We start from the raw sequence: 288,358 nt of genomic DNA on the forward strand, positions 1-288,358 counted from the left end.
CCCTATATAGAGCTGCCTTCAGATATCTTCTAAAATAATAATTTTATTACTGATATTTATATTATCTAGAGGGCCACAGGTTCCCTATTCCTCATGCAAGTAAACCTGTGGGATCAGGTCCTGCAATAGACTGCACAACCAATCTGGCATGCTGCCACCAATTCCCCGGGGGGGGGGCGGGGGCACTATAGAATCATAGAATTGTAGAGTTGGAAGAGACCACAAGGGTAATCTAATCCAACCCCCCTGCAATGCAAGAATCATTTGCCCAGTCCTCAAGCAGTCATCACCCCAGCCATCTGCAAGGTCTACGCCATTCATATCAATTGAGGTAGAAGTCCTCTCTGTGTGTACTCATCTACATACTCTGCGTGTACTCATCTACATATGCTGATTTGTCCTCTCCATTGAAAGAACCATGCCTTGATAGTTGTTTGGATGCTGTGGATGTTAAACAACTGCCCAAATGAGTAAATCTACAAGGTACAAGCCTTGCACTGATAGGCCAGAGTGGCTCAAGTAACACTCCCGGACTTCTGTAAGAGGTTCCGGTTCCGGCTGCTCATTTTTCTGAAGAATAGAGATCAGGCACTGCGGCCCAAGATCTGGATATGAAGGCAGGGGGCTGGGCAGGAAGTATTTAAGCCGAAGCTGGGTGTGCTGGTCCTGTGGGTTACCCGAGAGGCGAGGTCCAAGTCCAGTCCGTGGTCAAAGGTGCAACATGGAGGCAGTCCGTAGTAGCTGAAGCTGGGTGCAGGGCAGGGAGTTGGGTGAAGTCAGGAACAGGCATGCAAGCAGGGAGCCAGGGCGGGTCAGGAGCTCAGGCAGGAACTAGCAACCAACAATGTCGCTCCCGCAACTTGGGACTGGGGCTGGCCGGCTTTTATCTGCCCCGAGCCATAGGGCGGCCCCGATCCTCTGGTGACTTGCCTCTCCTGGCCTGGAGGCGAGCACTCCTCCTGCAGGAACTTAGTTCCCTCCGCCTCTCTGCCCTGAGCCTCTGCAGCTCAGGAGAGGTTGGAGGGTTACCGGACCCAGAGGCAACCTCAGCTTCCTCTGACGGGGCTGAGAGTAGAGCACCTGCAGGCAATGGGTCCTCCATCACTTCAGGAGCCGAAGCAGACTCAGCTGGTGCCTGCACCTGAGGCACAGGTGAGGACCCTTCAGGCTCATGCCCCAGCCCCAGCTCAGCTGGTTCTGGAGGCGGGGAATCCTGTGCAGCTGGGATTCCTCAGGTTCAGCATCCAAGTCCGAATCCCAGGCCATCATACTGGGTAGCTTTCTATCTCCAAGGGATACTATAGTTGTAACTGCATCAGGGCCACTGGCAGAGGGGGGTACAAGGAATTCAAAAGTACCAGGCCCAATGCTAGCAGGGGCTCCAGGCACTTGGCATTTTTAAAAAGGAAGTGAATCAGAGACATCTAATGAAAGTTATAAAACAATATGTGAGATATCACTAAGGCTTTGGCACTCCGTGGGCAGCACCATTGCTAAGCAGGGACATACCTAGGAGTTGGTTGAGTCTGCCCAACCACCTCTCGACCCTGGTTTGGGGTGTCTAGAAGCCAGCCCACCCACCCACCCACTCTCCTTGCCAAGGGCTCAAGGGACACCAATACCAAGGGTGCAAGGGAGCCTAGGTAGGCCTCTGTTGCTAAGGTCACTTAATCACTGTTGCTAAGCAATCAGAGGAAGGAATGTTGACCACCCCACCTGAGACTCAGGAGAGGCCCTTTGCAAAGCAGCAGGAGAAGCTAAATGGAGGAGATCATGGCGGTAAGTTTGCTTGTGTCCCCATTATTTCATTTACACAATGTGCTGCCTTTAAAGAATAAAATGAAACTGGCTGGGTTTGGTAGGTTTTACTGAAAAGTAACTCACTTTGAAAATAAATGAGGGTTTTCCTCAGAAAAAAATGGAATATTACAGTCCCCCACCCAGCCACTACTGGTCTGTTTGTCTTAACTGGGATGCTATTTGTTAATATGCAGTAACCATAAAGCAAAAATATTAAATACAAAATGTCTCCACAAATGCAGCCACAAAATATCTGGGCATCTCAAAGCTGCTGCAAGTTAAAATGACTATTGACTGTGTTTGAACACAATAATTTCTCTTTGTTTATCAAGGTTGACAAAGTGTTTCAAATATATATTTCTGAGAGTTGTGAAACTGCACATATTCGTAGCTTATTGTATATTTGTTTCTTGATTTTCCTCCCAGAGCTCAAGGTTGTGTATATTGTTACTGTATCTCGATTCCCCCATTTTGTCTTCACAACAGCCCTGTGGGTTGGTAGTTCAGACACCAAAGCTGTGAAACTGAACATGCTTTTTTGCTTGTTGTTATTTATCAGCATTGGAAAACCTTTTGTTTCTTTCTTTGGGTATTTTGCTGTAAATATCAGGACTATGAAACATTGCAAGTAAAGCAAGGAGGCGGCTCTTCTGGCTTACCTTACATGATCTGTGAATGGCATTACAGTACTGTACATGAGAATATAAGAAAACTTTGGTGGACCAGGTCAATGGCCCATTTAGCCAAGCTTCCTGTTTTCACCTGAGAAGCCTGTTAGCAATAACACCCTCCCCTCCTGTACTTTCTAGCAACTGGTTTTCAGAAGTATACCTCCTCTGATCGTGGGAGCAGAGCACAGGCTTCGTGGCTTATAGCCTCTGATAAGCTTTTCCTCCACAAATTTGTCTAATCCTCCTTTAAAGACATCCAAGTTGGACTGAAACAGACCCCTCTATGAAACACTGGATATCTGCTGCCTGCCAGGCATTGAGTTAGATGAACCAACGATCTAGGTCAGTACTAGGCAGCTTCTTATGTTCCTGGTATTTGTTCAAAAGGAGCTCCCAAATAATTGTTTTAAGAACACAAGAAGAGCCTGCTGGATCAGGCCAGCGGCTCATTTAGTCCAGCATCCTTGTTCTCATAGAGGCCAGCCAAATGTCTGTGGGAAGCACAAGATTTAGTACAATGCTGCTAAAAGGCCACTCAGTTCCATAATACATGGTAGCAGCCTGTTGATGGTGGCTTCCCCCTAACACACACACACCTGAACCAAAAGGGATCATAAATGAACCCAAGTTGGAAAAAGTTAAATGCTTCCATACAAAATGACACAGTTCCCATCTTAAGATGAGAATGTAAGTGCACGGAAGCCTCTGAACCCACAAGAACTCTCTACATAAGAGTGATGTTCTTGATAGATGGCTACTTCCTTCCCATCAATGGAAATTGACAGCTGCAGCTATAACCTTTTCAGCACACTTCTTTCAATGGGAAACAGGGGACCTTCTCTCTCTCTCTCTCTCTCTCTCTCTCTCTCTCTCTCTCTCTTTCTCTCTCTTACGGAGCTATTCAAGATTAGGAGGCCTTGTGGGCAAAATGGGGCAGTGGCTTGAGGAGCATTCTTTTGGGGGGATCACACATGCGGAGAAAAGGGGGGAACCATCTACTTCTCTACTCTGATGTTGATCGGCACCTGCCGAAACCTTTTTCCATGCTTTTATTATTTTTAAGGAGAATGATCTTGTAATAAGGGGGTGGGGGGCTGAAGGGTTACATCTGGAGAGAGTTAAATGCTGTGGCTTTGAGACAGCTGGAATGCTGGCAACACGGAAGCTCCTTGTATACAGTGATGTTGTTTTCTTCAGGGAGATTGCAGAAAGGAGCTGCTTCGTTTCAGTGAAGCCAGATCTCGTGGAAATTCCATTGGCGAGTATGTGAGAGCGTGTCAGAATACAAATCTGCTTTCTTTGGTCCCCTGGTGCATCTTCTTTGAGTTCCAGTTCTGCCACGTGCCACTGCTACGTTGCCCATGAATAACAGATGTGAGGGTGGGGGTGGAGATATGGAATTAAAGAATCCAACTGATTTTAATTAGGCTGAAATAATAAACTATCATCCTCCGAATCAAGAATGATGGATACACTCATGCTGCGTGGAGAAAGTTGTCTTCAGCCTGCTTGAAGGAGCCATGTTAGAATGGTCTCCTTACCCTCCCCAAAAAACAATCACCTTTCCTACATACCTAAGGAATCCCAATAATCGTGTGTGTGTGTGTGTGTGTGTGTGTGTGTGATCATTTTCCTCCAAGGAGCTCAAGGGTATACAGGGTTCTCCTCTCTGTTGCGATCTCGGGTGGCGGTATCAGGCCTTGGGCGGAATCCTTTAGTCCATCTTCCTCTTTGCGGCGGCGATACCAGGGTTCCCCGTTAAAGGGGTTTTTGAAGGGAGGCTTTGGCCGTACGCTGAAAGGTCATCATTGCTCTCCCCTGCGGCGGCGTAACAGGGGCGGCTATCTCTGCTTGAACATATGTTCTCCAGAGCCGGCCCATCCCCCCCCCACACACACTGGATAACCCTGATGCTCCCTAGGTCCCCGGCTGGGGGCTGGGGAGGGAGAACGCCCAATGCCTGAGCCAAGGTCTACCCACATTTGAAATTTAATAAAGTTGTGGCCAATTTAATCCCATAGCACGTTGTCTAGAGTTGTTATTCCACATGACGGGGGGGACCACTCGGGATCTGGGGACTCCGCCTGTCCACGCAATGACCGCTCCCCACTTAAAACGGGGGGCGCCCTTTGCGTGGACGCGTGCAGCCCTGGATCTGGAGTGGCCCCATCAGCATAGGCTTTGCCTTCCCTCAGGTGGGATACCTGGAGGTCCCCGCCTACCCCAGTGAGTTGTCCAATCCCACCTGGGGGAAGCGTTGCCAGGGAAACCAGGCCAGGTAGGGGGAAGGATTACCTGCCCACACAATAGAGGGTGGATCTTACCTGGTAATCCTCACTTGGCTCCAGAGCTTCTCCCACCCTACCCACCCTCAGTTAATGTCTTCTTTTGCAGGTTAACTTTTCTTCATAGGTTTTGCAGGTTAACCTTTCTCCACAGGTATGCGGGCGCTGCTACGATAAGGTCGCTGTTAAAGGGCCGGAAAGGAATTTCCCTGCATTGGCAGGTTTCGCCTTTCCTGTAGCAAAACGTCACAACTTTGGCGGTATCAGGCCTTGGGCGGAATCCTTTAGTCCATCTTCCTCTTTGCGGTGGCGATACCAGGGTTCCCCGTTAAAGGGGTTTTTGAAGGGAGGCTTTGGCCGTACGCCGAAAGGTCGTCATTGCTCTCCCCTGCGGCGGCGTAACGGGGGCGGCTATCTCTGCTTGAACATATGTTCTCCAGAGCCGGCCCATCCCCCCCACACACACACTGGATAACCCTGATGCTCCCTAGGTCCCCGGCTGGGGACAGGGGAGGGAGAACGCCCAATGCCTGAGCCAAGGTCTACCCACATTTGAAATTTAATAAAGTTGTGGCCAATTTAATCCCATAGCACGTTGTCTAGAGTCGTTATTCCACATGACGGGGGGGACCACTCGGGATCTGGGGACTCCGCCTGTCCACGCAAAACAATCACCTTTCCTACATACCTAAGGAATCCCAATAATCGTGTGTGTGTGTGTGTGTGTGTGTGTGTGTGTGATCATTTTCCTCCAAGGAGCTCAAGGGTATACAGGGTTCTCCTCTCTGCATTTTATCCTCACAACAACCCTGTGAGGTAGATTGGGTTTTTGAAATACAATGACTGGCCCAAAGTCACCTCATGTGGGGTTTTGAACTCTGGTCTCCCAGCTCCTAGTCCAACACTCTAACCATTACACTGAACTGCGTAGTAACAGCAGCTGTCTATGGAGGGCATGCATGTGGCGGTGTCTTGCCAGTGGTGGTGCTGTGCTCATTGGGAAGGAAATGAAGCAACAGCATGGTGTGAGGGACTGTGGGGTGTTTGCAGCCCAGTAAGTGCAAATGCCTGTGGGCTGCTACCCTGAAGCTCCCCCAACTTCACTGTTGCTGCCTCCCCATATCCCAGCCCCATTCTGATTAGCACAGCACCACTGTCAGAGGCATGACACTGTCTCCTCCTCCCCCTCCACACAAAAAAACCTAAGAGAAAAAATCTTAACTGGGGAGGGGGAAATCCCAAAATGTTCCAGTGAGGACTGAGCATGCAAAGTGGGCAATGACTGCTGAGCATCTGTTCCAGAGGAGCAAAAAACTAAAGATGGGGCAAACTGAATGGAGTATCCTAGAAAAGGGCGTGCCTGGCAAGAACCTTGAATGGGAACAGTCCACACTGTAATGTTTTGTTCCCTGGGTGTGGGTCTTTACATGGCTCAAATGGCAAAAACATCCTGTACAAAAAAGGACTTCCATGTTTATCTCTGACTATAAGATGCTGAAAATGTGTGACGGGAGAAGGGGGTTGCTTTGATTAGGAATGAAAGAGGTAGTTCACATTTAAGCTAATTCACACTATACAAAGCAGTAGACAAATTGAAATACAAATACACACTTCTCAGCATTCTTCAAATGCAGTTCTCCTGCAAAGTACTGTGGACGTACAGAAATGCACATACTAGTGCCAAGTTTGTGCACATATGCATATATTAGTGAAAATGGCAAACAAAAGTGCCTTAGGATAGGGCAAGCTGCATACCAAAATGTGTGTATCAGGATAAATTTGCACTAAAATGCTAGTAGATTTTTATGAAACAGTTGTAGAAATGTAGAAAACTGGAAAAAAAGATTAGGCAAATGAGAAACTGAGAGAACTGAAAGTGACAGTATTCTCCATTCCTAACTGTGATGCCCTGCTTATATGCCCCCTTAGACATCTGGATGGCTGGTGTTGGAAACAAGACAATGGACTAGATAAACCCTTGATCTGTTACAGCAAGGAGCATCTCGATCAGGCTCACCATCCTCTCTCCACCACTCAGAAATCTGGAAACATTAATAACTAGCAAAACCAAAGGAGAAAAGCAACCCCAAAAGTGACCTAAATTGAAAATCACATTTTGGAGACGGAGTGGACGCACAGAGGCCGCCTGCGTGATAACCATCGTCTCAGGAACACACAAACTCGCAAAACATTAAAGCCCTGGCAAGTGTTTTAAGTGGTCTGCTCAATAAATGTGAACATTCTGGCCCACAATTATTTCCATAGGAAAATATTATTTGGCCAGAGGGAGGCGGTGGGGGAAACAGCCCTCGGGGATAAATATTGTTGGGTTGGAACAGGCCAGAAGGTAATCAGATATTTTATCAGGAGACAAGAAGATGGCAAAAGTTCACCCTCCCAGATGCTTGTAGGAAAGGGACTGTGCTTGCTAAATAATCCCAAATGGCTCCAGCAAGCCACATTCCATAGGGTGGGAGTGGGGAACCTCAGGCCTGGGGAGCAAATGCTGCCCCCCAGGCCTCTCTGTCTGGACTTCAGGACTCCCCTGGGCCATACCGCTCACCAGCTCTGCTCAGTCTCCTCTCCCGGGTCTTTGGCTGGCTGAGGTGTGTCCCTGAACTCTAATAAAGCCTCTTGCTTGCGTGGATGGGAGACAGATCTACAAGTATAAACAATTTTCAGAAGCTAGGCTTCCATTCCCCATCCACTGCTGGAATGCAGCCCCCAGAAGGTTGCTCACTAGGGAATGTGGCTATTGGGCTGTAGAAAAAGCTCTCCATCCCTGCCCTAGAGGAATATGGAAACCCTTGAACCTCAAATTTATTTATTTATTTAGGTTTTTTGAAATAGAAGCATACAGGTTCTGCGTGGAATTCTTTGCATGCAGGTCAACAAAGAGGCCTCATCCTCAATGCAGGGTGCAGCTGAGTTTATCTGAGATAAACAAAGCTTCCCATGGAGGCCACATCATCCAGAAGCAAAAGATTGCTTGCTCTAAGGCCATAGCCTGAAATGCATTTTCCTGCTGCTCTGCTGGCATTATCCCTGATGGTGCAGATAGGAAGATGGAAACCCTTGTGCATTTTTTTTCCCAGAGGCAGTGTTAGTAAATTTCAAAAATCCCACTTGTGGAGAAATCCGTGACTTGGAGCATGGGAGGCAGATTGAGAGTATATGGGTGAAAATTGTAGGAGGGGGGAACAACAGTAACCTTACTGTGGGTGTCTGCTATAGACCCCCAAGCCAGACTGAAGACTTGGATGATGCCTTCCTAGAGCACATTGTTGTTGTTTAGGTGTTTAGTCATGTCTGACTCTTTGTGACCCCATAGACCAGAGCACGCCAGGCACTCCTGTCTTCCACTGCCTCCCGCAGTTTGGTCAAACTCATGCTGGTAGCTTTGAGAACACTATCCAACCATCTCGTCCTCTGTCGTCCCCTTCTCCTTGTGCCCTCCATCTTTCCCAACATCAGGGTCTTTTCCAGGGAGTCTTCTCTTCTCATGAAGTGGCCAAAGTATTGGAGCCTCAGCTTCAGGATCTGTCCTTCCAGTGAGCACTCAGGGCTGATTTCCTTCACAATGGATAAGTTTGATCTTCTTGCAGTCCATGGGACTCTTAAGAGTCTCCTCCAGCACCATAATTCAAAAGCATCAATTCTTCGGCGATCAGCCTTCTTTATGGTCCAGCTCTCACTTCCATACATCACTACTGGGAAAACCATAGCTTTAACTATACGGACCTTTGTTGGCAAGGTGATGTCTTTGCTTTTATAATGCTGTTACCCTGATATCTGTTGAAACTCTGCCAAGAATGTAAGGTCCAACAAATTCCTCAGTTGCCTCGCTGACTATTTCATTTCCCAGAATTTGGAAGAAGCAACAAGGGGGTCATTTCTCTTGGACATGGTCCTCACTAATGAGAGGAACTGATTGACGAAGTGAAAGTACTGGGAACCTTGGGAGGAAGCAATTTCGCTCTCTTGGATTTCATTATACAGAGGCAAGGGGAAGCTGAGCGTAGTCAGACATGCACACTGGACTTTAAGAAGCCCAATTTCAAAAAAAGTTTAAGGAACTACTGGGTGAGATCCCATGGTCAGAAATACTCAAAGAGAAGGGATGGGGGCTTCTTAAAACTGAAATATTGAAGGCACAAAGACAGGCATTCCCAATAAGAAAGTAAAGTGGGAAGCACCTAAAAACACTGGTGTGGTTACACCTTACAGATGAGTGGAGATGTAAAAAAAGTCATGTATAAGAAACGGAAGTATATACACAAGCAGCCAACACTTGCAAGGAGAAGGGTTCCCTTGCAGCTCTACAGTTCTATGATTCTTTGTTAGTCTGCCGTATATCTGCACCATATATCTTGCTGTGTTGTATATCTCTCTGATCATAGCTGTACCCAGGAAGAAGGCTCTACTCAGAAGGAGGGAAAAGACCCAGCTTCTACCAATTACCCATCAGAGTAGCAGGTAGAAGAGGAGCTGCTTTAGCCTCACAGTCTCATGTGGACTTTTATTGGGGCTGGATCTATACAGGTTTTTAAAAAAATGCTACAGAAAAAAACACACTATAAAAGCTCTTAATGGAAAATCCAATTGGCTCTACAGTGCCATCTGGTATCACATATTATAACGCAGTTATAATGATATAATTGATGAGTGTAGATGAGTCTCAGGTTAACAGCATTCCTCCAACAGCCATTAAAAGGTGGGGTATGTATGTATGTATGTATGTATGTATGTGTAAATAAATAAATAACATTGTTATTTTTAAAAACAATACTTTGAGTTCCAGACCAGGGTGGCACAGACATGCCTTTCCAGGTTCAGCCTCAAGGCATGCATGCTGATATAGATTGCCAAAGTCCTCATCCACCTGTGTCAACGTACTGGGCTTCAACCATTGCCTGTTGAAGTCTGGCTATTGTTCTTCCCCAAATCTGCAAAGGCTGGCTCCGTCATCTGTTCATCAAAATCCACCTTTTCCAGAGTTGGGCAGAATCCCTATTCCGTAACTGAACCATCCATAGATCCTGGCTGATGTCCTGAAGTAGCTGGAAAGCTGCATTAGGATAGCCAAAGATTCATCCTGGCCTGGAAAGACAGGAAGCAGTCTGGAAAGGAGAACTTGTATGGGGTTTGGCTTTATCTTTGCATGGTGATCCAAATAATTAAACTCTGCTGCCTCTTCAGTGTTTCCGAGTTCAGCAGGACACAGCGCAGCAGGAGAAATCAATGATTTCAAGACAGTATGGTAGATAGCTGCTTTTTCTAACCATTTTATTTATATAATAATAATAATAATTTTTTATTTACACCCTGCCCTTCCCAGTTCAAAAACCGGGCTCAGGGCGGCTAACAACAAATTTAAAACACTTAATTATAAAAGCAGCATAAAAGACAGTATAAAAACATGAATAACAATAAAATTTAAAAATAAATTTAGGGGAAATAAGCATTAGACAATCCCCAGGGCTAGCTGGCTGAATTGGTCCTACTTGGGCCAGCGAGGAGGCCGGGGGAGAATTAGCTGTGGGGTTTCAGAGCGGGTGATCTTCATAAATGCGGAGGGGGAGGGAAGAGAAGGGAAATAAAAGATCAGGCTGAATTCAAATTAAAGGCCAGGCGGAATAGCTCTGCCTTACAGGCCCAACAGAAGGAGGTTAAATCCTGAAGGGCCCTAGTCTCATGGGACAGAGCATTCAACCAGGTCAGAGCCATCACTGAAAGGGTCGGAGCCATCACTGGTGGAGGATAGTCTGACTTCCTTAGGGCCCGGGACCTCTAAACTATGGTTATTCATGGACCTTAAGGTCCTCTGCGGGGCATACCACGAGAGGCGGTCCCGTAGATACGAGGGCCCTAAGCCACAAAGGGCTTTAAAGGTCAAGACCAGCACCTTGAACCTGACCCTATACTGCACCGGGAGCCAGTGCAACTGGTAAAGCACTGGGTGAATATGCTCCCATGGCAGGGACCCCATGAGGAGCCTCGCTGCAGCATTCTGCACCCGCTGGAATTTGTGGGACAGTTTCAAGGGCAGCCCCGCGTAGAGCAAATTACAGTAGTCAAGCCTGGAGGTGACCATCGCATGGATCACTGTGACCAGATCGGGGCGGGAAAGGTAAGGGACCAACTGCTTAATGCGGCAAAGATGGAAAAATGTCGCCTCAGCTGTTGCTGTAACCTGCTGTAACCTCAGCTGTTGCTGTAACCATTATATCATCTATGACGACAACATGGCAGTAGACCCTAATGGAATTCATACATAATCATCTTTGATGATGTAAAAAGAGAATAGCTTCAGAGAATATATTGTTGCATTTTGTGTGTGTGTGTGTGTGTGTGTGCGCGCACACACACACACGTGCAGATATTTTTCTTACCACCTGTGATTCCTACTACTAGTATGATAGTAACAAGATGGGGTATGAGTTAGGGATAGGGAGAAATTTGATCCAGTTCACATTTAAAGGAGAACTTAACCTATCTCACACTTTCTGAAAAAAGATGCACAATGAGGGCTGTCCTTCAAAACTCACCCATCTGAATCTTTCAATGCAGTTCTCCAGCCAATACGTGCAAAACTCTGTGTATACTGGGGTAAAGTATGCATAGAAGTGCATATGTTAGCGAAAATAAGATGCAAAATGCATTATATTAATGAAAATGTATTTGCAAAAAAGTGTATATTAGGGAAGCAGTGCGCTAAAATGTTTATGAATTTTCAGGAGATCTTCTTAAATAAAAAAAATCATGATATGATATGCAAATGGCTTGGGGGGTATTGGTTTGCTTTTGTTCTTTTTTATTATGTATTTTGTGTGCTCATTTTGCATTTTTATGTTATGAACCACCCTGTGATCTTCAGGTGAAGGGCAGTATAGAAATTAAATAAATAATAATAATAATAAATTTATTACATTAAGCAAAAGTGCTTTCAACGTCCATATATTAAATCAAAAAAATGTGTAGGAAAGTGGCATATATTAGGATAAATGTGCTTGAAAATGCATATTAATATTTGTACACTGGTGCTTTTTTAAAAAAAAAATCAAACTAATTCAGAAACGGAGTGATCTGAAGAAAAAGTTGGGAAAATGAGTAGACAAGAAAGCATTAATTGATTGATTTGACTATCCTTGTTTTGTGCCTATTCATTTCCTGTGAGGCCAGCAAATCTCTAGAAGGAGCACAGTAAGCATCCAATACAGATTAGTATCCGCAGCAATGCACAAGGGAAGACCCCGACTCCCCCATGGAGGAATCTATTTTCACAGCAGAATGGAGTGACTTTGTGGGATGGTTTCCTGTTGAGTTCATAGTCTGTGCAGGGTGTTGGGGCACTGAACGTGCCTGCAAGGAAGTTAGCTCTGCAGCTTTGCTTTTAGTTTTGACCATAAATGTCTCTCCAAACCTGGACAAAAGTAAAAGAAAAAAATGTGTCATGAAAAATGAGGGAAGATAAGATTTTTTTTTAAAAAAATTATTTATTTCCAAAAGATGGGAGAAATACTCCCTCCTGCAAAGTGTCAGCAGTGGGACATCTGCATTATGTTGGTTTCTTGCAACAATCTATTCTGTCTAACATCCGTGTGAGACAATTAAAGGTAATAAATCATAAAGCCTTTCTTGGTTTTAAAGATCCCAGATGCTCTGAAAGACATTAAAATCTAGATGTCTCATCCCACCTTAGATTTTGTGTCAGCACTTGGCAGATTTAAGTTTGAAAAGATAGCAGAGGTCCTTCAAATGCCAACAGAGCAGGTTTTCTCAGATTAGTCATAATAGCAGTGGAAATGTGTTTGGGGGGGGGGCAGTTGAAGGATAGGCATGTATATAACATTTATGGTACTCTTGACTGATGAACTCTTTTATGCATACATTTGCCTAATAAAGAAATCCTATTTTTTTTCCAAAAATCAAATCATAAATTGCAAGATAGCTGTGTAGAAAAGGCTTAAGGAAAGTCAGAATTGCTGGTTAATGTTTATTCATTCCTTCTCTAGGACATGTTTCATAAAAGACTTCATCTGTACTGGAAGCAGCTTGCAGTAAAATATCACACACAGTCTCACATACCCAAATAAAGTGCATTTTAATGTTATGAAAGGCAAATGAACGATTAAATGTTTCTGCACTTCCTGTATGCATTCTATAAATACCCTTGTAGAATCACAGAATTGCAGAGTTGGAAGGGATCCTGAGGGTCATTTAATCCAGTCCTCAGCAATGCAGGGATCTCAATTAAAGCATTCGTGACAAATCCAACCACCACTTTAAAGTCTCCAAGTAAGGAAAGTCCACGACCTCTCATGGGGGGGTGGGGTCTGTTGTGGTCAAACAGTTCTTATTGCCAAAAAGTTCTTCCTGGTGTTGAAATTTCTTTTTTTGTAACTTGAATCCATTGGTTTGGGTTCTAGCCTCCAGAGCAGGAGAAGACAAGCTTGCTCCATCCTCCGTGTGACAGCCTTTTAGATATTAGAAGATGGCTATCATATCTCCTCTCAGTCTCCTCCTTTCCAGGCTAAATATACCCAGCTCCTTCACCTATTCCTCATAAGGTTTGGTTTCCACACCCTTGGTTATCTTGGTCGCCCTCCACTGCACACATTCCAACTGGCCAATATCCTTCTTAAATTGGGCGCAGCTCACCAGGCCTAGAGATTTGAATTCATTTCAAGTAGTTTAGTGTTCCAGGAATGGATTCCAGTGCTGCCAGACCCCAATTCCACTGAGGGAAATGGATTTCTGTGGGGAGGAGAGGAAAGGGAAGTTCCATTACATGAGTGGAAGGCTGCTTGCTTAATGTTGGCTATTGTCTAATTGAATTTAATTAGGTTATACATAGGATTGTGTTGTAATTTATTGTATTTTTAAAATGTAGATTTGTGGAACTCGCCAGTGTAGCATAGTGGCTAGTATGGTGGACTAGGACCTGGGAGACCAGGGTTCAAATCTCCACTCCACCTTGGGCCAGCCACTCAATCTCACCCTAATCTACCTCACAGCGTTGTTGAGAGAAGGCTGCACTAGGCAGCATCCTTCGCGAGTTGGCAACTACTTTATCACTGTGGCCCTACTTAAACTTGCAGATGATCGCCTGCATTACAGCTAAGTTCCCACAAGCTTTCCTCCATACCTCTGCCCACCTATGTGCATGAGAGTGCACTGAGGAATTTGGCTGTGCAAAACAGCTCCTTTTGCCTCACAGGGCAGAGGGGGCCCCAAAGCCCTCCAGGAAACATCTCTTAGATGCATGTTTGAGAACATCAAGCGGGAACTGATTGTAAGCCCTGGAGCACAAAACCTATTGATTTAGCCACATGGGGTTTCTGAACCAAATTGTTCCCAAATGCTGATCTTTCTTCCACCCACTCATAAAGAGTTAAAGACATTTCCCACATGTTAGAGGGAACTCAAGGACACTGAGGGAGAGAGAGAGAGAGAGAGAGAGAGAGAGAGAGAGAGAGACCCTCTCAGAGCTTTTCAGAAATGTTTTCTCCCTTGGAAAATTCTAGTAAACAAAATAATTGCAATAATAAAATAAATGTTCTCTTCATTCTCCTTTTGATGGGAGATGGAGCTTCGTGATATAAATGCGAGTTGCATATAATATGCCATTAAAACTGTTTTACATTCTCTTGCAAGTTCCAGCAAATATGTCCACTTTACATACAAAGAGAGGAATTTCTGAGGCTTGCATTGTTGACTCTTTCCATATGGAATATGTATAAATGTGTAAAGAAACCCATATATGTTTCATTTTGACTTGGGACACAAGAAACAACTCACTATTGAGCTTACAGGAGATGGATGTTAATGTGTTCCGTGCAGATTATTAGTGGTCTTTGGCTCTGAAACAACCTCAGGTCATAGCCAAGGACAAAAATAGCCCATAAAATATGGCATGCCCTCACCAGGCCCATTTATCTTCAGAGCATCAGGTTGCTGCATTTACTGTAACACAAATGCCTGGTTTCAAAGATGAGTGAGGAAGAAACGCTCATAGTGAAATCAATACGTATTTGCAAATAAAAAGAAAAAGGGTCTTGATAAATTTGCCGGTGTGAATTAGAAACTCAATTTGCAGTGGATGTAAGCCTCTCCCCCCCCCCCCACACACACACTGTTGGATGAATTTGTGGAGGGAGGAATCAGGGTAGTTGCTGCTGCTGCTGCTCCCACTCCTGGCCTCCATGAGCTCAGCTGATGTTTTACAGAGCTTACACATGCACAACAGCATGCAAATGGAGAGCGCTGTAGGGACAAGTGAAGAGAAAAAAACTTGTTTCCAGTTTTATGGACAACTTGTACTCATGCATACAACTCATTCAAACCTTCAAGTGACTTCATGGAAGCCAGGGCCAGTGGCCCATCTAGGCCAGCATCCTCTTCCGACACTGACTGGGGGAAACCTGCAAACAGGACCCAAGTACAAGAGCATACCCCACACATGTCCCGGGCGGGAAATGGGACATCCTGTTTTCTCATGCGAGGGCACAGTGGCCATTTTGTAGGCTGCCCCTGCTTCCTACAGGAGTTCCACAGCTGAACTATGTGATGAGTGGATGTCCACAAGTTCCAATTTCATGAGGGAAGGAGAAAAACTTTTCTCTGGACACTTTCTCTGTGAAATGCATAATTTTTACAAACCTCTATTATGCCCCCAACCAGTCCTGACTTCAGCAATTCACCCAAAGTGAAGCTTTCATCTCCCACTGATTTAAACAGGAGAGACTGGTGGGAATTTGGCTGGACCTCTTGAAGCATAAACTCTTGTGATTCACCGCAGGACAAACAATGTGAGAGCCATGTGTATGCTGCTACCTGGTGGCCCGGCAAAAGCAGCTCAAATGTTGCTTTCTAGGTTGCCTTTTGTCCCTGTTCCTCCGCCTGATTACCTTCAGCACTATTCCCTTTGAGACAAAGATCACGGCTTCTTACGTTTCTGCGTGGTTCTTAGCACAATGGGACTTGGTCTTGATTACAGTCTGCAGCAGGGTCAAGAATATAAAGGCACAATGTGAAACAGGCACAATAGCTGGAGTCTAGGGCCCGCTGAGAAGATGGCTTGTAAAGTCCAGGATCTGAGCCTCTGAGAGTGATTTTTATGTCCTCAATTACAAGAAGAGAAGAGTTGTTATTCAAAGCTGCTGCCCCGGAGGACAGGAAAACAAAGAGGAAGGTATGTGTGGGACCTGCTGACCTCAATCAATTGCCTGCTTTCTTGGATAGCAGCAGCATCTCTGAAATCGAAACCCACCCTCCAAAATCCAACTGACTTCCTGTCACCAGAACCTGGGGCAGAAGGTCAAGATGAGAGGTGCGGAGTCATGAGAATGTTACCCAAAGACACCTCCTTAAATTAAAATAAGAAAAAAGAAATCCACAGGATGTGTTTTCTTTGCTAGGTTATTTACAGAGCAAAAAGATAACATGGCGGCGAATGGGTTTCGAGCTTTTCCAAAGCGTTTTTAATCTATTAAAGGAGCTGAAATACTCTTATCCGAAAGCAATCTGAGCAGCCTCTACTTTCTGTGTTTTGTACTGTGGCATAGCGAAGAGGGAACAGCAGGGAGCTCAGCTCCAGGGCTGTCTCTAGAACAGAGAAATGGTGATGTCATCTGCCAGAGCACCACGGCAATTGATAGAACCTCCTTGCTGTACTGGTAAATGGATCAGGAGATAACGAGGCTTTCAAGTTTGTGGCAGATGAGCATTGGGTGAATGTGGAGAGTACGGAAATTAAACAAGAAGACACTGGATAGCTCTTTCTGTTTCTTAGATGGGGTTCCTGCTTCACTGTTTCGCTCGTCACTGTTAGAAATGCTAACAATCTTGCATAGAAAGACCAACTGAAAGCCTAAAGAATGCATTTCAGTTGGCTTGAGATCTTTTGTTAAATCTCTTTTACATGGCGAATTTATTCTATAAACATCTATTCAGTGAAAGTCTTTGATCCTAATAAATTGGAAATTGTGTACTGCATTGCTGCTTGGGGCGGGGGCGGGGGCGGGGCGGGATGTATGTGACTATAGATCAACACAGCCACTTGCATTTCTTTTACTCTAAGAGGGGCTTCTCAGGATGAATTCCTGCACTTCCAAATTTACCACTACACCACTCACTCTGTAATGTCCGTACATAAGCTTGACATTACGGGAAGTAATTGTTTATTCTAATTCACATCCCCAAACACCCTGTTGAACATTGTAGCTGCCCTGCTAGGCACACTTAGCTGGGAATAAGTTCATTCTGAGTAGACATCTGAGTAGCTTCTGAGTAGATATGCATAGGGATACACTGTAAATTAACATGCCTTGAATTAGCTAGGGGAAGCTACATTTTCACCTCACCCATTCATAAGCTAAACCAGGCTGAAAGCCCATTTATACATTTTTTAATAGATAGATGCTTAAAATAAATAAAATTCTAGATGTTTGGCACAAGATTTTGCCTGATGAGGTGTCTGGTATAGCTCTATACCTTCTGAAGTGAAACAAGAGTTGGTGCTATCAAAACAATCTCTGCCTGCTACCCGTTTTTCTCCAGAATAAGAATATGCATTCTCCTTCACAAGGAAAAGAGACGCGGGTGGCGCTGTGGATTAAACCAAAGAGCCTAGGACTTGCCAATTGAAAGGTCGGCAGTTCAAATCCCCGTGACGGGGTGAACTCCCGTTGCTCAGTCACTGCTCCTGCCAATCTAGCAGTTCGAAAGCACATCAAAGTGCAAGAAGATAAATAGGTAGTGCTCCGGCAGGAAGGTAAACGGCGTTTCCGTGCGCTGCTCTGGTTCGCCAGAAGACGCTTAGTCATGCTGGCCACATGACCCAGAAGCTGTACGCCGGCTCCCTCGGCTAATAAAGCGAGATGAGTGCCGCAACCCCAGAGTCGGTCACGACTGGACCTAATGGTCAGGGGTCCCTTTACCTTTACCTTCACAAGGAAAAGGTCTTTTGCTTAATTCAAATACACTTAATTGGCATGACAAAATCAGCATGCATTACCAAACTCTGAGGTAAGGACAAATCCCAAATGTTTTTACTGGGCTGTAAAGAGTGGGAGATGTTATCCTACCCATTAAAGATTTGGATATTAACCTGAAAACTGCAATCCTGGCCATAGTCTACCAGGTTTAAGTCTGCCTCATACTAAGGATCTGCCTCATGCTAAGACAGACCATTGGTCAACCTAGTTTAGATTGGGGCATTTCCCAAACCTGCTTGAAGTCGCCAGGGATTGAACCCAAGACCTTCTGTTTTCAAAAACATGTTCGCCGAGCATCTGAGATCAATGTGACAGGCAATGCAGAGGTGGCATTACTTTCATTTTGTTTATTTTAATTTTTGGTAAATAGACGGAGCACTTTTTCATATTCCAGTTATTTGACAAAAACCTAAAAGACTGCACCAGTATATAAAATTAAATATATCCATGACCACTAGTTACTCTGTCATCTTATTGGCTGGCACAAAGTAAAGATAGAATGGAAAAGCCATTAACTTAATATATTAAGCAGTTTAGCAACCATTTTATCTGTGGAAAGTTTCGTTGCCTGTAAAGGAATCTGAAATGATTGTGAAACTAGACAATTCTTAGTAGTCCTCCAAGGATCAAGCTGCCAGAAAATCCCTATCTTCTGCTAAACTCTCTTAACTTCATTATTTGTGATGAGCTGGAAAGAAATATGACCAGTCATTTTCAGATATTGGGTGTGTGTGTACTTTTTGTAGGTATGAAAATTTAATACATCAAGATAGGATGGCGACGTATTCTGAGATTTAGAAAGAATTAAATGAAACAAATCCCTCTTAGTTTGAGTTGTTTAGGTACCAGTAAGCAGGTACTTAAACTTTAAGTGCTGATTAAGCAAGCTGACAGGTTAATAACAAAGACTAGGGACTGTCTATTATCAAATATTTGTAAAACGCTTTTACAATTTGATTCAGGACTGCAACAGATAAAGGACAACTATGCACAAGATATAGGCAGAATTATCCCTGTTAAGTTGTGGGTGAACATATCAGACGACACAGTGATTCTTCAAACAGCTCTTGTTTATTCACAGGCCAGAACAGAACTGAACTGAAGGGTTCAGCCAGCCTGCTTATATAGAGCTCCACTACAATGCAACAGTAACAATTTTCTGTAACTAGCCAATCACTGAATGTCACTTTCAATTCCTTATTTGCATATGTGGACCTCAGTGAAAACTATCTACAGTATCCCCCTGCTGGCCCAGTGTGAGAACTTCAGTACATAACAATTCCAATGGATATCCAGGAGACTATATGGGACATGATGCGTAGATTTTCTTTAAATTTCATGTTGAGAGGAGATTGCTACACAGTAGTGTTGAAATAGTAACTCTCACTTGTAATAATAAAGTAAATATTTTATTCCCATATGTTGGAAAGAAATGGAAATGCAAGATTATCACATTACTAATTACTCTCACATTACTAATTACTCTCAGCACCCTTAACAATCTACAGTTCCCATAATTCTTTGGAGCAGCATGGGGATGGGACCAGCAGGGACTACAATGGCAGGGGTGGGGCCAGAGTACATGACCCTACTCTCTCTTCACAAAAAGAAACACCCAAGTAGGTCTTAATTTAGGCTGCAATCTGTGAACGCAGACCTGGGGATAAGTCCCATTGTACACAGTGGAAATGGCTTCTGGCAAACATGCAGAGGATTGTACTGTTGTTATGGATCCAACCCACTGTGTTAACCCTGAGATCTTCAGTGGAAATGATCAGGATTTCCTCTACATATAGTCTTCTACACACACACACCAAACTTGAGTATGGATCCTGTTTTCATATTGGATACCTGTAAGTCAACAGAGAACGCATGCCCTTAAGGCTATGGGTTGCATCCCATGCTGGTCCTACTCAGAGCAGACCTGTTGAAATTATAGATATAGCTAATTGAGGTTCATTAATTTCAGTGGATCTCCCTCAAGTAGGACTAGCTTTGGATACAATCCAAAGTGCTCCTGGAGCTTCCAAAGGTTAGACTTTGTCATTCTGCTCGGACTTGACCCTGAAGGTTCTCTCTCTGGGACCATGACAATGTCAGGTTCCCATGCTTGGTACCACAGAACACAAAACAGACACTTAATATAATATGACACCTATGTTCCTACTTTAGCAGCTGAGATACAATTCCAAATGAATGGAGTGCAGCTGCTGATAAACACACAGTCTGCACACTGCAGACACCTCATCTTGAGAACCTCTGGAAATAATCAAGAAACTTGAAGTACTCCATGCCTTTATATCAAAACGGCAAAGGCTTAGCATTACTGACAGCCATCTACTAGAGGTGCCTACATAATTTCTGTGGCTCAAATAGCTGAGACAGGTCTGTCTGAGCAGATTTGGCTGGGGGTTACGACTGCGACTCGGAACTAATGTGTATGGATGAGGGAAGAGTCAAACATGAAATCATTCTGATCAAAGGAGATTTCTTCAAGGGAAGGTCAGTCCACCGCCCCCCCCCCAAAAAAAAAGAACAAAAAAAACCCCCAAAATGAGGATTGAAAACAGGCTCCTTTGCAGACATGGATTCTTTCATGCACCACATTTCTCAGGAACATCTAATCTACATAAAACCATAAAAAGAAACTCACTGGTTCAGTTTAATATCTCGTATTGTATTCTGTATGTAACTGGTAGCCAATCAGATGCTTCTGGGATGCCGACAAGCAGAGCGTCAAGAAAACAGCCCTCCTGGTGTTTGTCCCATCGTCTGGTACTCACAGCTGTGCTGCTTTTGAACAAGGACATTGGTGGCTTTGGTACACACTGGGGGAAAGCCATAGCTCAGTGGGAGAGCATATGCTTTGCATTCAAAAGATCCCAGGTTTAATCCCCAGCAGCTCCTGGGAGGGCTGGGAAAGGCTCTGGTGTGAAACTCCTGGGAACTGCCTCTAGTCTGCGTAGATCAGGTTTCCCTAAGCAAGTGCCCTCCATATGTTATTGGACTACAACTCCCATCATCCCTGACCACGGTCCAGGCTGACTGGGGCAGCTGGGAACTGGAGGGCATTAAGTGTGGGCAGCCTACTGTAAACACTACTGAGATAGATGGAGTAATGGCCTGGCTTGATATGAGGCGAGTTCCGATGGGCTGCATCAGAATTCAGATTCAGAAGCGGGAGGCAGTGGAAGACAGGAGTGCCTGGTGTGCTCTGGTCCATGGGGTCACGAAGAGTCGGACACGACTAAACGACTAAACAATGACAACATGCAATGTTGGATGCCACTCAACGTGGCACTTCACAGAAACACAAAAGCACTTCTCTCAATTCTGCAGTACACTTCTCCAACCAAGTAATCTGTACAAAAGTGCATATGCTAGTGTGCATTAAAGTGTGCATTAAAAGGCACATTTTGTTGGAAATACATTATATTGAGAGAAATTGCTTTTCAGTAATGTGCACATTGGGAGAAAATTGCACTAAAATGATGATGAATTCTCATGTGGACTGAAAAATAAATAAAATCACAATCCAATGTAGAAACCTGGAGAATGTAATTTAAGACCAGAAAAGTGAGAAGTGGAAAGAAACCGAAATGGATATACGCACCCATGCCAAAAACCTTTGCTCCACCCAGGGGCGTAGCAAGGGGGGTGCAATAGGCGTGGTCTGCCCCGGGTGTCCCCACTGAGGGGGGTGACAAAATGGTGGGTGGCACTCATTACGGGGCCTGCAGCGTGCCCAAGCCACACATCTCTCCTGGGAGTGATGCGGTGGCTTGAGCGCCCGCAGACTCCTCGCTTGCCCCAAATAGTCCGCCCGCTGCTTCCCCCTCAGCTGTAGGGCAGCTGAGTGGGAGGAGGCAGGCAGACTCCTCGGAGGCCCCGCGATGCCCCCATAGGCGGCTGGCCCTGCCCCCAGGTGCCCAATCTCAAGTTATATATATATATAACTTGAGAGCCAGTGTGGTGTAGTGGTTAAGAGCAGTAGACTGGTAATCTGGTGAACCAGGTTCGTGTCTCCGCTCCTCCACATGCAACTGCTGAGTGACCTTGGGCCAGTCACACTTCTTTGAAGTCTCTCAGCCCCACTCACACCACAGAGTGTTTGTTGTGGGGGAGGAAGGGAAAGGAGAATGTTAGCCGCTTTGAGACTCCTTCGGGTAGTGATAAGGCGGGATATCAGATCCAAACTCTTCTCTTCTTCCTCTTCAATCGGCTTGCTCTGCCACTGGTTCCACCCACTTTTGCCTCTGGCCCTGCACACCACTGAAATGTGGCCCCTGGGAGGTTGCTATGATGGAATGCAGCCCTTGGTCTGCAAAAAGGTTCCCCATCCCCACTATAGAGGAAAATTGATCATGAGGCTGCAGCCAGTGTAAAACTGGGCTGGTATCAAAGTCCAGCAGCCCAATGGATTTGCTTGGATTACAGGTGAAACTGTTCTAACCCTAAAGCACCGTTCCTTCTGCCTCGAGAGATAAATGGTGTTGTTCGTTCTTCATGGAGAGCACGGCGAGTTTCCTCGGGCATTGTGAGCGCTGAGTGATTAGTATAACAAATGTTGCGTTTCAGACATATACACAATGGGCAAAGGGTAATCTTTGGGTGCACTGCAGGAAGATAGCAGCGAGCGGATATAGCATGATAGGAAACTGCATGTCTGTGAAACAGTTCATTTGTCTCCGTCCATACAAAGGACTAGGGATATGTGGCCTGCATACGTCAGGGATCACTCGCCCACAGATGACAACCCAGATAAGAACTGCAGTGGCGATAAAAACATAAAATGAGTTTATGTAGACAAAGCCTGAGGCCCAGATAATGTGCATCCACAAAGCTGTGATGGCTTAGACAGTGAGGAACCTTTTAATGGCATTTTTAAAAGTGCACTAGATTTGAGGGAAGAGGTCCGAAAGATTACAGAGCAGCAAGATTGATTCGAATACATGTTAACGGGCCTCGAGGCAGGAAACTATAAACTAGCAAATGTAACATTGTTTGCAAAGAAACCTGGAAACTATTTAAAGTGGTTTGTCCGAAGGAAGAACACCTGGAGAGTAAGCAATTTAATATATATAACTTGTGGGTTTTTCTTTTTAAAAATAAAAAAGTTGCTCCTGTTGTAGGCAATTTCTTGTCTTGGACATTTAAAGCTTAACAGTATACCGATATGCTACAGTTAATTGTGGAAAGCAGAGGCTTTGCACAATGCAAATTTGTGCACTTTGCTGAACTGTTCAAAATGTGTTTTCATCGCCATGGTGACAGGGGAAGTGTTTATTTGTGAATGTACTTCCCATCTGTACACACAGGGGACTGCAGATCCAGTATGAAAAAAATGAGGCCTAAAGGTACTCTGTAGCTCACATGAATCCTGGGACACTCACTCACTGGTCAGTGAACAGAGCACTGAAGGAGCATGTATTCATTATGAATTCCTTCTTCTGGAACAGATTTTGCATCAATACATCCTGCACAAATACATATCCCAATGGAATGCGTATGCACACATGCAGACACCCAAATATTCATATGTGGAGAAAGGTGAATGTTGAGATTGGATTGAAAAATCCTTAGGCTATGGGATTATGAAATGGCAAGCAAAATTAGCAAGGGCAGACGCAATGATACAAATTCCTCACTCGTATTCAGACCTTCTGAATGGGACTCAAGAAAACATGCAAAAAGGGCAGAGTGTACCCAGCCTCACTACCTCCACCTCATTATCAGCAGTGTGGATTCAAGGGTGATGTTAGCAGCAGGGAAGCCTCTTGTAGTCACCCTGAGGAACCAGGGTTCAGAAATGGGTTGGAGTGTCCATGAATGCAGGAGGACCTTCCCACAGCAGGCAGCCTTGAACATGGAGGGGCAGTAGGGCACTGCCGGCACACCCACGGACAATCTTCCCTTCTGCTGTGTTTGTTTAAACCTGATTCAGACCCCTAGAGAAAGTCTCATTAAAAAGAGAGAGAGAGAATCATTGAGGAAGGACAGAGCAAGGACTTCTATCCACCACCAGGGGTGCCAACTCCAGGGGACCCTGTCTCCTGTGAGGCTTTCCAACAGAGGGTTGCTCTATGGCACAAAGTACCTGTTGGTTTCTATTTCCCTCACTGAGCAGCAACTGCAGTCACAAGGCATTGTTTTGCATTCCACAGTCAGAGTTACTGTTGGGTTCCCACAGGAATGGGAGACTGGATGTGACGTTCACTGGTTTCCTGTTTTTCACTGTTTCTCTCGGTGTTATTTGTTTCTGAGATGAGTTGCTTCTCTGCTCTCACAGAGGCAAGATGCATGTTTGTATTCTCTCAGCATAGAATGTAAATAAAATTAAGAATGTAGCACATACTGCTTATCCTTCTGCTGTGTGACGACGCTCTGCTTGGGCTCAAGATAAGACGAGCCTGTATCAGCTTCAGCTTCAGATGGGCCGAAGCTGGTCAAAATCTCACAGTACCTTGCTTAATTTATGTGAATTCCATCTAACACCATTTGCCAATGTGGTGTAGTGGTTAATAGCGGTACACTCGTAATCTGGTGAACCGGGTTCGCGTCTCCGCTCCTCCACATGCAGCTGCTGGGTGACCTTGGGCCAGTCACACTTCTCTGAAGTCTCTCAGCCCCACTCACCTCACAGAGTGTTTGTTGTGGGGGAAGAAGGGAAAGGAGAATGTTAGCCGCTTTGGGTAGTGATAAAGCGGGATATCAAAAACTCTTCTTCTCTCCTTCTTCTCCACATTTCCTGCCTGTCTAGGTAGAGATCCTGTTTCACTCAGATTTTCCCCTAAGTCTTGCAGGGCTTTCCTCTCCCTTGATCCTCGCAGGCTCCCTCCCCAGCCTGCTCAGATCCTTATTAAGGCTCCCGGCTCTCCCGACGCTGTTCTCTCCATCTTCTTTGCCAACACAGCCCAGGGCTGGCTGCCCTGTGGCTTCAGCATCAGCAGGTGGTGGCTGGATGCCATAGGGCAAAGGAGCAAGATCAAAGGGAGGTCAATCCCTGACCGTACATTGCAGATAACATCTGAAGTCAGCAGCTCCGTCTCTGAAGGATGTCATGTTGGAAGAGCAAAGAGCGCTATATGAGTTCTGGATCCTTCTCGCCTTTCACCAGTCTGGATGCCGGAGGCTGGACGCCAACAAAGAAACAAACACACCGTTTTCTTATGGAAATATATTACCCAGGAGGACGGAAACCAAACTGGTAAAACACTTACAGTAGTATTACTAAAACATTGCTGCATTGTCATTAGATCAGCAATGCATTTCCAGAAGGACTCTTTTAATGGAGTAAAAGGAATTGTCCAAATATTTAGGGGCAGCTATAGACTTGCAGGGGGAGGGCCTTTTTCAGCATGAAAGCTGCATTTCCTTCTGGATTACATTCTGGGGGGACACATGCAAATCATGGGGAGGGTGAGAGGCAAACAGACACAGCAGCAAATGAGATTTTTCCCTTTTTACAGTAGGATAGTTTCTTCTTCTTCTTCTTCTTCTTCTTCTTCTTCTTCTTCTTCTTCTTCTTCTTCTTCTTCTCCTCCTCCTCCTCCTCCTCCTCCTTCTTCTTTCTCTCTCTCTCTCTCCCTCTCTCCATCTCTCCCTCTCTCCCTCCCCCCTGACCTGGAAAGCCTCATTTGATCTCTGAGATTCCCCATTCCTGTCATAGACAGCGACATATGATGCAGAACGTTCACAGCTTTCAGGGTATTTTCACATACCCCACAAGTGTCCTGGAAAAACGAGGGTATCCCATTCCCTCCCCCACAAAAACACAGCAGCCCTTTTGCCCGATTTTGTGCCGAAATATCTCCCCCCCCCAAGTGCTTTTTCCGGGGTTGTGATCTTACGTGGCTCCCCAAAACGCACATTTTTAGATGACATGAGATAATTCCCCCCTCCAAATATCTATCTTTTGGTCTCTGTGATCTCACGCAGGTCACATTGACTTGTGCAGGACCACAGACGGGAAGATGCATGTCCCAGTTTTGGGACTCAACATGTTGGAGGGTATGTTTCCATAGCATTTATTTCAAAATTGATTTTGCAAATAGCTGCACTTATTCTTCCAAGTGTCTTTCAAGGACTTAACCTTTGAAGGTCTCAACAGCTTGGAACTGGGGTTGGAATTCAGCATCATACAATTACAGTTGGTCCATCAGCGCAAGCATTTCTGCCTCCCCAGTGGAATGATCCTCCCCCTCCCACCCCACCCCCCAGTGCACTGTTCTGGGGGGTTCTCCTCTCCGGATTTGGGTGAGGCATGAGGCACTTAGGGGGAGAAGAGTGGGGAAAGCCCTGTTGTGTTAGTGGGAGTCTTTGTGATGGCTTCCGCTAGCACACTGGGATAGATGCATTGGGTCCCTGGACACATGAAAGAACCAAGTTCCCCAGCATGAATGTCTCCAAAGCCTTACCAGGATTCTCCCAGCAAATGAAATCAGGTGATTGGCAGCCATCTCAGGAACTGAACCTCCATTTAAGGAATGTACTTTCCTGACAATTAATCAGGAGGCAAATTTAAGTGATTTTGTTCACTGAGGCTTTTACCAGTTCTTAGAATTTGTAATGGTACACTTTTACTGCTGCCACTATTTTGAATGTCGATGGCATTGTTTAAAATTATCCTATGCTTTTAAGGTTTGTTTGGGTTTCTTTAGATCGTCTTACTTATGGACTTGTACCCCTGCTGCCATTTGCTCCTGTGCTTTTATTGGTTTTTTTATTGACGTTTAATGTTTGATGTCAGCCACTCAGAAAACTCTGGTTTTTATGGGGCAGCACAGAAATGATGCAGTTGGGTTTGGGGTTTTTTTTGGGGGGGGGGTTAAGTGCTGCTATTTTTCTTCTTCTTGCTGGTCTCTGCTTTTGTACATTAATTTGTGCAACTGTCTATTTTTATAGACAGACAATCAATATTTTAAATAAAAAATACTAACCAAATTCTCTACTACAATTTCCCATCCCCACAGAATGGATAATATGACCAGCCTTGCTGTGGGAATATTGCCATTGTGGCCACTTACGACTGTACTTAAACATTTGCACACATCAGAGCTGGCAAATAGAACACACAACAGCCAGGTGATCACATCTCCTCTTACTAAGCCAAGATATGCACAAAACCCTTAGTCGCATGCGCAACCTCTTTGCTTCTCCCTTCACTGCAACCTGCGATTAAACCAGGAAGTCTCTAATTTACTATAGTTTCCTGTTGCAGCTTAACTAAGAAACTATGGCTATCATCATTGGAACAGGCCAGGATATTAAACCAACTTCAAGCAATTTGTAATATCTTGATTTGTTCTAAAACTGGCAACCATAGTTTCTTGCTTCAAATGAAACAGGAAACTATGGTTAATAAAAAAGGCTTCCTGTTTTAGTTGTTCACTCCAGCAAATAGGGGAGCAAAGGGGTTCTGTGTGTGAACAAAGGGCTACATCATAGCCTGATATGTTGATATAAGTCCAAACGTAACCAGTCAGTCTGGAACTTCGGGATCCCTCAAATGGTGGAACAATGCATGGCAAGGGCACAGCTTTGCAGCTTTAGTGTGTGATAAGTGTTCCAGTGCTGTGATAGGATATTAGGCAAGAGCTAGCTATTAAAGGTACTCCCCCCCCCCAAAGAAATTAAGCCTGCATCTATGGATTCCTTGAACACAATGGCTGGTTCACACGTGCATTTGCATTGCTTCTTTCTCAGCATTCGATGACAGTCAGCTGAAAGTGGCAGTGAGGTCGTAGCCTTGCATTAATGAAGGACACATTATGAAGTCTTTGTTGCCTGCGGATATTAGACTCGCCAAATCTCCCTTGGAGGTTCTTTGTTCTTAATGAAAGAAATCACACACAACTAAGTTCACTGATATGAATCTCTACCTTTCACTATTATTTCCTTTGTCTCTGTTCCCAAAGACTGTAAAATTAATCTCTCTGGGAAGCTGAGAAAGAAAAGGAACACAGAATTTGAAAGATAGCTTTCAAGTAGAGTAGCCAATTCTTAACTCCACGCCTGAACTTTATAGAGAACATTGCATTGTTCTTCCATCCACAATAGCCATGTGCAACGTTAGATGGGTAAATATCTTTCTCGTAGAATAAGCAGGTAAAGACACTCCATCTCTACATAGCTATTTTCCCCTCTTCCGTTGGACTTCAATTTCGTTACATATTCAAACTCCACATAGAAGCCACAACGGAAAGTACTGGTACTTGAGAACTGCGAGCTATAACATTTAACATTTTAGTGCCATCTATAGGAAAAGGACGGAACGACTGCAAGGACCATGATATCTTGTTGCCTATAATTGCTATGAAATGGTGGTGGTCATGTTTTTAAGCAAGTTGTATCTGTGTGATATTACCCATCTTTTGATATGCATGTATTTATGAGCGTTTCCCTGGTGATTATGAGCTAGATGATCCCAGAAATAAAATTTAAAAATAGATCCAAATACTCAGAATGGTGGCCAGTATTCAAAAATGTGAAGAAATTTTTTTGGAATAAATTTTGGGAAGGAAAAAAAAAGTTGTTTGGAGCATGCTTGGCACATGGCAGACTCATTCCATGCAGTCTCTGTGCAGCAACCAGTGTCACTCGTGGCTCCTCCAGACAACCACTTTATTGAGAATCCATCCTGATTTGTTTGCAAACTCAGAGGTTAGACCATGTCCGGGGTTCAGCAAGCATTCATTCTGAATTGTTTGTGGGGAGGTTATGCCACAATGAACATTCATCCTGATGTACTTGTGTGGTTTTTATACATTTTCCCACTAAACATTAATTCAGCCACACTTTTTCTATGCATTCCTCCATCACTTTCCCAACTGCAATTGTACAGACTTTATTTTCTGGTGTAGGTTTGAATCCCTCCCACAAAATATTGAGAGTGTGGTTGTGACCTCATTTAAGAGTTCTTAGGAATACAGCAGATATGAGAATCTTGCTCTCAAAGATTACTTCAGTGCTCTGTTGACACAGTGTCTGCTTTGTTTGCATCTACCAGATTCCACATAACCTTGAATTGTGCCTGGGTGGGCTGCTGTTAAAGACCTCAGCACAGGTCCACCATTCTATCGATGCCGTACTATGAAAAAGGGCCTTCCCCCCTCAGTGACAGTACAGCAGCAGCAGCAGGCATAAGATGCAATGCACAGAACTTGGCATTTATATATGCGTAACTTCATGCTTCTGGCTGCTAAAGTTAAATAGCACAAGTAGATGCCCATTGTCATCAAAAGCACTTGCATTTTTCATTGCTTTGGAGCTCACCCTGGAAATTATTTCTGGAGGAAAGCCACCTTAAAGACTTAACATATTTATAATGGCATAAACTACAAGACTCTTGGTTTTTCTTGAAATTTTTGCTACCCGTTCCCCTATCCTGGACACAAATCCTGCACTACTTAAGGCTCCAAATACCTTTATCTCTTCTTCTTCTTTGGCGATCACTTGTAGCTGAGTAAGATTGTCTTCCATAAACATGATTATTAACAATGAGTCCATGAGTGACTGTGGAGGCCAATTCTGGATCCACATGTCCTTCCCCAGTGGGGACATTGGTTTCCGGGTGGGAGTTGATCACGGTGTGGATTTGCCGAGCGTGCCTTCCTCTTAGCATGTTTCTCCCTTGCGTCCTGAGTTCGAGTGTCTTCAAAGTCCATGACACCTTTGGTAAAGGCTGTTTTCCAATTGGAGCGCTCGCAGGCAAGTGTTTCCCGATTGTTGGTGTTTATACTGTGTTTTTTTAGATTTGCCTTGAGACAGTCTTTAAACCTTTTTGTTGACCACCAGCAATACGCTTTCCACCTTTATCTAGGAACAATGGGGACATGGGAAGCTGCCTTATACAAGCTTCCATCTCAAGTTAAGGTTGTGAGAGACCCTTGGCTGAAACCCGGAGGAGCTACTGCAAGTCAGTGTAAGCAGTATTGAGTTAAATGGACTCACTATACGGCAGACTCCTATGCTCCCAACCTCCATACAGGACTCCAACATTTTAATATATGAATTGGTGGGCTAGAAATTCAAAGAAATAAAGAAATGTATTGGAACTGACTGGTCTGGATATTCCAAAGCCAGATATCTATAAAATTAACATTTCATTTTACAGCACACCTGTGACCTCTGAAGTGGAGACTGAGTGAGGCATGACATATTTCCAAAGCCTAGCAGTGAAGAAAAGAGAAGCCTCAGCCATAAACCAGACTTTATTATGGTGCATGAAGTCTTTTAAAAAGAATCTTGGGATCTTAAAACTAAGGCTTCGACACATATGCGAGTCCAAAAGCATTTCACGATGATGGCCTCATTCTATTACTTTCCCTTTAAAATGATGGTGGGATTTATGGTTTTCAAAAATGATGGTGGGCTGGGGCTGCTCTTGTTTTTGGAAGGCAAACAGGAACTGCTTGAGATCTTACTCCAGACCCATCATCCCTGACCACTGGTCCTGTTAGCTAGGGATCATGGGAGTTGTAGTCCCAAAACATCTGGAGGGCCGAGTTTGCCTATGCCAGATCTAAATATTTCTCATGGAAGGAGGCCTTCAAAGAGAACACTTAGCCCTCCTAGGTCAAGGGTTCAAGATTAACTGAGAGAAGACAACTTTGGAGAGTGATTGTAAGAACATAAGAATAGCCTTGTTGGATCAACCCAGAAGCCCAGCTAGCCTGGCCTCCTGTTTTCATGGTGGCTAACCAGATCCGTATGGGAAGCCTGCAAGCAGCACTTGAACACAACAACACTCTCCCGACTTGCAATTCCCAGCACCTGATATCCAGGGAGATACTGCCTCTGACCATGGAGGTAGAACAGAGGCGGATTTAGCGCAGCATAACCGGTTCCCCCACACATGGCCCCAAGCCAAAGGGCCACCACCCCACCACCTTCTCAAAGCCTAATAAGCGCTTGCTCAGCTTTGGGAATGAGATGAGGGTGCTCTAGGGCTGTGCCAGAGCCCTTGCACCCCCTTCCCGAAGTCTGGCCTCTTCCTCGGCTTTGGGAAGGCAGCGTGAGGTCAGGGGGAGGCATCAAATTCTGCTCTTGCACAGAGTGCCATATTACCAAGGTCCACCCTTGGGTAGAACGTAGCCATTGTGGCTAGTAGCCCTAGCATCCATGAATTTGTCTAATGTGCTTTTAAAGCCATCATTACCTCTTGTGGGAGTTTACAGTGGAACTATGCTCTGTGTGAAGAAGCACTTTATTTTGTCTGTTCTGACAAAACACTCAGCACCATTCCCTCCCCCCCCCCCCATATTCAGCTTCATTGGGTGACCCTAAGTTCCTAGACAGCATCTTAAAAAGCAGAGACATCACCTTGCCAACAAAGGTCCGTATAGTTAAAGCTATGGTTTTCCCAGTAGTGATGTACGGAAGTGAGAGCTGGACCATAAAGAAGGCTGATCACCAAAGAATTGATGCTTTTGAATTATGGTGCTGGAGGACACTCTTGAGAGTCCCGTGGACTGCAAGAAGATCAAACCTATATATTCTTAAGGAAATCAGCCCTGAGTGCTCACTGGAAGGACACATCCTGAAGATGAGGCTCCAATACTTTGGCCACCTCATGAGAAGAGAAAACTCCCTGGAAAAGACCCTGATGTTGGGAAAGATTGAGGGCACAAGGAAAAGGGGACGACAGAGGACGAGATGGTTGGACAGTGTTCTCGAAGCTACCAGCATGAGTTTGACCAAACTGCGTGAGGCAGTGGAAGACAGGAGTGCCTGGCGTGCTCTGGTCCATGGGGTCACGAAGAGTCGGACACGACTAAATGACTAAACAACAACAATGACAACAAGTTCAAGTATTATCAGGCAAGGAGAAAAGGTCTCCCTACTCACTTTCTCTAGACCCATCCATGATTATGATTATTTTACACCTCTATTGCTGCTCAGTGGTAGAGCATATGCATTGCATATCTGATACCAGCTGACTTTTGGAGGAAAGAAAAAGAAAACATAAAACCAGGGGAGGAGAGGTGCCATTGAAAGGAGTGTCCTGGAACTGGCCAGAGTTCCAGCCAGCTAGCCATTAACAAGAGTTCTCCATCCTGCAGCATTTTTGCTACAGGCGCCACTTGTTCCCTCTGCATCCAGTTCGAGTCTTCACCTGTGAAATCAGATGTAGTCAAACCTGCATCCTTCCACCACGCTCAAGAAGGTATCTGGATAACCCAGAGGTTTGCAGACATGCAGGAAGTCTTCAGAGAAAAACCCCGAGATGTAGGAAAGGAGTTTAAAACCCACAGAAAAGGCTGCTGCGTAGGTGAGATGGGGAAAATGAAAACTGGAGTGAGCAGAGGGTTCTAATTGAGTGATCTGTACATATTGTAGAGAATCATCTCATTGTCTGGCAGGTTAATGTCTTGATTCACATTATGAAGCCATTTTTATATGTCCCCAGAGATGGAAGTGAGTTCTGCCAATGGAGAAATCCCAAGATTTTGAATGTTGCTGAGAATGGGCACCATTTGAAACAGCTCAGTGAGGACTGAGCATGTTCAGTGGGTATGGAATGCTGGCTTACGATTGGTGCGAAATGGAAAATTTGGAGGGAGGGGGAATGGAGTGGAGTGGGTAGAATTCTGGACAGCCTCAGCCCACATTGCCCCATTTTATTCCATATTACAGGGGGCGGTTGTAGGGATATGAGTATTTGTGTGCATGAGAATTGGATCTTTCTATTGAAATGACCAAGGGACCAGCACTTGCACAGGAGCTCTGTATGTATATCGGGGGTGGGGGTGTAATTCTGCACAATGTGGGATATAGTCACATACTCGTGTGGCAAATTTGAGAATGTCACCCAGTTAAACTTACTTTGTCTCAACGTCCCTTAAAATAGTTCTCGGTTTGCTCCTTTGAAGATTTCTGCTGCGCATATACAAGACCCTTATTCTTTGCATCATGTGGTTTATTGCATTCTTTATATTAGTTACACCTAGTTTATTGGAGCATAAAGATCTCAGAAAAGGACTCTGGCTCCCAAAATAAACATGAAAACTTTAAATGCTTGGAGGACTAACCTAAAAGAGCGTTTCCTTCTTCGCATTCTCAAATGCAACCTATGGATGAAAGCTAAATCAGAGTTGTGATTATATTTTTGCATTTTTCCCCCCTATCCAGGTTCCTGAGATTTAAACCTCTTTACAATAGCCTCTGGCCAAAGCTGGCATGATTGTGTATTCATGAGGCCCTGGAATCCACAAAGAAAGCCAGGATTTATTCCATTCTGTATTAGATTTCAATCTCAAAACCATTATTTCCTTTTCTGGTGTCTTGTTTTCTACTTAGTTTTACTGCACGGTTTTTTGTTAACACTGACTTTTCATAAAAGATTGGCTTCGAAATGTGTAGATCTCTCTCTCTCCCTCTCTCCCTCTCTCCCTCTCTCCCTCTCTCTCTTCCTCTCCCTCTGCCTCTCTCTCTTTCCAGAACAGCACAAGATCACACAAAGAGGTATGTGTGCTGGTACTACCGAGAGGTAGCTACATTCCATTTCTTTTACTAACAAAGGCTGTAAGGAATGGTCTTTGAGTAGAGAGAGCTTAGTTTGGACACAATCCACTGGGAAGTTCTCCCTTGCAAACTCCATAGAAATGGAAGCTTGTGAACACGCTTAAATTCAGAAATGTAAAGAGAGAGAAACCACAACCCACCACATATTTATCTTACATTTTGCAAGGTACATCTGAAGGCCAGTTGCTGGGAATCACAGGTGAGGAGAGTGTTGGTCCTGCTTTCAAGCTTCCCATTGGTCCCTATGACAACAGGATGCTGTACTAGATGAGCCTTTGGCCAGATCCAGCAGAACTCTTCTTGTGCTTTTAAAGGCACACACAAGGAAGAGTCCTGTCCTCCTTGAGTCCTGCTCAGGTGTTCTTCCAATAGGTTATGGGACAATTAACCTTGACCCTGCACTTGACTTGTTTTCTTTAACAGTGGTGATGAAGGCCGTTTTTACCAGGGATTTATAGAGCAATTCTAACAAGGTTTTGCCCTAAGGGCCCACAATTTTCTCCATGACCAGATAAATGAACCCTTCTCAATGACCTGGCCTAGGAGCCATGATGTTCTTAACATGCCACACAGGAGGGCTGCAGCTCAGTGGTAGAACATCAGCTTTGCGTGTAGAAGGTCCCAAGTTCAATCCTTGACATCGCAAGGTAGGGCCTGAAACCATGGAGAGCTGCTGCAAGTCAGTGTAGATAGTATTGAACTAGATGGACCATTGGTCTGTCTCTGTATAAAGCAGCCTCCTATGTTCCAATGTCTTTGGTTAGATGATGATGCCAGCTCTGAAGGCACCACACCTTTTTTCAAGTGGTCTCCTGGAAATGGGAGGACAGTTTGAGAACCACTGTCTTAACTGTTCTCTCCGAGGTATTTAGTCTTGATCTTCCTGAGCCATTTATTTCCATCTTGAGTTATCTGTGATCTTTATTAGAATTAAAGTGTTTTCTCTGTGGATAAATAGCATCATAATGTTAATGATGGAACTCAACCGGCTTGATAATGGAGGTTCCTTTCAAATACATAATATTTTATTTCTGACAAGTGCCTCAATAGAAATAATATCTCCTCCCCAGCATGCTTCCTTCTCTCCAAACATCTGTGTGTTTAAAGGAAGGCCCATAGCTTAGTGGCAGAGCATCTATTTTGCCTGCAAAAAGTCCCAGGTGAAACCCTGAGAGCCACTGCCAGATGGACCGTACATTTGAACAACCCTAAGCTAAATGGACCAACAGTCAGATAAGGCAGATTTCTGTGATCCTATGTATCCTTCTGGCTTTTCTAGACCATATGCTCATAGGATTCTCATCCACTCTCTTCCTTCAGTTGTCTGCCAGCGGCTTAGGTTCATTCAATTTATACATTGCCGTTCGCAGTAAAAAGTTCTGAAGTGATTTATAACCAAAGCAAAGTATTCCCCTTTTCTGCATGGATGGCAGGTTGAAAGCTGAAACTGTGCAGAACTCAGCATAAAACCAACCATTTTTTACAAGTCTAGCATGTAGAACTCTTTAGTTTAGAGAAAAAGTGTGTAAGAAGTTTATATAAAATTATGTATGGCATGGAGAAAGTAGACAAAGAATAGTTTCTCTCCCTCCCTTATGACATTTTACCTGTAAGCTGCCTTGAGACTCTGTCAGGGAAAAAGACAGAGTATAAATATAATAAGGATGGTGATGGTGATGATGGCATCCATCAGTCTCAAGAGACAATGTGTGAAGTCAAATATCTGCATTAACAGCACCAAAGTGACCTCCCTGGGCTGCAAGCCTAAGCAGTATGTATAGAGGTCCTAGGCTGTCCGGACAACAAGACAGCCATCTCGGACTCACTAATGTCATCCAAAGGAAAGAAAAGCAATACGTTTGGCACCAGCTTGGCTGCAGGAGTTGCCAGAAGGAGGCATACAAAGCACCATCCAACCAGAGACTCTGCTGCAGATTTGAGTAGGGCTTGCACTGTAGCTTTTTCTTCTCCTGAAGATATACCACAAGGCAGTGGAGGTTTAGGATCTGCAGATATAGGGTGGTATACAAATTCAATTATTATTATTAATAATAATAGGACCAGAGTTTTCCTTCTCTTAGATGGGCTACCTTCCAATGTTGACAAACCCTATCTGCCCCTCACTTCACTCTACAGCATGTGCAGAAACTGCCTTCTTGACCATTGGACCCACTATTGGTCTCATCCGCTCAATCTGCCAGAGCCTGTCTTCGCATGTGGGGGAAGTCCTTAACTCACCGAGGATTTGAGATCCATCGGCTACCCTCACCTGGTTTAGCTGGCCAGTCGAAGCCACATCCCAGGAACAGGAATAACAGCAACAACACTAGCACTCATAGATACCCAATAAAGCTGAATGTGGAAAGATTCAGGGCAGGTGAAAGAAAGGACTTCTTCACACAGCTCCCAAAACCTACTCATGCAGGAGACAGCGATGACCACCAACTTGGGTAGCTTTGAAAGGAGGATTGGACAAATTCTTGGAGGCTATCCATGGCTTCTAATCATGATGGCTACTCTCTGCCTCCATGGTTGGAGGCAGTATCCTTCTTAATACAAGAACAAGGGGCTGGACTTGATGGGCCATGGGCCGGATCCAGCCAGACTCTTCTTACAAGGTTCAACTCCCTCCTCATCCACAAAGCTCTCTGATGACCTTGGGCCAGTCAGCCCATTTCTCAGCCCAATATATCCTAGCAGTTTGTTGCAAGTATAAAATAGGGGAATACTATGAATTTTCTTTGAGGAAAGGCAGGCTGGAAAAGCAATTAAATAAGCAACTGGATAAAATGTATGCCTAAAACTTTCATATGGATTCCAAACCCCTGTTCATCAAGCATGGTTCACAGGTGGATGAAGACTTCCAGATGCAAATTGCCTTGCTAGTTGCACACCCTGGTGTTCTGGAGTAAGGTTACCAGACGTCCCCGTTTCCCGGGGACAATCCCCAGATTTACAAATCAGTCCCCTGGCAAAATCCATCTATTTAATTAGGAAGTTGAAAAGTGTCTCCGAATTCATTGAAAAAAAATTGGTAACCTTATTCTGGAGGGGGAAATGTTTTCTGCATTTGGGACCTTGTTAAGCCTATAAATACACATCGTAAGCTTTTTTGGTGGTCTTGCAAAGTAGTTAAAGTAATAACTCTCACGTATTGAGGAAAGTAGGGCAACTGAACAGGCAACATTTTTGCAAATCCGTGCATGGAGTTCCTCACACACTCTGTGCGAAGCTCATCAATATACAAAACTATGTATGGATAGTTCGAAAAGTTAATTCTGACTCTTATTTCAAAAGCATTGCTGGTTTTTAAGGCTGTCTAGATACTTCTTTGGGTCAGTCTAGCCAAAAAAAGGCAAAACATCCCAGCTCTGTGAAGCACATTATTCCTCATCCCTAAAGGAGGACCACAAATCTGTTCCAATATGGAAGTGTTTGAGCCAACTAAGGCTTAAGTGGAGCAAGCAGAATGCCCTTCTGGAAACAACAATTTAGGATTGCTCATGATGGTAGGATTGGGAGATATAAAAAGCAGAACAATTGAGCAATATCCTGTTCTGTAAATAAAATACCGATGTTCACTCCAAAAGCACAAGCATAAGCGGTTGAAATAAATGTCAAATCTCCCAATTCAGAAGAGAGTTTTGTTTTGTGCATAAGATGAGTCAATAACCTAGGGTGCATAAGGCATCTCATTCCCTCTTAACTGTTGTGCTTTTTTACACACACATACCTGTCCCTTTCCTCACTTTGTTGAAAAATTCTTTGGATAACCAAGAAATCGAGCCATTATCCCAGTAGTGGCCAATGTGATGTCCTCTAGATGTTTTGGACTACAATTCCTATCAGCCACAGCCACCATGGGCAAAGGTTACAGATGATGGGAGTTTTAGTTGACAACATTGGCTACCCCTGTACTACCTGAAGTTTAATAGTAAGTCAAATGGTAGCACTCATAATCTCTCTTAATAACAGAAGCCATTAAGACAGGTCTTTACTTAAAGATGATTCAGAACAACAGAAGGTCTATTCCACCCCTCTGGAGGGAAAAGCAGCTGGGAGCACTTTTTAGAGGGAAAATGGACGGTAGGGAAAGGGTTGTGCACTCTGTCCCAAACATACTCCTCATAACAGCCACAAGCAGCTGCTTTTTGTTTGGGAGGGATGGGTAGACAGATAGTGAGACAGACAGATATCTCTGCACAATGTTCGACCCTGTAATCCCAGTGATCCACCATAGCTGTAAACTTTTATCATTCTTAATATGTAATTAGTGGATTTATTCCAATTTCAGCATGTATTTTTCAGCATGTGAAGTCCCATCTCTTAGGTGCTCAGGTGCTTTTCTGTTCCCTCTTACCTTGTCCAGGCTCACTGTTTTCCTCCTGTCTCCACTCCTCCAAACAAGACAGCATCCCAAGACACAAAGGCGAACTGTATTCTATTCAGTAAATGTGGACTGCTCTGCAGCTCTGGTTCTGGGCTCAAGGAGACCCTTGGGATGTCTTGCTCTGGCAAGTGAATGAGATGATAACAAGGTTTTCAACTTTGTGGCAAGTAAGCACTGAGGAAGTCAGAAAATGAGCAAAGTAATTGAGCAGAGGCTAGATACTTCCCCCCCTTTCTTTGATGGGGTTCCTACTTCTTTGCAATGCTGTTTGCTTTCCAACTTGCAGTTGCACTTCAGCTGCTTGGAGATCACTTGTTGAAGCTCAGTATGTTTGGCAAGTTGACCCTGTGCAGTAAAAAGTAATCCCAACTGAGCTGCATGGCGTTTACTCCTGGGGAACTATGCACAGGACGGTAAGTCATGTAAAACCCAATCAACTGGTTCTTCTGCTATGTGCTGCGACTGCTCAGCGTGGCTAGGTGTGTCACCACAGCCACCTGCATTTTTGGACTGTTCTTGGGGTGTGTGGCTATGGGGCTGTCATGTTGAACTTCGGCACTCTCAGAATCACAACTGTGCCCCCAGTAGGGGCTTTGAGAGCAGCTTTTCCTTACATACAGACCCATAACTCGATGCAGCTGCATATGCAAAAACAGGGGAACTAATGCAGAGAGATTAGGAGCTGGATACTGTCAGCCACAAATTATCATTTAACTTTGGATCTGATGCAAAAACATACCCCAATGACATCATACCATTGTAGTTCCATTGGACACAGTCTCTGGAATGAATACTTTATGTACTAGCCAGTATGATGGCACCTCAGATTGGCTCAGCTGTTTTTGCCATGCCCTGTTATGGTGTGCTGAGGGGTGTGTGTGTGTGTGTGTTTACAATTCATTGGAGAAATCTTTCATGGATTATCACTAATGCCTTTCCTTGATACAAAACAAACACACACATACACCAGATGAACTAAAAGCCTGCTGGAAAGGTCACATGAAAGGAAGTCTAGTAAAAATTTCTAAACTTAATTAAGGGTCTTTTTTTTTTTAATTACAGAGACTTTTCACCTTAAAATTAGAACTCTTTGTAAGCTGAGGTTTGCTGGCTTTGAATGGAGGGGGACACACAAACACAAGATTTTCCATTCATCTAAGTATTTCAGCAGATGAGATAGTTTACACGAGAAATAACTTGCCACTGAGATCATAAATCTTTTATGAAGGCTTGGATACTAAAGTAAGTTAATTGAAAGAAGTTCTTGGAAAGAAATCCCCCCCTTCCCTCTCCCCTGCAGCCATCCATGTCCCCCCCGCCCCAAGCATCTATGCAGTGTCATGTCGCCCTCCTGAACAATATGTGTTGGGGCACAGGGGACTCTGAAATCCCTCAGAGTTGGACTTGAATTGTAAGATATGTAAAGGAAGTTCATGGGGAGAAATTTTCCCAACCTTCTCCTCCTCCTATACATCCCTGCTCCATCATACATTGTTTTGGAGGGGCCCCTAATTTTCCAGGCTAGTTTTTTTTGGGGGGGGGATCAGAAGCAGAAACTTTTTAAATGCTGCACAGTAGTTTACAGTGTCTGAGTGCTTCAGCACTATTTCAGAGGAAATCCATTCAAGAAAATCCCCCACTCATCTCAAAGAGAGAGAAATGTTATTGATGCTATGGGTAGAAATGTCTACGCTGTCCTTCAGTCGAAATACTTCATAGGCTAGCTAGACATCTACCGTGTCTTCTCAACACAAAATGGCAGCCATCTTGGATTTGACAGAGTCCTTCGTAGTCATGATGCTTATATCTAGGATAGCCAAAATGGTACCCTCCAGACAGTGTTGTACTATGACTTTCATCAGCCTAAACCAGTATGGAAAAAAGTCAGGGATGACAGGAGTTGTTGTCCACATAAGCTAACCCTGGCTTTTGTGCTTCTGCCAATGGTGGAACACCCCCTCTTGCTGAGAGCATTCTTCCAGGAGGCAGGACATTGTAATTTCACCTCAGGTGACAAAATGGGATGGGCCACCCTTGGTCAGTGCCTGTGGCTTTTGGAAATCAGGGTGTGGAAGGTACGCAGGAGTTGCCTTTTTTTTTTATAACAACACTGATGCCATTCCTCACCAGATCCTCTATTCTGGGAGGAAAGTTGCTGGGTTTCATTTCCAGAAAAAGTGGACTGATTTTGTTCACCCACCTGGGGTTTCTCAGGCTCCCCTCGCACTGTTTAAACTTGGCTGTACATATTCACTGGGTCGCCAGCATGACAACAGGCAAGTACAAATATAGTATAGTAAGATAAGATAATCCTTCAAACACCCCTCATTAGCTCTGTAGTAGAACATCTGCTTTGCATACAGGAGATTTCTGGTTCGGTCCCTGGCATCTCCTCAGAAAGAAATCAGTGTAGGCATTACTGAACTAGATGGGTCAATGGGTTGACTCAGTGTAAGAGAGCTTCCTATGTTTCTAACCTTACCACAGCCTTGAAGCAGTGACCTTCATGAAAGGATTGCCTGTTAATTTAAGAGAAAACCACATTGCGGTGGCTGTATTACCCTGAAGATGCAACGAACCCAAGTACATTGTTTCATAGGAACTCTCTACCTAGAGTCTTAAACTCCCACCTTTAGGACTTGAATTTTATTCAGCCATGAAAATGCTTCCTTATTCATGACTTAATAGGACAAAATTGATTCCTTATGCCGACCCAGAGATAAAACGATCTGTTCTCTTGTTTCTGCTGAGTCTCTTTGTTAGTGCATGCGCTATCTGGACAAAAGAAAGAAAAGTTTGCTGGACATTTTGCATTTGTTAATCTCAGTAAATGCTTTTGAGATATGACACAGGACTCTGTACAGTAACAGATTGTTACAAATGGCTCTGATTCTCAAATACATCTGCCGGAGAAGTAGTATCCTTACAGCAGCATTTTGTGACATTTTATTTACTTACTCACTTACGTGGAAGGGGCTGTGGAAGTCTGCACTGACACAAATAACACCATGCTAAATATTCCTCCAAAAAAACTCTTTTGAGGTAGGGGAGAGATAAAAAAATGTGTGTCATGAGAATTCTTCCTCAAAAGACAGACTCTTATAAGATTTAAATTCAGAATCATTTCAGATTAAATCAAAGTGGCTTCCTGTATAATCTTTTTCACATCTGCCCAGAAGTGAATCCTATTGAGCTTGATGAGACTTACTCCCAAGTCATTGAATAAAGGATTGCAGCCATACTGTGTTTAAAATAAAATGCATGAAATAAAATGCTTAGTTTGAAAAGGAAAGATAAAGCCCTCAAATAATAATTAATAAAAACACACGTGAAACATAATCTTGCTTGCCTGTTTTACACCTAAGTATGTGTACATAGGATTGTATGCAGTCTTAACTAAGATTAAACCCCACTGAGCACAGTGGGGTTTACTTCGGAATAATCATGCATATGTTCTGCCAAAAAGAGCAGTGCAAAAAGACTGAGGGCAACCAATGAAATGCTCAATGTGGGGCTTTAAAAGTTTTTGCTTCTTAAAAAATAAATAGTTGTGGATTAATATGGAAACAGGACAAAACCAACTTATGAATGAACACATGTGAATTGAAATGAACTGGCGACAGGCTGATCCATCCTTTTCTATACATCTGTAATGCATTGGTTTCAAAGGCTACATTTACTTTTGGAAGAACTTAAATTTCCTGATCATTCAAAAAAAGCATTTACAAGGGAAGCAGAAAACAAATGTTTCCAAGGCAGCCAACGCAAATACATTTCTGATTTCTCCTGCTGTGATAATATAATCAGTATAATGTATACAGTATACAGTATAATGCCAGGTATTTCCCAACAATTATTGCTTCTCATGATAATAATGTCATACGCATTGACCGATAGTAGTCACATTTGAAAGAGTGGTATCATTACCATTGCTTCATTTAAAATCTGTTGAAAGTACACTATCACCATCTACTGCTCACTTGGCTGAACTACTGATAGCCAGTTTAGGTTGGGTTGGAGTTCAGCTGATGTACGCAACCTTTTAACTACCTAAATATCACAATCAGTTTTTTTAGGGAAGGAACTTCTCAACGTTGTGTTCTTGCCATTCATCAGATCTGTGCACTGAAGAGAAAGTGCCTTGTGTCAATTCATAGCAGTTACAGGTGTCACAGAATCCAGCAAACCTGAATAAGGACTGGCAAGAGAAGATAACGATAAGCAATAAATAGGAAGACCAACACAGGGTATCACGGCTGAGTCAAAAGTCTATTATCCGAGAGGCAAGTCCCTATGTAGTCTGGTGTCAGGAGACTCCATAATAATTTGTGACAAGGAGTGAATGAAGTTTTGCAGAGTCCTCAAGCTATGGGGTCATCTACAACCAATATCAAATAACCATATTATTTAAACCCATTAATTAAAAAATAGGATGTGGCCCGAGTTGGGTAATTAAGGTTCTTAATAACAATAAATAATATTGCATAGGTAGAAGTAAGGAGTGTGGAAATCAACAGTACAGTAAGCTGCCTTGTGCCAGATTGGACTAAGATTTTGCTCATCATCACATCAGAGAATCAAAATTAAGTAAATTAAGAGTATGCCAATTGAAACTAATGAGAGAGTAACTTATGCTTAAAGTATATATATGTATCCAACTTTCTGTATATAAAAGGGTTATCTTCAACCAACTTTTACTAAAATCAGACGCACTTAAATTAATGGACCCAAATTAGTCATGGCCATTCATTTCAAGGGGTCTACTCTGAGTTAAAGTTAGTTGAATACAGCCCAAAGTCTCTTTAAGCAAGAGAAAGACCCCCCCCCCAAAAAAAAAGTATTTCCTTTGGCTCACAATATAGACAACAAGGTTATTTAAGGAGATTAAATCCACAATATAAACAACGGGAGAAAGAACACTTTACAATATCCAAAAAAGCAGCAGCATATTTAGTGGATGGTTGCATGTCCTTAAAACCCTTTTTTGTACCACTTCACATAAAAGTGTTCAGAATTTGGATAAACGTATTTGAAATGTGACATTCTCCATTGTGACTTTGTTCTGAAATACAGGTGGGAAGTCTGTGGCTTTCCAGATATTGTCGCGCTGCAGCTCACATCAGTCCTGGTGGCTGTTCATACTGACTGGGGCTGATGGAAGATGGAGTCGAACAATATGGAGTCCATGGGTTCTCCATCACTAGTGAAAGCCAGCAGGTGTCAAGGTAAGCACTGGTAATATTTAGTGAACTCCGTTTTCCATTCCCTAATCCATACTGTGGACTACTTTTCAGGTGAAATTTCCTTCCCCTTGTCCTTCAGCATTTCCAGCCCATGACTTTAATTAATACATTTAATATAGAAAAATCAAAAACGTTGTAAACTATGCAGATGAAAACTAATTATTCAGAATCAGTGAGTGCATAATATTCTGAAGACTATGTCTCGGGATTAGTGCTAATATGTCACACTTGATGTGTCTGAAATCATCAAAGACAAGTATTGCACAAGACAGTGTCAACAGCTGTTCAGAAAAGGGATGGTTATGAAGAAACACATTGTTGAGTCTATATAATCTCTTGCTCGTCCAAGCCACCAGCTGCTTGCACTGATTTCAGTCCTTAGAAAAAGGGGTTTAGAATGGGAATTAAAGAAGAGAGAGCAAGGGCTCGTTTATTGGCCCACGTTCTTGATATTTTCAAAGTTGCTCTTTTGAAAAGATTAGGAATTACGGCTGCATACACTCTACATTTAAAACATATTCAAAGCATGTCTTTCCCAAGAGTCCTGGGAACTGTTGTTTGTTAAGGCTGCTGGGAATTGCAGCTCTCTGAAAGTTAAAAGCTGTGTTCAGGATTCATTTGCAGGAGCTGCTTTAAATGTATGGTGTATATGCTTTGAAGAATGGTAACAAAACAGCTTCCAAGGACTGGATCTGGGTTCCACAGTCTTGCATCAGTACCCAACCCTCTATGAGACTAAGTGATTACCTGAGTTGGTAGGCTTCATAGTAGGTTTGAAAGTCAAGAATTCAAAAGTCTCCATGTAAATTGTGGGCTGAGATAGCTGGCCAGAAGTGGGGTCTAGAGGCAGAGACAGGGGAAGGAGACCCAGGACAAGGGGAAATGAATTGTATGGTGGACAAGGCCAACAGGTAAGTGAACTGAAGCATCCACACCATACATTCAAAGCAGGAAGCTTCCAGGGAATCCAGGGAACTGTAGTTCGTTAAGGGTGCTAGGAATTATATCTCTGTGAGGATTAAGCTACAGAGCTCAGGACTCTTTGGAGGATGGTGTCATGTGATTTAAATGTATGTTGTAGATAGGACCAGAGATGTGGGAACTAAAGAGTGTTTGGAAAGAGAAAAGGCTGGGCTGGGGGAGAAGTTGGGCCTTGTGCCAGGGTGTGGCAGGACTGGCACTGAAGACAAGGCCAGACAGTGACATTTTGCTGCCTGAGGTGAAGGACAAGATGGTGCCCCCCTGCATTCCATGTGAGCAGGGCCAGCCCAAAACATTTTGGCACAAAATGGCACCCGCACCCAACCAGAAAAGAAGGGGTGAATGAAGAAGAGAAGAAGAAGAGTTTGGATTTGATATCCCGCTTTATCACTACCCTAAGGAAGTCTCAAAGTGGCTAACAGTCTCCTTTCCCCTCCTCCCTCACAACAGATACTCTGGGAGGTGAGTGAGGCTGAGAGACTTCAGAGAAGTGTGACAAGCCCAAGGTCACCCAGCAGCTGCATGTGGAGGAGCGGGGAAGCGAACCCGGTTCCCCAGTTTATGAGACTACCGCTCTTAACCACTACCCCACACTGGCTATGAAGACGAACATCACGAAGAAGGGTGGAATGAAGATCTACATCTGGGTGGGTAGGAATGAAATCAACCTTACCAGATGGTTGAAGTGGGAATCAAAGGCTGTTATGGGGAAAAACAGGCCGACTCTGAATCATGTTGGCCAGGAAACCGCAGAGGGCGGCCCCCACCATTTCCTCCCTAGGGAGTGGGAGACCAGCAATGTCTCCTACTTGCCAAGCGTCTACCAAGAGGCATTGGTGAGGAGCTGGCAGTTGTGGCCTCCAAGGAGTGCGCCGCAGCTATCACTGCTACCATGAAAGCAGCAGCAGCGTGGGCCAACCTTGCATATGAAGCTCCCACTTTTGTTTTAGCTTCATGGCTGTTTGCTGTGATGCTTTACTTTGATGCCAATGTCACAGCTGTTAACACCTAAAGCAGACGTTTGCACAAAGGTCCAAGTAACTTTACACAAAAATGACACAGGTGTGTGACCTAGTGTCATCCATCTTAATCCATCATGGCTGCTCTACTGTGTGCGTTAAACTTACTGTAACTGCTGAGTATGCAGGGCCCAGATTAATGGCATAAATCAGACTATAAGTGGAAATGGCAGAAATCACTGTTATCGCTCAGTGCATGTCCACTCAGAAACAAGCCCTGTTGAGTTCAATGGAACGCACTCCCAGTATGTCTAGCACAGGACTGCAGCCTTGGAAATCAAGTGAGATCAAAGACATCGTGTTTGCAGTAAGATGCAGGATGTCCCTCAATGTTCTATTTACAAAACTCAAGTCGATTGCTCAACTTTATAAATAAGAAGTTGAAATGAATAATGATGGCGGTCCTCCGCAACACATGTGCCATAAATGTAATGTCTTTGATCATACAGGATGTTTCTGTAATGACCATCCAAAACAGCTGAGGGGATTTGCTGGCACATCAAATAAGAAAAAGGCCGTCCTTACTGAGAACATGCAAAGGTCAGGCTAGTAGCTTATAATTACGTTAAAATTTAATCATGCTATACCAAGGTAGCTATTTTCTGTTTGCCAGCAGTGATAGAACTTGCCGGATGACAACATCCCACATTCTTACTTTAAGTTCAGTTGAGCAGATCCATCTATTCCCTGTTTATATCACTTCTGTGTGTGTTCATTTCATACGTCCATTCTTCCTTACTTCTGCACTAATCTGTGACTTTTTGAAATAAGCACGAAAAAGACGTAACAGGAAACTGCGGCTAATCATCATGGCATCTGTTGATTCAGGATGCACCAAGAAAGGAATGTCGTGAAGATGGCGTCTGTTAACTTGGCTTAATAATGGGGCTAGTCCAAGACACAGCAGAAGATACCCTCTTTTTAAAAAGTCAAGATGTGTAGGCTAGCCGATTATTTTGGCACCTGAGGCAAGAAAATCCCACAAGGGCTTCTTCCCATCCCTAACAGTGAAAATATAATAATGCGAAATATCACTTTTCATGACACCCAAAATCAGTTGTCTCACTTTGCCTAATGATAGGGTTGGTCCTGCTTCGTAAGCTGTGATATGGACACGGGAACCAGGCTATAGACTTTTCTCATGTAAGTGTCTTTAAGTTTTATGTATAAAATTTCTATGCCTTGCTCACAGAATCATGGAGCAAGCCTACTCTGGTTGGTTGCCTGTGCTCTTGATGAAAAAGTATGACTCTCCTGAACAGAATGCCCTTTCTTTATGATACATCCTCCCTTAGGAGTCCCTTTACCTCATTGTAACTGAAGGAAGCTGAGCATCAGAGATAACTAACAGAGTGCCCTCCAATATGTTCTTAGACTACAACTCCCATCAGCACTGGCCAGCAGGGCCAATGATAATGGATGCTGCCATATGTAATCTAACAACATCTGGAGGGCAACATGTTGGATACTCCTGCTCCAGGTGCTAGAGATCTAGGTGGGATCTTTTAATAAAGGGCAGTATAATAAAATGATGATGGTGGTGGCGGCCATCTCACTGCAATTGAAATACTGGGCAGTCTTCCCAGAGAAGCACCTGCTTTTCCACAAATATTTGCCAGAGAGAGAGAGAGAGAGAGAAGGTTTCACTGCAATTAGTGCTGAGCTTGTTTATGTGACCCAGGGCACAATAACAGTAGTTTTAAAGTAGGCTTTGAAAGAAGATATTTCACCCTGCCCTTCAACCATCCGATACGTTTTTCGTACACCGAGGACATTCTGCACCAATTCGACAAAAACAGCCAGACACATTTACAGTCAGATAATGTATTAATGGTGAGTGTTGTTTGTGTGTGTGTTTTAAAAATGTGTTAACTAGGGTCAGGAGCTTGAGCTGGCACACACATTTGTAATTTCGATTTCATGAGCACATTGAACAGCTTTGTTTTCTGTGATGCAACACTGTTGGCATTTGCTCTTAGGTCATCCATTTTCTCTTCGTGCAGACACAGAACTTTTCCTGTTCCTTACAGTTCTGATCCTGCAAAGAGGAAGAAGAAAGCAAATATCCAAATGGATCTTTAGATGGTGAAGAGGGCTGCACTGGAGGAGAGGTTTGTTTAATGGTGCTTCTGCTGCATGGTAACAACATGCAGTGTTAATTTATTGTGATTATTTAGTTGCTTTTTTCACAAAAGTGACCGAAAATTACTTACAAAAAACAAATATTAAAAACAAGAATAAAAACTAGAGTAAAAACAACCTAAAATGCTCAACAATCATATGTATAAAAAGCCAGATCCAACTCAACCCACTAAAAAGGTGATTAAAATAAGAGCCCCAAAGCCTGCCTGTCTTCTCTGCCCAGGGAAAATGAAGGGGAAATGATTATGCCATGGCAACCCAGTCAGATGAGTGGGGTACAGATAATAAAATTATTATTATTATTATTATTATTATTAATGGAAGGACCAGCAGGGCTGCATTGAGCTCTTGGGCGGGAGCTTTTCCACCTTTGCTCCAGATTTTTTTTATTCTTTACAAGAGGGAGGTTTTCGGATGGCATTCCCCCGTCAAAAGTTGAGTGTAGCATAAACTCTGGCTTATGATAGCTACTGCGAAAAGAGAACTTTTCTGCAAGATCTTCAGAATGTAAATGCATTCAGAGGCCTGAACATTTATTTATTTTCAACTGGCACCTAGCACAATTGATAATGTTGGTCCCTTGATCAATGATGCCGTTTCTGTAAGCGGGGTGTGTGTCAAAATGCCCCTCCCTCACCTGTTAAAGGTGTTGGGGTGAGGTGGGGGGGGGTTCATTCAGAGTAGGAATCCATTGAACGATCTCTATTCATGCGCAGGTTCATAGCGGGACTCATCTCTAAGACCTGCCGGAGGGTCAGGGAGGCCGGCGGGGGCCGGCGCCCACCTGCCGGCCTCCCCGGGGCAACAACGGCAGGCCCTTTCCCCATCCGAGGCGGGCTTTTGTGCGGGCGGAAGCAAGCCCCTCGCCAGCCGGCAGATGGAGCTCCGACCCCCGGACTCCGCTCTTGGAAACCGGGGAGAGAGCCTGGGGAAGGGAGGAAGGGGTTAAGGAGCTGATGGTGGCGGAGCCTCGACGCCTCTGGAGGGAGACCCACCCGCCGCGCGCTCCCCCTCGCAGCCCACCCAGCCGCAGTGGTGGGAGCAAGGCGCGCGGGATGCTGCCGGGGCGCAGCGCAGGGGCAACGATGCAGCAGCAGCAGCAACCGGAGAGGGCAAGCGGGGCAGCGGCAGGAGGCGCGGAGGGAGGCGCGGAGCGGGCCAGCCCCTGATGCGGCTCTTTCTCCTCCTCCTCCCCCTTCTGCTGGGCAGCGGCTCCGGCAATTCCCTCCCTCCCACCTCCTCCTTCTCCACCTCCTCCTTTCCCGGTGGCGGCGGCGGCGGCCGCTGTTGCCACGGCGGGGGAAAATGAGCAAGGCGGCGGCGGCGCTGCTGCTGTGCCTGCTGGGCTGCAACGTGTGGAAGGCGGTGACCAAAACCTTAGGAGCGCCCGGCGCCGCTCAAGGTCGGTGCGAGGGGGGCCCGCTTTTGTGCCGCGGCGACGGTGAACCGCAGCGCCCAGCGCGCACCCCGGCGAGGGTCTCGGGATGGCGGGATGCGTTATTGCTGGGGGGGACGGACGGCGGAGGGGGGGTGCGCCTGGAGGGATCCGGGGGTTGCTGCATAGAGAGAAGGAGCGCCGGAGGTAGTTGCTTCTCTCGGCGCGAGGGGGCGGCGCCCGCCGTGACGCCCATCGCCGCCGAAGTGAGCTGCAGGGCGCTCGGTGGTGGCGGCGGCGGGGCGCCTGGCTCGGAATCCGCCGCCCCGGAGGCTATTGTTACCGCAGCCTCCGCTTCGGCTTTGTGCTTCCCGCACGCTTCGCTTTGCTTTTCCGCCTTCTCTCTCCCCCCCCCCCCCCCAATCCTCCTTGCCTCCCCTTCGCAGGCTTTTTCTGCGCAAGTCTTGAGTCCCCTCCTCCCCCTTGACTCTTGTCGCGATGCTGCCGCGGTGATGGGCGCTTCAGTCTCCCCCCCCCCACCCCCCAGTTGCTTCCTCTTTGAGGATTCGGATTGGTGTTAGGGCGGCTGGCCTCTGCGTGCATGTTTCTGCTGGAGGCTGCTTCGATTTGGGGGTTACTGGGTTGAATCAAAATGAGGACGAATGGGAGCCTTTCTGTTCAACTGCAGGTCTCACCAGGTCCTGAAATAAAATTATCTACTGTATTATGCAAGAAGGGGGTGCCTGACCCCCCAAAAACGTGGGGGAGAAGGGCCATCTGGCAAACCTTTGATTCCCACCCCCACCCCGGGGAAAAAAGACCCCTTGACAAACTGTTCTGCACTGCTGGTTCCACAGGGCTTCGCTTCTTGCTAAAACCCCTTCCTGCTGCCGCTTTGCTCCACCAGGTGTTTGTTGTATTGTGGCTGGTTTTGCTCCTGTGGCCTTTCAGGTTGTGTGACACACACACACCCACTTTCTTTTGGTGGCATTGGCTGTCTTTTATGGACCCAGCTTGGCAGCGACAACCCCTGCCCTCGAAGGTTTAGATTCTCTTCTCTGCCGCCTGGCTCTATTAAGATTCTTACTCTGGGGAAAGCAGCTTTCAGAAGAGCTGCCCATCCTGTAGTCTTTGCACAGGGCCCTTTTGCAGGCTTTGCAAATACAAAAGCAGTGTGTGTGTCGCTTGCTAGTCACGCTTTGGGCTCATCTGTTCAGAGGTGACCATATGCGATTCTCATTTCTTGCTATGCTGATTTTATCCATCCCCGCCCCCTACCCCGGCACAAATAATCCTATATGGCAAAAGCCTTAAGTTTAGAGGGAGCATAGATGATGCTGGAGCCAAATCTGTAAAATTAGCACTTATTAGGCCTTATTATTATTGGAACCAATTTTTGCCCATTGAGCTCCAACCTATTTGCTGCGTATCCTTCCATCCACAAAATGCACCTGTGTGCTGTAAACCTGCCACTTCCACAACAGTGCTGGAGCTGGGAGAGCTGCTCAATCACCATTTAGTCAAGGTCCTGTGTGCATTTCTATCCTTCATTGTTGCCGGAATGTTTTCCCTTCTCCCCAGGCTTCTCTTTGCATCTTTTAGAAAAAGACCCTCTCAAAAGCCACTGATCTGCTGTGGCTTATATTTATGTTAACTTGCAGCAAACTAGAGGTTTTCTTGGGGGGGGGGGCGGTTCGTGTTTTGGTTTAATTACCTGCTGCAGGATTGACTGCAAAGTAGCTGGTAATGAAACCATCAAGGGCATTTGCAAGAGTGTGTGCTTATTCTTGTAAAAAGCTTCATCAAGGCAGGCTAATAACATCCCACCAGTAATAAGGATGAGAAAGCAAGTGGTGCCATGGTAACAGTCCCTGCCTCCACTTTTGGTGGGTATGCATGTAAAGGCCAGTGACCTTTAAGTGACGCTATTCTATACCCAATAAAAGATAGATTACAATAGTGCCTTTTACTACTGTTATGTCATTGTTTCTGAATAAATCATCCCCTCCCTTCTGCACTATGCACTCTTAACCTTCCCCCCCCCCAAAAAAAACCCCCGTAAGCTCTAGCCCTGTGGTCTGATTCTTATTTTGACAAGATCAGTTTTGCTTTGACTTCTTGAACTTTTGACTGCTGCTTTTGTTGTTTTGCTTTCTGGGGAATCCACAAAGTGGTCTGTCCATGTGTGTGTGTGTGAAGAATTCCTATTATGATTGAAAAACTGATCAATGAGTTGAAACAAATTGCTAATCTACCAGATTTTGTTTTTAAATGATACTCATTTGGACCTGCCCTGTGCAAGTAGGTATTAATATTCTCATTTCACACACACAATAATGTAACAATGCATCATGGGGAGAGAGGTAAACTTAAGCCCTGTTGGTTTTAGTGGGAATGAAGTTTGCATAGGTGCCCTGTGTTGTGGCAGTTGGGTTTTTAGCTGGTTTTCAAAACATTAATCAATGCCTGTTGTTTTGGTGAACGTAAAATTCATATTGCCATTAGGTTCCCATAAAATGTGACTTGGGATACTGTGGTACAGTGGTGAAGAAGTTGTGTTCTTGCAGATGCTATAGGACTCCAGCTCCCATCAGCCTCAGCCAGCCTGGCCGATGGTGAGGGATGATGGGAGCTGTGGTCCAACACTGTAAGGAGGAGATTTCCCATCTCAGCTGTGGCATTTGTATGGATAAAGGTGAGGAGCTGCTTAACTTGTTGAAGGGCCATGAAGTAAGGCTAAGAGGCCTAAGTGATGGTATGTTCATGATTTTGCAATTGAAATTTATACCATAATGTGGAATGAAAGTACAGCTGTGATCCTGTCATTCTTGAGTGGGAGTAAGTCCCATTGACATACTAGTTTCCTAAAGCATTCTCTCATAGGATCAGGTTGTTGGTTATCGAATGAATGATAACATGGAAAATATGTGCGCCACATAATTCTTTTATGTAGTAGCTAAATTCCTATAGAATTCGTGATACATTTGCCAGATTCCTTTTTAAAATTTTACAGTGTCTTGTGTCTCCTCAGGCTTCTGTTTTATTGCTAAAATGACTTAAAGATTGGCCTAACCCAATATCTAGATGAAGGAACTATAAAATGCAGCAGCTACAGAATAGCTTGATTTGTAAATCAAGGGAAAGGTTTAAAGATGGAGAGTCAGCTGTTATTATCTAGCTGCTATCGTGAGGACTTGCTCTCTCTCTTCCTCTTTGAAAAGTTGACCTCTTTTCTGCTTTGAGCTATGTCACCCTTGAGTGAGCAGAGAACATTGATTTATGGTGAATAGAGTGGTCAAGTTCTGTCATCAGTAGTTGAAAATCCAGGGCTTACTGCTGTATGGTTTGTCAAGATACCAAACCCCATGGATTATTTTCTTGGTTTTCCTTCCTAATATAGATGGGTTTATACACTGAGCAAGCTCTATAGAGTGATTTAGTATCAGGTGGTGGTAGATAAAGTGTTGGCAATACAAGCAGTAGCCTTGTTTTGATGTGCCATCTATTTGATATTATAATCCGGTTCTTACTTACTCTTGTTTGTATTAGAGAACCCATGTTTATCTGTTGTACATGTTGGTACTCCTGTTTACTCCAGCTTTGTTAGGTAAGGTCAACACAACAGTTTGGAGGACTGGGGCTCCCTTTCTAGAAGTGTTATACACTCAATAGTAGAGCCCATGCAGGAGAGTTTGGGTTCAAACCCCAGGAACAGTGAACAGCATCAGGTGGGTCGGGGAAAGACCCCAATCCAAAACCACTGCTGCCAGCCAGAGTAAACATTGCTGCGCTTGATGGACCAGTGGGGAAGGGCCTTAGATAGCTCAGTGGTAAAACATCTGCCATGCATGCAGAAGGCCCTGGGTTCAATCCCCAGCATCTCCAGGTAAGGCTGGGAATGTCCTCTGCCTGAAAAGCTGGAGAGCTGCTGACCGTCAGTGTAGACAGTGCTAAACTGGGTGGGCCATTGGTTTGACTTAATACAAGGCAGCTTTCTGTGTTACGTATGGGTTTGTTAAGGGCAGAGGTTTTTGTTATTTTCTGTTTACAGTGGTGCCCCGCAAGACGAATGCCTCGCAAGACGGAAAACTCGCTAGACGAAAGAGTTTTCCGTTTTGGAGGTGCTTCGCAAAACGAATTTCCTATGGGCTTGCTTTGCAAGACGAAAATGTCTTGCGAGTTCCTGCAGGGGTTTTTTCCTCCCCCCCCCCCTTTTTCTAAGCCGCTTATCTGATAAGCCGCTAAGCCGTCAATGGGCTTGCTTCGCAAGACGAAAAAACCGCTAGACGAAGAGAATCGCGGAACGGATTCTTTTCGTCTTGCGAGGCACCACTGTATTTGATTAGCTGACTCTTTGGACCTATCAAAACAACTTCTCAGACAAGCTGAGGAGCTTGCAGATTTCTGGCTACCTGTATAATGAAATCTAAGACCAATTTATTAGTGTCCAGCACTCCAAAAAAACAGTCTAGATGGGGTAGTGGTACCCTAGCTATGGAAGAGTTTTACCAGAAAGTTGCACCTGGTGCCTTCTCCATGATATTTGCTAGGAAGCTTTTCGCTATCTGCTGCTTATGGTTGATCTTCATTATTATTTATTGTATTTGTAATGTGAACATAAACATGGAAAGGAAAACTAAAACCCAGTAAATGTTGTGATAAGAGCTGCTTTGAAGTGTTTGTTGGTTTTTCAGAGGACTTGGTTTGCACAGCTTTACTTAACGGGGCTAATACAAACTTTGACAGAATTTGTTTAATTTGTATGGTGATGTTCCACCCCCACCCCCCGCACACATGCAGTCTAACTTAATGTCAGTTCTTATAGGATCATTTTGAAATTAGAGTTGATCTAAACTGAAATGCCTTGAACTCGCTTGATGATTACCCCAGAAAATTTCACATTGCTGTGATAAAGCCCAGCATGCTTCTTTGAGCAGACACAGTTATTCTATTTTTAGGACAATGTGTCTCTGTTTATTCAGATCGAGATATTTGGTGATTTGACTTCTGGGCGTCATGCAGCATCCTCATTACCAATGGGGTTTGGGTCACTGAGGTCCCTTAAAGCAATATTAGCTATGGTGTTTTGCACAGAGTTCAGTGGTGCTAGGAGAGAGGGAGAGGGAGAGGGAGAGGGAGAGAGAGAGAGAGAGAGAGAGAGAGAGAGAGAGAGAGAGAGAGCCCTGTATGGCTTTGGCCCAGCATAACTCAGAAAGCTCTTCCTCTGTGCTCTGTCATGATTTCTTAGATCAGTAGTGTAGTACCTGGAGTGACAAATTAGAGCAAACAACATGCAGAAAACTGTTTGCTGGCTGTTCCCATTCTGTAGATGTTTGCCAGAGCCTAAGCATCTTCCAGAAGCAGACTGCAAACTTTGCTGCTTGGGGTAATGTACAGCAGCTGGTGACAACCAATGATTTTTCCTTTTCTCCCCCTTGGTATAGTTTTTTAAAAGAGTGTGTTTACCTTTGCGGAAGCCATGCTGCTTCAGCATGATTTGTTCTTCTATGTGCTTGGTAATTTCATCCTTAACTATGCTTCCCACCCGTTTTCCAGCAACAGACACTGAGCTAAACAGCCTGTAATTTCCTGGATCCTTCCTGCATACCTTTAAAAAAAATTTACATTGCTCACTTTCCAGTCCTTGGGTATGGAAGCTGATCACAGGGACATTGATATTTTTATTTAAAAGGTAAACGGTTTTGCATTTGAGTTCTTTCGGGTGGATGCCAGTCTGGACATTGAGATTGTTTTTAATTTCTGAATAAGTCCTGGAATTTTGTCTCTTGTCACCACCACTTGCCTCAGTTCCTGAGACTCCCTTCCTGAAAATTTCAGTACAGGTGCAGGGATGTGCCCTGTATCTACCACTGCGAAGACAGATGCAGGGGGTGGGAGTGGGAAAATCATTTGGCTGCTGTGCAATCTCCTTTTCCTCCTTTAGCACACCTTTTACTCCCTTGATGCGTCTGCTGAACAAATGACAGCTGAGAGTATTTACAGACATTCTCCTGCAGTTGCTTAGGCATGGGTGCCACAGATGTGGTGCCAATGGGATTTACCTCTGCATTTCTAGAAGCTGAATGCATTCTGCTTGCTCCGAACATTCTGAAATAATAATTTTTTATGCCCATTAATTCTTACCTAGGTGGCAGAAAATGTCAAAGCTCAGAGATTTCAGAAGTGCCCTTTAATGCTTCTGAAAATCCTCTTTCCCCTCTCAGCAGCTACGGCTTTTTTATGTTTTCTAATAGCTTAATATTCTGAAGTCTGTTCCAATTAGCGCTTAACGAATGGCTTGTAGCTGTAAACAGGCTTGGAATTCAGTCTCCGAGAAACTCCTACATAAAGTCACACTCAGTCTGTTGTAAGGGTCTTTCAAGTTGCCTTTTTGTGCCTGAGCTGAGCCCTAATAATAGTCTTAATAGACACAGTGCCAAGTCAATTGCAGTGTGGCCAGTGAGAGATGGGAGAGTCCACTCCAGCTTAGAGGAGGAGGCCTGGGAGAGAGAGGGGGAATGTTGTGCTTTGGCTATACGTCTTCTCTCATCCCACCTCATTGTCCCACCTCTAAAGCCTCTTCAGATGTTTTGCCTGATGGGAAGGTGTCCTTAAACTGCTGCCTCTTGCTTGTCTGGAGGGAAGATAAGAGGTGTGCTTGCATGTGTTGAAACTTCTGTGTGACTCAAATGTAGTCTTTGGACATAGAGTAACTTTCCATTGATTTTACCGGTTTTGCCACTGGCATGTGGCCCCTGGTACTTCACTTTTGAAGAATTGTGGCCCTTGAGCTGAAGCAAGTTTCCTACCTCATGGCTTAGACTGACAGCTTGGACTGAGGAAGACCTGCACATCTCTTGGATCTCTGTGTTACCACTCTAAGCCAAGTGTAGCTCTGCATATATCCTGTGCCAGGGTAGAATGAAGAAACTGATGATTATCGAGTATATATGCATGTATCAAACAGTCTTGTCACTCCAGAGGCTTGCCCCCTTCTTGAAAATCTAGAATTATATCTGCGAAGAAGAAGAAAATGTTACTTTGAAGGGTCAAAAAATATCCCAGTGGTCTTGAGGACCTGGCATATGATGCGGTTACATGAAATATTTTCTTTTCATCCCAGTAAAAAGGCTGTTGTCTGACCTTTTGGTTGTGGTTGCTAAAATTTCAGGATGGTGCAAGGAATTCCAAAATATTTTTTTCCGCCACATTTTGGGCAACGCTATTAAACCAAAGGGTGGGATCCTTAAGCCACAACAGTACATACTACAGTGGTACCTCAGGTTAATTACTTAATTCCTTCCGGAGGTCCATTCTTAACCTGAAACTGTTCTTAACCTGAAGCACCACTTTAGCTAATGGGGCCTCCTGCTGCTGCCACGCCGTCGGAGCACGATTTCTGTTCTCATCCTGAAGCAAAGTTCCTAACCTGAAGCACTATTTCTGGGTTAGCGGAGTCTGTAACCTGAAGCGTATGTAACCTGAAGCGTATGTAACCTGAGGTACCACTGTATAAGTGATGCAATTATCTCTGTGACTTGAAACAGCCTGACTCCCTCCAAGTCAGTGAAAAGAAGTGAAATGGAAACAGCAACCAACCAAGTTCACAACTGTTTCATCAACAATGGCACAAGATTTTAAAAAGACCAAGACAGGCTTTTGGCCAGGTCAGCATGTCACCTGCTTTAAGCATTTCACAAAGCAGAAACAACAGCTGTCAAGCAAGTCCCGGGTCTTTGCCAGCCCATTCCCACGTGCAAAGTGTGTAAAAGAATAAATGCAGCTTTTCTTAATGCTCAGCTGCAACTTTATCCTTCATAATCTGCAGCAGCTCACAGTGAACTGCAGTGTGACCATCTAAATCAGTGCCTTAAAAGAAGCTTACTTTCGTTTTTCTCATGTGGTTATGGATGGATGGGGTGGCTGCTTGTAGATCCAACCATGCAATTCTCTAAGCATGGCTTCACCAGTTACGTTATAAACAGCCTCTATGGAAACTTGGCCAGCTCTCCATGGCATTCGCCTAGTGACCCACAGTGATTTAAAGCATAGCTGTCATCAATGTGGTTTCCAAATAGAGGCTTGTACCTTGTGCAAGTTACCTGAAATTCCGTCAAATAAAAAAGTGGTTTGAAGAGAGGAAATTGTGCATACAGAGTGCCCACTGTAAATGGAAATAATCTCATTCCACCCTGTAAAATTATAACAATGCACTTATTTAGGTGCGTATCAAGAAAATTAAAAGTAAAGAAATCCAGCATGTCAAAATCAGTGTTACAGTGAAATAATATAACTCTGTAATTAATACATATCAACTACAAATACAAGAACCAAAACTTGACAAAATTAAAGCCTGCTGTTCTTTAGCAGTGCCTCGAATCTGCTGCCTGAGGCAGGCTTGCTTCTCTCTGCCTAATGGTAGGGCCAGCTGTGCCCTAATCCATGATGTTGTGTTCCAAAGGTTATCCAGACTTCTTATCATATCAGCATGGCTTGGCAGGATGTTATCTCTTGCAGCCTTTCCTAAATCCTAACACAACCATGTTAGCTGCTTTCAGTCTCTCCTGGAGACATGTGAGGCATGAAGTCTGACCTTCAGTTTCCCAGTGGTGACCTCCTCTGTTGCTGGTCTTCTGCAGTCATTGTGCCTTGCTTGCAATTCTATCAATCATTTTGCTATATGAGCACCTCAAGGGTTTAGCTGGTGTCTCTACCACATCAGCCTACTTCATCCAGCTTTCCCTTAATTTTTCTAATCGGTGCTCTGAGTGTATTTATTATCTCCATCCATCTCCTCCCCCCCCCCCATTGCCTTCAGGCCCTGTCTTTGGCTTTCCTCACTGCATATTTTCTCCCTCTGGGAAATGTAATTGCTGTGTCCAGGCTTATGCCTCATTTCCTGAAGGTTTTTGGCTGACTTTACATATTCTCCTAAGTTCAGGTTCTCTACATTTGCCAGTTTGGTGTCTGTCTGGTCCATAGTTTTTTATTCCTCTTGTTTAAAAATAAAATAAAAATAGGTTGGCTTTTATCCTCTTCTTCTGCCGCCTCTTCTCATGGCGAGTGTTCATATGATGAGACCCTCTTCTTTGAACGTGTCTTATAAAGTGTGGGGGACAATGCAGAAGAGAACAAATCTGGGAGAGAACGAAAGAAAACGCTGGACCTGTGAGTTCTGTATTTGCCCTGGTAAGCCTTTTCTGTAGTGTCCTTGTCAACTTACTTTATCCTATGCGTGTTTACTAGGGTGTATAGTAACTCAGCCATATCTATATACCCTCATATATCCTCTGTAAATCAGTATATCAACACAGCACTTTCCAGTCCCTCTCGTGTGTGTGTGTGTGTGTGTGTGTGTGTACAGTAATTGAGGGGAGGAGAATAGAGAACACTGGTACATGAATTTGAATACACATTCATCTGTGAGTAACGACAACTGGAGGTGTACCTGGGCTCCCTTTGCAAGTTGCTAATAGTGCCACCAGTTGACTGAGGAGCAGGCTCTATAGTGCTTCTGCAATGGCCCCCACTCCAAGCCAGAGTGGAGACATGCAATTCTTGCAGCCCCTGGGCCTGCACCCTTGGTGGGGGTCAACCTGGTGAACCCCTAGGTACGCCCCTCAGAGCAACACGAATAGTAGCTGCTGCTTTAGAGGATGTTATTGGTGAAGTTGTATACAATGGCAAACCCTAAAGGCACAGTGTGAAAAAAAAATTCCTGTATGATTCAAAGGCTTTGTGTGAACACAGCCCCTTGGTGCCTCAGATTCTAACCTCAGTCTCACTGACAAACTGGAACGTGTCCAGAGGAGGGCAACCAAAATGGTCAAAGGCCTGGAAACGATGCCTTATGAGGAACGGCTAAGGGAGCTGGGGTGATATGATAGCCATGTTCAAATATATAAAAGGATGTCACATAGAGGAGGGAGAAAGGTTGTTTTCTGCTGCTCCAGAGAAGTGGACACGGAGCAATGGATCCAAACTACAAGAAAGAAGATTCCACCTAAACATTAGGAAGAACTTCCTGACAGTAAGAGCTGTTCGACAGTGGAATTTGCTGCCAAGGAGTGTGGTGGAGTCTCCTTCTTTGGAGGTCTTTAAGCAGAGGCTTGACAACCATATGTCAAGAGTGCTCTGATGGTGTTTCCTGCTTGGCAGGGGGTTGGACTCGATGGCCCTTGTGGTCTCTTCCAACTCTATGATTCTATGATTCTTAGTCACACACAGGCTGAGGTCTCTACATTCTTTATTGCATTTCTTGCCCATCCTTCATCACAGGATGTCAGAACCGCGCACTTGGTTCTATTCTAGCCTCGCCTTATTTTATCTCAGCAAAAGGTCTGTTGGGTAAGGTTGACCAGAAGAAAGCAGCTGGCCCTAGGTCACAGGGCAGTTTCATGACTGTGTAGGGATTTGCACCAGGGTCCCCCCCCCCCAATCCATGTCTGACCCTCTTAGGATAGGGAACCTTTTCTAGCCTTGAGGCACTATTCTCTTCTGGGCAAGCTTCTGAGGACCATGTTCCAGTGATGGTTCAGGGACAGAGGCAATAGCAGATGGAGAAAATGATGTTTCCTTCTTGGCAGGGGGTTGGAATCGATGGCCCTTGTGGTCTCTTCCAACTCTATGATTCTATGTAAATTTCACATTGTACACCCTTGTGCAAATTAATTGAAACAAAGCATGTTTTCTATGCCACATCAATCAGTCTGTCAAGCACCCACAAACAATATGCAAACAATGAATTCAGTACAGTAGTTTATTGTACAAAACTCACATATACGTACATTAATAACGGAAATGACCTCTGCTATTTTTAAGCAGCATTTGAACACGGTTAGGCATGGAGTGTACTAGTTTCGAACAGTCACTGTTGATTTTCGGGTCCCTGTACCACACTTGAATCAGCGCCTGAATGAGCTTCTCCATAGTCATACAGTCTACAACACAGAGGCGACTTTTGCATATAGCCCACAAATTCTCAATGGGATTTATGTCCGGGGGATTCCCTGGCCAATCAAGTACCTGTATTTGCTGGTCTGTCATGAATTTCTTCTCCTGCCAACCTAGCAGTTCGAAAGCACATCAAAGTGCAAGTAGATAAATAGGTACCGCTCCGGCGGGAAGGTAAACGGGGTTTCCGTGCGCTGCTCTGGTTCACCAGAAGCAGCTTAGTCATGCCGGCCACATGACCCAGAAGCTGTATGCCGGCTCCCTCGGCCAATAAAGCGAGATGAGCGGCGCAACTCCAGAGTCGGCCACGACTGGACCTAATGGTCAGGGGTCCCTTTACCTTTACCTTTACATGAATTTCTTCACTTTCGTTATGTGACGGGACTAGGTCCAGCTGCAGTATCACAGTACTGTCAGGATACTTCTTTTCCAGCTCTGGAATAACACTCTTTCGTAGAACCTAGATATATTGTGGTGAGCGCATCATTCCTTCTATTGGCTGCAGGCTTCCAACACCATAATAACTGAAGTATCCCCAAAAACATCATCTTTTGTGGGTGCTTGGCAGACTGATCAATGTTGCATAGAAAACATGCTTTGTGTCGATTAATTTGCACTAGGGTGTACAGTCAGGCTAGTTTCCATACACACCTTTCTTGTCTTCTATCCAGACAAGAAAGAGGCATTATCAGAGTTCAAGGACACAGGCAAGCCAGGCAAAAACACTCATGGTACAAAGCAGAGTCAGTGAGGGGTATGGCCTGGGAAGAGCTCCAGACCAAGAGGCTTGAAGGGCCACATTTGACCCCCACCCCCCAGGTCTGAGGCTTCCTCCCCTTGCTCTGGTCACTGCCCCATGCTGTCTGGTACCTACCATTGTGAGCCTGGAGAAGGACTAGAGAGCTCTCCAACACACATTGTGTTTGTTAGGGCTTTGCAGAACAGGAAGCTCTTTCTTTCTCTGAAGGCAAGAAATCCTTAAGGGTTTTGGTAGGGGATGGGAATGTGGGGACCTTTATGCGGAATATTATGAACTGTCCCGAAGTAGTCGCAGGAGAAGGCAGCCAGAACAAAGGATAGGAAATAAGTCAGCAAATTTTCGCAATGAGGGAGTTAAAATAGCAAGCGGCTCCTCATATTCACACACAGATGCATTCTGTTTAACGTTCATTTAAGATGCCTGCATAGGAAGTGGGCATTGCAAAAAATATTCAGTCATTCAGATAGACCCAAAGCAGAATACTGCTTGTTTGCTTATTTGTGGATATGTGTATCTTGTCTACGATAACATTCAAACTCCAAGCTGCTTATGATAATGATACAAATCATAAGAAAACTGAAAACCAACTAAACAGTAGAACAGGCAGCAGTAAAACAGTCTTGTGAGCCAACCCTAGGGGTGTCCACATTCAACGCAACATGCTTCATTGGCGAACATGTCCCAAATGTGACTCTCCATTGCCAACACAATAGACAAGAGTGCAGTAACTCCAGCTTTCTGGGGGCTTTGGCCCTTCACACAGGTTCCTGCTCTCTTCCTCAGTTTATAATTTAAGGGTGCTGGGATTTGTAGCTCTGTCAGGGGTAAACTATAGTTTCCAGTTTTCTTTTGGGGAAGCCATGTGCTTTAAATATACGTTGTGTATGTAACTTGGAGTTGCAGCCCTGGCTCCTGTAGAGATGGATTGGGGCCTTCTTAAGGCAATCCCCTGCAGATCTTTACCATCATTATACAAGCTAAATCTACACTAGCAAACTTGCACTTTATTCTTACTGTTTCGTCTTGCTTTTAATCTTCTTGCTCTTAAAATCATTGGGGCCTATCTTTAAAACGACAGCACATAAGCTCACACTTGTATTAATTTCGCTGCAAAAACTTCCAGCTGAGCAGCAGAAACTCAAATGGGCAACTCAAGTTCATTATCAAAGTTGCACATCCCTTCAGGCGGCATCTTCTCAGGTGACAGGTATAAAAATTAATTTGGTGACAGTCTGTTGATCACTGTGACGCATGTAGTCATACCTGCCTGATCCGTTTAATGTTTAAGCCCATGGGTCTTAGATGCAACTGAGCATCACTATGATGGCCAGAAATGCTGAATGGGCTTTTGTTTAATTTGAAGTAGATCAAATTAAAATGTTGATTTTATGTTAAATAATAAAAATTTTAAAAATTGGGCTAATCTTTATCAAAAGTATTCTATGGTTGCTGATTCAATAACAGAGGAAGAGGAATTTCACCCTTTCCTAGCAATGACATGAGAAAAATGCAAGCGATGGGTGTCAATATTCCCCTCCCGCATTTGTCAGGTGTTGACAAAACTAGGGATCTGGGTCTACTGTAGGCAGACAAGGGGTCCATGAACTAGAGCAGGGATAGGGAACCTGTGGCCCTCCAGTTGTTTGTTTCCCATCATCCCTGATCATCGGCCATGCTAGCTGACTTGATGGGAGTTGGAATCCAGCAACTCCTGGTGGGCTTCAGGACCCCCATTTTTGGACTGGAGGAGGAGGACGTGGTCTAAGATATTCTGGAGGTCAAGGTCAAGCCAGCAAAGGTGACCTGTGTGCTACTTGGGTGGAACAAATGGCTTAGACCAGCCTGTGCTGGCTAGAGTTGCTGAGAGTTGTAGTCTCAAACAGCTGGAGGTTACCAGGTTGGTGAAGCCCAGCTTAGACTAATTAGCCAGGCCCCATAGTGTTGCATATATGTCACAACAGTCTTGGAATGACTTTGAACTTGACATTTTAGAGCCCCGAGTATAGCTGATTTACTGCTTGGCTCTGGACATTTTTCAGACACTCACATAGCGGTTTAGACAGCTGAAATTGGTGTGTTGCACAGGCTTGCTCATGGTCCAATTTTTGTGTGTGCATGGAGAAATCACACATTTTTGTATACGGTTTTTTGTTGTTGTTGTTGTTGTTGTTGTTGTTTTGGTTTTTGGTTTTTTTTTTTTTGTCTCTGAGAAGCTGGCAAATAGGCATGTCCCAGTTGGCCCCAGGGGAAATTGTGGCTCTCCAAATCTTCCTGGCCTCCCAACTCCCATCACCTCTAGCCAGCAAGGTCAACAGCCAGGAATGAATGGAGTTTTAGGGCAACAGTGTCTGGAAGACCACAAGTTTCCCCCTCCTGTTCTAGAGCAACTGCTTCTTTCAGCAATTTTAGCCTTCAAAACTGTTTCCAATGAAACAAGTTGTAGTATTTATTTATTTTTAGCTGTTAAATAAAAAAATGGTTAATATTGGGTACTTTTCCTCATGGTTTGTTGATAGTTTCTGCTGTGCTTAAGTCATGCTTTTTAAAACAAAAAACAAAAAAAAGACTAAACAACAAACCAGATGTTAGACATAGTAATGTGCAGGCTTTCACTTTGTCAGGCTTATAATGTCATGCAAGTTGACTCGGTGTGCTTATACTAGCAGTTTCACAATTACAATTCCATATGGATTTTGCTCTATATTTGGAAGCGCAATCAAATTCTTCCGTGAGACAAGCCAGCCAGTTAGCCCATGGATGGAAACTCACAATACCAATGGGGTCCTGATTTTTGAATGGGTTTGAAAGCTAAAAAAAATAGCAAGCTAAAACAAAAAACAAAAAAACCTGCCCTTGCATGGATCACAGAAAGAATTAAACTACGTTATTATAACACACTCATTATGTGGCTTGTGGGGTGAATTTCAATGGAGTTGTTATATATAGAACAGTGGTGTGTTTTGTCTTACAGACACTAGAGATATAAATGTTAAGGATTTGGTTTGGACAAGCTGAGGTGTCGTATTGAATTTTGCTACTTATGCTAGTCATCTTTGGCTAACCAAGGCCTTTTTTGTAGTGGTCCCAGTACCATGGAATGAGATGCTTCAGGAGGTGCAATTATGCACCTCACTCCGTGTAAACAGGAAGCTAGTATGTCAAGAAAGAGACTGGACTTGAACCCTTCTGCCTGATACACTAATGTTCCATGTACGGGGGATCAGACTATACAGTCGTACCTTGGTTACAGACGCTTCAGATTACAGATGCTTCAGGTTATAGACTCCGCTAACCCAGAAATAGTACCTTGGGTTAAGAACTTTGCTTCAGGATAAGAACAGAAATCGCGCAGAGGTGGCGGGAGGCCCCATTAGCTAAAGTGGTACCTCAGGTTAAGAACAGTTTCAGGTTAAGAACAGATCTGCGGAACAATTCAAGTTCTTAACCCGAGGTACCACTGTATTTGGAGAAGGTCTGTAGCATATTTTATTTATGCATGTTTGGCTCCTAAGAGTATAACTAATCTGGCAACTTATGCTTCGGGTTTGTCATTTTGTGTGGCTCAATAGAACAGAAATGCAAATAGATGTCATAAGTGCAACCATGCTGCCCACAAATATTAAGATGGCAAGGGTGAGGCCACCCTGTTCTCATTCAGTGGCCAAAGAAGGATCAGCTGAGATGAGCTTGCTCCCCATTCCAACCTGTTGAGGGGAGAACCTCTCTGCCCCACTGCCAGTTAGCATACTCAGGACTCAACCATTGGCCTTGACTGACTGAGGTTGACAACACGAGTCCCTCCAGATGTTTCTGGAATCCAGCTCCCCTCACCGCTGCCCACTGGCCATGCTGGCTGGGGCTGATGGGCATTGGAGTTCAACAACATCTGGAGGGGAGCACATTGGGAACCTCTGGACTGGGGGACTAAAGCCTGCTAGATTGTGTGACTCTGGTGTTAGTGTGTCCCTATTATTCCATTATATTTTGTTTAAAATATAGCCCATTGTTTGTCTGCTGATCCCAGGGTGGGTTGCAAAACACACAAATATTAAAACAGTGCGGAGAAGATAAAAAAATGCTATATTTAACATGCTATCATAAACAACCCTAAAGCTACAGAGCATCTTTCTTCTATAGGCTGGAAAAACGCAACAGGGTGGCATAAATTTCTGGGCAAATAAATGTGTTTCCATCTATCGTAAGTCGCTTTCAGGATCAGTTGAATGGTGTCGAGAGATAAATCTTGTAAATAAATGTGTACAGTTCCACCAATAAAGCAAATGCATTTTTAAACTAATGTATGATAATGCCAATTTGCACAATACATGATCATTTAATCATGTAAAGAATCCTAATGTTCTAATGTGTTCAAGTAGGAATATACTAGGAAACTGTTGTGTGGGAAGATGTTTGATTATAGTAATGCAACAAATGGACTAAACCAGAATTGAACCTGAACTATAAAATGGTGAATATTGGGCACTTTTCCTAGTGGTTTATTGACACTATCTGCTCTTCAAAAACTGTACTAAAATGTTTTAAAAGCAAACAAACCAGATGTTAGAGATAATAACATGCGGCCTTTCACATCGATGTGCTTATTGTGCTATACCAGTTGATGTAGTGTGCTCATATTAGCTGCAGGGAGAGTACTAGATGCCATATTTAAATGGATCTGCGTCACGTCCTTACAGCAATTTCCTTCTTGGGATATTGCCAGTCAAGACACTGACTGAATTCTGTCACACCAGATCTGTCAGGGGGACTCTACCAAACCTCTGGCTCCCTCCGAGCCTAAACTTGTGTGATTAAAACCCATATCTAACACACAAGCAGAAATCAATAAATGAATCAGTTCTGTGCTACAACTGCAGCTTGCTAAGTGCAATATATTGTGCTGTGTAGAAATCCTATTGGATATACTCTTTACATAAACTTTCTGTAGAAACGAAAAGATTCATCCTGATGAATTTGATTTCATCTTACTATTTATTGTTCTTACCTAAAGAACAGAAAACAGCCCCCTGGCTTTATCTCAATTTAGAGTTAGAGTTCCAAGTTGAAATCAAAATATAAACTGGAAAATGTGTATAATGCAACTTAGTATCCCTAGACGCAGATCAAATGTTGCACCTTATTATAGAATACTTAAGTACTTTTTAATTGCAATGTATGGTAACAATAACATTCTTGATTGGCATTCCAAAGCAGATGTGGAGAATCTTTGACCCTCCAGATGTTGTTGGACTACAACTCCCATCAGCCCCAGTCAGCTTGGCCAGTGGTCAGGGATGATGGGAGTTGTAGCACCATCTGAAGGGCCACAGGACCCCTACCCCTGAATTACATCTACCATCTCTTTGCTACCTAATTGTAGTATATGGCAGAGATATTCTCTTCAGTGAAAGACTCTTGTTTTGTGTTGCGTTCATTTGACTTGACGACTTATTACTAGTTTTGCATCCTCTAATACTAATGTATTCTTGCTTGATATCATGGAATATGGGTGTTCAAGTGTGTAATCTATTTGTGTGTTGTTTCTGGATCTTAAGACATGCAGTCATCCATTTAGGCTATAAATGACAGGTATTCCTTGAGTCGTTTTATTAGTCAGCAGCGAAAAAATATGGGGACCACATTTTGCTAAGCTTTTTAAATAATAATAATAATAATGCCAGCTTCTTGTACCATGTTTAGGAAATGTTAAGTTTGTTTCCCTTATTTGGGAAGGTGATGCTGGAGAATTCAAATCTGTCAACAACGACAAAAACCCACAACACTATAAACAAATAGTAGCTGTGAAATATGCTCCAAGATCTTCAATATAATATGTGAGAATAAGTATGGTTCCAAATATGCTGTATAGCTATGGCTGCCAAGTGGTATGAGTTGAATGGTTGAATAATGAAGTTTTGTGATACTTCTGTATTGTGTTTTGTGCTGATTGGGGTTTATGTATTCTCTGTGCATGAGCAAACTGCCTGAAATTGACGTTGGACTTGATAATATCGGATCTCTTCTGTTCATTGTGTAGGCACCACCACAGTCTGCCAAGACATTTGGGTCCTTGTTAAAGATGACTAATGCTGGCTTTTCTTTTAAAAAAATGTGTTTTAATCATGTTATTCTTGCAAGGCCACATTGCAAAGAGATTAGATATTTTCGCCTAGAATTTGTAATTCTTAAGAATTAAAGTCTAGGTCTTTCATGTTGAGAAGAAGCAGTATTTTGACAAGAGTATGAAGACCTCTTCAGTTCTATTAAGTATTTATCGTTTATGCATTTATGTAAGAGCTAGCATTTTTTTTTATAATTGCTTGGTCAATTGCTTGGTATATTGCTCTTTATTAAATTTATATTCCACCCTCCCTCCCAAAGGAACCCAGGGTGGCAAACAACAAGCAATAAAGCATCTTAAAAGCATCTTTGAAACAATTCCAGTACAGATCCAGACTGGGAAAGTGCACAGGCTACATATTGCTATGGCTCCTGTAAATGTATTTCCTAAATACATTTGTCAATCAATGGCTCCTATACTGCCTTTCTTCCTGGTGGTGCACCTTATGAATCTTCTTACAGCAGTAAACTTGGATCCAAAACTCAGGTAGTGCAGAAGTGGCTAAACTTTTCCAGTCAGAGGGCTGTCTTCCCTTTTGGCAGCTCTGTTCCAGTGGGGGGTCCCAGCCTGATGCAATGGTGGGCAGGGGAGGAGGAAGGGGGTGCAGTGGGGGCGGTGCGTCCCAAGTGTCACCACTGAGGGGGGGTGACAAAATGCTGGGCGGCACCACTAGGGCCTGCAGCGCGCCCGAGCAGTGTGTCTCCCCTGGGAGAGACACGGTGGCTTGGGTGCGCGCAGGCTTCCCGCTGCCCAAAAGGTCCGCCGGCTCCCCCCCCCCCCCCCCCCGCTGTAGGGCAGCTGAGTGGAAGGAGGCAGGCAGACACCTCGGAAGCCTCACGGAGCATCCTGCCCCAGCTCACCCCGCCCTGCAGGCAGCTGGCCCTGCCTTTGGGCACATGGCACATACATCGCTCCAGGCGCCTGATCGACTTGCTCCGCCACTGATGGTGGGTGGAACAATGGACGTGAATCTTGGTACATAGGCTACATTTCAGCCTTCGAAAGTCCAAGGGTCCTGCATACACACTTCTCCATCCAGGCATGCAAGAGGTGTTGCCACAGTTCAAGGACTTCTTCCGACCAGGCAAAAATACTGGAGAAGCAGGCGGAGCAGAGCAGAGCCAGGGAAATGTGTGTTCTGGGGAGGGGGCTATGGAGAGTCCTGAAAGCCAAATACAATGGTACCTCGGATTACATACGCTTCAGGTTACATACGCTTCAGGTTACAGACTCCGCTAACCCAGAAATAGTACCTCGGGTTAAGAACTTTGCTTCAGGATGAGAACAGAAATCGTGCTCCGGCGGCGCAGCGGCAGCAGGAGGCCCCATTAGCTAAAGTGGTGCTTCAGGTTAAGAACAGTTTCAGGTTAAGAACGGACCTCCGGAACGAATTAAGTACTTAACCCGAGGTACCACTGTAGAGAATCCTGGAGGGCCTCATTCAGCCATCGGGCCTGAGATTCCTCTATTCTGTGCTAGCAGAAAGCCATTTCCACTTTTGGAAGGCCTGTTTGTAGCTTAACAGATGAGCGTGGGTGAGGAAAGTCACATCTAATCCAGGAAAGTAGGTCTTTGCAAGACTTTTTTTTTTTGAGGGGGGATAGGCCTCAAGAACAACCTTCCCCCAAATTGGGTCCCCAGATATTGTTGTATTATACTACCTTTGGTCATTGGACATGTTGGCTAGGGATGATGAGGTTTGTCAACATCTGGCTGGGCAAAGATGGCGAAGACAGCACTGGATCATATTTATTATCTGCCTGCGTCATTTTTATTCACTCCTGCTGTAATTCCAACTCTAGGAACACTGGTACATTGCACTCTGGCCAAGTCTTCTGCTTTGGCCTGCACAAGAGTTCACAGAACAGCATGAATATATTTTTATCTTTCTGCTCGTGGTTCTTTGGATCCAAGACAGGAACTGCTAGCTTGTCCACCTGCAAGCTCCTTCCTCTCTCACAGTTTGCCTGAGTTGCTGTGATGGAAACCTGGCGAAGAGGTGGGAAAGCATAAAGATGAATGTTGGGTAGAAAAAGTACCGTATTTTTCGCTCTATAAGACGCACCAGACCACAAGACGCACCTAGTTTTCGGAGGAGGAAAACAAGAAAAAAAATATTCTGAATCTCAGAAGCCAGAACAGCAAGAGGGATCACTGCACAGTGAAAGCAGCAATCCCTCTTGCTGTTCTGGCTTCTGGGATAGCTGCGCAGCCTGCATTCGCTCCATAAGACGCCCACACATTTCCCCTTACTTTTTAGGAGGGAAAAGGTGAGTCTTATAGAGCAAAAAATACAGTAGTTCTGAATGTGAAGACAATTTGGGGCCAGGGGGGAAAAGGGAGCAGGAGGAAAGAACGGAGCCTTTCAAGAAGGGGTGGAGGAGGTAGGGTGCAAGGGAAGTGGAGAAAATAAATTGGAGGGGCACAGAGTGTAGGCTGCCAAAATTGTTTGAGATACAGTGGTACCTCGGGTTAAGTACTTAATTCGTTCCGGAGGTCCGTTCTTAACCTGAAACTGTTCTTAACCTGAAGCACCACTTTAGCTAATGGGGCCTCCCGCTGCCAGAGCATGATTTCTGTTCTCATCCTGAAGCAAAGTTCTTAACCCGAGGTACTATTTCTGGGTTAGTGGAGTCTGTAACCTGAAGGGTATGTAACCTGAAGCGTATGTAACCCGAGGTACCACTGTATTGTGTAGTCACCAAATGCGGGTGTAAAATCAGGGATTTGGGTAGGATTTTGGTGAGAGGAGGTACAGAAGGATAAGGAGGGCTCAATTTAGAGTAAAGCCATTAGAATAAACCTTGGTTCTTATCTGTATACTGATAGGAACCCCCATGCATACTATGTGTGCTCTAAGCCCATTGTTGTGGCAATGTCGAGTTCATTTGACAGCTGTTAACAAAAGCTTTGCAGGGGGGAGAAAATCCCTTTAAGGTCGTGGTGCCTGTCATAATGTAATAATAAAAAAGGCATGCATATTTTTTTAAAAAAAAATGTAATCTCAAGGACTAGTAACACACGCACACATACAGCTGTCAAACTGTCAAAATCCTCTCTTTGAACTCTGAAGAGACTAGGAAGGCAAGGGCAGATTTAAGGTCTATCTATGTGTAACACGCAAATACCACTTCAAACATATGTTTAGAAACCCTCCAATAGGAAAGGGGGCAGGGGAGGGAGCGGGGACAATTTGAAGTGGATAAGTGGGCATATATGCATTTTAATAATAATGTAACATGCAAGATGCTGTACTCTAAAACTCCATGCCAAAGCTGCTATTCTTTTGTTGAATGCATGTACACTGAGCATGTGGCTCTGCCCTTGTCCTACATGAGCCCCAGCCTTAGGCCCTTAAACAGCCTTCGGTGTCTTCCTTTCAGTGTCCTTTCATCACCAGACCATCCCCCCAATACCCCAGGGTTGTGGTCATTTTTGTAGGGTTGTGATTCCGCTTCTAAAATACTCATATTCAAAGCTCCACAAAGTTGGGCTGGCCTTTGTGGCACACCCAACACCAGGGCCATGACTGTACTTCTAAAATATAGGTCAGGGACGATGCCCTCCACTCACCAAGCCCTTGCTAAGAGACCAGGCCGCTCACCTGTGCCACCAACGTTTAGGTCAGAGATGGGTGAGACACGTGAAGGACTTGCTGTGTACTCTGAGGGCCTCTGCTCACATCCTCCAGCTTGAGGCCAGAGAGGACAAGCAGAGGCTTGCTTTGACTCTGTGCTTGCTGTTCATTGAGACTCTGGCTGAGCACAGAGACAGCAAACCCCAGGCATCATCTGAAGGGGAGAGATGCAGAAAATGCATCAGGGGAGCAGGAAAACCATGAGCTCATGGTGCTTGTTGGAGACTGAGCACTCACCTTGGCAAGTGTGGCTACTGAAATTGTAGAGCCCTGCAAATTGTTGTTGTTGTTTTCCTAAATTCAGAAGTTCCCTCATTGTAGTTAGCCAAAAGTAAGATTTTTCACCTGAGTTTTTGGCTTTCTGATCAGAATTAACAGGAAAACTTACGATCACATTATTTAACAAAACATTAATTCGCTCAAGATTCAGGTAGATAGCCATGTTGGTCTGACGCAGTTGAAATATACCGTATAAAAAAATTAAAAAATTGTCCAGTAGCACCTTGCTTAGTTGGTCTCTAACTAAGTTTGTTCTTGGTACAGTATAAGCTTTTGTGTGCGTGCCCGCTTCTCAAGATACACTGAAACCCTTATATGAGGGTCTGGTGACTTCTGTTTCAGTGTATCTGAGAAGTGTGCACGCACATGAAAGCTTATAACAAGAACACAAGGGGGTTTCAGATGGAGGTTAAACGAATACTTGTTAGACAACGATGAGGTTATAGAAAAAGCTAAAGCTACATTAAAAGAGTATTTCGATCTGAACCTCAATACAGGAACAAACCTAGAAGTGGTATGGGATGCCAGTAAGGCGGTCCTAAGAGGTTTCTTCATCCAACAAAATAGCTACAAGAAGAAAATGAGACAGCAAAAGAAGGAAGAAATTCTTAGACAGATAAAGGAGTCTGAAAAAAAATTAATAGAGAATCCGAAAGATGAACAAAGTACACAAACAATAAAAATATTACAAACACAATATTCGATGTTAACGAACCAAGAAATTGAATGGAAAATCAAGCTAATGAGGCAAAGATATTTTGAATCAGCAAATAAAACTGGAAAATTATTAGCTTGGCAACTGAGGAAAAGGCAAAAGCAAAATGTGATAAACAAAATAAAAGTAGAAGAAGAACTGATAGAAGACCCAAAAAGGATACAAAAAAACTTTCTTAAATTTTATGAGGAATTATACAAAAAAGGAGAAGAAGACCCAACTCAAATAGATAGGTATCTGGAGAACTGTAAAGGAAAGGCCATAACGGGAGAAGAAAAACTTCAATTAAACAGACCTATAAGGATAGAGGAGATCCAGAATGCGATTAAAAAAATGAAATTAGGGAAAGCACCGGGACCGGATGGTTTATCGGCAAAATACTATAAAGTTTTGGGGGATGAATTGGCAACAACGCTTTGCGAGACCATGAATAATATACTAAGAGGAGGAAAGATACCTGAGTCCTGGAGGGAGGCTTTTATAACGTTAATTCCAAAACCGGACACAGACAAATTGAACATTAAGAACTATAGGCCAATATCTTTATTAAATAACGATTACAAAATATATGCAGATATTATGGCAAACAGATTGAAAAAATGTTTAATAAATTTAATCCATAAGGACCAGGCGGGTTTCCTCCCAAATAGATTCATGAAAGACAATGTGAGACACATCATAAACATAATTGAATATTTGGAGATTAATAACGATATTCCTGCGGCACTGATTTTCATAGATGCCGAAAAGGCGTTCGATAATGTCTCTTGGTTGTTTCTAATAAAATCTTTGGAGGTGGCAGGGATAGAAGGTGAATTCTTGAAAGGAATACAGGCAATATATTCAACCCAATTCGCCAAATTGGTAATAAATAACAATCTTACAAACACATTTAAAATCGAGAAGGGTACAAGGCAGGGGTGCCCCCTCTCCCCGCTATTATTATGGTATTAGAAGTATTGGCGAACATAATAAGATCGACACGAGAGATACAAGGAATTAAAATAGGATTGAAGGAATTTAAATTAAGAGCTTACGCGGACGACCTAATGTTATCTTTGGAAGAACCGCAAGGAAGTATGGGCAAGGCGCTGGAGACCTTAGAAGAATATGGTAAACTATCCGGTTTCAAACTGAACAAACTAAAAACAAAAATGTTGACAAAGAACCTGGGAACTGAGGAAAGAGAAGAACTGGAGAGAAAACATGGGATAAAGGTAGTTAAAAAAATAAAATACTTAGGAATATGGCTTACACCAAAAAACATAAATTTAATTGAAGACAATTATACGATAACATGGAAAGAAATCAAAAAAGATTTGGATGTCTGGAACAGAGTTAACCTCTCGTGGATGGGCAGGATGGAGACAATAAAAATGAATGTTCTTCCAAGAATGTTGTTCTTGTTTCAAAATATTCCTGTAATTAGAGGGTCAAAATTATTCAAAGACTGGCAGAAAACTCTTTCACAATTTATATGGCAGGGAAGGAGGCCAAGAATTAGATTTAAACTACTTACGGACCGAAAGGAGAGAGGGGGACTTGCAGTCCCTAACTTAAAATTATATTACAAGGCCGCCTGCCTATGTTGGGTTAAAGATTGGATAACCTTGGAAAATACTGACTTATTAGACCTTGAAGGGGCAGACAACAGGTTCGGATGGCACGCCTACCTGTGGTCAAATAAAGAGAAGGCTCACAAAGGGTTCTCAAGTCACATCATTAGGGGTCCACTATATGAAGTTTGGGAAAAAAATAAAAAATTGCTAGAATGGAGAACACCTTGGTGGCTGTCCCCAACAAATATCCTAACAATCAAAAAAATAAATATGGAGGAGCAGAAATTGACATATGAAGATTTATTGACAAGATCGGAAGACAGCTGGAAACTAAAGCCATATGAGGAGCTGAAGGGAAAGCTGACAAGTTGGTTACAGTACCATCAAATCAATGCAATTTGGTTAGAAGATAAAAAAAATTAGAATGAACGAAAAGAAATCGAAATTTCAGATTGGAATAATAGAAAGTAAATCTAAATTATTATCTAAAATGTACAATTTATTATTGGAATGGGACACAAAAGATGAAGAAATTAAGGAAGTCATGGTTAAATGGGCGATAGATCTGGGGCATAATATAGAATATGAAAAATGGTCAAAATTGTGGAATGAGGGAATAAAATTTACGGCGAGTGTTGCAATTAGAGAAAATTTAGAGAAGATGATATATAGATGGTATATCACGCCAGAAAAACTAAGTAGGATGTATAAGACTGGAAATAAGGTCTGCTGGAAATGCAAAACAAAAGAAGGCAATTTTATACACATGTGGTGGACATGTGAAGAAATAAAAAAATTTTGGGACACGATATATAATGAATTAAAAAAAATATTTAGATACACATTCCCTAAAAAGCCAGAGGCCTTCTTACTAGGTATCATTGGAGAAGAAATTAAGAAAGAAGATAGAGTCCTATTTCAATATTCAACAGCAGCGGCCAGAATGCTAATCGCCCAAAATTGGAAAAATATAAATATACCAACGGTGAGGGAATGGCAAACGAAACTATATAACTTCGTCGAATTAGCTAAAATGACGCAGAGAATTAGAAACCAAAAGAATACAAAGTTAAACAACGATTGGATTAAATTTATGACATATATTGAAGGCAACTATAGTAACCTACCAAATATAGCAGGTCTGTTATGAAACTTCCGATGTATAGATCAATTAACCAATATCAGCTGTAAAAATGAAACTCTTAAAATTAAGAACCCGAAATCAGGAGGGAGGGAAGTCAGCTAGTATATGTTATGTATTAGCTTATTTTTATTTCATTTCTTATCTTACACCCTTTCTCCCCCACTTCTTTGGTGCTTTTTTCGTCACTTTTTTCTGGTATTTGATTTAATAAGTACTGGATTTAATGAGTACTTGTAATTCTTTCTTTTTTCTTTCTTAGTTGTTGCTTTAAATGGTTCTGTTTTTCCTTTGTGCGTGTGTGATAAATGAAATTTAATAAAAAGAATATTAAAAAAAAAAAAGCTTATAACAAGAACAAACTTAGTTGGTCTCTAAGATGCTACTGGACAATTTTTAAATATATTTTGATTAATTCGCTCAGTTATTCTCTTGTCACACAGAAACATAGGTTTGTGCAGAGTGCCGTAATTGCTATTGAGGTCTCTAGCATTGCAAGTTCACAATGGATTGTAAATTCTGAAACAAAGGATAGTAGCTGGCCAACTTCCAAAATGTTACAGTTTCTACCATTGACAGACCTCCTGTCTCACCTGCTGCCGATTTTGGACTTACTACATGCATCATACAAATGCATCTTAAACAACAGTGAAATTCTAAAGTGTTTTTTTAAAAAAATAAAAAAATAAAATATTATACTGAAAGGCCAACATGCTCATGGCAATAATAGGCATAACAGCACAATCCTAAAACATGATTACTCAGATGTAAGTCCCATTTAGTTGATAAGCAGCTTTAAAATGCCATTGAAGAAACTGAAGACTTGTTTTCTCCTCACTTGGGAAACAGCTTAATAATGAACTGTGTGTGCATGTGTGTGATTGATCTTATCTATAAAAGAGAGAGGCACTCAGTTTTCTAACTCAGTGTTCAGGCTGCTTTAATGCTAGTTTAAAATCTCTTCCATTATATTCCATTACCGTGTTTTGTAAAGGTTTAAATAATATATGAAGAGGCACAGATGCTCAGTGAAGTTTTTTTTTTAGATCTTAACAAAGTAAAATGAAAGGAACTCTGTGTGCTTCCGATACAGAACTTTTTGCTTGTTGGAAAGTAACTTACTTGGAATCTGAAAATTCAGACAAGTAACCTGTTGACCGCAATGTAAATGTGTGCTTGAAATTCATTTTTATATAAACATGTGAAAAGCACACACTTGTGCTGCTTTTTTTGTATAACTTTACATTTTGTGGGATGCACAAATAAATTATTATGTATGATTGAAAATGCCAGCTAATTTCACCACTTTTGTTCTTTGATGGATAGTTGAGCCAAGATTGATCATAGGCCCCATACACACTATACATTTAAAGCACATTTTAAAGAGTCATGGCTTCCCCCAAATAATTCTGGGAGTTATAGTTTACTAAGGGTGCTGGAGGGTCATAGAGCTGCAATTCCCCCTGTGAAGGATTGATTGTTAAGCCACTCTGGGAATTGTGGCTCTTTGGAGGCTATTGGGGGTTTCCTAACAATTCTATACATCCTTACCAACTACAGCTCCCAAAAGATGACCCCTAGTCTCCTCTCCCTGAGTGCTCTCTCACATGCAGAAGTTACAGATGGGCAAAGGGTGTCGGTGATGACAAGTAATACTTGGCTTATGCACCAAGCCAGAATATGTGGATTGCTGCATAGTGATTGCTGTGCTTTTTTCTTCTTTTTATTACTGTTTTAGCATTGTTCACTCAACAACTGACTTTTTGATGTTAGATAAATAGCAATAATCATATAATCTCAAGAACTAACTTCAGTTGGTTCTTTTTGCCCTAGCTTAATGGCCCACCAAATGGAGGTACCTTTTTCACTATCAGTGAAGTAATTTGAGATGATTGAGCACTCGTTATTAACGAGCAAATGGATTTATGGATCGGACTGTAAATGCTGACATTCTCTTTTTAAGCATGTAGGTTGGGAATATGAGTGTAACTGGAGCATAGTTTCGGCAGTCATTCAGAATTTTATAACTCTGCGCATTTATAACTTTGTGGATCTGAAGCTGATTTAATTTAACTTGGGAGAGGTTTCCCCTTTTTGTTTTTACAAAAATGTAGCAAATAAGTTGCCTGTTCTGTGCTGTTCATCCATAAATATAATAGAGTAAAAGCTGTAGACTATTCATGCTGGAGGGACGCAGGTGGCGCTGTGGGTTAAAGCCTCAGCGCCTAGGGCTTGCCGATCGAAAGGTCGGCGGTTCGAATCCCTGCGGCGGGGTGCGCTCCCGCTGCTCGGTCCCAGCGCCTGCCAACCTAGCAGTTCGAAAGCACCTCCGGGTGCAAGTAGATAAATAGGGACCGCTTACCAACGGGAAGGTAAACGGCGTTTCCGTGTGTGGCTCTGGCTCGCCAGAGCAGCGATGTCACGCTGGCCACGTGACCCGGAAGTGTCTCCGGACAGCGCTGGCCCCTGGCCTCTTAAGTGAGATGGGCGCACAACCCCAGAGTCTGTCAAGACTGGCCCGTACGGGCAGGGGTACCTTTACCTTTACTTTATTCATGCTGGACTGGGTGGAACCCTTGGGTATGAATGAGAATATCCAACAAAGACCCATAAAGCAAAATTGTACTATTCGGTTTCCATTGGTGTCATAGTGTATTAGACTTGTTTTTCCTAATTGGGGTTAAAATGTATAGAACGGAAAGGGAAAAACTTGTGTATTGGAACTCTTGGAGAGACATCATGTGGACAATATCCAAGGGCTAAACATTCTAATATGGAGATACTCTCTGAAGGCTCCTAAAGAGAGTTGGCAGTGATTGGATAAGATAATAGGGAGCAAAGATTAGGGAAGTTAAAAACTCTGCTTCCCCTCCAATTTACTGCGGCTGCATAAACACCATACATTTAAAATACTGGTTTCCCTCCAAAATAATCCCTGGAACTATAGTTTAAGGGTGCTGGGACTGTAGTTCTGTGAGGGGTAGATTGCAGTTAGCACAGTTCTTTGGAGGAAGCCATATGCTTTAAATGTATGATGTGAACATTGCCTGTAACGTATTTGTTCACTCATAATTCACATTTGCCAACACATAATGCTCCTGTGATTTCTTACTCTTCCTTCCGTTTCTCGTCACTTCCTAAACCTGGAGTTTTTAACAATGGAGGGAAGTACATAGCCATGTTCTTACGAACCTCTGTTAGGAGGACTAGATAAATTTACAGAATTCATAAACGATCTGAAACAGTGAGGCAGCCAAATTGCTTAGGATCCCGAATTCAGGTACAAAATGGTGTGCCTCTGACTGACTGTAACCAACCAAGGAGAAAAACTTGTGGTTTCCATAGAAAGCTTTCTGAAAAGTTCCACTTAGAATTTACCGGAGGTGGTGGAAAACATTGTAAGGATGTTTGAAATCACAAAATTACATTCAGCAAGAAATTCTCTCTCAGAATGCTTGAACTTCCGGTCATCCCCTAAAACCTTGCTGAGTGGGTAGCAAACAAGTACGGCTCTGCTCCGCTTGCCAGATATTCTGTGGTACCCAGCTACCTAGTACTTTTGCATTTCTGACCCACACCCCCAGGCAAGAGTGGCACTGAGCTCAGCCAATAGGACGCTAGCTTTAAAGTTGGGGGACCATAAAGAGTATTGGAGTGGCAACGGGGTGGGCCAATCCCTGTCAGTCCACCCCCTCACTGCTCTCCCTGCCGCTCTCAGTGTGGGATGAGGAAATGGTAGACAGTTGGAGCCTCGGCTGCTGATACAACTGTTCATGTGTTACTGCTGCTTATTGCTATTGTGCCAGGGAATCTCTGGGGTCATAAAGACGAAGCTGGCCTGCAACAGGGCACCAGACCTGCACCCTGTAGTCTGACACCACAGAGTATAAGTATTGTTCTTAAAAGGGATGGTTATCTCTCCTCTGTCCCACTGGTGAATTTCCTCAACCTGTTGAGTTTGATGGGTAAAGGTTTATGGGTGTGGTGCTTCCTACTCCTCCTGTTAAAATAGGATCTGCCTACACAACAGTTTCATGTGTCCAGCTGAATGAGTATACAAGACCACAGTTGCTGCTCAGAACGTTTTCATATTTTGCATCAGTCTTTCAGCCTAAACTGCCTCAACAGGGTTGTTGTTGGGAATAAATAAGGAGGGGAGGGGGGAAATATATACTTCCTTGAGTTTCTTAGAGAGAGAAAAGTGTATATTTTGTTTGTTTGTTTGTTTGTTTTGTTTTTTTATTCCTTATGCGGAAACGTTTTCTTATGAGGCAACTAATATATATTTCAATGCCCGTTAATATTAGTGGTGTAAGAACTGCTAAATTTCATTGACCCCGCTGGCCATTACATTTAAAGTCCATTGATTTCTCCTGCCCACCCTGGTCCCTGCTCCAGCAAGGAAATTGTTACATTTTTTTCTTAACTATGATCTGTTCCAAGATGCAAGATCAAAATAATTTGTTAGTGTGCCCCTTTGATCTAAAAATTATCTCTTCAGTTACCCTAGCATTGTTGAGCATTGTGTAGTACGGAGCCTGGGTGGAAGTATTCATCTGAAGAATAATTCAGAATGATTTGGAGGCAAATGGGGGCCTGCCTGACATTGAAAACAGGATGGAGGAATAAATGATAGCTATTATAAACGACTGTAGGTTATGCTAGAGGAGTTTTATTATAGTAACGGCTAAATAGGTTTTCTGCACCCGTCCTGTAATTTAATGTCTCTATTAATTATCTGGAAAAGGGCTGTGCAGCAGTTTAATTAAGTATTTTCTATTGAACAAGGAGACATAAACATGGCAGAGTGCAAATATAAGCACTTATGTTAAGAAATGCTAGGAGCGTGTGTAGGTAGGAAAGCAAGGTAAGCGAGATCTGATACGAGAACAAAAATAAACTGGATAAATCCAATGAAAGGGGTGGGGAGTAAAAGCATATGCTCCAGACCAGGGGTAGGAAACCTAAGGCCAGGGGGCCGGATGCGGCCCAATCGCCTTCTAAATCCATCCCGGGAATCAGCATGTTTTTACATGAGTAGAATGTGTCCTTTTACAGTGGTGCCCCACAAGACGAATGCCTCGCAAGACGAAAAACCCGCTAGACGAAAGAGTTTTCCATTTTTCGAGGTGCTTCGCAAGACGAATTTCCCTATGGGCTTGCTTCGCAAGACGAAAACGTCTTGCGAGTCTTGCGAGTTTTTTCCCTTCCCCCCCCTTTTTCTAAGCCGCTAATAGCCGCTAAGCCGCTAATAGCGCTAATCCGCTAAGCCGCTAATAGGGATGCTTCACAAGACGAAAAAAACTGCAAGACGAAGAGACTCATGGAACGAATTATTTTCGTCTTGCGAGGCACCACTGTATTTAAAATGCATCTCTGGGTTATTTGTGGGGCCTGCCTGGTGTTTTTACATGAGCAGAATGTGTGCTTTTATTTAAAATGCATCTCTGGGTTATTTGTGGGGCATAGGAATTCATTCATTTCCCCCCAAAAAATATAGTCCAGCCCACCACATGGTCTGAGGGATGGTGGACCGGGCCACGGCTGAAAAAGGTTGCTGACCCTTGCTCCAGACTGCAAACTCTGTTGCATATAACTGAAAAGTATATTCCTGGCATCACTGGAAGGTGTGCTGAAATACCGTGCTGTACTTTACCTACTTTCTCTGGGTCCAACACAGAAAATTCTGCCAAGGAGAAACAGTGCTGGTAACGAAACAGCATCAGCTCAGAGTTGCGTGTTTTAAGAATTTGTGGAAAGGGAATCAGTTGGGTGAGTTAATTTTCCAAGATGCTGCTTCTGCTGAATGACTATGAGGTTTCTTTTCCTGTGTGCCTTTCCTTCATCTAAAAAGGCAGAAATTATCTTTGTGGTAGTACGCAGATGCTTTTGGGGCCGGCCATCACATTTGCAAAATGGAGAAACTGCAATGGATACCACAACTATGCACACACAACCACCACCAACCCACAATTGTTTCCTCACCCACCTGCCACTGCCAGCAATTAGGCTTGGGAAAATGTGATCTTTCTGGAGAGTTCAGCTGGGGAGGAAAGAGGTAACCTTACCTCCCTTAGTGCAGTCTCCAGGAAGATATCACATCAACCACAACAGGTTGGGAGCCAATAGAAGGGGTGGCATTTGCAATGGAGGGGGGGAGGGTTTCCAGCTAGGCAGGGAAGGGGTAACTTTTCCCTACCCAGCTATAAGCCCCCCACCCAAATATTCTCTACTATTGTAATCAGGCTTCAAAGAAACCTAATAGTGTAACTGATAGAAAGCATCTTTGAGATGTAATTGCATCATAGGGTTGGCTCGGTGTTTGTGGTTTTGGGTCGCAGCTTGGGAAGGGGGAGTTAATTCTTCCCTCCTGAGGTGTAAACCTCCCCCCCCCCGCCCCAAAATGCCTCTATTAGGCTTGAAAGGTCTAATCCCAGTGGGGTAGAGAACAAACCCTATAGGTACCACAGAAGGCCTCTGGCCGGTTAGCTCAGTCCATAGGGCACGAGACTCTTAATCTCAGGGTTGTGGGTTGGAGCCCAACCTTGGACAAAATATTCCTGCATTGTAGGGGGTTAAACTAGGTGACCGATGTCGTCCCTTCCAACTCTATGATTCTATAACCCATGGACACTGTGTTATGGCCCCATGACATAAGTTCTGCAACCTTATGGGTTGCTTCTGAGTCACGTTAAAGCAAGAACGGGTATGTGGTAAGGAAAGAGGCCATAGCTGAGTGGCAGAGCACATGCTCTGCATGCAGAAGGCTGCAAGTTCAATTCCTACTGTCTCTACCTTAAAAGGTCAGGTGGTTTGGTGCTGGGAAAGACCTCAGTCTGAGGCCCTGAGGAGCCGCTGCCTGTCAAAGTAGACAGGAGTGAGCTAAATCAACACATAGTTTGACCTGATACAAGGTAGCTTCCTAGGTTCCTAAAGTTTCCCAAATGTGGCTTTCTGTTTTTCACCCCTACAGGCATCAGATCTTTAACATTTTTAAATCATCAGTGCTCCCTTCTCTCCAACTTGTGACCCAGCTTTGCTTCTGCTAGGTATTTAACATACACATGACTTTACTGGTACTGGAAGTCATGTGCAGATTAATTATTAAATATTTTTTCTTAAGTAGGGAAAGGCTTAAAAAACATCCACTGCAGAGTGGGTTATTACAGAATACTGCTAGATTATCAATTTGAAAAACGTATTAGAGTTTATTATTTGGTAATATGCATAGAAATTAATGCCTCATTTCTGAAAATGTTGCAATCGATTTCTCATATCTTTTAATTGTTTTTCAAGAAACAGATTGTATTTTTTAAAGGGATCTCTTTCTAAAAATATGCTATGGGACAAGTTCAGGACATCCAGCCTGGTATTTTCTTATGGTATCATCATGCAATAACAGATATAAAATACATGTTTATTTATTCCAGAAAATTTATATACCACTTGATTGTAAAGCAAAACTTCAAAGCAGTTTGTTGAAAAAGATATTATGGTTCGGCATCTCAAAAGATCAAATATAAGACCATTAATGTGACTATAAATATTTGTTTCAAGTTATTTATGAGTGTGGTTTTAATCACACAACAGAAGGACATCCACAGACTATGCCACCTTCTGGTTTTAAAAATTAAAAGAGAATTCTGTTGGGCGCTTGCAGTAAATTAGATATTAGGAACCAGATAGTGTAGGATTTAGAAATTCCCCTCTTACAGATGGGCACCGTATTACAGTGTTTTTCCATCTTGGTGACAAAACAGTTTGGCAGCTAGTTGCCATTGGAGATAATGTAGGAGTTACTTAAGTCCCTTATAGAACAATCACTTATTTTGGGTAGCAGTGCTTGAATTATTTTTGAATATTTTCATGTTTTGCATAACCAATCCAGATTGCGCCCAACATGTTCCCAAAGCCCATACTGTGTTTACAGATAAAATGCCATGGAATATATGCCCATTCAGGTTGACATTTCCTTTTGCATTGCACTTTTCCTCATTGTAAAATTGGCCAGTTCAGATCAAGTGGCGTTCGCATTAAATTTATTTGCTGATATGTGTATAAACGTGTCTATTTGGGCAGATGCAAAGAAAGAACTTTGTGACAATGTTTGTGTTGACTTCTGTTTAAAAAATGGCAAATAGATGCAGCAGTGGGACAGATTGAACCTAAATTTGGAAAACTTGAGAAAAATTATGGTCATCTTATTCTTAGGTGAAGTGTATCCTTTCAGATCTATTGCTCAAGGGATTGTAGGGAGAAGGGTACAGTTGGACCAAGATGTAGTATCAGCCAACATTTAAGCCACAAATAGCCAATGTGGTACCCTATAGATGTTAAATTAGATATTTATACCCCCCCCCCTTTATATTAAAATAACACTCAAAATGACTTGTTGGACTGCAATGGAAATTTGGCCCAGTGAGCCATGGAAGTTCTAGTCTAATGGAAGGCTCCGTGTTGAGTATCTCTGATTTAATCCATGATTATGCCACTGTTTCTCTGCCTCAGTAAAGAAGTACATTTGGAAATCGGGATTGATCCCACCTGGAAAGTCTTAAAGCAAACATCATGTTGAACATTTGTTATCCAAACACTTTCTGTGCCGACAGTGAAAGCTAATGGCTCCATCCTCCCTAGATCAGCACTTGTCTGGCAGCCAGGAAACCTAGCTGCTTGCCAAGTGACTATTTCAAGTTGTTGCTTTGGGACATTTCATGGAAGAGCCTTTCTTTTTAGCAAACGTGTTTTAAACAGCGGAAAAATCTCCGTTTGCCAAAACAGATGGAGCAGCGAGGATTCGTGTCTAATCAAATGTAGGTTTTCCCTGAACTCTTTGAAACATCACATTGACAGTGCAGAAAGGATTGTAGGTTTTGGATTGTGGCCTGTTTTGGATTTACCTCTTCCCAAATGATAACCCACACCGTGGTTTCGTTGTTCTTTATATGAGAGAACAAATTTAGCAATAGGAAAGGGCAGCTATATTTGCGCGGCTGTATTTCACCCAAACCCAGTGATTTTGGTGTGCCGTCTAAGTTGTAAAAACAAGTAGGGTATAATTTCCCAAGGAGCTGAAGGAGAAGGAATGTAAATGGTAGGAAGTATGTGTAGTTTGTGAAGCCGCTAAATGCTACGTGACTTCTGGGGTTGTTCCCTTTACTGCCGACCTACAATATTGCTTGCTATTTGTAGCCCACATATTGTTGGTTTGATTTCGTTTCTTTAAAAGTGCTCTATGGCTTTAGAAGCACCTTGCAGGTGCACAGTCTTCTTCCACAGTGATGTAGCTTAGGTTGACACACTGGGCAGCTGACTGGTCAAATATTGTCACATGACTGCTTAATATCTAACTATGGCCAAATATCATTCTAAAAGTTCCAAGGATGCCCCTGTGAAGATGGCAGCTTGCATTTATCTTGATTTCATTATTATTACATTCCTATCCCGCCTTCCTTTCAAGAGAGTACAGGGTGGCTACTGTGTTTTTCGCTCCATAAGACACACTTTTTCCCTCCTAAAAAGTAAGGGGAAATGTTTGTGCATCTTATGGAGCGAATGCAGGTGGGAGGCTCTACTCAGAGCTCCTTTTAAAGAGCGTGTGGAGCGTATGTGCAGTTCTTGGGGGCTTTTCCCTGAGGAGGGAGAAGGGCAGCCCATCAGTCCCTTCTCCCTCCTCAGGAAAAGCCCCCAAGAGCTGCACGCACGCTCCACACGGCTCGTGAAAGGGAGCGCTAAGCCTCCCAGGCTCTGCTCAGCGCTACCTGTAAAGAATATTTTTTTTCTTGCATTCCCCCTCTAAAAACTAGGTGCATCTTATGGAGCGAAAAATATGGTAAATGGTTCTTCCCCCTTCTCCTGTGGATCCTCACAACACCCCTGTGAGGCAGGTTTGGCTGAAAACTTTTGACCGGCCCAAGGTCACCTAGTGAACTTCATGGCTGAGTAAGGATTTGGATCTTGGTACCCCAGATTCTAGTCCAGCACCTTAACCATTACGCCAGACTGGATCACATTACGGTTCCTATCTTCCTCCAAACAGGGAAGTTTTGTTTTCTTTGCCTGTTCGTTCTTTCAGTATAAAATGTGTAATTCTAGAATCGGTGCTTCTGAACAGTCTTTTGTAGCTGTAATGTTCACCTGCCCCTTTTATTACTTCACTATTGTTTCTTGCATGCCACATTATTCCTTGCTACACTGGTTCTTCTGAATTAATAGTCAAGTCGAAGGAAAATGAATGCTAACGGTGCATGCCCTAGCTATCTAGCTTTAGATCACAGAGCTTCAGTTTCTTACAAGGTGTTTCATATTCTGGAAAAGAGCTCATTTTGTTGCTTACTTTACAACTTGTAGAAGTACAAATCACAAATCAGTTTCTCCTTAATATACACAGCGTTTCACATTTGACAGGAATTTCTGAAGCATTTTGAGTGTGTGAGCTGGAAACTTCAACGTATTAATCTCGGAATTAAAGAATTGTAGGGCTGGAAGGGACCCAAAGGGAAATCTACTCCATCCCCTTGTAATATCCCAGACTAGGGCAGAGGGTAGCCAATACAGTTGGACTACCATTCCCATCAGCCCCAGCCACCATGGCCAGTGGTCAAGAATGATGGGAATTGTAGTCCAACAACATCTGAAGGGCACCATGATGGCTGCCTGGGTTTCAATGGCATGCCTCATTGGTTTACATATAAACAGTCAAGGCTCAGGATTTCCAGAGAAAGTTGTTGTCTTTTGTAATCAAGTGGTATATAAATTTGGTTAAATAAAACAAATATTTAAGCACACCAGAGCTGATAGAAATGTAGTGATAGGTCTGTAAAATGAATTGGTTATTTGGTGCATCTGTAGCACAAATATGAATATGATGGAAGACAAGTTGTGTGTTCATACCATAAATTGGTAGAGATTTACCCCCTTGCATATAGAACACAGTGATATGGATGGTTTTGGGGGGGGGTTAATCATATGCTGTTGCTATGGTGACATTATTGAAGAATGGCACATGTGTGGGAGGCCGAAAAAATCTAGACAGCAAGTACTTGTTCTCAGAGTGAATTTTGGATCGTGACTGTTGTAAATAATAACACAGTGTATTTTAGCAAGGATGGGGTTGTGTAATGCATTCTTAAAGATCAGGAATGTCAATTCCTAATTGACCTATTAGCACCTAATGGTATCCATGGAATGGCACTAGCTTCTAGAACAGGATCAGATTGGCTCTTCAGAAACTTCTTCAAAATGGCAGCTTTTTGTGTATTTATAAGTAAGATATGCAGAGCTGAGTTACTGTGGTTGTAAATCAGAAGTACATAGGCAAAACCTCTACAGCAGGGGTAGCAAACCTGTGGCCCTCCAGATGGTGTTAGATTCCAGCTCCCATGAGCCCAATGGTCAACTTCTGGGGAGGCCACAACTTAGAAAAACACCTGCTCCACAGGCACACTGGAGTTGGATCTGGGATTTTTTCCCTTCACGGCACGAGGTTAAAGTGCTGTTGAAACTCTTTCCTCCCATCAGTTCTGCTTTTATAAAGCAGATGGGGAGAAGGTGGCACAAAAACTTTACAAATAAAAAATTGGGTGTGAAATTTCTCTTTGGCCTCCAAGCTGTTCTCCACCCCTCCAGTGTGATGTAGTGGTTAAGAACAGTAGACTCGTAATCTGGTGAAGCGGGTTCGCATCACTGCGCCTCCACATGCAGCTGCTGGGTGACCTTGGGCTAGTCACACTTTGAAGTCTCTCAGCCCCACTCACCTCACAGAGTGTTTGTTGTGGGGGAGGAAGGGAAAGGAGAAATCCACTCCACTTCAAACTCTTCTTCTTCTCCTTCTCCTTCTCCTTCTCCTTCTCCTTCTCCTTTTTTTCTTCCTGGTTTTACTTCTACCACAGAGACAGACAGAGAAGGAGGGAGGGAGGGATTACTGTATTAAAATGCAGTTTTGGAATTGAATGGGAAAGCTTTCAGGAGGGGAAGCTGTCCCCCCCCCCGAAAACCCCCTAAGGTTCAATCATTCATCTCTCTGGATTCCAACCTACATTTTGTTAACATCTTTATAGCAGTGGTAGGTAGCCAAGGTGTGAAGGGCTGGAGCCAGCAGAAGGCTAAGAGCCAACATTAGACCACCCCCTTTTCTTTCTCTCTCTGCCAAGCCCCGCCAGCCACTTTCCCCTTTTGTCTTTCTCCCCTTCTCATTGCCATCCTTACAGAACCCTCTGCTCCCTATTGGAATTAGACTTGCAGGGGGAGTTCCTGTTGGCATCAATGGGAGCAAAGGTACCTTGAGAAGGTGCTCAGGTGAAGATTATATGGAGTTTAAAGGTTAATCCTAGCATTTGGAATGGGTACTCCCGTTCCTTCAATACCTCATATATACCTTTTTTTTGACACCTGTTTTGTGCAAATGTGGAATGCGAAGCTTTCCCCAAGGTTAACTGCTACGTTGTTGTTGTTGTTTGCAGATGTGACTCTGAAGGTCCACGTAAGTGATGCCAGCACACATCAGCCAGTCACCGAAGCCTTTATTGAGATTTTTACCAACCAGATCCCCATTGCCTCTGGAACCTCAGGAGCAGATGGCACTGCCTTCATCAAGTTTCAGTATAAGCTGGGCAGTCAGCTGATCGTTACTGCGACTAAACATGCTTACGTGCCAAACTCTGCACCATGGAAACCAATAAGATTGCCTGGTAAGAGATCTTTATTTTTGTTCTGAGGTAAGATTTTATTTCTAAAGGGGGGGTGCAAAACTGTGGTTGTTTTTTTAAGAACAAAAAAAACCAAAAAACCCTGAATGCTGAAAATCATATTTATCATTTATTTATTTATTTATTTATTTATTCATTCATTCATTCATTCATTCATTCATTCATCATTTATATCCCATCCTTTCTTTCAAAGGAGCCCATGGTGACAAACACATCAATAATACAATATATATATTTTTTCAAGCATTCTAAAAGCACTTAAAATCAGTTATCTCAGGGCTGTCAGGAAAAAGGGGGCCTTTCAGCCATCAAATAAATGCCTAGGCAATGCCTGTTTTTAAATTGAAAGTCAGTGAGACAGGTGCACCTCTCTCAAATTGCAAATTGCCACTGAAAAAGCCCTGTCTTGGGTCAATGCAAATCCAGCAGCCCCTGGTAGCAGCAGCACCAACGAGGCCTCATCTGCCAATTTTAGGGCCCAGGGTGGTTGATATGAATATGATAATAACCTGATGGTTTTCACATGAGAAGAATATGGATGCCCAGTAAGAACAGTGCCTCTCCCCATAATCCTTTAGTTTGACCGTGCTTTCCTTAGCTTGGCTTCAGCGCCAGTGTTTTGTCTTGGATCATAATGAAGCTGAACATGTGAAGCCAGAATGAGGAATCTCTGATTCTCCAGAGGTCGTTGGACTCCAACTCCCATCAGCCCCAGTCAGTATGGCCAATGATCAGGAGTGATGGGAGCTGTAGTCCAGCAACATCTGGAGGGCCCATAGCTGTCAACTTTTCCCTTTTCTTGCGAGGAATCCTATTCAGAGTAAGGGAATTTCCCGTTTAAAAAAAGGGAAACGTTGACAGCTATGGGAGGGTCCCGTCTTGCCTACCCCGGCCCTAGCAAATGGATGGGGGCAGACTATGGTAACTGGCAGTGGGGCAGAGAATTATTTCTGACCAGAGGGGAGAATCACTTCAGCTGATCTTTCTTTGGCTTCTGGATGAGGACGTTCTCGCCCGTTTTTTTATCGATATTTCCTCCATTTTGGAGTTAAAAGGGGCCTCTCTGATATTGGCTGACCTGGCATGCTTGAAAAGAGCAGTCATGCATTAAATAGAGCAGAGGTTCTCAAACTGATAGGTAGCTGTGAAATATAGAACAAAGGAAGCTGCTGTATAATGAGTCAGACCATTGGTCCAACTCACTCAGTGCGGCTACACTGACAGGCAGTACCTCTCCTGGGATTGGGGCAGGAGGCTTTTCCAGCCCTACCTAGAGATGCCAATGATTGTATCTGGGACTCTCTGCATGCAAGGCTTCTGAGCTATGCCTTTCCTACAGGTGAGACATAGGGGCATGTATGAGGCACAGTTGCACCCTTTTCTAGTCAGTGAGTGAACAAGTGCCCTTCTGCTTGCATCAGAAGATGCTGGGGACTCAGTGCAGCCACTGTTGCTGTATTTGAAAAACGATGAACTAAAGAATATTGTTTTTCTTTTCTCATGTCTAATCAAAATTTTGGCAGGGGGAGTGGGAGGGACTCGAGGGTGCCATTAGTGTGCAGGGTAGATTATTCCTTTTATTTCAGCCCATATTTCTTGTATATATGGGTCCTTACAGTGCATTTTTTTTTGCTTTTAGTATTGATTTTGTTTTAATTTTTTGAGGAAAGAACCAGTTTCGCAGAGCTTTTGACAAGTCATTGAAATCTGAACTAGGCTTTTTGTGCGTTTTCAAGAGAAGGCACTCGAAATGAGTGTGTGCTTCTGAAAGGAACGCTTGTTTGGGCATCCTCTGCTGAGTTCATTAGGCATTTTGCCACAAATTGCAGTGAGAAGGAGCTATTATTTTGTCCCCTTATTTGCACTTAGTTCCTCTGATAAATGACCAAATGAGATGAAAAGGGGAGGGCGGGAGAAAAATGTGTGGTGCAAAACCATTCTTCTTTATGATTAATAATAAATTAATGCAGCTTAATGCAAACCACAAGTTTTAAAGTGTGCAAACATTATTATTTTCAAACTGGCTTTTACTTCAGTTCGGATACTGCCAACTGGGACACGGCTTTGAATGGAGGTAAAACAAGACTTTCATAAGCTCAGCTGTGAGCCGTGGTGGGAGAAACCTTGGTGATTAAAGTTCCTCCACTGGGAACCCCAAAAACATTTAAGGGATGGTAGAAGAGCTTGAGGAAACCTAATGACAAAGAGGAAAACTAGGGAGACCTCCCTAACTTTGTGGCCTGGGTTTGGCCCTTAGTGAGAGGATTAACCAGTGATCCTAGAGCAGCACTCTGTCCCCTGACTACATCTGCCGTCAACCCTGACCTTTACCTGTGACAGACGGGGCTGATGGGAGTTGGAGTCCTACAACTTCTGAAGGGCACCAGGTTGAGGAAGGTTGTCCCAGACTGTCCAACAACTAATCCATATAATAATCAGGACAGTAAAGGTAAAGGTAAAGGTAAAGGTACCCCTGGCCATACAGGCCAGTCGTGTCCGACTCTAGGGTTGTGCGCTCATCTCACTTAAGAGGCCGGGAGCCAGCGCTATCCGAAGACACTCCAGGGTCACGTGGCCAGCGTGACGAAGCTGCTCTGGCGAGCCAGCACCAGCACAGCACACGGAAACACCGTTTACCTTCCCGCTATAAAGCGGTACCTATTTATCTACTTGCACTTGGGGGTGCTTTCGAACTGCTAGGTGGGCAGGAGTTGGGACCAAAGACCGCGGGGATTCGAACCGCCGACCATGCGATCGGCAAGTCCTAGGCACTGAGGTTTTACCCACAGCGCCACCCGCGTCCAATCAGGACAGCAGTAGTAGTATATTTATATCCCATTCTTCCTAGGTACTGGGAGGAGGTGGACAGGGAATGAGGTTGAGGAACTGGGAGGACAGAGCTGTGTGATGAACCATGTGGTCTGTTCTGCAACCACTAAACTTGCCTGCTGCCTTCAGGTGTGGTGGATGCTATTCTGTCACCGGTGTTAAAGTAACATTCGCCTGCCTGTCCAGTTGGCTTCTGGGTGCAGAATGAAGCAGACAGCATCTTGTCCTTTGTGCCAGGTGGAAAAATGTTTTGGGGCGGCCCTATTAATCACATTAAGGGAATGGAAATATAAAATATGGGGCTTTTCACTCATGATCGCATTAGTACCCTACACAAGAATAAATGAAAGAAGACAAAGTTGGAACAAATTTACTGCAAAATGGTTTCCATTTGTTTTTGCATAAATAATGCTCTAAATCCAAATACAGAAGCACTTTTCAGCGATTTAGAGTAATTTAAGATCTCTAATAATATACGCAATGTGCCTTAAATATTTTAAAGTATACTATAACCATGCAATGAATTGGTAATGGTGCAATTATGCAGCTGTGCTGTTTATATAAGCTTGTAGTTAATGTGTTGTGTTGTGTTTTTTTTCTTGTTTGTTAAGGTTATTGTGTTAAGATTATTTTGGAAGTAAAAATAAAAAAACAACAGACTTTTTACCAGATGTGTTCTATGGGACATGCTGTTATTTATGAAACTTAATAATATGAGGACAATAAAATGTGATTTTTAATTATTGTATATTAATGTTTACAAATGGCTAATAAACTGTCAAAAAGGAGTCAAAATCTCAGGAACATTCATAGGCTGTGCTTGTTTTGATTTGCTGATTAATTGGGAACTGCACTGGTACATATTCTTCATTTCTTCAAGCTATTTGAATTGCATTGGCTTTAATTCTTACCAATAAAAATTAGGTGCAAAAAAGAAATAAATTATTATATTTCTATCCTTCAGAGCTACCTATTCCATAATTCATTCTCCTTGTAGTACATTATGCCTGATATATGCTTTTAGTATGAGCAAAGAAGTTATTGTGATGGAACAGCTGAAATCTGAGAAGATTCTGATTTATAGTGTGAATTTATTAATGCTTAGCAGAGCATTCTCAAATGTAAATGTGGTTATAGCAGTACTAGAATAAAATCTTTATACATATAACGTTTACATGACTACTGGCGGGTATCTCCTGCTATTTTAAATACAACTAGTAGTTCCCCAACTTCATGAACAATGTTTGGAATTCAGGGAAACTGCTCCTGACTTTTGAAAGATACAGATCGTCTTACAGATTAATACTTAGTGGTATTGACACCAAGCTCCTTTGTTTGCTGGGAAGAAAATCTGTTAAACAACACCTCAGATTTGGAGGGTGTGCTCCCATCTTCTGGAAAAAATGTTTTTCTTTCTTTCTAGATTTGGGTTTACAGGAACTGAAACATTTAATTTGATGCAAAATTTAAATGAACTCTGTTAATTACAGTATTTCCTTAGATTTTGAATTCTGTTCTTATTTTTAGAAAAATTGTGCTGTAACCACTGAATCTGAATTCCAGTACAACTTGCATTTAAGACTGGGTAGGGTGACAGCTCTCCAAATGTTTTTGGACTACAACTTCCATCACCTCTGACCATTGACCATGCTGGCTGGGACTGAAGGGAGCAGAAGCCCAGTAATATCTGGAGCAGGGTTTCCCAAACTTGGGTCTGCAGCTGTTTTTGGATTACAGTTCCCATCATCCAAGACCACTGGTCCTGCCAGCTAGGGATGATGGGAGTTGTAGTTCATAAACAGCTGAAGACCCAAGTTTGGGAGACTCTAGTCTGGAGGACACCAGGAGTTGCTGAGCTAGATCCTTATATAGACCAAATCTGCCATATAGAGGAGACAATGAGACTGTATTTTCCATCGTGTGTTTCAAAAAGTGATCACATGTGGTGTACTGCTTGTGGAATGTCCGTCATTCCTCTCGCTATACATCAGGATTCTTTAATTATTGCTGTCTTAAGTTGATCTTCTACTTGTGGACACATAATGTACAAACTCCTGCATACAAAAGTTGTTGAAGCCAATGCATGTTGATATATTTGGTAGATGCAGTAGTTCAGAAAACAAATGCATTACCCAGATGCATTACCTAAAAAAGGCATTAGTTGGTAAACTTTGAAAGATTGGGGATCTGCAGGAAAGAGTTCTTTCAATATTACTTTATATTGCACTTAACCAATTTCCCTTCCACAGTGTTTTCTTCTCTAAGTCTTGGCCTTCTTCCTGAACGTTCAGCTACTCTAATGGTATATGAAGATGTTGTACAGATAGTCTCAGGATTTCAAGGTATGTGGTGTAAAGGGACCTTCTTTACTTTGTCATAATAGTTTTTACCTGTCTCACAGCTAGAGCTAGGACTTTAGCCTTTTCCCACCTTGACATCCTGATGGTGGCAGGAAGGTGTGTTAGCTGAGCTGAATTAGGTGATTCTAGAGAGCCAGTAGAAGCCTCTACTGCCCTTACCTAATAATTTCTTATGCCTGGCTCCTAGGATGCAAGTCACGTGAACAACTCATCCCTTTAAAAACAGATATTTGCTCTTTATAAAGCAAGTTTTAAGTTGTGCATCTCCCAAGATGGAATTGAACACCCTGAGGTTTTCATAGTAGGTGACAAATAATACAGATAAATTGCAGGAGATTGGGTTGCTTGATTAATGACATATGCATAATCTGCATATGAATAAAGCAAACTCTCTGAGAAAAAAAGCCGACTTTATTAGTGGTTTTGGATTACGCATGCACATTTCACAGCTGTAAATTCTTTAAAGTTGACAGTTGCTGTCTGTAGCAATTGTAGTTTTGTGATGGTGCTGACAATTCTGTCTTAAAAGAGATCCCACAATTCCTTGAGGGAAAGGAACCATGGCAGTGGAACCGGTTTACGTCTGTACTGCTGTTATGGCCTGAAGCCACAGCCCAACACCTTGTACATCCTGTATTGAAGGAGCCAAAACTGTGCTTCTGCTCCACAGCATGAATTGTCTAAGCTGCAGCTGAGGATTCTTGGAGAGGTTTCTTTTCTTTTGCAATGAGTCGTCTGAGATAATAAAATTATTCTGCGTTATTCTGCTGCTTTTGTTTTTGTTGTGGATATTCATCCATATGCAAAGCAGCACAGGCAGAGATTTATGACTGAGCAGAGCTATCCCTGAGGTAGAGCAAATATCACTACGTACTGTACAACATGGGGGAGCTATGCATGCTCCAGCGTTTCTCATAGTTAACTTCGCTAATATGCAAAAATAAAAAATGCTACCTTCAATTTGCCTTCGACTCCTTTAAAAGGGGACCTCTTGCTATTTGAGAAATTTTGGGTTACCAGCTACCTTTGCCACCTCCTGACAAAAGGGACGGTGAGTGCCAGGGAGGGGCTCAGGGGCTCAGGTGCCCTGATAGGGATCCCAGATTTAGCAGCTGTCTGTGGTTTGTGCTCGCATTGTGCTTCAGAAAGCTGCTATAATTGTTCCAATACATTGCTGTTGTTCTAAGTGAAAAGTGTTTATTATTTATTTTACTTTATTATTACATATATATTTCACCTTTCCTCCAAGGAGCTCAATACGGCATACAAAGTTCTCCCCCCTCTCCGTTTTACCCTCACAACATTTTGCCCTTACCTGGGAGTAAGCCCCATTGAACACAGTGAGGCTTTATTTTGACTAGGCGTAAGTTTGTACTGCAAGCTCTGGTTCTGAGTACATAACTGGATATGAATTTATTTTTATTGGGGGCAGAAAGCACTTAGTCATCTTAGTGGTCACTTGTGGCATTTGTAGCTCTCCCCATAGCATAAATTTCTCTGAGTGGCTTACAAATAAATAGGTAAGAAAAAAGAATAGGTAAGAGAGCAATTTGAATACAAATAAGACAAAGAATCAAAAACATCATAAATAGCAATGAAAACAAAATTCACCAGGCACCCTAAGTCAAGTCAACAGATTTTAAAACTGAAAGGCCCAGACTACATTGAATATTTGAAAGGCCTGAATGAACAGAAAGGTCTTCACTTGGAGCTGAAAAGACTGCTAAGTTTAGGGTTGCCATGTGTCCTCCTTTTCCAGGACACATCCTCTTTTTCAGGAGTAAAATTTGAGACAAATTGCATTTATTTGCTTTGAATGGCTGTCATAGTGCCCTCTTTTTTGCTCTTCAAAATATGGAAACACTAGATGACACCAGTTGTACCTCCCTGGGAAGGTTGTTCCATAATTAGGGTGCCACTACTAAAAAGGCTCTGTCCCTGGTGATTCCCAGTCCCTGGTGATTTTAATATTTTGTTGGAAGCCGCCCAGAGTGGCTGAGGAAACCCAGCCAGATGGGCGGGGTATAAATAATAATTATTATTATTATTATTTCATTCTGGGGAAGCATTCAGTTACAAAACTAGTGTAAATGACAGAAAGCTGTTGGAAGTAAAACTTATCTTTTGAGTAGGCATTAAAATTATGATTCCTTAACTCATTTTTACACAGATTTAAAGCTAGATGTATTGAATGAGGACCCCAAAGCAATATAGCTGGTCACCCTAGAACCACATACCATAGCTTGTAATAAGGAGTTAATCCTTGATTGGCGGGGGGTTTTTTTGTTTTTTTTAAGTACACTCCATGTATTGAAAAAGAAGCTCTTGGGAATACAGTAACAGCTGTTTTAAATCTTCATTTGCATGTTATGCAAAAGCTTGCAGATGGGGCCTGGCTGTGTTTGCTGCAAAGCTTTGTTAATGGTACAAATTTGTGGAGAAGTGCTTTTGGCTTCAGAAGCAGATACCTAATGGGACCTGAAATGATAAATACTACATGAAGCTGTCTCTAATCCTTCCAAGACTCCAAACCCTCCAATCCCATTAAGTGGCTTTGAACAAAAGTTCATTGTTGGTTGAGAGTTCAAGGAAAGCATAAATCATTAGAAGACGGCTTCCCCTATAGGGGATTTCCACAGGGGTGGAGGCTTGGTATATGACGGGCAGATTGTTTGAACTCTTCAACAGAATCAAGCCAAGTTGCTCTAGACCTGGAGGATGGAGGTTTGAGGTGATAAGTCTTTTCTTGACACCAGAGCCAGCAAAGACTCCTGCACTCCTGGCTTTCTGGAACTACTGCTTTGCTTCAGTGACTATAAAGTAGCAGGAATTTAATGAACGAGGGCCATTCAGAAACCTAGGGAGGACCATAATGGTTTCTCTGGGCATGATTCCACCCCAGAACTGCCTTCAAGTTGAGAGATGCTGCAGGCCAGTGGTGCAATGGCTTCCCTGTGTTCACATTCCCTCAAGAGGCATCCTCCTGGGGCCTCAATGCCAGTGGTGGGTGGGGTCATAGGCAACATTGGGTGGACCATAGGCTGTACTTAAGCCAGTGTGGTGTAGTGGTTAAGAGCGGTAGTCTCCTAATCTGGGGAACCGGGTTCGCATCTCCGCTCCTCCACATGCAGCTGCTGGGTGACCTTGGGCCAGTCACACTTCTGTGAAGTCTCTCAGCCCCACTCACCTCACAGAGTGTTTGTTGTGGGGGAGGAAGGGAAAGGAGAATGTTAGCCGCTTTGAGACTCCTGAAGGGGAGTGAAAGGCGGGATATCAAATCCAAACTCTTCTTCTTTCAAAAGTCAAAGATTTCTGCATACATACACACATGCATGCAGCCCTCACGTAACTCCCTCCTGCATTATTGCAGTTTAGTGACATGTTCTAGCTGAACATGGAGCAGGGTCTGCAAGTGGCCTTTGTAAGGAGTTTAACTTCTTACAGCAGGATGGTAAATGTAAGTGAAGGCACAGACACAGAGAGAAAGCAAGTGAACACCTGGAGAACAAATGAGCCCCCCTACACATGGCACTGTGGTCTAAACCACTGAGCCTCTTGGGCTTGCTGATCAGAAGGTCAGCAGTTCGAATCCCCGCAACAGGGTGAGCTCCCATTGTTCTGTCCCAGCTTTTGCCAACCTAGTAGTTCAAAAGCACGCCAGTGCTAGTAGATAAATAGGTACTGCTGCGGTGGGAAGGGAAATGGCATTTCTGTATGCTCTGATTTCTGTCACGGTGTTCCATTGCGCCAGAAGCAGTTTAGTCCTGCTGGCCACATGACCCGGAAAGCTGTCTGTGGACAAACGCCGGCTCCCTCAGCCTGAAAGCGAGATGAGTGCCACAACCCCATAGTTGCCTTTGACTCGACTTAACCGTCCAGGGGTCCTTTACCTTTTTTACCTTATACTACTTTAGTAGTCATGGCTTCCCCCCCACCAAAGAATTCTGGGACCTGAAGTTTGTCAAGGGTGCTGAGAGTTGTTAGGAGAGCTCTGTGTTCATCACATATCTACAATTCCCATAAAGGTTTAACAGTCCTCCTTTCCAGGAAACACTGGGAATGGCAGTTCTGTGTTTTAACTGTACTGTGCAAATGTACATTGAATTGCATTGCCCTGTCACATTACTTCTGTGTGCCTGATCGTTTGCTCACGTTCAGGATTTACATGTACTAAAACAATTAGCCGTTTCCTGCTGCAGATAACTTTAGACAGCAATCTTAGGCACATTTAACAGTGAATGCAATGGAACTTGCTTCTGAGAAGGTATACATAGGACTGCACCGTTAAAGGTACGTTTTGACTTTGAAGAGGGATGATGGCTTCCTTTTAGATGAAATAGCCAAACATCCTAGCTGAATTAACCATTGGGATCTTGTATCACTTATTGCTTGCTTAATTTTTGAATGCTAATTGCTGCTGGCGTTGTTTGCTTTCACTGGAATCCATTAAATTAAGCAAACCATGAATGCTGGCTATCTCCCATAGATATCATAAATGTAATCCTGTGGGGAATATGGGGAATATCATGGCTTTGCTACTAAAGTTATAATTGCATTTATAGAAAATTTGCTTCATGTAGATTCATTTGCTTAGTTGCTCTGTTCCTTTGCTTATTGCTAGGTGCACGGATCCAGCCCAAAGTTCATTTTCAAAGGAGAGCCTTGAAACTGCCAGAGAATACCAGCTTTAGCGACCTCACAGCATTTCTTACTTCAGCTAGTTCACCTTGGGAAGTGGATAGTTTTCCTTATTTACAAGGATATGATGGCAATGGAACTGGTAAACTTTTGTTCTTGTGATTATTAAAGCATGTTTTAAGTTCTATCGGACTAGTTTAGTTCGAGTATTACCAGAATAGTACCAATTCTGTGTAGCCACTAGTACTGTTATTTACTGCCTGTGTTAACTTTTTTCCTGATTTATTTATTTTTTTTAAAAAAGGATAACCCAACCCCCAAAATCATTTGTAGCTGTCCTATGAGACTTGTGACCCACCAAACTGAAGTCAATCCTCCAGGGACTCTGCTGTTCTGCTTCATGGGTCACAGACTGTGCAGGCCTGATTTATGGCCTTTTAAAGTGCAAAGGATAAAAATAAAACCCTACATTTAATTTATACTTGGTCAGAATGGCCTGTTCCCCTTCCCTTCCTCAAGGCTGTCTGCATCTAGTTCTCTGCATCAATATTGAAATGATAGGGCACCTAGCAGGCACTCCTGCCATTGCAGAAATAAGGGGTCTTGTCCTAAGAGAGCTTGAGGCTCATAGGGAAAGCTGGACAGTGTCCCACCAAGAAGCTAAGTCAGGAATGCAAGGCACCCAAAGTACCTACAGGACCTTGGAGAGCTCCCAGGGTCCTGCTGAGCTAGCATTGCAAGCTGATGTCTCAGCAAGCATCTAGCACAGCCTTTCTCAACCTGTGGGTCCCCAGATGTTGTTGAACTACAACTCCCATCACCCCTAGCTAGCAAGGCCCAAGTTCAGGGATGGTGGGAGTTGTAGTCCAACAACATATGGGGAGAACTGCTGATCTAGCAACAACAAATTTCTTATAAGTAGTCTGGACCTGTCATGCGGTACACCCCACCATCCCAAATGAACTGACTGGCTTTTACCATATTCTGCAGCCCTTGGATCCTGATAGGCTGGGGAGACGGGTGCCATGTCTCAGTCAGGGGGGTCTGGAAGACAGTCCTAACTGTTCTTTCCCCAAGGCCAGAGCTGAAGCTTCATCATCCTCTGAACCCCCCTGTGTTGCAGTGCATGGTCTCTGGGTTGTGGATCATGGCAGGGTGAAGGGATGCAGCTGAATGGGGAAACTGACAGGTCATTCATATGTGTGTGAAAGTACTTTCAATTCACACCTTGGATTTATTTGCTAAATGTCCACATGCAGAGAAAGCATCGCCACCGCAGGATGACAGGAACAACAATTGCTTGTCATGGTCATCCTTCACTTGCCACTTTCTTTGTCACCAGCAAGCTGTCGGTGTATGGGATGGACAGAGCAAGACAATGTAATCAGTGGTGCTTTCATCTGAGAGGCATGTGGCCAAACTCTTAAGCAATTTGAAACAAGGAAGTTAAAACCTCTGTAGGATTGTAATGTTGAATTGGAATGAGCTGAAGGCCAAACTGTACATTAGTTAATGATGTGATTAGCAATCACGTTGTAGCTTTCTAAAATAAAAGTAAAAATTGGGTATTGTGGGGATGGTAGTCATCAGCCATATGGATAGGGGTGTTTAAGCCTTCCATCTCCAGCTGCAATCATGAAGCCAGTTTGAGTTTTCCCCCCTCTAATGTCACATGGGAAGAGGGGGATTTTTACCAAGAACTAGCCCTTTTTATTTTTTAAAAAACCTCATTGTGATTGTTAATCACGCCATTAACGCCATGTTCATTTTGGCTCTGCCACTGCCTGTAACTGGCCTCATATGCTTTAGATTTTGCAAAGTGGTGTCCAGGTCATGCCACTCTTAGGTAGCAAGAAGCTGTTTCGTTAATAAAAAATAGTGGGTGTTCATATAATCATTCTATGTATTAATTGGCTTTGAAAGTTATATTTTATGCATTTTCATACTGTTGTTCGTTTGCTTACAGGAAATAACACTAGGTATGATCTTACTCCTGTCACTGCAGTTAGTGTTCACTTACTCAGAAGCGATGGGACTCCAGTTCCAGTGAATGGACCCATCTATGTAACAGTGCCTCTCCCTACAACCAACAACTTGAAGCATAGCACCCATGTGCCCGCTTGGAGGTTTGACCAAAAATTTGGTAAGGAGCCTTTTGTCACTAATCCTCAGTTTTCAAACACTTCATTAGATAATTCACAACCTCAGATTGGAACACAGCTGAAGTGTAATGAGAGGCAATTATTCATGATGGTTCAAGAATGATTTGTTGTTGCTTGATTATGAGAATTCTCCTTTGCGGTTCTTATTTTACAGTTTGGGGTAGAATTTTTATGGGAGCCTCCTATTTAAGTGAGACTTAGTATTTTGTGTTTCACAAAGCCAAGTGTGACACTGCCTTTATTGTTGTTTGCCAGTTGGATTTTGGCTGTCTTTTAGTTTAATTCCAGGATGTAGAATCCATTAATTCAAGGGCCCATTTACTTCAGTTTTCATTTACGATTCAAGATTGCCATTTTTACTTCTGTGAAGGGAGACAGAAAATTGACTCATGCTTGCCTGGTTTATTTCCTGCAAGTAGCAGTCCACCTTTTCCTGTATCCTGTTTAAAAGGTTGGCACATACATTTGCAAATGATTGCGAGGAAAGAGGCTTTCTGAATTAGATCATTAAGTCACAGTGGCCAGGCACTTAAATCTCTCGCTCTTCTGGTTATCTGCTTTATATATTGCTCCCTGCTGAGTATTTTTAAAAAATGGTACATGTGCAGCTGTAAATAGTATGCAGTTGGTAAGCTGAATGAAGGGAATTTCCTCATCTGGTATTTAAACATCTGTTTCAGCATATACGGATAGAACAGTCCTTGGCAAATTTAGCCATATTCACATTAATTTAGGGCAGTGGTGGCTAACCTCAGTACCAGTAATACTGGACTTCAGTACCCATCATCCCTGACCATTGACCATACTGGCAGACGCTCATGGGAGTAGAAGTCCAACACCTAGAGAGTCACCATCCCTGGTTTGGGGCCTTTGTTTCCAATGGCATGGGGACACTTTTTATTTTATCGTGATAAATTTATTAAATATGACAATAGTTATGAGTAATATTCTTAATAACAGCAGTAATAATAATGAGCAGCATCTTTGCTATGAATAAAATTATTTTATTTCAAGAATTAGGACATAAAATTCAATACTTGTAATTTTTAGAAAATTTTATGAAGCTGATTTTTCAGTTTGCAGACAAAACAGTACATATACACAGAAGTAAACAAAGTACCATATCAGATATACTGTTAAATTACCAATGTTGATAAACAGGGGGAGGGATTTCCTAATATAATATCCTGCTTAGCATTCCAAAATCATCTTCAAATTTCTTAACCCTTAAAATCTTCCTTGTCCAACACTCATGGACTGCATAACTGTATTTAACGTCACAAGATTGCAGAGTTTCATGTACAATTCTCTTAAATGTGCCAGCTCACATCTCCACCCCAATTTCTTGCCAAGCTGTTTTCTTCCCCTGTGCTTTATCGACTTATCAGCAATGACTGAAAACATCCATTCGGCCAAGCCTTGACTTTACCTGCCTGACATGTGACATCTTATATGTCATATGTGACATCACGATTAGGGCAGGTGGGTGTAACTTGGCAAAAACGGCCTCCCAGGCCAATTGGAGAGACTTGGTGGGTATAATTGAGCCCATGTGCCAGAGGTTCCTCACCTCTAAAGAGGAAGGACAACTTGTCGGACCACTTAAGTCCAGAGTCTGAAATCAGCTGACTTCATCATTGACATGCAGTGGCACATATCACTAGGGATGCTGTGCTCAGAAAGTGTCATGTGTTGTAACCCAGTGTAGGAAGATCCACTGAAATCAATAGCTCTTTCTTCCACACAAATGTCCTTAGAACTGTTATATTAAAGCAAGAAATAATAATAAATCACGCTGATCGTTTACTTTGCAATTATCCATTTATATGCCATATTACTCCAGGCAAGAATGAAGTATTGCAAACAAAACTTAACTGCCTTGGATGCAAAGCATACTAAATTAAAGGAGTGGCACCTTTTGAATAATTGATAAAATTAAACAGCCTAATTGTGCCCTAGAGACATTTCGAAGTTTATTCCGCGAGCTGGAGATACACTCCATGTCTTAATCTGCAGCAGTTGCCTCTACTGGAGATGACAGGCAGAGAGATGCATTAGTGGGATGTACTGTCACGCCTTTGAAGGAAGCCCTCAATTTTTTGGATCTAAAGTAAGCATACATCCATTAGCCTGTGATGTTAATGTACAGGTGGAGATAGAATGGTAGCCTGCCAGATTTCCCGCGACTCGATGACATTCACCGACTTGTAGCGCAATGCGAATTATTTCTGATGTTTGTTAGAAGTCCATCAGTGGCCTTTTGACTTGTTCCCTTTCCTCTTCCTGCTCAAGCAGCTTTGCCAATGTTTGCTGTGCCTTGTATGCAAACAGGCCAAGGACAATGGGTTGCTCCTGGATTGCTCCTTGTGCCTCACCCTGAATACATTTTATGCCAACATCATTAGGAGTCCCACCAGACTGCTGTCGCTTTTGGCAGGTGTGTTCTGCAACACAATAATAGAGCTTTAGTGGTTTGATTTATACTGGGCCGTCCACACATCATTCTGCCTCATTTAGATGTTCTGCGACACTTCACCAATGTTGTTGCATTGCCATTGTCTGGAGAGGTGCTCTCGCACAACAGCACAACTATAGTGGAGCAACCCACCCACTTCCCCAGAACATTTGCAATATTAAAAAGTTACAGGATTTCAGCAGGACATTTTGAGACATGCATCGCTTGTGTGTCCGCTCCAAAAATTTTGCAGGCAATTAACAGTATCAGAAGTAGCATTTATTGGCTTTGTCTCCGCAAAAAAGCTCGCAAATGCCTCACAGCTGTGAGTTTTGGGCTGGGTTGCCATCAGTATGCTGATGACACCCAACTCTATCTGTTGATGGGTGGCCATCCTGACTCGGCCCCAGACACACTGGCAAGATGTCTGGAAGCTGTGGCTGGATGGTTACGTGGGAGCCGGTTGAAGTTAAATCCTTCGAAGACAGAGGTCCTCTGGCTGGGGCGGGACGATATGGGATTGAGGGAGCAACTCCCATCTCTTGCGGGGGTGCAATTAGTGCCAGCACCGTCCGTTAAGAGTTTGGATGTAATCTTCGATACCTCCCTCTCTATGGAGGCGCAGATTACAGCTATAACAAAGGCGGCATTTTTTCATCTCTGCCAAGCTAAGCAGTTGGCCCCTTATCTCTCTCGCCCTGACCTAGTCACTGTGATCCATGCGACGGTCACCTCCAGACTGGATTATTGTAACTCGCTCTACGTGGGGCTGCCCTTGAGACTGACCCAGAAACTCCAGCGGGTGCAGAATGCCGCGCCGAGACTCCTTATGGGGTCTTCGCTGCGAGATCACATTCATCCAGTACTATACCAGTTGCACTGGCTCCCGGTGGAGTACAGGATCAGGTTTAAGGTGTTGGTTTTAACCTTTAAAGCCCTATACGGCTTAGGACCCTAATACCTACGGGACCGCCTCTCCTGGTATGCCCCACAGAGAAACCTACGGTCTGCAAACAATAACATCCTCAAGGTCCCAGGCCTCAGAGAGGTTAGGCTGGCCTCAGCTAGAGCCAGGGCCTTCTCGGCTGCGGCTCCAATCTGGTGGAACGCTCTGTCACAAGAGACAAGGGCCCTGCGGGACCTGACATCTTTCCGCAGGGCCTGCAAGACAGAGCTGTTCCACCAGGCCTTTAGTCAGGGCGCAGCCTGACTCCCTCCTCTGGCAACCTGCACAGAATTTTGCTTAATCGGTTGCCATTAATTTGATTTTAATTAATTTTTATAATGAAATATTTTTAGAATGTGTGATTATTTGATTGTTTGATTATTTGATTATTGTTAGCCGTCCTGAGCCCGGCTTCGGCTGGGGAGGGCAGGATATAAATAAAATTTATTATTTATTATTATTATTATTATTATTATTATTATTATTATTGTCTGCATGATAGGAAAGGGAATTTGCGTGCTTTGTTCTTGTGTGCTCTTTCCTTTTCAGTTTCCGTGAGATGCAGCTTCTTGTGTACCATTCTTGGCTCACATCCTCCTTTTCCTGAACACTTAGCCGACATCCTGGACCATAACCGTGTTTTTAGCTCTATTTCATGCAAAATAGACCACTGTGACCCCCTCCTGAGTAAATCTAAACCAAGCGCCAGTTAATCCAAAAGTAATTGTGATGGATCGTTTGCATGCCAAGGTGCTGCTCACCGGCTTAGTGTACTGAAGGTGCTTACCTGCACCGCTTTGGGATAAAGAGTTTGGAGGTGATCCTCAGAAAATGCCTGACATATTTTGAGTCAATGCGCACAGTTGGCCCTTCAGGACTGACTGTGCAATACCTACAAACGTCAGGCATTGCTTTCCCCAGAGATTTTCACCAGGAAAGATTGGAGATGAGCCTCATGTTTTCATACTTCCTCTTCCTGTGGTGAGGAGAGTGGAGCCCACTGGATTTAAAAGAGGAGTAAACTGAATGAACAAATATAAATTGAATGAATAAATGCCAAACAAATACATTTTATATTGTTGGATCTAAAATTTGGCAAAGGTAGCATGTGGTGTACATGTTGTTGTTGTTTAGTTGCTTTTCTCACAGAGTGACCCAAAGCAGCTTAAGTTAAAACCAATTAAGAACAATAATAAAAGCGCAGCTACAAGACAGGACTACAACTCCAGTCTCAGTAAAAGAGGCCACAGCAGTACCCTTCAAATGAAGGGCCAGGATCAGATAGTTTTCTTTTCTTTTTCAAAGTGTTACTGTTTGCGATGGGCACAACTCATCCTGCTTTTGCCTTTGGTAAACAGGCTTTGGAAGATTCTGTATTGGTTGGAAAAAATACCTGCAAAGCTTGTTTGATCAGCTTTGGGGACAAAAGGAATATTTGGGGAGGTAGTAGAAAAGCCCTGCCTCTCCCAAAATGCTTTTCATTTGTTTCCATTTGTCCCCAGCCTCAAAATCCTCAGATGTGTACACCTACTCAGTGGTGAATGTGTTCAGGTTTAAGGTACACAAATGTATACAGAAGTGTGCAAATGAACAGCAGAACTGTGGTAAAAGACCACAGCGGCATACAAAACACATCTTAAGAAATTATCTTTCATCCATACAAGTCGTACCTCGGAAGTCAAACAGAATTCATTTCGGAAGTCCATTCGACTTCCAAAACATTTGGAAACTAAAGCTCCTGCAGGCAATCGGAAGTTGCAGAAGCCCCATCAGACGTTCGGCTTCCAAAAATAGTTTGCAAACCAGAACAATCACTTCTGGGTGTGCGGCGTTCGGGAGCCAAAACATTCAAGAACTAAGCTGTTTGAAAACCAACGTATGACTGTAGTCACTGTAGCCAAGCCGTTTATTGTTGTGCCTACCGAAACAACATTGTTAACAACATCAGATTGCTTGTTATATAAGTATTGTTTTCAAGCTACAGAGGGGAAGTTGAGCCGCTGCAAAGTTCACAGCTCATGCTGTTTTTTATTTGGCAGTTGCTGATAACTTGCTTTGGACATCCTTTTCTGCCTTAAGAGAATATCATTGTTAAGTGCTTCTTTCTGAAATAAAAAAGAGACTATCCTGCCCAAGGATTATATGTTTTAACCATTTCCAAAGAGTGAGGTATTCCCTGGTTGCTATAGAAATGAACCCCCCCCCCAATAGTTTTAAATCAGTTGCAGCAACTACATAATGCAATGGAGGCAAATATAATTGCATGATAGCAGACATGCTATGGTGTAGAGAGGAAAAGATCTGCTGCTGTGTTGAATGCTTTGCATTCTGTTTAGGTTTTACTGGAAAGGAGCAATTAAAAGCTAAGGGTGCAGACATGTTGGTTTAATTTTCTGAAGTGCAGGTGTAAAAGCCAAAGTTGCATACAGCACTTGCAGCTAAACCTCCTCCTATAGACACAGCAGTCCAGTTTGCACATCACAGTAAACCATAGTTAATGGTTTGACATCAATGTACCTAAGAGGGTTCTTTTGCTCCTTTCCACATGCTGAGAAGAAACAAACTGCAGTCCCTGGCTTAGCGTTATGTCTTTTCGTCGTAGTTTGTTCTGCTTCAAGTAAACCATGATCTGTAGCTGATGTTTGTTCTTGATTTTTTTATTGTGGTTTCTTGTAGCACAGTCTCTGAGTCTGATATAACACTAAGTAGGGGATTGTGGCTTTTTTCCCCCTTGTAAGAGCAGAGAGAGACAAAACAGACAGGTGTGATCATAGTAAAGCATAGTTAGATGTATGGTTTAGCATTATGAGGATTCAGTGCTGATGTCATATCAAACCATGGTTAAAGAACCTTATATGTGGTTTAGTGTGTAGTTTGAGCTGATATACACTGGTTTATGATTGACTGGCAAACTATAATTGGAAGCCATGAGTTAGCGCAAACCATGGTTGAGCTGAGCCAGAGACTGCAGACAGCCACCAAAAAGAAAACAGCCTTGGAGAGACTGTTGCTGTAGGTAAAATAAGGCAAGTCTATGCTGCATTGGGATTGAAGCCTACAAGGAACAGATCCCCATTTTCAGTGAAACTTCAGTAGGTCTCTGGCAACAGCTCTCAAGGGTTTCAGGCAGAAATCTTTCCTTAAAAGTCTTAATTTTGCTTTATATGCATATACAAGGATCTCCCCGCTGTAAAAACAAAGCCTTCTCCTCCCTGGTGCCCTCCGGGTTTTGTGGACAACATCATCCTTGTCCATTGACCATGCTGTCTGAGGCTGATGTGAGTTGTAGTCTAAAACACCTGGAGGCACCAGGTTGGAGGAGGTTGGTGTTTTCATACAAATTAGTTCAGGTACACCTGAGTGATGGGTATAAGCTTTGGAAGCTGCCTTGCTACCAGGCCAAACTACTCACTTGTCAATTCTGCTACAGTGGTACCTCGGGTTAAGAACTTAATTTGTTCTGGAGGTCCGTTCTTAACCTGAAACTGTTCTTAACCTGAAGCACCACTTTAGCTAATGGGGCCTCTCACTGCCGCCACGCAATTTCTGTTCTCATCCTGAAGCAAAGTTCTTAACCCGAGGTACTATTTCTGGGTTAGTGGAGTCTGTAACCTGAAGTGTCTGTAACCCAAGGTACCACTATAATATTGCCTGCTCTGGCAGCCACGGACTGATCCCTTGCTACCTGATCTTTTTGACAGCCGGGTTTGAATTCGGGCCCTTCTGTATGCAAAGCATGTCCCTTTCCACTGAGCTATGGTCACGCCCTGCCCATGATTTGCATTTATGGCCTCTGCCAGGCAAATCAGATGATCTCCCAGGAGGCTGCCTTCCTTTATAGGTTTCGCTTCTAATCAAAACAGTGTGAATTGTGAACTGGGGTGGTGGCTGTGATGTGGTGTCTGAACGCTAACCGTGAAGAGTTGCACCTGAAAAAGAATCTTTTGCATTTATATTTTCTTTTCTTTTTTTCACCAGAGAAGGAAGCAGTATAGTCTATGCCAACCGTGAAGCAGTAATTTGCAGTATAATGTATAATGTCCCTGGAGTTCTTCCTTCGTAGTTTCCCCCCCACCCCCGGAAAAAAAAAAAGCATTTAGGGAGCAAAAACAATGGAAAGCTACCTGTGTGCATAATTCGCCCTCCCTCTTCCTTCAGATGTAATTAGAATTGCTAAGTGCAGGGAAGAGCTGTGTTCTTTTGTTCAGTATTAGACAGGTAATTTAAACATACAACGGAAATGCAGACTTAAAATGACAGCGGTAACAAAGGAGGGGGAAAATGAAAAGTTCAACTTGGATTTTAGTAATGAATCAAGCAGTAATCCTTTGCGGGGAGGGATTTCTTTTCCTGCACTTAGCAAAAATCATATAGATTGCATGTCAGAACAAGTGTACATGTGTGATTTTTAATTTGGTTATCCTAAAGCACGCAAAGTAGGGAAGCCCATCGATACGTTGTAGAGCATCTGAAGTATACCCATCATTCAGCCCGTACACTGAGGTCCAGCTCCGAGTGCCTTCTGGCAGTTCCCTCCCTGCAAGTAGTGAGGTTATAGGGAACCAAGCAGAGGGCCTTCTTGGTAGTGGTGCCCACCCTGTGGAACGTCCTCCCATCAGAAGTCAAGGAAATAAACAACTATCTGATTTTTAGAAGACATCTGAAGGCAGCCCTATTTAGGGAAGTTTTTAATGTTTGATGTTGTATCGTGTTTTTAATATTCTGTTGGGAGCCACCCAGAGTGGCTGGGAAACCCAGCCAGATGGGCGGGGTATAAATAATTTGTTGTTGTTGTTGTTGCAGATGTTCAGACCCCAGCATCTCCAGGTAGGGCTGGAGGTCTGCTGCTGGTCCATGTAGACAGTGCTGAGCTAGATGGATCTATTAAGAACATAAGGAGAGCTTGCTAGATCAGGCCAATCATAGATCATCCTATTCTCACAGGGGCTGAACGGATTCCTGTGGGATTTCAACAAGCAGAACATGAGCACAAGGGCAGGCTCCATTCCTGTGTCTTCCAGCAAATGGCATTCAGAAGCTCTGCTGCCTCCAAACTCTGGAGGCAGAACATCTTCTTCTTCTTTGGCGATCATTCGTAGCCGAGTAAGATTGTCTTCCATAAACACAGTTTTAACAGTGAGTCCGTAAGTGACTGTGGAGGCCAATTCTGGATCCACACGTCCTTCCACTGTGGGTACATAGGTTTCCGGATGGGAGTTGATCACGGTGCAGGTTTGCTAAGCGTGCCTTCCTCTTAGTACATTTCTCCCTTTCGTCCCGAGTTTGAGCATCAACAAAGTCCATGACACTTTGGGTAAAGGCTGTTCTCCCATTGGAGTGCGTGCAGGCCAGTGTTTCCCAGTTGTCGCTGTTTATACTACATTTTTAAAGATTTGCCTTGAGAGAGTCTTTAAACCACTTTTGTTGACCACCAGCATTACGCTTTCCATTTTTAAGTTCAGAGTAGAGTAGTAGCTTTCGAAGACGATAATCAGGCATCCGCACAACATGACCAGTCCAACAAAGTTGATGTTGAAGAATCATTGCTTTGACGCTGGTGATCTTTGCTACTTGCAATACACTGGCATGAGTTTGCCTGTCTTCCCAAGTGATGTGTAAAAGTGATGTGAGGCAGAGCATAGCCATCATGACTAGTAGCCACTGATAGCCCTTCCTCCATGACTTGGTACAAGGCAGCTTCCTATGTTTGTTGTTTGCCAAGCCATGATATTTGTGCTATGAAAAGGGTAGCAGGCTGAAGATAAAATGGTTCATCTGGCTGGAAGCCTTTAGGAAAAAATAGTCAGTGAAAGGCAGGAGTAATGAAAGTATGATCTCAGACTATATATGCTTATTTCTTCTGTTGCCTGGTAACTTCAGAACAATGGTCGGAGCCCCCTATGTAATACAGGAGCAGGGGGGTGCAGGGGGAGAACCTTTAGGGCTGAACTGTTGCCACTGTTGTAATTGCCTAGGAGGAACTTCTGAAGTGTTTTATGTTCTCCACTGATAGCTTTCTACTCTAAACAAACCCCCTATATTTTTTATATATTTTTTTATTTTTTTAGGACAGCTTTCTCGGGCTGATTGATGGCAAGGCATTGTTCTGCCTGGTTTGAGGATAAATGTTTTAACTCTTCATGGGGAAGGTAATTTGCCCGCATTGGAGGAATTCTCCATGCTAAACTTCTTCCTTTTAAAAAATGTAATTAAAAGATGAAAGAAAAGTTGACCATAATGTTAATCCCTATAAGGTGGGGATATAACTTTGAAGTGGAGAGTTAACGTTCGAAGTGCTGCGTGCTAGATCGTTCTGTTTTTGTTCCCTCCGTACCTGTGTGTGTTTCCTAGAAACGTTGTGCAGGCTACCACCAAGTGGAGCAGGAGGTGGACAAAAATGAATTCTAACAGCTGCCCACACATACATGTGGAGGAATATCTGGCCTAGGCCCCCTAAATCTATACCACGGTTGGAGAACCTATGGCTCTCCAAATGCTTTTGGGCTACATCTCCTATATTTCCTGAACATTGGCCATTGGCAGCATTGAAAAGACTACGGTTTCCTCACCCCTGGTCCTACTCTGACTTAGCTGTAGCTCCCAAAGATATTTCCCCAATCCTGCTAAATGTGTACCTTTGAAATGGAGATGTCAAAAATTAAACTTTGGAACTTCTTCATGCAAAGTGTGCTCTGCTGTTGAGCCTGTTCTGTAAATCACAGAAGAGTAGGATTTGAACTTGTGCATGCAGAGAACATTGGATTTCCAGGCTGTTAACTTCCCCCTCCCACAGCCATCACCTTGCATGCCTTAATAAAAGTGGACATCTTCTCTAGCTGCCAGTATGGGAGAAGGTGAGATAATCTGTGGTCCCAGGAGCAGAAACTGAAGACTGTGGGTTGTATTTAGCCAACTTTTGCTCAGAATAGACCCATTAAAATTAATGGGCCTAACTTAGTCATATTCATTCATTTTAATGTGTCTACTCTAAGACTTTAACTTGGATGCCATCCAATTATCTCAACTATACCACAGCAGCTAAATGCCCATGATAGTGGGGGTTCAGTATTTATCCTAAAATACGATCAGTTTTCACCTCTATCTTCAGTACATTTTATTTTGTTTAATTGCTATGGCTAGTGGCTGATGCAAATAAAGATTTTCTGATCAGCTCCTCTAACCCTGGAGAGAGACCAGTAGGACTTCGGATAGGGCAGATGAACTACCTTCTAGTTGTTTCCCAGGCCAGTCTTAGGATCACAAGGCAAACCAATTTTCCTGGTTATCATTGTGTGCAAATGTGACCACTCTCAAAACAAGAGGCTTGCATTTACTTTGGGCATGATCTACGCCACCAAGATAAATGGGACCAGGAGGTTGGCTAGATTGTGCCCTAGGCATTTTTACATGTGGTTGGTGGTACCTAAGTGAGTTAGGGCTCTTTGACAAGGCCAAAATCATAGCGATCATCTTTTAAGTGACATTCAATTGTGCATTTAACAATGGCTTTATCTTTTTCCTGCCTCTTCCCTTCTTCCTCTCCTCCCCCACCCCTTTGCTATTTTAATTCTTCGGTTTTGTTCAGACTTTCTGTAGCAGTTACAAACATCTCCTTTGGGAGGCCTGCCTCCCACTCTAAGAACTGAGAATCTCCATCTGAATTCCTGGGGAAAGGTAGCAATGAGCTACAGAGTCTCCTCTGCAATTCCTTTGGGGTTCTTATGCCGTAGATGTCCTTGGTAGTTTTTCCTATGTGCTTTCCTGAAGACTGCATGCTCATCTGTTTTCAGAAGGGAGGACATTGCCTTTTTTTTTTTTTTACTAACAGTTTTCATATGCCACCCAATAACTGATATTATTTGGGCAGTTCACAATAAAATGTTATGCCATAAAGATTAAAACGAAACAAAAATCCAAACCAAATAAAGCAAAACCAATGTAAAGTAAGGTTATTTAAAAACCAGCAGCAAGATTTTAGCACACCTTGGGAAACAAAAATATCTTTTCTGGTGCCCAAACATCCATAACGTGTGTGCCAGGTAAATCTGTCTGAGGAAGGTGTTCCATAACCGGGGTGCCACCACCAAAAAGGCCCTCTGTGTAGTATTCACCCATCACACATTGTTGGGTAGCATGCTGCTGAAGAAGGGCCTCTGAAGATGGTCTAAAGATCTGGGTACATAGTCCTGTTGGACAGCACAGTCAGAGATGCATGTGTGCATTGCGCCCCCCCCCCCCCCCCGGCCACCCAGACACAAACACACTTAATCTGAAAACAGCTCTGTATCAAAAAGCTTTTAATGTCTGGTGTATTGTGTATTACCGTATTTTTTGCTCTATAAGACTCACTTTTTCCCTCCTAAAAAGTAAGGGGAAATGTGTGTGCGTCTTATTGAGTGAATGCAGGCTGCGCAGCTATCCCAGAAGCCAGAACAGCAAGAGGGATTGCTGCTTTCACTGTGCAGCGATCCCTCTTGCTGTTCTGGCTTCTGAGATTCAGAATATTTTTTTTCTTGTTTTCCTCCTCCAAAAACAAGGTGCGTCTTGTGGTCTGGTGCATCTTATAGAGTGAAAAATATGTTATGTTCTGTTGGAAGCCACTCAGAGTGACTGGGGCAACCCAGCCAGATGGGCGGGGTACAAGTAATTTATTATTATTATTATTATTATTATTATTATTATTATTATTATTATTATTATTATTATTTTATGAGGCCATGGGGCATCACTTGCACATTGGTTAAATATTTGTTGAATGTGTCAGGGGGCTTTCTAGTCACTCAGTGTAGACGTACGGCCCCTCCAGACACACATTTTAAATACGTATTCATTATGCCTCGTGCTTGTGGTTTCATGGCGGTTCTACACAATCCCACTTTCAATACAGCTTGTGCCTTCAAATGTTTTGGGGTTGAACACATTAGCTTGTTTCCTATCACCGCGTGTCCCGTAACTTCCTGCTGAAATCCTGTAGCTTGTTATACCACAAATATTCCCAATTAACTTGTTTATTTTTCAGCCCTAGCTGCGCTGTATAATGCAAGGAGGCCCCTCCAAACAGCAACCGTGTGGTAACATTGGAAAAGCATTGCAGAACAACTAATAAAACAGAATAATATGTAATATAAATCCACCATTAATGCACCATTATTGGGTAAATGATGTGCGGCAGAATATACCAGCGAAAAATACTGGTATAGAAAAATTGCTATTCTTAAAAACATAAGAAGGGCCTGCTGGATCAGGCCAGTGGCTCAACTAGTCCAGCATCCTGTTCTCACAGTGGCCAACCACATGCCTGTGGGAAATCTGCAACCAGGATTCGGGTACTCTCTCCTCCTGTAGTCTCCAGCAGCCGGTGGAATATAGGTGGCACTGTGGTCTAAGCCACTGAGCCTCTTGGGCTTTTGCCAATCAGAAGGTCAGTGGTTTGAATCCACACAACAGGGTGAGCTCCTGTTGCTCTGTCCCAGCTCCTGCCCACCTAGCAGTTTGAAAGCATACCAGTGCAATTAGATAAATAGGTATCGCTGCAGCGGGAAGGTAAATGGTGTTTCTGTGCACTCTGGTTTCCATCACTGTGTTCCGTTGCACCAGAAGCAGTTTAGTCATGCTGGCCAGATGACCCGGAAAGCTGTCTGTGGACAAACGCTGGCTCCCTCAGCCTGAAAGCGAGATGAGTGCCACAACCCCATAGTCGCCTTTGACTGGACTTTACCATCCAGGAGTCTTTTACCTTTTACTTTTTTATCTTTATTCAGAAGCATTGCTGTCTCAAACTGTGGCAGCAGAGCATAACCGGCATAGCTAGTAGCCACTGATAGTCTTCTCCTCCGTGAGTTTGTCTCATCATCTTTTAAAGCCATTGAGTTTGGGGGCCCTCGCTGCTTCCTGTGGGAGCAGGTGCCATAGTTTAGCTAGGTGCTGCATAATCCTCCTTCCTCTCTGCAGCATTCCCTTATTCCTTTAACAATATTTATATGCCACGTACTCAACAGAGGGCCTGCAAGCAGATTACAAAGAAGAATATGAGATGTGATTTTTTTAAAAAAAAAATTGATTAAAAGCAAACGTTTAAAAAAGTTAACATTAGAAAGATTAAACATAAATAAAAGCAGCATTTAAAGAAAAGCATACCCATGAAAATTGCATGTTGATATTACATGCTTGGGTAGGCTTGCTGAGACAAATAATGTCTTCCTTAGCAGGAAATGGAAAGTACCTTGGTTGGATGTTACCTGCTAACTCTGTCCCCTCACAAACAATTACATCACTTTTCTTTTCTTTTCTTTTTTTAAAGTATTATAATATTGATAGCATATGTTTGGAGCGGAATCAGAAAGCATTATCTCATCTGGGTTTTGCTGGAGCCAAATGATCATTGATATTGGCCTATAAAAACCAGCTGCAGTATTTCCATGGAAAATTCCAGTTTTGTTTTTTTTAAGAAGTTCCGTTGTCTATGTGGATAAAAATGTATATATTGAGTGACTAGGCGGTGTGTTTTTTTAGGCCAGCATTATTATGATAAAACGACCAGAGCTGTGTCTTAGTTCATATGAAACTGTCAGGCAGAGATTTAGAGGGTTTTTTAAAAAAAACAAATAAATAATAAATAAATAAATATGCCTCCCCTCTCCTCACTGTATTCTATTTATACTTTGGACCCATTTTCTGGCATGTTCAAAGATAAACATGGCGACGATAAAAGATTCCATCTTAGGTTTTTTGGCAGGAGGTGGCTCCCTACAGGAACTTAGAGAGATTTAATTGGGGTGACTGATTATGGGGCTGTCTGGGAGCTGGGTGGAATCCACTCGCCAGCTCTTGCCGTCTCCTCCTCGATGCATCCAGCAGAGATACCTAGATAAGAGCAGAGGCAGCTTTTGTGACGAAGAAAGTAAGGGTGGAGGAGAAATTCAATTCAGCTCACATTTGCAGGCAAACTTACCTAGTTTTCACTTTCTTGAAAGTATTATCTGCACACCAAAACTCAGCCACCCGTCAAAATTCTCACTTCTCCAGATTTCGCAATGTGGTTCCCAAGCCAAGGAATGTGTACCAAAAATACATAAAAGCCTGTATTAAAATGCATGGATTAGTCAAAAATCACCTGCAGAAATGCATTCGTTAAGGGAAAATGGTTCTGCCAAAATGTTTATGTTGACCAAAACTACATAAAAAGATGTGTCCAGTGGTACCTCAGGTTACATACACTTCAAGTTAAAGACGCTTCAGGTTACAGACTCTGCTAACCCAGAAATATTACCTCAGGTTAAGAACTTTGCTTCAGGATAAGAACAGAAATCGTGCTCCGGCGGCGTGGCGGCAGCAGGAGGCCCCATTAGCTAAAGTGGTGCTTCAGGTTAAGAACGGACCTTTGGAACGAATTAAGTACTTAACCCGAGGTACCACTGTATATTGGATTTTGCTGGATGCTGGATTTTCACAAGGACTTGCTTCTTTAAAATCCTCAAACCAATGCAGAAACGTGGCAAAGTGAACTAAAGAGTGAGGGGGGAAATGAGAAACTGAGCGAAACCAAAATTCACCCATCTCTACAAGAAAACAATTCTCTGTTTTAGAGCAGTTGCTGGACTCCAGCTCCCATGAGCCTGAGCCCACACGGCCAATAGTCCGGGATGGTGGGAGTTTGAGTCTAGCAACATCTGAGGGGCTGCAGCCCCACCCACCCAAATCCCTCTCCCACAGAGAAAGCGCTGCCCTAACCAGGATTGCTTTGTGTTCTGAGGGGTGTTCCTGACAGGGGCCCAAATGTTAAGGAGCAACAGCAGGCGGGCGGAATAAATGAGTATTGTACATGCAGGAAGACAGCCTCTTTTGTTGGCTCTCTCCTTCCTCCACGGGTACAGTATTTCCTTTTGTTGGCAAATGCAAAGTGATCTGAGCCATTCCTTAATTCAGCTGGAATCATGGCTGAACTCTACCTTGAAAAGCTTGTTTTTGTGTGTGTGACCTCCGCCTGGCTCCTTTGATGGCTGCACTGCTCAGGGACAAAATTCACTCAGCGGCAGCAACAAAGAACTTTTAAAAGAGGGTTGGGAAGGATTTTGTTTGTATTAATGAAGTGTAATGTGAGTCAGGGAGGATGCAAGTCCTCCCTCACCCCCTCCACCCCACCCCTCTACCCCCGCTGGCGGAATATCAGTCCTGCCGTAAACTCATATTTTGCCCGAGCTGTTAAATTAATGATTCCCTTTGGTTGTCCACGAGATCTTATCAGGAGCTGGGCACATGCTGGCTTTGCATTCCCAAGTTACTCAAATATCCCTGGTTTTGTTGATGGTAACGTTAATCCATCTGAAATACAATTGCAGCGCAAGGATATACTTCTAATTTCAAGTGATTGTGGTGGTGGCACAGCCCCCGTTTATATGATTTTTGAGAAGTGTGCAGGAGTCGTCCCACCAAATAAAAAAAAAATACTAGGGCATGGGTAGGCAAACTAAGGCCCGGGGGCCGGATCTGGCCCAATTGCCTTCTCAATCCTGCCTGTGGACAGTCCGGGAATCAGTGTGTTTTTACATGAGTGGAATGTGTCCTTTTATTTAAAATGCATCTCTGGGTTATTTGTGGGGCATAGGAATTCGTTCATTCTTTCCCCAAAAATGTAGTTTGCCCCCCCCATAAGGTCTGAGGGACAGTGGACCGGCCCCCTGCTGAAAAAGTTTGCTGTCTCCTGGACTAGGGTAATGAATACAGCAGAACTTGAATTGAGCTCATCTCCAGGTACTTTGCCTGCTTCCCTCCTTATTTGTTAGTTTTGGCGCCCACTGCTGGCGGAAAGCAAAACTACTTGCACTCATTTAATAAAACTCTGCCTAAAAGTCACGATGGTTGATTTGTGCTACGATGGGCACGTAGACATTCTTTAAATTGAAAACAATGGGACGCGTGCACACACCTCCCTTTGCTAAAAGCTTGCTGCTGTTGCTCCTATGTGATAAACATGTAGCTCCAGAGGTTTGAGGGACACCAACAGAACACTCTTATACCCATAAGTCACATTGTGTCTAATTTGAGCTTACTTCCAGGTCAGTGCGCATAAGATTGCAGCCTTAATGACCTACGCTAACGTGGATTTTGATCACTGGGGCTGCTCTTTTTCCTCCATGAATTCCTTCCTAGAAGTGCACTCGCTGCATCCATGACAGCCCAGCATCTAAATGTTTGTACAGGAACTGCATCTACAACCCCTATCATAAACTCCAAACATTGAGATTATAATGCTAAATGCCTTTGTGGGCCATTGGGGACCGTCTCTTCCTGGCCAATACCATCTTTGTTGGAACCAAGGAAAGGGTCAAATCTTACCTCCCAGCTCAGTCCCCTTAATCTTTTGTTAACTCTCTTGTTCTTCAGCTAACGTGTTTCCATGTGACTCATTTAGCATCACGGCCAACTTTTGTCTTCATAGCACAGTCCTCTGCATGCTTACTCGGAAGCAAGTAGTCGCACTGTTTTCATTGGGGCTGAAGGGCCACGTAAAAGATAAATACAGCTGCAGCCTTGGTCTCTCTGTTATTTTAAAACAAAGCAAAACAAACAAAAACCACCTCAAATAAGGCCTTTCGCCACAAGGTGACTTGTGTCAATGCACAGATTTGTTAAGCCTTCCTTTTATGGTGTTCCTAAATACATTTTGAATCCCTGTGTTACAGGAACATGGTTGAAAAGCAGCTTGGGCATCGTAGAACAAGAAGGAAGCGAGATGACCTGGACTTATATTGCCCCACAGCTGGGATACTGGGTTGCAGCCATGTCCCCCACAAATCCAGGTGAAATGAGAGTTTTCTTTTCTTCGTTCCATACATATCTGCACACCTTGCTGTGAATGGGCCTGTGTGTTTCACTATAGTATCAGTGCACCCGCCATTTTAATTACCCACAAGGCCCTCCCAGCGTACTACTGCTCTGGGGCATTGTGGGAAGTATGAATGGTGGGCCTCTTGTCACTGTCTGGCGTGGGTGGCATCACTCCTGCTGCCTGCAGAAGCACCTACAGGGGACCCCCTCTGAGAACAGGTGGTTTTAGGATAGCATGATTGGTTCAGCTGCACTGGGTGCCAGCACTACAACAATAATGTAGAATGGGGTGCAAGAGTTGGGGGCACTGAATTGTAGCATCACAGAGAGCGCCACTGAAATTTGAGAGACCAAAGTCTGCCCCTGTTCCAAGGAAGGGAGGGGTGCACACTAGGACCCAGAACCAGCCTGTCCCTTAAATATGCACTCAAAGGGGAATTGGAAGGCTCTGTATTGGTTGGATTGCTTTTCTTCAGCCTTTTCAACTTTTTCTCTTCTAGGTCCCGTTGTAACCCAGGACATAAGCACTTACCACACAGTGTTTCTTTTGGCTATTCTAGGAGGGATGGCTTTGATACTTCTGGTTTTACTGTGCCTCCTCTTGTACTACTGCAGGTAAAAAAAAACCTCTCTTTTTTTTAACCAATTACGAGTTTTCCAGTAAATTTTCCATCCTACATTTCAAGCATCCATTAAAAAAAAAAAACGCAACCTAAAACTGCAATGTAATTACATTGTCCATCTCATACTTCCTAAAAGGGTCTTTGTATACTGAGCATATTTTGGTCCATAGCAGTAGGTCACAATATCGGGACCACAGATGTTTGAGCAAGAGGTCATGTCAAAATGATTTGGGGGCCTCTGGAAGTTTCACAGTTCAACTTAGTCTTGATGTAACCATGGTAAGAGAATATGAAGTCCCTATGAAAGTGTATTGATTTTGCTGTCCTTCTAACTCGACTCACTTCTTTAGTTTTTCTACTAAGGCTAACTCTCGTACCTTGGAACCACCATCCTTGCAGCATGAATGGGGGTTTCTGGCGCAAATGTTTTGCTGCCAATAGGGAGGAAATTAAGTATAATCTCCACTGTGTTTCCTCAGTTCGTGTACAGAGACCATCCCATTTTGCTTTAATACTAGGGGAGGAAGAAACATTCCATCCTGATGAGTGATCCTTTAAATTTTCTCTCTCTTGGCACAGAAGCTCTCAAAAAGAAAAAGAAAAAACCATTAGATCATTAGAGCACCTTGAGTGAGATAAAAACAAGAACTGAATGACTGGGTCTGAACCATCTGAAACTAATTCAGACCGATGTCCCCTAGTTGAGCCAGTAACTGATCGGTTTGAATAGATTATGCATTTTGTACAACCCTACAGTTGCCCATTTCTTAAATTGCTTAAATTTTCTTTCCTCTGTGGTATAAAAAGGGGCACAATGGGGGACTAGGGAGTCACGCCCATATTCCCCATGTTACAAAAAGCTGGCTTTACGCAGGGGGTTATCAATTTCATTTAAACCATATGCAGTTATCTTTAGAAAGGGAAGCACTTTGTAATAGTGATCTTGGTCCCAGTTCAGCAGTCCACATCCTGATCTTCCCTTACAGTCTGTTTCAATTGCTTAAGGTGACAGGCATCGTAATATAACTGGAGGAGAGGCATCCAAAGCCATTAACTTCATGTCTATTGTTTGCCATTTCATTTTGCAACGAAGGGAAATGGTGCTTTCTCACAAACACTTTCAGTTGGTGCACTGATATGTATACCAGCTGCCATAATGGTCAAGCAAAATTACACCTTTGGATTTCAGTTCCCTGTTATGAGCTCTGTTCAGGCATTCTGAATACTACTACTACTACTAATAATAATAATAATAATAATAATAATAATTTTATTATTTATATCCTGCCCATCTGATTGCATTTCCCCTGGCCACTCTGGGCGGCTTACAACACATAAAAAATTGTAACACATCAGACATTTAAAACTTCCCGATACAGGGCTGACTTCAGATGTCTTCTAAAAGTCAGGTGTTTATTTCCTTGACATCTGATGAGAGAGAGTTCCACAGGGCGGGCGCCACTACTGAGAAGGCCCTCTGCCTGGTTCCCTGTAACTTCACTTCTCGCAGTGAGGGAACCGCATGTGATATCCCCCTAGTCCAAATGAGGGCCTCCTTTTCAAAGGGAAGAACAGCAATGGGAGAAAAAGGATTTCGTTTGAAGGAAGATTTGATTGCCATTATGTATTATTTATTTCCCAGCTCTCCTGAGGACTTTTCAGTGTGGCTTACAAAAGTGCAACAATACCAAAAAACAACAACAACACACCATTAAACACAAAAAGCAGCAGCAATAAATTATATGTAAAAGCAGCATTTAAAAGCCATAGTTATAAAAACAACTTAGGCCAACACATGGAAATGGCAGAGCATGGACGGGCATGCTAACTCTGTCTCCGTCGTCTTTGCCGTCACCCTCAGCATGTAACCTGGTGACTCTTTGTGCTGTGACAAAACCTCCTTTACTTGCAAAGACTTCCCGCATTTTGAAACCTTCACCTCACACAGTATTCTAGCCAGGAGAAACTCCCAAGACAGACTGCTGTTCCTCTGAGAGCAGAGGATGGACAGAAGGACAGTTTTGGATGCAGCGCAGTGAACCTAAACAAGCTCACTGGAGGGTCACATATTAAAAATAATCATCTTTTTTTTTCTTTTAACATGTGAAATTAATGAAAATATAAGTAGTTGATGTATTCCAACGGAACTTTTAGAAGATAAAAAGCAGCACAGACATTTAGGAATTCTATTATCATCATCACCATCACCATCATTATGTCTCTTTTCACAAAAGTGACTCAGCAACTTAAATGGGGGGACAGGAATTAAAACCAAGTAAAAGAATGGAGAATAAAATAAAAATGTTCATATATATATATATATATATATATATATATATATATATATATATACAGTCGTACCTCAGAAGTTGAACGGAATCCATTCCGGAAGTCTGTTCAACTTCCAAAATGTTCAAAAAACCAAAGTGTGGCTTCTGATTGGCTGCAAGAAGCTCCTGCAGCCAATCAGAAGCCACGGAAGCCCCGTCAGGCATTTGGCTTCCAAAAATAGTTTGCAAACCAGAACAGTCACTTCTGGTTTTCCATCATTCAGGAGCCAAAACATTTGGGAACTAAGCTGTTTGACTTCCAAGACACGACTGTATATAGAAATAAAATGTACAGGCAAATCCAGCCTCACCTGCCCTACTAAAAAGATGAGCACAAAAATAGGCCACAAATATACAAATTAAGGGCCAAAAGCCTGGGTAAATAATAATGTTTCTGCCTGGCAACCAAAAACAGATAAAGATGGTGATGGGCATGCTTCTCTAGGGAGAGCATTCCATGAACGGGGAGCCAACCACTAAGAAAACCTGTTCTCTACAGAGCTGTCAGGTTGGAACCCTGAATAGGACCATTCACTTAGCACCTGCAACAAGATATTGTCTTTTGTTAACTATTTTTGTTCTCTTTTTACGATAGGCGAAAGTGTCTGAAGCCACGTCATAAGAAACTGCAGCTGTCCTCAACGCTTAGTGGCGCTAAGAAGGATCAGTCGACCTCTATGTCCCACCTCAACTTGATATTTTCGCGCCGCGAGTCAGAATTCCCTGGTGGGTTGTCCGTTGCCAGCAATGGACACACAGAATCCTCCGGCCACAAGGAGCTGATGGGAGCTGTGCGCATGGAGAAAGTGTGTTCGGGGGGAGAAGCAGATATGCGCACTCCCATGCTCAAGCACACATACAGCACCTCGCAAGAGTTCAGCTCCCGAGAAGAGTTGCTTTCCCATAAGGAGAAGGATCAGAGCCGTATGTCTCTGGAGAACATGGCCTCTAGCGACACTCTGCGAAAAGACTACCTTAAATCAGTGGATAGCTTTCCTATAAACCCCAGGAAATCTATGGAGGCATCAGAAGGATATGACTCCCCTGACAAGGAAGATCACAGGAGGAGTTACAGTGCAATGTTGACTCGGCCTTTATTTGAGAAACCAGAGCAGGCCTCCATGAACCATATTTCTACAGGAAGTAAATACAATCTCCAGGAGCAACTGTACCCCATCCCTTCAGCACCCGAAACAGAACTGTTAGACTGCAGGCCCAGTGAATGTATGATGTCTCGCTCTGTTGACCACCTCGAGAGACCCACTTCCTTCCCTCGGCCAGGTCAGCTGGTCTGCTGTAATTCTGTTGATCAGGTTAATGACAGTGTTTACAGAAAAGTATTGCCTACGCTGGTTATTCCAGGCCATTATATGAAACTTCCCGGAGAACATCCTTACATTAGCCAGCCTCTGGTCGTTCCCACCGATCAGCAGATCGACATAGAAAGGCTCCAGGCGGAACTATCGAGCCCTCATTCTCAGCTCTTCCCACACTCGCAGCAACAGATGCAGCCCCAGCAGCTGGCCGCTCAAGCAATATCTCAGCAGCATTTGCAAGAAGCTGGAGCAAGCGAATGGAGCACCCAGAATGTCTCAATGTCTGAATCTGTATCCATTCCGGCATCACTCAACGACGCCTCTTTGGCGCAGATGAATAGCGAAGTGCAGCTTCTTACGGAGAAAGCTCTCATGGAGTTAGGAGGAGGCAAGCCTTTACCTCATCCTCGGGCGTGGTTTGTTTCTCTCGACGGGCGTTCCAATGCTCATGTTAGACATTCGTACATCGATCTTCAAAGAGCTGGGAGGAACGGAAGCAACGACGCCAGCTTGGATTCTGGGGTGGACATGAACGAGCCCAAATCCGCCCGGAGGGGAAGGGGAGATCATTTGTCCCTGCACCAAACCCACCTGCAAGTTCAGGCACATCCGCAAAAGGAGCAGAAAGCTCCCGACAGCACAGCTTACACGCAGCTTGTGTATTTGGATGATATGGACCAAAGTGGCAGCGAATGCGGTACAGCCGTTTGCAGTCCAGAAGACAGTACTCTAAGGTGCCTCTTGGAGGCAGGGAGCAGAAGGACTGGCAGCCAGCTGCCCAGCCTGCAGGAAGAGACGCTAAAACGAACAGTGGAAAGTTCACCAGAGCCCTTAACGAGCCCAGAGCACGGAATGACTGTCCATAACGAAGCTGAAGATGATGAAGATGACGAGGATGACGATGACGATGACGATCAAGGAGAAGATAAGAAGAGTCCTTGGCAAAAGCGAGAGGAGAGGCCACTGATGGCGTTCAACCTAAAGTGAGCTGCGGTCCATTCATCTTTTCCCCCACCGACCCAGGGGAGTATTAAAGTTGCCAAATATTTCTTTCGGCGGATGTTCTCAGTTTGTCTGTGGAAAAAGGAGAGGGCGGGGAGAACCCTCAGGGTGGGGGCAATGGAGGAAGTGCAAAGAATTACTGTGCAGATTCAGATAGTTGCTCTGAAGAGGCCGCGCGAGGGACGCTTCCTACGAGAGAGCTTTTAAGAGTGTGACTCTTGATTCCATTTACTTGACATCAGCCATCAAGGACGTTTGGACATGTTTGGCATGTGGTATGGCGGATTATGACCTCAGATTTCCCCGGAAAGGGATCTATGTGAAACTTCATTGCGTTTTCTTAAATTCAATTGTATCATGACAGTGCTACTGAAAGGGTATCTTTCATTAGACTTTTTGACACTTGACGTCTACCGATATGCATTATCTCCAAGGAAGGCTATGCATTGCTGCTTTTTAGTAACCTTTTTTTGCGTAAACTATGCTTTTCTTACTTATGTACAAGGTAGTTGTTAAACATTTTATGTCCTTACGATAAGTCTGCTCAGCGACTGATTTTTACCTACACAAAAGCCTGAGTAGAATCTCTTGGTATTTTGAAGAGCCTTTTTTTAACGAAGCCAAACTGAATTTTAAAGTCAGCTGCGATTCCTCTGGTTCCAATCCCCCACTCCCAAGTGCCTTTTTTACAGGAACAATGAACAGCCCCTTCTTTTTGCTAGCGCCTTGAATATTCAGATTTCTTTCTCTTTCTAAAGCTTTACATTTTCTTTTAAGAACTGCATGCCATCAAATGTCTGTGCTGATGGGACTCCTTCTTTCACCGCAGTGTGTTCCCTAGTTATGGTGTGTACTGTGGATTCTGTTTAGCAAAGATAGGCTAGAGGACATCTTTGGAAAAGCAAAAACCCGAAAGTAGCCAAGAAGATAGTTGCAATGACTGTAAATATGGTGTATATAGGCTGAAGTAACATGGACTATGGACCAAGCAAGTGGACTGAATGTGTGTTTTAGAGAGTTCGGGCAAAAGTTGTTATGTACTATCCAAAAGTGCCAGATAAACACTTCTGTGCTTTCTCTATATAAAGCTGCTTGGTTATCCAAAAATTATAATTGAAAAATAAACTTTTTAAAAATTTAGGATATATTTTTTTTAATTCCTCCTTTTAGTTGCAGCATTATTATTATTTACTAGCAATTTGAACTCTACAAAGTGGCTGCTGAGGTTGGTGTGCTTGAATTCTATCACTTAAATCTCATGGAATCTCAATGTCCTCCTTGGTTCATCTATGGCAAGGGAGGGCCAATGCCAAACACCCGGCTTTCCATTTGCCACTGTTGCGGAAAACATTGTGGACATAGGAGATAATTGAACACAGAAAGTCCACTGACAGTGATTCAAAGGCCAAAGTACAGCTCTAATGCAGAACCCCAAATGCAGTGCAGCCATATAAATCCTGTACATTTCCCCGGGGGCAATTTTAATACCTGTTGTGTTGTTTTTGAAAGAAAACTCAAGGCAATTAAAATTAACATTGCCATCTGTTTTAAATGGCTCCCTAAACTGGGGGGGGGGGGGGCAAAGGTGAGTGTATCATTAAAGAACATAATAATTCTTGTGGTTTTCACAGATGTTACACAATTTGTTTTGTATATTTTGTTCTAATGTTGTCGACAACAAATATTAAGAAAGCTATTATGCAAACACTACTTGAGACCTTTGGGAATGCTTGTATTAAAGAATACATCTTTAACGTTCTTGCTATGTTTCAAGGGCAAGGGTGGTCTATACAGGATTGGAGATCCATAATAGATGTATTGCAGTACATTAAATAAGAACATAAGATGAGCCTGTTGGATCAGGCCAAAGGACAATTTAGCCTAGTGTCCTGTTCTCACAGTGGTCCAACATATGCTTATGGGAAGCCTGCAAGCATATTATAATATACATAATTCCTGTAAAAAGAAACTAAAGCTTCATTCATACATGGGGTTTATTACATTCATTTTACTGGTTATAATGAAAGAGCTTCTGTCCCAATTTGCAATGTTCCTTTTACACTGCAATTACCTATTGCATTACAGAACTTTGGCTTTCTGGTTAATTTACCAGAATCCCATGCTAAATTTTAAACATCAGGAAAGAACTGCATGTTGGCATACCACTTCAGATTTCATCGCATGAGCAGCTGAGTTGGAATCATGAAAAACCATGTGAAAATGGCAATGCAAAACTGCGATTTTCTGGAAACAGCATGGAAATGAGCAGTAGTGAACTTCCTCAAATTCCGCTACATTTCCAGAAGTGGCTTTTACATCATGTGATGAAAGAGCATATAAAATGTAAACATTTAGCAGGTAAGGAAACAAAGGTCTCTGATACGTAGTTACTCTTCTCATCCTGGGGATCGAACAAAGAAGATACTCCAGCTCTTCTCCAGAGTACCTGGTGTAACTTAGATGGCACTTCCCTCAGCCAACATATTCAAGAATCCCCCCCACACACCTTGGTAGGGCAAAGGACCCGTTTGTGGTATCAGGAAACCTTTGGCATTTGCTTGGGGCAAACTACTCTCTCAGAATCCTGCTTTTTTCCTCATCTCCCTTACTCCACACCTCAGCCGCTGCTCCTCGCTCTCCCTCACCATCATCTTGCAAAAAGGGGACACTTTATGGTTTTGTCCTCCCTAAGAGGTGTTGAAATGCATATTTACTCTGCACCCTGTCCTACAGGCTTCATAGTATAACATTTATACTAGTGGATGTATACCAGGGGTACCTAAGTCCTAGCCCAGGGACCTGATGTGGCACCCACAAAACAATTTCATATGACTCTGCAGACCGCTCACAATTTTGGTAGTAACCATGGCATACACAAAAAACAAACCAACACAACTATCCACCAGCAACTCTGGGCCACTGCTGTCACAGAGTGGCATTAGTTTCTGCCATGTTCACTGGCTGACCTTGGGCCAGGTCACTGTTCGAAGGACCTTGCAGGATTGTATTCAAAACAAAACGAAGTAACCTAACATTCCTCTTTGCTGTGTGAGCTTTGTGGAGAAAAAAGGTGGAGTCCAAATGTGAAGAATGTTCTAGGACAAATGTGTTCCTTTGTAATATATTTAATGCAGAGATCTGGTACTTTATAATAATGCGGGTATTTGAATGAATACGACATAATCCTGTCTTCCTAAACTCATCTCCCCACAAAAAAAGAGAGATTACCATATTGGCAAATACAGCTCCTGGAAATGTCAGCTGTACTGGCAGGAAGAGCTGAATGGAGTATGTGGCTAGGCCAATAATGAAAATGACTCCCAGAAGACAGCCAGGCCACACCCAGTAGAGAAAACCCTCAATGGCAAATTCAGCTCCCCTGTTAATCACACAGAAGTGATGCAATCGTTGGTTGGTTGGTTGATTGATTGATTGATGCAATGCCTACAACACCTAAACAAATCTGAACTTTGCCTCTCCTTCCTTGCAATGGCACTCTGCTTCTCCAGAGAGCCGTTTGAAAGTGCCACTGTTGTCTTTTTGACCTAGATGCTGGCACAAGGAGCAGTGCTTGAAATTAATTGGGCCAGCAGTCTTTTTGATAGTAACTCTCGGCAATAACCCTCAGTTACCCACCAAGGACCAGGTTATAGCTCAATAAACGGCGGCACCAGCTCCACTGTGCTTTTCGTGAGCTTATTTCTGGCAGTTTTTTAATTTCAAGCAAAGGAGCAAAGGCTGTTAACGAACAGGATGTAATTAGTGTGTACAAATGAGGCACTTCTCGGGGATAAAACAGCTACCCAAACAAAAGCAATGATCCTAATTTAAGAAATCAAATCTCTTTAACACAGAAACCTGATAACAATAAGAGAGTCACTAAGAGAAGCACATATTATTTCTTCAAAAGATTCATAGACCGCGTTTCAAACAAAATGCTTCCCAAAGTGATTTACAAACATGTTGTTTACAACAAACTAAAGCTCAGCCCAGATAAGATGAGGCACTGTTGGTGGGTGGTTCCCAAGATCAGATGGATGGGACGTTTGCTTGCTCTTGATGGGGTTACGCCTCCTCTGAAGGAGCAGGTATGTAGCTTGGGGGTACTTATGGATCCATTGCTGTCACTTGAGGCTCAGCTTTAGCCCAGCTGTGCCGCTATCTGGACAGGGATAGCCCAATTTCTGTTGTCTATGCTCTGATAACCTCTAGGTTAGAATACTGTAATGCATTATATGTGGAGCTGCCTCTGAAGACAGAAACCTCAGCTGGTGCAAAATTCAGTGAGGCAAGATGGTTTGAGCGTATTACACCAATCTTGGTCTGGCTGCCAATTAGTTTCCAGGCCCAATTAAATGACTCAGTACTGCAATACTTCAAGGACTGCCTCTCCTTATGAACCTACCTGGACCCTGCAACCATCACCTGAGACCCTTCTTCATGTGCTGTCTCCATGAGAGATCTGGAGGATGGCAATATGAGAAAGGGCCTTTTCTGCGGTGGCTCCCTGTTTGCACAATCCTCTCCCCAGGGAGGCTCACCTTGCTCCTTCATTATACCTATTTAGGCACCGGGTGAAAACATTCCTCTTCAACCAGGCCTTTGGCTGATTAGCATTCTATGGCCTTTTACATGTGTTGGGTTGGGTTTTTTGTTTTGTTTTGTTCTTGGTTTTGTTATGTATTTTGTATTTTTATGCTGTGAACCACACCATGAGATCGTCGGACGAAGGGCAGTATACAAATTTAATTGATAATAATAATAATGCATACAAGCAAACCATAATATAATTTTAAAATCAGATTAAAAACAGACATGTCATTGCATTTTAACTGTTACAGAATATGACTAAGGTCAGCATAAACTAGCACCAGACTAGCAATTAAAAGCAACAGTCAGAAGGTAGGTCTTCACACCCTTTTTAATTTGTTAAGGAATGGACCCTGCCTAACTTTGTGCAGAATTGAATGTCATCATTGTAGGGCCACTGCTGAGAAGGCCCTGTTCCGTGTGCCCACTAACCTAATAGTCTTTGTAGGTGCGCACTTAAGTAGGGTATGTGAAGCAAGGGCAGATTACTGGCAAGCTGCTAGAGGAGAAAAAAACGGTCAATCGTGTGGGCGGTTGGGGAGAGGTAGAATGGATCTGGCTAGCCACTGCACAGTTAAATGTTGTAATTTGCTACCACAATGTATGTTGATGGCCAACTTATGTGGCTTTAAAAGCAGATTGGGTAAATCCATTGGCTATCAATGGATGCTGGTCACAGTAGCTGTATTATGTTACCTCCAGGACCAGGTGCCTCTGAATAGCTGCTGAATAGCAGCAGTCGGAGAGAACCAGGGCACTCAGTTCCTGCTTGTGGCTTTCCACTGGGGGTGGGGACAATATGCTGGAATTTGATAGGCTTTTGCTTAGTTGCTCTTCTTAGTCCAGCCTCGTCCTTGTGAATTTCCTCTAAAACTTCTATTCATGTAAGCCAACAGTGGGGAGGTAGTGGCCTTCCAAATGTTGCTGGAACTACAAATTCCATCCCTATCGGCCATGCTGGCTGGGGCTGAGGAGAATTGAAGTTCACCAACATCTGGAGGACCAGATGTTACATAAACAGTGGGCACACTGCTTTTTAGTATAACAGGCTTATTTAAAGAACGTGTGCATCCTTTGGCTAGGTAAAGGTAAAGGTACCCCTGCCCGTACGGGCCAGTCTTGACAGACTCTGGGGTTGTGCGGGCATATCACTTAAGAGGCCAGGGGCCAGCGCTGTCCAGAGACACTTCCGGGTCACGTGGCCAGCGTGACATCGCTGCTCTGGCGAGCCAGAGCCGCACACGGAAATGCCGTTTACCTTCCCACCAGTAAGTGGTCCCTATTTATCTACTTGCACCCGGGGGTGCTTTCGAACTGCTAGGTTGGCAGGCGCTGGGACCGAGCAGCGGGAGCGCACCCTGCCGCGGGGATTCGAACCGCCAACCTTTCGATCGGCAAGCCCTAGGCGCTGAGGCTTTTACCCACAGCGCCACCCGCGTCCCCCATCCTTTGGCTACAGAGGGTTTAATTTAAATGTGGGTTTAATTTCACAGAATGGATGGAATGTTTTGGCCCCAATCCAGTGGATCCAGTACACATGCAGATGGCCACATGAAGCCCCGTCTGTTAACCATACAGAGCTCAGGGTTGGGGACACCACCACCCATGCAATGGGTGCCTGCACAGGACTTTCCCCAACATAAAAACCATGGGTAATATTAATATAAATTTGTTTCTCATACTCTGCCCATCTGACTGGGTTGCCAACAAAAACACAGGAAAAACAACAACAACAAACATTAAAACTTACCTATACAGGGCTGCCTTCATATGTCTTCTGGAAGTCAGATAGTTTTTTATTTCCTTGATATCTGAAAGGTGGGCGTTTCACAGGGAGGGTGCCACCACCAAGAAGGCCCTCTGCCTGGTTCCCTGTAACTTCACTTCTTGCAGCAAGGGAACCACCAGAAGGCCCTCAGAGGTGGAGCTCAGTGTCTGGGCTGCATGATGGAGGTGGAGACACTCCTTCAGGTATACAGGGAACTGAGGCCGTTTAGGGTTTTAAAAATCAGCACCAACACTTTGAGAAAACAGGGAAACACCTCTGCTAAGTTGAAGAGGTGCTGCCACACAGGCATGCATAGCTCCAAAGGAAACAGTGTACATTATTCATCCTCCCCACTTTTAGAATGTTTTTTAATTGTGCCTCTGACCTATTTACATAAAACAATAAGGAATATTCATTTAACCCCGGTAAACCCACACATTAAAAACAAGTCGCCATAAAATTTATTAAAATGCAACCAGCAGTTTTAAAACGCATCTACGTAATAAAATTCCACGTTAAAAATATACAAATTTGTGCAGACTTTTAGATATATCTATATATAGCCTGCGCAAATTTGTATATTGTATAGGCTCTGTCTTCTCATTCATCTCATATATATATATATATATATATATATATATATATGATGAATGAGAAGACAGAGCCGATTGCGAATATAACATTTATTAACGTATAAGCAAAGCCAGCAGTCTTAAAACGCACGTGCCCGTTAACACTACAAATTGGTGCAGGTTTAGCAAACTTCAGGAGCGGATGAGTCGCCTGCGCTCGAGCCAGCCTTGCAATCCTGAGCCCGGGGGATGGAGAGCAGGGAGCGCCTCCCCCGTGTTTCACCTGGTCAGCTAGGGCGGCCTCCCGGCGAGGGGGCGTCTCGCTCCCCGGGCTGCGTCTGGCGACGAGCGAAGGCGGAGCAGCGACGGGGGGAGGCCCGCAGCTAGGGGGAGCTCCTCCGGCCGCCGCCGCCGCCGCCGCCGCCGCCTTGCGCGCCCAAGCTGGTTGCCTTTCATAGGCTTGTGCCGGCGAGTCCCTCCTCCCTCCCTCCCCCCCCCCCCCACCTTCCCCCCGTGATGGCGGAGGACAGCGAGTCCGCCGCCAGCCAGCAGAGCCTCGAGCTGGACGACCAGGACACCTGCGGCATCGACGGCGACAATGAAGAGGAGACGGAGCACTCCAAAGGGTAGGGACGCCACCCTCCTCCGCCCAGCCCGGCGCAGCTGCGCTCGCCTCGCCTGCAGCCCGGCGCCGGAGCCCGGGTGGGCCCGGCCTGGCGGGCGGGCGGGCGGGCGGGTGGGCGGCCAGCTCCGCCGAGGGCTCCCTGCGGCATTGGCGGCGCGCGGCGTGGCCCGGGGAAGGCGGCGGCGGCGGCGGCGGCGGCCCAGGCGGGAGGCAGCGCGCAGGCCACGCGGGTGCAAGCGGCCGCCTTGGGCTCGGCCGCCGCTTTTGTGTGAGGTGGGAAGGCAGAGCGAGCCGCTCCCCTGCGCGCCTTGGGCGGGCGGAGGGGCGCGGGGTCCAGCGGCGGCTGCTCCTGCTGCAGCTGCCGGGTGGCCGCGGAGGAGGAGGCAGGGTGCAAGCCGGGGTCCCCCCACGCGGACCCGACGCCTCCCTCGCCCGGCCCTTGGCCTGGCATTTGCGGCAGCTGGCAAGCAAGGGAGTCTGCATGGGAAGGTGGCCTGGCCGCCCTCTGCACTCGCCGCCGCAGCAGCAGCCGCCCCCCTTCCGCGGTTGCCTCTTTCTCTTCCCCCACCTTCCCGCGTGCTTCCTTTGTGGACAGTCTCTCGTGTTTTGCAGCCGTTTGTCTGCCGTTCAGAGGGGCGCCGTCAACATCCCTCAGTGCAGATCGAGTTGGCCCTGAACGCCTTTTATCTCACACACACCTACATACACACAGAGCTAAATCCGGCTGCAAGGATATGGCCCCTCGCTTGCGCCCCCCACCCCGGGAGAGGGAAGGGCTGTTTGCACCGCTAAAGTGTCTGGGAGTGGTACCAGTCTCTGATGGATTGATGCAGAACCCAGGGATGTGGTCCACTCCATCACTCCCATGGAAATTAGGTTGCAGTGGGTTATCTGTAGCCCTGCTGACATCCGCCATCCCTCAAAGTCTTTCTTGCAGGTAAAGCAAAGAATGTGTGACTTATCTAGCCAGAAAAAAACTGTAATCTATAATAAATAGGGTTTGGAGGAGAAAACTTGTATCAAAGAGTTATATGCAGTGTGTGGTTGGTTCTGAAAGCCGCAGCTCAGCTCTGATGCAGATAGAGGTAAAAGCCGGTAAACACACTGAGCATGCACAGAGTGCTTTTTAATATTATGGTTGATTCACTAATCAAGCCCTCATTTAAGTTGAAAGGGCTCGGGAGGGTTGAACTTGCAGTCAGGTGTAAGGCACCTAGGGAGATTTCTGCTTCAGTGATATTTTCTTTTTGCAAATGTACCTGCTATGCATACATATACAGTAGTACCTCGAGTTAAGTACTTAATTCGTTCTGGAGGTCCGTTCTTAACCTGAAACTGTTCTTAACCTGAGGTACCATGTTAGCGAATGGGGCCTCCCACTGCCGCTGCACGATTTCTGTTCTTATCCTGAAGCAAAGTTCTTAACCCGAGGTACTATTTCTGGGTTAGCGGAGTCTGTAACCTGAAGCGTCTGTAACCTGAGGTACCACTGTACATTCAGCAAGCTGAGTGGTTCCAACTAGAAAAATCAATAAGGGAAAAGTAGTTGTTTTCCCAGGTTAGTAACTACCTATCATGGGAAATGTGTTGGGTGCTAACTGACCAATTTGCTTGTGTTGCTGTGCAGACTCTCCTGAATCTGATAGTCAGACTTAGGATGCAATCCTTCCTTCCAGGTATGCAGGTTGGGAGAGCTTAGGATGTGCAATATAATCTTGTCCCATCTCCTCCTACCACTGGCTGAACTTAAGCTGGCATAAATAACTTTTCCTGATGTTTCTGCTTAGGCCGGCTGAGGGACAGCTCATGGAAGTTAAGCCAGTGGAAGCTGCACAGGTCCAGGACCAAAAAGGGGCATTTAAAGGGTATGGAAGGGGCATGTTGGAGATACGTAGAGAGATAAACAAAGTTACGCTGCCTTCTAATTTCCTCTGTTCCCTGGTCTCGCTCACAGAGCATAGCATAACTTGCACCACCAGAAATGCAGGTTTCACTAAATTCAGCACCTAGGAGGTCTTTGAAAGGGCAGAAAACACAGTTAGGATGCAGCTTATCTTCTATATAGAGGATGTACCACCATATCTGCCTGTTTAGGGTTGATCTGTTATATGAAGAAGGAGCTGTGTCTTTAGATCATGGGTGAGCCAGACCCTCACCTTCATGATCAAACCCTTTGAGCCCGGGCAAAGGAAATTAGGCTATGCTGGCAAAGTCACAGGGATCTGCAGGAGCTACTGGTCAGCTCATTGGCGCTGCTTTCAAACTGTGTGCAACGGTGGGTTTGCAGGCACTGCCAGTGAGCTCTTTGGTGGCACCTGCAAACCCTGCCTTCATACATGATGCCAGGTGTAGGGCAGATAGTTATGGCTGGTGCATCTTCTTATGTTCTGACATTGGTGCCACAAGAAGCAACAACTAAAGCAGAATTGGGGAAGCCTCTGGTCCACATGCCAAATTAGGATTCTTGCTGTGTCTAATTTGGCCTGCTGGATCAGACCAGTGGTCCAGCTAGCCCAACATCCTCTTTTCACAGTGGCCAGCTAGTAGCCATTGATCCTCCATAAATTTGTCTGAACTTACAAAGCCATCCAATTGGGTGGCCATCACTGCATCTTGTGGTATTGACATTAGAACATAGGAAGGTGCCTCGTACCTTGGTTCATCTTAGCTTAGGATTTCCAAAAGTAATAAACAGTGACTATTAAGGGCAGGTATGAGGAACCTCAGACTGAGGGCCAGAACTCTCTCTGTGGCCTCTCCCCAGGCCACACAGCCTCTCTAGCCACACCCCTCACCAGTCCTGATATGTGCTGTCCTTGATTGTGGCTTTTTTTTTTTTTTTTGCCTGGCTGATATGTTGTATTCTTATTTTGCATTTTTCTGTTGTGAACCGCTCAGGAGGTGTCTTCAGATGAAGGATGGTAGAATAATAATAATAATAATAATAATAATAATAATAATAATGTGTCCTTGCTAATGTTTCCTGCTGTTTGGATGAATAGAGAGGGCTGTGTGAATGTGCAGAAACTTGTCCACTGAAAAAGGTTCCCCACCTCTGCTCTAGGGTTTTACACAGGAGTCTTTTTCAGCTGTGTTTGGAGAAGGCAGGGACTGAACTTGGCAGCATGTGCCCAAACACTGGACGCAGGTTGTGTCCAGTGTATAATGGGAAACACCTCATTTCAGTTTGACTTCATCAGGGGAAAGCCCTTTTGCAACCCAAAACTATTTAACCCTGTATCTCGCAAATGGGAAGTATGATTCATGGGCTTTAAGAGAATTCACTTCTTATACTTTCCACTTCTTTTTCTCAGATATGTTGGTTTCTTTTTATTTTTTTAAAAAAGCTTCTAGTGTTTGAGAGGCATTCAGATTTTCCTAACTCAGATAAATTGTCTAAAATTAAAGGCAACTACACAAATAAAGCTGGAGGGCTGGAAAACAAGATTGTCTTGTTGCTCAGCAGACGTAAAATGCTTGCCAAGGGAATAAATGTGCTTTGCTGTTGAAAGAAGAAGTTTAGTTGTGGCAGAAGCAAAAATATTAGATGATGCTTAGAGGTGTATCGAATCATCTTAGCAGGTGCCTTCTACGTCCTTCTGGCCAATGCACAGATTATACAAAACAAACTTGGGGTTTGCCCACTGAGTAGACACTTGGTGAGCTGCAGATTTAGTACACCCTGATTACAAGTATGTTTGTCACTCTCACATTTATTGCTAAAATGTCCTGGGTGTATTTTCCCACACAGCTCTCTCCCCATCCACTTTAAGATCTGTCAGCAAAGTCCTGCTTCAGATAATACCATCTTCTGTGGATGTTAATATCAGCATCTACTTGGAGCAGGGCCTTTTCAGTATCTGCCCCCAAACTGTTGAATGCTTTGCTTCAAGGAGGTGCATTTGGCCCCATAACATATGGCAATGGAGGAATATTTTTGCTCCACAAGCACTTTGGTAGCAAGGCCTCTGTTAATTGGAAGTGATATCCTAGGACAGCGAGGAAACCTCTGGCTCGTGGGTCTCATTATGGCTTCCAGTCCTCCTCATTTGGCATGGCAGACCCATTTTGGCCAAGCCACAGCCCCCTGCCAGTCACTGGACATCATGACATTGGACGTTGCCAGGTCAAAAGGTAGCTGGACTGACCAGCTGGACTTCAGAAGCGTGGCACACCTGGCTTGTGTGGAGAGGCAGATTTGAGAATTGATGGATTCTGTGGCTATTTGGCTTCCATTTTTTTATCTTGCTTGTTTGGTTTTGGTTCTGTTTTAAGATTGCCTCTTGGCATCAGTAATGCCTGTTTTGTTTTTATTCTTTAAACAGCTTTGGGGATTAGATAGAACTGTTGTAAATTTAGTTAAATAAATAAAACCGTAATGGATGATGATTCCCCTAGGCTCCTTATTCATTTTGGTTAAAGGATTTCTGAAGCTCACTGGTGTCTTGAAAGCCTGGGACCTGCTAGGTATCCACTGTCTTTGCAAACATTTTACAAGTATGCTGTGTGTATTTCAGCTCTCCATAGACTCCAGCTGTATCATTCAATTTGCACTATGCTGCTGAGATAACAAGAACTAATTAGAGCAGGGGTAGGCAACCTAAGGCCCATGGGCCAAACATCTCTCCAAAGTTTTCCCCAGCTTTTCTGTTCATGGAATCTTCTATGCTTTGCTTCTCAATTTTCTTGAAATGCAGTTGCTTAAACTGAATGCCCCTCCTTTGTGCTAAATCAGCTGAAATGCACAAGGCCCCTGGGTCAGTCCATCCAAATAAGGAACTGGATGGGCTTGGGATCCTGAGGTTGCACCACAGTGCTTGATATTTACATGAAGCTGCCTTATACAGAGTCAGGCCATAAATCCACTTAGCTGAATATTGACTGCTGCCACAGGGAACAGTACTTTTAAATCAAGATGCAGAGGACTGAATCCAGTAACTTCTAGATGTGAAACGTGTGCTCTAACACTGAGGTATGGCACTCTAAAGAGGCCCCACTCAAAGGCTTCATCTTGTAATCAAAGCATTTGGCTTAATATCTCCCATAAGGCTATTCTCTCAGTGTGTAGATGACAGCACAGCTTATTGACCTCTGGTTTCTATGGGTGTAATTCAGATGGAGCCCAATGCCAGTAGTAAGAGAGGCCAGGCAGTCTAGACCTGAGGAGGCTTGTAAATAGCCACTAGCCTGGTTGTTGGTGGTAAGGAAAAATTGCTTCCAGGTGATCAGTCAACAACCCATGGAAGCATACGGACACTGTGCTTCTTTTGGACCATAGGTGTGCTCCAAATAACTAATGACAGTATTCCAAAATCCATATTAGGACAATGTATTTATTAGGTCGACCAAAGCATTACAAAATGGTGTGCGAGCTTTCATGTTCACCAGGCGAGATGGTATACGATTGTGGGGGGAATTGGCTGATGCAGGAGCTGTGGGTAGAATCTGCATTTAGTCACAGTCTTAAGATGGAATGTGGGAGGAGGTAGCAGACATTCAGATGAGGCTCTTGTTTGGTGTGTTACAGGTTTCAAGTTGTATTGGGAAGAAACATACAATAGTTAATGTCCCAGTTTTGAAAATACAAAATCCAGCTGTTACCTAGATTTGTCTCCATCCTTAGGCAATACACATAGGCCCTTGACAGATGGAAGACAGCAAAAATAGGCAAATTTTCACATCAACAAAACTGCAGATCAGTTTAGCTAGGTGAAAAATAATTTATAGAAGCCGAGTTAGGGAGCTTTACCTAATAATTGGAGGGAACATTCCCTCAGAGAATAAAGTCCTATCTTCCTTTTTAAAAAATGTGTATGTATGTAAGGGCTTGTAAAAATTCTTGCTTTTTAATTTATTTATAAAGCTCATCTAGGAAGGCTGACTCTACCGTAACTATTGGAGTTGCCTCTGGCTATGTCCCTGCCTCTCAATAGGTCTGCTTTTTAAAAAATCAGTATTAGTTTGGAATTAAATTGCTGCCAGCAGTTTCTCCCCTGGGGTGTTTGAAATAATCGGCGTGCAAAGTTCTGAGGGCCAGACTCATGTCTGTACACCTGATCAGAATTAGGTTGGCTTAAAATACGCCCCCCTCTCTTTTCATTCTTCTTTTTAAAAAAAATTTAAAAATTCCTTTCAGTAACACCTTAGAGACCAACTAAGTTTGTTATTGGTATGAGCTTTCATGTGCATGCACACTTCCTCAGATACAATTTTTTAAGACAGCCTTGTTCACTCATCCTAATTTAACGCAAGGGACTATGGCATAGCTGCTGCTTTCTTTTTGTCATGAAGACAAATCAGGTTTTCAACCCCTGTTTTCCTTTCTGCAAACAGAAGTGCAAAATGTATTGCTTGGAGTGAAAAGTTCACTGCTGAAATGAATGTGCAAGTAGGCTGCAAGCAGAAGTAGTTATGAACACTTTGTCTGCCTTGTAAAGAAGTTGTTAAAAGCTACTAACCTTCCCTCCCCCCCCCCAAAAAAAACCCAGTTCACTTTGTTTTTGTGCTGGACACAGAGGAGAGACACAGTGTACCATCTTTCCTCTACGAGCCTCCTTACAACTTCGTGTGCAATTCCTTGTCACTTATGGCGACTGCACAAATATTTTAAAACAAATCTGATTCAGCTTGTTTTTTTAAAAAATTGCATTTATATGCTCAGGGTGGGTTACATGGGGTTTGGGGCAGTCTCCAACCCAGACCTGCTTAAAGTGCAACACAATTGCATGCTGTTAGGCCTGATGCTGTCCAGATGTTTTGTACTGCAACTCATCAGCTGTGGCACCAGGTTCGCAAAAGTTGTGCTATGCTACTCTCTAGGTCCAGCTCGTATACACACCTGGGCCCAAGGATGAGAATTAGGTTGGTTCATAATCACTGGGCTTGATAACAACTTGCCACAGTAGGAGTCCAGAGCCACTATATGGGCACATGGAATTGATGTTGTAGCTCCTTTGGATCCTGGCTGTTGATTCTGTCACTTCTACAGTATGCATATAGCAAGGTGCCTTGTTCCATCAATTGCCTAGTGTTACGGGGCAGTGAATCATACCATTCACTTGTTGAAATTTGTTGAGCATAGCGATGCATCCTCAGTAAATAAGCAAATGACAGGAATACATCAGCAATTACTCATGAGGGATGGGATTCAGTAAATAAAAGCACAATGGAATTGATTGCCTCTCGTTCCTCAAAATGCAGAAAAATGTATACCTTGTATGTCATGAAAAGGAACAAATTATTGGGCTGGTTCATATTTAATGCTAACCATGATTTAGTGCTGAGTGAACAAGCAGGCAAAGCAGCAGGGACCATGAGCTTTGCTTATGCATGTAGCATTAAACCATGTTTAGGGACACGGGTGGCGCTGTGGGTTAAACCACAAAGCCTAGGGCTTGCTAATCAGAAGGTCGGCGGTTCAATTCCCCGCGACAGGGTGAGCTCCCATTGCTCGGTCCCAGCTCCTGCCAACCTAGCAGTTCGAAAGCATGAAGTGCAAGTAGATAAATAGGTACCGCTCCGGCGGGAAGGTAAACAGTGTTTCCGTGTGCTGCTCTGGTTCGCCAGAAGCGGCTTAGTCATGCTGGCCACATGACCTGGAAGCTGTATGCCAGCTCCTTCGGCCAATAAAGCGGGATGAGCACCGCAACCCCAGAGTCGGTCACGACTGGACCTAATGGTCAGGGGTCCCTTTACCTTAGCGATATGCAGTATTCAAAATTAGCCAGGCATATTTTGCACCTGAGAAGGTGCCTGGGTGCCAGGATGGCACCTGACATCTCCACCATCTGGAGGTACATGCCAGGGGATCATTGGATCTGGACTGCTGTAGGAATAAGCCAATATACATGTGGGCTATCCCTGGATAAAGTGCCTTTTCTGCTTTTAAGTTCTCAAAGCTCTTACCCTAACTTAAGATTGTCATCTGAACTAGTCAGATGTTTAACTGAGAATCAATCACAGCCGGTCCATCATTTGGAAAATAAGACTTTAGAGCTGCCTGGCCCCAAAATGGCAACTAGACATTCCGTTTTGGTGACTGCAACCTTGGTTTAAGGAGCCATTTGGCCCCTAGCTTATATATCTGAGTTTCTGACACTGGATGCAAGAACTAGCACATTGTATGAATATTTTGAGTTGCTGCTGAGGGTTTTTGACATATTAAGTAAGAGTAGATTTGGTGCCCTCCAGATACCGTAGAAATGAAAGTCCCATCAGCACCAGTCAGCACAGCAGTGGTCTAGGATGGTGGGAGTTTGAGCTCAACAACATCACAGGCTCTCCATCCTGGTTTTAAGGGGAGGACCATAAAATCAGAATGGGAACCTGTGGCCTCCAGATGTCGTTGGACTCCAAACTCCCTCCATCTCTGACCACCAACATCTCAAGGGCACCACCCTGGCTATATGAAGAGTCAATATGTTTAAAAGGAAGCCAATTCACAGCAGAGGATGTTATAGAGAGGACATGACTCAGAGATGGTGGTAGTTATAGTCTGACAACATTTCGAAGGCAACACTGTGATAGAGGATTGCGGGGCAGGGTTAGGTTCCTAGGCTCCATCATAAATTCTTCAAGGAACCAGATAGTAGGCCTACCTAGCTAATGGAAATTTCAGATAAAATGGGCTTACTTTCAAAATGAAATAGGAGGCCTAACTGTAGTTCTGTGTTTAGGGTTCGGGAGCACCAGTGGAAATTTCCATCACCACCCACTGCACAAAACAAAACAAAGAAACCTACCCTCAACTTCCCAGAATTTGTTGCAAGGGGTGAAGCCATAGCAGTTAAACTGGTAGAAAACCAAAATAGATTTGCTCTGTGTGTGAGTAATTGGGTAGCATAACAGTAACAGGTATCTTCCAGCAACACAGAAAGCCTTTTGCTGTTAACTACCAGGAAATTTTCTTATCCAGTATCAGGTGCCATTTTTTGCATGCACCGATGTGCAGAGAAAGGTTTGCAAGCAAATAATGCTGCTTAAAAGATGTGATCATGTCAAATTCCTTGCTGTATTTAGAATCTCCTGCTTTTGTGGTACTGAGCACACAATCCCTTTTGATCTCAAGCTTCAAGGGAGGGGACGACTGCAGTATCTCTTTCATTCCATGGTGTGACGCGAACATTTAAATGAAGACATTTCCCCCTAGGTTGACATTTTAAAATTAGGTTATATGCTGGTGACCACAAAGCAGTTTCGTGATTCTGTGGAGGTGTGGTAAAAATAGTCCTGGGCAGAGCAGACGAGGCTACATAAACTTGATACAGAAAATAATGATATCATAGATGGCTGTGAAGGATACAGGTATCAGCATTTTTCGAATATGATCTGTTCTGCTGGATGCTGGGAGTGTATGCAGTGCAATTCAGATAGCTGAGTCTTACATTTTTTTCTTCCCAAAGAACATCATTCTATTATGTTTCACTACAAAGAAGGTACTTCCATGTGAGGGTTGCATTTTGGGGATGGGGGATGGAATTGTTTTGGGAAGGGAGATGATGTACAGTAATTTAGCTCCACTTTTAAATACAGAGACTGCATGAATGCGCCTCTTTTCCAAGGTTTAATTTTATTTTTCCTTCTGTAGCAGAATTGGGGAATATTTTTGAATATGACAAAAAGAACCACCCTGAGCTACTTTTGGTACATTTTTGGAGGGGTGCGTGTGTTTTAAAAACAACACCAGGTCATCTTTTCCCAACTCTCAATTTCTTTACAGAAGTCCTGGAGGAGACTTGGGAGCGAAAAAGAAGAAAAAGAAACAGAAGCGAAAAAAGGAAAAGCCAAATTCCGGAGGTACCAAATCAGACTCTGCATCTGACTCCCAGGAGATTAAAATTCAGCAACCTTCAAAAGTGAGAGCCTGGGCTTCATTTTAACTTTGGTAGCATAGTGTGAGAATCATAATAGGCAGTGCTAGGTGAAAGGTGCGCTGAATGGGCTGCTTGTCACAATTGCAGGTAAACGCAACTGTCCGACAGAAAAAAAGCTACTTTAATAGACTTTTCGAGGTCTAAATGTCAGGTTCTACTATCCTGATAATCCAAAATTAGAACCTTTCCCTCTCTCTTTTTGGCTCCTAAAATTCATTACCCTTGTTACCAACCATTTTGTAGGACTCCTATCTCGGAAAGGTTCATATGTGCCAAATGTAAGAAATCTTCATTTAATTTTGTTGTCTTATTTTGATGCACTATAATTACTATTCTATCTTCAAAATGTATTTTAAGTAGTTTTCCAAATTTTGAAAGTTGTTTGCTTGCTTTGCATTTGAATAACTGTTAAGGTATCACAGCCAAATGTTTGCACAATGGGTCCAAGGTACAGTCTTTTGTCTTATGTTTGGATAGAATTGGATGCCATTCAGAATCACTGGTTTGATTCCCCCCCCCTTTTTTTTTTTAAAGATCTAACAGTGCAATCCTCTATGTTTACTCAGAAGTAAGGCTCAATGAGTTCAAAGCGCCTTACTCCTAAGGAAAGTGGATCTAATATTATAACATCCATTATAGTTGGAGGCCTTCGACACAAATCTGCATTTTATTCAGTTGTCATTTTGTGTAGTTACAGCACAAATTACTTTGAATTACCTGCTTTCTGGTTTTGCCTGGTGTTTGTTCTGCTGCTTCTCTGCATGTATCTCTCACTGCGTATTTTGAAAAGTTGTTTGCTTGCTTTGCATTTGAATAACTGTTAAGGTATCACAGCCAAATTTTTGCACGATGGGTCCAATGTGCAGTCTTTTGTCTTACGTTTGGATGTAATTGGATGCCATGCAGAATCACTGATGGTGGGCTGAACATTTCAAAGCTATCTTGGATTTTGACCAGGGATTACGAAAACACTGATATTTTGATTTCTTAGAATTCCTGGCAACACTGGGCATGAGACGGTAGGTGCTTTATAACACCACTTAGTCATAGTGTTTTCTAGTGAATACCACAGGACAGAGTGACAGAGAGTTCAAATACGAGAACCTCCGTGAACCCATTTCTTTGAGCAACTCTCTGTCTCGCTCGGCGCACCCCACCAGATTGCCTTGAGCATAACAACTGCTAGGTTGTTAAACCTCTTCCCGCAGTACTGTAGAAATATAATTGCATACCTACCCACACAGAAAGGGCCTGTAGGTTTTCCTGCTAAATCACAAAAACCAAGTACTACTTTGTATGTCAGCAAAACTCAAGCCTGCCTGTGACCCATTGTGTTCTCCGTAGCGTCGGGTTGAGGTTATTTTTATTCCATTTACAAATGATTGCAGCTTGTCGTAAGTTCTGAGGCTTCAGACTGAAACTGTTTACTGTTGCTGCCTTCTGTTGCCTCAACTTTATTCTGAGGGCAGCGATTCTAAACCGATTTCCTTGGAAGTAAGTTCCACCTGAATCTCAAAAGCCTCTTCTCCAAGTAAATGCTTTCCGATTGCCAGTACATTGCTTCCGTGTGCATTTCCTCTGTGCTTGGTTTTCCCCTCAGACAAGTGCCACCTCAGGTTGGTATCTCGGGCAAATCTGACAGAACACAGGCCTCATCAAAATCCTCCTGTGGATGCCATGGCTGATTGGGTATATTTGATGTGCTATGGCAGTGGTTTTCAACCAGTGTGCCGTGGCGCCCTGGGGTGCCTTGAATGATGGTCAGGGGTGCTGTGGACAACACTGGCCTCTGTCCCTCTTTCTTTCCCTCCTTCCTCTGATGCCCGCTCACATCTCTGCCTCCCAAAGGCTTGCACAGCTGTTTGTTGCAGCAGCCCTGGCTATCAGCTCTGCAGGCAAATGGCACCTATCTTTGGGACAGGTGGTGGGAAGCCCAGAGACCAGGAGTGGGAGCACCGGCTGCCCAGAGGACTCCCAAGGAGAGGAAGCTAAGGGAACTCTCCACAAGGGAGGGTGTTTGAAAAAAGGGTGAGAGGCTGCCAGTTCTGCAGGCAAAGGGTGACATAACTGGGCACCTGAGCCCCACAGGGGTGCCACAGAAAGAATGTACAGTGGTACCTCAGGTTACATACGCTTCAGGTTACAGACTCCGCTAACCCAGAAATAGTACCTCGGGTTAAAAACTTTTGCTTCAGGATGAGAACAGAAATCGTGCTCCGGCAGCACGGCGGCAGCAGGAGGCCCCATTAGCTAAAGTGGTGCTTCAGGTTAAGAACAGTTTCAGGTTAAGAACGGACCTCCGGAACAAATTAAGTACTTAGCCCAAGGACCACTGTATTAGGTCAAGAGAGCCATGGACTCAGGAAGGTTGAAAACCTCTGTGCTATGGTTATGTGCTGTTGATTGGTCATGCAGTATGGATTTCAAATTCATGGCTTTCTGTCCCATGTTTGGCAGATGTAGGTGGGGCAGAGCTACTGGCATGTGGGTTGCATTTGCTTACAGGGAGCGGGAAAAGGCAGAGAGCTCAGCATGTTTCAAATGCACCAGCAGGGCCAATATGGTGCTCCTGCCAGTGCATTTGCACTGCGCTGACCACACACACCCAGCCCTGCTCCCTTGCACCTTCCCACCTCCCTCCCAGTAAGCAACTGCGACCCACCTGCCACACAGCTAGCATAGTGGCTCTGCCCTCCTTCTGATGCTTAGATGCACCTAATCAAAAAAAACTTTCGGTGGCTAGTCTTCTTAAGATTTGGATCAGGTTCTGCTGTTTATATACAACTTCCTTTCCGAAGATTGCCGTCATGCAGATGAAGTGATGTCTGATCCAGCGCGCCCCCAGATCACTTTCGGGTGGCGTTGATTCCCATGAGTGCTGCAGGATATTTTCCAGCTGCTGTGTGTATAGAAACCACTTGGCAAAAGAGGTGGCTGAATAACTGGTCCTTGGTGTAGAGGGATTTGTCGGTGGTTATTCAAATGTGGGTTTGATCTCTTGTATTTTTAAAACGATAACACAGCATCTGAAACCTCTACCTCACCTGGTGCAGTTCCCTTTCTCAGGCAGGTGAAGGAAATGAGCCTGTGCTTACACCCCTATTTCTTTCCTAAATTGTATTTTAAGATAGATTAACAAAGTTTCAACCTATTATATGATATTGGAAAATGGCAGAGAAAACAAACAAGGCTGGCAGAGAGGATGTTTGAGTTAATCTGTTACCCATAAAGTGTATTTGCAAGTCAGTCGGGGCAATAGTTTAAGAAACAAGTTCATTTAAAGCAGTGGTTCCCAAACTTAACGTTTCTGTGGTTAAAATACCTAGATGGGGATGATTGCCTGACTACAATGCATTGTCTGTGGGACCGCCTTTGAAAACAGCTAAGAAATCTGCAAGCTGCTACAGAATGTGGTAGCACAATTGTTAACTGGGAAATGGAGTAACGGTAGACTTTTCCCAAATTGGGAGGGGGGTTAAGTTAGTGGCTAGGATTTTTTTTTTAATTGTCTTGCAATCTCTTACATAAAAACCATCCATCTGACCAGGTTTCAGCTAATTCTATCTGTAGGAGTTGTTGTGCCATCATTGCCAACAGCCCGATGTTTCTGTAATCAGCTCTTCAAAGTATTTAATTCTAGTTCATTCAGGCTAAACACCTGTATTGATGGCAAAGATGACAGCCAACATCTCAGAGCAGAAGTTTCCTGCTGAGAGCACCTCGAAGTCCAGGTGCTCTGTGAATTGAAAAAGTGTGGGAATCACTATTTAAAGGGTTTAAAAAAAGAAAAGAAAAGTGACTTATCTTGTCTTTTTCCTTATTATTCCAGTAGTTGACAGATAAAAGGCCATCATTATTGGACTGTTTCACGTTACAATTTTCATCACAGAGGTTTCCTGAAACCTGGAAGTCTCTCTTTTCCCGGGCATCATTTTGAGGGCTTCTCATATGATTACAATTTAACTTTTAACTAGCTCTGTAGTGTGGTAGGTCATGTACAAGCAGACAAGTGCAACAGTTTCTGTTCCATATGGTTTCAATCAGGCATGTCCAAACTCTGCCCTCCAGGTGTTTTGGGACTACAACTCCCATCACCCCTGGCTAACAGGACCAGTGGTCATGGATGTTGGAAATTGTAGTCTCAAAACATCTGGAGGGCTGAGTTTGGCCATGCCTGGTTTAAAGCCTGCAGAACAGAATAAGTTTGCTAGTTCAGGGTTGGGGGGGGGGAATTCAGATTTTTAGAGGCAGCACTACATTTTGAGGTATGTTGTAAGTGGGTACCAAGTCCCAACTCACCTGCTTTGGGGCTTCACCTGAGAGGTATGAGATGGAAGACCAAGTGCTAGTGGACTAAGTTCAGTGAGCCATCCTAGTTGGTGGCTCATGAGCTGGTGGTCCACTGCGAGTGCTTCAGCATCATTGTATGATTGAGTTGAAACCATAGCCCTTGAGTTGGCCAGTTGTGGCTCTGCAATGTCCTCCTTGAAGTGAGGGAGGGGACTGTACACAGCATTCCAGGTGTGGTCGTGCCATATATTTCTATAACATTATGCACCAAAAGATTACTTATTCACAGTGAACCACAATGAGCCCAGCAATCCTGGCTTATAGTGACATTTGAATGTTGACATTTTTAAAAAAACACCTTGGGGAGCCAAATTGGATTTGTTGGGTTGTTCGTGTTTGCTTTTTATACTATGTTTAGCTGCCGGTTTTAGATTGCTGTCTTCGTTTGATGCCTTTTGCATAATGGTGTTTGGTTTCAAATGGCTCTTTTTAAATAATATGGTATTGAGAAATAAGATATGGGCGGCATATTATTATTATTGGGGCGCAGGTAATGCTGTGGTCTAAACCACTGAACCTCTTAGGCTTGCCGATTGGAAGGTCAGCGGTTCAAATCCCCACAACGGGGTGAGCTCCTGTTGCCCTGTCCCAGCTCCTGCCAACCTAGCAGTTCGAAAGCATACCAGTGCAAGTAGATAAACAGATACTGCTGCGGCAGTGGGAAGGTAAATGGCATTTCCGAGTGCTCTGGTTTCCATCATGGTGTTCTGTTGCACCAAAAGCGGTTTAGTCCTGCTGGCCACATGACCCGGAAAGCTGTCTGCTGACAAACACCGGTTCCCTCGGCCTGAAAGCGAGATGAGCGCCGCAACCCCATAGTCACCTTTGACTGGACTTAACCATCCAGGGCTCCTTTACCATTACCATTACCTTTTTTATTATTATTCCTCATTTAAAGCCATTCAAGGTGGTAGCCATGACTACTTCTCATAAATCAGTTTATATTACAGTATTAATATTTCTGTGTATTTTTATCCTGGTTGTAAATCACTTTAGGTCTATTTTTTGTCATGAGAAGTCATATAAATTTAATAAGCCCAAACTGAAGAGAGTTTTTGACATCTGTTTTTACATTTCCTTTGTCTTTCCATTTGACCTTTATTTGCTTTGGTCAGCGGCTGGAAAACAGGAGGTTGGGAGGTGATAAAATGCTCCTGCGTCCAATTTTTGTATTGTAAACCCAGTGCTGCAATATTTGTATTGCAAACATCTCTTTAGGGCAAATGTAGATGCAAAGAAAAAGAGCTGAAAATTTCAAAAATAGAAAGGCTTGGCAAGTTTGTTTAAAAGAAAGCAGAAACTGTGGAGTGAACTATCCCAGCTCCTGCCAACCTAGTAGTTCGAAAGCACACCAGTGCAAGTATATAAAGATGTACCACTGCAGTGGGAAGGTAAACAGCGTTTCCGTGCGCTTTGGTTTCCGTCATGTTGTTCCGTTGCACCAGAAGCAGTTTAGTCCTGCTGGCCACATGACCCAGAAAGCTGTCTGTGGACAAACACCAGCTCCCTCAGCCTGAAAGCAAGATGAGTGCCACAACCCCATAGTCGCCTTTGACTGGACTTAACCATCCAGGGGTCCTTTATCTTTACATTTATCCTTTACCTGTCACAGCAGCCAACCAAACATCCCCCAAGCCCACCTCGCCTGGTGCTCCAGGGCATTATCTGACCCTCCAGAGCAGCTTTCCATGGGGCTTCTGGGGGGAGATTACATTGGTCAAAACCACTCCCCCCCCCACTCTTTCTGTGATACTAGGAAAAGTCTTATCATAAATCTGGATCGAACCCAATGCATCTCTAGAGCAGGGGTGGCCAATGGAGTACCCCCACCCACCGATGCTGCTGGACCACAGCTCCCATCATCTCTGACCATTGGCCATGACTGTGGAGCTGATGGGAGCTGAGGTCTGACCGCATCTGGAGGACACCCCACTGGCCATCTCTGCTCCAGAGTGTTCCAGACATTAGTGAAAGAGGAGAATAATTTCAAGACAGGCCAGCCATTTCTGGATATGGAACCTGCAGGCAGTGTTAGAAATTATCTAGACGAGAGCAAGTGCAATATATGGCATTAATTCATTCATATATAATAAAAGTTACCATGTGATAAAAGTAAAACTGTTAATTCCTGCAATATATTTGAGCTTTCACACAATCCTAAAAGCCATTTCCGGAAAGCTAAGGCAACATAGCATGTGTTTACTACTCATTTCCTGTTGTTTGATTCCAAGGGGTGGGGTGGGGGATTCATTTGTAGTCCCCTTGAACCTGAAAAATCACAGGAGAGAAGTGATGAAATTTGGAGCTCTGTCCCAGCATATATTGTTGTTCCCTGTTGTTATCATGGGCAAAGAGAAACACACACATGTGTGTAAAGGGTGGAGGGGTAGTGACATTGCCCAATGGCAGTTGTTGTTGTGTCACACCACACCTACTGGTGCAAGTGAAATTTAGCATGATATATCGGTCAGGAAGCCACAGTTCCATAGCACAACAGGTAGTGTGCAGTGAGATCGGGACCTTAGAACACAGGAAAGAAGTCCTAGCATTTTAATCAGGAAAACTAATGCAATATTCCCATCTGGATGCACCCTAATTGACTCTGCATATATCTCTCTCTTTCTCTCTCCCTGCAGAATCCAGCCATTCCAATGCATAAACTGCAAGATATTCAGAGAGCCATGGAGCTCCTGTCAGCATGTCAGGGCCCAGCAAAGAACATCGACGAGGCGAGCAAACGTAAATACCAGTTTTGGGATACACAGCCTGTACCCAAGCTTAGTAAGTCTGTAGCCGGGACCGGGATAATGAAAGTATTCTGATTGACTGATTGAATATATCGATTTGCAGCCTGCCTTGTAAAGCAATCGTGTGAAATCCTAGTGCAACAACAACCAGGACGAAATAATAATAATAATAATAATAATAATAATAATAATAATAATAATAAATTTATTTGTACCCTGTCTATCTGGCTGGGGTTCCCCAGCCACTCTGGGTGGCTTCCAACAAAGATTAAAAATACATGAAAATGTCACACATTAAAAACTTCCCTTCTTCTAAATGTCAGGTAGTTGTTTATCTCTTTGTCATTTGATGGGATGGCGTTCCACAGGGTGAGTGCCACTACCGAGAAGGCCCTCTGCCTAGTTCCCTGTAGCTTTGCTTCTCGCTGTGAGGGAACCACCAGAAGGCCCTTGGCACTGGACCTCAGTGACTGGGTAAAACAATGGGGGTGGAGACGCTCCTTCAGGTATACTGGGCCGAGGCTATTTAGGGCTTTAAAGGTCAACACAAAGAAGCAAGTGTATCGGCAGCATTAAAACCCAGTCTAATCGGAGGTTGAAACTTCTGGGGAAGGATGGCAAAAAGGCACCTGATGAACCAGCAGAGAGAGAGGAGGGCAGCCATGTTTGCGTTGTCCCTTCTGCCCCACTTTGGGGGACGCTGGTCAGAAAGTGCGATACATACCTACGATCCATTAGCAGTTCTACGACCCCTATCATCCTTTCGCTGTATATGGAACTTAATAGAGCAATCTAAGCAAAGGGGGCAGCAGAAAGGAGAGAGCTCAGACTCATTTCTGCGAGCTTGCAGTGGGATCCTGGGGGAGTTGACAAAGGAGAGGCAGAAGGGAAAAGAGCAAGCTTAACAGCAGATGGATTTTAACATCAGGTGCTGCTCCTCAGATATAGTCACGGCTTAAAAAAACAACAACTTACGGTATATCTGCCTACTTAGGGCCCTTTGACACAGGCCTCCTCTGCACTAAACATTTAAAGGAATATTATTCCACTTTGAACAGTCGTGGCTTCCCCCAAAGAATCCTTGGAGTTCGTTAAGGGTACTGAGAGCAGTTGGGAGGCCTCTATTCCCCCTGTTGTTGTTTAGTCGGTTAGTCGTGTCCGCCTCTTCGTGACCCCATGGACCAGAGAACGCCAGGCACTCCTGTCTTCCACTGCCTCCCGCAGTTTGGTCAGACTCATGCTGGCAGCTTCGAGAACACTATCCAACCATCTCTGTCGTCCCCTTCTCCTTGTGCCCTCCATCTTTCCCAACATCAGGGTCTTTTCTAGGGAGTCTTCTCTTCTCATGAGGTGGCCAAATTATTGGAGCCTCAGCTTCAGGATCTGTCCTTCCAGTGAGCACTCAGGGCTGATTTCCTTAAGAATGGAGATGTTTGATCTTTTTGCAGTCGATGGGACTCTCAAGAGTCTCCTCCAGCACCATAATTCAAAAGCATCAATTCTTCGCCGATCAGCCTTCTTTATGGTCCAGCTCAGAAATACAATTCCCAGACTTCCCTGGGAAGAAGAATCAATTGTTAGACCACTCTGGAAACTGTAGCTCTGTGGTCCCACCCCTGCTTTTTAACCCTTTCCTCTGTCCGGTCTTTTTTATGCTTAATTGGATTTGTGATGAAATGTCAAAGGAAAAAAGGGATGAGTAAGGACTGTAAAATGAGAAGTATAAAACCAGTTAAAGAAAAACTGCTTTTTTAAAGAGTATATAATTTCCAAAGGGAACCTTTCCTCTGACAGACAGGCAGGAGTCATACCAGTGGGTGTTGAATTCCCAGCCTCCACCATTCCGTAGAAAATTATTACTCCATTAATTGGGAGCCATGAGTCTGCTGTTGGGGTTTGAATATGCATTTGAAGTGATCTTGAGGAGCGGTCATGCTTATTATTTTGTTTATATCCCGCCTTTTCCCCTGACAGGCACTCAAGGCGGCTTACAGCTAAAATAGAAACAGCTAAAAAAAAAAAATTAAACATGCATTATAGCATTCATCAAAAAGAGGCAAAAAGTGACAGGCTGACCAGTGACATCCAGGGAAATTGTGTACTCAGTGTGATTATGCTGATGTAACCAATCAAGATACAGTACATTGGACTGACTTGAGCAATTGAGGGCAGGCTGGGAGAATGCAACCTGAAGTTTACTTTACTATGACGTGTAATATTCTCACTTCATATTCGTTCCGTAAATCTTCCCCTTTTCCCTTAAAAGTGGGGATTTTCAGAAGCATGCCTGTAAGCTACACTCAGTGCAAATTTTCCCCTCTTTCCCCGCTTCTTCTTCTTTTATGAACTAGGTGAAGTTATTACATCTCACGGCGCAATTGAGCCTGATAAGGACAACATCCGCCTAGAGCCATATTCTTTGCCACAGGGTTTCACATGGGACACTTTGGACCTGAGCAACGCTGAAGTCGTAAGTAGAACTACTTACAGTCCTTAAAACACAAGCTGGGGAGGCCCATATATTTCGCCGCTGGGCATGTTTTATGTGCACAGATGCACTTGGGCACCAGGGCAGTTTTGCACAGGTTGTGGAAGTAAATGCAGCACTACTATGGACTTGGAGCCGGTGCAGAGTTCTAGTTAGCACATTGGGATTAATGTTTTCCCCTTATTGCCTTTTCAGCTCAAGGAGTTGTACATGCTGCTAAATGAAAACTATGTAGAAGATGATGATAATATGTTTAGATTTGACTATTCACCAGAGTTTCTCTTGTGGTGAGTAACAAAATTCCATGCTTTTCCAAGTAGCAAACTTTGAAAAAATTAGTACCTGACTGTACTTGTTTTCCTCGTCCCTCCTCAACTCTTTTTCCTTCTGTGTCATGTCTTGTTGCATAACAAGTCTGCAGGCAGGGATTTATTTATTATTTTAAAAAATGTATATCTCAGAACAGTGCCTAGAAAGCTGTTAGGTTCTTTGTAAATAACAATAATAACCTGTGGTTTTCTTTCCAGGGCTCTGCGGCCTCCAGGCTGGCTTCCACAATGGCATTGTGGTGTCAGAGTATCATCCAATAGAAAATTGGTAGGGTTCATAAGCGCTATTCCTGCACACATACGGATTTATGAGAGGTAAGTCCTGACCACGCCTGGTGTCAGTTTTGGCTAGGCATGTTTTTAAAAATCAGTTTCATCAATGGCAGATAGGGACATGTTGGAAAGATGTTCAGTGTTTTCTTAGGTCGAAATCCTGTATTCAGTTACACTAGCTGAAGTCCCATTTACAGATTCCAGCTTCGGCGTTTATTGGGAATGTCCTCGATACAAGTCTGTCCACCTCGGCAACTTCTTACTATTCAAAATAGTGGGATACTGCTCTATTTTGTGATAGTTCCGAACAAAAACCAAGATGTCCATCAAGGCCCTGGTCTATGGGGTTCCACATATCCACCTGGGTGGAAATCAGGATACCAAGAGCTACCAGGCTAGTGCTTAGAAGCAAGGTTGAATCAAAACGCCCTACATTTAAAAACACAAACCATTAAGCCAGCAATATGAAGCTCTTCAAAAAAGTTTTTGAAAGTCAGAAGGCCCCAGTATGCAGCAGCAACCCAGATGTTTACAGTCCAAAGGTCTGTCTAATAAGGGAAGAACTTGTCTAGCCGTGCAAAAAAAAACAAAAAAACCTTTTAAGGGAATCGTCCCAAGTGCACCTCCCCAGGAAAGAGGGTTCCAGAGAGAAGTTGCTGGCAAATTATTTCCAAAACATGTTTTGTTTATACAGCTGGAGGAAGGCAGGATTTTAAAAATGTGTTAAATAGTATATGATGGTACATGGTCTGCAAAGAACACATTCCTTCCAATAAGAAACAGCCAACGTACCATTGGAATATTCTCTCTCTCGAAATAATTGAGCATTCCTTTTGCTGAACGGAGCCAGCTTTGAATTCTTCGTTGTTTTAAAAGAGGGGTGGCTCAACTCCTTTGGTCCAAAGGTCCTGCGTTCGCCCTTGGCCACCCCGTGAGGTGTGACCAACAGCTACTGTGAGAGCCATTGTACTACAGGCTAGAGGTTGTCACCCCCACACACTTGTACACACACACACTTACAGGTACACACACATAGCACACAGCTTCTTCCTTCTGTGCAGATCTGCTGAGGAGGGAAGTTATTGCCCTCTTAACCACTTATCAAGTGACCTATTGGATGACCAGGGAGGGGGCAATTTGCATCCTCAGTGGGGCACTGGGCTCCCCACACCTGATGCTCCCTAGCGGGAGAGCATTCCACAAACGGGGAGCCACTGCAGAAAAGGCCCTTTCTCATGTTGCCCCCCTCTGGACCCTCTCGTGGAGGAGGCACGCGAAGAAGGGCCTCAGAGGTTGATCTCAGGGTCCGGGAGAGAGGCAGTGAAAGTTGGGAGTGCAAGGGAATTATGCTTCCCATGCAACATGTGAAAAGGGCATTTTGCAGAAGGTTACATGGGAAGTTCTAATCGTGAGAAGAGCTTGTGATTCCTAGTTCTGCAGCTGCATCTTTTGCACATTACATCAGTGCTTGAATTACAGAGAGAGGCCTCAACTCCCTTACGTTGTGCAACAGCCTACTTGGGATGCTCTTTTGATTTGCCCAGAATCAGGAGGTGAGGCTTGTGGCCTCTCTTTCTCTCTCCCACCTCCTTGCAAATCCCTGCATTATGCTGGCAGCATAAGAGGAAGTGAGCCTTGCAGGCATCACCTCTCATTTATTTATCTTTGCAAAGGTTTATATTACATTTCTGCACCACAGGCAGAATATTAGAGAATATTTGGATTGTTGTTGTTTAAAAAATAAGTGGTGGCTTATAACTTTTTATTCCCAGTGAAAAGAAAATGGTAGAAATTAATTTTCTGTGTGTCCATAAAAAACTGAGATCTAAGCGAGTAGCACCGGTCCTGATTCGTGAAATAACCAGGAGAGTAAACTTGGAAGGGATTTTTCAGGCAGTTTACACTGCAGGAGTGGTACTTCCCAAACCTGTAGCAACTTGCAGGTAAGCAAAGGGTTTTCCTGAGATAAGGTTGCTTTTCCAAAAGCTTGCAGGTGGTGGTGGTGGTATGGGGTTTATACATGCAGCTTTCAAAACACATCTTGTGTTTTGAAAGTTTCCAGTTTAATGATAAATCCCTCGCTGTGCACAAGCAGGTAAAAATAATTCAGCAAGAGGAATGAATAGCTTTATGTGGCGTCCAAACCCAGAGATTGTGGTTTGTTTATCTATCTATAAGCCAGGATTGGTAAGCCAACCACAAGCCTTGATTTAAGTCTTAACTAGTGATCCTGGCTTGTTAGGGAGGAACCAACCACAATCCCAGACTTGGCTGTAACACTAAGCCATTTCCTTACTGATTTGTTTGCCTGCTCATGCAAAGCGGGAGCATTCAGGCTGTATGTGCAGCCCATAACTCACGCACAGTATGGATTATTAAGCAAAGGCCCTTGGCTTAGGAACATCCCTAAAAGAGGGGATTGGTGCTGGAACAGTGAACCGGCATTGGGGGGAAATATGATTTAGAATACTTTGAGCCAGTGAAAGCACCTTTTCATGCCCAGTGTTCAAAACGGTCAGTGTTGCCTCAGTATATGTTATTGCATCCATTTCTTTTTCTCCGCTAAGAGAAACCAGCTTGCAGGTGAATCACTTTATGGTGTCAGTGTGAGGCTGCAAAGGGAGATTTAGTGGGCGGCGTGTTCAGCTGTCATTTCCTGTTAATGGAAGATGAAGTAGAATGCACTGTCCTCCTAAATTTTCGTGCCCACAGTCAGCATGGTGTAATGGTTAGAGTGTTGGTCTAGGACATGGGTAGGCAAACTAAGGCCCAGTGGCCGGATCCAGCCCAATCACCTTCTAAATCCAGCCCGCAGACAGTCCAGGAATCAGTGTGTTTTTACATGAGTAGAATGTGTCCTTTTATTTAAAATGCATCTCTGGGTTATTTGTGGGGCATAGGAATTCGTTCATTCCCCCCCCCCAAAAAAATATATAGTCATCGTCCCCCAAGGTCTGAGGGACAGTGGACCAGCCCCCTGCTGAAAAAGTTTGCTGACCCCTGGGCTAAGACCTAGGAGAGCACAGTTCAAATCCCCACTCGGCCATATATAAAGTTCACAGCTGACCTTGGACTAGTCACAGTGTCAAGGGAGTTGGGGGGGCACATACCTTAAACAAACGAATTAATTCAGTAGATTGGTAGATTGTGCTTACGATATTAGCTGTCAGTATGTTAAATTTGGTGGATGCTTTGCATGGAAACACATTTCAAAGACCGACATGAGCTTTCTGCATATAAAAATTCTGCTCGGTTCTTTTCTAGGTCCTGTCCCAAGCAGTGGAGCAATAACTTGCCTTAAATTGGAGAATTTAGTTTAAGAATTTAATTTTACTTATAATGAAATGCAGGGATTGCAGTTCAGGGACTGAGGTCAAGTGAGACAAATTTTATTTATTAGGTGTTGTATTTTTTTAAAATGTGCTGTATCCTGTTTGTAACAGTGAAGAGGGGTAGTAATAAATATTTTGAATAAATGAAATTAATATGTATATATATATTAACATTTCTAGGTATTGGCATCGATCCCTGAATCCCAGAAAATTGGTAGAGGTGAAATTTTCTCATTTGAGTAGGAATATGACTTTACAGAGAACGATGAAGCTTTACCGACTTCCTGATGTAAGCATTGTGTCTGTTCACACACACTCACAGTGGGGCCCCAAATAGCCTTCTGTCAATCCTTGACAAGGCAGGCTTTCATTTTGGGAAGGCAGGACTGTTCGAGAGATGTGGAAATAGTTAACTCTGGTTAGGAAGAGGCTTTCAAAGACTTGTAGAGTTGAATGTACTAATGGCATATACCAGGCATGTCCAACTTTCAAGAGACTGTGATCTACTCCCACTATAAAAAAACTGGCAGTGATCTACCAAAGTTGTTGAGCTTTTTTTCAGGGAGCCAAAGTTGTTGAGTTTTTTTGTGGGGGAGGGGTCCCGCAATCTACCACAGACTGTGAACCTCCCGGATGTTTGTTGGACTCCAATTCCAATCAGTCCTGCCATTTTGGCCAGTGTTCAAGGATGATGGGAGTTGTAGTCTAGCAGCATCTTCAAGGCCAGAGGTTCCCCATCCCTGTTTTAAAGGCAGGCTTTGTTCCATACTCATTATGCCCCCCTTAAGCGTTAGAGAAGACATGGCAGATATGCTGTGACAACACAGAGCCCTGTGTTTTTCTGTAAAATCTGATGAGGCCATAAGGAGACTTGGAACACAGTACTCTTGAAGCCACTATTTATTTTCCTGTATCTACGAAGTCCCTCTTGGTACTCAGAAGACCGGGGTCATTTTTTTTGCTGCCCAAACATCTGTACACATGCAGAAGTTCATGAAGGATGACTTTCCTGCCTGGTTGGTGTCTCCTTGAAGGTGTTGAATTTGCTGGGAGTTATGCAAAGCATCATTCGACAGCAGGGGTGGGCAAACTTCAGGCTTACAGGATGTGCTTTGGATTTTACTGGTAACCTGAGATCCACCACCGAAAGCATGATGCAAAATAGCAGCTCTGCTGGGTGGACATAAGCTAAGGAACAGAGTGTCTCCATGCGCAAGCTCAGCCAGGAATTTCGGAACAGTGCCAGAACCCAGCTCCCAAGCAATTTCACACAAAAATTCACTTCTGGTCTGCCCACCCCAGCATTATCAGCAATGTAATGGCGGAGACTGTGTTTTAGTTCTTGCTGTTCTCTTGCCAAGCCACCATAAAACACCCAGAGATCTCTCGGAAGATCCCAATCTGTCTTCTGCCTACCTGAGTAATCTAGAGGATAGGCACAGTAGTTTTTCCTCACTGAATGCCCTAGCATTGTTTTTCTGCTTAATGTGTAAGTTCTCTCTCTTTTTAATCTCTGACCTCTTTCGTTATAACAAGGCCACAAAAACTTCAGGTTTGAGACCAATGGAACGAAAAGACATTAAAGCGGTGCAAGAATTAATCAACAATTACTTGAAGCAGTTTAAGCTCGCTCCTGTTATGGACGAAGAAGAAGTGGCCCACTGGTTTCTGCCTCAGGATCACATTATTGATACCTTCGTTGTAGAGGTAAGAGAGAATCTGTCCCCTGCCTCCATTGAGAATGCCAGAAAGGCCCAGCTGCATCAGACCAAAAGCCAATCTAGTCCATCATCCATTTCTCACAGTGATGGACCTGATGCCTGTGAGAAGCTCTTCCCTTATGTTAGGAACCCCTGTATCTCCATTTTAATCTATTATTTTTAAGTTGCTGGTTGTTAGCTGACTTGTGAACTCTTTGTTCTGGAAGACAGTGTTGAATTGTTCAAAATAAATAATAAAGTCTCTTCCAGAAAACCGGCAATGGTCCTTTTCAGGCGCAACATTAAAATCCAGTTTTGTTATGGGCACAAACAGCAGTGAGCCTCAAGCTCAGATTTTTTCCTGTTCTCCTCCAGCACAGCTGTGTGGATATCAGAAGCACCCACTTTTGCTTTTAAACTAAACAGTTTCTTTTTACATCTGAACTTGATTAAACTATGGATTTGTTCAAAGAAGCCTGTATCAAACCGTAATTCCCCAAGTGTAGATGTAATTGAGAGATACTGCGTAGTTTAAAAGCAAACCAGGTGCTTCTGGTTTCTCACCAGTGCAGGGGAAGTGTGCAATCCCAATATTTGCTGCTGCATGTGCATGTAAAACTTTAAACTATGATTTAGCATTATGTCCTAGCTGGGCAATAATAACTTCTCTCCTTTGAAGTAAAACTGGATATGCCTATACTAAAACTTGGGTGATTTCAGATTGGCCTCCATTGGCCTGATAATAATTATGATTACTTCCACCACTTGGAATTGGGAGCTCTTCTTCTTTTGTTTAAATAAGGATAAATATGCACAATGTATCTGGGATCTGCAACAAAATGTTGCAGTGTAGATTGGTCATGTTGAGGATTCCAAGTATTTCATTCTACAGAGTTACATGTACACTAAGCATATTTACTTCTCATTGGACTGTTTGCAGGGGTGCCTGCTTGGGTTTTTCATACGTATGCAAAACTTGGGGTTCTCCCAAGCATGCGGATACCTTCTTGTGTGTTGAGATGCCAATTTGACCGACACTCATACAATTGAGATCACTCTTTTGCAATATATGATACAACTCAGCATGGATTGACGCTGCTGGGCTTGAGCCTTGCTGTTAATACGGATGGCTGTGCTATGCAGGCTGCTGCTCTGCCTTTTTAAATGGCAGGCTCTGCACTTCGACACTAGAGAAGGAAGTGAGAGCCAGCGTGATCATTGATTGGGGAGACCCTGGTTCAAATCCCCACTCAGTCACCAAGCTCATTGGGTGGTCATGTGGTTTAAAATGGGGTGGCATACCATGTATGCTACCTTAAGCTCCTTGGAAAAAGATGAGACATAAATGTTTGTTCTAGCTGCATGAACCTTTGGCCCTCCAAATCCCATCGTTCCAAGCCAGCATAGCCAGTGGTCAAGGATGATGGGAGTTGTAGTCCAATAACATCTGGAAAGCCACAGGTTAGCCACCCCTTGGCCTAAAGCAGTGTTTCCCAAACTTGGGCCTCCAGCTGTTTCTGGACTACAACTCCCATCATCCCTAGCTAACAGGACCAGTGGTCAGGGATTATGGAAATTGTAGTCCAAAAAAAAACAGCTGGCAGCCCAAGTTCGGGAAACACTGGCCTAAAGTAATGGCATTATAGATTGTGATCAGCGTGAGATTGTTTTGAAACAAGTTTAACAGGGCTAAAATAAGCCAGAGCTGCTGGCCGTATTTATTTGGCTGGCTGTAAACTCTCAGCACATCAAATACCTTTTGGCTGCAGTAGTTTTTCTTGACCTGTAGTTCTGCCAGCCAGCTTGAGTTGCTTATGTCTCCAGTGTGCTATAGAGTCTTTTCGCTTTGATTTCTCAGTAGTGTCTTTTTCTTCCCCTTCCTTTCCTAGAGTTCAAATGGTGTTTTAACCGACTTTCTGAGTTTCTACACATTACCTTCGACGGTCATGCACCATCCCGTTCACAAAAGCCTCAAAGCAGCCTACTCCTTCTACAATGTTCATACGGAAACCCCTCTCTTGGATCTCATGAACGATGCACTCATTATAGCAAAGCTGGTAAGTAGCCCTGGCATCGTCGGGTCACTTGGGCTGCTGCCTCTCCCAAGTCTTCCATGGCCAGGAGCGCTGGGAGAACACAACTCCTGGTGTGACACACCTCTTGGCACTGAAGAGAACAGGGCAGCCTCTGCTTATGGGCTTGAACTCCCAGGAGGCCTTTGGGTTGTATGAAACAGCTCTCAGACAGAATCATAGAATTGTAGCGTTGGGACTCCCAAAGGTCATCTAGTCCAACCCCCTGCAATGGCGGAATCTCGGCAAAAGCATCCATGGCAGATGGCCACCCAAGACTCTGCTTTAAGACCTCCAAGGAAGGAGAGTCCACCACCTTCTGAGGGACATGGGATTAACAATACACCCACATATTCCAAGTCTATTATTTTCTGAGAGAGACCTCTTTTTTGCCGGCATGGTGCTGCTGCTGCTGCTACTGCTGCTATTTCTGGATGAAGAAACAACTAAATGTAAAATTGCAGCTTTCCTTCTCCCCGTTTTGTATCATTGTCTTGATCCAAACTTAAGACACAGCAACAGTGGCTCATTGCAGGGCTCTGGAGAGAGAAGACCTCTTACCCTATTACAGTGGTACCTCGGGTTACATACACTTCAGGTTACAGACTCCGCTAACCCAGAAATAGTACCTCAGGTTAAGAACTTTGCTTCAGGATGAGAACAGAAATCGTGCTCCGGCAGCAGGAGGCCCCATTAGCTAAAGTGGTGCTTCAGGTTAAGAACAGTTTCAGGTTAAGAACGGACCTCCAGAACGAATTAAGTTCTTAACCCGAGGTACCACTGTACCTTCCAATGAGCCCATGGGATGGTATTCGACACATTGATCCCGTCGGCACAAAGACTTGAGGCTGTGCAACAGAACTTCCCTGTTTTCTCACATTATCTGTTTTGTCAATACTCAATTGAAAACCTCAAGAATTTATTTATTTTTTTAAAAAGAGAGAGCCCTAAATGAAATATAAACTAATGATAAAGTAACACTTTCCATCAGTAGATGTCATTTTATTTCCGGTTAAAGTAAATCCAGCTCTTGGTCTCTCTCAGTTGTTTTTTTATACCCCCTGCCATCATTAAAAGTCTCGACGTATTGGTCTGATTTCAATTTTCATGAACAATAGATTGGCTTGCCAAGCGTGCTTCAGGTTTGTCCAGAACAACTTTGTATTGTACAAACTACAGGTCAGAAGCTAGCAAACGTTAAAAAAAACAAACCCTTTGCCATTTGTCACATGTAAGCTGGTTCCTCCTGTTTGTCAGGGGTGAGGATTCTGCAAACTGGACTCCTTTGGCACAGAACCTTGAATGTTGCCTGTGGTGCATTGAGTCAAAGCGAGTTTGGGTATCAGTTCAATTCCACTTGCCCACCACTTGGAAGTTTTTGCATGCTTCAACATACATGTGACTAGCAACAGAATTGGGGAGCTCATCCCCAGACATGCCAGCAGGGGGGTTGCAAAAAATGGAGGGGTGACTATACCTACTGTTCAGGATGTGTACCAAATGATGGGATCACATTCTAAGCACAGCACGCTTTTACAGGTAACATCGATGCAAACGCTACTAGAAAAAAAATCATTATTTTTTTTCTCATATTGCCAGAAAGGATTTGATGTCTTCAATGCACTAGACTTGATGGAAAACAAAACATTCCTTGAAAAACTGAAGTTTGGTATCGGAGACGGCAACTTGCAGTATTACTTGTATAACTGGAGATGTCCTGGCATGGACTCTGAAAAGGTAACACATTTCACAGAAGCTCAGTTGTCTATAGTGATTTGAATTACCCAGATGCCCTGTGACTTTGCTCTTTCTTGTACCTTGTGGCAGGAGAGGCTAACCTGTGGCTCACCAGATGTCACTATACTTCATGTAAAATCACCCCTAACCATTGGCCATGCTGGCTGGGGCTGATGGGAGTTAAGAGTCCAGCAACATCTGGAGGGCCAGAAGTTAGCAACAGGTGTGTCTGACAAAGCCCGTTCCAGCGCTAAGTCATAAAACGGGTGGGGAACTGGATCCGTCCAGTGGGTCCCTATCTCTCACTCCCCATGGACTGCCTCCCTGTTACTCACCTGATGTCAGCTGATTGACACCTGCGTTCAAAGAGGATCACTTGAACCACTGATCAGCTGGAGTGCATTTGCAGCTACCTCCTTTAAGGGCCAGCTCCCAGTGCCAATCACCTGATGCCTTTAAAGGGGCATACTCCATCAGTACAAATCAGTTTGTATTGAAACCCAAGGGAGAACTCCCCAGGGGTTTCCACTTGCAAAGGAACCAATAGGAGCTCCCGGTGTGGAGGGCAGGCAATGATGGTTTCTGAAGAACTGTCTCCTAGGCCAACTTGGCACCTGTGCTGGGCCTAATGAAGCCAATGGGCTGGAGATTTCCTTACCAATGTTTTCGTTACCCTTACCTGCACTAACAAACCCGTTGTTGTCTTTCTAGGTCGGTCTTGTATTACAATAATGAGGAAGGACACTTGTATTTATAGTTCTCGGACGTAATCATCTGGGCTGATGGAAGCTCTTGGATCGGCACTGTTCAAGAGGAGAGAAGCACAAAGGCTGGTGAACTTTAAAATAATCCTTTGAACCTTGGGGCCACGCGGAGGGGAAGTGACGAGATCCATGCCTGACCAATCCTTCACACCTTCAGCTCAGCTCGGACCAGAGAGAGGAAAAGCTCATGAACCTTTTACTGTTTTGTCGATGAAACGAAATAAAAGCACATTTCTTTTAATTTCCAACGCTTAGCTCGCATCTTGATGGAAAAGGGTTCTCTCTTTTTTCCCCTTCCCTTCCCCTGCGTAAAAGACTGTTTTTTGTACAACCAACTCGATTGCAGTGGTGGAATAGAGTACAAATTCTTTACTGTTAATGTGACTGAACTGCTGCATTTCTATTTATTAAGTGGTAGTGTACATTTATCAATGTAACAAAATGAAGGAGCCGATTTTGAGTGTTTCTGCTTATTTTCCATCACGTGGATGTCATCGTCGGAAGGAGGAAATCCTTGGGGAGTATTATGACTGTCTGTTAGGAAACATGGAAAACCTTGGATGTATTTTGTAACTGTGGAGTGGTACGGGAAATGCGCTGGTCTTGACTAGTGCATTTGTTTCTCCATAAGCAATGCTGCCAAATCAATAAAATAAAAAAAATTACAGATTTGTACTTCGATCTTCAGTAGATCACTGACTTGACTTCAAGAGTATTGCACTGTTTAGTGCGTGTGTTTATATGTTGCCTGAATTATATATTACTCTATTAATCTTGCAGCTATGAAGAAGGAAAACCTTTCGGGGGTTTCTTTCGGTGGCAGAGTTATGAGCAGCCTGTACATAAAAAACTTAAGAATTTTAGTACTGTTATCAAGATGTTACGACTGAATGTGTTCAAGGCTTTTGCAAAATTGCACATATTCCTTTTGTCTACTTACTGTTTTTTTAAAAGGGGGGATGTCCATTTTAAACAAAAAGTATGTTTGTGTAAATAAGTAAAATTTGCTTATAGTAGCAGTAGTATATCCTGGATTTTGGAGCAAAGGATTTCACTGTCCCTTGTGCTTATTATAAGCAAATGTTCAGAACCCTGCGAGTACCGTTTTTTGGTTGTTACCAGCCTTAACTAATATGCCATAATGTGTCTCTTTCTTTCTTTCTCCCACCCACCCACCCTTGTTCTTTAATTCTAATAATGGCAACCAGCCTAAAAAAAAAAGCAAAGGCCATGCACAAACATTGCTTGCTTGAAACGAAGGTATTTCCCAAGCTAGACGCACCCCAGATTGATTTCTCAGTGAGTTGGTATAGGTTGAACGGCTCTTGTAAATGAGTCCACGCTTCTCTAAGCTTTCAATTTGATGCACCATGATTCAATCAAAGGTGAAGATGTTCAGTAGTGATCTGGATAAGTTCACATGATGGTTAAACAAGTGTGTGTGAGAGAAAGAACATTAAAGTAGCACTGAATAGCTGAAATTAGTGTGGAAGTATGAGTGAGGAAAGCCTCAGAACTACGCAAGACTTCATAAGATTAATTATAACCCTTCATTTTTCTCCTTCACTAGACAACTGAGAACAATCTTCCCAATTATTATCCAATAAATTGCTGGAGCCAAGCAGGTCTGGTCAGTGCTTGGATGGGTGACCACCAGAGAACCACCTAGGTTTCCATGGCAGAAGAAAGGCAGAATAGAAATGTAATAAAATTACAACAAATTAAATATTTGTGCTGGAAAGGTAAGAAAGCAAAGCACAGTTGGTGTAGACATGTGGTGATTTTACCTTTCCATAACCCTTTAAGCACAGACTACTGCAAGCACAAAGTTTTGCACCTGACTAAATAGGTAATAATTTAACTACACATCCTATATCTGGTTCTTGCTGCTGCTGCTGCCTCCTTACTGTCCCTACAACTTGCCTGTTTTCAGTATTAATATATTAATAGCAGCTGATTGAAACAAGTTTCCTCTGAGCAGCCATTTTAAGTTGCACCCCCATTTTAGCTGTTATGGGGCATTTTTAGTTTTTAGATTCAATAGCATGCTGTTAAACTGAACGTGGCAAGGCTGTAGCCTCTGTTTAGGAAATCTGCATTGTGGGATCTGCAAGAACAATTGCGACCTGCATCCCAAAATCAAAATCTGAAGTGCTTTTCTTCTTGCAGAAATTTGGGCTGATTGACATGCTAAAGAAAATACTCCTCTATTAAAGGCCAAATGCATCTGGGGTCAGTTCTGCATGCATTATTTGACCAAATGCAAGTGTCCAAAGGATAACATTGTGCTATCAAATTTGCAGATGTTTTGTGATTCCGGCATCTTAAAGAGATTACTAGCTATTGAATCTATCAGCACAGATGGATGTTTGAATAAACGTTATCACTTCCATACTATTTTGTTTTGAATTACATTTAATCCAGAAAAAGGCTTTGTTCCAAGCACTTTTAGATTTTATATAATGACATGTGTCCAGTACCAAGCTATTAGCTTGAATATCTTGCCACAAATATGAATTTTGTAATGTTGGTATATTTTCTTAACTGCAAGCCTAGTTAATATTACATAGCTTTTACTGGCTTCTTACACACACACACACACACGCAGGCAAATAAGAAATGTGGGAACAAGCCAATATAATTGATTACTTTGAAATGCGCTTTTTAGTCTTGGGAAGCTTCCTTCGCTTGTTTGGATTGGGTACTATTTTTTTAACCTTGAGTGCTTGCAGAGCTGTAGCAGGAGAGGCAATCCTGCTGCAATCTGCTCTTTTCCGCTTGTGGTTGGGAGAGCGCTCTTCCGGGTCTGACTCTGTGCACTCGCCCGCCTGCAAGTTCGCCGGAGGAGCATCTTCAGTGGCCAGCAAACGTTCTGTCCCGTGCTGAATCCAGGGCACATCCAAATGTGGTATTCGCGGGATAATGGTTTTGGCTACCTCTGCAAAAGCATCGGTGTCCTTTTTAAATCCCAGGGCTAGGACGGACGTTAACCCGAGGAGCGGTGCGAGGCTTTCACTGAGACGTGGAACCTGGCCGGCTGGAGTGTCCCGGCTTGCGCAGAGCAGAATAAGGTGAGATGTTAGCATAGCAGGTTTGGCAGACTTGCAAACAAGCACCAGAAGCAGCTCATTTTTTTCCAGCGCTCTTGTTACTTCATTGATCCCGATAGCGAGTTGCTTTCTGATTTGCAAGTTTGTCCACCCATGTCCTTTAGCATCTCCAGGGCAATTCTCGTCTTGAAGTCTGTTGGTCTGGCCATCGCCTTGTTCTTTCTCCTGCTTCTTTCCAGAAGAGGGTTTCGTCCTTCTCCGAGTCTCTACCTTTTCTAATCCAGTCTGTTTCATAACATCTCCTAGGGCTTCCAGTATGTAGTGCATGTCCGCTCCATCCACAGGGCTCCACTGCAGAGTATACGGGTTGCTCAAAGATGTCTTTACAGGCATTTGCTTCGATTTACGGGCTGACGATCCCTTTGCTGCCTGAAGGGACATCTTTGATGCTCTTGGTATGGTTTGCCAACCTGAGCTGTGAATGAAAAAGCAGCAAAAAATTCTGCAAACTAAACCAGAGATATACACAACATCTATTGGCATGCATCCCCCATCCCAACACATTATTGCTTCTTTAATATATATTTTTCTAACATATTTGGCACTGCTAGGTTCTTAACTTCTACCTAGCCTTGAAACTGCAAAATAAACTGTTCATTTGCACAAAGCATGGTTGCTTATATCCAGCGCTACATGCTTAGCCATACAAAAAGGGGAGTCTGCAAAAATTTGCAACGAGGATCTGAAAGTTGTAAGCGACAAATGTGTTTCCATTTGATGCTGAAATATTTTGGAATTATATTTTGGAAATAATGCACGATATACTAGAACAATGAAAAGTCTAGGAGGAAAAGCTAGTATCGTTTAGAAGGACATTTAAATCCTAAATTTTAAAAGAGTGTTCCTAAAGAAATCTCAGAAATGTGTCTTTCCACTGGGCTCTGATATGTGAATTCAGTTCGATTTCTGCATTTCGTGAGATCTCTGCATATAGGGTACAATCTCAGGAGGGGGTTCCCTGTACTAGCCCCATTCAAATGAATGAAAACAACAAAACACTACCCTGGACTCTGCCAACGATGTGCACTATCTAGTCAAGTTCAATATTTAAGCTTCCCTTGTCTCTCTCAAGAAGACATGTCACAACCCATCTGTATATCTAACTCCTGTCTCAATGCATCAGTTCAATGTCTCTCGATGTTAAACCATGTCTGTTCTATCATCAACTTTACTTATTTAAACCCTGCCTTTTTTTCCCCAGAAGCAGGACTTACAGCAGCTGATGAAAATAAAAACAAACATGGGTAAAACAGGAAGCTAAAAACATATAAAGGATAATAGATAAAAAGTAACGAGAATATCTAAACAGTAGATTTAGGAAGGCTGCTGTCGCTTGCACTTGAGATAGAGGCTGCAAGGCAAACTGTGGCTGCATGACTCCTACACTAAATAGAGGACTGCACTAGTTCAAGACAGTGGGCAGAACATTTAGTAGTTATCAGGGGTCAACAAACTTTTCCAGCAGGGGGCCGGTTCACTGTCCCTCAGACCTTGTGGGGGGCCGGACTATATGGGGGGGAGGGAGAATGAACGAATTCCTATGCCCCACAAATAACCCAGAGATGCATTTTAAATAAAAGGGCACATTTTACTCATGTAAAAACACGCTGAGTCCGCGGGCCGGATTTAAAGGCGATTGGGCCGGATCCAGCCCCCGGGCCTTAGTTTGCCTTAGTTTGCCCATGGATTAGTATCTACGATCGCTGGGTAATTTGCAATAGCTTATCAATAATTTCTGACTCCCAGTTTTTCAGCAGCAGAAACATAATGGCTTTTCCCACAGAAAATATGTTGCTGAACTGCAGAAAGCTAACCAGGAGTGGACTTTTTTATGCAAAAAGATCTTCGTTCGGATTTGGAACGGAAAACGGAAGTCTAGACTCAGAATACGGTGCCGCGCACCCTGCTCTTTATACCTGGCCCTGATAGGCAGATCTACCGACAGTGACATCTTGAGCATCCCTGCACTAAATCACTTCCGAGAATTTAAAATTCAAGGACTCCTTCGGGTTGCAGCTGAGATGAGCCTCTTTGAAAGCTTCCTTAAGCGCAAAAGGGAAAAAAGCACCTCTCTGCAAGTTGAACAACGAAGCCCAACCTTCCCTGTTAAAGAGACGCGCTCAATCCCGGCCTGCTCTCTCTTCTCCGGCAGCAAGAAGCATTCGGAAACGTTGCTACCACCTCTGGCCGCTGCACGTGTAGACTTGGCCATAACCCGCCCCATTCCCACGTGGCAACAACCCACCACTACAGCAGACAGCAGGACTCCTTCCGACCCTCGTGGGCGTCCGCTCTCAGGCTCCTCTCCGGCGGCCGAGCGCGCTGCGGTCCCGGCTTCCTTCCCGCGGCCTCCAAAACCTTCCTGAGTGCGCGGAGGGAAGCGGAAGAGCCCGGCTCGCCTGGCCCAGGACCGCCCTCCTTCCAGGCGGAGCTTGCGCCCGGAAAGCCAGGCACAAGGCAGGCGCGCAAGCCGCGGTTTGCCCCTGCGGCGGCCGCCAGAGGGCGCTGCGAGCACAGTCTTCGCGTAGGTTTCGTGCGAGCTGTGCTCGACGGGGCTTTACTCCGAGGATAAGGTCACGCCTTTCTGCCGTCCTAGTTCCTGGCTGAGCGTTCCCTCGGACTCCCCACAACCCAAGACATAGGGGAAGGGGGCCCTGGAACCCTCTAAGCCATGGGTAGGCAAACTAAGGCCCAGGGGCCGAATCCGGCCCAATCGCCTTCTAAATCCGGCCCGCGGACGGTCAGGGAATCCGCGTGTTTTTACATGAGTAGAATGTGTCCTTTTATTTAAAATGCATCTCTGGGGTATTTGTGGGGAATAGGAATTCGCTCACCCCCCCCCAAAAAAAAAAAATCAAAGTCAGGTACCCCACAAGGTCTGAGGGACAGTGGTCCGGCCCCCTGCTGAAAAAAACCCTGCTCTAAGCTGACCCCTGCTCTAAGCCTTGCTGGAGTCTAGCTCCCATCAGCCCCAGCAAGCATCGTCAGAGACTATGGGGCTGGAGTCATAGAATAATTGTAGAGTTGGGACCCGGAGGATCATTTAGTAGTCCAACCCCCCTGCGGTGCAAGAATATGCAGCTGTCCCATACAGGGATTGAGCTTGCAACTGTGGCGTTATCAGCTCTAACCAAGTCCAGCAACAGCTGGCAAGGCATAGAATTCCCATCACTGCATAATATCAACCAAGAAACCTTCCCACCTTTTCCCTCCAGCTGGCAGAGGTTCCTGTGCTACAGAGAGAGAGAGAGAGAGAGAGAGAGAGAGAGAGAGTACAGTCATACCTCGGGTTGAAGTAGCTTCTGGTTGAGCGTTTTCAAGTTACGCTCCACGGCGACCTGGAAGTAACAGAACATGTTACTTCCAGGTTTTGCCGCTCGCGCATGCGCACTCAAAATGACGTCATGCGTGGAAGCGCCGAATCGCAGGCGCGAGTTGCGTTCAATTCAGGATGTGAACGGGGCTCCGGAAAGGATCCCATTCGTATCCAGAGGTACCACTGTATATATAAATGCAGATCTGGGTAGTTCAACAGGTACAGCTTTCTCCTTTGGTAAGCAAATTGAAAATACTGTAGTGGAATATCTGCTTGCTATTCTGCTGTTAGAGACAAAGGACAGGAGTCCTACTGAAGGAGAGAAGTAACAGTTCTTAGATTGCTATTAAATAAAACCCAGCAGCATACAAACTTGTTGCAGCAGTCTAAGAGGGCCACCAAGTCCTTATTCAAAAACAGGAAATGGGTCTTATAACACTTTAAAGCATGGACAGCTGCCCCCCCATCAAGTAAAACAATAGAAATACTCTTAACTAACTGACCGATCACATTGGTTCTTCCCCCTCTAACAAAAATCCTCCCCCCCCCCCACAAAAATCCTGGCTACACCCATGGTTTAAAGGCTGACAGCTGTATGGTGGCATAAGCCCTATTTCATCTGCCGAATGACTGAATGAATAAAGTTGAATGAACTTTATTGTTTAAAGCCTATAAATACAACAAAAAGTCACTTTGAGATAGTCTGAACAGACGTGTGTGTGTGCGCACACACACACCAAAAACAAAACTGTTGCTACCCCACATAAATCACATATTAAAGGTAAAGGTAAAGGTACCCCTGCCCGTACGGGCCAGTCTTGACAGACTCTGGGGTTGTGCGCCCATCTCACTTAAGAGGCCAGGGGCCAGCGCTGTCCGGAGACACTTCCGGGTCACGTGGCCAGCGTGACATCGCTGCTCTGGCCAGAGCCAGAGCCAGAGCCGCACACGGAAATGCCGTTTACCTTCCCGCTGGTAAGCGGTCCCTATTTATCTACTTGCACCCGGAGGTGCTTTCGAACTGCTAGGTTGGCAGGCGCTGGGACCGAGCAGCGGGAGCGCACCCCGCCGCAGGGATTCGAACCGCCGACCTTTTGATCGGCAAGCCCTAGGCGCTGAGGCTTTAACCCACAGCGCCACCTGCGTCCCTACTAAACCACATATTACCATCCTACAATAAACTTTAAAATACATTTAACATTGCTAACTTAATGATTTAATGTGTGGCACGACCAAGTGGGGGTGGGGAGAGAGCTCCTCTTCAAACCTGTACAATCTGTTAGCACAATGACACCCATTTAGCAGGTATAGGCAAACGTGGTCCTCCAGATGTTTTGGGACTACAACTCCCATCATCCCTAACCACTGGTCCTGCTAGCTAGGGATGATGGGAGTTGTAGTCCCAAAACATCTGGAGTTTGCCTATGCCTGCCCATTTAGGATCAATGATGTAATGCAAGTGTGCATGACGCATCAGCCCTAATGGGCAAGAACGAACTAGCACTGCATGAAATAAACACTAGGTGGCACTAAACGAGCGATACGTACAATGGGTTGCAATCATTCTCGCTTCAGTGCATTCCAAGGGCACGGCGGAAATTCAATGTACTGTATTCCTGTGCAAAACCTTTGTTGGCTGACATACAACATAGAAATAAACTGTAATATAATATTCAGAAGGAAGCAATACATTCCAGTGACCAAAGTCTTTTCTTCCAGTTTGCTTTGTTCCCATTTTAAACTGCAAATGCAAGAGGCCTGCTTTAAATTGCATTGGGGGGGGGGGGAAGGTTTGACACAGAGAAAGGCAAGGATTAGTGTTGGACTGCTGCAACAAGTTTGTTTATTTTTAAAAAAGTTTTGGTGTAAGGTGAAGTTTGAGACATTAAGCGAAGAGATCCCTTGCACATTGGCAGAGTAAAGCTTCCTTGGATTTGGGAGGTCACAGGGCGCTGGGAAACAAATGAGGTAATTTGCATCAGGTGATGATGACATACCTCTTTCCGCTCTGGTGTACAGAGCAAAGTTAAATTGCAACTTGAAATGCATCAGGGGGGAGCAACCCTGCTGTGTTTTAAATTGCCAATATGCATATAGACTAAATTTCCAATATGCCTATGAACCCCACCCTCAAAATACTGACAAGTTTCGTTGGCAGCCAATGAGTCGCTGACTAACAATTCCATTCTGTTTTCTTGCCTCTCCTTGCTGTTAGATTTTGCCCACATCAACACCATACATATAAAGCACTATTATTATTATTATTATTATTATTATTATTATTATTGCTTTATTGGTTTAACAAAACAGAAAAGAAAATCAAACTATATATAGCAATTAAAAAAAAAATTGCTTACGTACCCAAAAGAAAGACACAGAATTAATTGCATCCTTTACTAATTCTAATGTGATTTCCGGTCCCCTCCATTGTGGTTCCTAAGTTCCCTTTCACTGCACACTTAATTTTATCTCTCCTAGATTCTCTATCATTTTGTTCTGTAACAGTCTCCTGTTTTCAAGCAGAAACGCAATCCAAGCCTGCCAATGAATTGATAATATTACAATGTTCTTTTAAGTAATCTCTGTAAATATTCCACTCTCTGTTGAATATTTGATCTGTATGGTCTCGGAAGCTCGCTGTTAATCTTGCTAGTTCAGCATAGTCTAACATTTTACTTTGACAATCTAACTTTGTGGGCGCAGAGTCCCCTTTCCATTTTTAGCAATAACGATCCTAGCTGCTACTACCGTGTATATAAATATTTTCCTTAATCTTTTTGGGATTTCATTATTCATTATGCTTAGTAGGAAGGCTTCAGGCTTCTTTGGGAAGGTACATTCAAACATTTTTTAAAATTTCATTGTAAATTGTTTCCCAGAAATCCTTGATTTTCTTACAGTTCCACCACATGTGGATCATGGTGCCTTCTGCCTCCCCTCATCTCCAACAGATGTTTGATCTAGTTTTACACATTTTGGCAAATTTTACAGGTGTTAAATACCATCTGTAGAGCATCTTCATGCAGTTCTCCTTCAAGTCATAGCATGCTGTGAACTTGAGGTCCTCCCTCCACAGCCTCTCCCATGATTCCATCTGGATGTTGTAGCCAAAGTTTCCAGCCCACTGCGCCATAACACATTTCACTTCCTCCTCCTTGACCTCCCAGTCAAGAAGGAGCTTATACATATTAGAGAGCGTTTTCTTATTTGTGTTTATTAAGTCTTTTTCTAATTTTGAAGGTTTCATGGAGAGTCCTTTCTGTTTATCCTTTTGAAATGTTTAATTTATCTGAAAAGCACTATCAACCACTTTTAAAAATCATGGTTTGTTATTATTACTATTTAGTAAATCTGTATACTACCCTTCATCCATAGAGCTCAGGACAGTTTTCCTAAAGTATCCTGGGATTTGAAAGTTTGCAAAGGGTGCTGAGAGTTGTTAGGAGACCATTATTCCCCTCACAGTGCTGTTTAACAATCAGTTCTTTTTCTTACCAGGGAACTCTGGGAATTGCAGCTCTGTGAGGGAAATAGGGAACTCCTAACAACTCTCAGCAGTTGTAATGTTGTTTTTATTTATATCCTGGTTTTTAAACCAACAAGGCTTATAAACATATGCAATAAAACGAACCATAGACTAAAATGTACAATATGACAGACGGCGGAACAATAAATCAGCAATAAACAAAAGGCAGCTGAAAAATAAGTCAACCTAATTGGAAGACAATAATAACATGGGGAAATAAAAAAATTCTTAAGCAACCACCTTGAAGCTATTAAAAAGGGGATCCAGTGGCTTTCTGCAGGGAGAGTATTCCGCAGGCATGCTACTGAGGAGAGCTGCAGTCTAACAAAATCTGGAGGAGACCAGTTCCCCAATCCCCATCGTCAGAATCAATGGTACACTGCAACATTTTGTTGCAGGTCGTACTTGAAGATCAGCCCATTGCGAGCGGGTCTGCAGCTCACAGCGTTCGGCGCTCGCAAGCGCTGCTCACCACTGCCCCCTAGCGACTCGACGGGCTGCTGCCGCAAAGCCCAGCCGCCAATCACCAAAGCGCGCTGCCTCTCCGCAGCTGGTCTGGTTTCCAAGGCAGCGAGGCGGCAGCAGTAGCATCACCTACTTGGCTCACTTTTCGGGAGCTCGCGCCTCTGGTGCGACGTCACAGTGCCTTCTTGTCCAATGGGGACGCTTGGGCCGACGGCATTATAAATAAGGGCTGCGAGAGGGAGCAGCGGCTTCATTCCGGACGGGGGCGGGGCTTTGCTGAGAGCGCAGGAGCCGTCGCAGGTCGTGCAGCATGACTCTGGAGGTAAGGGAACCTCGGGGGAAGGAGCGGGGCGGGGGGAAGCCCGGCGGCGCCTGAAGCAGCGGCGTGAGCGCAGCTTCTGGAGAAGGTGGGCTCGCCTGGCGCCTCACCCGAGGGACCTGGACTGCGCCGAGAGTGGAGGGCTGCTGGTCCTGAGGTTTTGCAGCAGTATCCGGCGAGTGACCTCCTGTGCTGTGCAGGATCGGCTGCTGGGTTCGATCCAATCCAGCGAAGCTATTCTTAAGCAAACCCTATGCCTGCACCGTGCAATCCTATACCTGGAAGGATTGAGCCTCATTGAACTCAATAGAACTTATTTTTGAACAGACGTGTATAGAATTGCTGTGTAATACACTCTTTTAAAAAAGTACAGAGGAGTGCGTGACTTGGGTTTCCCTATTTGACTATTTCCTACACCTTTTGGTTGGAAGGGAATTCCCCCCCCCCCAGCTGTTTGGCTCAGGGGTCAGCACTGCGGTGATCAACTGGACCCCGCCCCCCACAAGTCACTATAACATTGCACCTCATGTCGAAGTAAATAGGTGCGGAATTGAGGACTTAAAACTTTAGAACCTGGACAGTTATAGCCGTGCATTTGCAGCTCCTCCAGCTAGTACAGTGGTACCTCAGGTTACAAATGCTTCAGGTTACAGATGCTTCAAGTTACAGACTCTGCTAACCCAGAAATAGTACCTCGGGTTAAGAACTTTGCTTCAGGATGAGAACAGAAATCGCGCAGTGGCAGCAGGAAGCCCCATTAGCTAAAGTGGTACCTCATGTTAACAGTTTCAGGTTAAGAACAGATCTCCAGAATGAATGAAGTTCTTAACCCAAGGTACTACTGTACTGATTCATGAAGTATAATGTGATGAAATGAGTCCCTCCACCCCCACTCGACCACACAAATGGGAGTTGCAATCCATTTAGTGTTGAAACTGTAAACTTGGGCAAGTTTCCGTGCACAGTTGCAGAAGATCTGTGTAATTGCTTGGGGACAAGGCAGGGACCTACCTGCCTGATGGACTGGTTTGGGGTTTCAGCTTTTCGTTCATGTGCTAGCTAGTCTCCACTCCAAGTTAAGTGTGACTGCACAAACACTTACGGCTTCCTCTATCGGAGCATTTATGGCCGGGGAGCAGCAAAGTTTGAGGATTGCAACACTCCACTTGCATGCTAGGATCGGAAGCCGCAGCCTCTTCTCTTTCTGATATGCAGACCTCAGCTCTTTCCTACTTATTCTGCTGGGCCAGCATTAACATCATGCAGAGAAAGGCTAGGATGAGCTAAAGTGATGCAGCTGGTGAAGGCAGATTCAGCAGCATCATAATCCCTCCCCCAGAAGTACTCAAACTCTGCACACAGCAGCTCTGCTTAACTGCCTGGATTTTGGCTGAATCTTTCGCAAGGGGGATTTGATTTGAGGACTACAGATGATTGTTGTGTAACATGCAGTCTTTGTGACTCTCTGCACACATGCAAGCCACAGCCGCCCGCTCCAATTTAAATGAATGACTGCTAGCTTGTTTCTTATAATGCCATCTAGATGTAGAAATGTAATAAAGCAACAGAGCAATTTAGAATTAAAAACACGACTGTATTCAAACGTGATTAGCATCCAGTTAGAATACAATAGTTTTTCCACATCAGTTGCGACTGTAAATAGATTTAAAGATTTTTTTTGTTTCTTTAATAATATTTGTATGCCACCTTTGTGATTTAATGGGGTTCCCCCCCCATAAATGTATTTTCCCCAAAGTGCATGGCCATGTAGGGGCTTTCTTCTCGGTTTTGGCATTCCAGAAAGGATGCTACAGCATGCAGACAGTCAATCGCAACCTATTTTATACATTTATTTAGGCAATTCTATATTGTGCAATCAAGCTATGCCTTCTGGGTGAGCTGTAATACGCTATTTGCAAAAGAGCTCACAAGGTGATTACAGAATATTTAGGGATAACTAATGAGATTACATATTTGTGGGGAAAAAATTAATGTTTCAGTGCCCCTGTAACAATACAGATCTTCTTTCTCCTATTCAGAGTAAGTGCATAAGTGACTTTACGCAAACAATCCTGAATATAGTTTATCAGATAATTTCAAAGCACCCCCACTAAGAAGTATGAGATTTTATATTCTTAGCTAGAGGGGGGATTTACTGGGATTTTTACAAAGCCATTGCCACCCTGGTTGGTATCCTTTAAAAAGCACAGGTAGGTCTGCATGCTGAAAAGGACGTCAGGGTTACATTGCACAATAGCAATCCCCCCCCCCCCCATGCTATTGCCCCTGGCAGACCACTTTTGAGTTGACAGTGCAGTCCTATGAGTAGTGCAGTCCCAGTAATCAATGGGGCTTACTCCTAAGTATACAGTATAGCATTGCAGCCAAAGGGTACTTTTAAAAGCATTGATTTAGGCCAGTGGTTCTAAAACTTTTCCCCTCTAGGCCACAGTTTCAGAATAAAAAAAAAATGATAAGAAAAGAAACTGGAAAAGAAATACATTGGAAAACAAAAAGAAGCACTCCGAGCAGTGCTTGATTTTGAAAATATACCCATATTCTGCAAATAAGAAAAAAATATTTTGATACTATATTATCTTATACTATACTACACTGAAATTTTAAAATGTTTCTTTGATTGTCCTTTAATCTTCCCACCACACTTGACATCTCCTCTTGTAACACCAGTATGGGACCCCGTGCCTTGTTAAGGCCACTGATTTAGGCTGTGTATAAATCATTGGGTTTAAAGTGCATTCTCTAGCCGCTGGAAAAATCACTAGAACTAATTTACGCCTCACAGGCCTACAACATGAAGCACTCTTTAAAAACTACAGTTCCAATGATTCTTTAGGGAGGGGAAATGTCTTTTAAATGTATGATGTGCATGCTGGGGGGTGGGCAGGCTGCTCAAAGTATATAAAAAAAAACTACTGGACTAACTTAAGCACTTAGGTATAAGTGTGTTTCTTTGGCTCCTTACTGTTGCTTGAAAAACAGCTCCTGGTGATCAAGTTTGTAATAATCCTATTGGCTATTCATATTCTCTGGAACTGGATAAAGGTAAAGGGACCCCTGACCATTAGGTCCAGTCGTGACCGACTCTGGGGTTGCGGCGTTCATCTCGCTGTATTGGCCGAGGGAGCCGGCGTACAGCTTCCGGGTCATGTGGCCAGCATGACTAAGCCGCTTCTGGCAAACCAGAGCTGGGCACAGAAACGCCGTTTACCTTCCAGCCAGAGCGGTACCTATTTATCTACTTGCACTTTGATGTGCTTTCGAACTGCTGGGTTGGCAGGAGCAGGGACCGAGCAATGGGAGCTCACCCCGTCGCGGGGATTCAAACTGCTGACCTTCTGATTGGCAAGTCCTAGGCTCTGTGGTTTCCCTCTGGAACTGGACAGTTCACCATAATTTTGTGGCAAGCTTTTTATGGCTAGGTGTAGTTAAATCTACTATTCTAATATTAATAGAAGCATGTGGGAAGAAAGAATAGTGAGAATTAATCAACAGAAGGGTGGGAAACGAACTCTGAATTTGTAACGGTATTTGTATCAGTGGGTCTAAAATAGGATAGCATGAATGAATGAATGGATACTATGGTTATACATAGTGGACACAGTAATGAATGGGTGCCCTGTTATAACTGCTCTGTAATGGAACACAGTAGCTCATTGTTTAATTTCAGTGAGGTTTATAGTTGTTTCATCTAATGAATGTTTGTTGGGGGGAGAGGTTATGGGAATTTAAGAGTTGACAACTGCATCTTTGTGAGCCAAGGATGAGTTGATTAAGAGTCCGGATTTTAGTGCTGGCTTTCTGCCTATTTGGAAAGTTTCATACTGAATTATTTGTTTCTTTGCAGTACAGTGTTTTACTTTCTGATAGGAGAGACAGGTTCCTTATGACACCTTTGTTAAAATAGTCACGATGCTTAACCTGACCTTTATTTCTCATAACAGACATTAGAGCACTTGTGAGGAAAGAGCCCGATTGATTTGCCACAGGCTGGCATGCAGTTCTGGCAGGATCATTGTGTCATGAGCTTTGTGCAAAATACGCATCCTACTGCTCATGCATATAACTGCAGGTCTGCCTGGAGATTTCACAGTGCTAATCAAATAAATAACTTAGCAATGTAGCCATCGGGGCATAGGTAATGCATGTCAGTTGTTGGCAAAGAAGGGTCAATACAAGAGCTGTTCTACGTATAGTGGAGCAGTATCTCCTTTCCTGCATCACTGTAATGCGTCTCTTGTGACTTAGAATCATAGCAAAGGCAGATGAGAGAATTATTGACACTGATTCAAGGTTACCCTGAAGTAGCAGAATAAAAAGATGCTGGGCATGTCTTGCTTTTTGTAAAATTAGCTCTGCTCTAAAGGGGAAAGGAGATTGCTAAACCATGTGGACTCTAGACTAGCATCTTTATTTTTAAGGGGTTTTTGTGTGGGAAATGTGGCCAATGTGTTATATAAATGAATATGTAAAACTAGTCAAGTTCTTCATTTAGAATTCTTGAAACATGATCTGTGATTCTTGGAGACTGACAAAGAGAACTGAAAAACAGCCTTTCCAGTCCCATACGTTTCTCTTTTTAAAAACATCATTGTCTGTAGTAGGAGCCAATTCACAAAAATGTATACTCGCTCTATCCTTGAGTTACTAGATTCACTTATTCAGAGCTTCCTGCTCTTGGGAGCTGTCATTAGTGCAAATATCAAAGCCACACACCTGGTCTTGAGAGGATTAGGGTGGAAGAAGTTGTTTGCAGCCAAAAACCATTCTCTCCCACCACCCATGGGAAGGAAACCTTTTTCTATAAAAAATAATATTGAACTTGGGATAACTGTCTTTTTTCAGCTCAAAGACAAAGGAACTTGGGTTGTTGATTGCGTGCAATATGTGGTTCCATCACTAGTGTGGTTATATGACAATGCAAGCTAACTGAGCATGCCCTTTATGGAGAAACAGGGGAGCAGAACTTTATCTGAACTTATCTGTGTTTCACATGTAATGTAGTTCTGACCTCAGTGTAGTCGAAAATCAGGAGAGCTGACAGAATATTGAACAGATGGCAGCCATGAAGCCCAAAATGAGGCCTTTTGGCAAGCTCATGGGTAGGCAAACTAAGGCCTGGGGGCCGGATCTGGCCCAATCGCCTTCTAAACCTGGCCCATGGACGGTCTGGGAATCAGCATGTTTTTGCATGAGTAGAATGTGTCCTTTTCTTTCAAATGTGTTTCTGGGTTATTTGTGGGGCCTGCCTGGTGCTTTTACATGAGTAGAATGTGTGCTTTTATTTAAAATGCATCTCTGGGTTATTTGTGGGGCATAGGAATTCGTTCATCCCCCCCCCCCCGCAAAAAAAAAATAGTCCGGCCTCCCCACAAGGTGTGAGGGACAGTGGACCGGCCCCCTGCTGGAAAAGTTTGCTGACTCCTGGGCAAGCCGCTAGCCTCACCCTAGCCCACCTGACAGAAATCTTAGGATAAAATGAGCATAAACCTGCTTTGTGGTGGAACACTGTGATACTGATATGGAAATAATCAAACCCTATGCCTTTTACTGGAAAATAAACTTGGGTAGGTAATTCCAGTCTATAAACGTGCTTTAAAATCAGTGAGCCAAATTAGCCCCTTGCTGATCATTAAAGTGTTACAGAGAAATAAACCTGCATTAAGGCTGCCATTTTATACCGCCTTCCTGGGAGCAGGTCCATTGGGACTTTTGAACCAACGTGCATAGGACTGAGAAGTAAGTGGTTTTAAATATTGGTCCTATCGCAGACGAGCATATTCTGGCCTGGTAGTATAATGTGACGTTCTTGTAGCCATGTCAGACTGAAACCTTACTTCAAGTGAAACCTTATACCCAAGAATAGAAAAATACCAAGGCAAACAAAAAACAACCCAGCTTGCTGAGAGAGCTGATATTGAACAGAGCTGGAAAAATGCCCAGTGTCTTCAGTATCTGCATTGCAGCTTACACAGAGAAAGAGAGTGAGATTCAAGCGATGCTACAACTTGACTGCATGCAACTTGACTGGCTGCATGGGAAGCTTCTTAGCATAACTCGCTGGTAGAGCATTTGTCTTGTGTTTCAAAAGGTCTCAAGTTTGAACTGGCATGACCAGGTGGGGCTCAGAGAGACTCCTCCCTGAAGCATTGTAGCACCCTGCTTGTGGTTAACGCTTAGCTGGAATGAAATATTCAACGCAGCAATAGAGAAATTAAAATAATAATTTATTTGTCAGACAAATAAATATGAGGCACAGTGGTATATGGTTACCAAGCTCTGGCCTGGCCTCCTGCCATTCTGGCCAGCACTTATATTTCCTTAATCCAGCCCCCTTGCTCCTCCTGTGGCTGCCTCTGTCCAATCAGGCTGGTTGAAATTCCTATTGGCTGTTTGCTAGAACCAATCACAAAAGATACACCCATTTCCTCATGCCATTTTATGAGAAACAAAAAGCTATATATTCTTCTATCTATAAATGACAAATAAGTAGTAATATATCTTACATGTGTCTCAGCAAGGAACCTTAATTACCAGCTCACCTCGCCCTATTGCCCTCCAAAACAAATGGTTTAATCTCAAATTTTTATCTTAAACAGATGTCAAGGATCTTGAATTTACATCATCATTGAAAGATCTCCTTCTCTTGAAGGTCTTTTAAACAAAGGCCTGACAACCATATGTATGCTCTAATGATGTTTCCTGCTTGGCAGGGGGGCTGGGCTGGTGGCTGATGGCCCCTGTGATCTCTTCCAACTATATGAAATAAGAATCTAGCATAAGGATTTAACATTTCTTAGCTTCTAATTCCTTTGCATAATTACATTTAAGCCAATATATTTAATACATAACATAGATAGCTTTTTAGAAGAATAAACCTTTTCAAAGTAAGGAACAGTTTCCAGCCTCAAAAATAGAAAGAAAGAAAACCTATCTTCTCCAGCCAAGCCAGTTGCCTTTTTCACTGCTCTTGACCTTTCAACCTTAGGAAAATATGGCTCAAGTTTAATGGGAGGCACATGGTTTTATTTTACTATTTACCCACTCTTAATTATGTTTTTCTCTGCTTTTTTATCTTCTGTAATATGTAGGGTCAGTGTAACCTTGGCTGTCAGCCTGTAATTCCCTTTTTACGACTTTGAGAATTGTTTTCTGCTATAAATCAGGGGGCCCCCTTGTCCAGGAGAATAAACATCTTGCCAAGGTTCTTAGGCAGCTGGTCTTCTGCCTGGCATGAACATTTGAAAATCTTTAAGCTCATTTTAAAATACAGGCCCTGATCAAGCCTCAATAAAAATGCAGGCTATGATTAGATGCCTCAGCATCACACTCCTTGGAAGCAATATATGGCTGTTTTAAGTGAAATTCCTATTTATTTATTTTTGCCTCTCTTCAGGCCGACTTCAACACTGTGGCAGAAAAAGTAAAAAAACTAAAGACCAAACCAACTGATGATGAACTAAAAGAACTGTATGGACTCTACAAGCAGTCGACCGTGGGAAATATTAATATTGGTAACTTTGTACATGCCTACATGTTTATATATTCATTTCAAAGAAACTTTGCGTGGGTTTTTATTGAAACTTAGTTGTTGTCTTTTGGCAGAGTGTCCTGGGATGCTGGATTTGAAAGGCAAAGCAAAATGGGAAGCATGGAACCAGAAGAAAGGTGATGGATTTATTACAGCTCTTTATTATTCTGATTCAAAATAATGTCATGTGAAAATAACAAATAAGGCATAGTAATAAAGCTGATTTCCCCCCCTTTACAGGTATGTCAAAAGAAGATGCCATGAAGGCTTACATTTCTAAAGCAAATGAGATGATAGAGAAATATGGACTGTAGATTTTCTTTGGACAATTAGTTCAAAGGCAAGGGCACTACTCATTTTCAGACTGATGTGAACATCATTATTTGCAATAAACTTTTTTCTTCTTTGGACATGGCTTGTTTGGATCCTCTTTAAGCTAGTAATATTCATGGTTTTGGCAACTTAAATATTCACAGCAATCTTCTCCTTGCCCATGTCAATATAAAAGTTTGCACTCACGCTGTAGAAAAAAAATAATTCAACAACTTTGGGAACGGCAGTGATGTTAGGCTATTATAATACATCTGATTAGTTCTACTTACAGGAAATACTGGTAGCACTTCTGTTCCAACTAGTGACACCAGAGATGGGGAACCTGTAGTGCAACTCCCATCAGCCCTGCCAGTGCTGGCAGTGATAGGAGCTGTCTTGCACTGATGGACCATTTCAGATGGCATAAGGTTTTGAAATCATGTACTGTATTTACACCTACACACCCATTGCAAAAGAAACACAAAACCACACACAAACTTCTCAAATGTGATAAGTTGCTTCTGCTTGCATGCAATTTTCTTGCCCGAAAATCAATTTACCTATTAATTATCCGAAACACTTTCTTCTTTAAAAGAACAAAATATTCCAATTAACAGGCAAAAATTAATAAAGACTGATTGCAATCAAAACGTATTTGCAACTTATGACACAGCCCTTAAAATGTGAAGTTATCATCTCTGCTTCCGCAGATTTCATCACACCAGATTATCAACTGCTGTTACATCTTGAGATTTAGGAGGATATATTTGAGTTTTGGAGGAAGCATGTGGAGTCATACCCAGACAGGCCTCCATTGGCCTCATGTACATGACTGAACAATGTCTAATTAGAACAAGGATCAATTAAGGCCAAATGCCTTTATGCTACCTCATTTCACTGCAGCTTTAGAGTCTTAAATTTTTGGACATACATTTATTTTGCTGAGGAGGTTGCTGACTAATGATTCTGAACACGTAGCGGTGGGAGGGAACTAGAATGCTCTTTGAGTGTTCTGGGTGGGGTAAATTATTGAAGAAGGCTGCTGCTGATGGTGATATTTATCTGCCACCCATCTGGCTGGGTTATCCCAGCCCAGTGCCTTGGAACTTCTTGCCATGTAGGAAGTGGGACATGCCTGTAACTGTTTGGGATAAAATGGAAATGGTTAGCCTGGACCTCTGCCAGAGGAACAAAAAAATATCCAAAGGAACGACTGACCTAATTCCAGATAAATTGCAAGAGGTTCAAGTTTATGTAAGCCCTTCAGAAACAACATAGCAATACAAATATGCAACAAATTGCAGTGAGCTGTTCCCATCCTTCCAAGCTTGGATCTGAACTAAACTGCTATAACACCCTGCTTATTTCTTTGGCCACAGTGAACATTATTCTACAGTTCAGGAATCTCTTTAACTGAACGTGTTCTTACATCTACTGAACAAAGGATTCGATTGTCTCAACACTTGCTTTCCTCTCCAAGTTTAGTTTACAAGTTTGGAAAGAAATTGGATGTGACTTGCACAACAAATTCAATAGAGCCATTCAGGGACCTACTCTATATTCATGATAATGTGCCCATTTGATGCCTGGTTGGTCTTTTTCCTTGAAAAGGGTCTGGAAACTCCAGTTGCCAGTACAACATGATAGCCATGGGAATTGCTTTACTCAGTAATTGGATGCTGTTTCATTGTTACAAAACCATTAAACGTTTCAAAATTAAAAAAATTTGCCCTTTGCACAGGAAAGAAAATTGCAGTTCACTGTTTTTTTAAGAAGCTGAGAATTTTCCGGTGTAAAAGGTCTTCAAGTGAATGGACTTGCTGTTTATGGATTGTAAAAGGGGGGAGAACCCTAAAATAATTTTCTGCTTTCTAATAATATGTTTCTTCTGGCCTACCTAATGATATCTACCTAAATTACTGCAGTGAATTGTACTTCTAATCTGAGAAACACTTACCCACCTGCTATCGAACTGTCCATTTTGTCTCACCATGTGCAATATGAGGAGCTTTACTGCCACTTGAAAGCAGACAAATAAACCGTTGAATAACACTGGGCTTTCAGGGCAGATGAATCTTTTCCTTTCTTAAAAACAAAACAAAACACCAATTGATGCTTTCATTTAAAATAAAATTCACTGAGTCTTTCATAAGAGCCACTTCTATTTCAGATCTTTAATTTAGGTATTACCTGGTGTAATAATAGCAGTATTGATAATCTACATTAGCAGTTACATTCCCAGGCTGGGCAAAAATCCTCATCGGCCAGGGCCATGATGCCATCACCTTAAGGGCTGCAGTGAACATCAGCACCTGCAAAGAAAACTCTGGTAAATATACCATTGCTACTGCCTGGGAGAGGACGCAGGTGGCGCTGTGGGTTAAACCATAGAGCCTAGGACTTACCAATCAGAAGGTCGGCGGTTTGAATCCCTCTGACTGGGTGAGCTCCAGTTGCTCAGTCCCTGCTCCTGCCCACCTAGCAGTTTGAAAGCATGTCAATAGGTACGGTGTGTCCGTGCGAAGCTCTGGTTCGCCAGAAGTGGCTGTCATGCCGGCCACATGACCCGGAAGCTGTACGCCGGCTCCCTTGGCCAATAAAACGAGATGAGCACCGCGACCCCAGAGTCCGTCACAACTGGACCTAATGGTCCGGGGTCCCTTTACCTTTACTGCCTGGGAGAGAAGTTCATTAGTAGCGAGGTCGCATTTGTGAGTCTTTTTTTTTGATGGGTAGCAAGGCTGTGCAGCAGCAACTGGTCACACTGCTAGGGCCATTTGTGACTCAAGTTTTTCTGAATGTTTAAAGGCTCCCTTAAATATGCTTAAAGACTTCACCCCCCCCCAAATGAGGCTATTGGGAGTGTGATGTCATAACAGTACTGATAGCAGGAGATGGTATTCAGCAGGTAGGTCTCTCCTAGCCCAGTACAGCAATATTGCAACCCAACTACAAAAGCAACATAAATCTGACTCCACACCTTGCTTTTGAATATATATGTTTTCATTTCTATTTTGTTTCTCTCGTTCTCTTGAACGCTCAGAATTTAAAAGTCACTAATTTAGATTGCAAGTTCGGCATTCTACAATATCAGTTATGCTCTTTCTGGCTATCGCAAGCAGGTATTATATTCTAATGGAGTCACAAATACTCATCCAACTCGCTGGGCAAAACATCCTGATTTATAGGGACCGCTTACCAGCGGGAAGGTAAACGGCGTTTCCATGTGCGGCTCTGGCTCTGGCTCTGGCCAGAGCAGCGATGTCACGCTGGCCACGTGACCCGGAAGTGTCTCCGGACAGCGCTGGCCCCTGGCCTCTTAAGTGAGATGGGCGCACAACCCCAGAGTCTGTCAAGACTGGCCCGTAAGGGCAGGGGTACCTTTACCTTTACCTTTAAATGATGTCCACTGTTGCAGCTATGACCAACAGACATAACTTAGAAGTTCAGAAACTGCCAATACACACGTTTTTGTTTTTTAAAGTAGACAAAGAAGTCAAATGCAGAGGATAGTTTGAAAGAAAACAACTACATCTTTTAGACAAACTAAACATAGTATAAGATTCTGCTGAAACTCTGGTAAGGACAAAGGATTTCAAAGTACAGTTGCGACTGTTGTAGGCAACACTGCCATCTTGTGGACATTCCAGCTGCAACATGCCCTACAGTCTGACTGTGAGAGGTTGCTGTTCTCCTGCGTGCTTCACTTAAACCACATGTACCTTTGCTTAACTACGTGGAAATACAACAGGGAGGTGGAACTAACTGAACCATCCCTGCAGTGGTTGCTGGTGCTTATTGGGGCTGGTGGGGTGGAAGGCAGGGAGACCAACAGTAGGTGCAGCTGCTCCCTGACTGGTTGTAAAGTTGGCTGGTAGGTGGAGGCTAGTTGAGGGCAGACTGTGATGTGATATACTGAGGTTGATTCAACAAAAAAATACTGCATCAGGTCTGCTGGACCACCAGTGAACTTTAAACACCTAGGCATATTGCCAACTGATGGGTGCTGGAAATGCAGACAGATCTGAAACACCCCCTGTGGAAAGCCTTCCCCCACTCCCCGTAGATCCTTTTTCAAAGGAAGTACAAACCGGAATCAATTTGGATATAGTAGGTGTCAGTGCTACAATCCTATTAAAGTCACGTCTGTCATAAGGACAAAAAAGAGGCAAGGCAAGGCCACACCAGAAGCAAATGGAATAAACTTCCAGTACTGGAAATACAGATGTGGGAGACTGGATGCGAGACCATCTGCAGTTGGAAGACCCTGAGAAGATCTAATCCAAGAAACACAAGCTTCCAGATTTGGAGTGGGGTTGCTGGAACTATTGACAAGTCACATCTAAAATGAAGGAAGTTGGTGGGAGTGTAGAAACTGGAGATTTTCAGACTGATTTTCTGACTTGGTTTGTTTACTTTACCTCACATTTGACTAATTACCGATCAATTAGCCACAGTTTGATAAATACCTGAGAAGAACCTCCATAGCTCATTTGGTAGAGCAACTATTTTACATGCAGGAGGTCTCTGGTGTCTCCAGATAGGGCTGGGATTGGAAGGGACTGTTGTTTGAAATCCTGCCACACAATTCTAAACTAGTGTAGTACAAGTCAGCTTCCAATGTTTTTATGACTGACTGGCAGAAATATAACACTGTACAGCAGACCAGTGGGTCCATATTGTAGAAAAAGAGAAAACAAAAACCAGAATAGACTTAACACAACATACGAGAGCCAATTGTGAATGATCTGCCACCCTGCCTAGCTACACCCTAAGTCGAGCCATGTTTGGGGGTGGCAATGGCCCAACAAACAATGGGGTTTCCACATTGACACAATGATTATATATGTCAGTGTCAGGTAAGCTGGGTTCCAGAACTTCATTTCCTGAACAATTCAAAACACTGCAGGCTGTACAGAAACAAGATGTTATTTAAGCAGTGGGGTCTCAGTCGGAATGAACTCACTAGAGTTTGTATGAATCTTCCAGTGTGACATGATGGTTAAGAGTATTGCATTATGACCTGGAAGACCACCAGGGTCCAATTCCCCACCCAGCCATGAAGCTCACTGGGTGACTTTGGGCCAGTCACCATCTCTTAGCCTAACCTACCCCACAGGGTTGTTGTGAGGATGAAATGGGGAGTAGGATAACCTTGAGCTCCTTGGAAGATAAAGGTGGTATATAAATTAAGTAAATAAATGGTTAGGTAAACCACATAGTAAAGATTATCTTTGAAATTCAAAGCCTTGCCCCAAGGCTATTTTGCAAGTATTAAAAATGGCTTGTGCTTTAAATAAAAATAAATACATGTTCCCTTAAGAAATATTAAATGCTATGGATTAATATGGATACAAATATGTTTAAAAGATGGCCTGGTCATCTGAAACAGGCAAGATGCAAAACTCAGCAGTCGGAATTGTCATAAAGTTTGTCAACTACGCATTTCTTTGTGGCCCACACTTCCAAGAAACAGATGAGCTATCAAGACATTTTATTTATATGTGGCAGATGCCTTTCACCATAGTACAAAATGAAGACTGGAAATTAATTTGAATCTACCTTTTCCTGATGTGATGATAGCACATTATCCTGCAGGCAATCAGACTTGGCTAAATGATGATGTCACAAAGCCAGCTTGGAGAAAGGCCAGTGCTTCATACTTTCACTTTGAATGGGTGAACATTTCCCTCTTTTTGCAAGGCTCCAGAACAATAACTAAAATTGTGAAGTTTGCGGCAAACAAGATTTCTCTCTCTCTCACACACACACATACACCAGTTTCAGCTGAGGCTTAATTTTAGCTTTGATTGTGTTACTTATATAATTGGTATTAGAAATGTTGTAGAGGGCCCTACTAATATCCTTACTAATACAACACCGAAAGTAAATTTCTGAGATGCGCAGACTAATTTATATACACTGTTCACGGGAATACCTCCATACCTTTTGCAATCTGTAGTATAGGTGTGGTAATAATTATGGTTGCATTATATTGCAGTCGTCATGCATATTTGTTAATGTTTGTATTCTTCGGAATAATGTCACTTCCAAAAAACTCTAATACCTAAGGTAAAGGTAAAGGGACCCCTGACCATTAGGTCAAGTCGTGACCGACTCTGGGGTTGCGGGGCTCATCTCGCTTTACTGACCGAGGGAGCTGGTATACAGCTTCCAGGTTGTGTGGCCAGCATGACTAAGCTGCTTCTGGCAAACCAGAGCAGTGCACAGAAAGCGGTACCTATTTATCTGCTTGCACTTTGACTTGCTTTCAAACTGCTAGGTTGGCAGGGACTCTAATACCTAGGATCAGAAAATCTACACATAAGACATCTATAAGAAAGTTCTGAAGGGAGTCACCTGGAAAGAATTGTTAGGGGGAAAGAATCACATATCAGATCACATCAGTGCCTATAGACTGCACTGGGAAAACCATGCACCATGCATGGATCTTCTGAGCTTCCAGAGGGGACCCTCCCCAAACCATGGTGTGTCCCACGGACTCAAATGTGATCCGTAATTAGAAGTTTTGGCAGCGGTAAGAAACCCTTAAGATTCTGGCTTTGTGCCTCTGGCTGCAGCACCAGCAAGCCCGATTGCGATTTTTACAGTGTGCATGCGCTCTTCTTTTAAGAGTCGCTGTGAGTGGGTGTGGGAAAACCTGTTCGAAAACCCAACTAAACTCACGGGCTTCGTTGCCAAACTCCGCCTGAAAGTGTTTTTTCTTTTCGTTTTTCCCCCTTTTTGTGCACCGCTTCTTTAAAAGGAGCACGGCGTTTTAATAAAAAAAGAAAATAAGGAGCAGGTGTGGCGCGCAGCAGCCTCAGAACTGCAGCAAGTGGGTCGGGCGACGAGGGGTTAGAAAGCGTGCGAGCCGACAGACAGCGGGGGCCGCCCGGTCTGCTCTGCTTCCCGCCCCGTGCAGCTGCTCCCGGAGCCCCCGGGTCTCTCCCTCCGCGTCGGCCCTGCCCCAACCCAGGCGACCCAAGGCCGGCCTCCAACCCGCCTTGCGCACGGCGCGCTCCGCCTTGGAGAAGCCCCGCCAGGCGCTGGCACTTCCTCCTTCCCAGCAGGCCTGGATGTGGGGGAAAGGTGAGAGGAGAAGCGAGCCAAGAAGTAGAAGCCTCCGCCTCCCGCCGCTCCCGCTTGAGCAACTCCGGCTTCACTGTTGGGGCTGGAGGCCGAGGGACGGGCGGCGGCGAAGACCCCGACTGCTACGCGGAGGCCTCTCCGAACGGGAAAGCCAGCAAGCAGCGCGGCCTGCCAGGCGCCGGGGCTCAGGTAGGGGCGGCAGCGCAGCGCTGTGGGAAGAGGAGGAGGAGGAGGAGGGTGCCCGGCTGGGATGGGAGCCCCGCATAAAGGGGGGGGGGGCGCCCCGCAAGTGAGGTTTATTTGGGGGGGGGGGTCTTGCTTGCTCCCCTTTCTCCTTCCCTCACCCCACCCCGTAAGTCGCCTCCTGTTGTTTCTGCAGCTCAGCAGCCAAAGCCAAACAAACTCGACACTTTGCAAAGCGCAACCCGATGAATTCTGTAAAAAACAAAACACTAACGCGAAAACAGGCAAAGTTCGCAATGGAGCGTGACGGAGTTTTGTGCTATTGATTTGCTGTGCAATAAGCCGTCCTGGGTTAGGGCTGACGTCACCAGAAAACTTTTTTAGCTCATTACTGTCCCTGCAACTGCTTGCTGTAGAGCCCAGCTGCAGCTTGAACCAGGGCACCTGACTGCGAAACTAGGGTTGCCTACACATTTAAAGCATATTTCCCCTCCCCTCAAAAAAATCCTGGAAACCGTGGCTTGTTAAGGGTGCTGCGGATTGTAGGTTCGTGAATGAACGACTGTTCTTGGGGTTCGTTTGGGAGGGGGGAATGTATTTTCAACACAGTGTGTATATGCAGCCTGCTTAAGCTGTCAGCTGCCTCTGTTTGTAGTTTTACTTTTTGGGAAGCACTTAGGGCGTATGAACGAGAAATGATAGCAACGTTGTCAGGGTTCGGGAAGAAAGTGAAGTGTGTGTTTCTCAATCGCCCTGCAAAATAAATGCATTTTAGATTACCTTTTGCAAAGGTGCCAGGCAGGCAGAGCACACAGTCAGGGAACATTGTTGCCATGGGTGCCCAAGATGCTTCACAAAAATCAGTAAAGACTGGCTTGTTCTGGACTTGTGACACAACAACCTACTGGTGGTAAACAAAGGGTAGGGATCGAAATAATATAGTGTAAGGTTGTCACAAAGAGGTATCGTCATATGTACCACAGAGGGAAAATACATGTTGGGTAAACCCAATTGAGTATGATATTAAGATCATGATGTATTATTACTATACATTAATTACTATAATTCATAAGCTGCACAAGGTGGTTTGGTTGTACTTAAATTTGCATATCATTATCAACTTCAGTGACGCAGGTGGCGCTGTGGGTTAAAGCCTCAGCGCCTAGGGCTTGCCGATCGAAAGGTCGGCGGTTCGAATCTCTGCGGCGGGGTGCGCTCCCGCTGCTCAGTCCCAGCGCCTGCCAACCTAGCAGTTCGAAAGCACCTCCGGGTGCAAGTAGATAAATAGGGACCGCTTACCAGCGGGAAGGTAAACGGCGTTTCCGTGTGCGGCTCTGGCTCTGGCTCTGGCCAGAGCAGCGATGTCACGCTGGCCACGTGACCCGGAAGTGTCTCCGGACAGCGCTGGCCCCTGGCCTCTTAAGTGAGATGGGCGCACAACCCCAGAGTCTGTCAAGACTGGCCCGTACGGGCAGGGGTACCTTTACCTTTACCTTTATCAACTTCAGTGTCATTGAGAGCCCCTCTAGATTACAGTCATACCTCGGGTTACAGATGCTTCGGGTTGTGCGATTTCGGGTTGCGCACCACACCGAACCCAGAAGTACTGGAACGGGTTACTTCCGGGTGTTGGCGTTTGCGCAGAAGCACTGAATCGCGACCCGCGCATGCGCAGATGTGCAGGTCGCGGGTTGCGAACGCTGCATTTTGCAAATGTGCCTCCTGCACAGAATCATGTTCGCAACCCGAGCATCCACTGTATGATCTTTCAGAAGGGCGGGATTAATACCTTTTTTACTAGGCACCCCCAGGACTTGCAGTTCTGTTTCCTGTTCTCACAGATTAGAAGCTTTGCTGTGAGGGAATACTGTATTTTTTGCTCTATAAGACTCACTTTTTCCCTCCTAAAAAGTAAGGGGAAATGTGTGTGCATCTTATGGAGCGAATGCAGGCTGCGCAGCTATCCCAGAAGCCAGAACAGCAAGAGGGATTGCTTTCACTGCGCAGCGATCCCTCTTGCTGTTCTTGCTTCTGAGATTCAGAGTTTCCCCCCTTGTTTTCCTCCTCCAAAAACTAGTTGCGTCTTGTGGTCTGGTGCGTCTTATAGAGCGAAAAATACGGTAGCTTTGAAGTTTTGACTTTTAAAAAAAGGACTGTAGAAGATATGCACTGCAGCAGAAGGAGAGCGTGAAGTCTCTGGGGTAAAAGGTATGATTGTTTTTAAACAGGCAGGGACATTCAAATTGACTTGGATCGTGGGAGAGGTTTACATTGTAAATGACCCAAGTAAAGTGAATTAACGACAGATCAGGAAGTGCAATCAGTTCATAGGAGTCTGTTTATTTCTTATTTTTTAAATACTGTTTTCTGCAGATCGTCATGGAAAACCAAGTGACTGATTCTTCCGAAGAGCGTACATTTCAGTATCAGAGTTCACTCCCTTCACTGCCCGTTCCTGCTCTCGATGAATCTTTAAGGAAGTACCTCGATTCAGGTATTAAACAAATGTTAATGTTTATTGTGGCTAAAGACTTAAGTAACATGGAAAAAATAACCTGCTTTTTGTCTGCTTAGTCAAATAACTTCATGCATGTTAAGAGTCTGAAAGTACTAAGGATTTTGAAACACAGTTACTATAATACATTACTTTATTTGCAGAGTTAGCACGAAATGTACCAGTATGCTTTCAATATTTAAAGCACATGAAGTCACAATAAAAATGTTTGCCACTGAACTGTGCAAAGGTTGTAAAGCGTTATTCAACTCTGCACTTTCTAAAGTCAAATGGGAGGAGCTTGAAACAGTGACAGTGTCCTTGTTAAAATTACTTGGTTCCTACCCAAGACAAACAACCTTCAAAATACAGCAGATTTCTATATACTGAAGCTGTAAGTGACACCATGCTTAGAAACAATAATTAAGATGTTAATAAAGAACTTATTATCAGGTAAACGTGTATAGGGTTGCAGCCTAAGAGAGTACTATTGAACTCAGTGGGAGTTACTTCTGAGTAGGATTGAGCTGTAAATGTAAATAAATTTGTGTATTGTCTAGATTGTCTAGTATTTCAAATTATAATGCCTGTTTGACATACCCAAGGAACTATGAGATGTTATAGTTTAAAAGCCAAAAAATAGCAGTCATTACTAGAAGGAAAAAAAATATTTTCTTATTCCTGTTACAAACTATATGGCTTTAAACAAATGTTCCTTTTAACCTTAACTCTCATATTCACGATTTAAAATCGGATGGTTTGTATCCACTGGGGGTTGGATACCTTGGTAGGAAATAAAATCGCTCCCATTGATTGCTTGATCGACTAAAGCCGTAGTTGATTAATATTTGCAACCCTTATTGTTGTAAGTTTTCATTTTTCATGAAACATTATTAGAAAAGAATGGTTGTTACCAAGGACTTGCATACTTTTTTTTTTTAGCAACACTTTTGAATCAAAATAATTCCCAACTATCACTGAATATCTTCCTAAACATTGGGTATTTATGCCAATGTATAAAGTTGTCATTGTACATTGTGCCTTTAAGTTTAATCTTTTAAAAGTTTCATAGTCCTAAGAATCAAATAGCTTCAGATTTCTCCAGCCAAGCACTGTAATGACTGTGTCCTTAAGAGTCAGTTTACCAGCTACACCAGCCTGTTGGAATGCTCCTTAGAATTGCAGTGTAAGTCTCTGACAATATGCAGGCTTGAAAGAAGTTCAATAGAAAACAAGCTGACTTGGTAAATGGACGTAGGATTGCCAGCACGATTTAGCAATGGTGGATAATCACTGAGTGATTATTGCTGCCCGACTCTTCCATGGCTCACTGTTTTTTCTTCAGGTGTAATAATCTGAAACCAAGCCAGGGAATAGGGTGTGCATGGTATTTGGCTCTATTCTGATTTGGCAAAAGGGTAGGAGATAGCAATTTGCAGATTTTACAGTACAGAAATAGCCCTGGCTCTGTTATATTTAAAATATAGGCTTGGCAAAATATTCAAATATTGCCAAAGGACTTGACCATGTCGTTTCACTCTTCATCTTCTCAGGATTAGTTGTGGTGACACTCCTTCTCAAAGGAAAAAAAACAATACCTTATATCTATGATATATCTACTGAACACTGGTTACTGTTCAGGCTCAATGTGAGCTTTCCATTTTACTTTGAGAGTGTAGTGACTGCAGGCTACCGTAATTCACCCAGGCATCTTCTTAGTCTTGTTAACTAAGCCACATGTGCAAAATCTGTCCATTCCAATAACATTGTGTTTCAGTTGATACTGGATGGTAATGGAAGTTTTGTTTGTGGTTATTAATTTATAACAATTCTTCTGCACATGTAAGCCGTCATTTAGTACGACAGAGATGGGTTGGCATGACCAAAAGTAGCAGAAATATGAGATGATTGGACCCTTAATGAACTCAAAGCATGGGAACCCCCAACAAAAATTTAAAATTTGGCAAAATATTTGGACTTAATGATATGTATTGGTATAATTTGGAATAACTAATGTGGTATGATTGGATTGTTAAATGGAAAGTTTAATTAAAATTATTTTTTTTTAAAAAAGAGATGGGTTTGCATGTATGAACCTGCACTGTGTTTGTCTCGTTAACATTCAGCTGTTAAGAAATAACTATTTACAGATACTGTCAGCCGTGGCAGTTGGTTTTTTTGTTTGTTTTCTGCACACTGATTTTGAACTTTGGAACATAAATGCAACTTGGAAGTACAGTCATAAAAAGGTTCAAAACATTTTTGTTTAACTAAACATTTGTGTTTTGCAGTGAGACCTTTCCTAAATCAAGAAGAATATCAAAGAACTTCTGACATAGTAAAAAGATTTGGAAATGGGATTGGGAAAGAGCTACATCAAAAATTAGTTGAAAGAGCTAAAGTGAAGAGGAACTGGGTATGTTTTAAGAAAGCTTGCATGGTTTGCTAATTCATGCTGATAATGAATTTTCTAATGAAAGACAAGAAAAGGGTGCAAGGCTTATATCTTAGAAATATCAGTCATTGACTCAATACTTTGATCCTTACTTATACTGCTTCATCTCCTGTTGTGGGATGAACCACACATTCTAGCAGAATTTTCAGGACAAAACCCTCTTTTTATGTGTGGAAAACCAGCACAAATGCATAATAACGAGATCAACAGTTCAGTTAATCAAAAATACTATACAGTGGTACCTCAGGTTAAGTACTTAATGCATTCCGGAGGTCCGTACTTAACCTGAAACTGTTCTTAACCTGAAGCACCACTTTAGCTAATGGGGCCTCCTGCTGCTGCCGCGCCACCAGAGCCCGATTTCTGTTCTCATCCTGAAGCAAAGTTCTTAACCTGAAGCACTATTTCTGGGTTAGCGGAGTCTGTAACCTGAAGTGTATGTAACCTGAGGTACCAGTGTATTTTGATTTCCATCCCACTGAAGTCAATAAGTCTTGCAGAGCAATCCAATGCATGTTTACTCTCTACAGAAGTCCATCTGTGTTCAGTGGACTTCATGTGTGCATAGGAGTGCAGCCTAAATTAATATAAGACCAATGCTTCACTTTAATTGTATTGTCGATCAATCTGGAACAAACATTTTAATGTGCTCAAGCACAGGCTGCTTTGCTTTGGTCTTAAATTTGTTGATTGAAGAAGAGTTTTTAAAAAATTGTTACATAATAATTTTTACACTGGATTTCTGGTTTGTGATATTTTACCATTTCATATCTAAGAAACAGAAGGAAATCCTTTTTTCTTTCCTATTTTAATTGTGCAGAGACCCATATCAGGGTTTAGAAAATGGAGACAGTTTCACATGAAATATTAAATGCCATACTCAATATCTTCCGAAAATTCAAGCATCTGATACTTAAAAACAAAACAAAAAACACTTCAGGTGTAGGATAATCCTATGTAGAGTGCTACATTTATAGATTCTAAACATGAGATAAATGTCTGATGTCCACATGTTCATTGTTGACCACAAGTAAGGTTTAACTGCTAGAAATGTTTGTTGTTTAGTCGTTTAGTCGTGTCCGACTCTTCGAGACCCCATGGACCAGAGCACACCAGGCCCACCTGTCTTCCACTGCTAGAAATGTTAGCAAGGGCTAAAGCCCACTTCCATTTCCAGATAGTTGGACCAGGCATATGTGGTCAGCACATTGCTTGGAGCATGCACGGACCTCTGTGTAAGAGTACAAAAAGCAATTTAACTAAAATATAATAGGAAAATGTTTTATCCAAATAACTACTTTAGGCACATTTATAGATGTAGATGTAGATATATAGATATAGATTATTTGCATAGGAATCCCCCATGCCACATCAGAAACTGAGTCTCCCTCTACTTTCAAATGTTGTTCATTGTGTGGCATGGAGGGTGGCTGTTTGATCCTTATACAGTGGTACCTCTGGTTATGTACTTAATTCGTTCCAGAAGTCTGTTCTTAACCTGAAACTGTTCTTAACCTGAAGCACCACTTTAGCTAATGGGGCCTCCCGCTGCTGCTGTGCTGCCACTGCACGATTTCTGTTCTCATCCTGAAGCAAAGTTCTTAACCCGAGGTACTATTTTTGGGTTAGCAGAGTCTGTAACCTGAAGCGTATGTAACCTGAAGCGTATGTAACCTGAAGTACCACTGTATGCCCAACCCTCTTTTGATGTGCAGAACTACTTGTGCCGATGCCAGTTATGAAGCTATCCTTTCCCTGAAGCCATACGGCAGAAGACAAATCTAATGGTCAGAGCTGTGCTCAAGGCTCCTTATGCTCTTAATTGCTGTTTCTTTTCAGCTGGAGGAATGGTGGCTGAATGTGGCCTATCTTGATGCACGTTTACCAACACAAATCTATCATAATTTTGGAGGGCCAGGCCCTTACCTCGAACATTACTGGCCACCCAAAGAAGGGACTCAGATAGAAAGAGGAAGCATTGCTGTATGGCATACCTTGAAATTCTGGGAACTATTGAGAACGTAAGAAACATAAAAGCACCATGTATTAGTTCTTATATATAAGGATGATGCTGGTCACTTTTTTGGGTGGGAGTGTAAATATTGCTAATGTTCATTGCTGAATGTAGTCCCATTTGATTGTTTGAGGAGTTCTGTACCTGCTTACTTGGGAGTAAACCCCAGTAAACTCAATGGGACTATTTTTGAGCGGACATGTATAGGATTGCACTGTCTGTGTCCGTGTCTTGGAAGTCCAAACCTGTGTTGCTTCAAACATATATCAGCTTCTTGTGGATTAAGGCTGCAGGCTGGAGTAAGTCCCATTGAACTGTACGGCACTGCATCCAAGTTAGCATGCACAATATGAGGCTGTAATTGTCATAAAAAGAGAGAACAGAGGACACCTCACTAGTGTTTCCTAATGAGCAGATAGCTTTGCTGACTTAGGTAAGCGATTCTTATCATGGGCTATAGAAAAATGGTATAAGGGCTCAGAACACTAGCCTATTTAATCAGGGAAAGATTCCTTCCTGGTGTCAAATCTGGTATCATCTTATCCTTGGGTTTGCTGCACTTTCTTTTCAACAGAATTTGAATATCTTAACAATGTATTGTTGTCTTTATTACAGAGAAAAGTTGCCTGCAAATAAACAGGGCAATATGCCTCTGGATATGAATCAGTTCCGAAAGTTGTTTAGCACCTGCAAGATTCCAGGAATTACACAAGATTCCATTGCCAGTTATTTCAGGACAGGTAAAAAAATAAGATTTTCTAGATTAGAAGAATTTTTTTTTAACAAAGCATGTTTATATAACATCCATTGCGTACAAAAGGGCTCACAAGTACATTTATTTTGCTGCTCTGGTTTTAAGAATTATTATTATTGTTTGGTTTCATTTTCTGGCCTCACAGTAAGCTTTAATCTGCAGTATAGGAATCCAGAGGCAAATAGTCGCTTATTTCTTAAAAGTCCCAGTGAAATCTTTGTAACCCATGTAAAAATTACTTAGAAGGATAACTTCAGTTACCGTAGTTTTCGCTCTATAAGATGCACCAGACCATAACACGCAACTAGTTTTTGGAGGAGGAAAACAAGAAAAAAAATATTCTGAATCTCAGAAGCCAGAACAGCAAGAGGGATCGCTGCACAGTGAAAGCAGCAATCCCTCTTGCTGTTCTGGCTTCTGAGATAGCTGCGCAGCCTGCATTCGCCCCATAAGACGCACACACATTTCCCCTTTTTAGGAGGAAAAAAGTGAGTCTTATAGAGCAAAAAATATGGTAAGCATGGTCTTTGCAGCATCTTGGCACTAAAAAGCCACAAGATTTGACTTTTTGTCCAACTCTTCAAAGCACAGTAGCACCTTCAGTAACAGGATCTTGCAGTCCTACCTAAGAACAAAAAGGTTCGGTCACATCTATAAATCTAATTGAAAAGAGGGTGGATTTCCTTTGGCCTGATTTGGTTGACCATAAAAAAGCTTCTTAAATTATATTTGTACTTTGGTCACAGTGAATGTTAGCAGGTTGATTAAATTGCAATGATTGTAATGTCTATAAAAATAAAACTAGTTGTAAAACTATTTTATATAAAACAAACTTGGACACTAGCTATTAGTTGCACTAGTTCTTAGCTACAGAGTTCTTGCAATGTCCAGCTGGAATGGAAACAATTCAAGGAGACCAGGAGGCAAAAGTTGCTCATCTTTCTGGTGAGCTGATGGAGAGGCCTTTCCCACCAGTACAGCCATCAGTGCAAGAGGTTTCAGGGAATATGAATCGATGCCACAGTAAAGCAGTGTACTGACAATGTTATATTTACATTGATGCTGAATTGCCTCTCTTCATCCGTTTGAACACACAATCACCATGAATGTTGTTTACAGGTGAATAAGCTCTTGGTGAGATAATAATCTTTATAGGCACACCCTATTTGATTGCCTCTGCAAAACATGCCCTGTTGCCACTGTGCTCTTTAGTTATGCCAATACGTAGGTAGTTGCGATGTACAAACCGAGAATGCCTCCTTCCCGTAACATTCCTGAAGGTAAAATGATTTGCCTGCTTCTTTATAAACCTGCGCAATCTACTTAGGGCAGTATGCACTAATTGTGTGCTTGTGGCCGAGGGGCAGAGACCATTAGCAGCAATAACACTGAGCTGTAGGAATGAAGATGTCTCAAGTCAGATCCATGTTCCCATGTCCTAACGAGAACCTTTGAACTCTCCCATTGCCCTCCTGGAAGAGGCAGTGGTTAGGAAGAAAGCAAAGGCTCACTCTCGTTTCTTTCTTTCCTTGGTTATTGAAAGGCGAGACCATTCTTCAAAGGTGAGAAGTTTTTCTCTAGATCAACACAAGGGCTGCTTCTGTGGGCTGGCGTCTTTACTATCAACCTGTCCCCCCAGTCCATCTGCAGTTGCTTCCACTTCCTCTCATCTCTAGGAAAGAGCCTGTAACCTGGACCGTGTCATCAACGGCCGAGGACCAGCCAACTCTCTCACATGTTTATTTGTAATATTGCTTACCTGCCCCTTACCATAAAGTCCTGAGGCCGGTCACAATATATAGTTTTGAAAACAAGTGAAGCATTTAAAAGTGTTGTACTGATCAAAACACTAAATAGTACTGTATAGATTCAACAAAATGGGTGGGGCCCACAAAACAAAAATACCTTAACAGTTGAAGAATAGAGTAACAAGGTGTGGGCCTTCAGCATTTGGTGAAAGCCATACGGTGAAGATTAGCATGTCAGGGGTACTGGTTCCCTCATCCTCACTTTATATAAACACAGGTTTTTTGGTGTGTGTGTGTGTGTGTGTGTTACCATGCCTTAGGAACATGGATAGTAGGCCTAGGTGTGAGATGAACTCTGCCACTAGACAAAGCATAAATTTTAAAATAATGTTGCTGATTTGTTAAAGGAGTACTGTATACATAAGGGAATGCAAATAATTATTTGGGAGTCTTAAAAGTGCTTGTTGACAGTTTCTGAAGATTTGAGAGGCCCTCATACTAGCCTCTTAAGTGGCTTTTGTCTCAGGCCAAATTCCCTAACACTCCACCCCAGCCAAATACAGTGGTGCCCCGCAAGACGAATGCCTCGCAAGACGAAAAACCCGCTAGATGAAAGGGTTTTCCGTTTTTGAGGCGCTTCGCAAGACGAATTTCCCTATGGGCTTGCTTCACAAGACGAAAACGTCTTGCGAGTCTTGCGATTTTTTTTCGCTCCCCCCCCTTTTTCTAAGCTGCTAAGCCTCTAATAGCCACTAATAGCCGCTAAGCTGCTAATAGCGCTAAGCCGCTAATAGGGTTGCTTCGCAAGACGAAAAAACCGCTAGACGAAGAGACTCGCGGAATGGATTCTTTTCGTCTTGCGAGGCACCACTGTACTCTCACAAACCAGTCTAGCTACTGAGGTCAATTTGCCTCGGTGCCTCAAAGCTCGTCTGGGTGTACACCTGGCTGCCTGGACCAGTTTAGCCAACTAATATCCCACTTGTGTACCCATCTTCTGATAAGAGTACACAGTATTTCGAGCTTGTTTGTGTGGATGCTAATGCTCATATCATTTAAGAAAAGGATATTTTTAAAAAAATACTCTATAGTCGCCAATGTATTGCTGTGTTCAAAGTGTCCAAGCATCTGCTGGAAATCACTCCAGTATTCATCCACATAAAACAAAATGCACCCAACACCTGCTATGTTTTATTTCTTCCTTTCCAGAGGTAAACATTGCAGAGAATCCTAAATATTCAGCTGTGTTGTCACATCATGCTATAGAGCTTTTCTGTTTCAGTTATCTTTGCAGCGCAGACTTGTGTTGGACTGAGAAACACATTTCTCCATTGAACTGGGTAATGATTAAAAGAAGTTATTGTATTGGTTTTATTTGTTGCAGCACCTTACCTGGCATTTTGCAGTGACTGCATCATGCTCACAGGCTTTTTTCTTTTTTCTTTTTCATCTTTCAGACAGTGAAGGTGAATCCCCATCTCACTTGATAGTCTTGTGCCAAGGTCGAATTTTTGCATTTGATGGGGTACACGATGGTCAATTATTGAGCCCACCAGAGATTTCTAGGTATATTTACAATAAGCACAAGTTAAAAATCAATGATCAAGTTTGTTTCTGTTACTTTGTTTCTATGTAGATTTAATGTGAGTTACCCAACATGTTAAAAAGTAACATTTGTATTCTAAAAATGTCTCCATGAGATCACTGAGGGAACATTTTGGAAGGAAGATTATACATCTTCAAAGGAGTTTTGCAAGCTCCATTGAAATAAATGGCATCTGCATGGCAGTGTGTTTTGTGGACTGTACTCTGATAGAGTTCCACTTCATCATGAGCTGCACAGTCGTACCCTGAATCCAGAATGCCCTGGAACATTCTTTTGGAACCCAAATGTCTGACGGGGCTTCCGCAGCTTCTGATTGGCTGCAGGAGCTTCCTGCAGCCAATCAGAAGCCGCAGTTTGGTTTTCGAACATTTTGGAAGTCGAGCGGACTTCCGGAACAGATTCTGTTTGACTTCCAAGGTACAACTGTATTATGTTTCTTTCACATTAACTCCTTCCTCTAAAATTCCTATCTGTTATTCACTCACTTTTTATGGAGGATCCAGATTACGTCATTACAAGATCATTGCATTCCAGTGTTTTCTGTCTTGACTGATTTGTGACATTTTTTTTCATTGCATTTTATTGCAAAAAAACAAAAACTATTGTAGCAAAGTGATATTGACACTACTAAGGGCTTACTGTGACTTAAACAATTTCCTCCCTTCTGCTCCTCTTATTGTTTCCTGTTCAGTATACGTGGGGGACTCATGATAAATTGCCTCTTAATTAGTCGACTTCTGCTCCCCATGGGAACAGGCTTGAATTACTGATTTCAGAAAGGAAAGGAAAGGAGAAAGGAAAAGAAAAGAGAAAAAGAAATAAAACTAATGCTTTTCTCCAGCCTCATGAGAAAAGGAAAGAAACTGATTGCATTGTGAGTCACTACTAATTTCCCAAGTGTAGTGAACAGGAACTAATAAAAGGAGTGAAAGCTGAAAAGGAGCAAACTACTGCAAGAGACTTTGGCTCAGTGGGAGTTTCATCCATGGCAATGGATGCTGCTCAATAAACTAGTGCTATATTGAACCGTAGTTTTAAATTCAAATGACAACTTTGGGCTTAAAAAAACAGGATGCCATTTGGGTACCTCTCTGGGTTTCTCTGAATAGTTGAATGGGCTGAGTGGTTATAGCAGCAGCAACAGCTGCCATTTGCCCTCTTCCCAGAGTGTCCTTAAGAGTACAGCTAATAGGCGTTGGCTGTTGAGAAATGTGCGGCGGGAAGGGCAGGAGGGGATGACAACTTCCAGACAGCAGCTGGTACAAGGGCCACTGCTGCCACAGCTATCCCTCTCCTTTCAATCTTCTGTGCCCCATCTCCTGAAAGCCACCATCTCTTCCATTCATGGTATCTGTGAATGTGGTGGTGAAAAGGAGATTTTGACACTGTTCTGTTTCCAGCCGCATTAAAGGGCCTTACTGCAGAAACAACAATTGACCTCTATCTCCTTTTCTCTGAAAAGGCAACACTACAACCTGCGTGCTTCAGAGAGCAATTAAAATATTACTTTTTTTAAAAAAAAAATCTCAAGGCGAAAAAGAGAACGTGCAGAAAAGAGAAACACATATGTGGTTGCGCTATGAATGTTGACCTGTAAGGACATATTTCCACAGAGAAATAGTGCTAGATCCACTGAGCATAGGTGCGTCTCCTAGAAATTGTGGGAAACGAGTAGTTCTGTGCAGTTTTTGCCATGGGTATATAGTTGTAAAAGGCATGGATCTGAAATGAGTTCTGAGAAGGCATGCAAACAATTCATCAGACGATCTTAAACTGGGGTCTGAGAGAAAGCATGTGGGCATATGAAGGTAGACAGGGTGGCCTAGCTGATAGGACACTGGAACTTGAATTAGTTAGTTTCAAGTTCTGGATAATCACAGGCATAAGAGAGTACCTTAACTGATATTTTGCATCTGGACTACTAACTAGCTTTAATTTCTCATTTTTTATTTTTAATCCTTCAAGGCAACTTTCCTACATCAAAGAGAGATGCCAAAATGAACCCAAAGGGCCAGGATTGGCTGCCTTAACATCTCAGGAAAGAACCCCATGGGCAAAGGTTGGTACAGTTCATTTCTTTTTGTGGTGGAAGGCAGTGATTGCCTGGATTGATGTGTTTTTCGATTTTTAATCATGACTACACTTGTCTCTTAGACACGCGACTATCTTATCAGCTTGGATCCAAAGAACTTGTCCCTGTTGGAAAAAATACAGAGCAGTGTATTTGTAGTCTCCCTCGATGAACTGAGTCCTCAAGCTACACCTGAAAATTATACAGAGGTAATTATGGATTGCTGGATTCCATATTCTGTGCAGTTCTTAATAACCTGCTTCATGTTAAATAAACATTTGGCTCACCTCGTGTTGTGCTCGAAGCTGTAGGTTTCGCTCCACCCATCAATTACCCTAATATAATGATATTGTTTTAAGATGGAACATATCAGGCAGTATCAATGTTGACACAAAGCTGGCACAGCCCACCCTCTGCTAAATAATCCTCTCCTGCGCTCACAGGACAAACTGCAGCATATCACAAGTAAACAGTGGAAATGAACATGGTGCACAACACCAAAGTGTCTGCAGAGCAGTTATGCTCCTGAGCAGGTAGCATGTATCATGAGAGGGCAGACGGCCGTTCGCTCAGACCAAAATCAGAAGCATGTCAAATGGGAGCGAGAACGAGACCTGTGCAGCTGGATGCTATACAACAAAAACTCTGATAAAATACAAAACAGTCCCCAACTCAACGAAAATATTAAAGCAGGATCACAGTAATGATTACAAAACAACCATCAGAATTAAACATCAAAATTAATCCTCATGCCTTTTATATCTTAGCTTCTTGCAGTGGTTATATAGCAACATGGTTTCTACAGGCAGCTTTCGAGTACAGGCAAAGAGGGAAAACACTGATTAGCAACAAAAAGATTGTTGGGCATTAACTAATACTGAACTGTGGGAGTGTTGTGGTCATTTCTTAGGGCTAATTTGCATTTTTGGGGGGCAAGTGCTTGTAATGTTTAATAATACACTTCGGTCAGAAAACACATCTTCCAAACGTGGCTGAGGACCATTTGCTTGTGCTGGGAGATTGGCCTCTCCAGTTCAACCTTTTCAATATTTAGTTCTATAAAATACCGGTGTATACAGGCAAATGCATTCTCCACATACGTGTAAATCAATACTTTGGTCTATATCGAAAAGAGCTAATGAGAAGAAGAACTGTACAGTCGTACCTCGGAAGTCGAACAGAATCCGTTCTGGAACTCTGTTTGACTTCTGAAACATTCAACTGCTGAAGCGTGGCTTCTGATTGGCTGCAGGAAGGTCCTGCAGCCAATCGGCAGCCGTGGAAGCCCCGCTGGGTGTTCGGCTTCCAAAAGAACATTCGAAAACCAGAACACTCGCTCCCGGTTTCGATCGTTGGGGAGCCGAAACGTTTGACTCCCAAGGCGTTCAGGAGCCGAGGTACGACTGTATTTTGAGCAACTGTTAGTCTGTTCTTTCTTTTCTCCATCAAAATGCCACCTTTCTGCTGAAGCACTTAGTTTAAACTAGTGGTCTACAGTCTAAGAGACTTGACAGAAAACTGAAAAGGAATGGAGAGGAGGAAAATAATGCAAATTAATGTGCAAACTGTTTCCTACTGTTCTATAATGAATGAATGGCCCTTGCAGAAGCCAGTTCTGGGTGGGGAGGAATCAAAGGGCAGTTTGGGAATTTGCTGTCTCATTTCACCCTTAGATGCAGCCAAGTGATGTGGGAACTGTATGATTTCATTTTGATCTTCTGTTCATTTTTGGCCAATTTTGTCAAGGGTAACGTTGCAGACTTTTCTTTTGGAACTTAAATGTTAACTTTTGACTTAGATCACCTCTTTGGCTCTATTGGGAGATCCAACGCTACGCTGGGGAGACAAATCCTACAACTGCATTATATTCTCAAATGGAGTGTTGGCTTCAAACTGTGATGTAAGTAGATTTTTTTTACCTGAGGCCCCATCGATTCTTTGTATTCCTTAAATCCTACATTTTTTGGGGAAGTTGGTGGTAAAAAAGGAGTTGTATCTTTTTGAATAGCAGTTTCTGTTTTAGCACTCTGCTTTCACAAATACCTCAAATAAATAACAATTTATAAAGGAGTTGCTTTATAGTCTGAGCTGGCTAGCTAAATACTGAATAAAAAATAAGCATAACATAATGAAAGAAACTCTCAGTGAATGCATTTGCACATAACAGTAAACCAGATTTTCAGGCCCCGTGTGGTTTATCTAGAAAGGGCAGTATGCTGACTGAACAGTCCCACTTTGCCTTGCAAATGGAATACACCAGTAAGCCTTGGTTTGTTACTCCCTAGTCAGCAAAACCAACAACAAAACATGGCTTCAGGTTGGCTAAGGATCATGGCTCGTTAGGGAGCAACAAAACGTAATCACTGTTGCAGACATAAAGGAAAGCCAAGACTCTCTTGTTATGGGGGTAGCAAAGTGGAAGGAATTGCTCAGTGTTTGCCAGCACACTTACTCATTTCTGATAAGCCAGACCTTCTGGTTTATTGTGGTTTATCATTGCAATACAAAACATTGCTGGTGCTACACCGTGAGAGTCTTTTTGTGGAGGAATGCCAGAGAATCAAAATCAGTAAGTTTGGGCCCAAGTTTATGGTGCACTAATACAGTCATTTCTGTCTTGCGCATGTTCCAGCATTCTCCTCTAGATGCCATGGTTTTGGTAGTCCTCTGTTCTTACATCGATGCCAAGGTTGTTGAGTCGGAGGGAAGGTGGAAGGTATGAAAGATTTACATTCCCAGCCTATCCTATGCCAGTTAATAATAAGATCCTCACGTTTATGGAAATAAATCTTGGGACTGCTCTCTCATCTTTTGAAATGAAAAACAGGGACCAGACAAAGTGCGGGATATCCCCTGGCCAGAGGAACTTGTGTTCAGGTTGGATCAGAAAGTGCTAAACAACATTGCGCACTCTAAGGAACAGTATGAGAAGCAGGTATGTCCTCTCTCTGCATCTTTTTCTGTAGACACGGGTTCCTTTATTTAGACCTGTCGCGGGTTAGCTGCCTGACCAGCTTCACTGAGTTCTCAAAGCACAATGATATCTGGGACAGGCACAGTTGATTAAACGTTAGAGCTTTCAGAACTCATTGGTACAAACCTCCTTCTCTCCCACAGCAATTTATTTGTGACTTTAAATTATTGCAACCTGATTAAAGCAACGAGTCAGTTGTATCAAATTGGTTTTAACTGATTAGAGCTAAAATCCTGTGCACACATGCTTTGAACTTAATAGGACCTACTGTTGAGTAAACTTGCATAGGACTGAGCTCTAAATCAACGTAAACTGGTAAACGATGAAAACAATCTTTTTGAAAGAAATAGCAGGCTTCCTTTGGTTTTAGATGGTGCCCCCTACCTGCAATTAATCTAGGATTCCCCTTTAATTAAGGCTGCAGTCCTGTATCTGCTTAATTCCAGGCAAGTCCAGTTTAACTCAGTCTTGCATAGGGTTGCATTGTAAAAAGGTTGATCTTAAAAAAAGAGTAAGATTTGAATGCATTCGAGTTCCTGTTTTCACCTGAATCTAATAGTGCTATGTAAGGGGTGCGGAGGGCAAGGAGGAAATAGAATAGTCAATATGCGTTATTGTGTAGAGTTTGGAAGTTGAAATTTTGGGTTTGGGTTCCCTCCCCTTTATCCTGTGGTGACAGCATTTTTGTTTTTCTCAGGTATCTGACATAGAGGTGGTGAATTACGCCTTTACAACCTTCGGCAAAGTGCTGATCAAGAAACAGCAGTTGCATCCCGATACATTTGTTCAGCTTGCTCTCCAGCTGGCGTACTATAAACGTCATGGACAGTAAGAAAAAAAAAGTTATCTAGGCAAAATTGGAATCAAATAACTTTGAATACGTTGATTCCTAGATGAAGTAAATTGTGGAGCAGATCCTTAGTAGCTCACCCAAAAATACCTATACAAGAGAGTGTGCAGCCACTTTGAATGAAGCCTGAAATACAACGGGATGCTTCAAAAGCATTCGGACCTCCTAAACCAAGTGGGATGTCCCTGAAGGATTTTGAGGCTCTGTAGGGAGACATCGGGGCTTTGACTACTGCCTTGGTATACGTGCTTTTAAAGCAGTTGCAGTAGGAACTGTTCTGAAAGTACATATTGGGGTAGTCATCAAAGGGTGGAAGTAAAGTAGGTGCACCCGAAAAATAGCTGCCAATGGGGCAAGGCCCCTCACACACACACCAAGGAGCCAGAGAGGATTAGGATCCTTTGTGAGGGGTGTGTTTTATCCCCACTCCCAGCCATTTTTGATGATGTCATTCAGTATTCCACTGTGATACCTTGCTCCCCAGTCACAGCTACATTAAAATATTGGCTGCTTGGAATTGTTTTTTTTTTTGGGGGGGGGGGGAAGCAATCACTTCACCACCAAGAAAGGCTTGCGTAAAAGTGCCGGCAGGGAGATTGGAAGATTGGGCAGCTGCACCAGCAAAATCCAGTCCAGCACTCCTAACAGAGCTCCTGCACAGAGCTCACACGCAAACACACTGTGTTGATGGCTTGAACAGTCCCATTACCTTCATGTTTCTGGATCAGTTAGTCTGACTGGTTCTTTCATATATGGGTTTCTGCTAAAACATTGAATCGGCAGGATCTTTAATATACCCTCACTACACCTCCAGTAACCTCTCTTCCACCCCCATTATTTGCACACTCCATCGACCAATGATAAATGCAGATGGTCACTCATCATTTAATCATTTAGAGTGGCTTGCATGTAACCATGCTGGAAATGTTGTGCTACGCAACAATTTTTTTGCCATTGTCTTTACTTGTGCCTGTGTGATAATCCCCCCCCCCCAATAACCATGCTGCATATGACCAACTTTGCAGGAGTTGGTCCACACCTGAATTCAAATACTCTCTTTGTCTTGAAGCACAGTGGGTGGCCTGTTAGTCTCAGCCTATCCCACTTGAGAGTTGCTTTGAAGATCAAAGGAAAGTGGTGAAACGGTGTAATCCACCATAAACTACTTAGAGAAAGGGTGAGGCAGAAATATAATAAATAAACAAATGCACTGGTGATTACGCTGCTGCTTTTAAAGGTTCACATGCATTCACCTTCTGTTCTTGCCCTTGAAAATGGGCTTTCTTGAAAATGGGAAAATCTTACTTTACTTACATTAGCTAAAAATAAATAAATGAATAAGCTTTCCAATTTGCCCGTCTCCTTTTACCTTTACCTTTTTACTTCCTTAAAACATGCTTGCACAATTGGATACTTTCTCATTCAAGTGGAAAGGGAGCTTTCTTTTTTGTAATTGTCCTAACATTCTTTTCTAGCCCAGGTTGCTGCTATGAAACTGCTATGACCAGACGTTTTTACCATGGCCGGACAGAGACTATGAGAACGTGCACCATGGAAGCTGTTGAATGGTGCAAATCCATGGTAGATCCAGGCTTTACTGTAAGCATTGATAACGATAAGTACTTTAGGATTTCCACTTCTGCATGCTTTGCGTTGTCTCTGTGAAAAGCAGCCGGGATGTGGGAATCAAGGCTGTCTATTCAAGCCTTTTTGTAATAATGGTTCAAATCCAGTGGATACATAAGCCCTTATGTTCCCATGGGAGTTAAATCTTGGTTGCTGCCTCATACATCCCATTCACCAGCTTTCTTCATGGCAGAGAGTACAGATAACTAAAGCAATCATGTTATGTAACACACACAACTTGAGACCTAAGACTAAACCCATTCACCATGGGAGATGTAGCCATTTGTTGTTGTTTTTAAAATGCAGAACAAACTATATTGTTTCACTGGAATTTGATTTCCTTGTTTTTAAGTGGGGCAGCGATAGATCTCTCTCCTGCGGTTTGCTATCAAGTGGTAAGAATTAGAAATCTGGCAGAGAAATAAGGCAGCCATCTCACTTCTACCATTTTTTGGGTCTTCCTTTCTTCCTCCTGCTTTTCATTCTGTTCACTGTACTGTTGTGTTTTGCTTGCATTGGAACTCTGGATTCATCCACTATTAACTGAACGGTTTGGGCACTTGGAAGCTAGGATTTCACATTGCAGAAATCCCACAGGGCTCTGTTCAGGTTTCTCACACCGCAGGATTGTTGCAAAACAAACAGCCAGAGATGGTGTAATAAAGCTTATCCCTTTTTACAGGGCTCATTCTGTGCCCATTTTAGTTTGGCATCTTGCAGTTTTGCTGCAGTCACTTTCCATTGCCATTTTGAAGGGTCTTTTCCACATTTATTCACTGGGCTGTTTGGGGAAACATAAAACAAGGTTTTGTTTATTTAGCATATATGGATATTTAAGCATTACCTGGTCCCATTGAGGAAAACAAGCAAATTCAGAGATCCACTCTGATGGTTAGCTAGTTCTTCTGATGATCAGCTTGCAAGGAAACAGTTCTGGGAGAGGAGGAGGTGAAGCTGATCTCTCAGTTGAGTAAATGCGATGGACCCGCCTTCTCTTCCTCTGTTGCAGCCATAGGAAATGGCAGCTAACAGTTAAGGGGTGAGGAGGAGAGAAACACCAGCTCATCTGTCTGCTGAACCAATGGAGCGGGTCCTGCTGTCCTGACACTCTTTAAGCATAGCTATAACTGATAGCAAGGAAGCAGGCATAAGGTATGGATCAGGTGGTGTGCTGCATTTTCTTTTTTGTAGTGCTTTTTGAGCAAATGCCACCTGGATAAGACCTCCGTGACTTGACTGAGTGCACGTACTGATAATTAATAAAACAATGCATGCTCACTGTTTGTGTATGGATTCGCCTTTCATCTCTGCAGGACACGGTTATGAAAAGGTAGTGACTCCCTCCTGCTGGCTGATGTATTGTTTAATAGACAAGTGCCCTAAGTTGTTGCATTAACTCTAAAGGTGTTAGTTTTGCCCGGGGATTGCAGGTCATAAACGGCGACAAGGAAGAATTTCAGTTGGCTTAGAGGGGAACAGCAGGGATGTACGATTTTTCCTCCAGCGTCTTGCTTGAGGGAGGAGTCTCCAGTTTTATTCTGTTGGGCGCCACAGTACGTTCAAATGATTTTTCTTTTCTTAACTTTCTGCAGCTCGGCCAACGAAAACAGCTTATGCTGAAGGCATTTGCAAAGCACAATAAACTGATGAAAGAATGCGAGAATGGAAAAGGTACTTTCCTTTTTTTTTGACGCTTGCCAAGGGATGTTTCTGTTGTGATAAGTTGGCATTTGTGTTCTCTCCATCTCTTTATTGCGACACGCTGCTGAACAGAGCTGAAAATGTGGCATATTAATTCAGCCTTCCATGCATTGGAGGCAGCAAGCTCTGCCTCCTAAGAGCATAAACTGCTGTCATTGCTACCCTTTTAGCAAATTCATGAGCATCCATAGTAGGGGGCAAGACGGCTAGTTAACTTCCCCCATGTGCCATAATTCTCTGATGTCCAGATTTCATTTTAAAAGGAAAGTCTCCAGGACAGGGGTAGGGAACTGCTGACCTGCAGACTAATCCTGGCCCATTAGGCCTCCTGATTTGGCCTGCTAGGCTGTTTTGGGGAAGCCACGCCTACCCACCCAAAGCTATACATCATGTATGACAGGGCTTCAAAGGAACAACTGGAAGCTTAAAATGGGCTCCTGATCACTCCACTGCTGGAGCAGAATGTAGTCCCACCTGCCCATCAGGTGATGATGGGTGGTCAGAGTGCACCTTGCTGAAGGATAGAGGAGCAGTTTGCATATAATGGAAACAGTTTCTTCCTCCCAGTGCTGCTCTTTGAAGTGACCTCATTCTGCTCCTTAAACTTCTGAAAATTGGAGATATTGAAAGGATCAGCTTGAGGCTGCTTGAAAAAGGCCTTCAAACATTGCTGTGCTGCGCTTTGATGTCCCAACAATTGGGACTGCAAAGCAGAGCATCACCTGACATGAGAGACAGCAGATTTACCCATTGGGAAACAGGAGTTGACCTGGAATGTATGTTAATCAGAGGCCAGGCCTACTTAGGCCTTGTCACCATCCAGACCCCATATTTACCAGAAATTGTTGACCAGTTCTTCTGGGCTAATTTGCATATTTTCTTTGTGGTATTTATCGCACACACACCATTGAGAAATCCCTGCAGATGGCCATAAGCATAATCCCCAATCCATTTTGGCCACTGCTCCTGCTGTAATCAGGAGGCCAATAGGCTGAACCAATTAAAGATTGCCAAAGTGCTTGAACTATACTTCTCCCACTCTCTTGCACAGAGAGCTGTGAAAATCTACAGCTGGCTATTGAGACAAGCAGCGAGTAAGAAATCCGTACAGTACATCTAAACCACATGGGATTATTATTTCTCTTTACAGGATTTGACCGTCATCTTTTAGGTCTCCTGCTTCTGTCAAAGGAGCACAGCCTTCCTGTGCCAGAACTCTTCTCAGATCCTGCTTTCTCTAGAAGGTAACTTTTAAAATGCTATGCCTTTGTCTGACAGTTGGGAGTGGGGTAAAGGTAAAGGTAAAGGTACCCCTGACCATTAGGTCCAGTCGTGGACGACTCTGGGGTTGCACGCTCATCTCGCTCTATAAGCTGAGGGAGCAGGCGTTTGTCCGCAGACAGCTTCCGGGTCATGTGGCCAGCATGACTAAGCCGCTTCTGGCGAACCAGAGCAGCGCACGGAAACGCCGTTTACCTTCCCGCCAGAGCGGTACCTATTTATCTACTTGCACTTTGACATGCTTTTGAACTGCTAGGTGGGCAGGAGCAGGGACCGAGCAACGGGAGCTCACCCCGTCGCGGGGATTCGAACCGCCGACCTTCTGATCGGCAAGTCCTAGGCTCTGTGGTTTAAACCACAGCGCCACCCGCGTCCCTTTGGGAGTGTGGGACAACTCAGCAAATCTTGCACCAAATCGCAGCGTGGCAGATTTGTCAGGGTTGACTGGGTGGAAACAGGATGAGTAACAGCCCACTATAGCAGCTGATAATGTTGCCTTGGTGACAAGGCCAACTGCTTGTAGGCTGAGCAGTCCCAGATGCTCCAGCAGAGCCTGGAGAACAGCTGTGTAACTTGCAGTGCTCCCTTTAAAAATGTCCTTACCTGCTGCTTTCTTGAGTCTTTGCTGCTGGACCAGGAAGGATGCAGACAAAGAGAGGACTTCTGCCCACCTTCCAGCTAGTTCCTCCTCTTCCTTTGCTTTGCAATTCCCATTATCTCCAGGGAGGACTGGGAATGATTCCTACGAGCTGGGATAGCTCAGTTGGTGGAGCATGACGTCCTTAATCTCAGAGCTGTGGGTTCAAGCCCCACATTAGGCAGAAGATTCCTGCATTGCAGGGGGTTCGACTGCAATGACCCCTGTGGTCTCTTCCAACTCTTTGTCTCTGTGAAGCCCCTGCAGAGCTGTTGCCAGTCAGTGTAGACAACCCTGAGCTAGATGGACCAACCGTCTGACCTACGGCAACCTCTCTTAATGCTTTGATGTTGATGAGAGCGCATTCACTTCCTCTGGTGTAGCTTGCTAAGGATCAAAGGGAAAGCAGCCCCCATGTGTTTGTTTGATTCTGGATGGAAACGATTCGTTCTGCAATCATGTTTCTTTTTAATTCGCAGCGGGGGAGGTGGAAACTTTGTGCTTTCAACGAGCCTTGTCGGCTACACGAGAATCGGGGGAGCTGGGGTTCCCATGGTGCACCAGGGCTACGGCTTTTTCTACAGAATTAGAGACGACAGGTGAGGATGCTCTTAGCCCCAACTCAACAACTTAAACCTTCTCTCTTGGTGCATCGTCAGTGAAAGTATCAGCCCTGGCAGTATTTCAGTAGGCAAACCAGAAATCACAGGCTGCCCTCACAGCCAGCACTTAACTGGTTTTTATTTTTGTCAAATAAAAAGGAGGGGTTGAGGAAGAATGTAGGGTTGCTCCTTTTTTTTTGGACAAAGTTTTTGAGCTTTCTTTTTTGGGGGGTGGGTGAGTTTTACCCAAAGTTGTTGAGCTTTTTTACCAAATCTCAAAAAAGACGTTTTTTGCTATTACAGTGGTACCTCGGGTTAAGTAATTAATTCGTTCTGGAGGTCCGTTCTTAACCTGAAACTGTTCTTAACCTGAAGCACCACTTTAGCTAATGGGGCCTCCTGCTGCTGCCACGCCACCAGAGCACAATTTCTGTTCTCATCCTGAAGCAAAGTTATTAACCTGAGGTACTATTTCTGGGTTAGTGGAATCTGGAACCTGAAGCGTATGTAACCCAAGGTACCACTGTATTTAGGAAAAATCAGCAGCAGCAAAAATGACATTGCCGACATGGGTTGCCATATGTCCAGATTTTCCCAGACATTTTCCCAATTTCTGCCGAGACACTGCTTCAGACTAGAGTCTTCCGTTGTATGTCTTGGAATTTCCGAACATATGGCAACCCTAAAGAATGGGAGGGGGAAATGTCCTTCAAGGGGGGGAAACAAGGGTGAATGAGAAGTACAACAAGCATCTCAAGGAGAACTCGGGATTGCTATTTCTGTTCCTGTCCTGGTGATACTGTAATATTTTCATTGCTGTGAAATACTAGTATAGCCATGGTATTCATTATGATGCTGAATGTGCTAGTAGAGAAAGATAACTGATTCTGGATTCACAGTTGACTTCGTAATATAAAAGTGACCTAGTGTGATTCACTAGATAACGTGTTTGAGCTGGGAGGGGGGATACAGGGGAAAGTGCTCCCGCGAGATACAGTGGTGCCCCGCAAGACGAATGCCTCGCAAGACGGAAAACCCGCTAGACGAAAGGGTTTTCCGTTTTGGAGGCACTTCGCAAAACAAATTTCCCTATGGGCTTGTTTTGCAAGACGAAAATGTCTTGCGAGTTCCTGCGGGGTTTTTTCCCTCCCCCCCCTTTCCTAAGCTGCTAAGCCACTTATCAGCTGATCCGCTGATAAGCCGCTTAACAGCTGATCGCTAAAAGCCGCTAAACCGCTAATAGCGCTAATCCGCTAAGCTGTCAATGGGCTTGTTCGCAAGACGGAAAAAACCGCTATACGAAGAGCCTCACGGAATGGATTAATTTCGTCTTGCGAGGCACCACTGTACTAAGAGGTCCTGTCAGAACTAATGCTTTGATTCGGGCCTGGAAATCCAGACATTTTAGCTAAGGGTGTAAACGGTTCTTCCATACTTATACCCTTTACATTGAAGCCATTGAATACTAGTATTCAGAATTGCTGTGTATAGTATGTCGCCTTGTCAAATCACAATGGCCATTATCTGGGTGCTCAGCAGCTTCATCCATATGCGACTGAACATCTGTGTTGATTTTTAGAATGCTATTTATCTAAACAATTGGTTTTTTTAACATTTCCACTGATAGGATTGTTGTGGCCTGCACCACCTGGAAGTCATGTCCAGAAACGGATGCAGAAAATCTGTGTCAAATTCTGTTCCAGTGTTTACAGGACATGGTCAAGTTAATGAGCACAGCCCAGCTGTAGAGAAGAAGCTGACACTATATAGTGCCTTTAATGCTTTGTGCAATTACTATGTCTGTGTATCCTGTACACTTGAGGAAGGAAAGTTTAAGCCAAGAGGAGTGTTTACAACTAGGTAAGCTACTTTCCGGTTGAGCATAGGCAGAGAGAATGCAAAACTCTTCTTTTTTTATAATGACCTTTACTGCAATAACAATGCAATAGTTTTCCTTGAATAATGTTGCAACAGCAATGCAAAATGACAAACTCTTAGTAGAAACTATGCAATATTAAACCAAGCCTCAGCAATGCAAAAACATGAGCGAATCAGTGGTAGTTCAGAAAATGGTACACACTCTGTGCCTTTGCAAGGATTATGAATCATGATTCCTTTCAAGACAGGGTGATTATCATGGCTCTTATAATTTTTAGCTTCTAAAGCAGGGGTGGGTAACCTTTTCTGGACCATGGGCAAAAAAAAATCACCCTTGGCCAGCCTTACATGAGCTGCTTGCCAGCAGTGGATATGCACGCGCGCGCGCACACACACACACACACACACACCACTTGCCACACTCTCAGGCAGGTAAGCACCCAGCTGTTCATCAAATTATCAGTCTAGTGATGGGGAATGATTTGGACCCCAATACTATTTCTACCTAAAAAAAAGAATGGCAGAAAAACTTGGTTTGGGGCTGGGTAACCCCCCCCCTCCCCAGGCTGGCTGTTAGTCACCCCTGGTGTAAAGTAATCATGCTAGGTATTGGGATTATTGCTTTATGTAATTCTTCACTACTGTCCTATTTTCTGTGATGGGATCTTTGCAACTCAAAAACCACCACTTTAAAAAAGGCTTTTGAACAGAATGATCATGTGCGAAACTTGTTTTAAAATTTTGCTTTTATTTTCCAAAATAAGAATATTAAATGAAACTGTACTTGAAAGCTTGCAAATATATATATAAGGTGATTATTAGAAAGTATGTATACCACTGTTGCTTCATGCGTATAGCTCCGCAAAATTCTCAGGACTTCCTTAGCATTTTAAAATGAAGCACCCCCTCATAATTTTATCAATTATGTAATTTCTTCTCTTTGGAATAAAACCACATCAAAGACAGTGTTGGCTTGATTAATCTGTATGTACATATACACACTTCATTGTGAAGAAGGCAGGCAGGCTCCTGTCAAACTTGTCAAACTCCCCTAACCCATATGGTGCTTAAATTCTTCAGAACACTTAATGTGGATATTTATCTTTCAAACATATCTCTTTATACCCTGTTCTTCCACAATGCAACTGTCAGTTAATGAAAAGCAATACAAAAAAGTGGTAAACTGTAAAATCCAGTCATTTATCCTAAAAAGGATATTGTAGACCTGGAAAAGATACAGAGAGAAGCAACCAAAATGATCAAGGAGCTGGAGCAACTTGGATTTCTATTAAACATCAGGAAGAACTTTCTGGCTGGAAGAGTTGTTCAACAGTATAACCCCCTTTAGAGGTTTTTAAGCAGAGGTTGGGTGGCTATCTGTCATGGAGTCTTTAGTTGAGATTCCTGCATTGCAGAGGCATTGGATTAGATGACTTTTGAGGTCCGTTCCCTGATTCTAAGAAAGGTGACAACATTTGGGGGCTTTAGCTTAGAAGAAAAAGTGGGTAGGAAGGGCTATATTTTGTGTATAAAAATTAGGCATGTTCTGGAGAAAGTGGACAGAAAAGTTCTCCCAGTAATACTAGAAGTTGGAGTCCTCTACTAAAGAACAGAATGGAGTTATTCATGCAGCTCTTAGTTTAACTGCAGGATTTATTACCACAGAGCGTAGCAGTGCCCACCAAAGCTTTAAAAAGCTCTTTCCCACAAGCAGATGCTGTTGACTGGTGCATTTGTGGGGAGGGGGACAGTCTAGGTAGGTCAGGCTCTATGGTCTTCTTCAGGAGTCTCGAATGAAAACAGCCACACAAGTAGATTTGCTTCCCAGTATGTTGTGAGGAAGCTATAAAGAAACATTTTTAATGGAGTGAGGTTTCCACTGCAGCCATGCCAAGGTCAATCCAGGAAGTCTGACAATCACCAACTGAGACTTCATAAAAATCCTTTTCACCGAGAACCCAAAATAGTTGGCTTTGAGAGTACTCACCAATGTTGCTCCGGCACAATTGTCCATTTTTAAATTAGTAGATAATAGTTGGTCTTACTTCAATTAGCCATTCAGATGTCGACATATCTTCTTGGTCTGTAGTTCTGGCTTCCAGGATGCAAGGAAAGGGAGGGCTTGTCTCGTTCTTTCACTTTCAGGTGTGCGTATTTTTAAGCAAAGTCCTTGGAGTGAAAAAGGACAGCAAACGTGTGTCTCTAGACAGCTGAGAACGAAAGGTAAAGCACACCCTAGTGTATAAAATGGATCGAGATAGGGAAAGCTTCGGTTTGAGAAGCCTTGCTGCAATACTGGTTTATTTTGTTTAATATGGTGATGATACAAGTAGTGCCTCTTGCAGTCGCCATCTCAAGAAGTGAATTCAGCTTTAGCAATATTCTGCTTTCCTTTTAATTTATGCAGGGGCTGATCCTGCTTGAACATTGACTAGAGTGTAATAGATTCCTTTTGCAGCCAGTAGCTGTTGATGTGTTCCTTGTTCTTTGACTTTCCCGTTCTGGATCACTGCTATACTGTCCGCGTTCTGCACTGTTGATAAGCGGTGAGCTATTACGATGCAGGTGCGGCCTTGTCTGGCTTTATCCAGAGCCTCTTGGACAACCTGTTAAAAACAGAAAATTGTTTTCAGTGAATGGGAAACAGAAATAGAAAGGGTTTACTTGAGATTCAAGTAGGGAACAATATTTTTTAAATAAGGGAATTTCACCACAATGAGGAAATCGTGTAAGCTTTCATAACTGAACATTTTTGTAAATGCACCACCGGAAAAATAATGAGCAACCATAGTAAGAATGAAGAACCTCCTACCACCTTAGATCATAACAAATCATGGCCAGAACTGGGGAACTAGGGGTAGATTTGGGGGTGGTGCAGGGTATTTGCAAGCAGAGTAAAGGGGGGAAGGGCCTGTTGTGCAATGCAACATTATTCCACCTGCCCTTTTGTTTTAGTTGATAGCAGAGTGTTACAAGACATGCACGGCTCCAGCATTGTGACTTTCAACATCAATAAGGGTGACTGCCATGACTGTAACAACTACCGTGGAATCTCCCTGCTGAGTGCCACTGGGAAAGCCTTTGCCTCAGATTACACTCACGCGCTGACAAGATCTGAGTCACAAGGTGGCTTTGGAGTTCAGAGGTAAACCATTTCCTCACTGCACTGGCTGCAGGAGAAATGCTGAGAGCAGAGACGCCTTCATAGACCTGGCGAAGGCATTTGATCTCATCAGCTGTAAAAGACTCTTCACAACTAGATAGGGTGCCCACCTAAGCTCAACAAGATGACAGTGTCCTTCCATGGGAACATGCAGGAGTGAGATACTGGCAGACCAACGCTGTGTTACAAAGATGTTTTCAAACATGACACAAAGGCTGGTAGGTCAACAATGCCCTGTGGGAAACTCTTGCAGACGCAGTGCCTGGAGACAGTCAAGATGTGTATTCATGGCAGGGACCAGAGGAGGAATGACTGCTGGGAGGAGCGCAGAGAGAAGAAATCCTGGGGTGCAGGAGCAGCTGCACAACCGGATGCTCCTGTTGCAGCAAAACATGTCTCTCCTGCATCGGTCTCTACAGCCACTGCAGGTGCTATAACCTTCCAACAGTTCGATTTCACCCCCAAAGGCACACTCCTCCATTGTCTTCTGAGAGAGACAGATGCCAACCAAAATGCCAACTGCCCAGGGTATTGGCCTGCTAGCCCCTCTCTAGTTTGTAAAGGTAAAGGGACCCCTGACCATTAGGTCCAGTTGCGGACGACTCTGGGGTTGTGGCACTCATCTCGCTTTACTGGCTGAGGGAGCTGGTGTACAGCTTCCGGGTCATGTGGCCAGCATGACTAAGCCGCTTCTGACGAACCAGAACAGCGCATGGAAATGCCATTTACCTTCCCGCCAGAACGGTACCTATTTATCTACTTGCACTTTGCTTTCGAACTTCTAGGTTGGCAGTTCTTAGGTAGCCACAATTGAGGTGGTGTAACATATATGTTAAGAGGCTGAGCTACAAATTTGGCCTTAAGCAAGGTGATGTCCCTCCCAATTGCCCGCCTCTGCTATAGGAGATAATGCTAACTTAGCTTGCAGGCTTGTTGCCAGCATGGCAATATGCAAGACACTTGGAATACTTCAAAGTGCTACTATACAAATAACTATTGTCGACCCGCCCAGTTAGGCTAGAACTGTTGCAGAGCAGACCCAGGTATGCTATAAAGTGAAACCCTGATGACTAGCAACCCATGCCTTTAATGCACCCAATATAAATACAAACATTTACCTTTTCACTTTCAGTATCAAGTGCAGAGGTTGCTTCATCCAGTAACAGAATTCTTGGCTGGCGGATGAGAGCACGAGCAATAGCAATGCGTTGCTTTTGACCCCCAGAGAGCTGAGTCCCTTTGTCACCTACAGGAGTGTTGTATTTCTATGTGCAAAAAATATAAATCCAATAAAGACAGGTTTATATTAGCAAAATACTTCTATCTACCTCGGTCCCATTAGATATACCAGCAACATAATAGGACTTTAGTTTTATTTTTTTCCCCTAGTTCTCCAATCAACATTTCCGAAGTGTGAGTGTGTATACATGCAGCAGGCTCGTCTTATTTTCTTATGCACTTACATCTGGTAAGCTATCAATGAAGGCATGGATGTTGGCTGCTTTGGCTACTTCAACGATCTCATCAAAGGACACCTTTCTGCTGTTATCTCCATACGCAATGTTCTCTGCAATAGTGCAGTCAAACAGGACTGGTTCTTGGGAGACAATTCCAATCTGGGATCGCAGCCACTGGACATTTAACTGTGTTGCACCGTTGCCATCCAGTAGCTGGAAAAAGAAGACTTGGTCAGTTTTATGAAGCAGGGTACTGTTAATGAACATTTCTGTTATGCATAGTGCACAGTTAACAAGTTGTTTAAAAGTATTGTCTGACGTTTCAAACGCTATTCCAATTCATTTTGATAACGTATGAAAACTTGAGAGCTTAGGTAAGACTTAGGCTACAGTCCTAACCATGTCTGCTCATTCAGGTAAGCAGGATTATACAACCTTTGAACCAGGAAAGCATGGTTTAAATATCATATCATGGAATACACCAGGTGGCACTAGGTCAGTGATTAGGAAACCTTTAGCTCTTCAGATACTGTTAAACTGCAGCCTGCATCATCCCTGACCATTGACCATGTTGCCTGAGCCTGATGGGAGTTGTCCTACAGTCTCGGGGGTGGGGAACACAGGTTACAACCCCACCTAAAGCAAATCATTCTCTCTGGGTCAAACGGCAAGTGGCATGAGAGTTCCAAGCAGGGTTGAAACTGCAGTACCGGCTGCAGCCTGGAGGAGGAGCAGAGAGACTGAGGAGCCATAGCAGAGTAGAGGTGACTGCCTAACTCTCAGATTCAAAGAGAGCTGCCTGCAGTGCCTGCTTTTTATAACAGAAAAAATATGTCAATCCAAAAACAAAAATAGGCAGAACATCTGTCTAAAAAATGCTGGCGGTATGCCCCGTGGAGGACCTTAAGGTCCACAAATGACAACATTTTGGAGGTCCCAAGTTGCAAGGTGGTTAGATTGGGTTCAACTAGGGCCAGGGCCTTTTCAGTACTGGCCCCAACTTGGTGGAATGCTCTGTCACAAGAGACTAGGGCCCTGAGGGACTTGACATCTTTCCGCAAGGCCTGCAAGACAGAGCTGTTCCGCCTGGCCTTTGGTTTGGACTCAGTCTGACCCTTATGTTTCCCTCCCCTTATGCTTTTGATCTATGGGCTACTTTTAAAATGAGGCTGCATTTTAACCTGTATTTTAAATTGGTTTCCCCCTCCATTATGTTTTTACTGTAACTTTACTGGTGTTAGCTGCCTGAACCCGGCTCTGGCCAGGGAGGGTGGGGTATAAATAATAATTATTATTATTATTACTACTACTATACATTTAGAGCACCCTGCAGTGTGTTAATGCATTAGAAATATTTCACAGATAGGTCACATACACACCATACATTTTAAAACACTCATATCACTTTAACAGTCATAGCTTCCTCAAACAATCCTGGGAACCGTAGTTTACTCCCTCACCAAGTTACAATTGCCAGCACTCTTCACAAACTACAGTTCTCATGTACTTCCAATGTATGGTTTGTATGCAGCCTCAAACTTTGCTCCATTTTGCAAGTGAAAAGGTGCATCCCTGGTTTGAAATGGATGAGAACGAGTGTTACATAATATATTCTGCGTTCAAAGTGTGTGGAAAACTCAGCCGAGTAATTTACCACTTCTCCACTGAGGGGATCGTAGAATCTTTCGAGCAACTGGACCAGAGTGCTCTTTCCACAGCCGCTGCTTCCTACGAGAGCCAAGGTCTGCCCCTTCTCTACTGCCACACTCAGTCCTTGGAGTACCGAAACATCAGGCCGGGTAGGATAGTTGAAGGCTACTTGCTTAAATGCGACATTGCCGCTAAAGTCGTCCTACAACGATAATAAACAAGACCTGCCTGTTACAGGAAAAAATGGCCAAGCAATTCCATGTTAGCACCTAGTGGACTGGAAATGCCATTAATAGTTGGATGAAGGGGTGGAACTGAGGTGGACACAGAGGAATTTGCAACATCCCCTTGATGTTGTGAGAAAGTACAGCTCCATCTCTGCATCTCGCACGGTTTCAAAAATTGGAAATCAGTGTTTTATAGGAGTAGTTGGGATTGAGGGCTGACTCCCTGCATGAAGATGGGTGGCCGAAGGACAAGTACGGTATGGGAACTGCTTTTAAACTAAATGATGTAAGTTTATTGTTCTTGCTAAATGACAAACCCATAGTACCAATAAAACAATACGGCTCATACATCTTTAACATCCAAGACGTAAAAGAGAAGTTACCAGAGAACCAACTAACTCAAATCCAGCTTAATTTCAAATTACACCTCTGAATGATCTTACTCATGTTTCCTGATTTATTTATTTTTAAATTTTTGGCAGCCAGTGCATAAAGGGCTGCACTCTGTGTGTGTGTGTTACAAAGCTATTATTGTCACTCAAAAGAAATTGGACCATTTCTGCCTGGGTGTATTTGCTTGCTTGTGTGAACAGATGTTTCAGAAAGTGATCTCTTGGGTCTCTATATAAGGTGCAAGCTAACAGATAGTGAGTGACGTCTTCCCCCTGCAGTTGACTACAAATACAAAGTCTGTATATGGCATTTTATTGTAGCAGCCATCCAAGACTACAGTGGGCATTGCTTGGAGTATGGTATAGACTCACAAGCTTGTGGACAAGGGCAACTTAGACACAGTTGATTCATGCATCAGTAACCTCATGATTAGACTACTGTAATGCACTGGGTTGGTCCATAATGTGGTGGCTTAGGTTGTTGAGCAGAGCACCTGGAGGTACATCTATTGCACCTGTGCTGTGGGAACTACGCTAGCTGTCAATCAGCTACCGGGCCATGTCCAAGGTATTGTTCTTACCACATAAAGTTCTGAATCAATTTAGACCAGGCTACCTGAAAGATGGCCTGTACTAGCAGAGATCAGGAAGATCACCTAGATCATCTGGGGAAATGGTACCACACCCTACAAAATATAATTGGGCGATGACCCAAGAACAGGCGTTTTTTGCTATTACCCCCGTACTGCAAAATGCCCCTCCCTCTGCCATGCACGAAGCATCAACCATCATTGGTTTCAGGCATCTCATAAAGACTTAATTTTTTGCCCAGGCTTTCCTTGATTCTTAAGAATGGACCCTGATTTATGTGAATGAATTTCCTGAATTTGTCACATTTACTTTTATATGGTTTTATATTGTTGTTTCATTAGCATCAGGTTGTATTTTCATTTTAATGGATACTGTTGCTATATCATACATAGTGTACCCCACTCAGAGATTTTTGAAATGTGTGGTTTAGAAGTGCTTTTAAATCAATCCATCAATAAAATACAGTAACTGACTCAGCACTGAAGGCCCCTATGTCTCCAGTTTGCCCATTAAAAACTGCATCTAAGCTTGGACCATGAACAAAGCCTATATATAATTTAAACAGAGAAGGATGGTGGAAATGTGTTAAGACTACGTCAATAGGAAGAAAATGGCACAAATTCTAATTCTCTGGATCCATCAATGAATTGCTCATAAGCTTCAAACCCAGAAGGCAGCAAACTCAAGTGCTGAAACTTTTTCTGTGTTTTCTTGGAAGGTAATACAAAAATGCCCAGGGATCAACTTACAGGCTTGTGTCCTTCAACACTGTAATTGTCTATTAAGGGTACAGTCTCAAACAGCTGGAACATGTGAGCTGCAGATATCTTCGCTTTGGCATAGTCTGGTGTAAATGAAGCTGTCTGTCCTAGCGCCATGGCACCAAAGACAATGCATGAGAATACCCTAGAAGTGCAAACAATTTATTTTTTAAAATAATAATAATAATAATAATAATAATAATAGTTTTAAATTTTTACCCTGCTTCCATTTTTGTAATGAATTTATTTTGATCTCTCTGATGAAGGCTACATGCAACAAGGGGAACAAGACTTTTCCCCTTTACCAATGCACTTGTCCTAGGTTCAAATATCGGCACTTCCCATTAGAAGACGTAGATAGCAGGCGATGTGAAAGTCCTCTGCCTAAGACTCCCCCAGGGAGTCTTTGCAAGTCAAAATAGACAATTTTACACTAGATTAGGTGCCTAACCCATGACCCTCTAGATGATGCGAGACTGTTGGCCATGATGGCTGGGGCTGATGGGAGTTGGAGTCCAACAATCTAGAGGTCCACAGATTGGCCACCCCTGGCCTAACGGGCCAGTAATCTGACATACATATGTAAAACCCAGCATGTGGACCTCCAAAGAAAGCATTAATTCCCATATTGGCTTTGGGGTACAGAGTATGCATTTCAGGTCCAGGGCCATTGGATTTTAAGTGCATAGAGCCCACATGTGAACACCCAACAGGCCAGTTTTGTCTGGGGTAAAGGAGCAGCAGGGAGGCTTGAGTTCTCCTCCATCAATTATACAGCTTTGATTTAGGAAATAGATCCAGCCTGATCCAGCCCATATATCAGCTGAGAAAGCAACCACAAGCCCTGGTAAAATGCAGGAAAATCCACACCTATATTACTGCTGATTTCATGATAGTTTGTTTCTTTTAAACCCCAATAAAAAAAAGAAAAGCAGCAGAGATCTTACAAGAAAACGTTCTTAGCATCCATGTATCCCCCTTCCACAAGGAAGGCACCAAATTGAAAACAAGCGGCGTAGGTGAAGTACATTATGCCTTGGGAAACGCCGTAAGTTAGTCCGTGGATATGCGCTTTCTTTAAGGAATTCCTGTAACGAGATGAAGGGTGTTTTGCTTATTTGTGTGTTGATTCACACATTACGGCCGTTTCAATATAAAACATGGGAAGCTCTGAGATGCAACAGCCCTATAATATGAAGAAGAAGAGAAGAGTTTGGATTTGATATCCCGCTTTATCACTACTTGAAGGAGTCTCAAAGCGGCTAACAATATCCTTTCCCTTCCTCCTCCACAACAAACACTCTGTGAGGTGAGCGGGGCTGAGAGACTTCAGAGAAGTGTGACTAGCCCAAGGTCACCCAGCAGCTGTATGTGGAGGAGCGGGGAAGCGAACCTGGTTCCACTGCTCTTAACCACTACACCACGCTGGCTCTCTTATGCAAGAGCCATAAGGCCAGCTAGATGATATCCCTGCTGCAGTGCAACCACCTACCTGCCACTCACATTTCCCACAGATCACATCATTGGTTGCTGCTGGAAGGGGAGGCAGGAATATGCACAGCACTGGCATGCAAATATAGGTAAGTTGTCCTTGATACTATGGACTTGAAGGGTAGCTATGAGTTCAATATAACTTGTAAATCTTGCCCAGGACTCTGAAATTTAGCTCTGGATGTTTGCCAGTCTCAGAACTAATGACACCAGTGGTGGGGAACCTTTTTCTGGGTTCTGGGCAAATTTCCAGAGACCATATGCCAGTGAAGGTAAAGCAATAAATGTAAACGTTTTCTTCCTATAGTATTATCAGATTCAAGGACACCTTGCAGCCAGGCAAGGCTGCATCAGAGGCAAAACAGGACCAGTGAGAGGTGTGGCTTGCAGAGAGAAGGTGTGGCCTCAGAGTTCCACTCTTAAAAGCCATTCATCCAGAGTAGCAGAGGTTTTCTTTTTTTCATTTGAAGCTTAAAGCTATGCAAGCAGCAGTCAAGAAGTGAATTAGTAGTTCAGTATCTTAAAACAATGATTTGAATAAGATTTTAACAATATTATTTGGTCAAATGGCAGTTCAGATCCTGCGATTGTCTTAATTTTCTTTGTAACATATCCAAAAAGTCTTTGTTCCAAGGCACAACCAGAAGCTCTAAAATGCATCTGCCTTAGGAAGACCGTATCTCCAAAAACCGTACAAGACCTGAATAGGTTCTATACAATTTGACAAGATTGCTCATAACTCTGAGAGCAGTTTCAGCAACCCTTCTCTCGCACCAAATGGGCAGCTATATTTCTCAAGGGTAGCACCTGAGAGGCAAAGGCAAGACTGCTTGGCCACCACTTGAACAAGCCACAAGAAGGAACTCAGGACAAAACATTTGGGATTGGATCCAGGCTGAGTCATACTTAGAGAAGAGTGAATGAGCTCAGTGGGTCTACTCTTAAGGCATGACTAAGACTGCAACCCTAACCCATTTTGCTTGGAAGTAAGCCCCACCATATTCAACAGGACTAACTTCCAAGAAGGCATGGTTAGGACTGCAGTGTAAGTCTGGCTCAAACTTGAGAAGTAATTGTCCTGAGAATTAAGAAGTTGGATCCAGACCTAACAGCAAAATCCTAAGCATGTCATTTCAAGAGCTGATCAAAACATTTGCTGGCTGTTACCTGTATGGTCCTTGCAGACTGTCTCCATACTTTTGTTCAAATTTTATTTCCTGAGTAAGGGAAACAACCGTTCGGATATTCCCTATTGCTTCTGTTGCAATCTGTAAGAGAGAGAAACACACTGGCTAGTGGGAAAGCAACAAGTTTCCCCAAGTATGACTTTCTTGAGGAAAGAGCTATAAAGAGCAAAACACCAGCACACTCTTACAGTGTGGCTCTCCACTGATTCTAAAGTGCTCCAGGCTGATCTTCAAGGAGCAGTTACAGGCACCAGTGCATAATTGTTTCCAAGAACCGGTCACAGCCCAGCAAGTCTACTATAGCGGGATTTCTTCTCTTTGCTCAAAATGGCACTCTGATCCCACATTAAAGCACCTGCAAAAGGGAGGGGATATCGAAAATGCAGGATCCTCTCACTTTCTCTCTGCCTCTTCTTTGGTTTTCAGTCTCATGAAGGTGAGGCACCATCCTCTTGTTTCTCAGTACCCCTGTTTTGGTTCTAATTCTGGTGGCACTCAACCAGCTGTGTTTGCTGTCAGAGGGAATGGTTTAGCAGAGACTTACCTTCCCTGCACCTTCAAGTTCCTTCTTATCTTTCCTGGCATGTCCAGCCAACATTCTCATTTCAATGAGTCCTCCAATGGCAACAAGTGGCACAACAGCCAAGATGACGAGGGTCAGCTGCCAGCCATACACCAATGATATAATTATTCCTGTCCCGAGGTTAGCAATGTTTTGGGCAAGCATACCTAGCCTGGCCCCTGTAGCCTGAATGAAGGAGGGGGAAACAAAATGTATTAATTTTTTTTTGGGGGGGGGGGTGTTCCTGATGGCTGAACATCTCTCTGTGGGCTTTGGAGTACAATGCCTCCCAGAGTTTGTGAACATGCCATTCCTCAGCTAGTAGGACAAGGCAGAACAGTACAACAGGTTTTTTTCCATTTGTATTTGAGAAGAATGGAACAGAGGGAGAATGTAGGGCAAATTGCTGCACACTTACTGAAGACGAAGTATCTTTGGGTACAGAAAGTCGTTCTGGCAATCTGATGCAAGGTTAGCATATTTGCTGCCCACTGCAGTAGTGCCCGTTAATCTCCAAAATAGTCTGTTTGTATATTTGTAACAAAACCTTGAGCCACACACTGTATCTTAGACTAACCTACCTCACAGGGCTTTTGGGAGGATAAAATGGTGGGTGGGAGTGTGGGAAACCATGTATGCTGCCCTGAGCTTCTTAGAGAAAGGATATAAATGGAGTAAATAAGTTAAGTAAATATTACAGAAACCCCATAGTATCTCTCATCCAAAGGCTTCATCATACCCCTCAGTGCTGCCTCTGAAACTATGCATTGCTCTGTGAAGGGCTAAGGAAGCATGTGGCAAAAAAAATTATTTCAGAAACCTTGACCTAGAAGCAAGAGGTGAGTGGAGAAACTTGGTAGAAGCTGGTTTCTCTAAATCAGCAATGGAAAACCTAAGAACCTCCATATGTTGTTAAATTACACCTCCCATCATATTTGATCACTAGTCATGCTGGCTGGAGCCAATGGAGGTTGAAGCAAGAAGAGGAATACTCCGACGAGAGTGAGATTCAGGCTACTTCCTTGTTGGGGGTGGGGGAAGAGAATTGCAAGTCACTTATTCATCACCCTTCCTTATTCATCTGGAGAACACAGTCCTGCTATCCTTCTCTAACTCAGAGAATGTCTCCCTGCAATACTATTATATCCTCAGTCACAGAGAGTTTTCTGTAGCTGCCTTAGGAAAAGAAAGCTTCCGCCAGAAGGGCCACTTTGGAGCTGTTCAGAGTATGTTCTCGTAACGTTCCCCTGCTTCCCTCAAGAGCTTTGCTAGAACTGGACAGCCCACCCAACTCTAAGTCAAGTTCAACATCTCAGAAGTGATGCCTATGTCCAGGGTTTTTTGCAAAACTACTTCTCAGTTATTGATAAACTTTCCAACTGCGCAAAACCCCAACAAAGTTACCTTTGAGCGCAGCCTGTTTAAGCCTCTCGCTTTAGTCATCTCTCGTTGGGAGTGTCTTTGAAATACACAACTGGAAATGACTAAAATATGGTTTAGTGCCACGTACAAACTTAGTTAGCATGTGGAACTCAGGTGTGAGAGTTGCACTGGATAGCCTACAACACAACTACGTAGAATCATCAAGAGAATGAGAATTGTGGGGAGGGTACAGATGAGTATTACTTACACCTTTTACTTCAGATGCATCAAGAGCAAGTCTTGTAGTCAATGCTCCAGTATTGTTTTTAGGGTCATCAAACCAAGCAATGTCCTAGAAATATACAATATATTTTAAGGTACCAACACAATCCTGGCTACAATAGCATTGCAAATTCAGTTTTTGCTGTTCGGATTCTGGAGGGCAAGATATTTTAAAATATATTTAATTAGGGTCATTATTCATTTGTAGAGTTGTAGTCTTGCACCTAGTAACTAATTGCTAAAACCCAGCGAAGTCAACAGATTTCTCCCCCCCCCCCCACACATCTAAATAGACAGATTGGGTTAATCACGCTCTTGTGGTTTCTGAGCTCAGAGGTTTCCAAACATGTTGGCTGAGAGTAATACAACTAATTAAGGGTTTGTATGAGTAATTTTTTTCTTTGAACATCTCCATGCCATATAGACTTCTTAGTTTTGACACTTTCAAATGCAATTACCACTGAAGAAAGTCGCTGTTAAAGGAACACAACTCCCAGATGAAAGGAACTACTTGGGTGATTTTCTTGGATGTGGGCTGTAGATCAGGTGTGGGGAACCTTTTGCCCTCCAGATGTTGCTGAACTACAACTCCCATTATCCCTGGCCATGTTACTAGGGCTGATGGGAACTGCAGCTCAGTGACACCCGAAGGGCCAAACTTGCCATGGATTGGCAAATTTCCCAAACTTGCCATGGATTATTGGATTATTGCAATTTTGGAAGGGGTGATGGCACAGTTCAATATTGCAACCCGTTTATTGGGCTAGCGCAGGATAAAAACTAGCTCAATAAAGCAAACAAATCTCTCCCTTAGAATACCTGTCTAAGCATTGCTTGGAATCCCATGTAACGAAGCTTCAATGTAAGGATCTCTCCAGCTCTGCCAAAGGTGAAACCCTGAAAGAGAAGGTTTCCTCCATAATTGGATGCTGCCGGCTTTGATACTCTTTTTTGTATCTTTATTTTATACCTTATTGTGATTTAATAATACAATAACAACAACCTTTGTACCCCGCCTATCTGACTGGGTTGCCCCAGCCACTCTGGGCAGCTTACAGCATATATAAAAACACAATTTTAAAAATTTGGTTGTGTCCTTTTGGATGTTTTATTGTTTATGACTACTTTTGTTATGTTTGCAATTATGTATTTTTTCATGTTGTAAGCCACCTGGAGCATGGTTTTAACAATGGAAAGGTGGCATACAAATAACATTATGTATGTATGTAAGCAAACCAGAGTACAAGCAACTTAGCTACTTTGCATTCCGTATGAGAACTGTTACGTACTGAAGTTCTCACTCTGGGCCAGCAGGGGGATACTGTAGATAGTTATGCAAATGAAGGATTGAAAGTGACGTTCAGTGATTGGATAGTTTGTATGCAAATGAAGGATTGAAAGTGACGTTCAGTGATTGGATAGTTTTAGAAAGCTGCAACAGTTACAATTGTTCTGGAGCTCTATATAAGCAGGCTGACTGAGCTCTTCACTTCAGTTCTGTTCCAGCTTACAAATAAAGAGCTGCTTTGGAAGAATTGCTGTGTAGTCTGATATGTTCGCCCCCAACTTAACAAGAACAATAAGGCATTGGGAGAAAACACTCATCCTGCCAGAGGGATCAACAGGTTTGTTGTTTAGCTCCTTCCCCACTTCAGTCTCTACTCCTGTGATCTTGATCTGAGTTCCTGAAAGGGCTGCAATGGGGCGCTAGGCTGCAAAATTCTCCGAGCATGCCATTCGCTGAAACGACTGGAGCCGTATGGCTCAAGCAGATATTGCTTTCTTATAACAGGAAGGAAATCACAACAATGTATAATATGGGCAGAATAATTCAAAATAAGTTGTACTGGCATGACAGCCAAGCACAATGTTTTCCAAAAGCAAAATATCTATTTTCTTTGAGCCACACAAGATTTGCATCAGTTTATGATAATACTACAAGAATGTTTTTCCAGTACTGAATTTAAGATTCAAGACTCAAACTACTGGCTCTTGCTGGAAATGCCAGAAGTATCCCATGACAAGTGTATGGGCCTTATTCTGTAGTTAGAAGAACTGTTCTGTATTCAGGGTCTAAATAGAATTTACAGGATATATGATGAAGCTCCCAGGCCAATGTGTTAAGATCAAGGCTTCTGACATTAATAACTTGTTTTGTTATCCGATATGTTTATGATATAATCATGGATATTTTGATGGAAAGCTTATGCTGGGCACACCTAAAACATTGTTGCATTCAAATATTTTGCCTTATTTGCAGTTTTGCAATTTCAACAGCAAATCAATATTCTGCACATCTGTCAATTCAAATTTGCTACAGTGATCCTTGTGAATTTGAAAGATGTCTGATATAGTTCTGCACACAAAGGAACTATATAATCCTCTAGAATTAAATACACTATGTTGGTCCATCTTCAAAAATTAATCTAAATTCTTTGGATTAAAAGTAATGTCACTTCTTCAAAACAAAAACAAACAATAGTTCTGTGAGTTTCTGAATACTTTCAGGATCTGGCCAGAAACAGTAAGAACAAAGCAAATGCAACTTACCTGAAGGAAAAATGTTACAAAGGATATAACCCCAAGTGCTAAGAATAGCAATGAATACATATTGCTCTTTTCTCGTACTATGTCTGGTTCATTCAGTGTAAAAATCTATGGAACAGTAATCTCAGTGTTAATTTTCTTTCATTAACTTATCTCTAAATACTTCACCTTGCTTACTTGTACTGAAACTCATTCTCTTAAGTATAAAATGTGCAATATAAAAAGTAAAATCATATATATCTCTAAACAGATGAATTACTGCTTATCAGTTATTAATTAGCTGGTACATATCAATAACCCTAAAAACAATGTTCTGAGTAGATATTGCTCACTTAGATTTTCTTTGCATTGTGCTGCAATGTTTCTCCTGAGGCTATATAATAGTACAAGAGAGACATACATTGAAAAGACATCAATTTTTGCTCCCAGAAGGAGGTTTCCTGTTATTGGCTGCAGCCCAGAGGGCCATTGGAGGAACTGTATATTTATGGCTTCCAAGTCTGCATTTGCCATTGTTATTAGACTCTATAATAGTAGTCATGCGCAAAGACTGGCAAGCCACTTTCAAAACATGGGCAGTTAAGAGCTGGTTCCAATGATGATCAAGAAACTGAGTTCATTTTGAGTGAGAAGGTAGGAGCAATCATCTGCTCAGTAATACAGGAGTACAGTGGACACTCAGGTTGCGAACATGATCCATGCAGGAGGCACGTTCGCAACCTGCAGCGTTTACATCCCTCAGTGGCGCGTCTGTGCATGCGCGGCTTGTGATTCGGCGCTTCTGTGCATGCGCAAAATGCGATTTAGCGCTTCTGTACATGTGCAACCGCCGAAACCCGGAAGTAACTCGTTCCAGTACTTCTGGGTTTCGGCGCATGCGTAACCTGAAAAAACACAACCTGAAGCACCTGTAACCCAAGGTATGACTGTATTATGAAAATCTCCATGGGGACATTGAAGCGCCTAAGAGCAAGCACTACGTATTGCATTCTGTGAAAGTAATCCCCAAATGAAAATGGGAAAATCTGTCGGGTTTGGTTTCTCTCAGTTTTTGATTCCTCCAATCTTAATTTCAGTTTTCCACATTTCCATGTAAATTTGTGGGTGTTGGTTTTTTTTTAAGTCCTCATGAAAAATCATCAGCATTTTAGTGTGAATTTCCCCTAATAAGCCCACATCTGTATACAATTTTGCCTAATAAACTCATTTCAGAGACATGTGCATTTTTAGGCACACCTTCTCCTAGCAAATGCATTTTTGCACACATTACTTGGCTGCAATGTTGCATTCCAAATTTCGGAGATGTGTGAATTTCAAAGGATGGTTGCATCTCAGTCCTTGTGTTGTTTCCAAAACTGCAAATCAGGCAGCTTTCCTTTAAATGTGAACTTAATTGAAATTCACCATCATCCATACTATCAACTAACATTCACCTACATTCTGCTATAGAAGAACTGCCCCCTAATCTTCCCTCTACACAGATCCAAGTTTCTCAATGCAAATTCTCTCTTGAAGGCTCAATTCTGGCCTGAATGTTTTCTACATTTAAATGTAGTTTTGGAATGGATGTCAGAGACAGAACTTACTATATACTCACCCCTATGATTTCAGAGAATATGACTGAAAACGCAGGCTGCAACGCTCCATTGATGATTGCAGAAAATGTTCCCACCAAAAAGTAAGGCCATTCAGACACATTCAACTTCATGATCTTCAGAAATGAAACTGAGGGCAAATTTTCATTCTAGAACACAGGAGAATGTTTTATGCATGGCAAACAAAGGTGATGGACTTTATGGGACTGGCTGAGATGACGGGCAGAATCCGCGACCAGGGGAAGGAGACAGTGGAAGAGGACTGGAGGAAATTTAAAATATATCTTAAAAACTATTGCAAAATTGAGGAATGTTAAGATGTCAGGGGGTAAGAGGTAAAGAATTGCAGCAGTAACTAAAAAACTAAAGGAAACTTTATGAAAGGGAATTAAGATAATTGACTTAAGGGTTGCTAAAGAATCATTAAACAAGGATGCAGGGATGGGGAGGTATGGGGAAGTCAAACGAAAGAAGAGTATGAAATGATGATTCTGAAGTTATATTGGTCTAATTGTTTTGTGTGCCTTGTTTGCTTTTTGTTTTTCTTTTGTTTGTTTCGTTGTGTCTTTACTATCTGTCTGAAAAACGAATAAAAATTAATTTAAAAAAAAAAAGAATGTTTTATGCAGTGCTCTCTGCCCTTTTCTGGCCTCCATTCATAAACTCTCTATACTTGTTGCTTTTCTTTTTACAAGAAATATGGTGTTTATCTAGAAAACGCCCATGGTTCTGTTTGCTCTCTGTAGACCTTTGTCTATTTCAATTATCACATTCTCTCCAGGGTATTGGGCAGAGCTAATTCTTGTCACCTATTCTTAACCTGCACATTAGACTTTCTGTACACAAAACCTGTACCACTGGATTATGACCCTTCCCTTAAATGAAGAGAAATCAACTGGTAGACCCAAAGTGGCTCTAGAAAGACTTTGTGATGGGTCTTCACTAAGGAAAGTCTCGAAAAAGGAGAGAGGAAGATCTTTTAACTGAGAGCAGTTACACATTTCCCATTCTGTTTGCTGCTGCATTTGTTTCTTTCAACAAATTTGTAAAGACACATATCCTTCAACATCCAGGCTCAGACTTTGCGGGTCCCCCCACCAAATGAAGGCTGTCAGGTGTATCCACAACAAGAGCCACTCTTATGGAGGGAAGAAACTACTGGGGATGCATGACTAAGGGGTCATCAGAGCAAGAGCCTGCATGGAGGAACATATAAGAAAAGCAGAAGAAAATAAGTTCAACCAGGAACAGGAAGATGCAGACCTGAAAACAAGTCTTGGCACATGTCTTGGTGTACAAAGGTAACGGTAAAGGTCCATTAGGTCCAGTTGTGGACGACTCTGGGTTTGCGCGCTCATCTCACTCTATACGCCGAGGGAGCTGGTGTTTGTCCACAGACAGCTTCTGGGTCATGTGGCCAGCATGACTAAGCCGCTTCTGGCGAACCAGAGCAGCACACAGAAACGCCGTTTACCTTCCCACCGGAGTGGTACCTATTTATCTATTTGCACTTGATGTGCTTTTGAACTGCTAGGTGGGCAGGAGCTAGGACCGATTAACGGGAGCTCACCCCGTCGCAGGGATTCGAACCGCCAACCTTCTGATCGGCAAGTCCTAGGCTCTGTGGTTCAGACTTTGGTGTACACACAAAGCACAATTAACACTGTTGCAATTTAAAGCCGAGACACTTACAGGCTGAACAGTTTGGACCTCAAGGTCTTTGTCCTGCTCTTCTGGCCTTTTCAAGCTCTTGCGGGTCGAACGCCGTCGCACTCCATTTGCAAAGAAGTCTTTTAATTCCTCTTTTGACATGCCTTTTCCGTCAATGAGCTCATTTTCATCTGAATGAACCTCAGTTTCAATTGACTGAAATAAGAGAGCAGAAGTTTTGAAAGAGATTTGGATTTCAAAATGCTGGTGTGAAATGCTTATAGAATTACCGTATTTTCCCGTGTATAAGACTAGGTTTTTTTCGTAAAAAATAATATCAAAAATTAGGGGGCATCTTATACATGGAGAGTGCCAAGGGTGGACTGCCGATTGGTTGTTGCCGCAAAAATAGGGGGCATCTTGTACATGGGGGTGTCTTATAAACGGAAAAATACGGCATATACACTGAACTGAGAACAATAAAAACTGAATATATTAAACAACTCTGAGGACCCTTAACAGGCTACAGCTCCCAGAATTCTTTGCAGGGAGCCACAACAGTTGCTAGGACTGTGCATATAGGAAAAGAGGTTGCATTGCAGCATCAGTTCCCAAAGGACTTGGTGGACTTGGGCCACAGGGACGAATAGGAACAGAACTCAGTTCAAGAGGAATTATATGCCAACATGACAAAAGGGGAGGAAAAGAAAAGAAATGAACCAGTACCTGCATATTAACAAGTTTGAAATAAACTCCTTTCTTTGCCATGAGCTCATTATGTGTCCCTTGCTCTGTGATGGAGCCATCTTCAAAAGCAGCTATGAGGTCTGCGTTGCGGACTGTAGATAACCGATGAGCGATTACAATAGTTGTGCGACCTTCCCTTGCCTAAAGAGACGTATTCAGATTCAGTTGACATTGGCCTATGTTCACAAGTCTTTGCATCACATTTTACAGCTTTCATTAACTTGGCAAAGGAACATAAGAAGCTGTTTTACACAGAGACATTAATCCATCAAGGGGCAGCCCAGTCTACACTTACTGGCAGTAGCTCTCTAAGATGATCTGCCATTGAGCTATGGGCCTTGCTCAAAATTGCAAAGGAAAAAGCAGTCAGAATGCAGCAGGCACACCAACTCAATATTTGTTTGAAGGGGGTCCAGCCCCCCACCCCAATATTGAGGGGGTCCGGTGCAACTGCACTGGGCTATGCAGTGTCAGGAGACATGTGTGATATCAAGCAATGCACACATGACATCACACACACACAACACACACCAGCCCCCTCCGCCAATCTTGGAGGGAACCTGGGGCCACTGGTACGTAGATGGACTAGCATCTGGAAGCTTTCTACCCCAGTACCGTCTATCCCAGGGAATGCAGCCTTAGAGCCATGCAGGCATTGTCCTAATTTCATACGAGTAGCAAGTAGGGAAAGCAAAGAAGGGAAAGTATGTTTCAGAGAGGGAAGTGGCAGAAAGATGCTGAGAGATGGGAGGGGAGCCAGCACCACCCACTTTTGGCTCTGACCCCATTCACCAACACTATGCAGTCCTCAAAAGATCAACTCTGTGGGGATGAGACGCTTGGCAGGAAAAAGGCTTCTGCGCTGTTTGGTAGTGACTCTTCAAGGTTCCAGGCAGGAGTCATTCCCAGCCCCAGAGGATTGAATCCAACACCTTTTGCATCACTGAGCTTTGATTCTTCAGTTTCTAAGGATCTCTCACACAGTCATCATGGCTTAGTTCTGCCCTGTAACCTCTTCCCGGTTTATTAGCAGAAGAAAGGTACTCTGCACACGCTCACACCTATTGTGTTTCAAACCACTTGCACCAAACTCTTCCAGTGCACAAAAATATTTTTATCTTTATTTGACCTCAACAGGAACTCAGCAAGAGAGCAACTGATCAGCCCAAGTACAGCCAGAGAGTGGCACACCCAGGAATGGAGCTGAATTTGGATCTTCCACAAGGTAATTCAGTAACGCACTGCATGACATTGAACTGATTTGACCTGAAGCCTTTTCTGGTTCTGGTCCAGGAAGAGGTGAAAGGATGGTTAGCTGTGCCTAGCCAGCTTTCAAAGTCTTCTTCTTCTTTTTTTTAGTGTACTATTTAGCACACAGGTTATCCTGCTCATTAATCTTTAATTTGAGTTAACATTCCTCACAGCCAGGAACAATCCATAGATACCCCGGGAAGGTAACTAATTAACCAGATATTGCACCAGCACTTCCCATCCTTATCTCACATGCCCACAGTCCCCCTTTAGCTTTCAACACCAGAAACAAAAGCAGGTACAGAGGCTTTTTGGAACCGACTCCTGGGCTTCTCTGCAATTCCCATAGGGATCTGTCAATATTGATTACAACACACCAGCTCTGTTTTGGGATGGTGACCCATCCATCCTTCAAAACAATCAATATTCTCGATTTCACTTTCAAGTGAGGCATGCTTTAATTGCCTCTCCTAAACTGAAATATGCATACAGAAGACAACCAGATCCTTATAAGCAGCTCCCTTTTAAAACTACACTGTATCTGTTTTTGAAATGCATTTAAGCGTATTTGCTGGCATCCATGAGAGTGCCCTGTATAGAGAGGCTGGCGTGAGGAAGACCCCTCCATTCTGTCAATTCCCTCCTCCAACTTCAGTCCCCTGCTGTAACTCATCACAGGCTCTTCGTGGAGATTCCCTGACCTTCAGGTAGGGCTGGGCAAAGGCAGATTTTGCTGCTTGGTGTGGAGCAACAAATGCCCACCCTCCAAATAATCAAAGTGCATGGCATCCAAGGCTGGCTCCTGTGGCAGAAAATCCCATGTCCCAAGCAGCTGGCATCCATCTTTCTTAAGAGATGAGGGAGTGTGCCTCCAGGGATGACGTCAAACCTCTGGAGAATCACAGTGACTCCTGTAACTGCTACCAGATAGGTTTTGCTGATTAGCAGTACAGAAGTGACCTCTCTGGGGTGCAAGCCTGGGTTGCCCAAGAGACAAGGCCCACCCCCTGCCTCAGCCTTGCTGATGTGGCCCAAAGGAAATCAGAGCAATATGTTTGACACCAGCTTGGCTGCAGGAGTTGCCAGAAGGGACTCCACTCTGGATTTGTGCAGTGTTTACTTTTTAGCCTTTTCTTCTCCTGAAGATGTCCCACAAGGCAGTAGGTATGGGTTTACTCTGTTACGGAAGGGGGGGGGGCATGTCGTCTTCACCTTCTTCGCTACAATATATTTGCTCAATTTCCCTTTCCTCCAGGCAATGTCAGGTGCCAGACTATGCATATTTGGGACCATTGTTTTCTCATCCCCAGGAAGTGTTTATCTGTGCATATCTCCAGCTCTGCATATTCCCCCCTCCCTCCTCCATATGTTAATCTGTGTAACCCAACCTCCCTTTAATATATTCATGATGTAATCTGTGTAACCAAACCTCTCTTTAATGTATTCATGACGTGTTTTGCACTGTATTCTGGGACATGGAGGGAGTTTCAAAAACTCATGTCACCCCTTTCTCACTGTTCAATCTTGCCTTGAACCTGTTGCGCAATAAACTTGGATCTTCTGTTGTTTGCTCCTGTCTCCGGCTGAGCTCATTTCCTCCGCAGGGACCCACGGACTTAGTCCGATGAGCTGGGTGGCAGAGCAGCCTTGCACCCAGATTTTTGCCGTAACAGTTGGCGCCCCAACGTGGGGCATGAGGTTCTCCCGCGTTGCTGACCGGGGGCCCAGAAATCTTCAGCCGGCACCAGGCCATTTTGCCTGGGAAGATCCTTTGGACCCCCGGCCATCTTCCGGGCGGTAATCGAAAGCCCCAGGAGTTCAGCCGGGGAGCAAAGAGGGATCCAGCCGGCTTATTCATCGATCCCGGGATCATCATAGAAGACACGTGAGTATAAGGAAAAGGAAAATCCAGTGCACTGGTGGGAAAGGGGTGGAAATCTCCTGGCAACTGAATTCTCTGCCCTCCTCTCTATCGCTCCTTCTCGCCTGTCTCTTGGTCCAATTGGTGAGAGAGACCATGGACTGCTGCTCGACCCGAAAGGGGGGTTCTGAGCTCTATCTCTTTCTCTAAAAACCCTCCAGCCAGCCGCACCAATTGGGAGTCCGAAAGTAAGACGGAGAGACCCGACTTGAAAGATAGCCGACTCTCCGCAACGGGTATCCCAGTTGAAAGCAAGGGGTTGGAGTTCTTTTTCCGAACTTCCCGAGCGTCCTTTCTAGGGGGCAGGAAGTGGTCTTGCTTTCTATCCAATCCCAGCCGCACTGGTCGGTGCCACGTAACACGTGTAGCGTGCGTGAGCCCGCTTCCAAAAGCAAGGGGGATTTTCGGTTCAAAACTCTATCCAGGGATCACCCGATCTGGCACCGCACGGCGCGGGCGTTCAGTAGGGCCCCTTTTCCTGAGATTGTGGCGATAGGTAGGAGGTTGCCAGGAGGGATAGCCCATGAGGAATTGGGCAGGATCGGCAGAGTGGAAAAGGACCCCAGGTTATTGACTAAGGAAATAGGAAGGAAATATAAGGAACCGGATAGCTAGAGCTCTTTAAAAACCCACTAAAGAAGTCGCCAAGCGACGAAAGACCCCTCTTTACTATAGCCCCCTGTACAAGTTACCCAAATCCTAATCAAACCCCTCTCCTTCTCCCTTCTCTATCCCCCCCCCAAAAAAGAAAACAACAACAAAAGCAACAACAACAACGCATGCTTATATAAAGGGGTACCCAGTCAACTAAGCATTGTGAGCCCTGCCAGTTTGGTTAACTGGTGGTGTTTGAAGAGGCAAGGAGGCTCTTAAAACCATGTGGGACCTTCCTACTAATTTCACTTAATGAAGCTAAAGGAAGCAGCCCAACTCCTTGCAATAACCAACTAAAGGATAAGAGTATATATGTTTACATGTTGTCTGTTATGTGTGTTGTGTGTTAATACATATATGAGAATATGTATGTTTACATGTTGTCTGTTATGTGTGTTGTCTGTTCCTTCTGTCTCTGACAGACTGCCTTTCTTAAGCGCGCATAGTTTAAACTGCAAGCTTGCTTCAAAATTTAAATCTAAGGAAGCCATGCTGGACCTTATCAGTCCTAAATAAGACAAAATGAGAATGAAGGGTGCAAATGTTTACCCCACCTCTTGCTTTATTTGAGTGGTTATATCAACTGAAATAACCCTATGCTTATAAAATATTCCCTCCCAGATTCTCTTCCTATTTTATCTTAGGAAACTGTTCTTCCTTTAGAGGGTTCTGTATAAAACTGGATACTTTTATTTTCCTCTTCCTTAGTACATGATAGGAGCATTGAGTGTGCTCTCTTCCCCAGTAGTGCCTGTGTACATAAGTATGTGTTTGTCTCTTTGGTAGTACAAATCTTGCTGTGAAATCTTGCTGTGAACCCTATATTTTGGAGGGTTGGACTAGATGACCCTAGGGTCCCTTTCAACTCTCCCAATTTGTGGCTGTGTGGAAGGACATGTGTCCGCAAGCATTGCAGGGTAATTCTTAATTCTGGTGTGGTGATGGAGTTAAAATTCAGCCTAGCTTTGCTCTTTAGTTTTAAAAGGTGAGAGGTGAAGCTGTGATGTTTTGAAGCACAACTGGTAATATCAATTTTGTCTACTATTTAAAAATCAGACTTTAAAGTCAATTCAAAGTTTAAACACATACAAATACATATGGGCCTTGACCAATCCTGTAAATAAAGGGGCAGAAAAATTTTTGTCTGCAAATGGGAAGGCCGAAATAACTTAGAATGTTAAAAAAAATAAAAAAAAAAATCCTATGAATTCTGACTCTCTGGCCATTTTCCCCATATATAAGGGCGTGGCATTGTTCCGCGAATGGCCAGAGGGATATTAGCCCTTTCCTGTACATAAAGGAAGCAGTCGGTTTGCTTGGGCTGAAATTGCTAGCTTTTGTTGGTGAATACTTCAATTGCTGAGTTTCTCTTTTTTGTTTTAAATCTAACCCTCTTTTAAAATCTACTCCTCCTTACCCTTCCCTTATTCAAATTCTAATTTTGCCAAAAGATGCGACATTTCAATAGTATAGAAGATTTGCTGAGACATGAACTCCACACATGCACAGAGACTAGATCAGCTAAAAAAAAAAAAAAGAGAGATAGGAAAAAGAGAGAGAGAGAGGAAGGAGGGGGAACTGTAGAGGGGGGGGGAGAGGAGGTTTATGTAAAACTTGGAACCATTGAGAGAAATCACCCTTAATGTGTCCCAAGTTTGAAATCTTAACATGCCAAGTTCTTTTCACAGGTAAATATCAAAGCATTCCACCCCGCAATGGGATTTAAGTCACAGACTTTGTTTATGTGCAATTTTAGAAACAGCATTTCCTGACAGGCTTCTCACATGAAATAATTTTCTCTTTTAACAGGATATGTGAACCCCGATAACAAAGTGTTTGTCCCTTTTTCCTCCCACAACAACTTTCTTTCTGTTCTGTGAAATCCCTGCTGTAGTAGTGACTTCCATCTCTTTGTGGCTTTGACACTTTTAAAGTTACAAATAATCTGTTTCCATTTATTTAATCCGTTTTTCCATGGTCTATGAAATTAATCGAAGCATAACCAAACATTGTTTGTGGAATGGTATTTGTTTACCTTTTGCCTGAGCATTTCTTATTAATTCTGTCATTTGGCTAGTTCAAGGTACTTGCACAACTTTAAATTGCCATTAAGTCATTTTCCAGTATTTTACTATTAACATTCTAGCCGATGTTGTCACATCAAGAAACACTCTTTTATTTCATTGTTACTTCAGATTTCTTAAAATTCTGTGTGTTAGCATTTATTTATTTTGGTTCCTCATAGGTCATTGTGTGTGTGTTTGTGTGTGTGTTTTATTATTTTAACTGTGTCTTTTAAGTCCACCCTGCCCTTACAGGATATCACTTCTACAAGTGTGTTACTACAGATCCAATGAAAAGCTTCGCCACCACAACAACAGACACCAAAGTTTTCAAAGTGGCCACAGCTATCTCTTTCAAAGGATATAGACTGCCGGGGGAGTGGGGCTGACAAAGGGGGGTGGAGTTGAATTACAAGGACATTTTCTGACTTTTGAACCTCAAGATACATATATAAAATATCCCAATTGTCTCAAGATATGCAACTGATATTTAATTAGTTTGTTTTGTATTATGTGTTATTACGTAGGAATGTTGAAATGTGTCTGACAGTGTGTCATTTCCACAAATGGGGGGGCTATTTTGTGGCTATTTTTGTGTGTAAGTGTTTTATGTCTAATGTCTTATTCCTTACACCCCAGTGGAGGATCCTCATACATTTTATGCTTTTTTCACAGATCAGGCAATTATGTAGTCCAATGTTTAAAATTAGATAAATTTATAACCATATTTCGTTGTTTCACCTGGCACTCTGCCAACTTCCCTACCCATTTTAAAAATGTGCTAAAACTCACTTTACCAAGGAGAAGCTTCAGGAAGGTATATATGCTTTGGTTTAGCAGGAATAATCCCTTATAGAGTTAAATTGACTTATTTGGACGAGTGCCCTTTAAGAGTGGTTTTATTTTAACTGATTGGTTTGGGAAGTCGAGAACCATGGGGCAAGATAAATTCAAATTGGACTCAGTTTGAATTGGGCAAGTGTATCCAGGCTGCAATTAGCTTTTGGTCCTTAATGTGCAAGTGAGCAACTTCCCATGACTGCAAGACCAGAGCCTATAATAATAAAATCCCATGGAATGGCCAAGGCTAGGATATTTCCCTCAGGACGTGTCCAAACCTGTGCCAGCTGTGATGGGTGCCAGGCAACATGGTTAATATGAAAGCCCTAAGTGGATTCACCAGGGATTGCCACTACTGTGAGACCACAGAAGAGCTACCTTGACACCTGAGAACACAAAAATGGCAGGGGACAAAGCAAACTGCATTTTTTTTTCAGTCAGTAGTGGACCTTCCTGCTAAATGTAAAGCATAGACCACTATTAAACAAAATACGACAGGTGTCCTTTTACGCGATATCCTATATCCAGCTATCTGCACTACTATACTTGCAAATGGCCTTAAGAGGCATGATTTGCAAGTCCCTTTCAGGTTTGCATAAACCCACACCTCTGGTACGGTAGATACCAAGTTATTAGTTAGCGCATATCTATAACACGCATGTACATTGTATTGGTCAGTGTTGCTCCCTCCTTTGCTGCCCTGCTCAACCCACCTCCTTTTCCATTAGGGCCTATTCCCACTCACACGGCACCCCTACCTTCACCGAGATTTAGGGTGCGGAGAAAAGATTTGCAAGTTCTTACAGAACTTTAATGCAAATCTATCTCCGAATGGGGGACTGTTACGGAAGGGGGGGGGCATGTCGTCTTCACCTTCTTCGCTACAATATATTTGCTCAATTTCCCTTTCCTCCAGGCAATGTCAGGTGCCAGACTATGCATATTTGGGACCATTGTTTTCTCATCCCCAGGAAGTGTTTATCTGTGCATATCTCCAGCTCTGCATATTCCCCCCTCCCTCCTCCATATGTTAATCTGTGTAACCCAACCTCCCTTTAATATATTCATGATGTAATCTGTGTAACCAAACCTCTCTTTAATGTATTCATGACGTGTTTTGCACTGTATTCTGGGACATGGAGGGAGTTTCAAAAACTCATGTCACCCCTTTCTCACTGTTCAATCTTGCCTTGAACCTGTTGCGCAATAAACTTGGATCTTCTGTTGTTTGCTCCTGTCTCCGGCTGAGCTCATTTCCTCCGCAGGGACCCACGGACTTAGTCCGATGAGCTGGGTGGCAGAGCAGCCTTGCACCCAGATTTTTGCCGTAACAACTCCAAAAGCCTTTCTCACCCATGAGTATAGCCACAAGGCAGCAGAGGATTAGGATCAGAGTTTTCTTTCTCCTAGACGGGCTACTTTCCCAGCCCCATCTGCCCCTCACTTCCCTCTATAGCACACGAAGAAACCACATGATTGACTGTTGAACCCACTATTGGTCTCGTCCATTCAATCTGTCAGAGCCTTTTTTCGCATGCAGGGGGAGGTCCCTATCTCACTAGGGGTTTGAGACCCATCGGCTACCCTCACCTGGTTCAGCTGGCCAGTCAAAAGCCATGTGGCATGGCATGTTGACAGCTTCTGGGAGACACAGGTGAGAGCTGAGTGGTGGCGACCAAAGATGGACAAACTACCCCAGAAGGAGCACAACAACATGTTCTTCACCCCTCCCCTAACACCCCTCCCATACATATACAGTGGTACCTCAGGTTAAGAACTTAATTCGTTCTGGAGGTCTGTTCTTAACCTTCCAGTAGCACCTTAAAGACCAACTTAGTTGGTCTTTAAGGTGCTACTGGAAGGAATTTTTTTTGAATTTTTTTTGTTTTGACTATGGCAGACCAACACGGCTACCTATCTGTAACTGTTCTTAACCTGATACTGTTCTTAACCTGAGGTACCACTTTAGCTAATGGGGCCTCCCGCTGCCACTGCACGACTGGTGTGCGATTTCTGTTCTCATCCTGAGGTAAAGTTCTTAACCCGAGGTGCTATTTCTGGGTTAGCAGAGTCTGTAATCTGAAGCACCTGTAACCTGAAGCGTCTGTAACCCAAGGTACCACTGTACTCCCTAAAAGTATAAATGCAACAATAAGTTCAAATGACTGAAACTTTGCTGCCCTTTCACGTCAGTGGGAGAGAAAGAGGCAGGAAAGGCCCATCATGCAATGAGATCGCTGCTCTCATAAGGAAACCTGTTATTCATCTTAAGTTATTTCTAAACCATTCATTTTCTACTATGCAAGGTTTTCACAGGGAAACAGACCTTGTCCAAAGCTGCCTGAACCACAGCTTCACTTTCGGTATCCAAAGCTGACGTAGCCTCATCCAGCAACAGGATCTTGGGGTTGCGGACAAGAGCACGGGCAATTGCTATCCTTTGCTTCTGTCCTCCACTTAGCTGGGCTCCTCTTTCTCCAACCATAGTGTGAAATGTCTGCAAAACAGGAAAAAAATCAGCAACAGCTCAGAACCAATAAATGATGTTATGGCCTGATATATTATATCAGGGTTAGAGAGTAATTTTTGGCCCACAGATGGCATTTTCTCTTGGCCAGCTCTTGGGGAGGAGGACTGCATGCTAATAGTGGGTGGAGCCAATGCAAGAGTGGGTGTCGCTAGCATGTCCACTTCGGTCACACCCACTCATATTTTGGCTCCACCCTCCACTGGCAGAGGGCTGGCTAAGAGGGGACATGTGTTTACTCCACACACACATGTCCACACTGACATTGCACACCCCTTCCTGCATGAAGGTCATCTCTACTTAGGAATTCTGAGGCACAGATCTTAAGTCATCCTGGAAAATTTAGTCTAAATAATTGAATAAATATACAAGCGTGTTATGTGTGTTTTGCTTGCTGAAAACACACCACGAGTTCAGTGGCTAGAAAAATACTTGCACCAAGCACCAGGCATTTCAAGAAACATTTTTGGGTTGTTTATTTGCCTAAGAAGGTTCATCTATATTTAGAGAAATAATAATAATGTGTGTGAAAATAGACCTTATAGCCAACATGCACAGGAAGGTGAAAATAAACTAACTCTCAGTTTACAGGACGCCCTTGAACCACTGCCCTTTCTAACAATTGAACTTAAAAAAATAGATTAAAACATGAGGCCTGTATTTAAACTTTGACAACTGATTTTAATATTTTAAAAAGCCTTGTTTTAGTGAATCTTTTGCTAGCAGTAGTGGCAGCCCTAACGCACACAGGCCTCATTGGTATTACACATTTAAATCAGTATCATATCGTTTTAAACAGTCATGGCTGCCCCCAAAGAATTCTGGGAGCCATAGCCTGTTACAGGTGCTGAGAGCTGCTAGGAGTCCTCTATTCCCTACCCACCCTCCCCCAAACAACTATTCCCAGTGTGGTCTAACAATAAATTCCTCTTCCCGGGAACACACACTTATTCCACTGTTACCTTCACCCTCCAAGTTTCCCCCCTGTCTTTGTCAATCCCCTCACACTGATTTTGCATGTGTTGCTTTGTGAAGCATTGTGTGCATGGTGCCCATAAATAATAAAGACCTTCAACCTTTAACTTAAAAAAAAATAACCCCCCAAGATATAGAAAACACTGTTATTTCTTCTTCCAGACTCCACGTGAGACTTTTAAAAAGCTGCAGCCTTCCCTAACCTGCTGCCCTCTAGATGTTTTGAACTACAAAGCCCATCAGCCCCAACCAGGATGGGCAATGGTTAGGGATGATGGGCACCATAGTCCAACAATATATTGAGCACACTGGGTTGGATAACAAGCCTCATATAACCCGTGCTATACCTCAAAGGAAAATCTATTAAAGATGATATATAGATTGTATTTGACCCCTAGCAAGCTCATCAAGATGTATAAAAAAGGATCTAACTTATTCTGGAAGTTCCAAGAGACCGAGGGTACCTTCTTTCACATGTGGTGGATGTGTAAGCAAGCCAAAAAATATTGGGATATGATTTATGGAGAATCAAAAATATTTTTAAGACAACAATCCCAAAAAATCTGGACGCTTTCTTATTAGAAATAACAAATGTTGACATCCCTAAGAAGGTACTCAACCTCTTTCTCTATGCAACTACAGCTGCAAGAACCATCTACGTGCAAAAATAGAAAGAACAAGAAATTCCAACAAAAAAGGATTGGTTAAATAAACTAAAAGAATATGTAGAACTGGCCAGCATGACAACTAAAATCAGCAACAGATAGGTAGCCGTGTGGGTCTGCCATAGTCAAAACAAAAAATTCCTTCCAGTAGCACCTTAAAGACCAACTAAGTTAGTTCTAGGTATGAGCTTTCGTGTGCATGCACACTTCTTCAGATACACTGAAACAGAAGTCACCAGACCCTTCTATATAGTGAGAAGGTGGGGAGGGGTATTACTCAGAAGGGTGGTGGGAATGGGTGATTGGCAGATAGCTGTGATGAGCCTGTTGACGACTCATCTGTATCTGAAGAAGTGTGCATGCACACAAAAGCTCATACCTAGAACTAACTTAGTTGGTCTTTAAGGTGCTACTGGAAGGAATTTTTTGTTTTAAAATCAGCAAGTAAGACGAGACTTGGCTGAGGGAGGAGTGGAAACTATTCGTAGATTATTTAAAAACGATATAATTGTCAGATACTGTAAATCTACAAGCAGGATTTGGTGTGTGAGAAGCAGTAATTAACAACTGGGCTAGAGATTAGAGTGAAAATGGGTGGTTAAAAAGGAGGCGCAGCACAACAAGGAACAAAAGGGAAGCCATGGAGGGGTGGGATGGGAAGCTTAGAAGTATTGGGTTGATAAACGTATTCACAACTGTATATATTGAAATTATGGGAAAGTTATAAATAACATTTTAAAAAAACCAAGCCTCATATAACCAACATGCTTAAATCTAATTGATGCATGAAGGGGTTAACATCGTAGAGTAAACTTTCCTGCTAGGCTTGGCTAGGCACACCCCCTCACCTTGGGAGGAGGGAGTTCCTCTTCTGTCTACTTGAGTGGCTCAGCGTGATGTGGTCTAAGCTCAGACCACATGCCTTTTATAAGCCATTCTTGAGTTCCTGTACCAACGATTCATGAACTTCCACCATTGTAACGAAGCCAAGTTTTGCTGTCTGTGTTTTCTGACTGGTGTATGGAAAACACATGAACATGACCTTTGGAGAGTTTGTCAGTAACCCATTTTAAACTTATCAAACATGGGGTCTTTTCTATGCTAAGGGAAGAGGGATGTTTTGGAACTCACAAGGGGATATTTTAAAGCTCTTACAGCATATATTTCCATGCTTTACTTTGCTATATATCTTGTGATTTTAAATTGAGCCTGGGGTTCTCTCACCAAAGAGTACTTGCCCCAAAACTAGGACTGGAATGGAGCGGCTCTGGATCCATTCCAGTCCGGCTTCCGCGCTGGTCATGGGACCGAGACGGCTCTGGTCGCCCTAACAGATGATCTCCGCAGGCAGCTGGATCGAGGCGGGTCGGGGCTGCTGATTCTTCTAGACCTGTCAGCAGCCTTCGACATGGTCGATCACGAACACCACCGCCTTGCCGACGTGGGGATCCAGGACACAGTCCTTCAATGGCTGCGCTCGTTTCTCTCTGGTCGGGGACAGAGGGTGGCGCTTGGGGGGGAATTGTCATCGCGACACTCCTTGATGTGTGGAGTGCCTCAGGGTGCGATTCTCACCCCGATGCTTTTTAACATCTTTATGCGCCCCCTCGCCCAGCTTGTCCAGAGTTTTGGGCTGGGTTGCCATCAGTATGCCGATGACACCCAACTCTATCTGTTGATGGATGGCCATTCTGACTCGGCCCCAGACACACTGGCCAGATGTCTGGAAGCTGTGGCTGGATGGTTACATGGGAGCCGGTTGAAGTTAAATCCTTCGAAGACATGGGATTGAGGGGGCAACTCCCATCTCTTGCGGGGATGCAATTAGTGCCAGCATCATCCGTTAAGAGTTTGGGTGTAATCTTCGATACCTCCCTCTCTATGGAGGCGCAGATTACAGCTATAACAAAAGCAGCATTTTTTCATCTCCGCCAAGCTAAGCAGTTGGCTCCTTATCTCTCTCGCCCTGACCTAGCTACTGTGATCCACGCGACGGTCACCTCCAGACTGGATTATTGTAACTCACTCTACGTGGGGCTGCCCTTGAGACTGACCCAGAAACTCCAGCGGGTGCAGAATGCCGCGGCGAGACTCCTTGTGGGGTCCTCGCTGTGAGTTCACATTCATCCGGTACTATACCAGCTGCACTGGCTCCCGGTGGAGTACAGGATCAGGTTTAAGGTGTTGGTTTTAACCTTTAAAGCCCTATACGGCCTAGGACTCTCGTACCTACAGGACTGCCTCTCCTGGTATGCCCCACAGAGGAACTTACGGTCTGCAAATAAAAACATCTTGAAGATCCCAGGCCACAGAGAGGTTAGGCTGGCCTCAACTAGAGCCAGGGTTTTCTCGGCCATGGCTCCAATCTGGTGGAACGCTCTGTCACAAGAGACTAGGGCCCTGCGGGACCTGACATCTTTCCGCAGGGCCTGCAAGACAGAGCTGTTCCACCAGGCCTTTGGTCAGGGTGCAGCCTGACCCCCTCCTCTGGCAACCTGCACAGAATTTTGCTTAATGGTTGCTTAATGGTTGATTTTAATTAAGTTTTATAATGAAATGTTTTTAGAACGTTGGATTATTTTGATTGTTGTTAGCCGCCCTGAGCCCAGCCTCGGCTAGGGAGGGCGGGATATAAATAATTTATTATTATTATTATTATTATTATTATTATTATTATTATTATTATCTTGACACCCAGCGAATTCTCTAACACTGGTTAGAGAAGGCAGCCCTCAATCAATATTTCATTCTGCTTGGTTTATTTCAGCTTTTAAAAAAATCACACAAGGCATTAAAAATAAGATAAGCAGAGGAGGGTATCCTAATTTCTCACATTGGGCAGTTTCATGATGAAGTCATAAGCATTGGCTTCCTTGACAGCTTTTTCAATCTCTTCCATGGTGACGTCTTCACGGCCGTATCGAATGTTTTCTGCAATCGTGGTTTGAAATAACACAGGCTCCTGGTTCACCACACCTATAATCTCCCTCAGGTACCTTAAGTTCAGGGTCTTGATATCCTGATCATCAATGGTAATCTAAAACGAAGCACACACAAATCGCACAAGAGAGTTCCACTCAGAACTCAGAATAAATATTGGCAAATTGTCATAAAAAGAATGTGTGAAGTAAAAGGAAAAATATTATCATGGGTATAGTACATAGTTTGAAAAGGGGAGTGGAAGAAAGGAGCATATCTACTCAGGAAAGTAGGGGAGAGGGTGTTGGATAGGGACAGGATCAGACAACAGCCTATTACTAGTGGTAGTCAGCTGCAAGGTTTTCGTGGAAGAGGGATAGACAAATTTGAGATAAGCCTGACAAAGCGAAGAAAAAAAGGAAATAGACAGTCCGCCTAGTCAAGGAGGACGGCATGAACATGTAAAGCAGGGGTGGCTAAATTTCTTTCTTTAGGCACCCTGTGAGCGTCATGGTTGTGTGGGGATATGAACCCTGGTCTCCCAGCTCCTGGGACGCGGGTGGCGCTGTGGGTTAAACCACAGAGCCTAGGACTTGCCGATCAGAAGGTCGGTGGTTCGAATCCCCGTGATGGGGTGAGCTCCCGTTGCTCGGTCCCTGCTCCTGCCCACCTAGCAGTTCGAAAGCACATCAAAGTGCAAGTAGATAAATGGGTACCGCTCTGGCGGGAAGGTAAATGGCATTTCCATGTGCTGCTCTGGTTTGCCAGAAGCGGCTTAGTCATGATGGCCACATGACCCGGAAGCTGTATGCAGGCTCCCTCGGCCAATAAAGCGAGATGAGCGCCGTAACCCCAGAGTCGGCCACTACTGGACCTAATGGTCAGGGGTCCCTTTACCTTTACCTTTACCTCCCAGCTCCTAGCCTCTCGCCACCACACCACACTGCTACAGTTTGAGGGCTGCATTCAGCCTTGGCCAACCCTTTGGTGGTTGTGTGCTACTGGTGGGTGCGGCCAACCCACAGTCTCACATGCACACACAGGATACACAGCCCCTGACACACATACACCTCCGCAGCTGATCTATGCAGATCAGCTGAGGAAGGGGAGAATTATTGCCTCCTCTCTGCTCATCAAATTATCAATGTAATGACTAAAAAGTAAAGGTAAAGGTACCCCTGCCCGTACGCGCCAGTCTTGACAGACTCTGGGGTTGTGCGCCCATCTCACTTAAGAGGCCAGGGGCCAGCGCTGTCCCGAGACACTTCCGGGTCACGTGGCCAGCGTGACATCGCTGCTCTGGCCAGAGCCAGAGCCAGAGCCAGAGCCGCACACGGAAACGCCGTTTACCTTCCCGCTGGTAAGCGGTCCCTATTTATCTACTTGCACCCGGAGGTGCTTTCGAACTGCTAGGTTGGCAGGCGCTGGGACCGAGCAGCGGGAGCGCACCCCGCCGCAGGGATTCGAACCGCCGACCTTTCGATCGGCAAGCCCTAGGCGCTGAGGCTTTAACCCACAGCGCCACCTGCGTCCCACTTTAACCCACAGCGCCACCTGCGTCCCATGTAATGACTAGCAAGGAGTAAATTGCCTCTTCATTAAGGCGTATGCCCATCCCACCACTGCATCTATTTGTTTTCCTTCTTGGTTGTCATAAAAATAAGTGAAGGGTGGTTTTTTTTGGGGGGGGGGGTTGGAGGGAATAGATCTGCTCCTGAACTGGGAGTTAGCCACCCCTGATGTAAAGAAACACAGTTTTGGTTCGTTTAGGCTGGATTTGGGGAAGGAGATGTTAGGAAAAGTTGTAAGACAATGGAGGGGAGGTGGGCAGAGGTCTAGGAGGAAGAAGAGCTGTTACCACTTGAGACCTGAGACTCTCTCACAAACTCGCCTTGCAACTGATTCTGAACCCCATCTTCTCTATTGCAGCACACATGCTGCCCCATATTTAAAGCACATGGCTCTCTCGCCAAAGAATCCAGGGAACTCTACATTCCTTGGGGGAAGCCATGCATTTTAGATGCATGGTGCGGATGTGGAACTTCATCCCTAGAGTGTTCTGTCTTGCTCCTTCCTGTTGAACTCCCAAGACCTTGTTATATTTCCTGGTTTTCATTCTGTACAGCCCAGAGTTCTGCCTCCCAGTTTTTATGCTGAATTGTTTTATCCTTCTCTTGGTTTTATTGTTTGAAATAGGTTTCGGCTCCATTTCAACTGTTTTTACTGCATTTTATGTGTTTTACTAATTCTTTCATAACTAGCTTTGAGTTTATATTATAAAGAAAAGCAAGTGTAAGAATTTCATCTGAAGAATATTAACAGCAAGACTGACACTATTTACCCTGAATACTTCAGGGCAGATATAGGATATCAGACTTTTAAACCCAGGTCAAATAAAATATCCATAATCTGACATTTGATATTGACAGTGCTCATGGGAAAAAAAAAACATTTTATGGGCATTTGGATCAAGTATCTTACCATGCCTTCAATAGGATCATAAAACCTCTGGATCAGCTGAACAGTTGTACTTTTCCCACAACCGCTACTGCCTACCAAGGCTACTGTCTGTCCACTGTTAACTTTCAGATTCAAGCCTTTTAACACCTGGATGAGGGGGGGGGGGAGAAACACAATGAGAGCTGCTATAATTTTATTTTATTTGCAAGGGTTGTGCAGTATCCAGGTCCTTGGAATGCACAGTCATGATGCAAGCTCAAAGAAAAGTGAGTGATAGTGGAGCACATTCATAAGTACAAATCAGACACAGCAAGTTTCCCTGACACAAACACCTGTAATTGGAGGCAGCGATGCTTCGGAATACCAATTGCTAGGTGCTCACTGGAAGGACAGATCGTGAAACTGAGGCTCCAATACTTTGGCCACCTCATGAGAAGAGAAGACTCCCTGCAGAAGACCCTGATGTTGGGAAAGATGGAGGGCACAAGGAGAAGGGGACGGCAGAGGACGAGATGGTTGGACAGTGTTCTCGAAGCTACCAGCATGAGTTTGACCAAACTGCGGGAGGCAGTGGAAGACAGGAGTGCCTGGCGTGCTCTGGTCCTTGGGGTCACAAAGAGTCGGACACGACTAAACAACAACAACAAGGAACCACAGGAGGGGAGAATGCTCTTGTGCTTGAATCCTGCATGCTGGCTTCCTGCAGGCACCTGGTTGGCCAGTGTGAGAATAGGATGAAGAGTTAGATGGGCCATTGGCCTGTTCCAGCAGGGTCTTCTTATGTTAATTGCCTCACAGCAAGTCTGATTGGGCCATATATGGAGGTATGTGTGTTTTTGTCTGTGTTTGTCTAGCTTTAAAGGACAAAAGCCAGGAAATGTCAAAACCAGCATTCACTACTGAGCTTCAAAAACTCAAAAAAACAGATTACAGCTCAAAAAAATTAGATAACAGTTTACAGCACAAAAGAACCCAGTGTTTATACCATTATGTCTTTATGGGTGGGGGTTGTTGGTGTTTATTGTCGTTTTAATTCTACTGTGCTTTTTATATGCTGTAACTGGCCCTGGGAGAATCTGGGGAAGGGCAGGTAAGAAATAATAACGAAAATGAACAGCAAATACATTTGCAAAAATACTGGTAAGAGGATGCCTCACAAACAAAAAGGATTTTCATGCAGATTGTACCCAAGACGTGCAACATTTGTATTGGTGTGAAGAATCTACTTTCAGTACGGGGGTCAGTGGGACTCAGTTATTGTTCAGCTCCAATAGGGTTTTGAGCCCTGCTTTAGGCAAAAGGCTCTCGAATTGCAGGGGGATGGACTAGAGGAGCCTTGGGGGTCCCTTCCAACTCTACAATTCTATGAGTCTATGTCTACAAAAGCACTTAGAACAGCTGAGCTTAATTATGCATTTTAAACACCATTCGGACTGTGTATAGATTTTCCCCTTAACACTTGCAAACATGTTAAATTTTCAACGGCGGTAAGTGGGAATTCGTATGGATTTTAACTCATAGAGTACCTGAACATCTGGCCTTGAGGGATACTTGAAATGCACATTTTGAAAAGCCAGATTTCCTTTAATTTGGTCGGGTTTGTAGCCAGCAGGTGAATAACTGTCAATTTTAGGTTCCTGTAGAGAAGAAAAGAAGATAAAAAAATCAAATTCAGGTCATTCTTCTGAAACTTGGAAGCAAAGTGAAATTTTGGATACCAAGCTAGCATGTAAAGATTCTGTTCACTTCATACACCCATCACCAGTGGAGACCCATCTAGACTAGATGCTACTGTCTTTAGCAAACTTGTCAAGTTTTTTCCTTTTAAAACAAACAGTTCCTCATTTTAATCAGGAACACAGCCATGGTAAAGAGAGGTTTAACTCTTTCTTCCCTACCACAGCCCCAGCTAACAGCCCACCTCATCTAAGGCCATCATTAGCCAGGAAGAAAATCTTCCACCGAGAGGATTTCTTCCCAACACCAACATCAGAGGAAGGATTTTCCTTGCAACCATAGCAGGGAAGGAAAAGGGGTATGTTATTATTACTACCTATACGCGGGTGGCGCTGTGGGTTAAACCACAGAGCCTTGGGCTTGCCGATCAGAAGGTCGGCGGTCCAAATCCCCACGATGGGGTGAGCTCCCGTTGCTTGGTCCCTGCTCCTGCCAACCTAGCAGTTCAAAAGCACACAGTGCAAATAGATAAATAGGTACTGCTCCAGCAGGAAGGTAAACGGCGTTTCTGTGCGCTGCTCTGGTTCGCCGGAAGCGGCTTAGTCATGCTGGCCGCATGACCTGGAAGCTGTACGCTGGCTCCCTCGGCCAATAAAGTGAGATGAGTGCCGCAACCCCAGAGTCGCCCACGACTGGACCTAATGGTCAGGGGTCCCTTTACCTTTATACTGCAATTATACCCTACCTTTCCTCCAAGGGATCCAAAGTGACATACATGGTTCTCCCCCTCCACATTTGATCCTCACAACAACCCTGGTGAGGTAGGCAGATCTCAGCCAGTGGTGAATACAAACTTACAACAGATCTCAGACATTTTGGCTCACTATCATTTCAAGCTATGGCTCTAAAAAGGAGGCTTACATTGTCGATGATGTTGAATATTGCATAAGCTGCTCCCCTTGCAATAGCAAACGCTTCTAGGTTTGGAGTCACCTGACCGATGGAAAAGGCGCCAATCAGAACAGCAAAGAAGACCTAAACAGGAATATTTTTCAAAACAGAAAGAAAATATGTTTATGAATCCTTTTTGCCAGATAGGATCCACATTCCTTAACTGGGATGTGGCTGATCTCCAGCAAACAGTCATGTATCTAGCAGATAACAAAGGCTGACTGGTGCTTCCAGACTATCGTTTTTTGCAGATGGGATCGCATACCAGCAAACACAGGTTGCATAATTAAAGCAGATTTGACATTTTGGTCACTCCACCCACTAAAAAGATTAGAAAGTAATGGGGAAATACACTTTTTTAAAAATAATAATGAGATAACAATTGCATAATCTCCCCACACAGAAATAAGGAAATCTCAAGAAGTAGTCAGCATTAAACACCCTCCCCACAAACTTTGTGCAAATCAGGATGAAAGCTCAATAAAAAGTACTGAGGATTAAATATCTGATAAGATCCCTGATTGAGTGCAATCCAGAGAAATTACAAGGAACTTCTAAAAGCCCAGTTCTAAGCATATTTACTGAAAAGTAAATCATCACCACCACCATCATTTTATTTGTATGCCGCCTTTCCATAGTTAAAACAATGCTCAAGGCAGCTTACAACATGACAAGATTTACATAATTACCAACATAACAAAAGTCATAAACAATAAATAAAACACATCAAAAGGTACACAACCAAATGGAAAACCATTTCCACATAAATCATAAAATCTAAAACTAAAACATTAATATCAATAACAATTGATATTGTTCCACTGCAAAATAGTGTTTTTAGATTCTCTCTGCATAAAATGCCATGCTAACCTTGTCAATAGTGGAGTATCACCAGGCAACTCCGTGTCACTTGCTTCATGAAAGATCACCCTATTCTAGAAAACCCACAGTGGAAACCTGCACCAGTGCTCAGGCGCTAAAGTCAACCTCACAGCCACCAGGCCCAGGGCCTTCACCCGATAGGCTTGTGCAGTGGCTCATGAACCAATGAAAATTATCTTGAGATGATGCTTCTGGATCCTCTTAAGTTATCAAGCCACAAACCAACTATTCTGCTAAATCAATGGAAAATCCTTCTGTGCCTAAAAGCATTATTTATGAGGCCTAGAGCAGCTCCGTATGCATTAATTTTTTCCTAATGCCTGGTTCCACATTTTGGGCGGCAGAACAGGGGAGGGGATGAAAAACACTGTGTACCTCCCCCACCTGCCCCCAAAATTATGCCTTTTCATGCTGTGCCAGCAAGTGAATGAGAGATATGCGGAGCCTCCCCAAATCATAATATACAGCCCCTTTCCTCTTCCTTGCTTAAATTGGCAGGGGGAGCATAGCACCACAATGCTCGGCTGCACAATGGAAGGAAGCTAGCGCATGTGTCAGGGGATAAACCAGGATGCACTTGGCGTCACTGGCCTGGGAACTTGAAGTAGAAAGTTCAGGCAAGGTCAGGGATACAGAAGAAAATGAGGCAGCGATGGAGCAAGCAGACCAAGTCATCACAGACTTGGATAAGGGGGAAAGCAAAGCAAAGCTATGAACCAACAGACTGGTCCAAAGGTACACTCTCAAAGTGACAGACAGGGACAGTGTCAAGTGTTGGCAAGGTTGGACATTTGCAGACAGCCCACAATCCCAGCATGGGTTCCCACTGACAAAAACATCCTGGAATCTACTGCAGTTAGGTGGTAGACCTGCTGAATTTGGCACATGGAGGGTATCTTGCTCAAGGCCTCCCCAGAGCCTGGAGGAAAATAGGAAGCTGCCTTATACTGAGACCATTGGTCTATTTAGCTCAGTATGGTCTAGACCAGGTGTGGGGAACCTTTGGCCCTCAAGATGCTTCTGCACTACAATTCCCATCAGCCCCAGCAAACAGGGCCAATGTTTTTTTCCAAAATGGCATAGTTTTGCTGTCTGGCAGCCTTAGCTCTTTTGGGAGGAGGAGCAGCATAAAAAAATACAATACTTTATTTATTTTGTGGGTGCTTTTATGCATGTACCAATATGACAGTTCATAGGTAGTGAAATGTACAGAGCCTCATCATTCATCACAAAGACCCACTTAGCCTCTGAGCAATCCTGAATTTTAGTGCAGAATATGTCCTTTTTTTGGTGGGGGGGACGCGGGTGGCGCTGTGGGTTAAACCACAGAGCCTACGACTTGCCGATCAGAAGGTTGGCGGTTTGAATCCCCGACGGGGTGAGCTCCCATTGCTCAGTCCCTGCTCCTGCCAACCTAGCAGTTCGAAAGCATGTCAAGCATCTGGCGAGATGGTAAACAGTGTTTCTGTGCGCTGCTCTGGTTCGCCAGAAGCAGCTTAGTCATGCTGGCCACATGACCTGGAAGCTGTATGCCGGCTCCCTTGGCCAATAAAGCAAGATGAGCGCCGCAACCCCAGAGTCAGTCACGACTGGACCTAATGGTCAGGGGTCCCTTTACCTTTACCTTTATGGAGAGAAGACTGAACAGCTGTTCACCAACACTTACTGTCAGGACTTTCCCAATGCTGTAACCTTCATCCAGTATCAAGGTAGTTCCATACCAGAAAGCCAATGCATATGCAGCATATATTAATAAGAAAGCAATCCCCATGGACATATTGGCAGTCACAGCCTTTTTAATTCCAAGTCTTTTAGCATCTTCTAAATTTTTATGATATCTGAAAGAAAAATAGCAACCTGATTGAATTATATGATCTCCAATTGATAGGAAAATGCATTTTCTCTCCCATTTTTATTATTTATTTTTGCTAGAATTTCTTTGAAAATACCCAGTCCATTCACACATAAAATATTTTTTGTAGTCAACATATCTATGTACAGTACATATATTTTAAAATCCTACACAGAAGTGATAAAAATGTATGTTTAGTGGTTCCAAAAGAGCACTCCTTCTGCAGAAATTTATGCAATTTGCTAAAACAAAAAACAACAACTAGCCAGTTAGGTCCTAAACAAATGCCAAGATAGTTGTCTGTTAACACAATCATTCCAACTTTTAAAATCTTCTCTCACACCCCCTAGTTCAATAATTGCCCCTACAGTATTTTGAATGGTCAACACAATTGCCTCTGGTATATCACAGCTTTCCAAACTGTGCGTTGTGGCGTGTGTGTCAGCTGCAGTGTGTAGGTATGTCGTGCAAACTTTCCTCGTGCTCCAGAATTGGAAAGGGGTTAGTTTAACCTCCAGTTTGCTAGTAAAACTGAATGACTGTGTCGCAAAGTGATGCATGTCTAAAAAGTGTCAGTAACAGGAAAAGTTTGGAAAGTTCTGTGCTATATGATGTGGTCAAGACATGACATTCTAGAAGCCAGAAACAGTGGAAGGATCACTGTATGGCTTCACTTCAAATTCAGTTTGCCACCTACCGTATTTTTTGCTCTATAAGACTCACTTTTTCCCTTCTAAAAAGTAAGGGGAAATGTGTATGCGTCTTATGGAGTGAATGCAGGCTGCGGGCTATCACAGAAGCCAGAACAGCAAGAGGGATTGCTGCTTTCACTGCGCAGCGATCCCTCTTGCTGTTCTGGCTTCTGAGATTCAGAGTATTTTTTTTTCTTGTTTCCCTCCTCCAAAAACTAGGTGCTTGTGGTCTGGTGTGTCTTATAGAATGAAAAATACGGTATCTCTTGTCTGCCAATTACCTGTAGGCAGGAGTAGCTACATAGGGAATGTTTAAATTAGGGATCAGGAGCCTCAAGCCCAGGGGTCGCAGCTCCATAGGCACCTCAACTTTCCAGGCCACTGAGTTATAGCCCTTCTCATTTTAAATCATCAACAAGCGGGGGGGGGGGGGTGGCATTACTGGCCTACTGCTCACTAACTTTTGGTGGCATTTAGCCAGGGTTCAGATTGTATCACTTAGAGTTTGGTAGGGTTGCCATATTTCAAACAGTGAAAATCCAGACAGAAAAGTTGTTGTTGGGGTTTTTTTCTTGCCAAAGTTGTTGACCCTTTTGGGCAAATTTGCAGAAAAGAAAGAAGAAGCTTTTGAGCTATTTTTAAGCAAAATAAACAAAAATGACACTGCCCACATGGGTTGCCATATGTCTGGATTTTCCCAGAATTTTTTAGCAATTTCCATCCAGTCACTGCTTCCGAATGTCTGAGAAATTCTGGGCGTATGGCAACCCTAGGTTTGGAAAAGGTCAAATACAGAATAATCCAGGTGTATATCTATAGCCAGTGACCACAAAACATAACCCGACCTCTCAATTTCTTTCTTCTGTCCTCCAAAAGCCATCACCGTCTTAATTGATGAGAGCACCTCCTCAGCAACAGATCCAGCTTTTGCATATGCAGCAAGCTCCTTGTTGGTGAATGCAGTAAGGACCTGTGAGATAGAGACATTGCCAGTTTCAATGCTATGATCCAATACAATTGTGTGTGAGACACTTGCTTCTTTTCCTTCCCCTATACTTCCCTATTAAATAAAACAATGCTCCAAAACAATTGTGGTGTAATACAGTGGTCGAGAATCTGTGTCCCTGCATATCCTAATTAATATTCACAAAGCAGGGGCCAACAATGGAGAGACCACACAGGCAATACCCAATCACTCAACACTCCCCTCCCCCAGAAAAGCTTCACTCTCAAAAAGACCTGCTGTTCATGTGATAGTGATGTTGTAGACATGTACATATTGTGGGAAATTATCTAGGTCAGGCTTGGGATCCCCAACTGTTTTTTGACTACAACTCCCATCACCCCTAGCTAGCAGGACCAGTGGTTAGGGATGATGGAAACTGTAGCCTCAATGCAGCTGGAGAGACTCAAGTTTGGGTAACCCTGATCTAGGTCATGGGTAGAGAAACTCAGGCCTAGGGGCCAAATGTGGCCCTTCCAAGCCTCCCTATCTGGCCCTCAGAACCGTCCCCACAGTGTCCCACCTCCCTCCAGGCCACACACATCACTGGTCTTGCTTTGCATCCCAAATGCTTTTGACTAGCTGAAATGTGGCCTTGAACTTTGACATCGCCTCTTGCTTGTCTGGACGAAGGATAGTGTGGTATGTGAGCAGAAACTAAGGTCAACATTCACATCCATTGCTCCATCCATGTTTGCCTCTGGCCTACCCTCACTGGCATCCCTCTGAATGTTGCCCAGAAGGGAACATGGCTTCTGGGCTAACCTGATGCTACGAGGAAGCAAAGAAGCATGCCAGAAAGATAAAAGCCCTCGCTGACCTTAGTTATCTCTGCTCAACACAAAAACCATTGGAAGCAAAGTTTTAGAGGTAGCCAGAGTGGTGTTTTCATGACCGAACAATACTTATTGTGCACAGTACCCTAGCATTTCAGCAAAATTATACCCACCTTTGCCCAGATTGCAGCTGAGAGCCCCAGAACAGGACTGACCGCAAGTATTACAAGAGTCAATTTCCATCCTTTAGCAAACCCGACTATAAATCCTGTTAGAAATGTAGCTACTCCCTGGATGAGCATTGACATTTTGTCACCAATTCCTTCGTTGATCTTGGAGACATCGCTAAAAACAAATCAAGGTAAACCGATTAGGGCAAAATTTAGGTCAGGAGAACCAACAAGATGCATTTCTACAAGGCATTCCTGTTACGCTGCTACTGAATTCCCAACTCAAATGCTACAAAATATTCATTTAGCCCCAGAGATACGGATGCCAATGCTACAGGTTTTCATCAAAAGTAAAAAAGTAGTAATTACTTTTATTCTGATCCCCATCCCCTTCCTGCAAAGCCTTTCAGATCTACGTGGATATTTTACAAGAGTCATGGGACACTTTAAGGGCAGGTTTATCGCAGCATAATCTTCAATGAACTAACAATATTCTTCCACAGTTGACAGCAGTAGCATTATTAGGGACTGGCCTTCGGTACACGGGGCTGTATCCAGCATTCTGTATCTGCTAGAAGGGAAGGGCCATAACCCAGTGGTAGAATGTCGGCTTTTCAGGTGTAATCCCTGGCATCTCAAGGTAGGACTGGGAGACCCTGGAAAGCTGATGCCTGTCAGTGTGGACAAGATTGAGCTACATGGACTCAGTATAAAGCAGCTCCCTACCTTCCTAGTGCAAAGGCCCTTGTGCTAGCGGGCAGGTGCATTTTAATGCTGCGCAACAGAGGAATCCAATGCAGCAGTTGCACTAGGAGAAACTCGTTGTGCAATAGATTGCACCGAAATGGCTGACCTGCGCTGCCAGCAGTCTCCTTTTCTGGCTCCCAGCTCCACCCCCGGATTGGCTGATGGTACAGGCCAGGTGGAAGCCCTGCAGCCTATGGGGACAGCCCAGGGGGAGGAGCAACGGGCAGCCAATGTAGGCGTGACCCCATGGGCCAGGGCAGCCCGCGCCTGGTCACAAAAGCTGCCCATGTCAGGAATGATGAGCAGTCATTGCCAACAAAGTTACCAGCAACCAGCTTACGCACTCTCTTGTGCAACAGAATCCCACTGCCGCAAAACATTTCACCCAAGAAACAAATACACCATTAAGTGACTTTAACTTAGCGTTACATTGGATACAACCCATTAGGTTTTTTGCACTGGATCCTAAACCTCTTGCCCTTTCCCCCTTATTAATTTTCTCTCTCTCTCAATTTTAACATTCCTCTCTGCTTTAATATGAACAATACAGTGGTACCTCGGGATAAGTATTTAATTCATTCTGGAGGTCCGTATTTAACCTGAAATTGTTCTTAACCTGAAGCACCACTTTAGCTAACGGGGCCTGATGCTGCTGCCACGCCGCCGGAGCACAATTTCTGTTCTCATCCTGAAGCAAAGTTCTTAACATGAAGCACTATTTCTAGGTTAGCGGACTCTGTAACCTGAAGCATATGTAACCTGAAGCATATGTAACCCGAGGTACCACTGTACTACTTTAAGCTGAGCAATTCTACTTTAAAAACTGAACACCTAAAACCCTACCAATATACAGGAACCTCTGCTTGCTTTTGTGCTTTTATTTATTTCATAAAATTTATATTTTGCTTGTATGTATAAAACCTCAAAGTGCTTTGCAAAAAGAAGAAAACAAGGTAATGGTTAAAAAACACACCAATTAAACATTCAGAAAATCAAAACCTGCAATAAACTAAAAACACATCAGCATTCTGGAAAACTGGGTCTAAAAAAAATGCTTTTAGTAGGCGTCAAAAAGAGTATGGTGTAGATGACTTCCTGATTTCAATAGACAGGGGCTTCCAAAGTATAGGTCGTCCAGATGCGTGACTGGTATTATGTGATACATGGTGCAGTGCCAGTTCCGCAGATTGAGTTGGTCACAACGGCATTTATAGGGTAAGGCAATCTCACAGATAAACTGGTCACAAAGTTGTTATGGGCTTTATATACTTGGACTTCACCCGGCAGCAGATTAGAAACCAGTTGAGCACAGGTGCTATATGCTAGCAAAGTCTCACTCCAATCAGCAATTGTGCCACAGCATTCTGCACTAACTGCAGCTTCCGGAACGAGCACAATTTTTTTACGCGGATTAATCAAGCCAGTAACAGAATTAAAATGTGGTTTTCTGTTGAAGAAAATACATCAGCCACGTATTAAATAGATATACTCACTCTATAAGACGAGTATTCAATTCCCCGACATCATTTACATCGAACCATCCAATTTCTTGCCGCATGACGGCATGGAAAAAGTGTTGCCTAATTCTCTTGATCTGGCGGCCGGCTGCCAGTGTCCAGCATGCAATGTGAGCATAGGCAGCAATAAGGACAGCAGCTCCTATTCCTGAGTAATAGTATGAATGTCTGAAAGCACAATGTTGCAGAGGCAAGTTCAAGAAGGGCACCCGTGCAAGACTTTAGCATCACAAAATGGTCTTTGGGAAGAATCTTTTTCATTTGTGAGTATAAAATACATTCAATATGCACAGCTAAAATGGTTGTCTCAATGCTGGAGCCCATTGCAATCTAGTCCAGCATCTCCTCCTGCCCCCTGTGGCTAACTAAAGTGCCTGTGGGAATTCCACAAGCAGGACAGGGAAGTGATAGTTTTATTATCTATTATTAATTATTATTATTATTTTATTATTTACATTTACTGTACATTTTCCTCCATGGTTCTCCTCTTCCCCCCATTTCCTCCCCGTGAGGTAGGTTAGGCTAAGAGATGGTGGCTGGCCCAAGGTCACCCAGTAAGCTTCACGGCTGAGTGGGAATTTGAACCCTTGTCTCCAGCACTCTTAACCATCACACCATTCTGGCTCTCTGAAGCTGGGACTCACCAGCTGGTATTCTGATATTGGAGATAACACTGTCATTCACTCACGACTAGAGCCATTGCTAACGTGATCTCCCATGAATTTCTCCAATTCCCTTTCCGTGCCATTTGAGGCTGAGTTTGCCAACTATCAGTGCGAACCTAATCATGCCTACTCAGAATTAAGTCCTATTGAATTCAGTGGGGTTCAGGTAAATAGGATTGCAGTTTTAATCATGACATTTTATGGTAGCAGTTTCCATAGTTTAAATGTGTGTTAATTGAAGATGTACTTCCAAGGCTGGCTCCAGAAGGGGGCAAAAGGGAGTAAACCCCTCTCCAAACAAGAAGCTTGCCCCCTCTCCCCCCGCCCTCATGTCATTAACTGTTACTTTCCTTTCAGTGATCTTAGCTTGTTGCACTAAGAGGCAAAGGAGAAGGGTGGGGAGTTGGAGGTGTAAATGATTATGAGACTTTGAAAAGCTGGTATCACTGACTACCAGCAATACCATGGTTGTTGAATTAATTATCATCATTGTTAATTACCGGAAGCTAAATAGCTTTAATTGGAAATTGAATAAATGTACAATTAATTGTTATCATTCCGAATTTTATTGTACTATTTTATTGTGCTAGTGGGTCATTATATTTTGAATAATGCTTTTTTATAGGGTAGAGTAGGGGGGCACTAGAGTTGAGTTTATGGAACCAAGTTGGGGGGGCGCCCTTTAAAACAATACCTTTGTTGCAGTGGCATAGCATAGGTTGCCGGCTCCTGGGGCAGGCAGGAGGCACCAGCCCAGCCCTCACTGCCAATGCCACCAGGGCAATCCCACCCCCAAAGCAGCAAAGCAGGGCTATGCTGACCCGCTTGCCCGCATGCACAGGGGGAGCTCAAGAGGCTGACGTGGCCCTTGGTGGGCAGAGAGAAGCAATGGGGTCATGGGGGGGGGGTTGCCTGGTTCGCATTGCCTCAAGAACTTTGCTCCCGGGGCCATGGCACCCCTGTTTAGGAATACATAAATAACAGGGTATAAATCCTGAAGCAGCTGAGGTGCAAGACAGCAAGAGTTCATTGTAGTGAGATGTCCTCATTGAAAGGTGAGGTTTTGACAGAGCATGTGAAGGAAATGGCATGCCTACTTAACACGTACAGTGACAACCCTACACATTTTTCAACTCTAGTCTTTTGTGTTTGTGAAATCACTTGGGCTTTTCTTTTCTTTTTTCTCCTATCATAGGAGACATAATTTATTGCGCTTGCAATGATAAATTGGTTTCAGAAGCAAACAAGTTCAGGCTTTCATCCAGGATGCATTCTGCCCTTTGTACATATGGGCTGGGCCTTCAAGAGGCCAAAGTTTCAACTATGTATACGAAATGAGTTATGCCACATTAGCATTAAGGCTTGTATTCGCATTCATAACCAAGGTCACAAGGTAACTGGAAGGGAGAGGGCGAAAGGCAAAAAGGGAGAAGAAATGGGAAAGGAGAGCTTAATAGGCTTTAACTGTTTTACATGTTACTCCAGCCATGTGGAAAACATCCCTGAGACAGTGCTCAACATGGGAATCATAATATATATAAATAAATATGATTACCAAACTATGTTCTGTGACCATACTGGAGTTCTCTTGGCTGGTAGCGGCATTTTTCTGCACAGGAATGTTTACCTCCCACCATTCTGGCTGACTGAACCACACCCACGCAGGCATGGTTCTCAAGACTGCAGTACAGTCATAAAGGTCTACCAGGGATGGCCCTACCATTAGGTGGAGTGAGGCTGTTGCCTCAAGCAACAAATGCAAGGAATGGGAGCCAATGGCAGTGAGGTACTGAAAGGGGTCAGAGTTGTAAGTACCATCTGGCCTGCTCAATACTCCTTATGCTAGCCTGTTGTCCACAGGTGTGGTAGAAGGTGCTTTCTTGTTGCCAGTGTATCAGTCTAGTCAACTTGTATTCATGGATCTAGCTAACTTCTATTCATGGATGAAGGGGATGAAGGGCACTGCTGCCACAGACAGCAAAATATCTGAGGGTCAGCCCGATTCCTTCAAGCAACTGTTAAGATTTTTTGATATCTGTTAAACATATTCAGACCACAAGCTGACTTTCAGACTACTGCCATACTGTATCCAGGCTCACACCACCTGCCTTGTTATATTAAGGGACATCTGAGATACGGAACAAAATACCGGTATATGTAATGATCAAAATGCCTTAAAAAATAAAATAAAAAGGTACCTTGTCATTTGCTGTTGGAGGGTTTCAGAAATATTAGGGAGAGATCCATTACCTAACCGAAAGGAAATGGGGGGAAAGGTTTAGTGATTATTATTAAAGATAGCACTATCACACGACCAACTCATTTTTGCTCGTTGTTTGGTGCAGCTCAACCTATTTCCCATCCATGACAGACCATGATCAGAGCTACACTTCTCAGTCACTTTACTGTTAGGACCTCAAAACAGTTGCAAAGCCCCACTGATGTCTTTTGCTCATATCTGGGTGAATGTCTTTGGCTGCCCTCCTTTCTGGCTCTTCCCTCTCCTCCTCCTGGAAACTGATTTACTTTTTCTAGCTGAATGTGAATGTAAGGTCCTTTTGAGGGGGGAAAAAATGAATTTGATATATCCTCTCAGTCATCATTGTCACCTTGGCAGCTTCTACGGTTAATTTATCAGGAGCATTATTTCAAACACTGCACAACTTCGGCTACTGTATTTTCTAATCCCATAGTGAAGGGGCTCCTAGCCTACTTGGACACCTGGGCACATTGGGAATTCCCCCCAGAAAACTGTTATGGGCACCACAAAACAGCCATTTCACCACAGAAAAACAGGTGGCGCTCAAAACTTTCCACACCCCCAAAAAACCACCACCACCACCAACAAGCACCCCAAAACAAATCAAACAGAGAGAGAAAAGTAAGCAACACCCCTCAACCCACCCTAATTGGAAGTGGCTGGAAATCTTAGCATTAATGGGGAGGGGTTCCTCAAACCAGCATGGTGCCCATCGTCACCATGTTAGAAACCCCAAACATAGTGAAATCCCACGGTTCCTATTCTGCAGTGCTTTTCCTTGAAACCAAGACAGCATGGTTTCCAAAGGAAGAGGCTGGTTGAGTCAAAGAACTGTAAGTCCAGCTAGACTTACAGCTAGACAGCTATAAAGATAAGTGGTTTCAGGACATGGTGCAAAGGTACACAAAACAAACACCTTGCTGAAGCAAAGCAAGCCTGGGTCTGGTCAATGCCTGGATGGGGAGGCATCTAGGAACTCTATATAAGCCACCACGAGTTGCATGAGGATATAAAGGATATATATAATATGTATACACTTATCATTACAGGAACTGATTCATAAACAAGTAGGCACTAAATAAGCAGTGGTGTGTGTGTAACTAAGTAATGCTGTTTTTAAAAATAAAATAAAATAATGTAAGTTGGGTTAAATGCCTTCTTTAAAAAGCACTTTGAGCTTCTGTGTTGTTCTGCATCATTTACTTGAGTTATTAGGGCCCTCTAATTCAGTCTTTGCATTTAAATAACTAAAATAAATTTTTAAGACACTGTATTCAAGATTGCAAAGCAAGAACCTTGGACAGGTCATTTTTCAATGTAATTAACAGAGTTTGATCTTTTTTTTTTTAAAAGTTACATTTTCTAAAGGACTACAGATGAGAAAGAGAAATTAGGGTAAGTAACAAAGACCAAAATATGAGAAAAGAATACTAAATACGCCCCTAGATGCCACCTTTTCATTAAATCAGTGCAAATTATACTTCTTGTTTTCTTCAAGGGCTTTATTAACAGAATGCACACTAGTTCCATCTTCTCATTAAATCAATGCTAAAGATGCTGTTTCTTCCTTAAGAGCTTAATTAAGGGAATGACTGCTCCATCTCCCAGTAAACTCTCTTATGAGTTTGATATGAATAGACTTCAATTGAAAGCTATTAGCATTTTGGCTAGATATTCTCCTTGGAGAGAGGCTTCCAGGAAAACCAATATAATTCAAAAGACTCACTGTCCTAACAAAATAAACAGTTAGCTATATTAAGAAACAGCTTTTCACACCCCAGTATGGTATAAAAGAGAACAGTTTGTGCACACTTCTGCAGACTGTAGATTGCAGGACTTTGGAACAAGGGCACTTCTCTTTTATTTCAGGATACTGTATGTTGATTAAATACTTATATACAACCAAATAACAGGTTTTATTGACTACTGCAATGAATATGAGCTTAGTTTTGAAGGTGTTAGATATGTCATTCCCACGAAATAAATGGAGCATGCAGTCCAGTCTTCCATTTTTTTTATTTTTTTTAATAATATTTATTAAAAATTTTCCAGAATAAAAAGGAAAGATAGCAAGAAAGAAAGAAAAAACAAATATGATTTACACTTGGTTTCAGTGGCATCTTTCCCGGACTTCCCCCCCCTCCCTCTCTTGTATTCCATTTCCCTTAAATTGATTCCACAGATTCTTACCCCAAATTTTAAAACCTTATTTGTAATTTTAAATAATCCATTTATTCCAAATTAATTTATCTTATTTATCTTAATGAACCATTTCTCCTTATATTTTATATAATTCCCTAAGATCGACCCCATTTCCCTTCCACGAATTCCCCTATTTTCAAACAACAAACATGAAAAAAGTAAAGAAAGAAATAATATATAATTTTACAGCCTTTGGATTCCAAATCTCTCTCCCCCCCCCCATTCCCCGGTTCCAATCCCCAAAGTTCATCCATTGTCTACTGCCAGCCTGGTGTATCCACGTCTATATCTCAACTCCACTTTGCCGTCTTTTGATAGCTTTTAATTTCAGAAAGTCCAATCTCGAAAAAACTCTCAGAAAAAGTCATTGTTCTTCCATCCAGACCTCTATGTTTAAGAGTCTAACTTAAATTCTATTTCTTGGTCCTTTTAAAGTCTGGATGTTCCAAATACTCCGGCTTCAAATTTGGTCCAGCTCTTATTCCTCAGGTTGCTTTTTCCTGTTCTGCTGCAGAAACCTTCTAATTCAGAAACTTCTTGTTCTCCACAGAGGCTTTTGTTATTCAGGAACATAACTTACGTCAAGTCCCTTCCTTTCTTCAATAGATAAATCCATTGTCTCCTTTAGTATAGAAACCTCTGTAGACAAAATAATGCTTCGTTTTTGCAGCTTTCCCAAGAGATAACAGATCCTGCTCAAATTCATAGTATTTTTCCACTTGCTGCTACTGTTGCAATGTCCCAGCCTCCCTCTAGAGGGAATATGGTAACTTAATTTCTTTCAAAATCAGACCCAAAAGTCAAATAACTTGTTGCCTTTATTTCCAATAATTTATGTCCAAATTGTAACAAATCTAACCAGCAAAGCCATCATAACAAAGTCCTCTTTTATTTTCCTGCTTTGACAGCTACTTTGACAGCTGTCAAAGTTTCTGTGTCTCTTCACCAGTCTCTCATAGCGGATCGTTCCCGGTTCCCGGGGGGGGTTGCATTTTAGTTCCCACAAATCAGTCTTCTCCTCCAGCACAATTATTGTAATTTCCCTTCGTGAAGTTAAAATTTTTTTTCAGGTAAACAAGTTCATCTCTCGATCTTAGTTGTCAAATCCTTGCATTGAGCCATCTACAACAGGGGGGGCGGACTTCCTTTTTGTACTCCCCCCGCTCGCTCCAAATTCAAAGATCAAATTTCCATTTTAAGTCCAATCAATTTACTCACGGGTTGTTCCTTTTAGTCCAAATCCGAAATTTTCAAAGAAGAAGTCGTTGCTCTCCGCCGAATGGCATGCAGCTTCGCTGGGCAGGGGAAGCATTGGACTCACAGCACCACACCCCCCCGTCACCCACTCTGCAGCCTTTAAAAAGGCTCCTTCGCGGGTCGGGGGGCGCAAACGGTGCCCGCCGAGTCACCAAGTCCATGGGCATCTCCGCCCATGGTTTTTGAGGGTCCCCGCGTCGCCGACACGGCAGGACCCGACCCCTACCCAGCCGACTCCCTCCGGAGCTCAGAGGGAGTCCGCCATTTGGCGATGGCGCCGACCCGGAAGTCAGTCTTCCATTTTAATCAGACATTTGTTTAATCAAGTTCAATTAGACTTCTAAGCAAATGTGCATCCTTAGACATGCCCTAAAAATGTACCTAATGAAGTGTAGTTGTTCAGGGCAATTGATGAGCACCTGCCTTAAGAGCTTAACTACGTGCTCTTAACTATAAGTGTGATACTGTTTCTTATTTTGTAAAGTAGCCCATAGGCCATTTCCCATTTCCCCTTTCAATATGTCAAGCCAATCTTTAAGGGAAGAAAGCAGGGCAGGGAGTTTGCCTAGTCAGCAGTAACAGGTGGCAAGGTTAGACCAAGCCTGATGGTGCTAGCTGGGACTGATGGAAATTTCAGTACAAAAGACACAGAGGGGACACAGTTGTCGAAGGCTGGCCTAGACAGAACCAAAGAATGAGCTGAAGCAAGAATTTTTTGTTTCTTTTTCTCGGATGCAGCTGGGAAGTCAGAGACCTGAGGAAGCTGTTCTGGCTTCTCTTCCTTAGCAAATTATTTATTTTCTCCCAGTTTTATATCCAAAGTTGCCACGTTATAAAAAAAATTTAATAGAAAAAACAGAAACACACATTTACTATATGAAAACTTCAAAAATGATTGCTCCCTACACTTACTTGTAGGAAAATATTTTGCTGCATTAACAAAGCTGTCTGTCATGTCTCCGAAAACAATCATCATGAGAGGAAGGGAGGCTCCATGAAGGGCTGACATGACGGTGCCTAATATCATTAGCAACTTATCCAAGCAGTCAGCGTAACGAAACTGAAAACAAAAAAAAAATGCACACACATTGTTTTAAGTAAAGTGCATTTACAAAGCACATAAAACAAACATTTGATTGTGTCAGTATTTCACAGATAACACAAAATCACAAGAGAATTCTACTGATTTTTTTCCCATCCCTTCTCACTGGCATTAAATGAAGTACAGAACTGTGGCACTGTTCTACCTTGATCACAGTCCGACCATATGTCTCTGTTCCTGGTACCAGCATATATCCCACTCAGGAAACGGGCTCCCACAATATCAAGGACTGTTAAAATCTGGCCTGAAGGCGCTATCCACCAGCTGCAGGACTGTTTTGAGAGAACCAATTGGGATATTTTCGATCGTTCAGACCTGGAGGAGCACACGGCGGCAGTTCTGTGCTATATCAATCACTGCACAGACACTGTCACAGTAAATAAATCCATCCGGTTTTATCCCAATCAGAAACCCTGGATGAATAGAGAGGTCCAGTGCCTGTTGCGGGAAAGGAATAGGGCTTTCAGGTCGGGCGAGGTGCAGCTTTACAGTGTGGCAAGAGCAAACTTGAAGAGGGGTATTCGACGGGCAAAACTGGTCTATAGGCAGAGGATTGAGGATAATTTAAGGAGTAACAACACAAGACAGATGTGGCAGGGGATTCAGCATATTACCAACTACAAACCTAACCTTGGTGCTGTCGATGGTGACCCTTTGCTGGCGGAGGAGCTTAACTTTTTCTTTGCTCGCTTCGAGAAGGAGCCACCTGAGACGCCGGTATTACAGCCACCAGCCCATAGGGGCCCCTCATTCACTGTAGAGGAGCATGAGGTGAGACAGGTATTGAGGATGGTGAATCCGAGGAAGGCTGCTGGACCTGATGGCATCACGGGAAAGGTGTTGAAGGGCTGTGCGGATCAGCTGGCGAAGGTCTTTACTAAGATCTTCAACAAGTCCTTACACCAGTCTATTGTCCCACCCTGCCTGAAGTCGTCAACTATTGTTCCTCTGCCTAAAAAATCTACAATCAGTAGTTTGAACGACTACAGACCAGTTGCACTGACTCCAATCATCATGAAGTGTTTTGAGAAACTGGTGCGCCGTCATATAATTTCCTGTCTTCCATCAACTTTTGACAACTACCAGTTTGCATACAGGGCAAATAGATCCACGGAAGACGCTATCACTATCACTCTCCATGCTGCTCTGTCCCATCTGGAGCAGCCGGGGAGTTATGTGAGGCTGCTGTTTGTGGATTTTAGCTCTGCTTTTAACACTATCCTCCCCCATAGACTGGTGTCCAAGCTAGAGGCGATTGGACTCTCCAACTCCACCTGTCTCTGGGTTTTGGATTTTTTGTCAGAACGTTCTCAGAGGGTTAGAGTGGGGTCACATATGTCCACAGCCCTTAGCCTTAACACCGGCTCACCACAGGGTTGTGTGTTGAGTCCCCTGCTCTATACTCTCTATACGTATGATTGTACAGCCATCTATCCCAGCAACAAAATCATCAAGTTTGCTGATGACACTACGGTGGTGGGGCTCATTTCAGGAGGGGATGAGTCCGCCTATCGGGACGAGGTGGAGCGGCTTTGTGTTTGGTGTGGAGAGAACAATCTGGCTCTTAATACGGCTAAGACCAAGGAATTGGTGGTGGATTACAGGAAAAAAAAGGCGGACATTCAGCCCTTGTATATCAAAGGGGAACGGGTGGAGAGGGTGGCGGAATTCAGGTTTTTGGGAGTGACTATCGATCAGGGCATGACTTGGAGCGCAAATACCACTGCTCTGGTGAAGAAGGCCCAGCAGAGAATTTATTTCCTCAGACTTTTAAAGAAGAACAATCTGAGTGAGAGACTGCTGGTGTCCTTCTACCGAGGCTCCATAGAGAGCATTCTCACATACTGTATTTGTGCCTGGTTCTCCAGTTGTACAGCTAGGAAGAGGAAGGTGCTCCAGAAGGTCATAACCACAGCCCAAAGGATTATTGGTCATCCTCTCCCATCTTTGGAAGAACTGTACGGTTCCCGTTGTCTTAGGAAAGCAAACAACATCCTGCAGGATGCATCTCACCCGGGATACAGTCTGTTTGCACTACTGCCTTCTGGCAGGAGATATAGAAACATCAAGTCAAGGACAAATAGACTGAAAAATAGTTTCTATCCAAGAGCTGTGGCCTTTTTAAATGCTGTAACTCGATAGTGTGACCTGGGAGTTTGATGGGTGTGGGTGTGGGTGTGGCTGGAATGTGGTTTGTTTGGTTGTTGTTGTTGTTTTGCTTTTGTTGTTTTTAAGGGATGGCATCCAATTTCGTTGCACTTGTGCAATGTTGCACTTGTGTAATGACAATAAAGAATCTATCTATCTATCACTTGAGATCCTCTGATGGGGCACTCCTAGTAGTTCCCTGAGGTAGCTCAAATACAAGTTTTCCTATTGGTTGTGAACAAGTACTTTGGCAAGAGGATGAACACAACTAAAAATGGCCCAATGTAGTATGGGAGCTTTGGCATTCTGCTTTGTGCAGAAGATGTGCTGTTAAGATGCTGGTGGGGTGGTTATGTCCACGTCAGAAAATATCTAAACCATCTATGCTTTCGACAAATAGGAGAGACGGGCTGCTTGCTAAAACAGGGGCAGCGTCAGGCTCTCTTCCTCTTTGCAACCATCCAACGAGGCCAATATTTTGTTGGGCAAAATGTTCTTGCATTGCAGAGGGTTGAACTAGATGATCCTCATGGTCCTTTCCAACTCTATAATTTTGTGAGTCTAAAAGCAGGGGATTCCAGTGGTCAGCAGCACCCCCTCAGCTTCCCCTATTCAGACATTCAGATGGCATGCATCAATCTGTTTGCATAAATCAATGTGGATGCATTGCTGTTTACTGTATTGTTAATGAGCTAATTGTTGTTGTTTTTCTTGTGTTTTTATTATTAAAGAAAAGAATATGACCGCTCTTCAGGTTCCCTCCTCAGTCTCCTGTTCTCCAAGCTAAATCCCCAGTTTCGTCAAACTTTCTACATAGAACTAGCTTTCAACCCTGTCCTCCTCAGAACCCTTTCCAATGCATCCACACTGATTTCAAGGTGCAGAACTGAACGCAATACAGTAGTACCTTGGTTGTCAAACTTAATCAATTCTGGAAGTCCGTTCCAAAACCAAAGCATTCCAAAACCAAGGTGTGCTTTTCCATAGAAAGTACTGTAATGCAAAACGGATTAATCCGTTCCAGACTTTTAAAAACAACCCCTAAAACAGCAATTTAACATGAAATTTACTATCTAACAAGACCACTGATCCATAAAATGAAAGCAATAAAATAAATAAGACAGTATTGTAGATGATGAAAATTATCATCCACATAGTCACTAAAACAAATTAACAGAAAAAGCCTCAAAAACAAAAATGCAAAATAAATAGCAAAAACAAAAACACCAAACTTAATGCGTGCAGGCACCCTGGAAACAATAGCTGACAGTCGCACTGGACATCCGGCTTCCAAAAAAGTTCGAAAACCGGAACACTTCGCGTTTTCGGTGTTTGGGAACCAAGGCATTTGAGAACGAAAGCGTTTGAGAACCAAGGTACCGCTGTACTCGCGAAATAGGTCTGGCAAATAGTTGACTCAGTAGTTTGTTGGTGTTTGCGCTGCCTGATCTGACAAACGAACATCGCATAAATTTAATAACTGCAATTGCCAAACTGCACTCTACTCGTAACATAGTAGTGGGATTTAATTTTGGGAGGCTGAAGAATCTTGAGCTATTGATTTGCACCAGTTTAACAAATCAGTCTCTGGCATCAGGAAATGGGATGGGATAAAAACGAAGGCTTCCAGTACTATAGAGAGTTGAACAAATGCACATTTCTATGCAAATGAAATGTCGTTCTTTAGGGTTGATGTTTCCTAACATAAGCACCCTATGGATAGCAATCAGTCATACTTATGTCCTTACTCACCTAATATACATTTAATATTTGACACAATAGCCTAGTGCAAATATTATGCAGCCATTCACTGCCATATCCTTGCCTCTCCATGTAAACTATTTCTTTCTTCCGATAGCATTACATCATCAAGACTAACTATGCTATGTACACATTGTTTACTCTGCATATAGTGTGCTCCCACAACCGCTTTCGTACACATAAGGTTATTCACAACCAATATCACTCCTGTTGTTTCTAATAGAAATACTGTGATTTGATGTGTTTTCCCCCAAATGAGCTTCAATCCTAATTGAGAAAAAGAACAGCCTTGCTGTGTTTTAAGCATGCAATGTGCACACAGCCTTAATTTAACCATGAAGGCTTACCCTAATTAGTGTTTAACGGACTCTGCAGATCCTGGTTAAAGCTAACCATAGTTAACACTGGTCAAGATGTTACACTGTAGCACCCTGCTTGTGGTTAACGCTTAGCTGGAATGAAATATTCAACGCAGCAATAGAGAAATTAAAATAATAATTTATTTGTCAGACAAATAAATGAGAGGCACAATGGTATATGGTTACCAAGCTCTGGCCTGGCCTCCTGCCGTTATGGCCAGCACTTATATTTCCTTAATCCAGCCCCCTTGCTCCTCCTGTGGCTGCCTCTGTCCAATCAGCCTGGTTGAAATTCCTATTGGCTGTTTGCTAGAACCAATCACAAAAGATACACCCATTTCCTTTTGCCTTTTATGGGAAATAAAAAGCTATATATTCTTCTATCTATAAATGACAAATAAGTAGTCATATATCTTACATTTGTCTCAACAAGAAACCTTAATTACCAGCTCACCTCTTGCCCTCCTTGCCCTATTGCCCTCCAAAACAGATGATTAATAGTTTTAAATTTTTATCTTAAACAGATGTCAAGGATCTTGAGTTCACATCAACATTGAAAGATCTCCTTCTTTTGGAGGTCTTTAAACAAAGGCCTGACAACCATATGTGTGCTCTAATGATGTTTCCTGCTTGGCAGGGGGGCTGGGCTGATGGCCCCTGTGGTCTCTTCCAACTATATGAAATAAGAATCTAGCATAAGGATTTAACATTTCTTAGTTTCTAATTCCTTTGCATAATTACATTTAAGCCAATATATTTCATACATTATCATAGATAGCCTTTTTAGAAGAATAAACCTTCTCAAAGTAAAAAAGGAAGGAACATTTTAGTGTCTCAAAATAAAAATAGGAAGAAAACCTCTTCTTCTGTTTACACTCCCTTCTCCAGCCAAGCCAGTTGTTTTTCTATTTGCTCTTGGCCTTTTAACCTTAGGAAAATATGGCTCAAGTTTAATGGGAGGCACATGGTTTTATTTTACTATTTACCAAGTCTTAATTATGTTTTTTTCTCAGCATTTTTTATATTCTGTAATATGTAGGGTCAGTGTAACCTTGGCTCTCAGCCTGTAATTCCCTTTTTACGACTTTGAGAATTGTTTTCTGCTATAAATCAGGGGGCCCCCTTGTCCAGGAGGATAAACATCTTGCCAAAGTACTTAGGCAGCTGGTCTTCTGCCTGGCATGAAACATTTGAAAATCTTTAAGCTCTTTTTAAAATGCAGGCCCTGATCAAAAATATAAGCCTAAGTAAAATGCAGGCTATGATTAGATGCCTCAACACTGCACCACATAATTAATGCTGATAAGAGAATAAGGGGTGAAATTTGCACTTGAGGAAAAAAGAGGTGAGGCTACAGTTGATGTCTTATCTATTAAAAGATCACCAGTGCTACATCTGCAATGGGCCTGTAGAAGTGTGCATCAATTGAAGTACAGTACAATATACACATGGAACAGAGCTTACCATTGTAAATGGGCTGACCTTCTTAGGCTTCTCTTTGCTTGGCTTTTCTTTACTGTTGAACAAATAAAAAATAGCTTTGTGAGATTTCAGAGAAGAACCAAGTTTAACCGTTAACGATAAACAAAAACAAAATTTACCCTTGAAGGCATAAAAGCAAATTGCATTTGTTCTTGTGTGATGCATTTTGCAGCTATTTCTAAAGCCCCTTTTAAAATGTGTGTGCATGTAACATCTCTTAAGTCAGTCTCATATCACCACAAAATTATGGTCAGACACCAGTAAGAGCAGGCATTAAAATACAAAATCTAAAATCCCTTTCTGCTCCTCAGAATTGGCGGCTCTGTAATTTTGGGTTGACACAGGATTTCAAACTAGCACAGCAGGGCCTGCAACATTATACTAGGGTTGTGTATTCTCAGAGGGATTTAAGGCTTTCCCCAATTGAAACAGGTATCCATCAAAGCATCTGAACTGAATAGGTCTGCTCCTGAATCCTGGGATTGCACCAGAGCTTCTGAGATTTCAGAGGGCTCAGAGGACCATGTCATCGGTTTATTTGCATGTCATTTCTGCACAACATTTCCCCCCAAATTGGCTCAGAACATATCAAATGAACAGCAGTGGCAAGTCAAAAATTATACATTACAAGCATTCTACAAGGCATTCAACAAATATTTGCCCTAGTTAGTTTATACCAGGCTTCCTCAACCTCAGCCCTTCAGATGTTTTGAGACTGCAACATAGGCGCCGACTCCATGGGGCCTGAGGGGGCCTGAGCCCCCACAAAAATTCGTTTGGGGGGCTCCACCCCCCCAATAATTTAAGAAAATTATTAGTTATATTATGCTTTGTAAAATCACAAAATTATGTTGGTATTTTTTATTTTCCTTGTTTGACGATAGTTACCTTTTAAAATACATTCAGTAATGAGTTAAAACAAAGCCACTCCCGATCTAGAGAGGGGGTGGGGTTGCGGGCTCTCGACCCATCAACAATCTTGCGGGGCTGGCGTCAGCCCCGCGAGAAGCGGGGATTCCCCCTAGCTCATTAATATTCACCCCCCACGGCGGCAGCCAATCGGCTGCCGCAAAGGGCGGGCCCTCACAGGTTCACTTAAGGTCGGGGCAGCCCGGGGCTCGCCCCTTTCGTTCCCCCAGCAGCAGCGGTTTGGAGGTCTTGGGCCCCCCCAATATTTTTTATAAGTCGGTATGGGCCCCCGCCCCCCCCCCCAATATTTTTTATAAGTCGGCGCCCCTGGACTGCAATTCCCATCTTCCCTGACCACTGGTCCTGTTAGCTAGGGATCATGGGAGTTGTAGGCCAAAAACATCTGGAGGGCTGAGGTTGAGGAAGCCTGGTTTATAAATTTTAGATAGCAGCCATGTATCTCACTAGCACACACACCCTGCCCCAGATAATCTCATCTCTCAGTTTAGTTCTCATCTCTCATTTCTCCACTTCTCATCTGTGTTTTTCTTTTAGGCTGAACTTTACATATTTATATTATCGTATGTGTTTACAGCATCTGTTTTGCTATTTCAAACAAATCACGGTTTCCCATTACAGCTGTACGCAGAGGACAGCATGGTTTGTCCAAACCACAATGATTTAAACCAGGATTTGAAACCACAGTTTTGATCCTGGATTGCTATATTCTTATGTAACCTATTCAGACATAACAGGACCCCGAAATGTATTCCAAAGAGCAAAAGGAAGCTTTAAACATCTTCTCCTAGGGCAAAGAGGGGAAGGGAGAGCATGTGAGTCTCACTTGCTTGTTATAATTCTGAACCAGAGTTGTTTAGAATTATGAGCACATCCATGGCATATGCTTCAAGCAATCTTATACCGCTTTAGCAGGCATGACTTCACCCAAAGTACCCAGTAATTTGTTATGGGTACTGAGAGTTGTTAAGAGACCCCTTTAAGCTCCCATGACTCTTTGAGGGATGCCAAGACTGGTAAAGGGGTGAAGATCAAACCTCTCCATTCTTAAGGAAATCAGCCCTGAGTGCTCACTGGAAGGACAGATCCTGAAGCTGAGACTCCAATACTTTGGCCACCTCATGAGAAGAGAAGACTCCCTGGAAAAGACCCTGATGCTGGGAAAGATGGAGGGCACAAGAAGGGGACGACAGAGGACGAGATGGTTGGACAGTGTTCGCGAAGCTACAAACATGAGTCTGACCAAACTGCGGAAGGCAGTGGAAGACAGGAGTGCCTGGCGTGCTCTGGTCCATGGGGTCACGAAGAGTTGGACATGACTAAACGACTAAACAACAACAATAATAAATGTATAGTGTGGATGTGACTATTTATGAACTGATCCAAACACATCTAATCAGTTTCCCCTCCATTTGATATATAGAAATAGAAAAGAAAATGTGTGTGAGAGGAGGGATCAGGGAGGCCTCCTTTCTAGCATACTGAGGTGTTGATGGTCCAGCCCTACTGGAATCAACGAAGCAGGGAGACCATGCTGAAGATGCCAGGTCACTCAGCCTTGCAGAGGATAAGGTGGGGCTCGAGGGGCTTTGGGTGTGGATTCCAGCCATGGAGAAAGGGAAATGAAGGGGAATATGTGAGTGAGTGGAACTGAGGAGGAATAAGCAGAAGCCCTGGAAGTAAATAGGGTGAGGAAACGAGGGAAATTAACAGCAGCTGAGAGCAAGATGCTGACCATGATAGGAATAAGGGGAAACAGCATCACCTGTGGTAAATTCAGAGGTTACAGCTGAAAAAAAAAAAAGGAAATGGCAAATACCACCAGAGAAGGAGGAAACAGGGAAGAGAGGAAGGAGGGGCCCCAAGTCTGGGGCATACTACCTCAGCAATGGACTAAGTAGCAAAAGCATAACAAAGCCACCCTAAGAGGGTGTCTGGAAATGAGAAGAGCCCAAAACATTAGAGGGCACTGGGGCTCTTAAGGCATTTGGGACCCACAAGAAAGTGAGAAGGGAACCTTCACAGCACAATCCTTACTCGCCTGCAGGCTTGGCAATTTGTCCTTGATTTCACCTCCCACACAAAACTAGACATGAAGCTTCCTAAAAGGTTAAAATGAGCCGCTTTGCATTGCAACAAACACCCACATTATTTTTTTACTCTTAGAACACAATAGAGCAACATAATTGACGTGTGATGTCCTGTCTCCCGGCAGGTTTGTGTTTCTAAGAGCTAGACAGTATCACTAGACAGTAATGCAGCAGGTGAAGCTTTCTCCTAGCAGTTAGCGGCAATGATGGGATAAGGTTCAACTGCCGAACTTCTGCCTATAAGCACCGATTATTATCTGTAAGGAGGGGGGATTAGTAAAATCTGAGCAAATTCATACATGGCTGGCAAAGTGCCAAATGTGGTTTCAAGCTTTCTGAATTAATCAAGATCCAGAATCGTAAATATATTTGTAATGCCCTAAGGCCTTGCCAAAAAGTAGTCAAAAAAGAACATACCAATGATTAAATATATAATGTCAGAACTGTTTCTAGGTTGTTGTATTTTTGAACAATGTTTATTTTTAAAAAACCAAAAAACCTTATACTTTTTACTTGGGATGGACAAATTAGTCAGTTCTGGTTCTCCGGTTCTCATTTATGATTTTTGCCTTTTTTAAAAAATGAAAATTTGTCAGCATCTTAGGATGTATTTCTCCTAATGTACACATTTTTTGTTGGGAGTTTTTCCTAATATAATACATTAGTGTATGTTATTTTCACCTATCTATGCCTTTAAAAGATTCTTCTATGGATTAGATTAGAAGGATGGAGAATTAGATTGTGAAATTCAGAGAAGTGTGAATTTCAAAAGATGCTTCACATACTGTTTTGGAAAATGCAGTTTGTTAAGTTTGCCTTTAAATATGAACAGGATTTAATTTCTACCCTAGCCTTAATTTTGACAAACAAACCATGTAATAACAGACAGACAGTAAAACTACCAAGATGACAATATATTATTCTACCATGTCTGCAGATCACAAATTAATGTCTAGATACACCAAAAGAGATACAGTATTAGATGTTGCTGGCTTCCCTAAAAACCAAGAGTCAGCCGGCAAATAACTTGAACAGACTAGTTGCATTTGAAAGGCTGTGTATAACTAGGTGATGAACAGGAAGCATTATGAAGCAAGTAAGACAAACTCATGGGCTGTAAATGCAGGAGAATACCCACCTTTTCCTTTCATCTTGAGAAGCATTATTTCTTTCAGCCATCTCTTCAAGCTTTCCGTTCATGTTTGCCTTTGCTTGGCTCTCTGATGCCATTTCTGCCTGATGAGCAAATGGAATCTTTCAGGAAATTAAATAACAAACCACTTTAGGTCTTAAAGAAACATGCAGCTAATGGGACTACAACATGCACGCACGCACGCACACACGCAAGCAAATGCTGCTTTTAAAACAAATGGACTTCTCCAAAAATAGCATTCAGAACAACCGGCCAGTAATTATTTTATATTAAATAAAATGCTACATTGGACAGCCTTCAGGTGGAGTAATATGAAATTCACCAGAGTAGTTTTTTTTAAAAAAAAACCTGTTGTGTTGTTTCATTTAAATTTGGGCATACATTAATATGGATTTTGGATTCCTGATTGAAATAGTTTTGTGGAATTAATTAGAGTGAAAAAAGGACCAAAGTACAGTTTTCTGTTTAATAGTTTGGCACTCTCACTCTCACTTTCACACACTCAGTCTCTGCTTTTTTAAAACACAGCATTTAAGTGTACATGATACACAAAACCAGTGCTTTTTTTAAATAAAAAAATATTTAGGGGTACTCTAATTTTGACTCAAGAAAATAACCATTTTATAGTTCAAATTGGGAAAAATAAACACAGTAAATGGACAAAAGTACAAAGATTCACAAAATGTTTAGGGGTATGCGTACCCCTGCATCCACCCAGAAAAAAAGAACTGCATAAAACTCAGAAAAAAGTAGAAAAATGCAGACTTACCAAAAGTTGGGGTTCTTCTTTCTTGTCTTTAATTCTTGAAATGTTGAGAAGCTATGAGTTGAAGTGAAATGGCCGGTGATGGGAGGTAGGTGATATGGCAAGTTACTGTTCTGTTACATAAAGCAGTGAGTGACAAGGCAAATGCTTGTTATAACAGATATTTGCAGGCAGTTCCTGCTCCCCTTGGACCTTGTCTACTCCCAGGGAGACTCCACCTCCTTCCAGACTTAATGTTTAACACAGTCAGAGCTGTCACTTAGGAACCTCTCTCACTCATAATTCCACATGAATAAAGAGCCCTTCCTGTTTTCATGATGCTTTATAAGGTCAGAATCTGCTTCCCAAAATATCAGTATCAACTACTATTTTCTTCTTTCTCATTTTTGGTAGTTTTAAAAGCACTCTCTAGTATTACAGAGCACAAACGGTAGAAGAATAGGTAAACTATTGGAGATAAAAAGACAGGAAATCTCAAAATGGGAGAGATGGAAATAATGTTTTAGGGAAGGGATTGAAGATTCCAGAAAGGGAGTAGTCAAAATATTGTGTAATAATAATAACATATACATACGATATACGATATTATATATATATATATATAATCTCCAATTTACTAATATAATTGACAATTCATCCCTAAGCATGTTTAAAGGGAAAGGTAAAGGGACCCCTGACCTTTAAGTCCAGTCGGGACGACCATGGGGTTGCGGCACTTGTCTCACTCTATAGGCCGAGGGAGCTGGTGTTTGTCCGCAGACAGCTTCTGGGTCATGTGGCCAGCATGACTAAGTTGCTTCTGGTGAACCAGAGCAGCGCACAGAAACGCCGTTTACCTTCCCGCTGAAGTGGTATCTACTTGCACTTTTGACGTGCTTTCAAACTGCTAGGTTGGCAGGAACAGGGACCGAGCAACAGGAGCTCACCCCGTTGCGGAGATTCGAACTGCTGACCTTCTGATCAGCAAGCCCTAGCATGTTTACTTAGAACTATATTTCCTAGCACTAGCTGGACCTGAAGGGAGTTGGAATCCAAAGCATCTGGAGAACACCAGCTGGGCAAAATCTGCCACAGTAAGTTTGTTTCACAGGGGTCAGCAAATTTTTTCAGCAGGGGGCTGGTCCACTGTCCCTCAGGCCTTGTGGGGGACTGGACCCACCCTCTCCCAAAAGGGGCAAGAGTGCCCCTGCCCACAGCAAGAGTGCCCAGTGCACACACACACACACACACACACACACACACCGCGCCGCCACTCATGGCATCTCCTGCTCTGCTCTGTCTCCGCTTTGGGAGACAAGAAAGCTGAACTTTTTGACGCGGCGCTCGTTGTCAGAGCTGCCGCTGCGGCCGCCCGACAAGCTCCGTGTATCCATCTTGTTTGCCACAGCGTCCGACACCGCCTCATCTTTGGCAGCATCGTCGTCATCATCCTCTGCCTCAGCCAGGCGTCTGTGGGGCGCAGAGCCCATGCTGCTGGCCTGGGCAATGGAGGCAGCCTCCCCGCTGCCGCCGCTTCCTCCCACTCAGCTCTTGGCCATACATGGCCGTCTCAGCGGGAAGGAAGGGGCATCGCCAAGTGGCATCCGCGGCTTCGGATTAGCTGCAGGAGCTTCCTGCAGTCAATCCAAAAATGACGTCACGTGCATGCGCGGTGTTGAGTTGTGGGTGAACATATCAGACGACACAGCGATTCTTCAAACAGCTCTTCTTTATTCAGATGCCAGAACAGAACTGAACTGAAGGGCTCAGTCAGCCTGCTTATATAGAACTCCAGTACCTTGTTACTGTAACAACTTTCTAAAACTATCCAATCACTGAACTTCACTTTCGATCCTTCATTTGCATAACTATCTACAGTATCCCCCTGCTGGCCCAGGGTGAGAACTTCAGTACATAACACGCGGAAGTGGCAAAACACGAGCCACACACACGCAGATATGCCGTCACTTCTTACATTCTATAACAATAATATAATAATAATTTATTATTTATACCCCGCCCATCTGGCTGAGTTTCCCCAGCCACTCTGGGCGGCTCCCAATCAGTGTTAAAAACAGTACAGCATTACATATTAAAAACTTCCCTGAACAGGGCTGCCTTAAGATGTCTTCTGAATGTCAGGTAATTCTTTATCTCTTTGACATCTGATGGGAGGGCGTTCCACAGGGCGGGCGCCACTACCGAGAAGGCCCTCTGTCTGGTTCCCTGTAGCCTCACTTCTCGCAATGAGGGAACCGTCAGAAGGCCCTCGGCGCTGGATCTCAGTGTCCGGGCTGAACGATGGGGGTGGAGATGCTCCTTTTTTTTTTTTAAAAAATAATTTTTATTCATTTTTCAGATAGATAACAAAAACAATACAAAACAGTATAATTTCAATCTCATCATTTCATACCCTTCTTTCTTTTGACTTCCCCATACCTCCCCATCCCTGCATCCTTGTTTAATAGTTCTTTAGCAACCCTTAGGTCCATTATCTTAATTCCCTTTCATAAAGATTCCTTTAGTTTTTTTGATTACTGCTGCAATTCTTTACCTCTTACCCCCTGACATCTTAACATTCCTCAATTTTACAATTATTTTTAAGATATATTTTAAATTTCTTCCAGTCCTCTTCCACTGTCTCTTTCCCCTGGTCATGGATTCTGCCCGTCATCTCGGCCAGTCCCATAAAGTCAATCACCTTTGTTTGCCATTCTTCCAGAGTAGGTAGTTCTTGCGTCTTCCAATACTTTGCCAGTAGAATTCTTGCTGCTGTAGTGGCATACATAAAAAAATTCCTGTCCTTCCTTAACACCACTTGGCCAGCCATGCCCAAGAGGAAAGCCTCTGGTTTCTTAGGAAATGTCCACTTAAGGACCTTCTTAATTTCATTATAGATCATTTCCCAGAAAGCTTTAACCTTTGGGCAGGTCCACCAAAGGTGGTAGAAAGTGCCTTCAGTCTCATTACATTTCCAACACTTATTATTAGGCAAGTGATAAATTTTTGCAAGCTTGACTGGGGTCATGTACCACCGATAGATCATTTTCATAATATTTTCTTTTAAAGCATTACATGCAGTAAATTTGATACCGGTGGTCCATAACTGTTCCCAGTCAGCAAACATAATATCATGACCAATATCTTGTGCCCATTTAATCATTGCTGATTTCACCGTTTCATCCTGTGTATTCCATTTCAACAGCAAGTTATACATTTTTGATAAGTTCTTAGTATTGGGTTCCAACAGTTCTGTTTCTAGTTTTGACTTCTCTTTCTGAAATCCTATTTTTCTGTCCTGTTTAAATGTCTCATTTATCTGATGGTAATGCAACCAATCTCGAACCTTAGGCTTTAGTTTCTCATAACTCTGAAGTTTCACCCTTTCACCATCATATTCTAAAATTTCATGATATTTGGGGGTGGAGATGCTCCTTCAGGTATACAGGACCGAGGCCGTTTAGGGCTTTAAAGGTCAGCACCAACACTTTGAATCGTGCTCGGAAACGTACTGGGAGCCAGTGCAGATCTCTCAGAACCGGTGTTATGTGGTCCCGGCGGCCACTCCCAGTCACCAGTCTAGCTGCCGCATTCTGGATTAATTGCAGTTTCCGGGTCACCTTCAAAGGTAGCCCCAGGATACGATTCAGGATGCGAATGGGGCTCCAGAACGGATCCCGTTCACATCCCGAGGTACCACTGTATGCTATTTTTTTTAAAAGGTAAAGGACCATAGCTGTCAACGTTTCCCTTTTTTTTAAGGGAAATTCCCTTTTTCTGAATAGGATTCCTCGCCAGAAAAGGGAAAAGTTGACAGCTATGTAAAGGACCCCTGGACGCTTAAGTCCAGTCAAAGGTGACTATGGGGTCGCGGTGATCATCTTGCTTCCAAGTCGAGGGAGCTGGTGTTTGTCCACAGACAGCTTTCTGGGTCATGTGGCCAGCATGACTTAACCGGTTCTGGGACAACGGAACACCGTGACAGAAACCAGAGCGCATGGAAACACCATATACCTTCCTGCCACAGCAGTACCTATTTATCTACTTGCACTGGAGTGCTTTCGAACTGGTAGTATTGCTGGGTTCAACCAATTGCTCAATACCAATTGGCTCTTTCAATTGCCAATTAACCGACATCTTTTGTTCAGCAACCCAAGTTTATGTGGTAAACCCAATTTATTTTTCTCCTCTTTGAGGAGAAACACACATTCCAAACTGAGCAGTGAGAGATTTTGCAGGTGGCAGCACACCTCAGAGTGTTTGGCTTCTTCAGAATGAAGGTCACTGGAGATGGGAGATATCTTTGTGGTGTATGGTTTTATTTACACATACAGACATGCTGAGTGTGAGATGGAAGTGCACACAGCATTCATACTCCAACAGATATCGCTCCCCCCTTATGTTTTATTTTGGGAGGTGGAGGCGGGCAAAGTCATAACTTCATATTCAGCAGAGGGCAAGTCAAACTCCTATCTCTCTTCCCAGCCCATTCCAAGACAAGGCTGGCCCCCAGTCTACTGCTCTCTCAGGCGACGTTCACAGCATACAGTAAAGCACTAAGACAACACTTAACTGTCATGGCTTCCCCCAAAGAATTCTGGGAGCTGTAGTCTGCTAAGGGCATTGAGAGTTGTCAGGAAGCCCCATTCCCCTCACAGAGCTACAATTCTCATGGTGGCTTAACAATCAACCCCTCTTCATAGGGAACTTCCCTTCACGGGGAACTGTAGTTCTGTGGGGAATAGGGGGTCTCTTAACAACTCTCATCACCCCACAGCTCCCAGAATTATTTGAAGGAAGCCATGAATGTTTAAACAGCTTTCATAGCACTTTAAATGGATGTTATGAACGTGGCCTTACATTCACCAGTAGTTAAGGGGTAGAACTTCAGTTCGGTTCACATTTAAAGGTGAAACTATTTAATCTGCACTTTGCAAAACAATATGAGGACCGAAACACAGCCACCCTTTGACATTTGCCGTTCTCTGAATTTTGGGTGCAGTTCTCCAACCAAACCATATCTGTCCAAATGCTTACGTTGGGGGGGGGGGGAAATGCGCATAAAAACAAATACGTTGGTGAAAATAACATACAAAAATGAATTATATTAAGGGAAATTGCTTACAGAAATCTGTGCATTAGTCAAAACGGCATACAAAAATGGGTCTGTTGGGAGAAATTTGTACTAAAATACAGAGGCTTTGATTCCTGAGGCTTTAAAAAAAATTAATAAATTGCAGCCAAAATTTGTAGAATGGAATTTAAGATTGGAAAAATGAGAAGGAGAGAGAACCTAAATAGACAAATCCATCCATCCCTTCTCGCCAATGACACCCCCTCCAGCTGGGGGACTGTCTCCTTTTCTTCACCTTCTGGAAAAATCTTCAGCTAGTAGTTTCTGTGACCTATGCTCCTCAGTCATACAAACGGATACAGTGGTACCTCGCAAGACGAATGCCTTGAAAGACGAAAAACTCGCAAAACGAAAGAGTTTTTCGTTTTTTGAGTTGCTTCGCAAGACGGATTTCCCTATGGGCTTGCTTCGCAAGACGGAAACGTCTTGCAAGTTTGTTTCCTTTGTCTTGCAATTTGTTTCCTTTTTCTTAAAACCGTGCATTCACTTCGAGGAGCAACTCATAGCACACGGTGTGGTAGCCTTTTTTGAGGTTTTTGAAGACTTTGGTGATTTTTGAAGCTTTTCCAAAGTCCGTGCTTCGCAAGACGAAAAAATCGCAAGACGAAAAAACTCGCAGAACGAATTAATTTCGTCTTGCGAGGCACCACTGTACTTAATAGAGCTATGGACTTAACAAAGGGACTGGTTTGATCGCTTTAGCAGCCTCCTTTGTTACAGCCCCTTACTTTATAGATTTGAACCACAAGTTTGGAGGGGACCCCAGGATGACATTCGGACTTACCACCAGCACCCCAGCAATTCTATAGTGATACTTTTCAGAGAAACAACCCAGAAATGCCATTACTGTATTTTAAGGGATGAATGCATTTGTTCTTCTACAGACCTCATGTCAGACTAATTATATTTATTGTTATATTATTATGCTATTCTTTATACAAAGTTTACAGATCATGGGTGTAGCTGGGGGGCAGGGAGGGGCAGCCGCCCCCCTAACTAAAAATCAATAAAAGGAAGTTTTTAATGACTGATGTTTTAATGTATTTTTAATCGTTTGTTGGAAGCCACCCAGAGTGGCTGGGGAAACCCAGCCAGATGGGCGGGGAATAAATAAATGAAGAAGAAGAAGATGATGCAGCTAACTGAGGTTCTGCCCTCCATAACAAGAGTCCTACCACCTAACAAAAGGCTTGCCCCAACAAAAATCCTGGCTACACCCATGTGACAGATGGAACCCATTTTTATTTTAACTAAGTAAGTAGTTCTGTCAGTACAAGAATTTTTTCCTTCTCCTCCTCCTGCGATCCCCCCTCCCATCTATTCTAGGGTTCCCTCAACACTCTGGAGCATATGTCGGGAGGGTGCAGGGTGTGGGTGTGTGTAGCGTAGGGAGGAAATCCTGTTGCACTAGTGATAATCCTTGAGTTGATGGGAGAAGATAGTAGAATAGCACCATACATTCTGGCCATACTGTCCTAAACATGTCTACTCAGAAGCCAGACCAACAGAGTTCAATGAGTCCATTAGTCAAATATAAGTAAGCCTTCCTTTTTAAACCCACTTGCTATGGAATAAGACCCATTGAACATAGTGAGGCTTATTTCTATGTAAACACGCATTGGATTGCCTTGTTAAGTGTTCCAGAATGCATTTGAACACTTGTAAATGTACATAACAATTATCTTGATGGATCAGACGAAAATCTATCTAGTTCAGTATACTGTCTTTAGCTGAGTCCTGGGCACCTGTAAGAAGGAAGTGCCCATGAAGGGCACATGAAGGCAATGACTGTGCCCTGTTCTTTACACTCTGATTTGCTGAGGTATACTACCCCTGTACATGTAGGTTACATTGACCTACCATGATTGATAGACATTAATAAATCTATCCTCCATGAATTTGTCCAACGCGGTTCAAAGCCTTATAAGGTAGCTTCATATTTGCTGGATGTGGAAAGATACCCAACACCCACATCCTCACAACTAGGTAAAAATTAACAAATATATATTATGCAACTTTTGATTACATAGAACTTTTTTATGACCCAATCTAATTTATATCTGCAATTAGAAATCGTCTAAACCTGCCAGGTGTTTATGCGGCAAGATAATACTTGAACAATTAAAACATGCCAAGAAAAGGACAGCAAACAAAAAAAAAGTTAGCCTTTTCTTTGGGACTAGACAGCTCTAGTCCCTAAAACAGTTCTTTGGGTTGTGGCTTCCATGTTGCTGGAAGTCAACACGGATACTACAATCCAAAGAGCTACTTCAGACACACATGCCATTTTGTTTTATTTATATACTCCTTTAGGTGTGCTACATGCCACAGGGCAAGCAGCTTTGGTTATTGACGTGGTATAGGTAAAGGTAAAGGGACCCCTGAGCATTAGGTCCAGTTGCGGATGACTCTGGGGTTGCGGCGCTCATCTCGCTTTATTGGCCAAGGGAGCTGGCGTACAGCTTCCGGATCATGTGGCCGGGATGACTAAGCTGCTTCTGGCGAACCAGAGCAGTGCATGGAAACGCCGTTTACCATCCCGCCAGAGCGGTACCTATTTATCTACTTGCACTTTGACGTGCTTTCGAACTGCTAGGTTGGCAGGAGCAGCGACCAAGCAACAGGAGCTCACCCCGTTGCGGGGATTCAAACTGCCGACCTTCTGATCGGCAAGCCATAGGCTCTGTGGTTTAACCCACAGCGCCACCCGTGTCCCATTGATGTGGTATAGAACTGTCTGCCAGATTTCATTTGAAAAAAACAGATGGGTCGGTAGGCGGGTAGATGGATGGATGGAAGGAACAGAAAAGGAACTGGGGATACCATTCTATCACATTTTCCTAAAGCAGCAATCCTATTCTCACCTGTCTGGGAGTAAGTTGCACTCAACTCAGTACAGCTTACTTCTGAGTTATGTATAGGATAGCATTGTAAAGGCATTTCAGCAACATTGGGGCCACCTCTGAGCACATACAGCTGTGCTCCTGATTAATGGCAATAACCTGACGGTATTCTATCAGATGACAGACATTAGGCAGCTACTACTATTACTACTAGTAAAGGTAAAGGTACCCCTGCCCATACGGGCCAGTCTTGCCAGACTCTGGGGTTGTGCGCTCATCTCACTCTAGAGGCCGGGAGCCAGCGCTGTCCGCAGACACTTACGGGTCAGGTGGCCAGTGTGACAAGCTGCATCTGGCGAGCCAGCGCAGCACACGGAACGCCGTTTACCTTCCCGCTGGTAAGCGGTCCCTATTTATCTACATGCACCCGGGGGTGCTTTCGAACTGCTAGGTTGGCAACTATTACTACTACTACTAATTTATTGTTTATACCCCACCCAGCTGGGTTTCCCCAGCCACTCTGACTGATGTCAGGCTGGCACTGTATGCCTTTTAGGGTGCCTGCTAAAACTACTTTTGTTTAGGCAAGCCAATCCAGACGTGTAGCATGTTGACATGTGTTTTAATCTGGTTTTACCTTAATGGTGGTTTTAATTTAATTTCTTTTTAATGTTTTAAATAGTTGTGTTTTACTGATAACTTCATTATGATTTTCTTTTTGTAAACTGCTTTGAGGTTTGTTTTTACGATCAAGCAGTATATAAAGTTTGTAAAATAAAATAAAGAAATTAGCAAAACAGGTTATTCTTGACTCAAGCAGGAAGCCATTGTGACTACATCGGCCAACCTGCACACGCTTTCTTCTATTAGGAAGGGCCACTAAATGTTTGACAGCAACATATGCTTTTTTGCGGGGGAGGTCTGCTAATAATTTGTGGACTGAAAACACACATTTATGAGAAATGAGAAATGTGCATATTAGAACCCTGGAAATATGAACAAGTTCAGCTACCACCACATTCTTTTAATGGCAGCACTATAGGCTTGTCATTCCCCAAAGTTTTCGCAGCTACTTTAATACATTTTACATATTTGCTAGCCAAGGGAAACAGAAACAGAAATTCATATCTACAGCTTATCACTTTACTTTGTGCAAGGGAAAAATAAAGTTTATAAAACAACCACTTCATTAGAAAGCTTTATCTGTAGGCACGGCACTTTCCAGAGCCATTTCCACCACTCCCTTGGAAGGTTAACTTGTAGGTGCAATCTTCTATAACATCACTAGTTTGTTTGTCAAAAAATATGTGTAGTGATTGGATCGATGTTCTTCTCTCTGTTGAACCCCCCCACCCTCACATCAATAACGACAAAGAAAAACCTGGATGTTTATTGATGTCTCCCAAAGAACCATAGGAAGCCAATTACAGTGGTACCTCAGGTTAAGTACTTAATTCGTTCCGGAGGTCCGTACTTAACCTGAAACTGTTCTTAACCTGAAGCACCACTTTAGCTAATGGGGCCTCCTGCTGCTGCCGCACCACTGGAGCACGATTTCTGTTCTCATCCTGAAGCAAAGTTCTTAACCTGAAGCACTATTTCTGGGTTAGCGGAGTCTGTAACCTAAAGCGTATGTAACTCGAGGTACCACTGTATACTGAGTCGGACAACCATTATCTCAGCACTGACTGGCAGCAGCTCTCCATGGTTTTAGACACAGGTCTTATGCAGTCCCACCTGGAGATGCCTAGAGCTGAGCATGTGCTGTGCCATTGAGCTATTAAAAATATTTTTAGAGTCCTGCCTGGTGGCTTTGTCTGTAAGGCAATTTTCAGATTAAACAGACAGTCAGGAACTTTGCCTTTGCATGGGAATGTGTTTGCTACCTACAAGATGGCTGGCCATTGTTTTGAATTGCTCCCTGTGGCTGCTGCTTCAGTGTGGCAACAAGGTGCTTTTAAGCGGTGATTTGACCCAGAAATAGAGGGGTTTTCTTGTGCCAAGGCAAGCCTCCAAAACAAGAGATTTTTCAGCAGCACAGAGCAAATCCTCATATTCCTGTGGTGAGCTGCTAATCCCAAAAGAAGGTTCCTACATGTAGGCAGTTCCCCTTGCCTTTTATAAGGGGCTAAGAACTTGGAGAAAGGAGTAACCATGTCAGAATAAATGTTCATCAACAGGTTCCAAGCTCTTGCTGTGCAGGTTCATTTCCCTGTGCACATTCACTGGGGTTATTACTGGACGCATGGCATATTGTCATTAGATGTATCACATGCTATGACCAACAGGTGTGATGTCACTGTATCCCTCATTACTTGTATTATCAAGGCTGTGGACAATTGTTAAGGAGGAAATGTGCCTGGTAGGTTTGTGTGTGTTAGGCAGGGCTTAGTTACTCTCCATACAACCAAATGCTGTTTGTTTCTTGCATTGGGAAGCCTGCTTCTGCTTATTTGTTTTAAATTGTAAGGCTAAGAAGCTCTTTGAAAACCGCATGTGGAGGACTTGCAGGTTATTTTCTAAATCATATGTTACATTTGTTGGCTAATGGGTCTCTCATGGGTTGAACTCCATCTTAGCAGATTTAAAAAAGGAAACAGGGGAAGCAATTAACCTGAGCTGCCCTTTGAGAAGGATCCTGGCGGGGTTTTTTTAAATACATTTCCTATTTTTGTTGTGTTTTTAAAAATAAGTATTTTAACTTGTTAGCTACCTTGGGAGGATTTGTTTCCTGGAAGGCTGAATGATGGGTGATGATGTCATCATACCATTGAGGTTGAGTGGGCACATTTGTTCATTTTAAGATTTAGACATTACTAGACTCTAGGTCTTCTTTGACATACACCTTCTTGTCAATTTCATACTAGTTCCTCAATCCACCAATCACATTCCTGAGTTTCTGGGCAATGTTGCATTCTCCCTATATGTAAAAATGCTAGCCTAGCACACAGCACACCCTTCTGCAATTTATCTGAGCAATCTGTAATCTAAACAGAGGAGGCAACCAGGTTTCGCTCTCCTAGAATTGGAATGACAAAGAATTAACTTTCTGTACGTCTCCATCAGTATAAATTTATGGGAAGGGAAGAAGCAAAAATAAGGTTTTATGTTTAACAAGTTTTATATACTGCTTTATCAGGGGAAAAACTCTCTTAAGTGGTTTACATAAAAAATATAAAATTGCCTATTATTATTATGGCTTCTGGTGCTCAGGGCTACTTGCCCCAATGACTCTGCTCCCAGATATGTTGGAGTTTGCTATGGCTATGCAAAAAAGAAAAAGCACTTGGCACATGCTCAGATGATTAAACAGCACAATCCAATAAAAAGCCCTGAAATTAAAAACAACAACAAAGAAACACCAGTTTCTGTGGCTGAGTTGTGGCTCCAATTAAACTGTGCTCTAACTATCCCCAGGAATATGCTTATTAATGCCCAGAATGGGCATGTTAGGGGAACCTTTGGAAGTCAGACAAAATTGGGCTAGGATTTCACATTGTACTGTGACAAAGAAAAAAGCCTGCGAAAATGTTATCATGGATACCAGAGCAAGAAATTGATTTCTCTCTTTCTACATAAAGTCTGCAAGGTAGAAACCATTACCATCAAAAGAAAGCCAAAATGACAAAAATCTTCATGGTTTTCTTTTCTGGCTAATCAATGTATGTCTGACTGTTAAGTACCTTCTTACTGCTTGGCTAGCGTTGTTTGCGTTAGGGCTATTTCGCTTAAAAATGGATGTCAGTGAACTCAATTCACCGAGAAAGAAATATTATGGCACTAAATCTATATAATGTACAACATCAGCCTTTGAACCGAGGAGGTAATAAATACTTCATTCGCTTGCTTTGTTCTCTTATATAATGTGCTCTTGTAAATGAAAAATAAAACATTTATGAAACCTTGTAGCTGTAAAATATTAAACAACTTGTGTCCAATGTACGTAAGTGTGATCACACTGAGATCTCTAGGAATAAACTAGAGCTTACCATCTGCATGACATATTTGGTGAATAAGGACAAGGAGAGAGGCTTTTAAAAATTCTATTCTAAAATAAGTAGATTTAGGGCAGCACAACCAGAATCTAGGGAGCACCACAGAGCATAGCAACTATTGAGCAGAATGGAAGGCAAGAAGCAGAGGATAAATTTTGGCCTCGCACAGGGCACTGCTGAAATTTGAAAGACCAAAGTCCTCCCTTGCTAAAATTGTAGAATATATTTTCAAAGATTTGCCATAGTGAAGGCTGGTGCACAAGGGTAAATGGGGCACTGCCCCACTAACCTGAGTCCACCCTCAGCCCAGCTCTCGCCTGTCTGCCCTCCAACTTACAACCAGTCTAGAAGATAGCACTGTCTTGTTCTCTTCCCTAGTCCATAGTCTCAGGAATCATTCATGCTGTTATTTAATGTGGGTAACAAGGGAAATTAGGGACGCGGGTGGCGCTGTGGGTTAAACCACAGAGCCTAGGACATGCTGATCAGAAGGTCGGTGGTTCAAATCCCCACGACAGGGTGAGCTCCTGTTGCTTGGTCCCTGCTCCTGCCAACCTAGCAGTTCAAAAGCACATCAAAGTGCAAGTAGATAAATAGGTACCGCTCTGGCAGGAAGGTAAACGGTGTTCCCGTGCACTGCTCTGGTTCGCTAGAAGCGGCTTATTCATGCTGGCCACATGACCTGGAAGCTGTACGCCGGCTCCCTTGGCCAATAAAGCAAGATGAGCGCCGCAACCCCAGAGTCGGTCACGACTGGACCTAATGGTCAGGGGTCCCTTTACAAGGGAAATTGAGTATTTCCCCCTTTGTTGTTGTTGTTGCTGCTGCTGCTGTTTTACTACACTTTAGCTGAATAGTGTAGAAAGAAAGAACCCTACTGTTAGGTTTATAAGCTAAAGAAATACATAACACAAAGGGGAAAGCGTTTGGGAAGGAAGAGGGTGGGGGGAAGCAAACTTAGGCACTAGTTATTAGTTACAAAGTACGGTAGATCAGGTAGTAATTGAGTGGTAGGGAGATGGAGCTAAGCACAATGGAAAAGCTACTACTTCCTGTCCCTCTGAGGGCCTGAGTGAGGGCTGATGGTAGCTGGAAGGAGCAAGATTCTCAACTCAGATACTTGGACTTTATCAGTATCTGCTGCTCATACGACTCATCACATGAGTAAAAGCAATTTTCCTCTTCAGATATGACATGGCAGCATGAAAAACAGATGTTCAAGGCGATCATGCATCCTATTTCCCCCTACTTTACCATAGTAATTGAAGCCACTCTTCTCCTTTTAAGATTGAGCTTATTTTTGGAAGACACTTATTTGACTCATTGCTGTTGGATCAGTTTAAATTAGAGAACTTCAGTTATATTGGGTATGTGAATTATGGGGCCATTATGCATCATTTTAATACCGCAAGAGACTACAGTCCCAACCTTTCTCCCTTCTTAACACCAAAAACAGGACATCCTAACCAACACAGGATGTCTGGCGATTCTTGGTACAGCTACCAAAAAAACATATTTCCTATCACTGAGGAATCTTGTGATATTTCAAGCTTTGAACTCATAGCTGAAGAAACAGGCCATTCTTATCTGGGAGCACCAGTTTCCCTATGTAACCTGCTGGGATTTAGGAAGTCTTGTGTATATATTCAAATGTATCATGTAGAAAGTCTACTGATAAGGTCTGCCCTGGAAAATAATAGCAGTTATCAGAAGGAACAGCAGAGAATAAAAGAAATTTGTTGTTGGTTAAAACTTAAACAAATCGTATTAAGGTGGAAAATCAGTTTGCCGAACATAAAAAAGTCCCAAGTAAAAAGAAAGGGTGGTGGTGGTTAAAACTATTTCTTTGGGTTGCAACATGTCTCTTCGTGACATAACCGTGAGTGAAATGCCCTTTGTTCAATGACATCACTTGCAAAATTAATCTATAACATCTGTTTCTCATTCAGTTCAGTGGAAATCCCCTTAATTTATAACAAAATGTTATAGTCTGAATTGTTATGACTCATCATGGGATCAGAAATATCTCTGTTCAGCTTTGTCTATATCTTCATCAGTGGGATTTACCTTCTGCAGGACTAGGAGGTTGCTGGTTTGTGCTTTGTCAACCACATCCTTTTTAAATTAGAGGTTTGGGTTGCCAAAGTTATAAATGATAGTTTCACAGGAGCAGCTCTGAATCCCCACCTCTCTGCTCCTTCCCCTCCAACCCAATTGCTCCTTCCCTCTTACTTGCAGGAGTAAGCAGAAGCAAGCAGGATTCCATTTGCCTCCAGAGCCAATAGGTGAAAGCCCTAAATGCAGCAATTTTTGCTACTTCGAACTTTTGAAGCAAAACTTCCTCCGAAGGAGCAGCTTTGCAGCTTGGGGGGTCCTCCTGGATCCTTTGCTGTCGCCCAAGACTCAGGTGGCCTCAGTTGCCCGGAGTGCCTTCCATCAGCTTCTGCTGGTGGCCCAACTATGCCCCTATCTGAACAGGGATAGCTTAACTACTGTTGTCTATGCTCTGGTAACCTCAAGGTGGTTATATGTAGGGCTGCCTCTGAAGATAGTTCGGAAACTTCAGCTAGCACAGAATTCAGCAGCCAGGTTGCTCACCGGATCCGACTGCACTGACTACCAATTAGTTTCTGGGCCCAATTCAAAGTGCTGGATTTGACCTATACAGCCTTAAACGGCTCAGGACTGCAATACCTCAAGGACCACCTCTTCCCATATGAATCTACCCAGACCCTGAGATTATCTTCTGAGGCCCTTCTTCATGTGCCTCCTTCTCAAGAGGGTGGCAACACGAGAACAGGCCTTCTCTGCAGTGGCACCTGTGGAATAAATGGGTAAGAAAAGCTTAGCATAAACAACCATACCTTGCTGTTGTAACTGCTTACATTGCGAAGGAACAGGAAACTCGTGGTAATAAGCCAAGTTAAGAAATCACTGAGAGTAGCCGAAAGATAATGCCTTATAAGGTACTAGGAAGGTGTGTGGGTGGTTCAGAACCACAAGGGGAAAAGGAGGAGAACAGTTAGAAAATTATTGCGCATGCTTAAATAGGCTCTAATTATTAGTCAAACCACCCCTGGTGGAGCTAGAGCTAATCAGCATGATCATGGGATGTATTTAACAGGGGGTACATATCAAAGGGAAATTATGGCACCTTCATTATACAACTTTAGGTGCCAGGCAAAAACATTCCTTTTTGACCAGGCCTTTGGTTGATTTGACTGACATCCTATGCCCTTTTAAAATGTGGTGGTTTTTTTTTTTGGGGGGGGGTTATTGGGTTGTTGTTTTTAATTTGATTGTGTATTTTGTGGTGTTATATTTTGATTTTATTCTGTGAACCGCCCTGAGACCTCCGGATATAGGGCAGTATATAAAATCAATAAACAACAACAACAACAAGGCACGCTCTGGCTGCATACACACTATACCTTTAAAGCACATTCAAAGGACAAATCCCA

General features: G+C 43.4%; 6 protein-coding genes and 2 long non-coding RNA genes across 17 annotated transcripts; 5 read left to right on the plus strand and 3 right to left on the minus strand.

The window, feature by feature from the left end:
* Nucleotides 1–1,638: 1,638 nt before the first annotated feature.
* LOC307200061 lies at nucleotides 1,639–38,800 on the plus strand. 2 transcript variants are annotated; one of them, XR_013832313.1, is made up of 3 exons: nucleotides 1,639–1,779; nucleotides 37,649–37,836; nucleotides 38,732–38,800. It is a non-coding gene; the product is annotated as an uncharacterized lncRNA (long non-coding RNA). The 2 variants fall into 2 exon arrangements; XR_013832314.1 differs by lacking the exons at nucleotides 37,649–37,836; nucleotides 38,732–38,800 and adding an exon at nucleotides 6,749–7,009 and having other exon boundaries at nucleotides 1,732–1,779.
* A 9,218-nt stretch (nucleotides 38,801–48,018) lies between these two features.
* Nucleotides 48,019–121,926, plus strand: FAM171A1 (family with sequence similarity 171 member A1). 3 transcript variants are annotated; one of them, XM_079948300.1, is made up of 8 exons: nucleotides 48,019–48,456; nucleotides 86,053–86,280; nucleotides 91,377–91,469; nucleotides 96,109–96,267; nucleotides 98,092–98,268; nucleotides 115,371–115,487; nucleotides 116,016–116,130; nucleotides 119,064–121,926. In XM_079948300.1, exons 1-8 carry the CDS (start codon nucleotides 48,360–48,362, stop codon nucleotides 120,769–120,771), a joined length of 2,694 nt encoding a protein of 897 aa, XP_079804426.1. In that variant the 5' UTR covers nucleotides 48,019–48,359; the 3' UTR covers nucleotides 120,772–121,926. The 3 variants fall into 3 exon arrangements, with proteins under 3 accessions (XP_079804426.1, XP_079804425.1, XP_079804427.1); XM_079948299.1 differs by having other exon boundaries at nucleotides 48,135–48,456; nucleotides 98,131–98,268; XM_079948301.1 differs by lacking the exon at nucleotides 48,019–48,456 and having other exon boundaries at nucleotides 86,174–86,307.
* Nucleotides 121,927–128,215: 6,289 nt separating this feature from the next.
* Nucleotides 128,216–158,246, plus strand: NMT2 (N-myristoyltransferase 2). Of its 4 annotated transcripts, none has more exons than XM_079948330.1 (12): nucleotides 128,216–128,342; nucleotides 138,060–138,195; nucleotides 145,200–145,344; nucleotides 147,662–147,780; nucleotides 147,994–148,085; nucleotides 148,326–148,442; nucleotides 150,173–150,343; nucleotides 151,913–152,021; nucleotides 153,269–153,439; nucleotides 155,322–155,489; nucleotides 157,104–157,241; nucleotides 157,953–158,246. In XM_079948330.1, exons 1-12 carry the CDS (start codon nucleotides 128,233–128,235, stop codon nucleotides 157,971–157,973), a joined length of 1,497 nt encoding a protein of 498 aa, XP_079804456.1. In that variant the 5' UTR covers nucleotides 128,216–128,232; the 3' UTR covers nucleotides 157,974–158,246. The 4 variants fall into 4 exon arrangements, with proteins under 4 accessions (XP_079804456.1, XP_079804457.1, XP_079804458.1 ...); XM_079948331.1 differs by having other exon boundaries at nucleotides 145,200–145,302; XM_079948332.1 differs by having other exon boundaries at nucleotides 138,060–138,136.
* Nucleotides 158,247–160,625: 2,379 nt separating this feature from the next.
* Nucleotides 160,626–168,346, minus strand: RPP38 (ribonuclease P/MRP subunit p38). Of its 3 annotated transcripts, none has more exons than XM_079948372.1 (2): nucleotides 168,198–168,346; nucleotides 160,626–161,530 (listed from the first exon to the last, which is right to left on the minus strand). In XM_079948372.1, exon 2 carries the CDS (start codon nucleotides 161,494–161,496, stop codon nucleotides 160,651–160,653), a length of 846 nt encoding a protein of 281 aa, XP_079804498.1. In that variant the 5' UTR covers nucleotides 161,497–161,530; nucleotides 168,198–168,346; the 3' UTR covers nucleotides 160,626–160,650. The 3 variants fall into 3 exon arrangements, with proteins under 3 accessions (XP_079804498.1, XP_079804497.1, XP_079804499.1); XM_079948371.1 differs by lacking the exon at nucleotides 168,198–168,346 and adding an exon at nucleotides 163,361–163,516; XM_079948373.1 differs by lacking the exon at nucleotides 168,198–168,346 and adding an exon at nucleotides 163,214–163,318.
* A 240-nt stretch (nucleotides 168,347–168,586) lies between these two features.
* Nucleotides 168,587–176,700, plus strand: ACBD7 (acyl-CoA binding domain containing 7). The gene is made up of 4 exons (XM_079948382.1): nucleotides 168,587–168,744; nucleotides 176,156–176,273; nucleotides 176,365–176,427; nucleotides 176,531–176,700. The coding sequence occupies exons 1-4, from the start codon at nucleotides 168,733–168,735 to the stop codon at nucleotides 176,602–176,604; spliced, it is 267 nt and encodes an 88-aa protein (XP_079804508.1). The 5' UTR covers nucleotides 168,587–168,732; the 3' UTR covers nucleotides 176,605–176,700.
* Nucleotides 176,520–179,130, minus strand: LOC307200053. Its single transcript, XR_013832302.1, has 3 exons — nucleotides 179,008–179,130; nucleotides 178,793–178,914; nucleotides 176,520–178,687 (listed from the first exon to the last, which is right to left on the minus strand). It is a non-coding gene; the product is annotated as an uncharacterized lncRNA (long non-coding RNA).
* A 4,525-nt stretch (nucleotides 179,131–183,655) lies between these two features.
* Nucleotides 183,656–209,533, plus strand: CROT (carnitine O-octanoyltransferase). Of its 2 annotated transcripts, none has more exons than XM_079948313.1 (17): nucleotides 183,656–183,883; nucleotides 186,251–186,371; nucleotides 188,663–188,787; nucleotides 190,666–190,847; nucleotides 191,456–191,580; nucleotides 194,800–194,908; nucleotides 196,914–197,007; nucleotides 197,103–197,228; nucleotides 198,818–198,919; nucleotides 199,652–199,735; nucleotides 199,847–199,954; nucleotides 200,691–200,821; nucleotides 202,319–202,442; nucleotides 204,062–204,140; nucleotides 205,321–205,414; nucleotides 206,568–206,687; nucleotides 208,318–209,533. In XM_079948313.1, the coding sequence occupies exons 2-17, from the start codon at nucleotides 186,257–186,259 to the stop codon at nucleotides 208,436–208,438; spliced, it is 1,839 nt and encodes a 612-aa protein (XP_079804439.1). In that variant the 5' UTR covers nucleotides 183,656–183,883; nucleotides 186,251–186,256; the 3' UTR covers nucleotides 208,439–209,533. The 2 variants fall into 2 exon arrangements, with proteins under 2 accessions (XP_079804439.1, XP_079804440.1); XM_079948314.1 differs by lacking the exon at nucleotides 183,656–183,883 and adding an exon at nucleotides 185,999–186,085.
* Nucleotides 209,297–273,194, minus strand: ABCB1 (ATP binding cassette subfamily B member 1). Its single transcript, XM_079948270.1, has 28 exons — nucleotides 272,950–273,194; nucleotides 272,166–272,281; nucleotides 267,993–268,044; nucleotides 262,071–262,218; nucleotides 257,638–257,689; nucleotides 254,751–254,942; nucleotides 252,514–252,685; nucleotides 251,407–251,531; nucleotides 249,684–249,855; nucleotides 247,106–247,219; nucleotides 246,034–246,144; nucleotides 244,529–244,654; nucleotides 241,962–242,165; nucleotides 237,288–237,458; nucleotides 228,212–228,373; nucleotides 227,528–227,701; nucleotides 225,838–225,984; nucleotides 224,244–224,348; nucleotides 222,513–222,590; nucleotides 221,680–221,763; nucleotides 220,032–220,235; nucleotides 219,468–219,568; nucleotides 217,757–217,897; nucleotides 216,798–216,954; nucleotides 214,843–215,040; nucleotides 213,195–213,401; nucleotides 212,850–212,996; nucleotides 209,297–211,174 (listed from the first exon to the last, which is right to left on the minus strand). Exons 2-28 carry the CDS (start codon nucleotides 272,255–272,257, stop codon nucleotides 210,968–210,970), a joined length of 3,843 nt encoding a protein of 1,280 aa, XP_079804396.1. The 5' UTR covers nucleotides 272,258–272,281; nucleotides 272,950–273,194; the 3' UTR covers nucleotides 209,297–210,967.
* Nucleotides 273,195–288,358: the final 15,164 nt, after the last annotated feature.

Source organism: Podarcis cretensis (assembly GCF_951804945.1).
Source record: "Podarcis cretensis genome assembly, chromosome: 12".
Lineage (NCBI taxonomy): Eukaryota > Metazoa > Chordata > Lepidosauria > Squamata > Lacertidae > Podarcis > Podarcis cretensis.

Coding starts and splice junctions, on each gene's coding strand:
- ABCB1 (XM_079948270.1), bottom strand. CDS start 272,257: ATGGCATCAGAGAGCCAAGCAAAGGCAAACATGAACGGAAAGCTTGAA. Junction 242,166..244,528: donor ATGATCCTATTGAAGGCATG/GTAAGATACTTG, acceptor GCTTCGTTTTAG/ATTACCATTGATGATCAGGA. Junction 215,041..216,797: donor GTGTTGAAGGACACAAGCCT/GTAAGTTGATCC, acceptor TTATCGTTGTAG/GACGACTTTAGCGGCAATGT.
- CROT (XM_079948313.1), top strand. CDS start 186,257: ATGGAAAACCAAGTGACTGATTCTTCCGAAGAGCGTACATTTCAGTAT. Junction 186,372..188,662: donor AAGGAAGTACCTCGATTCAG/GTATTAAACAAA, acceptor TGTGTTTTGCAG/TGAGACCTTTCCTAAATCAA. Junction 197,008..197,102: donor AAAGAACCCCATGGGCAAAG/GTTGGTACAGTT, acceptor CTTGTCTCTTAG/ACACGCGACTATCTTATCAG.
- ACBD7 (XM_079948382.1), top strand. Junction 176,274..176,364: donor CGTGGGAAATATTAATATTG/GTAACTTTGTAC, acceptor GTCTTTTGGCAG/AGTGTCCTGGGATGCTGGAT. Junction 176,428..176,530: donor AGCATGGAACCAGAAGAAAG/GTGATGGATTTA, acceptor CCCCCTTTACAG/GTATGTCAAAAGAAGATGCC.
- NMT2 (XM_079948330.1), top strand. CDS start 128,233: ATGGCGGAGGACAGCGAGTCCGCCGCCAGCCAGCAGAGCCTCGAGCTG. Junction 150,344..151,912: donor AAACCTGTAGCAACTTGCAG/GTAAGCAAAGGG, acceptor TAACATTTCTAG/GTATTGGCATCGATCCCTGA. Junction 155,490..157,103: donor CACTCATTATAGCAAAGCTG/GTAAGTAGCCCT, acceptor TCATATTGCCAG/AAAGGATTTGATGTCTTCAA.
- FAM171A1 (XM_079948300.1), top strand. CDS start 48,360: ATGAGCAAGGCGGCGGCGGCGCTGCTGCTGTGCCTGCTGGGCTGCAAC. Junction 86,281..91,376: donor GAAACCAATAAGATTGCCTG/GTAAGAGATCTT, acceptor TCCCTTCCACAG/TGTTTTCTTCTCTAAGTCTT. Junction 91,470..96,108: donor GATAGTCTCAGGATTTCAAG/GTATGTGGTGTA, acceptor GCTTATTGCTAG/GTGCACGGATCCAGCCCAAA.
- RPP38 (XM_079948372.1), bottom strand. CDS start 161,496: ATGTCCCTTCAGGCAGCAAAGGGATCGTCAGCCCGTAAATCGAAGCAA.